The 280,579-nt window shown below is 49.9% G+C and overlaps 8 protein-coding genes and 1 long non-coding RNA gene across 26 annotated transcripts in view; 5 read left to right on the forward strand and 4 right to left on the reverse strand.

Annotated features, from left to right (window-relative positions):
* Nucleotides 1–1,745: 1,745 nt before the first annotated feature.
* GNA13 (G protein subunit alpha 13) lies at nucleotides 1,746–38,336 on the forward strand. Its single transcript, XM_090059918.1, has 4 exons — nucleotides 1,746–2,099; nucleotides 4,460–4,686; nucleotides 25,796–25,846; nucleotides 31,030–38,336. Exons 1-4 carry the CDS (start codon nucleotides 1,817–1,819, stop codon nucleotides 31,600–31,602), a joined length of 1,134 nt encoding a protein of 377 aa, XP_089916044.1. The 5' UTR covers nucleotides 1,746–1,816; the 3' UTR covers nucleotides 31,603–38,336.
* A 10,509-nt stretch (nucleotides 38,337–48,845) lies between these two features.
* Nucleotides 48,846–92,418, forward strand: AMZ2 (archaelysin family metallopeptidase 2). 5 transcript variants are annotated; one of them, XM_090059742.1, is made up of 8 exons: nucleotides 48,846–49,841; nucleotides 50,192–50,474; nucleotides 51,836–52,009; nucleotides 53,048–53,176; nucleotides 56,715–56,878; nucleotides 57,500–57,676; nucleotides 58,497–58,654; nucleotides 92,283–92,418. In XM_090059742.1, the coding sequence occupies exons 2-7, from the start codon at nucleotides 50,192–50,194 to the stop codon at nucleotides 58,641–58,643; spliced, it is 1,074 nt and encodes a 357-aa protein (XP_089915868.1). In that variant the 5' UTR covers nucleotides 48,846–49,841; the 3' UTR covers nucleotides 58,644–58,654; nucleotides 92,283–92,418. The 5 variants fall into 5 exon arrangements, with proteins under 5 accessions (XP_089915868.1, XP_089915870.1, XP_089915869.1 ...); XM_090059744.1 differs by lacking the exon at nucleotides 92,283–92,418 and adding an exon at nucleotides 79,773–79,802 and having other exon boundaries at nucleotides 58,497–58,562; XM_090059743.1 differs by lacking the exon at nucleotides 92,283–92,418 and adding an exon at nucleotides 59,457–60,291.
* Nucleotides 73,856–82,529, reverse strand: SLC16A6 (solute carrier family 16 member 6). Of its 2 annotated transcripts, none has more exons than XM_090059736.1 (6): nucleotides 82,327–82,529; nucleotides 80,500–80,754; nucleotides 79,840–79,983; nucleotides 77,778–77,906; nucleotides 75,485–76,312; nucleotides 73,856–74,756 (listed from the first exon to the last, which is right to left on the reverse strand). In XM_090059736.1, the coding sequence occupies exons 2-6, from the start codon at nucleotides 80,732–80,734 to the stop codon at nucleotides 74,515–74,517; spliced, it is 1,578 nt and encodes a 525-aa protein (XP_089915862.1). In that variant the 5' UTR covers nucleotides 80,735–80,754; nucleotides 82,327–82,529; the 3' UTR covers nucleotides 73,856–74,514. The 2 variants fall into 2 exon arrangements, with proteins under 2 accessions (XP_089915862.1, XP_089915863.1); XM_090059737.1 differs by lacking the exon at nucleotides 82,327–82,529 and adding an exon at nucleotides 81,583–81,719.
* Nucleotides 92,419–92,928: 510 nt separating the features above from the next.
* On the forward strand, nucleotides 92,929–153,567 carry ARSG (arylsulfatase G). Of its 3 annotated transcripts, none has more exons than XM_090059733.1 (12): nucleotides 92,929–93,155; nucleotides 98,326–98,513; nucleotides 100,710–100,757; nucleotides 101,919–102,030; nucleotides 103,392–103,529; nucleotides 114,225–114,421; nucleotides 116,438–116,518; nucleotides 120,664–120,772; nucleotides 133,802–133,922; nucleotides 144,841–144,931; nucleotides 147,387–147,713; nucleotides 152,095–153,567. In XM_090059733.1, the coding sequence occupies exons 1-11, from the start codon at nucleotides 92,929–92,931 to the stop codon at nucleotides 147,707–147,709; spliced, it is 1,635 nt and encodes a 544-aa protein (XP_089915859.1). In that variant the 3' UTR covers nucleotides 147,710–147,713; nucleotides 152,095–153,567. The 3 variants fall into 3 exon arrangements, with proteins under 3 accessions (XP_089915859.1, XP_089915860.1, XP_089915861.1); XM_090059734.1 differs by having other exon boundaries at nucleotides 103,395–103,529; XM_090059735.1 differs by lacking the exon at nucleotides 103,392–103,529.
* Nucleotides 148,708–175,770, reverse strand: WIPI1 (WD repeat domain, phosphoinositide interacting 1). 5 transcript variants are annotated; one of them, XR_016443790.1, is made up of 14 exons: nucleotides 175,614–175,770; nucleotides 175,418–175,500; nucleotides 174,574–174,743; nucleotides 170,742–170,838; nucleotides 162,560–162,657; nucleotides 161,561–161,653; nucleotides 161,172–161,242; nucleotides 159,748–159,855; nucleotides 158,111–158,275; nucleotides 157,364–157,471; nucleotides 156,078–156,199; nucleotides 153,863–153,963; nucleotides 150,027–150,171; nucleotides 148,708–149,226 (listed from the first exon to the last, which is right to left on the reverse strand). XR_016443790.1 is itself a non-coding variant. In XM_090059738.1 (13 exons), the coding sequence occupies exons 1-13, from the start codon at nucleotides 175,712–175,714 to the stop codon at nucleotides 150,139–150,141; spliced, it is 1,350 nt and encodes a 449-aa protein (XP_089915864.1). In that variant the 5' UTR covers nucleotides 175,715–175,770; the 3' UTR covers nucleotides 148,708–150,138. The 5 variants fall into 5 exon arrangements, 3 of the variants coding, with proteins under 3 accessions (XP_089915864.1, XP_089915865.1, XP_089915866.1); XR_016443792.1 differs by having other exon boundaries at nucleotides 148,708–150,171; nucleotides 150,572–153,963; XM_090059738.1 differs by having other exon boundaries at nucleotides 148,708–150,171.
* Nucleotides 175,771–194,799: 19,029 nt separating this feature from the next.
* Nucleotides 194,800–213,929, forward strand: PRKAR1A (protein kinase cAMP-dependent type I regulatory subunit alpha). Of its 2 annotated transcripts, none has more exons than XM_090060038.1 (12): nucleotides 194,800–194,861; nucleotides 195,399–195,475; nucleotides 196,243–196,421; nucleotides 202,498–202,671; nucleotides 203,373–203,464; nucleotides 204,345–204,406; nucleotides 204,947–205,023; nucleotides 205,599–205,757; nucleotides 206,354–206,414; nucleotides 206,640–206,761; nucleotides 207,538–207,619; nucleotides 211,762–213,929. In XM_090060038.1, exons 3-12 carry the CDS (start codon nucleotides 196,245–196,247, stop codon nucleotides 211,932–211,934), a joined length of 1,179 nt encoding a protein of 392 aa, XP_089916164.1. In that variant the 5' UTR covers nucleotides 194,800–194,861; nucleotides 195,399–195,475; nucleotides 196,243–196,244; the 3' UTR covers nucleotides 211,935–213,929. The 2 variants fall into 2 exon arrangements, with proteins under 2 accessions (XP_089916164.1, XP_089916166.1); XM_090060040.1 differs by having other exon boundaries at nucleotides 204,947–204,993.
* A 922-nt stretch (nucleotides 213,930–214,851) lies between these two features.
* Nucleotides 214,852–244,057, reverse strand: FAM20A (FAM20A golgi associated secretory pathway pseudokinase). The gene is made up of 11 exons (XM_090061671.1): nucleotides 243,725–244,057; nucleotides 226,956–227,140; nucleotides 226,211–226,261; nucleotides 224,916–224,994; nucleotides 223,520–223,612; nucleotides 220,728–220,843; nucleotides 219,973–220,153; nucleotides 219,761–219,870; nucleotides 218,614–218,695; nucleotides 218,225–218,284; nucleotides 214,852–216,737 (listed from the first exon to the last, which is right to left on the reverse strand). The coding sequence occupies exons 1-11, from the start codon at nucleotides 244,006–244,008 to the stop codon at nucleotides 216,446–216,448; spliced, it is 1,533 nt and encodes a 510-aa protein (XP_089917797.1). The 5' UTR covers nucleotides 244,009–244,057; the 3' UTR covers nucleotides 214,852–216,445.
* LOC149859085 (uncharacterized) overlaps nucleotides 242,690–280,579 on the forward strand; it is a 49,809-nt gene continuing 11,919 nt past the window's right edge. The window contains exons 1-3 of one of the 2 annotated variants that reach the window (XR_016444007.1): nucleotides 242,690–242,855; nucleotides 271,283–271,364; nucleotides 271,544–271,750. This is a non-coding gene — a long non-coding RNA (uncharacterized LOC149859085). Of the gene's footprint in view, nucleotides 242,856–270,330; nucleotides 271,365–271,543; nucleotides 271,751–280,579 lie in introns of those variants that run through there. The other variant, XR_016444008.1, reaches the window with a different exon arrangement.
* Nucleotides 268,499–280,579, reverse strand: part of LOC149859086 (cilia- and flagella-associated protein 337-like) — a 54,037-nt gene continuing 41,956 nt past the window's right edge. For 2 of the 5 annotated variants that reach the window (XM_090061669.1, XM_090061670.1), the window contains 3 exons: nucleotides 273,808–273,944; nucleotides 272,117–272,263; nucleotides 268,499–270,310 (listed from right to left, as the gene is read on the reverse strand). In XM_090061669.1, coding sequence (XP_089917795.1) covers nucleotides 270,026–270,310; nucleotides 272,117–272,263; nucleotides 273,808–273,944 — 569 coding nt within the window. In that variant the 3' untranslated portion in view covers nucleotides 268,499–270,025. Of the gene's footprint in view, nucleotides 270,311–272,116; nucleotides 272,264–273,807; nucleotides 273,945–279,852; nucleotides 280,474–280,579 lie in introns of those variants that run through there. The other 3 variants (XR_016444005.1, XR_016444006.1, XR_016444004.1) reach the window with 3 other exon arrangements.

Consider the following 280,579-nt stretch of genomic DNA (forward strand, 5'->3'; position numbering starts at 1 on the left):
CCTCCTCTCCCCACCTCTGTCTGACCATCCCAGTGCCTGGAGACCTGAGCCCAGGGCAGTTCCACAGCCCAGCTGCATTCATCCCAACAAATCCTGGAAGCGCTTACTGCTCTTCTTAGGGAAGTGAAGGCTAGAGGCATGCCAGGGGTTTTCTTCTGCTACAACTTGACTGTTGTTTTTTTCCTATTGGGCTTGGACATGGAAAGAAGCTGATGGGGAAGTTCAATTTTTGTTTCCTTGTAAGAAAACCTCTAATAGCTTTGTCCGCACAATATAGTTTTCTCATGTATCCCATTGTAGGTGTAGGACTCCCAGTATTACACATAGAGACACATGTGGACACTAATTTTGCACTAAGTTCAGGACATTTTTAGAGCATCTCCCCCAGCTGGGATGAAGGGGCAGCGTGTTTTACCAGCCAGATCTCCAGTGCAGTCCTAGCTAGGCCGGTGTGGTTCTCTGGAAAGCCGGCTGGAGCTAAGACGGTGACAGGACCACGCGGGGTCTGGCATATTTGCAAATCCACCTCCTTCAAGCTGTGGCCAAGGAACTGGGCAGGAAGCAGTTTGCTTTCACCGATGTGCTGCTGCTGCACCATCCCTCACAGGACCCAACGTGCCTGGTTTGCAGCCATTCTGCTAACTCCGAGCCCCGGGGGCACCGCCAGCCTTGCAGAAACCTCTGGCACCTTGCAGCTATGGCTCCTTCACCCCCTTCCCCCATCTGCAGCTGATGGGCACATGGGAGGGCTGGAGCAGGGGGCTACAGACTGTGCTTTACCTCCACTGGGGTATTGGTTGCAGCTGTGTTGGTCAAAGCACATAGACAGACAAGGTTCTTGGGGTAAAATCTGGTATCCAAGTTGGTCTAATAAAAGATAGATATCAAATTCACCCCAAAACCCTCATTTACCCCAGTCGTGGCTTTCACCCATCTGGACCCTTCTGCTAGGCGGCACCTTCTCCCCCCGGCTGTGGGCTGGATGAACTCGGGTTCAATCCCTGGCCCTATGTAAACACCCCATCCTTCCTGCTTGCAGTGGGAAGTGGTGGTGCAGGGTAGGACCAGTGCTACCAGGTCTTAAACATGAAAAAGTGTAATAGTGGACTGTTGAAAGGATTGTAATTGTTGAGAAAAAATGCCAAGAAGTGATTTATTTGGTATTGCCCACTGTAGGTGTCCAGTGGGTGAGACTTGGTTCATCCAGGTGGAAGCGTGGTTTTTATTTTGGCCATCGGAAAGTGCCAACGGCCGACCCAAGCCTTGGTTCAGATGCTTCTAGTGCCATTTGTTTTGTATGGGCTACCACGAAAACCAGGGCACATTTTGCAGGGACGCAGGTTGCACAGAACATTTTTTTCCCAAGTCTGATCAAAGATCTCGCCTTGACTCTGTCTGCCGAGGGCCTAGGTGGGGGATGGAACAAAAAAAGGATGCCAAACTCTAGAACTGAGATGATCACTTTTATTTAGACCTGTTGCGAGACCCACTTAAGGGATCATCTCTGCAGCAAGAGTGTTACGCTTTGGAGCACGTGCGCTACGGTACTTCGCACTGGGGTAGGACTACTCGGAGCAATGTGCTAAACCTTACCCGGTTTGTGGCCCGCGCGGCGTCACGTGGTGCGGAAAGAGCCAGTGTGCCGTCACGTGACGGGTGACGCGTGCCGGGGCGTGGCGGGGAGGGCGGTCAGGTGGTGGCGCGGCTCACGTGACGCGAGGGTGGCGCGGTCACGTGGCCCGGGCGGGCGCGCGGCGCATGCGCAGGCAGCGGGCGGCGGCTGCCGCTCCCTCCCTCGCTGGCAGTGCTGGCCAAGATGGCGGACTTCCTGCCGTCGCGCTCCGCGCTGTCGGGCTGCTTCCCCGGCTGCCTGCTGAGCAGCGGCGAGGCCGAACAGCAGCGCAAGTCCAAGGAGATCGACAAGTGCCTCAGCAAGGAGAAGACGTACGTGAAGCGCCTCGTCAAGATCCTGCTGCTGGGCGCGGGCGAGAGCGGCAAGTCCACCTTCCTCAAGCAGATGCGCATCATCCACGGGCAGGACTGGGACCGCGCGGCCCGCGAGGAGTTCCGCGCCACTATCTACAGCAACGTCATAAAAGGTGCGGTACCTCCGCCCCGCCCGGAGCAGCTCCCCTGGAGCCCGGGGGTGTGTGCGTGTGCGTGTGTGTGTGCCTGCGCCGGGGGGGGGCGGTCGGGAGACCCACACCTGTGCTAAGGGAGGTTCGGGTGTGCGCATACACAGATGCACGCATCCGCTGTAGACCCCTCAGTGCCTGTCCGTGTGTGCATGTGCGTGCGTTGTGTGTTGGGCCAAGTTGGAGGTGGATGGGGAGACCCACACCTAGACTAAGGCAGAGGTGTGTGTGTATTTGTGTACACACAGACACACACACACCTCTGCCATAGACCCGCCTCAGAGCCTGTATGTGCACCCCTGTGTGCACGCGTGCATGTTGTGTGCTGGGCCAAGTAGGAGGCGGGTGGGGAGCCTCACATCTCCTAGGCTGCAGCAGATGTACATGTGTGTATGTACGTATATGTACACACGCACACCCCTTTCTGCCTTAATCTAGGAGGTGAGGGTCTAAGGCGTGTGTGTGTGTGTCTGTGTGTATACGTACACTGCCCCCCCACATCTAGGCTGACCAAGGCAGGCATGTGTGTGTGTCTGTGTATACATACACCCTCCCCGCACACCTCCCAGAGTAACCAAGTCAGGGGTGTGTACACCTGCCTTACACCCATGTCTCCTAGACTAAGGTGTAGGTGTACATGTACATAATTACATGCATGCATACATGCATCTGCCTTAGTTTGGGAGGTGTGGGTCTTCCTGCCTGTTTCCTGCTTGGCCCCAGCACCCTCATGGCTGTTGCCTCGCCCCACCCCGCACCTCAGTCGCTGCCCTTGGAGCAGGGCGGGTCGACCTGATTTGGAAATCCCCAAGACACCTGAGATGGGTAGTGTCCAGCAGGGCCCTGGGGGCTGACATTTCACTCAGGTTGAGTGAAATGGAGGGTCATGGAGGCTTCAGTTGCCTTTGAGAGTGGGATTTGGGCTCCTAAATCACTCAGGCCCTTGGGAGTGCTTAGTTGGGCTGTCTCCCAAGGAGGGTTAGGGTTGCAGAAACTGCTGCTGTCTGCCGTTGTCTCTGTGGGGGAGGCAGCTGGAAGAGTTTGGCTATTAGGTTTAGGTAGTTAATGAAATTAAGAGCTTTTTAGAGCAGCCTTCTGATATCACCGTCAAATCTTGCCTTGCCAGTTGACAGGCAGAAAAGTTTTACCCCAGGGTTGATGGCCGGTTTTAGAAAACCAAGGTGTATCGTATGCTTTTTGATATTAAAAGTAACCATGTGTTAGGGGTATAGGTTGCAGCCATGTAGGGTGTAGCCATGTGTGTTAAACACTTCTTAGATTAAGAGATTTTGGTCCCATATACCTAGCTCTGGCCTTGATTCTTCATGCTGATTTTCCTCCCCCTATTTGGGCTTTAAGAGAAAATCTAATGGTAGTATTAGTTCACCATTCTCATGTAGATAGTAGAGGTACAGGGGGAAAAAAGCACAGATTTTCTCTTAAAGCCCAAGGTTGAGCGTTAAAGAGAGTTGTTGCTTTTTTCTTGGTATTTAGAGGAAAGACTCAGGAAGCTCTGTGCTTGTAATGGAACTCTTTCCATAATTAACTGTTGTGTGGATATCAGCAAATTGAGGTACCTTTTTGAAAGCATTTAATGCCGTATCAGTTGTATGCTACACAGTTTACCTTTGTTTCTGAAAACGAATATTGCCATCATCTTTTGGCAGAACTACCAAGTTTATTACAACATGTGAAAAGAAGGAAATGCCTTTAAGCAAGGTGGTAAACAGTTCACTGGATTCTGAAATAGTGTTTAGCATAGTTAATTTATATGCTTGAAATCTTGTATTCTTGCTAGGTGAACTAAACTGCCATAAACTCGTTCTCGAGTTCAAACAAAAGCATAGACTGTTTGCTAGCATCAGTTGTTTATTTTGTAGTTGAGAGTATCGTTTACTAACCTCAGTTTACATCATTAAAGGTAAAAGGATAACGCTTGTGAAGTGTATTTCACAAAACCACCATTTTAATTCTTGATGAGGACATTATTTTTCTTCTTTTCTTGCCCTTGTCACAAGCTAGATGTTTTTCCAGAATCTTGCATTAACAATCTCAGACGTATATAACTAATTTTCTCACTACAAATAACTGTAACTTCCATGTTACCTTAAAACGGAGCTTTAAAGCTATAATTTTAGCAATGTGAAGGCATCATATATGCTTAACTTCCTGTTGTGCCGTTAGTCCCATTAGCTTTACTGGGACTACACAGAATATGTCGAAAGTACATGTGTGTTTAAGTCTGTCTGGCTAAGGTCTAGTGTGATAAGTAGACATGGCAGATCTGGGAGAACACTAATTATGGCTCTTCCTTTTTATTAAAGGTGTGAGAGTCCTGGTAGATGCCAGAGAGAAACTTCACATTCCCTGGGGAGTTCCTGCCAACCAGAGTAATGGGGATATGATGATGGCTTTTGATACTCGGTCAGCCATGGTGGCACAAGGGATGGTGGAGACTCGGGTTTTTTTACAGTACCTTCCAGCAATACGAGCACTGTGGGCAGACAGTGGTATCCAGAACGCCTATGACAGACGCAGAGAATTCCAGCTGGTAAGACACCGTTTTCTTAGTATTGCTGTTCAAGATTGTAAAGCAGTGTTTCATTTTTCAGTGAAATATACTCTGTCTGTTTCTGAGGACCCTTAGACGTATCCTAACATTTTTAGCTCATGGAATTGCAGCCTGACAAGTTTTCATTTTAATGCTGTTAACAAGAAGAGTAAATCAAAATTAGCTTACCCATGAAGGAAATATTATTTCTGTTTTATCAGCAAGGGCACTGAGGTATAGACAGATTGTTTGCCCATTTTAATGAATTTTCTGTAGCAGACCTGGGATTTGATTCTAGATGGCTCTTTCTAGTGCCTTAACTAGAAATATGATCTTATTCTTTGCTGCTGGTTCACTGAAACTTGTAAAAATACTTTTCTCATTTTGCAGAAAAGGAAAGGAGGAAAGCATACTAATTAGGTTTTTTTTGTCCTCTGAGACTGTCGTCTTTAGTTTACCAGGTCTTAAAACCGTTCTTTTCTATTCCCATTTGTGCAGTTTTGCAGACATTCCCTGCATATACTTCCTGTTTCAATTTCATGTGAGTGCATTAATTTTCATGCAAGCAGATATCTTTTGCTGATGAAGGTCTCAGTGGTAGGTGTGAACTGTGGTTCAGTAGTTTGATTCTAGTGGGTAGGTGCTTTGTGTTATAGGTGAAAAGAAGCACCAGGTGATAGTCCCTTGAAAATTTCATATTAATGTAGTTGAGATGCAGGAGCTACAGAGATGATCAAGCTGTGCCTCAAAGTGCTCGAAACCCTTATCCCAGTTGAAAATGAAAACGTATGAGAAGAATAATATTAAGTTGGCATCCTAGAACCTGGGAGTTGCAGCTAAATATCAATTTTACATATATTTTCCCGAATGCCTTTCTTTCTCTCTAGATTGACTCTTATTGTGCTAGTTGGTTCACCCAGTGTTTCATAGCTAGTGCAGCTGTGGAGTCAGGTCTTCATTTGCAAAGACCTATATATTTGAGATTGTAGTGTATCATAATGTAATTCTACAAGAACTTTTGGTTTGTTCTGTTCCTTTATTGAATTTCAAGTATTTGGACATTCCTATTCTAGAAACATTTATGTAGGCTACCTGTACGCTGTTATGTTACTAGAGGGGGAGGGGGATTTTAGTAGTAGCTGCTGCTGCTTTTTTTTTTTCTTTCCAATGCTTTAAGTCTTAGCCGTATTTGACCTTTTCTGTCTTTGACACAAGCAGAGAGAGGGACACAAGTGCAGATTTCTATGGTTCTGGACTCTAGATTTCCCTGTTGGCACTAGCACATGAAGTGACTAGATGGAACTTTCCTCAACATAATCATACTGTGTGCTTTTAGAAGGAAAATTTAAGAATCCAGAATACTCCTTACTGCAAGCAGTCTAATTTTGGCTTCTTTTACTGGAGTGGATTTAGAGACAAGAACATATGTAAATCTGACAGTTTGTGGTTTTGTACCAAGTTTCTGGCGTGACTTTTCCTTCTCTCTTTATTTTTAAATTAGTTGCTTTTTTGTATGCATTGGTGCATAAAATTAAGCTCCAGTTTTGGATGTTGGAGCTCTCTGACCTTTGATTGTGGTTAAGTTGCACAGCTCTGCTCCTGTGATGGTATCTGGCGCGCAACATATTGTTAAATCTGCCACTGTTCAGCTAGGCTGTTACATTGACTTGTTGCATTGTACAGGAGTAGCAAAGACTTGCTTTTTGACCTTTCTGTAGTAGGCCAAGCTCAGTGTTCTGTTCTTAAATTGACTTCTGCTTGCAGGTAATCTCTGCAAGTTTTTGTTAATTTGGATTGTATTATGAGACTTAAAAATAGCATTTGTGTTAGTTGGAGATCTGAACAATAGACCACAATGTCCCCTCTTGGTCTGTTGTGTACTATTGTGGAAATGTACACTGACTTAAAATAGTTTGTGTAAATACCCTTTATAAATTATGTATTTGCCGTTAGGCTCAAATGACTTCCAGAGAATGTAAATCAAGTAAGTATTTGGGCAGGCTGTGGACTGACCAGCCCTCCAGCAAGTCTACACAAAACTAATTCCTGGCAAGACTAATTCCTACATAAGACTAAAACCTTTTGCCCTGTACATTAGTAAGCTGCGGGAGTGCATTTGGGTATTACTCTAGATGCTGTCTAGCACTTTCCTTCTCCATTACCCCTGTGTCTTGCTTGGGGCATTGACAAGCATGGTCTGATGGCGGGTGTGGCCTGTATGCAGTTTCATTTTGAATAAGAGCCAGAGTCCATGTGTTCAGCTTCAACAGCAAGACTGTTTTAACTGTCCCTGCGTTAGAATCCCTTCCACGCTCCATGCAAATGACCATCTGTCTAAGAGACCAACTTTGGCAGAAATCAAAATATTTGCAAAGATACTTTCAACTGTTACTCGTCTAACTATCAAACTGTATCTGCCGATCAGTTTTAGAAACTGCTTTGACTTAAGACTTGAGTTTAAATTTTTGTTTATACTTGAATTGCTTTTTGCCAGAGTCCTTGCAAAATCTCAGCACAAACTATTTATGCCAAGTTGTAAACATGTGAAAACTTTGTCAGATGATGTCATTGTGTTGAGCGCAAACAGCGTAGTCAGTATGACCAATGCATAAGACGTGGTTCTTGCCTCTATGAGCTTCCAGTCTAGGTCAAGCTGATGGATGAAGGGATGCCCCTGTTACAACAATATTTTTGCTGTTGTTGCTATAAATAAATAAATAAAGAAAGAAAATTTAAAAAATTGTGAAAATATATTTTCAGATAGGCTTGACTAGTGGAAGAAATGGGTTGAACATGTGGTATGAAGTCAATGGGGGGGAAAAATCAGGTTGTATAGGAGGGAGTCTTGGGAGTAGCTAAGTCAGTAAGAGGAAGACCTTGCAGGACGAAATGAGTTATCAAGTCTTTGTATAAGGACTAGAAATTTTAAATCAAGGAGTGAGTGCAAGAAAAATGTGGTGTCAGGTTGGAAGCTGAATTAGATATGATGACTGCTGTATTGCAGGGCAGGGTGGCAGTGTTAGAAGAGATGGTGTTTGGTGCTGAGGCAATGACTGTATTTGGTGAAAGTCTGGAGGGAAAGGAGAACAGAAGCAAAAGATGGGAAATAAACACTGAGGTTGAGCCTGGTAGAAAAAACATTGTGACAGTGTTATGGTCAAATGCAAGCTGTGGCGTAGTTTGAGGTGGTGGAGGGATAGTAGCCTGGTGGAAATATGGCAAGTGTAGGGGGTTGAGACATTGGATAGAAGAAGGGTTAGATGCGTAAATACCACGTGCTTATGCTCCATTGTAAACTGTAAGCCATAGGAGTGGGTGAAGTTTATGTACAGTGGCAGAAGGGAACAGGTTGGGAATGGAAGAATTTGCAGCATATGTGCAAGGAGAAGAAGTTTCCTACTGAAAGAATGAAATGCGTTCCTGTAAGCTAAGAAGGACAGAATGGTTGGGTTTGGTCACAGAAAAGATGGAAGGTGAGATGTCACTTAAAGCTGCCTCTGAATTTTAGGCACAACTGTGTGAACTGAGGATGGTACTGAGGGAGTGAGGAATGAACTTAATCTTAATTTTACCAGTGCTCTAGCAGGATGCTATGGCTTGGTGGCTTTGTAGCATAGACTGGTGGCTCTTGGTGGCAGGGTTACTGCTTTCAACCGAGCAAGGAACTGCTGACTGGGAATTCTTAATTCTGTTATGAATTTGTGAAGTCAATGACCTCTGTGTCTCCAGCTGTAAAATAAGGGTGTTACTTGTCTGCCTTGTGATGATGTGTACGGAGATTCATTAGTTAACACATAAGCTGCTCTTTGACGATGAAAGAGCTGTACAAAGCTAATACAATATTTGGCACTTGATACTTTTTCTACTGCCTAATAGTATAAGCCTTCAAACAAACGTTATTACAAACCAATTAAGACTGTTTGAGCCTTAATCCTCCTAACAAAGCTCTGAAGCCAGAGAAGCCCTAGTTAGTTGCAAGGAATAGCTGAAGAGTTCACCACCATGACTTTTTCATCGTCACGTCAAGTTGCCCATCTCTACAGCTGTCCTGTGGCCACCTGCCTCTTCTCAGATCATTGACTGACAACAGCATGAGTTAGGAAGAAAACCCACCCTTTCCCATCTTGTTCCATTGCATAACAGATTCTGCAAACCGTCAGCCCAGCAGTCCTTCCTTCAGCCCAGCTCAGTTAACCGTGCGATCAGCTGAGAACCTGTGCCAGACACGCCAACCATCAGCTTTAATGCAGCACAGGGGCGACCCGACATTCCAGTCTGGCAGAAAAACCTCTACTTGAAACCGCTCCACGTGCTGGAGTGAAATTTGCCCTATCTTGTGTGAAGGGGGAGGGAGGAAGTGTGTGTGTGTTTTGTGGGTGAGGTAATGTGGAGAAGGCAAAATCATAGCGGTAGCCCATAAGGGAGGGCTGACAGTTTAACTAGGGATTTCCTGGCTTTTATGTTTGCGTTGGTGGAATAGTCACTGGTACCATTTTAACTGTTTGCTGTTTTCTTTGGGGCTTACTTCAAGGTATTGGCAGCTGAAGAGGAAATACCTAGTGCCAGAGAGTAGGGCATTAGGCGGAGGGAGAGGTGAGAGCAAACCTCTGCATTTCAGTAGCAGGCTGGGGGAGAGCTTGCCTCCAGCACAGCCAGTGGAGACATGTTTTTGAAGCAAGCTCTTGATGCAGGTATGCTTGTAGGAGTATTCCACTCTTCTGAAAGAGAAGTGGGAGCAAGCTGAGAACTAAATTTCTCACTTTTGTGATGGCTACATATTTATGTTAAAGGGGTTGGAAGAGCTAAAGAAACTGTTTTGAATGGATCTAACCATTTGGTTCCAAGCCTTGGCACAGCGTGTGGTTCTCACCAATGTACTCACCATATCTAGTTATCAGTTTATCAGCTCAGAAATCTGGAGCTAGCCTACTTTTGCTGTTGTTGAGTTACAGACCTCAAACTTGTTGAAGACTAATCAGCTACAAATGCATGGACCCAGCAACACGCCCCTCCCCCCCCCAATGGAGTCACTAGTTACAGAAGACTGCAGTCCGAATGGAAACTGCTGGACATACATTTTGCTCCTGGATTCGTGAGTACTTGTGAGACATTGTTTGCCAGTGCTAGATCAGATTATAGAAGACAGGAAAAGGCGTGTTCAGTAAGATTCTTTACTGATGGCTTTGCTGCAGTTTTTCTTTTTCTCTGACTGTTGTGAAGAGGAGTTTGTGGACTAGCGTCCTCATATTTGCATGATTCCACTTGCAGTAATGCTTCACCTTCTCACCAGTAGTCCTAGACTGCTGTTCAGCCCATCTGAATTGCACTTCTTCAGCTCAGTACAGGCAACCTCCACTTAGCGCTCTTAACTGGTTCCGGAAAAAATGAGTGCTGAGTGAAACAGCGTCAAGTGAAACCCATTTCCATTGGATTTAATGTAAATAAATATAATTAGTTCTGCACAACATGCTGGCCCAGACCCCACGCAGCAGAGCTCCAGCTGGCCCAAGGGAAGCAGCGGGGCCACCCGCACCCCGCTCCACCCAGCGGACGTTCCTTCCAGGGCACCCGACACTGGGACTATCTGCCGGTGCCGGACTGCCGGAGGCTCAGGCCAGTGTCCGTGCCCTGCAGGTGAGTGCGTGACCGGAACAGGGCACAGGCTGCAACCAGAGGGAGGGGTTCTGCAGGCTCAGCCCCACTGCGGCCTAGGGCGGGGGACAATGCGCACGTGTCCTGCCAGTCTTGACTTCGTGCTCCCGCTGCCCACCTGCCCTCCCTCCCCTTTTCTCACCACCACTGCTCCTCCCTGCTGGCTCCAGCACCACAGGCAGGAGCAAACCCCACTCTCCTGGCACCCTGCCCTGGGCTCCCGCTGGCTGTTGCTCGCCTCTTCGCTTGCTGCCACTGCTGCTTCTCCCCAGCCCCGCACTGAGCGTTATAATGAAATGCCCTGCGTGCTAAATGAAACCAGGTACGTATTTTAAGTGAGCACTATAGCGAAACCGCAGTAAGCAAAACCGCGTTAAGAGGGGGTTGCCTGTATAGTGATTCAGATTTACTGACGTTTGTCTTGGGAGGGAGTGATCCTCATAACAGCTATTAAGGGGAGCCACCAGCGTGTTCTTAATAACTGTTAGTAGCTGGTTTCTGTGGGGCAGGTTTGGTCTGGGGTTTTGTAGTGAAATAACCTACTGGCTGCAAGGTATTAGTCTGATGTCAGACCAAACAAACACCCAGGAGCTAACCAGAAAAGACTGCTAGGGGTTGCTCACATTTGAAAACAATATACAAAGTTTTTGGCTTTGAGAAGAAAAGCAGAGGCTTGAACAAGTGCGAGAAGAGCATTGCTATCTTGTCTGTGCCTTGTCGGAGGTGTTCCACAAGCAAGAACGTGTGGTAGCACCTCCCATGGCAGCTGAACCTCGGGAACAGTCTGGGGCAGTGGTGCCTGTTGGGACTGCACGCTGGAGTCACTGTAACACTGCTGATTTGGAGCCAGTGGCACATTTCCACAGTAGGACTATGAAGCCCCTACCTCAGAGCTGTTACCTCCTGCTGTTGGCTCTTGTGTAGCTCTTGTGATTACTGAAAACTTAATTAGAGACCGTGAGGTTTCTTTGTTCCCCAAAAGTGGCTTCTAGGCATTGGGGTGTCCCATGCTACCTCCTCATCCTGATTTGCAGGATTGAATATTCTGTTCTTTTGCTGGAGCTGAGCTGCTTTTCTGCTAGGGGCTGTTTGAATGTGTATGGCAGGTCTGGGAAACCTTTCACAGATGCACATGTTTAGGGATGTTATTTTTTTCTATATTGAGAACAACCAGTCAGATCTTTAGGCTACCAGTTAAACGTAAGCAGTCGTCATCTGGGCTGACAGTTAATGATTCTGTGTTCTCTGCTACATTTCAACAGTTGTCATATTTAAGATTAGCTATTTTGGATATTTCATGAGATTCCTGTATTAAAAAAACCCAGACACTTCCTGGCTTATGGTGAAACAAAATGGGTTTTTTTCTGGGGTTCTCCAGCCCAAGGAACTCTGCCAGACCTTGAGTGAAGGTCTCACATGTGCAGAGAGCATGACTCACCCTCCATGTCACCTGCTGTGTCATCCCTGTGCCCAGGAGAAAAGGAGCTGCCAGTGATCATGCTCCCGTATTTTTGGGGAGAAGTAATGTGGTATGTTTCAGAGCTTGAAGGGACTCAGATCTTGAGAATTTGCATGCATCTTCGTTACCCAGAAACAAAATCATGGTGACTCAAGAGCAAATGAAATATTCGTAGTACTTGGACTAAGTGTTAAGTATGTGAAGAAACCTGAATTCCTAAATTCTTGGCCTCTTGCCAGAAAATATTCCCAGTTCTGCTAGTCTTCATTTTAAGATGCACAGAAGTGATTGTGGGTACCTCTGATTATAGCCATTTCACCTCTTTGTTTATACAACCCTTTCCGGTAGTTTAATGTAAGAGCCAACTTGATCCCTTTCTAGAACAGGACCTAGCTTCTCTTTCTCTCCTCACTCTTGAGTTCTTTAGTAACTACTTCTTGGGACTTCACTCCTTCCTTATCCAGTATTCTTTCTTCCTGCCTCGTTGCTTTGAATCTCTTTGTAATATGTCATTGCCCATTGATCTCCTAGTGCCAGTTGCTTTCAGTTGGATTGTAGAGTGCTGTTTTGAGCTATTTTTTTTCCCCAGCGATGGAAACTGGGGTGGCCAACCTGCAGCACAGGTGTCAAGTGGCAGAGGCAGTCTGGGTGTTTGACCATGTGGGTGATCTCGGGAAGGAAACAGGCAGCACAATGGCAGATCAGGCAGGGGAAGGGAATTGAAATGGTGCTTAGGGAAGTCACAGGGCTAATTTGTGGCACGCCTACCAAAAAAAGTTTTCTCTTACTGGCATAAAGTCAGCTTTATGGTGCAAGTCAGGTTAGTATTCTCTGCAGGCAGCTGAGGTGTGATCGTGGCATTCTCTGTTTCTACCGTGTCTTGTGGTTGCCTCACCAGTGGTGTGAAGTTTGGTGTTTTGTGCATCTACACCCTGTCGCTAGGTTTCCTTTTGATGCATAGAACTGAACCTGCTTTAAAGGACATCTGATAAAATGGTTCAGACACAATCATTCCTAGATTTCAGAGTCAGTATTTTGTGGATAAGTACTATGGAGTGGTGTTTGTGCACTTGATGGCCTGCATTCTTTCCAGCCAGGATCATTAAACTTCATGCATTTACTTCCACATGCACACGTGGTAGATTTATGCAGCTTTTAAGCAAAGAATATCTGAAATAGAACCCGCCTGCATGCTACAGAGCTAATAAACTCTCAGATACATGGTACTGGTTTCCAGTGATACTGTATTTTGCAAATTAAGACAGATTTTTAATCATGATTCTGCTTTTGATAAGCAGTGAGCTGTTGAGGAAGTCACTTGATCAGCATGTGGTATTTAGCTTTCTTAATATTTTAATATGAAAGAATGAGAAGTGCCAAGTATTATTCAAAGGCTTGGCTCTTGTAAGTCTTGTTAAATATGACAGCAGACGAAGTGCAGCCGTCCTGCTGAATATACCAAAATACACCTGTGCAGTATTATTGGAACTTTCATTACTAAAAAAGAGCTTCTTCAGAGTCTCTGTTAGGTAAAGATGTAAGTAGGCATTTTCCAGAGTTCCTAGATGACCTCTGCCATGAACTGTGACGGCTGCATCCACTGTTGATAATGATTCACATATTGGAGTGGCTTTCCCCATCTGCCACTTGCCATGTACTACTGTGTGAGATTTTGGCAAAATCCAGAGAGAAACCATTAACTTGTTTGTCATTAATATAGAAGGCTGCGCTTGTTCATGTTTGTAGATCTGTCTTGTGGGATTTTTTTTTCAGTATTAAAAGACTTCATGGGGCTCTTGAGTCTAGCAGTTCCCAGTCTGAAAGAAAGCCTTGCATTCATCGCCAGCTTTGAAGTGATGACCCGGACATGCTAGCAACAGCCATTACTTTTTGGGTGTGTATGTGAAAGGCTTTGGCTTCTGTCCAGTTCAGCTGGTATTGGTTTCAGGAGACGCATTGGACTGGACAAATATGGAGCAAGCACCATTCACATTTGTATAGTTGTTTAATCTATGGTGGGGCCAACAAGACAGTGCTGAGTGGTTAGGGAAAGCTTGCCCTGCTGCTGACTTCTGAATCTGCCACATGGATAAATGACTTGGGGGCTGTTAAGTGTACACTTGCTCTCTTGTTCTCTGGGAAACTCTGGGGTCCACAGGCTACTGCTAGCTGCATGTATTTTTGAATACCGTTTGTAGACCCAAACTTGAACATTGTGCCCAGTTTTAGTTAAACTGGTCCATGTTTGCTCTGTAATGCTTGACTAGAACCAGCAGAGCAGTAGGAAGCTCTATCAAGCAACTTCCTCAGCCTTCAAAGCTAGCGGGAGAAACTGCAAGCACAGCTGCAGTAAGCGACCTTACTGCATCGTCTACAGAGAGAGACAGCAGTGGAAGTGCTGTGCTTGTCTGTGATGGCATAGGACCTGCTATGTTGCTGAATAGTCAGGTTTCCTCAAGCAGGATGTCTCTGATAATTATAGTTTCCATTCGCTCATCTTTTGATTGGTAGGTTGTGAAAGTGTCTGGGTGTCGGGCTGGAGATGAAGGTGATGATCCAACACTTGTGCTTTTATTGTTAGAATCACTGTCCTGCTCAGAAGTTAACAGTTGATATCTTGTATGGTACCCTTTAACGTTAGTCCTTGGTCTTCAGCTGGAGTCTGCTTCCCACTGGTATTGGAAAGGAGGGTTGGGGAGAGGATCTGTGGAATGCGTCCTGTTACGGCAAATGCAAACAGTTTTAATATGTACTTGAACCAAAACTCATTATTAGTGAAGAGTTGAAGTCAGGAATTTAGAGTGTTTGTGCTTCTACACTAAATGTACTAAATGATAAGAAATCAAACCTTTGCTCTGATCCCTGGCCTAGACTTCTAAAAGGCTTTTGATTTAGTATCCCACAATATCCTTGTGGGAAAACCGGAAGATTGTGGGCTCAGCTGCTCAACAGTTCAGTGGGTAGGAAACTGGCTACATACAGGGTGGAACCCAGAGTTCTCGTGCATGGATCTGTGTCGTCCTGGTGCGAAGTGGCCAGTGGTGTCCGTGCTTAGATCCGTGCATTTCAACATCTTTATCAGTGATTTGGATGGGGGAGTGAAAAGCTCGCTGGCCAAGTGTGTGGACATCGGAAGATAGGTTGCAGATACAGGCTCAGGAGTTGAGCAGACCAGAACCACCGTATGAATGCGAGGCGGTGGTCAGCAGGGCAAACAACATGCTGGCATTGCATCAACCAGTGCATCTCGTGTAAAACTAAGGAAGTGACACTCCTGCTGTACTTGGCACTGGTGAGACCGCAGTTGGAGTACTGTGTCCAGTTCTGGGCACCACACTTCAATAAGGATGTGGAAAACCTTGAGAGGGTCCAGAAAAGAGCCAGCGATATGATCCGGGACTTGCAAGGCAAGCCATACAAGGAAAGGCTGGTGGACCTGGGCCTCTCTAGCCTACAGAAGAGAAGGTTGAGAGGGGACCTGGTAGTGGTTTACCGCTATATCAGAGGAGTGCATCAGGAGCTCAGTGAACAACTGTTCAATAGGGCACCCCCAGGGAAGACCAGGACCAGTGGATACAAACTCCTGGAAGGCCACTTCAGGCTTAATACCAGGAAAAACTCCTTCACAGTTAAGGTGTCCAGACTGGAATAAACTCTCCAGGGGTTGTTCAGTCACCTACCCTGGAGGTATTCAAGAGGAGACTAGACAGTCGCCTCCCTGGGGTCACCCAACCCCAGTTATCTTCCTGCCTAGAGCAGGGGGGCTGGACCCGATGATCTGCAAGGTCCCTTCCAGCCCCTAACAATCTATGAATAAATGTTTTATTAAGTATCCAACACTTGGCCTATGCAATAAATGCTTGTTTAATTACATTAAATATTATGAACAAAAGTATTTGTAACTTGCCCTACTTAAGTTCAGCAGGCCCCTGCTAGGCACAAACAGTGTCTAGGAGAAGTTTAAAAAGGAATCCCCCCCCCCAAAATTTGGCCTTTAGGGTTTTTCCATATGGTATATATTAGTAGTGGGGCCCTAAATTTATGAAATGGTCCTTTATTTGTGTGGTGGTTTACTGCCTAGCATACTACATTACACTTGTTAATTTTTGCACTTGATTTGGTTCACTGTTTCTAAGGAAATGGGTCAGCTTTGGAAGTGTTTTACTGCTCTTTGCAACCTTTCCAGCTAGTACTTAACTGCTGCACTTCTGGTGCAGCCAGTTCCATGTTTCACATGAGCACTTGCCCTGCTTTCAGGGCACTTGAGAGAGACAGCTAGGCTCTGTATGACCCGGCTACATTTGGAGGCAATCATAGTTCCAAATGAGGAATGATGGACTTGCAGATTTGCTGTTTCATTTAGATTCAGTGTGGTTTGAGCTGCAAACACATGAAGTCATGGAGCCAGTGGGTCAGGGCACTAAGAGAGGAGCAAATGTTTACAGTCTACTGGTTCCAGTCTGTTTTACACACAAAACTTCTGAAGTTTAGAGATGTTCTCAGAGAGTAAATAGTAACTGGGAGGGTGCTGTTTGGTTTTGGTCAGTACATGCTCCCTGGTCGCTTTATGCTCCCGAGTTTTTTCTGTAGTATCCTGGTCCTGTCCTTGAGCAGGAGTCCCAGCTACTTGTAAGCACCCAGGGGCAAATATTCTAGATCTAGGGGCAAATATTTGCTGAGAGAGAGAAGATTGAAGAAACCTCTGCAGTAAGAAGATGCATCTCTTATCATGAGCTCATGAATATTGCATGCTCTGGCGTTGCAGGGCCTATGCACACAATGTTTCCTGCTTACTGCATTTCCTGGGCTGACTTTAAACACTTGGAAGAGCCTGGAACGGTCAGAGTCCGCCTTGCCGTTGGAAGCAGTGCTGTGTTATAAATCTGCTGGAGCTGTGGTGGTGGTGTAAAATCCTTATTTTTAGTTCAGCTGAAATGTTTTCTTTGGGCTCAGTTGACTTGTTAGCTGTTTGCATTGTCAGCCAGCATTGTTAGGCAAGTGCAGATCTGCACAACTCAAGAGCTGCATTGTTTAGTCTTCAACACCCTGGATGGTGCATCTTGGGTTTGGGTCACACACGGGTGAGCGTCTCTAGTTGCTAATGACGAAAAGGTGTGGCGTTTGTGAGAAAAGTGTCCTGTTCATGGGAGAACCATGCCTGTCCGCACCCTATAGCGGTGGGGAGTTTTTGGTTTTCCCAGTTTGATAGCAGTGATTCTAAAGAATGTGTACCGGGCCTGGCAAATAATTAACAAGACTGAGGAAAACTGCAGAGAACATACATCTATACATTTCTTGCCTTTTATTAGGAGAATAAGTCAAACTGGAAAATCTTGCTGTGTTTATAGAAGGGTAGGTCCGTGGATTTGAATCCTGCCTAGTACTGAACCTGCTTCTATTTCTTGATCATAGTACTGTACTATGGGGTTAACTGGAGCAGATTTGAAGCTGTTTGAGAGGTTTGCCAAATTTAAAACAAGTTACTGATTTGAAAGGGCAGTGCAAAATCAGCTTTAAGGTATAAATAACAGCCTAACGCTCCTAGGAGAAATCCAGTGCTTTCTTCAAAAAGTGTTTAGTTTAGCATCACTTATGTGGCCACCACCGCCTCCCATTTACAATTGTTTGGACTTCTTCATGGCAACCACAGTAGGTGGCTCTGTAGAAAAGCAATACATGGACTCCTTGCTGGGTGTTTTCAGTGGAACCACTTGAAACAGGGAAGGGTGTGGAAAATGCATCCTCCGCGTTTGTCCTCCTGCATTGGTCCTGTGGATTAATCAGATGCTCCAGCTCAGTGGGGGGCAATTTTTTTTTCCTGGTGTGCCACAGATTGGCCCTGCACTCTTGCCAAATGCCGCTCTGATCCCCTTCTCTTGGCTTTTCTGTTCCTTGCGCTGTCTCACTGCTGCCTGTCCCCTTCCTTGGATGCCTTGTGCCACGCCAGGAGGCTGCCTGTGTCACTTATGGCATGCGTGCTACAGGGTGGCCACCCCTGCTCTAGCAAATGCGGAATGAAAACCTAATGTGATAGGAGGGTGGTTCTTACTGCCGTTATGCAAAATGTTAAATATACACGTCATGCTTGATTCCTTTCCCTTGTCGGCTGTACTGGTAAGCAGCAGCAAAAAAAAGTCTTGTTTTTTAATAGAAAATTAGTGGAGTGGTTGAATTGCATGCCCTGTGTGTGTTTTTTTTTGTTGTTTTTTTTTTAAGTCCAAATGACTCTCTTTGAATTCTGAGAACCAGTGCAAAAACACCAGCTAGTTTCTGTATGACTTCTGTAGCATGGTGCTTCTCATCTTTTTTAGACTAAGGATATGCCTCTGAAAATGGCAGCTCTTAGTTTTCATTCATATTTTTACTACAGAAAAATAATAGAGGAACTATTCTGCTCTATTAGAATAGATCACTAGAACTCAGCAACACACCGATTCCTGCAAAATCTCTGGGTTTATCTTGTGTATCCTGTTTGCATGCCGAACAGCGCCAATATGGTGTGGCATCTCCTGGCACCCTTAAAAGGATCTCATGGCTTACTAGGTGAGAATCACTGCTTTAGCAGGTACCAAGTGTTGAGCCTAATCTACATGATTGTATTGCTTTAACTAGTCACGTTGGGACTCCTTTCTCTTAAGGGGACTGTAAACTGTAACTACCCAACTGTTTTGTAGTAAAATACCTGCTAAGTCTAAAGCTTATCTTTGTTTCAAGGGGAGACATTAAGATGGGAGTTCTGTCAAATTGCCGTGGAGAGGCTAGAAGTGAAATCTATTCCTGCATGAGGCAGCTCTGTTTGGGTTTGGCTCTTTTCAAAGCCTCTTGAGCTGCGCACAGGAAGTGCTAAAAAGAGGAAATAGGATAACGTTTTGAGAAGAAGTAGGATGAGCTGTGACGCATTTCTCTGTGACATGCTTAACAGGGGAAAAGTGTTTTGCACCCTCATCTATGTAAACAGATGTAGTCTGTAACTGTAGTTCTCCTGTCGGGTAGAAAGCTGTCGCCAGTCTTGAAAGTTAGAATTTGCCAGAAACAGCTGATGCAATAGACTGACACCGGTCAGACCGAAGCGCTGGTGAGGCCTCATCTGGAGTGCTGTGTCCAGTTTCGGGCCCTACGCTTTGAGCAGCATAAAGAGTTCAGCGCAGAGACAAAAATGATTAGAGGCCTGGGAAGTGTGACTAATGAGGAAAGGCGGGATAGACTAGGATTATTTAGTCTGGAGAAGAGAAGTCGGGGCGGCAGGTTTGCTAAGCCTTCAAATACCTGAAGGGTGATAACAGAGAGGATGGAGATGGCCATTTCTCTCTTGCTGTTAGGGACAGGGTGAGGGTCAATGGCTTCAAGCTGCAGTAGATGAAATTTTAGCTGGGACATCAGGAAGAGCTTTCTATGACAGTGGTCAGGCACTGGAACAGGCTACCTAGTGATGATGTGGACTCTCCATCCCTGGATGTTTTCAAGAGCAGATTGGACATGGGCTGGTGTCGGTGAGATAGTCCTGCCTTGAGCAGGGGGCTGGACTAGCCTTACTTTCCTATCATCTTAACAGAACTGTGCAAGAATGATGGATTTAGGTTTTTTTATACCCAAACTTGATGCACAGCAAGAATGTTTGAGATGCTTTTAAGTCACCTTGGATAAATGACCTTTTGGCTACTGCTACCACAGTTTCACCCCTGTTTTGAGAGATTCTTGAATGGGTTTAACACTTCTGTTGATTGTGCAAGGGTTATGGTGCTGGTATTTCCTTCGGTGCTGTGGCACAGTGAAGAAAGACCCTTTATGTATGCATCTGAGATTCTGGTGATAAGATCCTTGGAGATCCTGTTCTTTGCTTCAACACCGGCAAAAACAGAAGACTTGGAGTTGGGGGAAGTCTTTTGTCACAGACTTGTGTGATGTTGGGCAAGTTACTTAACCTGTCTCAGTTCCCTGGACAAATATCAGTCTCCGCTATGCTCAGAGCTCCAGGGTGAAATGAGTACACAGTTTTGTTCTGCTGATGGTTACATCTGGAAAAGGGTAATAAAAATGTACAAATGGTGTATGCATGCGGGAGGAATCCTCCCCTATAGAGAGTTGGGAGGCATGAATCAATAGGAGTTAGCTAATAAATCCCTGGCAACCAAATGAGGGCTTCCAAGATGGATTTCTGGCTGAAACATGAAGCCAGTGAACAAGCGGTAGGGCCACTGTCTCACCAGCCCCTCTAAAGTTTATGGGTTCAGGAATGCCACAAAGATGCGGTTTCTGGAGTCGGGGCACTGTACAAACATGGCTGCTGAGGATTCAGGGTCAGCGTTCAAGGGGTAACCCAACTGGGAGAAGGATGCAAGGGGGTTGTTAGTCAAGGCAACGCCAAGCCACAATTCTTGACTTTGGTCTGGTGCTCGAGATGTTCATCTTGACTCCAAGTGGTCTGAGCTGGCCCGGTTTTCTTGTTGAGGCTCCAGAGTGCTCCAGCTGTTCCTCTGGTGGCAGCTGTGTTGCTTCACGATCATTCTGCTGTGAAACGACTTTTGTGTGTTTAGGGAAATGAAAGTTAAAGGGTCCTTGGCTTACAAAACCCACACCTATGGCTTTAGCTGAACAAACATCGAGTGACCAAAAGCATGTATAATTAAACCAGAGCACTGAGGATTATGAAGGTCTTGGCATGCTGCAGAATTTTAGGACCCTGTTTAACTTTCTCCCAAATCCTGTTTGTAACTAGTTTATTTAGGTTTTTTCCCTTCATTGATGCCGTTTATTCTGCACTGCCTGTCGCAGATGCATTCAGTCCAGAGTTCCCAGCTCACCTGTGGCTTGTAGTGCTGGCTTGGGCTCATCTTTTCCTCACTCCTTTCTTAAGAAAAGTACAAAGTTTTTCAGGTTCCTTGCCTTCATTTCTACTTTTGAAGGGGAAAAGTATCTTAGTGTTGTGTGGGTTCCTGGGATTCCAAACACTGGAAACCTAGAAATGCCAAACGATGCCCTGATCTGTTGTCCTCTTGCCAGGACAAGGATTTCTAGATCTTGTAGGCACCTTCAGATTTACTTTCCCAGATGTTCAGGGTAACTTTATCCACCTGTTGGTGATCCGTTGAATCTGCAGTCAGACTGAGATGGGGGTGGGGGTGGGAGGGAATCGTTCAACTCCATATAAAAGTTGTGTTAAATGATCTTTAATTCAGACTCTGAATTAAATGCTATTCCTAACAAACAATTTTAGATGCATGTTGTGCTGAAATTCCTTAAAACTTAATTGTGAAGCCAATTTGGCTAGTGTTTAGTGTTGATTACTTGGTATGCATGCAGATTAACTGCGTGTCTTTATCAGTAAATAGATACTACCGCCTTTTGGTTTAAAAGGATCAGTCACTCATTCATTCACTCATTCATTTACTTGTTGGGCATTTGGGTCAGTCTTTTTTACTTAAATCTGTAGCGCTTAAAATGCTAATGGTAGACGTCGTGTGAGGCTTAGGTACGTTGCTTATTATTTAAGGCAGCTATTCTTAGAAACTAAAACTAGGTTGTTGGACTTTGGAAAACCACATGCAAGAGTCTTTATGACCCACTAATCTTTCTTGCACGAAGCGGACTTCACTGCTGTGTGAAGTACACAGCCTAGCTTCTTTTTCAATTTAGACATATTTGTCATGGATAGAAATGAGCTGCAGATGTTTCTTCAGCCTGAAGGAAGGGTGTTTGTACCCAAAAGCTTGTGAAGAATTTTTTCAACTATTTTAGTTGGTCTGATAAACATATCAGATTTTCCCAAATAACTTAGTCTGCCTTAGACCAATATCCTTAGACCAACACAGCTACAGCCTACACCCCTAAAATGTAGTGCATCCTTGAAAGGAAAGCTTTGCCTTGATAAGAATATAGGTGAGCCGTTTTCCTCTTAATTCGTCGTATGAATCATTTGTGTAATCGCACCAAAAATAGTTTGGTTTGATTTTCTTCAGCAGGGATCACAAGATACAGAATGCAAACCAGCCAGCTGAATCAATCTTTGCTGAAAATGGAATACTTGACAGTTATGAATCAAGTTATTTAACAGCGAACTTCCTGTGGTTTACATAGATTTCTCAATTGGAGGAAGGCTAGGGGCCTGTAGCCGAGCTCTACAGAGCCTTGACTTCAGTTGAACAAAAGCAAGAATCTTGTATGAGCAGTCCAAGTGAAGGCCTGTTTCACTTGTACATCAAAGTTCAAGGGCTAACAGACCTTGTTAAAGGGGAAGAATTATTCTCTGGAAAGCCGTGCATCTTCCTATCAGTGTCTTAACGCCTGTTTATTACATAGTCCCGTATGTGAATTATCACCCATACGCAATTGTTCTCAGTTCCACTTTTTTTTCTCTTCACAGATCATTTTTTTTATATTTAACTAAACCTCCCTGCGCTAGTTTATTTTAGTGAAAATAAAGCTCAAGAGCACATGTTAAATATAGCTCAGGAGCTTTATTAAGCTTATATGTTTTAAGCAGTATATTTGTCATGAAGAGCAACAGTGATTATATGTAGACCACAGTCTTAGGAGCTTGCAACTTGGAAGTGTCATGGTTAAATAAGTCAGATCAAAGCCTAAGATTCTACCTGCCCTGTGTTTGCCGCCAGATTGATTCCCCCATTTAACAACACATCTCTGTCTTAATCGTGTAATAAGACATTTTGATCATGGTTCCAAGTTAAGCTGCTGCTTAGGACATTTGGTGCACATTGTGAGCTTTCATTGGCATTGAAAAGTTGAAGACTTCAAATCTTTATTAAAGACTTCCGGTCTGCCATTTGCATGTTATACTTTGGAGTTTAATCATGAAGATGAAGCCTTAAACTGTCAGTTGCACGTAAATGCTTTTTGGGGGTTAAGCTGTCTTGGGTATTGTAAACCACCCCCTCCCCCCAAGAAGTCCCAAAACAGAAATGTTTCACATCTCCCTTATGCAGCCTGGTTCCAAATTTGTGTAATGCAGGGTGCTCAGATATGGCACAGTTTAAGACATCAAGTATGTAATTCTTAATTCTATATATTCTCTTTGAAATTAGGTCTAATACAGAAGCAGTTTTTGCTCCAGTAGGTTTTGTCTTATCCAGATAGTCAAACTTGACAGGTCTGGCAGCCAGTCAAAGGTTAGGTAGTCAAGTGAAGTTTTGAAACTATTCTGCAAATCTGCCTGACTTGACCAATGTCGCAGTCGTACCTGTATATTCCAAGCACTCTTCGACTGAATTAGTAGGAGTGAAGATGCTTTCTGTCGTGAAAGCTATATATTTATATTTTACCCTGTAATTGTTTGAATACCAGCCTTTCCTGGTTGGCTGTAGTGTTTTATTCAATGCTTAAATGTAACTGTGGTTATTCTTATCAGGGAACAAGATTACTACAGCTTTGGAGGAGACCAGCAGATTTCCTTGATCATTTTATAAATATTTACAGTAAATCGAGGGAATTTATCACTCAGGTGAAACTCTCCCTTATCTTTGAGTTTCATGCTGTTAGATTCACTTATCAGGATAACTTAGTAATTAAGAGTTGGACTCTAGTCACGAAGTACTTAGTGGAATAAAATTTGAAGAGGGTCCAAGTTGAGTTAAAAGCAATGGCAGTCAAGGCTTACTTACAAATGAACGTGCAAACATGACCAGGGTAAGGAAGACAAACCAGAAGGCAAGGGCTAGATGATAGTGGATTCAAGCCATGCAAGTCCATGGTGATATTACATGGTAGAGGCCCAAGGACTGAACAACTTTTATACTGAGGGATAACAAAGCAGAGGAATGTCTGCAGGACCTAAATGGATTTTAATAGGTAGTATGCCAACAAATAGACTTGGATATGAGAGAAGAAAATATAAATAATGTAACCCCTGTGCAAGCTAAATTTTGCTTGTCATAATAACATTCCTCATCCATAGCCTTTTATGATTTTTTTGTAAATGGCCATCTGATATCTAATGCACACAGCAGCAAACAAGCTGGAACCAAAGCACTGTCTCAATGCAGCTTTTGAGCAGCGGTTTGTACATTGTATCAAATATGTGAAACTCTAGTAGTTCCATTACTGTGAGCTAATGTATTTTGCTTTTAGGTTGCCAGGAAATCCCCTCTTGGAAAGATGCTTTTTTTTGTGTGGCTTTGACCTCCTGCAGGTGGTGGTCTGCTTGGGTGGTGTTAACAGTTCAGTCATTACTGCAGCCATGAAGACGTAGTAGCCAGCTGAAGAGCAAAGGCCTCATGACAGCATTGCCATTGCTTTGAACGGCACAGATAGGGCCATTAAAAGTAGAAGCAGCTTTGCAGAGTCTGGTACCAAGATGATCCAGAACAGTTGCTTATAGTTAGCATGGCGCCTCTTGTAGTCTAATAAAGATTTAGCAGCTGAACTGTGAGTGCACTTGGTTTTAGCTTTGGTTGGAGAGAGTGGCTGTAGGAATAGGAGGAGGCCTAGTCTGGATGCTTCTCCCCCCACCCTTGCTGTGCTGCAGACTTCCTGTGTAACCCTGAGCAGATCTTCGCAGCTTCCTCCGGTACAGAAGGAACGCCAGGTCCTTCCCTCCAAAGGGTGGCCTTAAAGTTGCAGTTGATGAAGCACTAAGGGCTTCTAGAGCAGAAGGTGCATGTGTGAAATGTTGATCCCTGGTTTAGTCATAGCAAGCAGCCATCCTACAAACTTGAAAACAGTACTGACTCAGTGTTTCCATTGCTGTGGATTTTCGGTTTAAGTAAAGTAAGCAACATTAAAGCAAGTAGATTGCAATGTGGTAGCTTTTTAACCTATTTCTGACTCTTTGCAGGTGCCTCAAGTACATGGGCATGCCTTGTCCCTAACATCCTAATTTTGCCTGATCAAAGGCTCCTGTTTAAAACCTGTGTGGTGTATACGTCACTAGGTTTCTAATTAGTAATTGGGAGAGTGGCAAAAATGTGTGTATGTGCCTTCAGAGTTAACCAGAAATCTTTCTGGTGGTTTGGTTACTTAATCGGTCGTCTCATTGCTGAGAACAAGTTACTGCTTCTCTGGAATGGATTAGAAGACTTCCTCTGTTACGTGGTAGATGAAGGGAATTCATTGCCAACGTGCAGCTCTGCTCCTTTTTCACTGCGGTAACTTTTAAGGGAATCCTCCTCATCTGTGCTATTTTATGGATTGGAAAACCTCTTCATTCTAGATGAAGAATTTTAGTTAACTTTACCTCAACTAATAGAGTAGAAGCCAAGATTTAAAAGCAGGAATACGTGCTACTTGATATTTCTGCTGCTGAGTAAACCGTGTTTGAGCTGCTTGGGAGTTAAGAAAGTCACCTTCCATCTCTTGTATTACAATATCGGTAGTCTCAAAAGTGCACTTCCTTCAGTTGCAATGACAGATGTGACTGTCACTTGGGATCATGCAAAATTTCAAGTTTCTGTAAATCTTACACAGTTTCTGCATGTCAGAGGTCATTCCGAATTTCAGGTGCAGTATTGCCTTCCCTTTGCAAGCTTGTTTGACAGAAGCAGGATGATGCAGAGTGCAGCGTGGAGCTCAGCTCAGAACTGCGGGTGCTGACTTCAGTGTGCATTTCAAATGAGTTTATAATAGTTGACTTGCATCTCCATGCGCTTTTTCTTTATATGGATTACTGAATCATATGAAGTACTAACTGAAAATATTTTGTGCTGAAGCTGGTTGACTCCGGGGTGGGTCTTGTACTGACGGCCCAAGTGAATAGCACCAATACAGTGCATCTGAAAGTCCTAAACTTTAAAAATACGTTAACCATTATACATTTTTCTCCATGTTTTTAAGGTTATATGTTTAGCCCCTGTGAATAGCAGGCTGCTAAATTTCTTCTCGTGGGTTTGCTGCCATATGTGCAGAATTTGTAAGTGCTGATGGCTAAGGCTTTTATCCCAGATTTGTTTGGTTAAAGTGAGTTAACCGGACATCACAATGTAGGCTATTATGAGCAATTCTGCCACTTATGGTGGAAAAAAACACTAATCTGTTCACTTTGCTTTTCAGGGGGAATCTGTCAAATATTTCCTGGACAACTTGGATAAACTTGGCGAATCAGTAAGTTTAATTTAGTTGTGCATTTTTAATATCAGATTATCTAAGGATATTGGTAGAAATTTTGCTTATTCAATTTAATGCAGTAAAACTTGGTATGTAACTTGGCTCTGATAACTGGATCTCATTTTAGTTGCTTCCATATTCCACAGATGAATGGGTAAAATCTTAAAATGTTTTGTTGGGGACAGAAAATAAAATATTGGTGTTTGTTCTATATGATAAAACTCTACTAAGCCAAAGATAAAAGGGGTCAAGATAAATCTCTAAATACCTAACTTTTGTGGAAATGTATGCTTTAATCGCTTGCCATGGAAATTTACAGAATACCCAAAAATCAGTAATTTTTTCCATAACAAGTACAGTGTTATTGTATGTTGAAGATGGCTGTAAAAATAGTATTGATTTCCATAGTTATTCTCCTCTGTTTGAAGATCAGGTATGCCCTTATAAGAATATATAACAATACATATAAATATTGAATAGAATCTAGTCGTCTTTAGGGGAAAAAAAAAAAACTTTCAGTGGAATCTTTTTGCACAGGTGGGGACAGGAAATTTAGCTGCTGGTTTTTTTCATAAGCTTGTGTATTCAGTGTATATACTAATGTCTGTTTGTTTTGTTTTGCAGAAGTTGTCTGTGAAAATTGGCCTTGTACTGTAATTGAGTAGAAGTTGCTAGACCAAACAGAGAGCTTTTATGTTGCATCTCCAGCTAATAGCTAGCAAATTGTTATAAAGGAACTAACCCACTTAAATGGCACCCTAATGACATTAGACTTATTCACAGAGACTGAAACCGAGAAGGAAGAGTCTAGGCTCTGAGCTGTACCCAGCTCGCCCAGAGCCTTCTGAAAATGATATGTAAAACCCAAACAAAATCTTTCCTAATAAGATTTGTAGCTTTTAGTACCTACTGGGGTAGCACCTGTTAGTTTTCATTCAGGTGTTACAGCACTAACGTTGCTTGTTTTGTGTATTGACTGTTTCTGCGGGTCTGAAGCTAACAGCTCCACAATTAGCATTCCAGTGAATTAACTTACTTCAGTGCTAATTAAGTCCCTTAAAAGTGCCATTAGAATGACTCACAATATTTTAATTTTATTTTCCAGATTTTTTTCCAACATTATTTTCAAATGTAAAATTTGCTTCCTTATGAAAACTGCTTTTCCCAGCCTCCTTCTGTAGTTGTGATGGAGAACTTGTGAATATCTTAGTGAAGATTTTAACTCTCCATTTAATTGTGCTTATGTCATCAACTGAAGCTATAGTAAATGAGTGTGTGTGTATGTTATTTAGCAGGCACATCTTGAACCACAGTGTCTTAGCCATTGTCAGAAGACATTGGCTTTAAAATATTTTAAATTTGCTAAGCATATTTGGTCTAACTATAAATCAGGAATGCAGTTAAGATAGAGAGCGTTTTCTTACAGAACAGGTTTGTTTTTTAAGACAAGCCAGTTTAGACTCTTGCAGAAAAACGCTGGGTAGTTTTGTAAGGGAGAAACTTGGTAGACCCCTTCTTCTTTCCTATCCAGACAGTTGGAGTGTTGATGGTTAGACTTGTTGTTTTTGTACTGTAGCACACTTTGTGTTAGGGATCTTTATACCCAGAAACTGTCTGCAAGCAGCCTTGAAATTAGGGTAATGACTAGACCTGATTGTGATCCTGTTACCTACGACATAAAAGGAAAGCATGATATGCTTGCATATGCATATATAATCTTTTTGTGCGTGTAATCAGAACCAGATGGGCTCATTTCAAAGCAGAATTGCAATAATGTTAATGTCTCTAACTTACAGGATTTCTTACACTGATGAATTAGAATATTAACTGCTAGCGCACAGGATGGTTAGACATGACCCCTGCTTGCAGGGATTGTGAGTTAATTGGACAAATAAAATTTGAAAATAAGCAGATGAGTTGCCCAGACAAATGAGCCATTCTGATATTTTTTAAGAGGAGACTGCAGGTGGATTGGGGGAGTAGACAGTGTGAATGGAGATGGAAAGTAAAGCCAAAGCAGTGAGTTTTAAAGAGACATTTGACAACTTTGCTTCCAGGAAGGGCAAAGGGTTCATAGGCAAAGGAAGCAACAAAAGGGAACACATGGTGGAGGAGAGGGAGAAAGAGATAGGAAAAGTGAGCAAAGTTCAAGGGGCAGGATTGAGGGTGCAGGGCAGGGATATATATGCATTCAGATGGGTGGGGAGGAGCAAAGGATCAGTGAGTGACGCAGTAATGGCAAGAGGAAGTGACTCGCTGCTGAATGTTGGAGCTGTTCAGGCTTCATGGCTGCCAGCGGTGATTTCAGGTGTACTGGCTAGAGAGAAAACCAGTAAGTGCTGCCGTGTTGGCAGTGAGATTGGCTCCCTTCTAAGATGGTAGAGACGAGGCAACCTGACAGCTCCTGAGCAGAGAAAAGTTAGGAGCACGTGTCTAAAATGTATATTCATGCCTGACAAGGGGACGAGTAGATCCATCTCAAGGGGGGTGGCGGGATTGGATGGAAATGAAATTGCTTCCTGCATGTAAGCTTTAGGAAATCCATTAGAGAAGAGTCCAGACTGGTCTCAGTTCCTGTGTGTCAGCCAAATTTTGTCTTCTCTGTTGACAGAAGACTGTTCATTGCACTTCATGGGCTGTGTACTGTCCCATAAGCATCCTGGCTGGCCAAAGGCATGGTAGCGCATATGCTAGTAATGGTAATCAGCCTTCAGGAGAGGAAGTGAAACTCATTTCTGTTGAAGTTGCAGAAGGAATATACCAAAAGTTAGTGCCCAGTTGGGAGGGTGATCTGGGCTTGGGGCTTCATAGCTGTGCTCTTGCACAAGGACCTTGGCAGCTCAGAGGCAGTCAGAGCCTTGCGCTTTGTGTGCTGTTGTGCATATTAATACATGAAAAGTCCCCAAATGCTTTCTAAACAAGTGTCTCTTGCTACCTCAAATATCAGGAGTGTCTGCCCTTCCCTAGTTTGCTGAGGACCTTTGTGAGAAGCAGTTGGTCTCAGGAATGTGTTTGACAGGAAGGGTGCGGGGGCGGGCCTTGAATCTTCAGTGCAGACATCCTTTCCCGTACATGTACCTTAGGCCCTGCAGCTAAAAATCAGCATAGACAGCTTGCCTGACTGTGAAAAAGCTTTTCTTGTACTCTTAGCTTTCAGTCCATGGGATCCCTCTTTTTTCCCACTGTCCTAGTCTTTTTAGTAGACTGGAATCAAACGGAGCAAAGCAGACAGACAAGCTAGTCATCCTTCCAGGAAGCTTTTTTCCATCTGAAAGAAGCAGGGTGGAGTAGAAGGCACAGACCCAACTTTTTTTGCACGGGGTGTGCATGTAAAAGGTTACAGTGGAGTCTAAGGGATTCAGCTTTTCTACCTGAAGAACAGGGCGATGCTGTTCGCAGTGTGCATCAGTATCTTGAAAAAGCAGGGAGGGGAGCCTGGTGGTACAGAAAGCTCCTTTGTGACCGGGTGTTTGTGATAAAATCAATGCCTTCATCGCAGCCAGCTTGAATAAAGAAACAGGAGTTTGGACAAAACAGTCCCTCTTCACTGCTTGTTTCACTTCTTCTCATTCAGGGAGGAGGGGGAGGGAACAGAACAAAGTGCTCCTTGAAATCTTGGGAACATTTAACCCGTTGATTTGTAACACTTCTGTTGTTGTTGTTGTTGGAGTTAAACTTGGGTCTCTTAAAAGAGGGCATAAAGCAGGGCTGTCCAGCTGAGTCCATGGGGGCTGCACCCCACGTGGGCCGCACCGGGCAGGCTATGGAGACTGGAGCGATGGGGGAGCAGTGGCCAGGTAAGATCCTGGGGGCCACACATTAACCCCTCGCAAGCTGCCAGTTGGACAGCCCTGGTCTAGAGGATGTGCACTGCCTTGGAAAAGGGTTGAAGCCTCTGTCTGCCCAAGAAAGTTTTGCTGTGATGTTGACCTCTTATTAGTCAGATTCGTTGAAATAATTCATCCTGAAGTTTAACTAGTCCTTGTGAGACAGGATTTTTTGACTGTTCAGTTTTTGTATCATTTTAAATAAAGCGTAATGCAAGACAGAGGCAATATTCAAGTATTTCAAAACCTGAACAGTACTGCCAAGCTCTGCTTTAGGTAAGCATATGTTTATTCCTGTCTGTGCTTCACAAGATTTCCAAAGGCCTCAGGTTGAGCCTTCCTTTGTGTGGGATAGTCTAGAAAAGAACAACAATAGTTTGAGTAGAGAGGGACATGGAGCCCAAGTTTTAAACAATCATGGTTCAAAACTGCAATGAATGATGGAGTCTGATGCATCAGTACGAAGTATAACAGAGGATATAGATACACTTGCAAAACAGAGCAGTAAATACAATTATCAGCTAACTGGTTGATCATAAATAAAGGCCCCAAAAAGCAAAACAACTCCTGTAAGACAGAGATGCCAGAGATGGATTCCCTTCTTTAGGCGTTAAGCCCTACAGTGTTGGCCATCTGGGTGTGTGCCATTTGAAATTCTCATGCTTTGGAAAACCAGCTCCTACTTGCACTGTTTTCATTAAACTGGATGTGGCTTCTCATATAGGAAGAACTTGGAAATTTTCTCATGTTTACCTGCAGGGGAGGCAACAGGTTGCTGTATAGGCATTTACATATTATTTGGAGTTGACTCCTCTGGCCTCAGCTGATTAAAATAAAGATTGCAATCTTTCAACAACTTTTTGGAAAGTGTTAGCTCTGTTGCTTATGTTTGATCTAAGTAATTTAGGAACTTGCATATGAAGGGGAAGGACTGAGTGCTAGCTGTTAAAGTTGGATATTACACCAAGTGAGGGAGGAAGGATCTGTGCATCTAGTACCCTTTGCAGGGGAAGAAGGGTGGCTTTTCATAAAGAATCCAGAGTGAGGAGATGACTGAAGTGGTGGTGTGACAGATAACTCTCCATTATAGAAGGACACTTGATACAACTAAAGAACAGTTTCGGTTCTCTACAGAGAGTGTCTCATTCTTGGTACTGGGCTTATTGTTTTCCACCTTGGAGCATAAGACGTTACTTTAAAAAGCAGTAATAATTAATGAAGGCTCTGAAGGAAGGAGATAATTTTGAAGTCTTTTATATCAGAAGTCTGCAGAAGCTGCTATGCCTGCAAATGTAGCCTAACCAGTGAACTTTGCTTTATTTTATTTTATTTTATTTTATTTTATTTTTTTAGGATTATCTTCCGTCACAGCAAGATATTCTGCTGGCAAGAAGACCCACTAAAGGGATTCATGAGTATGACTTTGAAATTAAAAATGTTCCCTTCAAGATGGTGGATGTAGGTGGCCAGAGGTCTGAGCGGAAGCGTTGGTTTGAGTGCTTCGACAGTGTCACATCGATACTCTTCCTCGTCTCTTCCAGCGAATTCGACCAAGTGCTCATGGAGGATCGGCTAACAAATCGCCTTACTGAATCTCTGAACATTTTTGAAACGATAGTCAACAACCGGGTTTTCAGCAACGTCTCCATCATCCTCTTCCTAAATAAGACAGACTTGCTTGAGGAGAAAGTACAAAAAGTCAGCATCAAAGACTATTTCCCAGAATTCGAAGGGGATCCCCACTGCTTAACAGATGTCCAAAAATTCCTGGTGGATTGTTTTCGTACCAAACGCCGGGACCAACAGCAGAAGCCCCTATACCACCATTTCACCACTGCTATTAACACAGAAAACATCCGGCTGGTTTTCCGTGACGTCAAGGATACCATCCTCCATGACAACCTCAAGCAGCTTATGCTACAGTGAGGTGCAGAAAGACGTTTTTATTTTGAGGATTTTTTTTGTGTTTTCAAATAGAAGTTTACAACAGGAGCAGAAAAAATCCAGGTCCTGTCGGACTTCTTGATATGTGGCATACAGCTGAACACATGGTTGCTAATTTCTGCTGAAATCCAGGCTTTAATCTTTTTCCACTGTAGCTTCAAGTTGGCTCAAATTGTAATTTTATAGCAGACCCAAGTTGCCTGTAAAGTGACTAAATTTGATCTCCAAACACTTGCATGTTGCAAAGAATAGAGCTAGAAAATTCATTCCACCACCAATTCCACGTCCAGCCTTCAGCGTGCATTCATTGGGAATACATTAGACTCAAGGCAGTAATTTAAAGAAACTTTCTCTTTCCTTCTTCCTTAAAACAATGATGAGACTGTGATATCATAGCTGACTTTGATTTCTCAGGTCTTTTATGTAGAAATTCCATAAATCTCTTGCTGGAGTCTTTCTGAAGCTAGGATGTATAGCATAATGCTGTCCCTAGTTTGTGTACAGCTTCGAATGGGTTTTTATGATTAGGTTTGCTTTTCAGGAAGAAGCTGGGAACTCTTGTCTACGTTAACGCTTTCTGCCAGAAATGTCTAATGTGATTGTAAGTTGCAGAGTTCTCCCTAAATTTCATGCTGTTGCAACATTTAAGGACTTTTTTTTTTTAGAGCCATAACAAAGCACAAGGCACTATGACTAGGTTCTTCTGAATGTCTTGCAGGTGGGAAGCGGAAACAAGCTAAAAATTCGTATTCGTTTTCACATTGCCAGATTTTACACCTAAGTACCTAGCCCCAGGGTTTGTCAATTCGAAGTGTGCTTTTGTATCTTTCCCCTTTGGTCACGCAGCCTGCCTTGCGCTACATCAGTAGTCGGATGCACGGAACTATTTTCAATTTAAGTGCCTCCCCTATTCTGTCCTCTTGCAGTATTTCAGTGGCCTTATATGAATACATGCCCCAGACAGTAGCCATGTGTAGATAAGGGTAAGTAACCCAAACACCACTGTGATGAATGTCTGCACAGAAGAATAAGCATAATGTGTGTCAATAGTAAATGCTCGTGCGTGAAAACAGCCGAGAAATCTGTCAGTTGTGTCTACCAATCCTGTGTGCACTTGAGCCAAACATACTACACAGTGCTGTAAGATGCCATTTGTCACCAGTTATATTCTGCCAAAAGTCCCATTTCATATTCTTTCACAGGCCTTTATTGTGGCTGTGGGGCAGGTGCTTTCAGCTGAAGCTCTGTCTCCCAGGGTTTGTTACCGAATAGAATTAAACTGGGCTAATTTGTGCTTTTAAAAAGAAAAAAAAAAAACCCTCAGTACCACCACTGCACTTACTCCATTCACAGTGCTTTTATTTTAACGAGTGTTTTGCTTGCTACTTGCGTTATAGAATTGACTAATTCTTGTGGAGGGAAAGAGTGGCCAAAGCATTTTTTTAAGATGGGTTTCAGCCCTGCTGTGCTTCATGTGTGGCAAGTGGTTTGGCATACTGGTCTGATCCCGTAAAACTGTCCACATGATTGTGTTACGTTGTTAGGAGTTGGGAAATGTGGACTCTGTTCTCAACACTGCTTCTGACTTTCTGTGAGAAGTCATAAAAACACCTGTGTACCTTGGTCCCTGCAGCAAAGTGGGATTGGTGCTTGTCCAGCTTGGGTAAGAGTGCTTTGAAATCAATCGGTGAATTTTAACGTGTTCAAAAGAAAAGTCATAAATATAAGAACCAAGAATGTGCTCCAAATGTAGACGGAGCACTTTTTCTAAGAAGCAGTGAATCTGAAGAGGGCATGGGAGGTTCTGGTGGATAAGCTGCTCAATGTTTACTCCCTGGGTGGACGTGAGGGCTAATGGTGATCCTTGGGTATGCGGATAGAGGAATCTGAAGTTGGGAGATTGTTTTGCCTGTACTGGGTCCTGACGTGGCTGCTTATGGAGTGTTGGATCCAGGTCGGGGATCAACAACTCATAAAGGACACTGATAAACGTGGAGAGGGTTCAGAGAAGAGCCACGAGAGGTGATTCAGGGGTTGGAAAACTACATCTTGATACGAGTCACCAGGAGTTCTGTATTTTTCATTCCCTAAGAAAAGGGTCAAGGAGCTTTGCTTGATGCTCTAAGTCAGGGATAGGCAACCCCCAGCAAGGATGCCAGCGTGGGGCATGCAAAGGCATTTTGCTTGGCATGTGTGTCTCTGGGCGGACAGCAGGGAAGGTCTGTGCTGCCACAACACGAATCGGACCCCCTCTTGGTTCCCATGTCACCCGCTCCTGGCACACCAACATCTTACAAGTTGAGGTTGCAGGTGTTTGTCACGCTGCCAAAAAACGTTGCCTACCTCTGCTGTAAGTATCTACAAGGTCACCGAAGTGTCAACTATGGACTCTTCAGTATGGCAAAATCCATTGATTATAGGACACTGAAGCTAAACCAACTTGTATGTGAACTTCTAGCAGTGAGGGTGGAATCCAGAAAATGGTTAAGATCCCTGTTGTTACCTAAACTTCATATTAGAACTTAGGTGGTGGCACTGAAGTCTTGAAAATGGCTTGACCAAGAATAGCCTGTTCTCTGAAGAGAGCATTTATTGAGTATAATAATTTACAATTTTAAGCATAAGATAAAGAAACAACGGGAAACCTGCAGGAAAGTTGAGACAGAACAGAAACTTTGCATGTCCCGAGGACACAGTGCCTCCCTGCGGCTGGCCAGGCATTTGGGAGTCTTTGGGGACTGCAGGCGCTCTTGGCAGGAGGAGCAGGGGTCCCCACAGTCTTCGTCTTCTGCTTGTCTCTTTTGGGTGATCTACACCCTTTTCCCCCAGGTTGTCTTGACACTGACGTCCCATGATGTTTGTTGGCATGTTTATGGTATGGTGGCACTGTTTACAGAGTGCCCTCTGCCCACTTTGAAATCTAATCCGCTGAAGCTCCCTGCTTCCTTAGATCACAGGTTATCTACTGTCCACTTAAGTGGCCTGGCCCCCCATGCTTTCTTAAGTCACATAGGTTATCCACTCAACATCTTTTTTTTCTACATTGGCTACAGAATTAAAGGGCCCCAAACAATCCCCTCCTTGATGGCCCTCCTAGAGGAGCCATCGCTTTTAATTTTAGGCTCGGGCATGGTAGAGGGTTGAGCCTGGTGGGTTATGTGAATAAGTTCTTGCAGCCGTCAGTGGAGCAGCTGTCTTGATGCCAGTACTCAGTTTCTTTAGTTGCTTATTTTTTTGATCCTTGAGCATACGCACAGCCTTTCCATCTCCTTCTATGAGAAGACCTAGTTTTTCCATATTTTACCAATTTTCTCCAGCCCCTTCCGTAGTCAAGCATGTCAAGGTGACCCATGTTAAAATGCTTCATGGCAGTTTCTAGATTGATTTGTTGTATAACTTTTTAGTTTTTTGATACTTGAAACCCAGGGTATCCTTTTGCCCCAACAGTTTGTACGGAAGTATTACTGCACTAAATTTATCTTGTAATTTTTCTTTCCCTACCATTTGATTCAGCATGATGTAGGTGACATTTGTTACTGAGGACACAAGAGTTTTGTCTTTCATTCCCAAAGGATTAAGGGGTTGCTTGATGAAGCTGTAAGTATCTGCAGGGGCAATGAAGTCTGAATTATGGACTTTAGTACTGTAAGGCCCAGTGATAGGGCACTGAAGTTAAACAAACTTGCACGTGGATTTTTAGCAGTGAGGGAGGCATCCAAAGAATTATTCAAAGAAGGTCCCTGTGGCCTTTGTCACACAGATTAGGCTAGATCAGAGGTGGCCAACCTGCAGCATGCATGCCGCAAGTGGCACAGGCAGTCTCTGCGGGTGGCACATAGCAGGCGGTGAGAAGATAAGCAGGTGGGGGCATGGAGCAGAAAGCAGAGCAGGCAGAGAGCATAGGGCAGGAAGCAGAAAGCAGAGCAGGCAAGGGAAAAAGGATTAGAGTGGTGCTTGGGGAGGGTGTGGGGCTAATTTTGTGGCCCGCCCAAAGGGTAGCCCTCCCCATGCCCCACTGGAACAGTTGATCATGATGGTTGTTGGGTCTCATGCCAAAATGGTTGTCAGCCCAAATTCACTTAAAGGGGAAAGACATTTCACATCACAGGACCTGTCTGTGTTCGATGTTACCAACACTGATGCCAATACAGGAACAGGGCCCTGTCTCTGAAGTGTTGAGGACCCACAATTCCCAGATGACTACAATAGAATATAAAGCTCTGAATTAAATCCTTGGTCTTTATATTATCAAGAAGCCCTGGTAATCTCAGTTAATAAGCCTTTTCAGGATGTTTTCCAAAATGTGGGACTTGTGCAAATACATTGTTAGGTAATATTTTTTGGCAAGTGTTATGCCTGCTCTTTCCAAAACATCTTTTATTATTAATAAAAAGTTCCAACCGCTTGTTGGACTCTGCAGGCGCTTGTTACAGCCTTAGTTCAGACAGGGCAGGAAATTCAGCAAGCGATGCATCTTCAATCTTGTGCCTTGGTGTTGCTGAAGAGAAGTATGGGGCATCGGCAGTCGCTGATGATTTTAGTTTTCTATTTCGCACTAAGGGAAATCCCTAATCTTTCAGAAGTATTTAGTGTTTTATTTTGTTCTTTTAATTTGAGGTGCCCAGCTCAACAGACCTCCTGGCCCATCTCTCCGAGTACTGGACTATTTCATGGCAAGCAGCAAGGTGTTTTTATGTTTTAGTTTTTGTGATGGCCTTTATTGAACCTGCTATGTACTTGGGAGAGATGTTGGAAAAGCTTTCAGGCACAAAGTGCCCTTCTCTTGCCTCTCCTCTGTTTCCTGGACCAGCATGGCTACATCACTCCAGCAGATTTGTCTTAAATTAGAGACTGAAATCACTTGTTTTCTACAAAGTAGGACTCGCACTGTAAGCACTAAGGGGTCTCAGGCTAAAGTAACTATGTTCATACAGAATTATATGAAGTTTTGGCACTTGGCATTTTTTCCCTCCACTTCTGTTTTTCGAAAACTAATCTTGAAGCACTGTTTATGCAATTCCTATGTTAGACATTGCCTTAAAACAAATTGAATCAGCACGGTTTTTTTCCATCTCCTTTGTACTTGCCAACTAGCTGAGAAGCAGCACATCTTCTGCTGTGTTTATTTCTTTGGAGACTTGCTACTAAATGTTGCTTTGTGGCAGAATATAATTTTGGTGCAAAATCTAGTATTTTAACTTTGTTGAACAGGCTGTGCGTGCATGTGCTGAAGTAAAAGCAGATGGATTGCTCTGTATCAAGTAATGAAAGTGAAGACTGTTAACGTAAGCCAGTAAGTTATGGTACGAGGTCAGGATTCATGTTTCTAAAAAGTGGGGATACAGGAAAACTCCAGAGGCTTCTTCAAGTTTACTTTTTACTAGGGCTAACTTCCAAAGATCATTGGCTAGTTTCTGCTGCACTGAATGATCATTGACCACATTGAGATGTGAGTGAGAAATACCACTAGCTTGTACAGTCCTCCTGTACTTGAAGGTGAATGCGGCATTTTAGCGTTTGCTCCCTGCTGCATTTTTTTTTAATCTAATTGTTTAAAGACTGTGGCTATTCACCAGTGCTGGAAACAATCCACCTTTTCCATCTGGAGTATATGGGAGCCAAAGCCATCACTAGTAACATTCACTGAAAACCCCAGCTCTTACAGATGAGCCTTCCTCTCATCTCTTCTGCAGGTGTCAGCTAGTGGGCTGAGGCCTTTGGCTAATAGGTGCTTGGTAAACTCTTTTTAAATCTAATCGGGATCCTTCAACCAAATTGCCAAAATACTTTGGGCTCTTTAGAGTTTTGTAATACAGAGTATAGTGAACTCCCAGATAACTTCACCAAAAGCTCTGGAACTAATGGGACTTCTCTATCTTGCCATTCATTTGTGTAGTAAAAATTCAGTATATCTGAACACGGCTCTATGGCAGGTTGCAGCCCAAGGTTTCTAAGTTATTGCAAAAACCGATGGTTGGACACCCATATATTTCGGCAGGTGGTTGCCCACTTAAGAATTCCTTAGACATTTCTGTTTAAAGGGGTCATTGCAGAAATACGCTTTCCAGCGGCACGTTTCTGGTTTCAGAACGATCAGGATATTTTATGCCACACTAAATTTGTTCACAACCTAACTTCACAGGGCTTTCTTTATTTGATGGTACCATGACTTAAAAAAAAAAAAAAAAATCACCGTATTGCAATAGTGCCATTTGTAATTTCTTTTCCTTTTACTTGAAAATAAAATTGAATTGCAAACTATTTAAAATTGCTTTCCTGCCCTTTCAGTAGCAGTGAGAGCTTACCTTATGTGAAGCCTTCTGTAAAAATATATTTTGTAACAACCTCATAGATCGTTTATCTAACAAAACCAAGATTTATATTAGCTTTGTATAAATGTTTGTGGCTTATAATTTTTATATGTTTAACTTTTATAACTTTCCAGAGACTAAGAGGCTCTATATTGTAAATTTATCTCTCCTTGCTTTAGTTCAGGATTAGCAATAAATTATTTCTGAAGGGGGTCTTAAAGGAAAGAAGTATCACTTCCTTTTATAAAATGGTTAAATTACTAATGGGTTAAAGCCTTCTTGCATTCAGTTGTACATTGCTCTGTACATACTCTGCCAAAATGTTGCCTTTCCGCTATTAATATTTGCCTTGTGTTAAAAAAAATTAAAAAAATTACTGACGATAAATAAACGTATACAGCCTTACATTGGTCCTGTGCGGTTGTTTTGTTGTGGACATAATTGTGTAGGAAGACGACTTGTTTTTAGACTTCTGCGTAAAAGTAGCAGAGTTTAACTTTTGTCCAGTTGAAAATTTCCGTTATTACTATTAAGATACTTTGATTTTGACCTTCTTTTGTTACAGTCACTACAGGCTCTAACTGGTGTCCCTCCTCACCCTACCCCCCCGATATCTTCAAGTATCAGCAAGTGAAAAATGGATCAGTGTGTCATGGCTTTCCCTCTCTGCTACATCATTTCTTCATTTGGATGATGCTCCCATTTTTTTAATGGGATTAAATGGGAAATCACTGTAAATTCATGCATTTGAACTTTCATATAGTTGTTTTGAATCAGCCAGTTTTTGTGTATCTTCAGATCCGGCTGTAGCAATGAAATCAGTGTAGTGCTACAACACCAAACTCTTTATAGCAAAACCTGCCCCGAACCTTTCTTCCCTGTTTGTGGTGCTGTGCCTGGCACAGCTGTGGAGCTCCTCTCATCCCATAGAAGGTGTCGAGGACGCAGAACATCTCGGGCCCTGCTCGTTTGACGTGAGGCCAGCTGGGACAGCAAGTCAGCGAAGAGCTCCCTGACCTCAAAGTTGTCTCCTGGAATTGTGTGCGACTGTGGCTCGAGGTTCGTGCACTTTCTCTTGGTTGGGAACAGGGGTTCTGCAGGCAGTATTGGGCGGATACTTTTTAAAGCTGCTTCCTTCCTGCGCGAGAAGCTCTGATTACACAACAAGGAAGCTGACACAAGGGAGCAAACTTGCATGAAGTCCCATTGAAGAGTGAGTCCTTCCTTTGCTGACCTTGCTGAGCCATTGCAGGGCCAGTAGCATATTGTGCAGGAGACGCTGAAATTCGGGTTTTTGTTCCCGTGCTGATGGTTAGTTCCTCAATACCAGCTCAAGGGCAAAGTGCTGCAGGAGCAACTACTGAGAGAGTCTGTCCAGGGGGACAGATGTGTAAATGGGATAAAGCTGGCCTGGTGCCTGCCTCTGTTCAGCAGCAAAGGTGTTGGGGAGAGCAAGGAACTCTTCTTAGTATTGCAGATCCTAGCAAGGCCGGGGGATTGCCTGCACCTTACAGGGGGATTCAGCCACTCTTGCTATCAAGAAGTTCCCAAGATAGTGAAAGCTTGTCCTTACAAACGGTCTGTGCTGTCAAGGGATAGTCTCTTCTTTCCCCTTCTCCCTTTCAATACATTTAGAGGCTTAGCAGCCTAACAAGTCACATTTACCTGGAAAAGCATATTTTCTAAAGCCACATGTAACACAACTTTTCTACACGGCTGTAGAATTTAGTGGGGAAATGTATTCTTCTTTGTGTCAGTCTCTGCTAGTGCTTTGTGTATATGTCCTGTAAAGTGCTTGATAAACGTGAGCCAGGAAAACCACCAGATGGGAGGGGGTGTGCGCTTTAGCCTTTGCATTTCAATCAGTTTAAATAATTAAAGCTGATGGTGTACCTTTAACAGTCTGGACAGTTTGGGTAAGCATTAGAAGCATCCAGTCATCGATACTGCAGTGATGAGCATACTGCAACAATGCAGATACGGGTGTATGTGTTTGTGTGTAATGGTTTGCCTTTTTTTCCCCCTTCTTGCATTTCTATAAAAACAAGTTCACATCTTAGCACCATCGGCTCTTTGGGGCAGTAGCAAGAGTTCACAGAGCAAGAGTTGAAGTGCACAGTTCATTTCACGGTGTGTTTGAAGATCGCAAACTAGTCCTGTTAGGGCTATGTGGCCACTGGATCTTACCGTACTTTTTGCAAGTGGTTGTGAAGGCTTGTCCTTTTGTCCCTGGCATCTTGTTTTAAAGCAATAAAAGCTTAGAAGCCCCAATTTATTTTTCCTTTGAAACCAGCGTGTTAGAAATAATGCCGTGGGTTTGCCCATTACAAGGTGGTCCAGTGAACAGACCCCAGGACTACAGGATGATTCGTGTTCCTGACTCCTGTGCGTCCTCATTGCAAACACCTTTAGATGCGTCTGCTAACACAGGTTGCTGATGCTGGTGAGAAATGTGCTAATGCTAGTGCAAGCAAGTAACCTAATTTAGACTTGGGGCACTTTTTTTCACCTTCCTGTGGTGTGACAGTAGGACTAGTGTCATAAGTTTGTGCTCCTTTTTTAAAATTCATGAATATGCAACAAGGGAATCCGGAGGCTGGGGTGGAGGGATTTCTGAAGTGCATGTCATGCTGGTCAGTGCATCAAGCTGGACAGAGCCGTTTATCCGCTCTCTGGAAGCAAGGTCCCTGGGATGGGTGGTGGACACAAATGAACGACTGCTGGAGCCTTGTAAGAACATCTGCCGTGTTCAGGCTGGCCTCTGCCGTGCTGCTTGGCTTTCTCCTTCCTCCCCCACAAGCTGTTTTTATGCTAATCCTGAATACCAATTACATGATCAGGCGCGGTTCAGAATAACAGAGATCAGTCCTTTATGGCTCCTTGGTTATATATGACTCTGCTTTTAATGTTTCTCTGCCTAATGTGTGTAAGAAGGGTTTTAATTCTGCTCTCTTTTCTTCTCCCCCCACCCCCCACACCTCCCATGTGGGCATGCTGAGTGCATGAACTTATCTGCAGGGTAACCTCCATGGCAAGCAGTTTTTCTTGCCCTCTGTGCTGTGAGTGATGAGGGCACCTTGGCCCGAACGAGAGTAGCTGTGAGCACATAGCTGCCCCACCCTCTGGCAAGCAGACGCCAGTGGCAGAATCGGAGAGGGAGAATCCTTACACTTGAGGTCAGCAAACAAGATGCAGAGGATTCAAGATAAGGAATCAAAACATCCAGAAGAAACGAGAAGTGCACCAAATGGGAGGCAAAAGAAATGCTTCCCACCCCCTCACACAGTAATGCATGGTCCTGCCAAGTGTTTTGCTTCTGGGAGGAAATGAAGCTGTTTTGATTAAATCTTATTGAGGACCTGATCCTGCAGTTGGGTGAGCCGAGGTAAGCAAAGCTCTGCTGTCGCAAGCAGAGGCTGTGGGTAAAGGTAAGCGAGCGGGCGTAGTAAAGGGATCGAGGCATGGGCAGACACTGAACATTTTGCAGAATGTAGAGCGGGAGGGAAAACAATCATCAGCACCCACAGGCCGTGGCTGTAATGAGGTCCTGCTGTGATGAGTGCGATTCGGTATGGGGATGTTAGCTAGCACAGCCAAGTTTGATTTAATGAAGGAGCTAAGAGCCATGAGAAACTCTGGTGTCCTATTCAGCAGCCTCAGAAACAAACACGAGTTTCCAAAACTCACTTGTTCCTTCTTTCCCAGCATGGTGGACTCTTCTCCTCTCTGGCCTGGAGCTAGAGACTCGTCAGTGTGATGCTGAACGCTGCCATGTTCACCACTTCCAGCTGCGTGCTTCTGCTCTCAGCTCCCCACCCAGGACAGGGCAAGGCCAAGCCCTGTGGGTGTTTTGCCCATGTTAGACTCTGCGCTGCATGCCCTTTCTTATATGACTGCAGTTTGGGAGGCAGCCAGCTTATGTAAAAGAAAACCATCTGTATGCAGTATCCACAAGAGGAAGCAGTAGTGGAAAAATGACTTGGGGTGGCATGTGTTTTAGGATGTCTCGCTCTGAAAGCGGCTTCCCAGCATTTCCGTGATGGAGGACAATGACTTACTGTTTGCGCATTGAACGTGTGCCACCCTAATGTTGTTTGTGGGATGGCCCCAAGTTTGTGCAGTCACTCTCCAGTGACTCGCCCCGTCAGGCCATTATGTCAGCAAGCACTTCCATAATCAGAAGGTGGGATCAGTAGTGCTGGCACAGTGGGGAAGTCTGTCTGTCAGACAGCCCAGCACCATACAGTTTGGGTTGGTTTGCTTTTTACCCTTTCTGTATGGAAACGAGTTACAAAGGGTCCAGATCTTGGGGTGTTATCCTAGCACTTCAAACTAGCTGCAAAAGCATTAAACAAAGCTGGAAAGCTTTTTCCATCTACTGACTAAGAATTGACAGAATTAGAGCCATTTCCTTCCTGCCCCTTTTTGTTCTCTCCCTCCACAAATGTAAAAAAAAAAAAAAGACTTTCTGTGCAAAGCAACGTTAGACGAGAGCTATCATTAAGGATCTTTCAGAAGAACCTCAGATCAAGATTTCCGCAGTGACGTCCCTGTTATGTCATGTCTGGACTTCGTAAAGTGTGGCACAGAATGAAGAGGGAGTTTCCTTTTTCATTTGTATGTGCAAATTGAGTAGATTTTGCCCCCTCCCCTGAAGACACCAAGCAATGCGTGTTTGGGAGGAAGAGGCAGTGAGTTTCAGCACAACCTTGTGCACCAAAGAGCAGCAGGTAGATCCATCTTTCTCAGTTATGCCCTGCAGTATCGCACAAAGCAACGTGGCTGTACAGGTGTAACAGAGCAGGATTTGTCCTGGTGTCGTACCCTGTATGCTGGGCAGAGGGGAAGAACTGCTCATGGACTTGGACCCAGGAGTGCCAAAGTAATCAGGTCCCAAGTTACTTGGGTCCAACGTGTTTGCTGTGTCCTCATAGCACTGAACACTGTGTGTGATGGCTGTGAAGCTCTTTGAAGGGCTGAGCACTATTGATGCAAAAAAAAATGTGAATTTATTTATCCAGGGGAGAGGCGGTGATTTCTGGGCGGAGGTGGATGTAGCCATGTGCAGGTTCTGTGCAAACTGTCCAGCCTCTGTGCGCGGTGACATATGTAGGTCTTGACCTACGGATCCCCCTGCTTCTGTCCTGAGATCTCTGTACTGCACAGCTCTCTGCTGCACTCTCCTGACCCAGCTGCCTCGGTCTGAGGCTGCCTGAGCGGGATCTTCCGTGGGGGGGGTGATTTTTTTTTTTTTTTGGTGCGAGTGGCTGTCCAGTGGGCAGCATGGCCACACCATCAGGACGTTTTAAAATCAGGAAGCTAATATGTTAATCCAGCCCTCCACGAATCAAGCTTCAGCATGAATGTTGCATCTGGAAGGGGAAATCCACCCAGACTCTCCAGCCAAAGAAAAGCAAGTTCCTTCTCCTTGGGATTGTATCTTTCTGTGGATTGCATTCTTGCGTTCCCTTTCTCTCATCACACCCTACTTGTGCTTCCAGACCTTTGTTCTGCTCAGCCTCTCCCCCACCAGGGATTTTGCCAATAAATCGCCCTGCTGGTTACCCTGCAGGATGCAGTGAAGTCTTCATCTCCCCTGTTTTTTTTTAAATTGTTTTTGTGGAAGGTTTTGCTGCTTATTATCCTAAACTGGTGATACATCAGTGCAAAAGAGCCTCCGTGCACAAATGTCAGTGACAAGCCATCCTGAATGGAGCAGTTCCTGCTCCATGTTGAGATTGCTGAAAGATGTTTTCCTTAACTGGAGAACTCCCCAGCTACCTAAGTCAGCAGGAATACATATGCATAAAGGGTACTTAGAAAATTTAATATGCTAATTAATTCCCCCCCAATAGCACTCATCGAAGACTGCAGCCAGATAAATTGCTTTTGTTCTTTCCTGTTCACTGAAGCAGGGGCTGGCATGAAGTGGCAGGATGACAACCAGCTATTCAACCGGATCCTAGCTTTGTACATTTCTTCTTTATAGCAGGCTAAATTAATCCTTGGTGTTACTCTGCTGGAGTCAGCTGGAGTAGCAAGGGATGAATTGAGTCTAAATGGCTTGCCTCTGGTAGAGGTGCTGATTGCCTGGTGTCTTACTCGGGGAGCCAGAAACCTGGACTTCTGAGTTCGGTTCCAGCCTTGGGTGGGGTTGGGCAAATGACCCAACAACTGTAGCTTTATTTTCACCCCATCTTTTCCTCAACCCTGCTCTTACCCTCCTGTCATTTGGGGGTGATGGTATCTACCTAACTAGTTAGTCCCATGGGTTAGGTGGGCTTTATAAAAAGCACTTTGAGCTTTTTTTTTTTTTTTAAATGGGAAAAACCCACTGTTTACTACTGATAGAGGATCCTGCAGAGTGTCTTAATGGGGGAAGATCATGGGTTCAGACCCTCCTGTTTTCCAGTTATTTGCTTTTGTAGTCTCTTGTATTTGCTTTTGCAAGCAATTTCAATTAAATGACTTCAGATTTTGGCACTGTGCTGTGCGAAATAACCCCCATATGTTTAACAATTTCTTGAGGACAGAAAAACTGCTTAGAATACATTTTTTTTTTTTTTTAATGCAGTTTTCAGTCTGTGTTTCCCCCTGAGTTTCTCTCAGGAGGGATTTCTCTTTGCCAGACATGACACATCCAAATGTCACTCCATCTCTCTGGCTCGGCCTGTGTGGGGTAGAACTAGACGGTCAGAGAGGAGCTGAGCGTGATGGTGACAAATAGGACAAATGGGTTATAAAAGCAAGCAGTAAAAGGCACAGCTAGTTTGAAATCTATGTTGGTGATTGCAGGACAGTAATCCCCTAAAGGTCCTGTAACATTTTAAAGCAGCTGTGCTGAACTGTTATATTTACAGCAGAGTGACAGTGTTATAGCTACCTGTTGGGTTGTGCCATCAACAGGAACTAAAGATGAGGGCAGAGATGCCAGAGGGATCAGAAAAGTGTAGCCCTCTTTGTTTCTGTTAAATTGGACATTGCTCAGTTTTAGATGCACAGGCTACAGATATGTCACATTTGTCCCAAGATGCACAGTTTTATTCCCAGAACAAAGTGCAGTTGTTCAGACACGCATGTCTGTTGTCCCGGCATAAATCCTAAAAAGGTTCATGTTTATCCTGGAACACTGCAAAGTGTCTTTGAACAGTTATCATCATTGAATCAATGGCAAAAAAGCTGTCTGAATCTGGATTTTTTCCTAATCGGGCTGTTGTGTGTACGGGCCAATCCCAGGACATTTGTGTTCTGGGACAAACATGGGTACAACTTTTCCAGGGACAAATGCAGCATCTGTTCCTAGGCACAGCAGGAGACCTGATGCGACTGGAGCGCTGGACTGTGAATGTAGGAGCACCTGAATTCTGACCCTGCCATTTATGCTGACTGTCCCTCTGGTTTGGGTAAAGTACTTGGTCCCCCTGTCTGAGGGCATGTCTGCAAAGGCAAATTTTATACTGGTATAAGGTAAAGTGTGACTATGGATCACTATAGTTATGTCAGTGCAGCTCTCCCTGTGGACTTGAGTGTAAGTTTGCCTTTTACTGGTTTAGTTTAAGCTGCTTTTGAAGTTATTCTAAGTGAGCTCAAGAATCACTGCTACTCCTGGATGATAATATCCACATGGGGAGCTGTATTGGTATTACTGGTATGATTTTCCTATTAGATAAGTCCTCTGTTTTCCTGTCTGAGTGTAATGGTACTTCCCAGCAAGATTCATAAGGCCTTTACAGATTACAAGCATCAGATGGCACTGATTTGCTGCTATGAAGTCAAGGACCTGTAAAGCATCATGGGGAAACATTGCTCCTGGCAGGATGATGGAGGGTTCACATCTGCAGTGGTTGGGGTGGGGGGGTACCCAAAATATAACTGTTGTTTCAATTTCTACAGCTGAAAGTGCTTGTGGCTGCTGGCAGACTGAAGTCGGAAGGGATCGCAGCTCGGGGAGAGGCTGAGTTTCCGTAGCCCAGTCACTGACCCCTCTGCTGAGTGTGTCAAAAATTGGCCCAGTTCTTGTTAATGGGGTTTGGACATTTCAGTGTTATGTGGCTGTTTGTCCACTGTGAGTTGGACAGAGGCTGCTGAACAGCGCTCACTCCTGGTGTGAGCTAGATTTGCACTTTTCATCTGGATGGTAAAGGGCTATTTCAGTCAAGGAGATGTAGCTTTGCAAAGCTGCCAGTGCAGTTGGACACAGCCAATGTCGGAAAGCCTTTAGAAAATGGTGCAAAATCTGCTTCAGAAAGGCCTTTCCACCACACGAGATACAACATTGCCTCCAAAATACCACACAAGAAAATTGACAGTGGAGGGGAATCAAAAGTAAAAATCCTACTGAAGCACAGAAGCACTAGCATCGGTGACTGCAGTTACGTTTACATGGAAGGCATTCGCTTTCTGTGGCTAGCAACATTTAAATCCTTATTGTCACTGTCATCACCGTCTCAAAGACAGTGTTTCATGTTTGCTGCTTGTTCTACCTGCGGGATGAATTTGTCCAAGATGTCTTGGAGAGTAGCTTAGCACCGTGCCATGGGTACAAGCAGAGCAGTAAACGGCAAACCAAGAAGCTGCAGGCCGGCACAGACTGATGGACTGGCATCCTAAAGCCCGACACAGCATCTGTCAGAAGACACTTCCGCAGTTCTCAGGATGCTACGTTACACAGCCAAAATGACAGGAAATTACTTCTGAATTTGAGGGGGTTTTTCGCTTTGTAGAGTGGCAGTCGAGAGAAACTGCATTCTTTCTGAAAACCGACCGAGAGTTGGTGCTAGTGAATTCCTGTAAATACCACAGAGCAGCAGAGTCTTTCTTAGGGCATTTCCCCAAATCTTACGCTGTGGCGTGCAGCTGGGATAACGGGAAATAACAGCTGTTTGTTCACAATCTGTAGCAGGCAAGATAAGTGAGCCCGATGTGCAGTGTAGAATGGGGGTTGATTTCTGAGAATCCCAGAGATTTTACAGAAATTACACTGGCATTGCATAATTCAGGGTCTTTTAGTTAAATCAGTATTTGCTGCTCTTTAGCCAGTTCAAGTGTGTCCACGCCCAAGGGTTTCACTGATTTAAAGCTGGGATTGAGTTCAGTTGGTGCAGCTTCTGGGTATGGGGAAGTCCTAAAGAGTGGCGCCAGCTCCACAGGAGCAATGACAGCTGTTTTCAGCCTGCAGGCAGATGCATAGAGTGCTGGGTGGTTTCAAGTGGGCCTGGATATTTCTTTCTGTAGCTGTGCTCCTCCCCAGCTTCCCTACCACGCTAGAGAGACTCGAGCCAGCTGTGTGGGAGGAGATGGAATAGGGATGGGAATAGTAATAGGGTCTAAGGCTTTTGTAAAGGTAAAATGCACTTTTCGTAGTGAATCTCTTGTGGTTAATCGGCCTCTTGAAGGCTCAGGTCAAGCGTAGTGCCTGTTCTTAACCTGGCAGGGGAAATGCCATGCATCTGTGTCCATGAAGGCAGTTTTCCTAAAGCATACCCCGGGGGGTACTGCTCTTCTGGTGTGGTTCAGTACCTGCCAAGGTGTACCGGCTTTAAGCCCACTTTATGGAAATGGGAGGCTCCTCCCCAGCTTGCTCCCAGGGCTGTATGGCTAAGGGCAAGCAAAACTTGGAGGCACCCAAACACCAAGCCTCCAGGCTTGGGCCTGCAAGTAGGATGCCTGCCAAAGGATTTTGCAAACGTCTGAAGCCTCAGGTGTGGGTGGAGGTTGTTTGCTGATGATAGGACCACTTACGGTTCTGGACTGCCTCACGGGTTTGGAATTGGATTTGGCTATTTTGGCTTGGAACATGGATAAATTTAATTTAAAAAAATCTCTTGTGGTTAATCTTGGGTTTGAAGGCTCAGATCAAGCATCGCCTATGCTTACCTGGCAGGGAAATACCGTGATCACCGTGGTAGCTATCTAGTTGCTCCCAGGGAAGACCGGTTTGCTGGCAGGGGATAGTACCCATTAGGCGATGCATAGTTAACCTTGGCTTTAATGCCCACTTTATGGAAATGGGAGACTCCTCCCTAACTTGGTTCTGTGGCTGTACGGTTGAGGGCAAGCAAAACTTGGGGCATCTGCACCCCAAGCCTCCAGGCTTGGGTTTGCAAGTAGGATGCCCACCAAAGGTTTTGGGAACATCTGAAGCCTCAGATGGGGGTGGAGGATGTTTGCCGGTAGCAGCCACTTCTGGACTGACTCGTGGATTTGGCTCTGGACTGACTTATGGATTTGGAATTGATTTGACCAGTTTGGCTGGGAATACAGAGGATTAAAAAAAAAAAAAATCTCTTGTGGTTAATCAGGACAAATACAGTGCCCCAAGCGACCAGCTGGCTCTTCCTAGAATAATTTGGGTTTTGCATGCTGCGCAAGGTCTCTGTCCCACGTGGGATGCTCCGGCAGCCCTTCCTAAGGGTGTCCACACACACAAGCACTCTGATAACACATCTAGTCTATCACTGAGGCCGTCTTAGCTGGAAACGGACACCTGGAGTCCTGATGGCCTCTTCCCTTGTGCGGCTCTCCTCTTCCGTACAGGTGTCCAGAACATTTATGGCAATGGAGGTGACTTCGGCAACTCACCTGGGACTGATGTGGCCTGGCTTAGAGTAAGCCAGGTGGGGTTTGAAAAGGCTGTGCAAAATTTCGCCGGCTGTTTTATTCTGGTTCTGTTTTGAATTGTTTCGAGCTCAAAACAGCAAAATCAGAATGAAATGAGGGCAGTTGAAATGTTTCAAGATGTTTCAAGTTTTGAAGCTGGGCTTGCCTGCAGGGAAACAGAAAGTAAGGAGAGGGAAGAGGGGGGAAGGACTTCTCTGACATTGACTGTGACTGTTTGGCTGCCTGATAGCTGCTGGTGCTACTGTGCTGCTTACTAAGTTATTACCTGTTGCCATTTAAAGTGGTGGACCGGGATGAGGCTGTAGGGGAGGAGGAGGCCTCATTGGGGCACACTACCATGTTGTGTAGATGCCCCAGCGCCAGTGAGGGCGTGCTTTAACACAGTCACGCATCACAAGTTTTGCTTGTCAGCAGCTTGAGGTGCAGTTTCCCAGAACACCCTGCACCTATTTCCTTGAAAGCTGGCAGGCGTGATGGCCTCAGCAGGGGCTAGTATGCCTGCAGTCATTGGCAACACATAGGGGGTGCACGTAGGTGCACATGCACCCCCTGAGCATGGCAGTGCACCCCCTATGAAAAGGCACTGCTGACACTGATGGCAGTGCCTGTGGGCAGTCGCTGCTTGCTCCTTCCTTCCCCCCAGCTGCTGACACTGCCAGCGGCATCTGCGGGTGGTCTGCGACCAGGATCGTGCCCACATTGTCTATATTTCCTCAAAAATCTCCCTGGTTCGAGTTGCTAAATCCAGAAATCTGTGGCTTAGCTGGCCAAGGCCCTCTATAAAAATCTCCTCTTTTAATTAATGTCATCATATTCCTCATGGGTGCTTCTGCTTTCGGTTTGCTGATGCACACTGGTGTATATGACTGTTATCACAGCTATCTTGATCACCAGTCGTACGCGCTAATCGCTGATGAAGGTGGGGAAAGAGGCAAGCGATGAGATGCTGAGCTACTGTCTTAGGAAATGGGTGGTTTACAAAAGTGACCTTATGAGGGGAAAAAGAAATTGGCAACTGCTCACATTATACCAAGAAATGCTTCAACCACTGCATAACAAGTTGGCTTTTGTTGTTGTTGTTGCAGCACATTTCAATCCATAAATTATCGTTAGACTTGCCTAAGATCGTGGAAGGAACCGTTCAGTTCCCTGGCGTTGACTCCTCATCGCCAGCTGCTGGGGTCGGCCGAGGGAGCTACACCCCTGTGCCACAAAACAACGTAAAAGAGGTCGGAGTCGGGTCTAAAGAGCTTGCTGCCAGACTAATGCACCAAAATCTCTCTTGCTACTGTAAGTGGAGGCTGAAACAGGAGAATGATATAATACCTACGCTTGCAGCTGGGGATTTTGCAGCAGGATCTTCCCGTGTTGGTCCTTTTTTTCTCCCCCCCACCACTGAAAGCAGAAGCTACTCGCGCGTTGGGGGCTGGGTATGGAAATTGCAGGGAGAAGAGGAATCCAGCTACCCTGGCAGGCTAGCTATCAAGCAGGCAGTAGAAAGCATATGCCAGCTTACCAGCAAGATCAGAAAGGAGTAAGAGTCTGGGACTGCAGAGTGGTGGCCAGAAAGAAAGAGGGAACTTAGCACTGGGAATGAAGGCTGGGTTTGCTAAATCTTTCGGGTCTTTCCCTTTGGTCAGATGAAGGTAATTAAACATTCGGAGGAGGTCCTGAAAGCAGCGCTCATCTCCAAAAACACGCAGCTTGCGAGGCTGTACGAGAAGCTTGAGCCCGGGGAGAAGCGTTTGCTGGATGAGGCGTTTCAGCCGCACAGCGCTCTCTTTGCACCGATCACGCTGCATTCGGAGTCAGACTGGGTCTCCTCGCATCCAGAGCCCACGCAGGACTTCGAGCAGTTTTACCACGACCGTTACAGAAGCACGCCAACTTCACAGAAAAGTGCCATTTATGTACAGCCCATTGGTAATGCTGAACGATCTCTGAAACAGACCCAGGGTCCTAATATGCCGTTCCCATAAAACAAAGTATTGATTTATGTGTTAGTTGTAATCCCCTAGTTAAGTTGTGTGTTCCAGGTTTCAAAGAAGAACGCGCTACCTTAGCTCCCGGGCAAGCCGTCTAGTGCGTAGGACAGGAGGTGCGGGAATCGCGTTTTCTGGGACCCACTCCTGTTGCATCTGTTCAAATGCGCAGCTGGGAATAATTCCCGTAGATCCCTGTGCTTAGGGACGTTTTTAGCTTTGCCCATGTGAGTTGTCCCCATTATAGTTAAAGGGATTATTCATGTGAATAAATGCAAGTATACAAAGCCTGTGGAATTAGGACCTTGATTTGGGCCTCAGTTCACCTATGCTTAGATGGGTGAAACAAGCTTTATGGGAGTATTGTGAAGCCTCATGAATATTCACAAAGTACTTTGGGCTTCTGCGTGATTGGAAAAAAGCAAATTACTGCTGTTATTGTAATATATTTTTTGGTAGTATGTTGGGTGCAGGCATGTCAATAATGGTGGCAGTAAATAACCGGTGAAAGATTTCAACCTTTCTGTTTTTCTGATTTTGTTCTAAAATATATGTATAATTTTGAGAGAGAAATAAATCTGGAAGTTTTAAAAAAAAAAAAAAAAAAAGAATAATCACAGTCCTGGAAAACGAAACATACTGCAGGAGAAAACAGGTCAGCAACAAATGTGATGTGTTAAACTTCAGTTGCTGTACTCCATCCTTATTTAATCATCTGGTTAAGGAGATCTGCTGTTCCCTCCTAGCTGAAGTTTTAATTACAGTTATGAGCACTAGGCTCTATACTGAAGTTTACAGATCTGATGTAAAAGTCTGTGATACCTATTGTGAATAACACTGTTTCTTGTACGTTTTTGATAGTGGATATTTGATATTGGTCGAGGCATTTGGATGCAATGACAGTGAGCAGTACTTTTTACTTCTAAAATAACCGCCCCCGTAAATTACCGCCTCATCACAATACAATAATTATTTCAACTGTGACTCCTGTTATTATGTGCTAGTGTTGTGTCCCATTACCGTAGAGTAATCTTAGATACTGCTTTTTGTTGGTCAAGGCCAGAAGTTAAATAAAGGGAGTCTTACCATTGTGTGGCAGCAGAAAAACTTGACGTGTCTAATTGCACTGTGTTTTTATAGTGTTGCTCCTATTTTCTTTTGAGGATTTGGTGTAAATGTGAAACTTGCTAATGAAGTGTTACGATTAGCGTTCTTGTGGGGGATGTTTTTTGTATATGATTTGATTACTTGACCTACTAAAGCATACTTGTAACCCTGTGTCATTTTGGCTTAATTGTATAGGTTCTTTTGGTGATTCCAGAGTTAGTCCAGAGAATTATCTGAAATGGCTGAAGGATTACTGTGAAGCCTTTTATTATGGCCTGATGGTAAAAATCCTGGACCCAGTTCCTGTTTCACAGGCAGCTTGTGCTTTTCGGGTAAATGAGTACACGCATAATCTCCAGATTCATGCAGGTATGTGGGGAGGGAACCAGCGATGTGAGGTTGGGAACCTTCTTATTGCAAAAGTGCTAGGTTAGCAAAAAGCCAAGCAAACAGTGTTCATTCACGGTAAATATTAGAGGTACAAGAAGAAAACATTTTAACATGATATGGTGCTCAACCTCCGCAGTGATAGGCCCTGTAGTGTCGGCCAAAGACAGATCGGCAACTTCACGTTCCTTGGAAGTAGGTCTGCAGAACAAACGTGGCTGGTAAAAGGCCATCCCTGGTTAGGTATCGAGGGAAGAGGTTTGTCTTAGACATGTAAGCACAGGTGTAAGACTCGGTGAACCAGCATCCAACTCCCAGCTCTCCGAGCTGACCTGAGTCTTCAGCCTTTATTCATATGAACAAGTTCACTGCTGTTGGAGGGTTTACTTGCACAAAGGAAGGCAACCAGATCATAGTTTGAAAAGCAGCTGACTTAATCTGCTATCCCCATATAACATGGGCCCTTTGGTAACTGAACTCCACGCGTCAAAGGAATGGCCAGATAGCCAAATTGTCTTTTGTGAACGACTGGTTATTTAAAACTAACACGTTTACTCGGTGATTCTAGAGGTCAAAATGATGTTAAACCAAAATGCATTTTATTTGCATGTGGCTTTGAAATGCTTCTTGACCCAGAGAATGTGACTTGTGGTGATCTCTGTCGTGTAACTGTTGGTTCAGTGGGAATTTCCTGACACCTCCACCCTCCTAAAGGCCTTTCTGCCTCTAACAACTTTTTGCTACTAACAATTTGTAGTAGATTCAAGCATCTATTGTTATTATCAGCCTAACTGCTCTGGTAGAATAAAAACTCACTACCCTGAAGTAACCTGATTCCTTATGGATCCAGTCTTGCAAGCAGAACTCCTTAAATAATTTTATGCACATGAAAGGCTTGGAGGACTTGACTGCTTTAGCTGCATTAGATCCTCCTGTTCAATAGTGTGGCTTGACTCCTCTGTGCTAGACTTATTACTGCTTTCCTGTGTGGTGTGTAATGCTTTCTCCTGTTTCATGCAGGGGATCTTCTGCAATTCCTGAAGAAGAGGAAACCCAGGGATGCTTTCTGTATTGTGGGAATAACCATGATAGATCTTTATCCAAAGGAGTCTTGGAACTTTGTCTTTGGACAAGCTTCTCTGACAGAAGGTATTTCAATTTTACATCAAGATTATATATGTAATAAGAAAACCTAAAATGACTTCCAAAAGATCAGTTACCAGCACAGTAATAATGCATATCAAATGCAAATTTGTATGGAAAATCTATGAAGAGGTATTCAGTGGAATTGCTATACATTTTATGGGGATGTATTTTTTAAGCGTGTGATACAGTGCTAACTCATTAAGTCAAAAATCAGCATGTTTTAGGCAGTCAAGCAGTGAAAAAAATCAATAGTTTTGATTAAGCTGCTGTTAAGACATTATTCATAACTTAAAATACTTATTTTCACTTCTGTGCTGAGTGCTGCTTAGTAAATAAACGGCCCTAAAGGGTTTTGTTTTTTTTCCATAGACTTACCTATGAGTTACAGAAATATCAAAAAACCCCAAGCTTATGTTTTCAAGATAGTTTGCAAGATATGTTTTCAAAATATTTTTTTTTCATGACCTACTGATGAAATAAGGCTATTTTTAAGCAAAATACAGTATGAGAATAAAGGAAGGGTGGAACACGGGACCTCATGCTGCCGTCAGACTTAAGTCCCAGAGCAGTCTTAAATGTGTATATTATTTTTTCTCTCTTTTCCCCCCCCCCCTTACAAAACACTTCTCTCTAGAGTATTAATCCATACTATTTTTCTGTAAAACCACTGAATCTGGCTGTAATAGTATATTACATGCATGATTCCTGTTGATTATACTAGGAGTTTAGGCCACAGAAGAAGATTTTCAGATGGACAGTTGTGGTTTTTTCTTTTCTTTTTCCTTTTCACAACATTGCAGGGTGATTAATTCAAATGAGACATCAAAATTCCACTAGTAATTGCAAACATGGATGTGAGGAAGGGAGTGTGTAAACTGTTTGGCAGACCTGAGTCATCCCAGCCTTTCCTCGGTTAGTGTGAATCAGCTGTGCCACAGAAATTATTCATGTCCCATTCTCTGTGGAGACTAGGGCAGTGCCATGTCCTTATGTCTTCGCTACTTAAGACCCAGAAGGACGAATGCAACTTAGGTATGTTCAGTGCCCCCCTAAGTTGTCTTTTAGAGGGATCTGTTCTACCAAAGCCATTTATAGCATATTGCTCAATCTTGATTTCTATAGCAGTTTTGATTGAACCTTTCAGCCAGATCAGCACCAAAGGAATATATTGCATTTACTAGCTCCATATCCATGCTCATTATGGGAAAAGGGATTTTACAATATCTGTGACCCAGATCTTGAATTCAGATCTTGTAATGCAATTCAGTCATTGTAGTCTTACAATTAAGGCAGAAGACCGACAGTCAAGACTTGACATAAGCAAGCATTTCTTCACTGTCTGAGCCCCCAAGGTCTGGAACAGCCTGCCACCGGAGGTGGTTCAAGCACCTACATTGAATGCCTTCAAGAGATATTTGGATGCTTATCTTGCTGGGATCCTGTGACCCCAGCTGACTTCCTGCCCCTGGGAAGTCATCGGTGGTCTTCCGAGGTCCCTTCCAGCCCTAATGTCTATAAAATCTATGAACCTGCTTTGCTGCTGACTTTACCTGTAGCCTTGGGCAAGTTATTTAAACTTTCTGTGCCTTAGTTTATCCCCATATAAAATGTGGACTGTTGTACATAATAACCTTGGGGAAGGTGTAAATAAGGTCTGAAAAGCAAAAGCAAGGTCCTTGAATGAAAGGCACTGTACAAGTCCAATATAGTATTAGCAGTATACAAGTCCTATTTGCCCATGCAGAACGTGATGTTTTATGAGATCCCTTTTCTCATACAAGATTATATTAGGTAATCAAGTCAATGGCAGTTGTTTAGTTTGGGGTTCGGCAACGTTTTTGGTGCGAGTGCCAAAAAGCCCTGCAACCTTGACTTGGAAGATGTTGGCGTGCCAGGGTGGATGGCTGGGGAACCGCGAGGGACCCGATCCTTGTTGTGGCAGTGCAGCCCTGGCCCCTTCCCTGCCATGTGCCCTGGGGCATGCATGCAGCCCTTGTCAGCAATGAGCTGGGCTGTGGCTCTGGACCCCAGTGTACCGGTTGCAGCCTCATGGTTGCCTGCTATGAGCAGCCCAGGCTCTGGGCAGGCTCCTGCTGCCTGCCATGGAGCCCCGCCTGCCCGCAGTAGGGCTTGCAGCCTCCCCACCACCTGCTGTGAGCAGCCCAGGCTCTGTGGTTGCAGCTGCACATGCGCCTCTGGGCACAAGGCAGGGAAGGGGCCTCCTAGCTGGGCTCTAGGCAGGCCCCTGCTGCCTGCCACTGACCCCCAGGCCACTTCCAGCAGGGCTTGCAGCCTCCCTGTTACAAGCAGCCTAGGGTGTGTGGTTGGTGGCACTTGCCCAGAGCCTGGGCTGGCTGGTGCCAAGCAAAATGTCCTCATGCATCGTGCTATGGCAGGCGTGGTGGGAGTTGCCGCCGACCCCCGATTTTAGATTGTAGAAGCAGTCCCAACAAAACTGGTGACTTTAAGTAAGCCAGCAAATATCGCACGACTAGTTCACATTGTGAGATTTTACTTTGTGTTGTAAGTATATGTAAGTTGGGTTTTGAGCAGTCTGGGTAGGTGGCTGTATGGGTTTGTTTGGTTTTATTTTTCAGACCTGTAGCATAAGGGGTGCCAGAGCTCCTCTGAGCAGAAGAGGTCGCTAGCAGCTCATGCAAAATACTTTTTACAGGCTGCTGAGAGCCCTGTGCTTTCCAGGGCAGTAAGTCCACTGTTTAAGCAGTGGCCAGCTAGCTCAAAATAGATGAGGGTGGACCTACAGCTCTTCCTCCTTCCTGAGCAATCAATTGAATAGTAAATTAACTGGAAGATGGGGAAAGCAAAGGAGTGATTTTCAAACCCAAGATACTGTTTATTCTGAGGTTCGCTTTACTCAAAGACCTCAGTATATCTAACACGGCATACACAAAACCAAAAACATCATGGCAAGAGAAATGACCTGCAGGCTTGGTTTGTTTTTTTTTGTGGAAGTTTGTAACTCCACTGGCCGACATTGTCGATATGTGATTTTTGCATCTAAATATTTGCTGAACTACAGTTATATTATAGAGGGTATATCGTCCAATTGTTTGAACAAAACCTGATGAATTTTGCTTGAAACTGGCCATTGTGTTGTCTGGTTACCAGAAGCTCTTTAATTCAGAGGACTGAGATTTAGCAATGAGATGTGTAACTATAAGTGGGTCATGGCACCTAACGTATTTGTACTGGTCCTGAGATACTGGAGTATAATCATGTCTTTTTTGGTTACCCCATGGCAGCTGCTAAAGTCATGTTAGAATGAACGTCACGTTATTCTTCCTCACTCAAAATAATGTCTGGATTCTCACAATCTGCTGTAGAGAGATGAATGCTTTATGCCGTTGGTAAGCTAGGCATGCTACAAGGACATTGAAACAGTCCTTCACACCTCATAGTAGTGCTGTTTCTACAGTCCCAAAATTTCTATGTTGTTAGTCTGACCAGAATACGTTTCGCTGCACTTATTTTTGTGGTATCTTCTCTAATAGAGTATTTTTTTGATTTTTCTCTTCTAAAGGCATGGGGATCTTCAGCTTTGCCAGATATGACAGTGATTTTTATAGTGCAAGCTACAAGGGCAGACTGAAGAGTGGCAAGAAGTATCCTGTAGCAGACTATTCAGTTTTCAGCAGCTATTATACTCCTGCAATTACTAGTTTGCTGCTTCTGAGATCCTGCAAGGTGAGTGCCTGGTGGGCTCTTGTGATTCACTGAAAGCCTTAAAATAACTTCGTTCCTAAGGGCCTAATTCTCCTCCCAGTTATGTAAATTAGGAGCAACGAGTGAAGTCACTGGAAGTGACCCAGTGTAAATGAGAGCAGAACCTGTCTGTATCCTCCAGCCCTGTACTTGAGTGGTATTACTATTTATTAGTATTGCTCCTACTACCTTAGTGCTGAGAGATCCTTGCTGAAGTCAGATCTTGCCATATTAGGAACTGTACAGGCATGTAAATGGGACTGCCCATGTGCCAGAATGCTTACAGCCTGACTACACAAGCCAGGATAAAGGCAGAAGAAGGGAGGTGGTATAACCTCCATTCGACGCCTGGGGAATTGAGCCACAGAGGTATTATGACTTGCACAGGAAGTCAGTGGCGGGGTGGGAACTGTACCTTAAGCATCTTCATCTTCTTTTGCTTAGAAGTGGTAGCTGTCCAGTACCATGTCTGTGCCCTGTATTGCAAATGAAGCCTTTGTGGTTTGAGCCCATTTTGTAGTGGAGGCTGCCAGTGTAGCGGGTGTAGGAAAGAAAGGGAAAATATAGATAAAATTAATTGTCAAGGCAAACCTGTGTTTTCAGACCTTGACCCATGAGATCGGGCACATCTTTGGACTCCGTCACTGCCAGTGGTTGCAGTGTGTAATGCAGGGTTCAAATCACCTGGAAGAATCGGACCGACGGCCACTGGACCTGTGTCCCATTTGTTTGCGCAAGCTACAGTCTGCCATCCACTTCAACATTGCAGAAAGATATAAGGTACACTAAGAGGTTGGTAATGGAAGTGTTTGTGCTCGGCCTTGGGCCAGTGGCTGTCTGGGTCTAACATCCTGCCAGTGTGGAGCGCGTTGGAGAAAATGAAAGTCGGCTTCCTGCTGTCGGGTACACCTGGTGACTTGTGCAATACTATACAGCCAGGAACTCCTTACAGAGCGCTGTAGCTGTCAGCCCATGCCCTAGAGCTTGACATTTGAATACCACAGTCAGCATACATTATGCAGCCCCCACTAATGCTACTTTTTTTGCCTAACAATGGTTCTTGCAGGTGTGAATCCCACAGCCACACGCAGTAGGAAGACGTGTTCTCTTGGTTTTGTGCAGTGTAGTGGTAGAAATGTTGCTGTGGTGCAATGACTTAGATCTCTGTTCGCCTTCTACTTTTCTGATCCTCTCCTATGTTACTTACAAGACTAAAAAATAAAGGATCATATAAGTTCATGTACAGGAAATTGTGGTCTGAAACTTGCAACAGACGATCAGTGGTGAGGCAGAATACTAGCCCTGTGGTTTGTTGGAAGCTAAATATTTACTTGTGCTGCTAAGTAGTGGGTGATAGAAGCAGCTATTTACACAGAATCAGTGCCTTTAAGATGCAAGGCAGAATGCCTTGTTGTGAACACAGTTCACATGTTGAAAGGCTCCTAGCCTGTACAAATGGGGCCCTTGTTGTTCACAGTACAAGAAGCAGAATACAGTGAAGAGAGAGAACAGTTTTGGAGTTGGTCATTATTTTAATTTAGTCCTTCTTTGGTGCTTAGTTGAAACTAGACCGGTCATTCAACGTGTGCATTTCTTCTAGGCGTTGCTGAGGTGGATGGGCGACGGTAGGAGTGGAACAGAAGCTGAATTCGGACATGTAGCAGAGGTGGGTTTGCCGAAACCAGTGGAAGCATTTAAGGAGTGCCAAGAGTGGGTACTAAAATGTCTGGATGTGCTGCAGAAGTAAAGCACTGGAAAGTAGGTAGCATCAAAAGGAAATGATCCTTTATTTAACAGATTACTTCCAAGCTGACTACTTCTAAAATCTCTCATTTGATAAGGGTCGTCCAGTGCATTGTGAGCATCTCTTTAAACAAAGCTCCATCCCTTTGACACTTCATTGAAACCATCCTCTCCCAGATCGTAATGATTTCCATGTGACCCTAAAATACTTAGTCTCTGCAATACTTCTATCAGCAAGCAAGATACAGTCTAATCATTATTGCTTTGATATGCAGCAAAACATATTTAGCATTTGTAAGTAGACATAGAATATACTTTGTAAATGCTTGTGGAGCATTGTGGTGCTTTTTTTCTATCTACTCCTCTAACACTGTTGAGTCCATGGTGATAAACATCCAGTGGCCAGAGCCCTAATGGAAAAGTTTTGTTGTTCCTAGAACAACGCAGCAACTGTGGCCTGGTTGTGTTAGTTCTCTGGGCACTGTCAAAAATTCAGTGAGAAGATTCCAGTCTGCTAGAAAACCTTACAAGAAAGTTCCTCTCCTACGTGATAGCAGAGATACGCCCACACAGAGCCATTTAGGGTGAGGACCCAAGTCAGTTTTTACTTGATGTTTGCCTAGAAAATCAGGAAAAAGTCCCTAGACACTTAACTTTAGGGGCAGAGTGAAAAGAGCCTGGATAAAAGAAAAAAAGCTGGAAAGATTTAATTGCTGTGCTGTGTGATGGGTTTAATTTCCCATAGCACGATATTGTTTTTAATTACTGTTACCGAGACTCAGTTGCGCTTCCGTTTTGCTTTATTTAATCATGTTAGGATCCTTCCTAAGTCTGTGGCTGCTAAATTGACCTGCTCTCATCGTCACCCAAAGCAAGCTGATGGGACAGATTTCACGCTGTGCGCAATTTTCAGGATTATTTCTGTACTCTTCTTTGTGAAGGCGCGTTGTTCTCCCTTCCTGGCCCAGACCTGCTGGAAGGAGTTCACTTTTGATTTCAGTTTAGAAATCTGCCATTTCTAAAATGGTGAAAAATATACACCAAGTAACTTTATATGCTTTTAGACCCTTAATCAGACAAAAATATGGTCTAATATCTGTGGTTATAACGTGATTATTACCGAAGTGCCATGTTTGTGGGAATGATGCCTGCCAGGTAAATGAAAGAGCACCATTTGTTTCTGATTCTGCTTTTGTCCTAAGGCTCTAATTTTGTAATCTAATCAGTGGAGAGATCCCCACTGTTCAGGAGCAAATAATTGCAAGCACTTAGGTGCTACAGGCACTTTTTGTTCACAGGAGAAATCTCTTTGCTGTCAGTCTAGTTACCCATATGAATAAAGTTATCCAGGTACTTAGGAGTTTGCAGAACTGGACCTTAATTTTGCTGAATCAATAGTTAACAGTAGCTAAACTGTTTTGTTAACAGTAGGTTTTGGTTGCTCCCAAAAAACAAACTCCACAGGATATTCAGTACTGCATCTTCATGTTTTTACAATTTGAAATGTATTCAATGGGAAAAAAAATATTTTGGGATGGAAACGTGGTCCCATTGAACCAAAATATCTGAAGAATTCATTTGGGTCTGGCTTGTGTGCTAGATTTCATGTGAAAAAGGGATTTGTTGGAATTAAAATATTTTAAAAAATAAGTGTTTAATGTATATTTTTAACGTGCATGCTCTGGTTGCTCACAGGCGTTGCAGTCGGTTCAGGTCCATAAGAAAGCTGGTTTGTAACGTTAATGGGGGAGCGTGACCAGAGAGACGTGGAATGGAGGGAAAATAGTTGAGAAGTGGCACAGTTTCTTCGTTCTGTCTTGCAGCACATGCAACCTCTTTCCCTTCAGAGGCAGTTTGTTCAATTCATTGCATTTCTGGGAAAGGGAAGGGAAATGAGTAAAAATGCGTGAGTGTGAGCTAGTAAAGGGAAACCTTGCCAGGGTGAAGCAGATTGTGCGCTGGTGACTGTATAGGAAATTTGCTGATGCCAGTCTTCATAGCGTGCTATTTATATAGTCTTATATAGTCAGTATTTTCAGGCAGAGGTGGCTTGGGAGATAAGGTGCCTTAAACACACATGGGAATGTACTTCCTCACAAAAGGGACGTGCTTGGAAAACAGCAAACACTGTGCTTTTGAAGGACTCTCCAGATGTGCGAGAAGCACTATTTGTTTGGTACAGTCTTTAGGCTTGGGCTACACAAACATCCTCTCCAGATGTGTAAGACTTTGCAGGTCTGCTGGAGGTGCAGAGGGAAGGATTTCTTCAGAGCTCATGTGCGGGCAGGAGGTTTTGGGACTTGCCTTCTGGGGCTCTCGGAAGCTGCAACAAACACTGCTCCCTTTTGTCATGGCTGCTTGTACCCACGTGAATCCTGCGGCTGGCACGCTGCCTTAGCAGAGGAGTTGTTCTGTCCTGCGATAGCACAGGCTGTGAAAGACCATGTGGTCACAAACCTCTGCTCCATCCATTCGTGTGCAACAAGCTTGTGGGAGGAGCAGGGCCTCGCTCTCGCTCGCACACACTCGTCTCACTGCACGGCATGGAGGATTAAAACATGGCAGGCAGCAGGCAGCTCGATGCACCGTGAGTGCACCCACCTTTATTTTGACTGCATGGTGTGTTTGATCTTAGGCTGTGCAATAGCATGACAGCTTGATTTACCACGTTTGCAATAATGGAGTTCACTTGCATGAGCTAGCCGTGAACATTTTCGTCCTTTGTTTCTGAAAGTTGTGCGTGATCGTCTGAGGCCCTGTATGGCTTACGGAGTCTGATAAAGTAAATGCAGGGGCAAGTCGGAACTACAGGCTTGGTTGCAGCAGATAAGCTAATGACAAAATGTTTGTAGGATGCGTGTGCATGAGAGAAACACAAATCCAAGTGTGTGGGGCAGTCGTGGGGATCTAGTTTACTGCTATATGTATAACTTAGATCCTGCTCCATCTGAGGAGAGGCCAGCGGGGAGTAGCTCAGCAGTCAGGCACAAAACCCCACTTAGCTCCCAAGAGGTAGGCCCGGCTCTTGTACCATCCTGGCCGCCTCGCTGTTAAGCAGGGGATGGCGTGCCGATCGGTATGTATTGCCAGCTCCTCGTGCTGCAGTGCAGGGCAGGCATCAGCCTGGGCAGCATCTTACTGCTTTGCAGAGGAGCAGTAAAATACACCCTCCCCTGCCTTCTCCCGACGGCTTCCTGAGCCCGCCTGCCCTGCCCTGCCGAGATGACGGGAGCTCCGTGTGAGACTTGCATCGCTCCTCCCTCCGCCTTGGCACGCAGCTGGGGCTGGTGAGGGCAGGATTTGGTTTTCTGGCTCAGCTGAATAGGGGGGCATTTCTAAAACATGATAACTGTCAGTACCCTTCCTTGAGGACACTGGTGCTGGAGTGCCTGTGTTCCCACCTGAGGAGGTGGGATAGCTATTGCACAGGCTCTGCTGGGTGATTTCTCCGTCTAGGCAAACAAGCCCTTACTGGTAATCCTTCGGCTTCTGGCCGGTTGCTGATGCAGCGCAGGCCGTCACGAAATGCTGCGTGACCAGCACAGGAAAAGAACCTAGGGGCAGGATTTCTGTGACTTGTCACGCTCCGCAAGCTTTACCCGGGCAAGTTGGATAGACGTCAGTGGGGGTTTTGCCTGAGCGAGGCTGCCAGAAGCAAACCTTTATGATGCGCTGCAGGAGTCGCCCTGTTATTTATTCTGTAGGTGAACTGTGTGTCCTTTACTGTGCCATCTGGGTGCTTGTTTAAAACAAAGATCGAGCGTCATGTGAAATGGTCCACAGTAGCCAGCCAAACCCAGCGGTATGGCCCACCTTGAGAGCAACGCTTTCCTGCCAGAGGGCACTGATGCACTCAGTAATCTCAGGCCTGTGAAGCTGAATGAGGAGGGGGGTGTCCTGGGGCTTGAGTCTCTTTGGAGTTGGAAGGGATTCGTAGACACAGGGATGCCTTCTCTGGATTTCCATTGACAGACCATCCCTTTCAACCAGTGGCAGTTCCTACCTACCAGACTCTGCTACCTCTTGACTTCCCATGAGACAGCTTTCTTTTTTCTTTTTTTTTCTTTTTTTTGAAAAATGGTTGAAGCCAGAGAGGATGGTAATGCTGAAAACTCCGGGAATCCAGAGATCGACTGATGTCCCGTGGAAAAGCTTCCTCTAAATGCATAGTAAGAAGAAATTTTCCATGTGATAACACTATCTCCAGTCGGTGTCAGCCATGACCAAAGGAGATGGCAGAGAGAGCAGGAAGGCCCCCATGCTATGTGCAAGCACCCTAAGGCTCAAGTCCTGTCTGTAGCATTCACAATGACTTCAAAGGGAGCTGTATCTGAGTAAGGCGAATGGCATTTGGCTTCATACCAAAAGTCAGACCTCAGGGAAAAGTCAGGGTAGATGCTTGCGTAGGCTAGTCCCCGAATATTGTCTGTGAGAGTCCTAAGGGAGGCTACGCTAGAGGGTTGCAGCTTTTACTGCTCCCCAGGCTGAGCTCACTGGACACACCAGGCTGCATAGAGCCCTCCGTGCTATACCCAAAGCTCCCTTTTGTGCCAACTTCTCTCTCTACAATTTCAGGAACTGACTGTATTTCCAGCTCCCCCATCTCCATCTGCCAGTGCCTACATGGGTATCCTTCCCTCTCCCTGCCAAGGGTCCCAGGTCCCCCCTGCCAGAGCTCCATGTGCCGTCCATTTCCCTCTTTTCTATGTCATTGTCCTCACTGCCAGGGGATGTGTGCCTCTCTGTTCCCTGCTTCCCCCAATGGCTCATTTGCCATCACCAGGGGTCCCATCCCCTTTTACCCTTAAATTGGCAGCTCCGCCATATCCTCCTGCCCTGCCAGGCATTCTCTGTGTCCTCGCTCCACTGACCTCCCCACTCTTCTCTCTTTTCCTTCTGTCTGAAAGGTAGGTCGTCCGAGGAAGCAGCATTTTCAGTGTTGGGATCAGGTGCAGAACTGGGAGAGGGCTGCCATGCTGAAGCTCCTCTCAGCTGGTTGTTCACCGTATCAGCTCTTACAGAGGTGGCCAAAGCTATTGAGTGTGCTAACCCGATGCAAGGGGCTCCACTTGTCCTCAGTGTACCCGTTGCAGGTTTTCCCATATCGGCGCTCTGCCCATTGCTATCTAGAAGGCATTTCTCTATGTGTAAAGCAATTAAACTATACTCTGCATGTGTGGCTAGCCAACTCTGTGGGTTGCTAGTGTGGAACCAGGGCCCCTGGCCATCCTCATCCACCTTTTCTTGGCTAGGAGAGCTGCAATACAGGAAATGCAGCTAGTTATGTAAGTTGACAGATGACACAACAAGGAGCAGCGGTCTCAAGCTGCAGCAAAGGAAGTTTCGGTTAGATGTTAGGAAGAATATTCTCACTAGGAGGGCAGCAAAACACTGGAACAAGTTTCCCAGAGAGGTGATGGTAGCATCATCCCTGGAGGTTTTTAAGACCTGGCTAGACAAAGCCTCGTCTGGGATGATGTAGCTGGGGCTGGTCCTGCTCTGAGCAGGGGGTTGGACTGGATGTGACCTCCTGAGCTCCCTTCCAGCCCTCCTCTTCTGTGATCTGTTTCTATGAAATCAGAAGGATCTTGGTCCTGGGGCCATTTTGGGACCTAGTAAAACCTGGCTCTAAGCGTGGTACAAAAAAGGAACCAACAACCTTAATGATGAGAAGTGAAACATTGATTTCCTTTACAGCATTTCAAAGGCTTTGTTTTGATGACCTTGGGCGGGCAAGAATATGTTTAAAAATATAAAAGGCAGGTGCTCTGCACTGTTCACTTTGGGGGAGGAGCAAGAAAATGACTGCTGAAGCTGTGTATGGGGAGTTGCTGGGGAAGCACAGCTGCTCTGAATGTCCAGATGATTTGTTTCCAGACTCGTGTCCATCCTCGCGGTGGCTTCGCGTCTCAACTGCGCTGCCTGATGGAACCGCGGCTAGCAGCAGCGGTTGGGCAGGGCGCAACGATGAAGGGCAGCGGTGTCAGCTGAGTTTTGATGGAGGTAAAAGTAAAGAAAATCATCCTCTTTGGATCTGTCCTCTGGAGGTGTGCGTGTGTGATAAACCTGGTGTTTATGGCTGTGGCTTCTGTGACAAAACCAATGATTTAGAGTAACCTGGACTGTCACTCAGTTTTGCTCACTATCATGACTTGTTACAAATGCAGCTTGCTAGCTCCAGTGTTGGACTTCACATCTGATTTTATTAAAGCTGACTTAAGGAAATTTGAGAAGCAATTTTCTGAGAGCATGCACTAAATATTTGTTTGACCTGGCAGCCAAACTCTTTAAATACTGTGTTTAGGTTGTGAATAAAGCAGCGAAACAGGAGGGGAATTTCTTTTGCCATAGTAATTCTAGAGGGCACTCAAAAACAATAGTAGTTTCAACGTTTTTGGATGCAGGTGGGTGCTCAGATTGACAGCATCCAAGTTCTGTGAATCTTCCCTGTGCCTCCTATGGGCATAGCACACTAGAGGGAACTCTTCCCCACTTTATCCAGTAGTGGAAGTTTCCCAAACCTGGATGTCTTCGGTTTCTACACTGAAACTAGAGATGAGCCATGATTTGCCCTCAGTGATGATTACAGGCAAAACCTTATGAAAAGAATAGACTGCACTTGTTGTTAATGCAGCACTTCAGTAAAAACTAAGAGCACTATCTTGTGGTGCTGTAAAAGAAATGAATGATTAATTACTCTGGAAATAAGGGATGGATGGTTGAGATGTGGCATCCTTTAGCTGTGCTGCAAGCTGTCACTGCAAGTCTTTCCTTCCAGATTTTTCCCATGTAGGTTATTACTATAATTTGTTGTTTTTTTCCTCTTAATTTTGGCTTGCTTGTTAAGACCATTCTTACTTAAGTTCCTATGTTGGTAAATTTTCAAAGGGGAAAAATTAGCTTTGGATTTCTTTTCAGATGAGAGAAATAAGGCCTGGAAGCTCTTCTTTCCAGTCTCTGCAAGCCAAAAAAAAAAAAAAAAAGGGAACTTTTTGAAATTCAGGTTTTGCCTATTTTGACCAACTTGATACCTGGTAGATCAGGACATCGAATACCAACAAGGTAACATCTAATAGGAAGTTTTTACTGACTTTTATGAATGCCCATTTAGCTAAGATACTTTAGAAATAAGTTCTTTGTTGAAAACCTCCCAAACCTTTCAAATATTTCCTTCAAACTCATTTAACAATAGACAGCTGAAAGACCTGTATATCCATAGATTTCATAGACATCAGGGCTGGAAGGGACCTCGGGAGATCATCGAGTCCAGCCCCCTGCCCAAAGGGCAAGAAGTCAGCTGGGGTCATAGGATCCCAGCAAGATAAGCATCCAATTTACTCTTGAAGGTGTTCAATGTAGGCGCTTGAACCACCTCCGCTGGCAGACTGTTCCAGACCTTGGGGGCTCGGACAGGAAAGAAATTCTTCCTTATGTCCAGCCTTGAAACGGTCTTGCAGGAGTTTGTGACCGTTCAACCTCATCATCCCTTGGGGCGCTCTGGTGAACACACGTTCCCCCAGATCCTGGTGGTCACCCCTGATAAACTTGTAGGTGGCCATCAGATCACCCCGAGCCTGCGCTTTTCCAGGCTAAAGAGTCCCATGTCTCTCAGCCTGTCGTCGTAAGATCTGTTTTCCTGACCTCTGATCATGCGCGTGGCTCTCCTCTGGACTCTCTCAAGCTTCTCCACATCCTTTTTGAATTGTGGAGCCCAAAACTGGACGCAGTACTCCCAGCTGCAGCCTCACCAAGGCCGAGTACAAGGGGAGAACGACGTCCCGGGATTTGCTCGAGAAGCATCTCTGGATGCACGCCAGCGTTTTGGTCGCTTTACCAGCCGCAGCATCGCATTGCAGGCTCATGTTCATCTTGTGGTCAATGATGACCCCCAAGTCTCTTTCTTCTGTAGTGCTAACCAACGTAGCACTGCCGAGCCTATAAGGATGCTGCAGGTTTTTCCTCCCAAGGTGGAGAACCTTGCATTTTTCGGTGTTAAACACCATCAGGTTCTCGTCTGCCCATTTGCTGAGCTTGTCCAGGTCAGCCTGGATCACCCGCCTATCTTCTGGCATGGATGCTTTGCCCCAAAGTTTGGTGTCATCGGCGAACTTGGCCAGTCCACTCCTGACTCCAATGTCCACATCATTAATGAAGATGTTGAACAGAATGGGTCCCAGGACAGAGCCTTGAGGGACCCCACTGGTTACAGGGCACCACGATGAGTGACTGCCATCAATTACTACCCTCTGGGTCCGACCACGGAGCCAGTTTCCCAGCCAGCGGATCGTGGTGGAGCCAAGGCCGCAACTGGCCAGTTTGGCCAAGAGGTGATCGTGGGATACCAGATCAAAAGCTTTTTTGAAGTCAAGATATATGACATCAACCTCTTCTCCCTTGTCCAGGTGATAGGTCACCTAGTCATAGAAGGAAATGAGATTGGTCAAACAAGACCTACCCGCAACAAACCCATGCTGGCTATCCCTTAGGATGTTAGCCTGGGCCAGTCCCTCAAGGATGGCATCCTTAATAAACTTTTCTAAGATCTTCCCCAGGATAGAAGTCAGGCTAATGGGCCTATAGTTAGCCGGATCCACTCTCCTCCCTTTCTTGAAGATCGGCACCACATTGGCCTTCTTCCAGTCTTCGGGCACTTCACCAGGGCGCCAGGAGTTCTCAAAGACCCGTGCCTGGGGCTGGGCTATGACGCTCGCCAGCTCCTTGAGTGCCCTGGGGTGCAGGTTGTCAGGGCCGGCTGACTTGAAGGTATCCAGCTTCTCAAGGTGTTCCTTCACGAGGTCAGCATTGATGGAGGGTAGGGGATTCCCCTCACCCAGATCTCCCTGTCCCATAGCAGGCATGGGCGTCCCATGTGACTGATGAAAGACTGACGCAAAGTACCTATTTAATAGGTTGGCTTTTTCCTGGGTGTCAGTTGCCCCATCTGGTTTAGCAGGGGTCCAACATTGCCCTTGCTTTTCCTCCGGCTCCCCACATATCTGAAAAAGGACTTTTTGTTGTCCTTGATGCCTGAAGCTAGTTGGAGTTCAGTTGCAGCCTTGGCTTTCCTGGTTTGCTCCCTGCAGGACTGGACCAGCGCGGAGTAATCCTCCTTGGAGGTGAATCCCGTCCTCCATCCTTTGTAGATTTCATAGACATTAGGGCTGGAAGGGACCTCGGGAGATCATCGAGTCCAGCCCCCTGCCCAAAGGGCAGGAAGTCAGCTGGGGTCATAGGAAAGCTAGGCTTTCCTTTTTAGCCGCAGGAGGTCCGCTAGGTCCCTGGAGAGCCAGGAGGGCTGCTGTGCCTTCTTGCTGCCTTTCCTCCGTGTTGGGATATATTTAGCTTGTGCACTGAGGATCGCTTCCTTGAGAAGCAACCGCTCTTCTTGAACTCCCATCTCCCTGGGGTCATGGTCCCTGAGGGCCTGACCGACTAGCCTCTTGAGCTTGTCAAAGTCGGCTTTTCTGAAGTCAAGGACTTCTGTGTTGCTGACTGACTTGCCAGCTTTACGGCGGATGGTGAAGGTGATCAGCTCGTGGTCGCTGTCACCCAACTTCCCATCAATCACTAGGTCGCCGATTAGGTCGTCCCCCGTAGCCAGTACCAGGTCGAGCAGCGCTTTGCCTCTCGTTGGCCCATAGACTTCTTGAGTCAGGTAGAGGTCATCCACGCACGAGAGAAAGCTTTGTGCCCACTCGGATTTTACTGAGTGATCTTCCCACGAGATGTCCGGGTAATTGAAGTCACCCATGACAACCAAGGTCCTGGAGCAAGCGGCCTCAGCCAGTTCCCGGGCGAACTCCTGGTCAAGCTCGGGACTTTGAGTGGGAGGTCTGTAGTAGACTCCCACCGTTGTGTCCCCTGTGCCTTATTCCCCACGAATTTTTACCCAGACGGTCTCTAGCTGTCCATGCCGGTCGCCAACACCAGCTTGCAGGGACATGTAGCTTTCCTTGACATAGAGAGCTACACCCCCACCCCTTTTGTCAACACGATCCCTCCTGTACAGGGTGTAGCCCTCTATCCCCGTGGTGCAGTCATGGCTGGAGTCCCACCAGGTCTCCGTTATCCCAGTGACATCATATTTCTTTGCACTGAGCAGGAGGACGAGCTCGTCCTGCTTGTTGCCCAGGCTCCTGGCATTAGTGTACAGGCAGGCAAGTGTGCCCTTGGGGGCTCTTGCCTTGCCCACAGATTGTGCCAGGGCTGGGGCAGGGGTGAGCTCCCTTAAGTGCCCCCTTAAGCGCCTTGGTCCGCTGGCTTTGCAAGGGCTGTTCAGCGGGCCAGCAGGGGCAGTAGTCCCCCCATCCCCCAGCGGGCTTAGTTTAAAGCCCGGTGGAGCAGGTCAGCCAGCCTGGCTGAGAAGAGCCTCCTCCCCAGCGGGGAGAGGTGGAGGCCATCTCTTCCCAGCAGCTCGCTGCCTCTCGCCAAAGAGCGGGCTGTGGTCATGGAAGCCAAAGCCTTCCTGATGACACCAGCGCCGCAGTCTTTGGTTCACCGCGTGGATCCTCCTCTCCCTCCTCAGCCCATAGCCCGAGACTGGGAGGATGGACGAAAACACCACCTGAGCTCCCAGACCCCTAAGCCCCGCTCCCAAATCCCTGTAGTGCCTCATGACCTGGCTGGGGGTGCTCCGAGCCGTGTCATTGGTGCCCACGTGCATAAGGAGCATGGGGTAGTGGTCTGTGGGTTGGAGGAGCTGCGGGATCCTCTCCGCAATGTCTCGGATGCGGGCCCCCGGGAAGCAGCAGACTCCCCGGGCTAAGGGGTCGGGGCGGCAGATTGACCCCTCAGTGCCCTGCAGGATGGGGTCTCCCACAACAAACACCTTACGCTTTGTCTTGGGCAGTAGCTGCGGTCGAGCCTGGGTTGCCTGCGGGAGCTGCAAGAGGAGCGAACCTGTTGCTAAGCTCCGGCGAGGCAGGGGCCTTGGGGCCCTTGACCACCTTGGTCCATGCCCCTGACTGGGCAGAGCGGGAGGTCCCAGAGTCCTCCTTAGTCGCGGAGGGAGACGGCGCTCTCCCCTGCGGGTCCCGGGGGAGAAGGGCCTGGCAGTAGGAGTCGATCTCCTGCTCACAGTCCCTGATGGCGCGCAGTCTCTGGACTGTGGCCTGGAGCTCCTCCAGCTGGCGCGCCAGAGACCCCAGTAGGGAGCAGACCCCGCACGGGGAGGGGGCCATGCTCCCGGGCCCCAGAGCCTGAAAAAGGGACAGGCAGCCCCCACAGCCGAGAGCCAGGGACCCCGTCTGCGTGGAGCCCGGGACCATGGGCTCCGTCTGGGCGGCCATCTCTGAGGTGCCCAGTGGGGGAGCCGCAGAGCCCGAGGGGACCCTCGGGGTGCGACATGTGCCCATCCATGTCATGCCTCTGGTAGGCTGGCTACGGCTGGGGGGGGGGTCGCAGGCAGGGTCTCGTGCCCTCCCCTGCACAAACTCTGCACTAACTCGGGCGCCTGTTTGCGCAGCTCCCGTCGCGCGGCTCCCTGGGGGGCTGGGCCAAGTAGGGGCCTGGGCGGGGGCTGGACCCGCTCTGCACCAGGCAGCCGCCTCCTCCCAGGGAGCGAGGAGTTAACCCCTTCCCACCACGAGCTCGCTCACCTCCGGCTGTGCTGGGGGTCGGCAGGGGGCTCTGCGGGCTTCACCCGCGCGTCTCTCACCGCTCCGGAGCCTACCTGAGTAGTAGTACTACCTTCATCTGTATTTGGCAGACAGGAGCCTGATTGACTAGACAAGTTTGAGCGAGTTTACTTTATATCATCATAGTTAAAAGAAGTAATTGTTGAAGTGCCCCAACTTGAAGGGATGTACAGGCATACCTCAGAGATATTGCGGGTTCAGTTCCAGACCACCGCAATAAAGCAAGTCACATCAATTTTTTGGTTTCCCAGTGCATATAAAAGTTATGTTATGTCTAAAAAAAAAACAATGTATATACCTTAATTAAAAAATACTTTATTGCTAAAAAATGCTAACCATCATCTGAGCCTTCAGCGAGTCGTAATCTTTTTGCTGGTGGAGGGTCTTGCCTCGATGTTGATGGCTGCTGACTGATCAGGGTGGTGGTTGCTGAAGGTTGGGGTGGCTATGGCAATTTCTTAAAATAAGACAATGACGTTTGCCGCATTGATTGACTCTTCCTTTCACGAAAGATTTCTCTGTAGCATGCGATGCTGTTTGATAGCATTTTACCCACAGTAGAACTTCTTTCAAAATTGGAGTTTGAAATATTGCAAGAATTACCAAAATGTGACACAGAGACACGAAGCGAGCAAATGCTGTTGGAAAGATGGTGCCGATAGACTTGCTCGATGCAGGGTTGCCACAAACCTTCAATTTGTAAAAAAACGCAGCATCTGCGAAGCGCAATAAAACGAGGTATGCCTGTATTGGTGTTGGGGGCAGTGCCTCACAGGAGAAGACACCAGCTGTTGGTAACCACTTCTGTTCCAGGACTGTAAAGAAACCAAGTCACACCCTAACTTACAGATAGCTGCCCAGAAGAAGAGCAATGATACTTTGAATAAAGTGACAGCAACATTCCCTGATAGCCTCTATAATGGTAACAAGCTATTGCCTGGAGAGCAAAATGGAAGACTTGACTTCAGTTAATAGAACAAGAACGAAGAAGAGTAAGGATGGCTCAATGGATATTGCCCTGAGCAACTAAGAGTAAAATGGTTGTGAATGTACCGAGCAGCAGCTTTGGTATCTAAAATGATGGTCTATAAACTCTCTACAGTGGTGCCTAAAAACATGTTGCTAGTACAGTTATCTGTCAGAATGAGGATTGATTTATGCCAAGATCTATGCTGGTAAGAGTTTCCTCAGACTAACACTGCCCATAAGTGAACATTAGTAATCTGCCAGCATACACGTAGTTACTGTAAGAGAATTCATGGTTGCTCATTCCAGGAATGGCAACGTGCTGCTTGAATGTGGGAAAGCAGCGTGCAAGAAGAATCAATCACTGAAGGCCCTTCTGACAATCGAGGCTTTCAGTCATAACGAAGGGTGTATTGTGGTTTTGGGTTTTTTCCAACTAGGTGCCACACTGGTTTGGGGGGGGGAAAGAGATCACACAAGAGAGCTGAAGTTTTTTTATGAAAAAAAATTTATTGCAAAACTCAGTGTTTTGTAACACTTCCAGGAGTTCACTAAATATATTACAGAACAAACTAGCAAATCCTGTTTTGAACACATTAAAGCCTGCTTCTGGGTCTCTTGTGCGTGCACACTCTCTCATACGCTCGCCTGCTCTTGTTATTACTGTATGTACAGAAACTGGAACCTCCCTGTGCAGTCAGCTGCACACATTTAATCTGTATTGGAAATCCTTGTAAAAAGAGACAGTAGAACCTCGGTAATCTGCAGAACAGGTAACGTACACACACTCATACAAAGAACCTGCAGCCTCATCCACTTCTAAGCAAAGTGCTGTAGTGAGGTCTCTTATTATTAAGACTTCATTAATTTTACAGTTATTCTACATAACACTTACCAGCATGCTTGAAGTATCATAATTTAAAATTAGCTACACTTAAAAAAAATAAATAAGTACATGTTTGTTGCTGTATTTGTTCTTTAGTTATTCACAAAAAAAATCTACAATGGGTCTTCCAGTCATTGGTGCAACTTAGCGAGGTTCTGCTGTGTATGATAAAGTGCTGAAGGCATATAAAGGACACAGAGCTGCAGCATGATCATGATAGTTTTCAGGCAGTGACAAGGAATTGCAATAGCCACTTGTTGCAGGAGTGCCTGTTTCTTTTTGGACATCTAAGACAATTTAAAAAAACCCAAAAGCACCTTCCCAAAAAGAGAATTTACAGATTGTCCCACATTTCTATGGCTGGTAAAATACAGACATGGTAACATAGCGGTTAATGGACAATGGCACTTTCATTTAAACACAGAAATATTTTTCAAGATGTGTGTACTCACAACCAAAACAGACTTTTTTTTTTTGTCCCCCTGAGTTGCTTAGTGGCATAGAGATGCATAACGGTGGGGCAAGGAAGCTTGTGTCACCATGGGCGCATCTACACATCACTGTACAGCAATGTTGCTTCATACTAAAGCATGGTGTGGTATGGGTGGCACATGCTTAGATTTTCCTGCTATGTCACCATAGGGGTACACTATATCCGGGAAGCGTGCCGCTACAGTGACATAGCTGGCAATCACGTGGTTGTTATGGTGGTGTAGTGCAGCATATGGCGACATGGCGCATCGCTACGTTGTCATAGGGTGACCTGTTGATGTGCCCCTTGAGTAGGAATCAACTAAAAATAAAGTGAATGAACAGGCAATATGCCGTCTTTTACAATTCCCTTCTTTAATCAGGCTAAATTGGGAAATGCACAAAGGGCCTAACTTTGTGCTTGCAAAACTAAATAGTAAAATACTCCATGAGTTCAGTAGGAATAAGAGACTAACAATTGTCTTTGCATTTAAGACCAGTTATTCGATGCCTATGGTAGCTTAAGAAAACATCCATCATATTGTAAAGGATGTAAGCTGTTATTTGCAACCTATGAGGACAAGTGCCTTTGCTGCCTCATGTTAGCTGCAGCAATTTTTATTCGTGTGAATTCAGTAGTGCTGCAGTGATTTGTGCACAGCAGTAATTGAAAAAGTTGCAAATAGGTTTAGATACTAAACACACAGGACCAGATCCTCAGCTATTGTAATTCTACCTAGGTCAGAGCTGTCAGTTTACAGTACCTGAGGACATGAAACCCACAACCTACTGAAAGATGCACTGAATATGCAAGTTGCTATCTAGCAGTTTGTTCTCTCTTTTTTCCCCTCAGAGCATGGGTTGTGTAAGACTTAACTACTAAAAACGGAGAGCAGTCACTACAACCTAGGCTTAAAACAAAAAAAAGACAGAAAGAAATTAAGTTTGTAATAGGCATTAAAAGAATTGGTGCCGAGAGGTAAAATGGCTTTTTTGCCAAGCCACAGGATTATTTTTCCTCTCAGATACAAAATTATTTGACAGCTTTTAACAACCTCCAAATAATTTAAAATAAATACTAGTTTAAATTAAAAGACAATATATCTGATCTAACAGGAAACATTTTCAAGGATGCTTGTATGGACAAAAAATCCCCCCAACTCTCTGCAGCAATAACTGGCCATTTAAAAAAAAAAAAAAAAAAGTGATAACCTCCAACTTCCCAGCATTGATGGAGTTCAAGTTAATTAAAAAAAAAAAAAAAAAAAAAAAAAAAGCCCCAGAACCCCACCATTAACAATGTCATAAATCAGCTATTCAGTCTATCCCCTTTCCCAGCCCTTGAACCATCCAAAAAAAGCAATCTAAAAACTAGAATCCATATTCTTTAGGTAGAAAAGCCCAAAAGTTCAAGTTACGTGTGTTTAGTTACTGTCTCTACTTCACCATATCTACTTTGATTGAACTGGGATTGCCATTCAAGTGCTTGCAGGCTAACAAAGACTGTGAGCTAGTTAATATAGTTGTATGAGCCATTTTTGACTTTCATAAGGACCTTTATAAAAGTCTTTTACTTGATCAATAGAACCTTTAGGTACTATTAAGAAAGCAGGAATGTGACTTATCTTCATGCTGGACAGAAATATTCTTCCATGGCTTGCAGCACATGGCCATATTTCAAATGGAATCTGCCATTGCTAGATATTAAAAATATATCAAAAGCAATCTTTTTTTAAAAAGGGGGGGGGGTATAAAGAAAGTGTTGGTAGCAACTGTTCACACTTAAAACTTTGCATTCCCTTTAGAGTGGAATTTAAAATATGGAGTGGAGCTGACTCCATTTCCCTTCCCAGTCTTGCACAGCATCTAGGAGGTTAAGGAGAACAGTTTTTTTTTTTTTTTTTTTTTTTTTTTTTTTAGGCCATGCTTTCAGAGCCTTTTCCTGAATCATCTACTTTCCCAATATCTGTTTCAATAAAGTCATCTGGTAAATTTACTGGAGCTTCTGACATGTTTTCCTCCAAGTTCAGCTTCTGATTTTGACACAGTCCTGTTTTGCATGGTCTGACAAAGGCCAGGAACACACTACCGAGGATCATGCCAGCAGCGCAGGAATAGAAAGCTGACCTGTAGTTCTGCGTTGCGTCCACTAGTACACCTAGGAAGGGAACATTTTACATGAATTAAACGCAAGTGCAAGAGGCATCTCTTTTCCTGTTCCTCTCCTCTGTTAACCCCTTTCTCTCCCTCCATCTCCCTCTTCAAAATGTTTCAGTGCAGGTACCTCTGTATCAGTGTTTTTACATGACAAACTCCAATTTGCAATGCTTTTAGTCAGGAAAAGAAGTTAAACATAACTTGGAGGGGACTAGACAGCATCTCCCCACAGAGGGTTTACTTGTCTTCCTATTCTTTCCTTCGGTTACTACTTAGTTGTTTTTTCCCTTTAAAACCACATCAGGTATCAGTGTATTACACGTTTAACTGACATCTGCCAGTATAAGACTTGCTTATTTTGCAAGATGTATAGTGCTGGTAGGCACAAGCAAGTCATTTCGCTGAAGCCTGAAAGGATACCAATTTTAGGTATTTAACTGGAGCAGGGTAGCACTGCAGTATTTTTGCTTTCCTCTGAGGCTCCTATGTAGAAGCTGCTTCATTTCCAGGACACTGCAAGCTAGATCCCTGCATTGCAGCAGCTTTCCTTTCCAGCTTGGGAGGGCTGCTCAGGATGCCACTTAGCATCTACCCGCTCTGCAGGCTGACACAATAGTTCAGAGCCCTGACCACACTGAACTCACTACAGCACAGTTAATGAAGTAAAAAGGCATCAATAGTAACAACTGTTATTATAGCTACCAAAAGAAAAAAAAAAAAAAAAGTTACCTGCCAGGGGTGGTCCAGCCAACCCAGATAAGCTCTGAATAAACACATACACTGCTGCTGCAGAAGACATCTTCTCAATGCCAGCTACATCATCTTCGGCTAACAGAGGAATGTGTGTGCCTGCTACGGTCCCAAGCATGAACCCGAAAAAAATGCTACACGTCATCAGTCCCCAGAATTCATAGGCAAATGGGAACGCCAACAGAGCAATGGACAGCAGAATGACACAGATGAGTTCAATGTAAATCTTGCGGATAGGCTTTTTGTTGAGGATCCAGCCGGCACCGATTCTTCCGAAGACTTCAGCAATGGCCATGGCAGATAATATATAGGCTGAACGGTCTTTGTCAATGCCATGGCTGAGACTGAGAGGAATGATGTACAGCGAGGGGGCAAAGAAGCCCAGAGTGGCAAAGAGACCGAAGAGTGCGTAACAAATAAAGCTACAGTCTTTCATCACAGAAAAGTCCAGTAGCTGTAGTTTGGTTTTTGGTTCTTCAGGGGAGCCGCTAGCGTCGACAAGCATCTGGACCGTTTCCTTTGGTTCTTCACTTTTCAGCTCCGTTTTGGCATTTCCAGGCACGTTGCGTGGTGAGGTAGTTACTTCTACTCCTGAGTCGAAGGACTCTATTGAGGTGCATGTTTGCTCGTTTTCAAGCATGTACTTTGTTTCTGTTTGCTCTTCTATTGGCAATACTTTTGCTACTTCTTGCGCTTTGATTATAATAGGTCGCAGCAGCGATCCACAGATGACAATGTTCAACTGTAGCATACCAACAAATAGGAGACTATACCTCCAACCAATCTGCTCTTTCAAGGCAGTAATAGCTGGGGAACAAAAATCGGGAGGAGGGGAAACGCATTATATAAGCCTGCAATACTGACTGGGAATGTTAATATGTAAAAAGAAAAAATTCCAACTTAAAAGCTTCTGGGTCAGAGTCTACTCTAACTGGAGTCCATACGGTTCTAGGTATTGTGGTATCTCAGATTCTCCACCCAAACCTACAACGCCAACTCCCAAAAGAAGCACAAGACAAGTTTCCCCAAGTCTAAATCAGCCAATATTTGACTTCTGGATTCAAAGATTTATGCTAATACTATGTTGCCTAATACTTTACTATCTAGGGGCTGGCCAGCAGTGGTCAGCCTGCTGGTTCCCCCCCTGCCCTTCCTCTCTTCTTGGGCAAGGAGCTGCTTCAGCTTCCTACAGACAGATTTGCAAGGAATGAGTAGGTGTTTTTTTATAGCGAGCATATGTGTAAACTCAGTTTTCATTTCCTTTCCTACCTGACCCCACTTTGAAGCCAGCTAAGAGAGGAAATCTGGTTTCTTTAATCAGTGGTGTACTACTGCTGCCTGGATACAAACTTTTCCTTGCAAAAGAAAGGCTTCTTGAATTGAAAACTTGGTAGTCTGCATTAGTTGAAGGCAGACCACCAAATTAAAACGCTCTCTAAACAGCAAGGGAAAGCTTTCTTTTATTAGCTACTCTGAAGCGTGCTAGATCTGAAGGATTCGTCTGTACAATGTGGTTTCCCCAGGAACGAGGTCTTAGATTTCATTCAAGATGTACCCTCAAGCTGCAAGTCCACTAACCTTTCAGGGTGAATTCCTTTTACAGCCCATATTTAAACAGCTGCAGTTACTACCCCATCTTATTTTTAGACTACAAGATCTATTCGGGGAGCTACTGGGTTGGTTATCGGTGTAATTTGCCTTGCTACGTCAGCAGCAGCCCCACTTCTTCCATGAGACCGAATGACTCATTTCAGTAGCAGAAGGACAGAGGTCCTCTTACAGACTGACACATTAGGAGAAGCTTCCAGGGGAACCCCGCTCCTAGGGCAGGGGGAGGCACTGGAAGGCTAGGGCTGTGTTTGTTGATGTGTTTCCGGATGTTGCCATGGAGGTGGCTGACCCCTGATGAAAGGGAGATCTGTGCAGGAGATGAAGTAGACTACTTTGTCATTAAATTTCTACTAGCCCCACTCTGCTCCAGTTGAAGAGCACTCATTTCAGTGACTATTTTACTTCTGCAAGAAGTCAAACCAGTCTTGTCCTCCAAAGAAATAAGAATATGAATGGACTGCTAGGCAGAACATGGACAGTTTACCTGCTTGAGGCATTCTTTCAGAAAAGTAAGTCTTGACCATCTATTTTGCCTCAAAGACCCAGAGTACTGGGTTACTACCTGCTACACTACACAGCAAGTGTCACCTGAATTGGCTGAAAGGAAGATTATAGAACATAATGGCTACATGTATATTTAAAAATGTGAGAGTCAATGTACCTGGTGCAAAAGAGAAGACAGCAAAACATTCTCCTGTAGATGCCACTGCAGTGACCAGTGAACGTCTTTTTTCAAAATACTGTGACAAAATGGTGACAGTCGGGAGAAAGGAGAGGCAGTATCCCAAGCCTGTGAACAAATGCCAAAAATTGCCATGACAACAACTAAGAAGGAAAGGGACACTGACGTTAGAACACGTTAAAGCCAGTTTTCTTGGTGGTGAGATTGCAGTATCAGTTCTGCCAACTCAGCCATTCACCCTGGAAAAGAATCATGGAGGAAACCAGAATGTTAATTTTTTGTCCAGAAAGACAACCAACCCATTAGCTGCTGCTGCTTAACCCTACACAGTTGAGAATATGCAAGTACTTCACACTTCAAGCCAGACAATCAATTGACGTTCCCCCCAGTGTGAAGGCAAACCTTACTGCCTGTTTATCCTTTGAATGCCTGTGCCAGTTTGGCAACCATTGTTATTCCCCCTGTGCAAGTGGGAAACTGAGCTGTGGAGGGATCAGAGGACTTGGCCCTGAAGGCAGAGTGCCTTCATCTCCCATCTAAGTGACCAACTCATGAGTGGTCAGCATGTCTGTAGGAGTGTTTGGAAGCTTCCAAGATTATCTCTTAAATGACCTTTCTCTGGTCACGAAGGAAGCTTGACCGGGGGGGAGGATTGGCACATCCCTCCAGTGGCTTAACTACAAGGTATATACTTCCTTTTGGAAAGAAAGATTGTTCTGAGAGACCCTGGAGTCTTCACAGGAAGGCAAAGGGTTGAGGGGATTGCAATACCTCACAAAATGCAGATAAAGTGTGTACACCAGGGTGGGCAAAACATTGCCTATAGGCCAAATCTAGCCCATGGGGCCCTAAAAAGTTTATAAAGTTAATATTTATCTGCTCCTGGTTGCCTGTCAAAGATGACAGGAGACAGAGGCAATAGGACCCAGGGGGAGCCTCAGCAGGAGCCTGCACCCCCAGTCATTTCCTTGCCTCCACTGCCCCAGCACCATATGGCTCCTGGCTGCATCACTGGACCAGGGAGCACAGGGCCACACCGGTACGGTGTGTGTGTTTGTTCATAAGGCAAGTCCCACATGCACACCCCACCATACACATACACCCATACCCCTCCTTGTGTTGCCATACATGTAGGCCCCCATGCCCACCACCCTCCCCCACAAACCCCATACTCACCCACACCTATCCACCCCCCCTACAATATACAAGAGTAAGACTTCATGTTAAGCTATTATATACAATCACATCTATGCACACTACACAAAAAACACATTAAAGCAGGACAAAAATAATTTTCTGAAATCCAACAAATGTTTTAGATGGTTACATTTTAGAATATAATTTGATATTTGTCTGGTTTAAAGATGGCAAAACCCCTTGCTGAATAGAGTACTTCCAGGGGCAGGGGGAGGGACTTTTGGTGGCGAAGGTCAAGGGGCAGGACTTCCAGTCACAAGATGGCAACTAGGAGGCGTGGCACTGGTCAAGGGGCAGGGCTAGCCATGCAGTCCTCCACCAAGAATAACTGCCTGCCCTTGGTGTACATCCTTCCCCCGGGTATGCAAGTTGGATAAAAAGAGGAGCGTGTGCACGTCTGAGGGACACAAATGAAGCAGCCTGTTTCCCACAAGATTTTACAATACAGAATCACCATCCTCCTCCCCCTCAAGGAAAAATACACCAAAAACTAAAATACCCAAGGCATCGATGGTGTGCAATTAAACACAGGACTCAGGCAGAAGTGGAGGGGGAGGATGAGAAGAAATCAGTTTTGAAGCACCAGCCTAGTTAAGAAGACTTTGGGAAAGAAGTGGATTTTTAGGGAGAAGCAAGAAAACGGTTTGATCAGCAAGGGGTAGGAGACTTCCCAATGCAAGGCGGCAAGCTTGAAGGGGGGGGGGGATGGGACAATGGCAAAGAAGCTGTACACAGAGTAAAAGGGAAGGGGCCTCTCTCTCTCTTTTTTTTTTTCAGGATAAGGAAAAATGACTTCTATTAAAATTGCATTTGCTGGAAGCTTTGGCCAGTGGAGATAACTTACCAGAGATTACGCCAATGGTGATATACATTTCAACCACCGAGTGTGCAAAGGAAGCTGTGATCATTCCGGCACTGACCAGTATCCCTCCAGTCATCACCACCAGACGGTGACCAAAGCGATTGCTTAGTATTGTTGACAAGGGAGCTGCATTGGCGGAGGGGCAGAGAGAGAAAGAGAGAGCGTACTGTATTAGACCAGGACTACAAATCTTGGCAAAATCATCCCCAAGTTGAACGGGGCCAGGGTTCCCCTCAGCACTTCCCAGTCTTATATCCCCATCACTTTTTAAAAGGAAGGAAACAAGTCACATCTCCTACTAATGATGTGGGAAGTTAAGAGCAAGTCAGAGACTGAGAACTCCCCACTGGCCGTTCAGACCAAGGATGCGGCTTGGAGGTCTGGACATTGCAAAGGCTCCGCAAGGGAAATGGTGGGCACGGTTAGTGGTTTTACTGGTCTTCTCCTTGCTCTTGTGTGGTAAGCAGTTTGTCGGTCTTCAAAGGTTGTCAGATGGGAGCTGGGGTTTGGGAACCAGAGAGGAGGAATATGTGCGTACCCCAGTGGAAACCCTCAATAGCTACACGGGTGCATCCGGGACAAGAAGAGAAACCCTGCATCTTTAGGAGCTCAGCTCGGACTAGCGACGTACTGTAGGCTTACCTGTAAAGGCTTGCACAAATACGCATATGGAGATTATCCAGGATATTCTACTGTTGGTTTCATCAAAACTTTCCATCAGGTCATTAAAGAAGACTCCAAATGATTTTATGATGCCATACGTAAGCGCTTCCACGAAGAAGAAAGCAAAAGCAACAGTCCAACCCCATCCTCCGTCAGGCACTTCAGTATAAGTGTTTGGAGCGGTGCACGACATCTTTACAGCTTTGACAGTCATTCTGAATCTAGAATGGAGGGCTGGAAGGAGGAAAAAAAAAGCAAGGTATCTTTTTAAGTTAATCTTGCTTAAAAAATGTGTGGCCTAATAACTTTAACATTAGTAAATAGAAGCAAGAAGAGTCTTTTTTCCCCTGTTGCTGTGAGAGCACACATGGGGCACAGGCAGAAGTTTCTCTCTCTTTTTTTTTTTTTTTAAATGATGGGATACAGCTCATTTGTTTGAATTGCGCAAATCAGAAACAGACCACTCGGTGTCGGGATAAGCTGTTCTGATCAGCAAAACCAGCAATGAAAAGCATCCGAGTGAAATGCAGGAGGGATGCAATTGTTGAACAACCTGTGGCATAACCCAGAGGCTCGTGAAATGTCACGAACTTCAGAGCCGGGCCCCAGCCATCACATTTAGCAGACAGAAAACTAGATGCAGAGGGAAGATGCCCTTCTGGAAGTGTGGGGTGGAAAAGCCTTGCAACTGCTGAGCCCCAGACTGCCGGTCAGACCTACGAGGCTGGAGAATTGCATCCGCCTGCCACCCCCCTGACCTCTACTGATCTGCTTCAAGCCACAAAATGTTTTCTTGAGCATTCAGTTTCTGTTCAGATTACAGAAGGGAGACAAAATGCTACTCTGCAGCGGCCGGGCTCATCCCAGCGGCCTCTTCAGAGCAACTTTCTGCTCCTCCACCTCCCCACCCAGTCCCCTGGGTTAACGCGGATGCGGCCACACGCACACATTCTCCCTTGCTGCCCTCCAGTGACTCCCCACGGCGTGTAGTGCCGAAGCTTTCACCCTGCACACGGCTTTACCACCTATGCCCGATTCCTCCCCCCGGGAGTTACAACTCACCCACTGCTAATCCGGTTACTCTACACTGCTGGCGTCAGGGTAGCAAGTGCAAGGATTTCTCTGCAGCTGCTGGCTTCAGTCCTCATGCTGCCCCTTGTAGGGATGCCCGACCTTGGGGCCTTTGCACCCACTCCCCGCGGGCACCCGTCTGCACTAGGCTTCAGGCTCCGTTCGCTCTTCGTCTCAGCGTATGAAGGTTCGCACTTTTGACTCTCCTCCAAAAAGCCCCTCGCCCCTGGGAGCATCACTGGCCTTCGGACCCCAGGATGCAGGGCATCTCCTTTGCATACACAGCAGAAGCCTCCGCTTCCTCGCACCAAGCGGAAGCCACCAAAAATACCCCAACCAACCCCCCGAAATGTGAGAGGTTTTTTTTTTCCTCCCCCTCTTTGCTTTGCTCTTCTTGTCCCCCAAACCTTTCCCTTCCTCCATTTTGTACTCCGGTCCCTTCAGCCTCCATTAAGTTCACCCAGGGGCTTGTGACTGCTACCTGCCCGAGGTGCAGCCGGAGGCGGGTTGGGGTGAGCGCTGTCCGCGAAGGGCGCAGCCCAGCATCTCCGCCGGGGGAGGACGCGGGGCTGCCTGCCCGCACGGACACGCTGCACACTCCAGCTCGCCTCCAAGGGGGCTGCGGCTGCCCTGTCTGCAGGATTTAGCCTTTTCTTAATTTTTTTTTTTTTGTTGGTGGGGGGTGTTTTTTAACTTGAGAGCCCCAGCTCTGCTCCGGGAGCGGCTTGCACTTACCGGGGCGGGCGCAGGCGCGCGGCAGCCGGCAGCGGGGCCGCCCCGAGCCCCCCGGTCCCGGTGCAGCTGCCGGTCCCTGCTCCGCGGCGGCGGCGCTGCTGTAGCCGGCGGCTGCGGCTCGCTCAGCCCCTTATGTACCGGCTCCAGCCGGTCTCCGCCGGCGCGCGCCGCAGCGCCATGTGCGCGGGGGCCGCCGCGCCCCGCCCCGCCCCGCCCCGCCCGCACGTGTGCACGCCCCGCCCCCTCGCCCCGCCCCAGCGCGCCGAGGTCTCCACAGGCCTTCGCCCCGCCCCCTCGCCCCGCCCCGCAGGCCTTCGCCCCGCCCCAGCGCGCCGAGGTCTCCACAGGCCTTCGCCCCGCCCCCTCGCCCCGCCCCGCAGGCCTTCGCCCCGCCCCAGCGCGCCGAGGTCTCCACAGGCCTTCGCCCCGCCCCCTCGCCCCGCCCCGCCTCAGCGCGCCGAGGTCTCCGCAGGCCTTGCCGGGTGCGTGCGGCCCTGCCGGACGCGTGCGCGGTCCGCAGTTGCCGTGCTGATGAAAAAGCCCGGAAGAGTCGCCTTAATTGGAACGAGAGGAAAACGCGTCTACAGCCCTGTTTTCTTTGCCCTCTGGTGCTTGGGCGCTGCGCACGCTTGCACCTGGTTCAGCCCGCGCCTGCAACCTGCTCTGGTCTGGAGGCGGGGACACTTGCCCCGCTGATAAAAAACCCAAACACAGAAATAGACCATTTCAGGCTCAACATTAGGAAGAACTTCTGCGGTCAGGGTGTCCAGACTGTGCAGTGAGCTCCCTCCAGAGGCGGTGCAATCGCCTACCCTGGAAATCTTCAGGAGGAGACTGCACGGTCCCCTCACTGGGGTCGCCTGACCCCGCTTGCCTTCCTGCCTGGCGCAGGGGGCTGGACCGGATGGGCCTGCAAGGTCCCTTCAGTCCCTAAATGTATGAATACCTGCAAAAGTTAGGATGCGGCCTTCTTAAATTTGGTTCTCCCCCCACGCCACACCATCCAGGTTGCCTCCTCTAGGCCCTTACCGGGACAGGGGGAGTTAACAGTGCAGTTACAAGTCTGTATTTCACAAAGAAACTGCCTGAGCTTACTTGGACAGGTGTGGGCACCTCTAATGAAACTCCTGTAAACTTCCAGCTGACAGGTGAGGCGAGACATGGCCAGGCAGAGCTATTCGTTTCACTTGACGTCTCGGGGCGTATTCCCGATTTCACTGGACGACTCGGCGGTCGCCTGCCGCAGTTTGTCTCCTGGCTCTCCGAGGATGCACGCTCCCACTTCAGAGTTTGAAACCAGCCTTCTCCCCTCTTCAGGGCCTACTGTCCTCAATCTGTTTCCCCAAGAAAAGCTCTCCTACCCCCTTGTCCCTTTCCCTAAGGGTCCGGGGCCACAGGCCAAGCAAGCTCCCTCTTCTAGGACCAGTTGTTTTCTCCCCTGACTTCCCCAGCCCAGGACTCCCTCACCCCACACTGCTGCCTCTGCTCCTCTGGGCTCAGGAGCCTGCGATGGTCAGTCCTCTTGTTTCAAGGCAAGGACACCAGGTCACTTCTTTTCAGCCCAGTTGCTTTTATCCCTTCTCCAAACGAGTCTAATCACCCCAAATATCTACCTGAGCCAGATGGAAGAGAAGGGAGCTTTATCTTTTTCTCTCTACAAGGCTCCCGGAGCAGTGGTCTTCATCTCTTCTTTGTCTGAGACAAACTTCTCCTGGGAATCCTCCTTTTTTTCTCCTAGCGACTGTCGTATTTCAAGCAATCTGCCTCCCTGGGCACGCGGCCTGGGATAAGCAGCCTGGCACACCATCTTCTCTGGCCTTAATGGGTCACATTGGCCCCTTCGCATAATCTTTGCCCCATCCTCTCCCTGAAATTGCCCTGCTCCCTGTTGGTTGCAATGCAAATGGTTATGAGGGCTCAGAAGAGATTTATGGCATAAATAGATCGTGGAGAAAGGGGACAGCACATGTCCTTTGTATGAAAGAAAAAAGGAAGAATATAAGGTTGAAACCTTTCCTTTGGGCATAAGAGTCCTGCGTGGTTGTGCCTTTCTTTTCCTTGCTTGCCCATTTCTCCTTCCCTCTTGTCCCTTGCACATCTGCCCCCCTCTTTCTGGCTCACCAGTTGCTTTTTCTGACAGTTCTCTTGCAGATAAGGCTTTTTAAATGTTGTGTGGTGCTGTGCATGTGAACTGGCCACGCTTCGTGGAGTAAAGAAACATCCCCAGGGATGGGAAATGGTATTTGTAGCTCCGGAGTGGACGAGGAAGAAGGTTGTTCTGCAGGAGCCTCAGGGGGAGCAGGCTCCTGCACCCGCTATATCGTGGGATGGAGTTGGAGGGAAAGGAGTTTTTATGGTAGACTGGAGCAGCTTCACTGACTCATCCCACCCTGCCCCATGCCTCAATGCTCTTGTCGGGAACCTTTGGTTGTAACCCTGCGGGGGGGGTGTCACTTCTTCCTAGTCACTGGTGTGGTGTTTCAGGTCGGTACTTCGTGCCCTACTTTGGTGCTTCAGACACATCAGATGTTAGGTCTGTTTTGCCCCACCCTTGAACAGCTGGCTGTCACAGATATGTCATTTAGGAAGGTGGAAAAAAACATATCCCTTCACTGATAAAGCTATGCTATGCTGGCAAGAGCCCCAGGGTAGAGGCATTTATATGGCTAAAAAAAAAAAAGCTCATCTGTTGGCACGGTTTATTTTGCATGGAGAAACAGTCAAAACAACACTGGCAGGAAAACTCGTGTGCTGGAATTAGCTGTCTCCCTACTGGGAGCCGTGTTGACTTGTAGTTCTGCCAGTCAAGGGCAGGCAAGGCCCAGACAGGGACAGGACGTAAATTAGCACCGACACAGATTTTTCCACCAGGCATCAACTGCCCTTTGCAATGGCTTCATCAAAGCACAGTATGAAATGGTGCAAGGTCAATTTGAAAATAAAAATGGCTAGTTATCAGCAGCTCCTGGCACTCCCAGAAGCTGGTGCAGACTAATATATGGCCCACCCTCCCTTTCTTGCATGCTTTGATCAGCAGTGAAATAATTAGCTGCGTTGAAAATTAAGTTATCATAACTCACCATCTCAATTACCACCTCATTGGGCTAGACAGCATGGTTTACGCTATTGTTTGCAGCTTTAGCATCAGCTCACGATAGAGGCTTTCCCTGCAGCCGGGGCGTCTAGAGAAGCTTTGCTTTGTTTATGATGGGAGTTTGAAGTTGGCGGGGGTACCCCGGACCCCTCTGGTTCCAGCCCTCTCTGGGGCTGCCGCTTCACGTGCTCTGCAGCCGTGGATGCTGCCCAGAGTTTCAGCAGTGGGGATGTGACATTGTTTAGGTTTTCAGGGCCAACATCAGGGGACTCGCTGAGTAAAACCCTCCATGTGCTAAGAAATGGGCACATTCTTCTCTGGCTGACGGAGAACGGAAAAACTTCAAAGGAGCGACCTTGCTGGTGCCTGGGTTCTGGCTGCTGGCTCCATTCTCAAGGCCAGCCTGGAAGTGTGAAGACATGAGCTCATAGCAGCCCAAAGACTCAGACTCCCCACAGTAAACGACTGCACGTGTCTTTGAGGTACAGTGCAAGGAAAAGATAAAGCACAACATTTACTGCTTTCCCCTCCCTCCATCCCTGTTCTGCCTGGATTTGCTTTACCGTGACCATTAATTAGTTACATCACAAAAAAGCCTCGATTGGTAAGGGGGAGAATATGAAGCTGTAGCAGCCAAGTGTTCATTTAGTGCAGCTGTTTTCAACCTCTTTGCCACAGTGGACCACGCTTGCAGCTCCCAATGTGTTATGTGGGCCGCACCCACGCAATTACCTGTATATCCATTTAAAAATGTTTTGTATCCATTATCTGACAGTAATGCAAGACAGATCAATATTCTGTAATACCTCTCATTTCTACATTGTCAAATGTCTTTACTTTTTTTTTTTTTTAACAGGATGCCACATGAGCCGTAGCAATGTGCTGATTGGGCCTCATGCAGCCCGTGGGTTGAGAACCACTGATTTACCAGCAAGGAGAACTACGCAGATGACTGCTTTATGAATAGTGTTGGCTTCTCCTAATAGAAGCTGTAGGATGCTGGACAGAGGTGTGCTCATAATTCCCACCTTAAGGCCCTCTGCCCTGTCACTGAATTGTGCAGTAGCACCCAAGCTCAGCAGCTGCTTAAAGCATACGCTCAGCTTGTTTGGATGGCAGCTGCCCAGTCACTTCCCTTGTGTGACAATACCCAGCTTTTGGATATTATGCAAACTTGCATAGGATGGTGTGCTGTTGTGTCAGCTGTACCACATTAAGCAAGTTCAGACAATATGAAGAGACCCCTGTCTCAGTTATGCTAGCTGTCACACCCAGAATTCAATGAAGTTGCAGTTGCAGATTGCAGTGACACCGAGCTAAATGGATACCAAATTTTAGGACCCTGTGGTAGCGTTTGCACAAGTAAGTATCATTCTTGCTAGTGTAGTAGCATCAGTGCAGTGTCACTAGCAGTACCGAGGGTACAGCCCAGCCCCTGATGTTTTAGTGAGCACATCTTTTGCTTGCAGGTGTCATTAGAGTGGCAAGTAATTTTAAGAAGAATGCAAAAGTAGGGGAAACCTGTATGGAAAAGCAGGGCTAGTTTGTTGACTCAAGCCAGCAGCAAGCCAGGTTGTTTTTTTTATCAGTTATCAGGAACCTAAAAAGCCAAGACTTCCTGAGGAAAGAGAGCCAAAGGATTGGAATGGATATTCTCAGGTGAAGCTGTAAGAGCAGGTGGCCAAACGGGGAGTCCAGGCTAAGGTTTCAGGACAAAGGCAAGAGGGAGGATGCCAACCATAATCCATTGTTACTGTGTACTCCGAGAGTTGTCTTGGACCCATTTATGTGATGTATGTAAAGTCCACTGTTTTTGAGACTCCCTGAAACAGCATTTTCTGTGTGCTGAAAATACCCTATACGAGGGATGTGGCTTTAATTGGACATAGGCCCATGGGTCTGATCTGCCCGTTGTGTTTCTGGCAGCAGGCTCATTGAAATGCAAACTGTTTCCTTTCTACCCTGGCCTTGGTTGAAGGGAGCTAAGTTTCATTCCTCAGGAGACTGAAATATTTGAAGGAGTTTTGACAGGTGGCTTTCCCAGGTTGCAGTTGTACTGTTGCCACCGTAAGCTAAGCTCAACAAAGCTTTGTGAATGGATGACTCGTCCCTCTGATCCTGAAGAATTGTTTTTGCAGCTGAGGCCCCAGTCAGCAACGCCTGGCTTAGGTCCACTCATATTAAAGCATCTTAAGCACATGCAAATTGCTTTGACACATTTATCAAGGAGATGATATGATGTAGTTGCCTGCAAATGAAGGGAACTAGACTCAGTGACTAAAGAGGCTCCTTCCAGTTCTGTGTCTTAGGTTTCTCTGTGTGTGTCCCACCAAAGACAATGCAAAGTGCACAGCTTAAGTGCTTTGCTGAGTCTGGATCTAGAGGACTTGTTCAGGATGACTATCACAGACTGGGAAAGGAGAACTTGGCATAAGTGATCTGCTGTGTTGGCTTGGGGAGGTTTCTGGGGATCTTATTTTGTATTTTGGCTTTCGAGGGCTCTGAGAATCAACATATTTTGTCAGACCCCACCACACAATCATAGGCCTCAAATGACTTCCCCTTTTTCAAATTTAAGGGAAGACAATGTCCTTTGAAGATGGTGTGGATTGTTTCTGTTAGCCATGTGCTACCCACTTGCCTCTGCAAAATGAATAGAAACGCTGCCAAACATCCAGGCTGACTCTCTGATATCCAGTCGATTGGTTAGTTTGGCATGGCAGAAGTATGGCAGCATGTTATAATGGTACGTCACTGGCGCCAGATCAGACTTGCTAGGCAAATACATGAGTCCTTTATTAGCAGACAGTATCTAAGCAGCAGGGTTTATTTTTCATATTTACATTAAAAGAATAATATCTTGCTTGGGCAGTGCAAGGGGAGAGTGCAGCCACCTGTTTTGCACCCTTGGAGCACAAAAGGGGAACATTTTTGCTGGTTATTGCTCTGAACCGTGGCTTAAGCTCCATTTCCTGACACTAAATGCCACTTTGCTTGCAAACTGCTGCGCTCTTTGTGTGAGAAGACCGGAGCTGTCTGCCCCAGAGGCTCTGTGCACAGAGATCTGCAAAGCAGGAGGACAGTAAGGATCCCAATCCCACAAGTCACTTTGGGTAGGTAGACACTGGAGCCCCATTGCCCCCCTGAGGGCAGACCTGTGTGCTCACTGAAGTGAATATGACCTGTGTGGGCAACTGGGGTCCTTTTGCAAAGAGTGAGCATCAGGATTGGGACCCGGATGGAAAAATACCATCCAAACTACCCAGTGCACCAGGTAAGAGCTTGTGCCACGAGAGATGGTATAGCCATATTGAACTGATACTCGGTAGACCCAATGGCATACAGAAGGCTGGGAAGCAGGAGTTGTTCAGAAACCAGTAAAGGTGTCTGATGGTAGAAATATGCGGTGCTGCTTTGAGGAGTGGGAGAGCGTTGCCTGGCTGCAGCAGTTTAGAGTGGGTAGAGATGAGTTGCTGTGGTTGACTCAGGGGCCCTGCTGATCTTTGCCTGCTTCGCTGCCCTCAGTATATATACGATTCTCTCTCTCTGATCCTTACTCCGAGTCCCCTGTGCATGCCTTTGACACCTCCTTGCCTTGCTTTTTCTTCAAGGTGCTCCTCTGTGAGTCTTCCTGGTCCTTTTCCCTTCCAGAGCCATCCCCTAAGATACTTCTCTGCATACCCCAGATTGCAGCCTTGGAAATGCTGGGATCTCAGGGCCTTGTTACGCCTAACACTGTGAGCTGCACAGAAGTTGATCGGCTTAGTGCTTTGGAGCGGTCACACCTTCAATGTGAGCAGCACATCTGGGGGGAGTGAATGGGACAGGAGCTGGGTTGTGCAGATCAAGAGAGAATCCTGCCGTGGAGTGGCGTAATTTGGAGCTGCAGAATGAGCGCTTTAAGCCACGTGAAGGTGTTAATGTGTGCATGGTCCAGGCATTACAAGCTCCAGGAGCCACGCAAAATTACTCTGACAAGGCCCTGCATTTCTTTCTTCTGAAAAACCTCGCACTGAGGGTGAAAACCAAAATGTGAACACAATTTTCTTTTTCCTGGCATGTTTGGATTTCAGGTCGAGCTTTCCCTAAGTTAAACTTGTTGTTTCAGGCCTGTTCTGATACCATCAGTGTGGTCTTTCCCTACTGATGAGTGGGGAGGCTGTTTGCAATGAAGAAATGGATCTGTTCATCACTTTGAAGAGTTGTTTGGACAGAAGAGAAACTTTGAGGGTGATGTTGTTTCCCATGCATTTACAGAGTCCTCCGTGTGCTTCCCAAATATCTGTAATTGAATGGAGCAATTTTGGAAGGGTCTGTACTAGAGACCAGGGCCTCCCACCCACAGATCAGGTGTGTCACGGGCAGCATAGATGCTAATTTCCCTCAGCATTATCCTGCCAATATGCTACCACTGGTAACACCTTCAGGAAGGACCACAGGTGCTAGGGGAGCTGAGTCTCTTTGCCTACGTGATCTTTAGCCCTTCAGATGAGTTAAGAGGCAGAAATCTGGTCTCTTACACTGATGGCAGCCCAAGGCCGCTCTACCCAAGTGAGTGAATTTACCCTGCGTTTACACCAGTGCAAATGAGGTCAGGATCTGGAGGAGGGCATCAGTTGTTCTTTGCCTGGTGGACTCCAGCCTGTCATTAGTGACTGGGGGGGGAATCGCCAGCTCACTCCTTGTGGACCCAAAGCAGCCCCCAGGGGGCGCGTCTACACAGGACACTAACGTCGCAGCGGACTAATTCTACTGCACATTAGTGTGACTGGCCAAAACCGTGCTAATGCGCAGAATTAATCTACTGTGCATTAGCGTCACCTAAAAACCATTAATTTGCAGTAATGCGCCGGTACTAAACTTAATGTGCCATCATTACAGTGCATTAATGAACATGTAATGCCCAGGCCCTAGTCATTTTAAACTATTACTGCTACTGTTACACCTCTAAAGGAGTTCAGCCTCACAGGGCAGCCTCTTCCCAATGGGAATAATGTTAGGAAATAGATTGGATGGGAATGTTTTTTTTATCTAGCTGATTTGAGCTCTTTTGAGGTGTAATACATGAGGCAGGCAGTAGTTGTGGTTATAGTGGTTTGGACATGAGCATGGAAGTCAGGATTACTGCCTTCTCCTCCCGTCTTGGCCACTGACTTGCTCTCGAGTCACAGAGAGATCTTTAACCTCCCCCTGTTCCAGCTCTGCCGTCTGTGAGTCCTTTCTCTACCTCCCATGCTCAGTTAATTAATGTCTGTGATAAGTTTTGAAATCCTCAGGCAAAAGCTTTTAAATAATGGCTCCAGGTTGTTAATTATTAAGTGTTATGTATTTTTTATGAATTATTATTGTGCTAGGTTAGAAGCCTTAAAAGGAGCTGCAGCTCTGAAACCCTAAGGCTTTTTAATTTAATATGGATTTGAATGGGAGATTATGAATTATGGCCCATAACAGCTGCCAAGTGCTTGGCCTACAGATGGTGCTCGTTGTGTTTTCTCTTCTTTCTCCCCGCACCTCACTGTCTCCTTTGTTTTTGATTATTCCTTTATTTATTCATCTTCTCAGTTTATCTGGGTCACTCCGAATGCTCCTGCTCTCCTCAATTGGGTTGACTGACCTGCAAGCTTTGTATCATCAGCTGCACATTCTTTTCTCAAGGTCATTGATACACAACTGGAAACATCTGTCACAATACTGGTCCTAGCTGGACTCAGCTAGCCTGCGCCATCCGCTCCAAGCTGCTCGTACTCACAATAGTTAGCCTGTTCAATATTCAAGGCAGGTCTTTGCCCACTCATGTGCCGTACCCTCTGATATGATTCTCGTTGTCCTTGTAGATTAGGCTTCTGCTGATGGGCATTGTATACATAGGCCAAAGCCCTGTAAATTGTATCCGCTTCCTTCCATACTCATCAATGTTGGTTCTTCCTGTCTCACAACATTCAAGCTATTATTCAAGCTTCTTTTTTGTGTGTGTGAATCTTGGCTTGTTAATCTTAGTTAATTCTTAACTTTCTAGTAAACAGATTATTCTTTTGAATGCCTCTCAGATCAGCTCATGCTATCAGACCTGTGGGAATGTATTCTCTTAGTTCTTCCTTAGTTGCTTTCTTAGCCACATGGTTATAGGAATCCTGTCCTCAGATACAGCTAGGCAAGTGCATTTGACTCCAACGAGACTATTAGCAAAATCGCTTTGCCCTAGCCTGACCAGCTCAGTTTTCCCTGATCATTGATGTGCTTAGAGATGGTTTCTGTGGTCCAGTTTCTGATTCCCTTATTCCTGTGAAATAGAAGTGGACTTCATGGGTAGTTCCTCTGATTTTTCACAAGACTGTTCATGTTGTAAAATGTTGTTTTGCCTGCGTAAATGTGTCACCGTGGGGCCTACACTGAGGAATGGGTCAATGAGAATAAAGTTAAACTTACAAACTTAATTTCAGTAATGTAGCTTAATGTTTGTAAGCAAGTTGACACATAAATCCTGTATTCTTGTGTGCTGTCCTCAGTGGAGATCAGTAGCATCTCATGGTCTAGTGTTGATAAGTCAGAGCTAAAGATCACATTGCAAACTAGGCAAAATTACCTTTCTAGTGTCATTGAGGTTGACCTTCAGTTTTAAGTGCAAAGAAGGACGTCCTATTTGGCTGTATATATAGTCAGAATTCCTTTGTTTGATATGTGGCGGTTAGGGAAAATAAGCATGGCTTTTGTTTCCATTTGTTGAGTTAGAGTAACTTTCAATTTGATGAGTTCTGTATGCAAAGCAAAGGAAACATGCATAGAAAAACAGTTCCTATGTTCACCAGGGTAGGGGCTAAGTAAGCTCCTTCAGGTTTTAATTGTCTCTTGTTTTTTCTTGCAGAGGACAATGTGCTGTAATATGAAGGTTTTCACTTGTGTGGAATTCAAGGAGCTGCCCAATATTTGCTGACTCGACTACAACCTGTATTTCTTCTTTAAAGACATGGACAACATTTGGGAAGCCAAGGAGAAATTTCCTTTATGAACATATGAACTTTTCAATTCCAGGCGTCCCAGGATTGGGTCCTATGTAGTTTCTAAAGTGTGGATTCGATTCTGACAGTCCATAGCCAGGTTAAAGAAGCTGTAGAAACACTTGGGAAAATCAAGTAACCTTCTCATTAAGACAATGTTATCCTGTTAACTGCAAATGTGCAAAGAACAGCAATCACTAGGCAGCAGTGTTTGGGAGACTGCTGTTTCATCCTTCAGCTGGGTGGAGGTGAAGAATGCCATCTGTTTGCAACTGGAAAAGAAAGGACAGATTATGGCACAGCTGGTCGCCCAACGATCCCAAATGAATGCTGGCTGATGTGTTATAAATCTTGAGCACCATCTGAAGAGGCAAAACGTATTTTTTTGCAGAATAGCAGAGTTGTCATGAGTGGTGCTAAATATGTGAATCACAATAGAGGGAGTTTTTAACAAGCATTGAGCAGGAACACTAATTCATATGCAAGTATTTTAAGAGGCATTTTCCTTGAAGCATGATGGACACTCTGTTCCTCAAAGCGCTGCTGCTTTTGGCTGGCTGCTTGACTGGGCTTGTCTATCACCTCTCCAATCCTTTTCTGGGAGAAAAGAGAACAGGTTATGAAAAGCCGAATTTTGTAATCATTTTGGCAGATGATATTGGATGGGGGGACCTTGGAGCCAACTGGGCTGAAACAGAGGATACTCCTCACTTGGATAATCTGGCTTCTGAAGGAATGAGGTAAGCCTTCAACCTACCTGTCTGCTTTGATGCTTCCATTTACATGGCAGATACCCAAGAGTGAAACAAAACAGAGGTTTGCACTGAGACTTCGTTACGATAACTAGCCCCATTGTACCTGGTCTGAGATCCACGCTAGAGCCGTGCTCTGGACTCTCCGTGCGCAAATTGACCTTGATGCAGAGGCCCCCGAAAGTCTTGTGCATCACTTATATCCCATGCGTATTCCTAGAAATGTAGCTTCTCTTTCTGAAAGACTTTTGGAGGGGCGTCTAAGGGACGAGCGGGCAACAGGTGGAAGGAGATGGGGAGAGAGGGGGACAGTCTGGGGGGTGGGAGAGGTTCGTAGGAAGGTGTGAGAGGAGGAAGGCAATGGAGGTGGAGAAATGGGCAAAGAGGCTAGAAGGAAAGGGAGAATGTGGAGGCTAGAAACACCGCTGGGTGGCTCAGAAACCCCTGCTACCCTTTTCTGCTGTCTACTGGCTCGTAGGGTCCATGTACACAGAGTCCAGCTCCTGACATCTCTGCACAGGGTCCTTTCAGGTGCTCTGAAGGTGGAGTATCACTCGGCAGGACCCCGACCCACACCCCCCCACTCCCCACCACACACACACAAAGCAAAGTGGGATGGCACAGCATGGGCAGGGGGCATCTGTTGACATCAGTTTTAAGCCATGAAGTGGGGCCCTAAAGTTTGTGAGAGAAATCAGGAGCTGCACCACTTCCTGGTGTGTTCCCATGCAGAGTGAGCACAAACCTTGCACAATCCCTGGATGAAAGATGGATTGATTTGTGCAGCCAGAATGCCACATCAGGCATTTCACTGACTTCCCAACAGGAACGGAGCAGGGAAGGCACTCGCTGCTACCGCTGATATGCAGTTAAAATATTTTCATTTTGCAGACGGATCGTTCTCTGGGAAACAGGTCGGGATTTAGGGCCCCATTGGAGCCTTCATGTGGCCGCTTCCCACTCAGGCATTGATGAGAATTGCTGTTTGCATCCCAAATGGTAACAGAACAGCAGCGTACAGCTTACTGGAGAGCACGGACCAGAAAATCCTCCATGGTTGCTGATCCCATTCCCTTGCGCCAGTGGGGCAGGTGGAACACCTGAGAAATAGGTTGCTTGTGACACTTTGTTTACCCAGGGCTCTTTAGAAAACCATTTTGCCATTGGGATGGGTGCGTTGCCTTGCGAGCCAGGAACCTGAACAAAACCTGGGTATCATGATTGACAACAAAATGAACACGAGCCACCAATGTGATGCCATAGCTGGGAGACCTAATCAGACACTGGCATGCATCTGCCGAGGCATCTCAAGCAAAACCAAAGATGCCATCCTCCCGCTGTACTCAGCCTTGGTGAGACTGCGTCCAGTTCTGGGCACCGCACTTCAGGAAGGATGTGGAGAAGCTCAAGAGAGTCCAAAGGAAGGCCATGATTAGAGGCCTAGAGATCAGGTCATACAAGGAGAGGCTGAAAGACTTGGGACTGTTCAGCCTGGAGAAGACTCAGGGGGGACTTGGTGGCAGTCTATAAGTATATTGGGGCCTACATCAGGGCTCGGGGGAGTGTCTATTCACCAGGGCCCCCCGGGGAAGGCAAGAAATAATGGGCACAAGCTGATTGAGGGTCACTTCAGGCTAGACATAAGAAAAAACTTCTTTACAAGTCACGTGCAGAGGGTTTGGAGCAGGCTCCCCAGAGGTGGTGCAGTCATCCACCCTGGCGATCTTCAAAAAAGTCTTGATGCCCATCTTGCTAGAGTCATCTGATCCCAGAGGTCTTTCCTGTCCAAGTGCAAAAGGGCTGGACCTGATGATCTGTAAGGTCCCTTCCAGTCCCTAACAACCATGAAACTATAAAACCTGAGGACTCCACAGCCAACTGGGCTGGAGACTGCATCACATATCAGAGCCTGCCTTCCCTGGCTGGTACCTTAGCTTTCCTAAAGGCAAGTCTCTGCTAAACCGTAAAGAATCTGTCTGTTATTATACAAGAGTCCCCTGAAGCCATTCCTTTTTCATCATGATTGAGCCGCATTACTTTTACTTTTTCCAGGGAATTTGAGAAGTTTAGCAAGTGATGCCAATGGGCTGGGACTGGCTTAAGAGCCAGAGACCTCATGCGCCCTTTCTAAATCAAATTCAGACTCTCCTGGCAGACTGAGCACTTCTGCAAGAAACCAAGGGTCAAACTCTCAGCGTTTGCCTTTCTCTGCCCCTGCAGATTATCCATGCAGTTCTCTGGTAATTGCATTGAGACCTCCCCTTGAGGTCTGCCCATTTAGATTTAACATAAGATGGGTCTTCAGTGCTTCTCTGCATCTGTGCAGGAGTCCTTGTACCTGATCCTCCCACTCTGATATTCAGCTTTACTCCTGTGTCCTATTAATGCTGGCAGAGAGGAGTCAGCCTGTGTACATGGGACTGGACTCCTGTCGTGATAATCAGGTGAATTGTGGCTGTTGTGGCCTTGCTTTCTTTTATGTTTGCAGCTGCTCTTTGTATCACAGATGTGAGGGAAAGGATGTGTGTTTCCATTCTCCTTTGAGTGTTTGCAGTTGGCACAGCAAGTATTTTTCTCTGTGTCTGGAAGTAGGAACTTGGTTGAGGATCCTTGGGTTTGGATGGCAACGATTATTAGCCGGTGGCCTCGGGAAATCTTCATCTTTGTGCTGGGCAGTGGCCCTGGAGTCCTTTGAGTTGGTGTTTTGATGGAGCCAAACATGGTCTAGAGTATGTCGGGAGAGTAGTTAGGACGTGGGTTGCAACATATTTGCTTTTCATGGTGTCCATTGAGATAGCAGGCAACCTGAGATAGTGACAGGGAACCTGGGCTTGCACAACCTAGAAATAGCTGAGAAGTAAGTATTTCCATTTTCTGTCACAAGTCGCAATGGGCAGTTACAGAGGTCGCAAGTTTGAGGCCACAGCAGAAGCGCTCACAGCGTGGCCCTGTCAGATCCCAACAAATCTGCAAATTTTGCTAAATACCCTGTCCCAAGGACACGGAAAAGGAAAGGAAGGAACTCAGCAAATATTTAGAGACAGGTTCTTGTTCAAATAATTTAAAAAAATGGATGTTATCTTTACAGATTGCAATAAATAAGAGCTGTAGAAATCCTACCACGTCTGTTTGTGTAGAACCCACAGAGAAATCTCACCTGAAAAATGATTGTGATGTTTGTTTGCTGGGGTGCACAGGGCATTATAAGAATAACCCTAAGTATTAATGTAGAGTCTGCGTTATCAAGGCTGTACCCAATCATTAAATGTTTAATATTTCACAAGCTTTTGATACAAGAATGCAGAGTTGATTCTGTCTGTTATGTTCTTCAAATTGTATGTCTTAGAGGCGAGGGGAGGAACAAAAGTGGTATTTAAGCTTGGGTTTTACAGCTTACATCACTGTCTCATGGATGGGGTCTAGGGTGGGGTGCTCATCATGAGAAATAAATTCTCTTCCATCTGCCTGCTGTGGGGTTGTTGAGCTGCGCTCAGGAAGTTTTGGCACCAGCCACAGGCAGAGATGGGATATGGGAATTTGACGGGCCACGGGTCTGATCTAGACCAGTAACGCCAACGATCCTGCACAAAATGGGTGAAAAAAACCCACTGATGTTCTTGTCATGCTTGAATGCTACAGCAACAGCATCCTAGCTGCACATTTCATAATCCTATGCCCATCTGAGCTTCTCATTTAGTCCTAAAGGTTATCTGGCATTTGACATGGGAACTGTGTCTGGCAGAGCCTGTTCACAAAATCATTTCCCAGAATTATATCTAGTAACTCAATAAACTGACCCAGCATGTGATTAAACTGGAGTGGTACAACATTGTAAGGTTAGGGCAGACTGCAGAGAGCTGGTTTAAAAAGGCCTCAGAAAGCCTGGGGTGAGATGCACATACTTTTGGACCCTGATTCAGGACAGCACTCAAGCACAGGTTTGAATTCTTGCTTATGTGCTGTTGCAAATTCAGATGCTTTCCAGGATTGGGTCCTTGGTGCAGGGATGGGAAGGGGGTGGGAGAAGGACAGCAAGGGAAGGATTGAATGGGCTGTAGGATTTTAGGAGCTGACCCAGATGTGTATTCAAAACAAGCGTGGACTCTTACGATATTGGGGGAGGAAGGAAAGAAATGGCTGCATTTAACTGGATAAAACAGGGGCTAGGGAAGCAGTGGGGTGGATTTTGCAAGCTGAGGTGCCCCAGGTCATGCTGAAAAACATAGCTGCAATTGTGCATCTGGTTTACCTGTGCCTCACCAGGAACCGCAAGCCCTTTCTGCTGGACTGAGGTGTTTCACATTTGTCACCTCCAGGCCGCGTTCCAGTAATTCACTGTGACGGGAACCAAATAGGAATCTGCTTGTGCAAAGGCTGACGCTGGGTCCAGCGGTGGGTGCCTGCCTCTCCTGCAGCACAGTGTGCTGCCAGAGTGGGGCCTTAGCCCCCACGGACATTATAGAGCACATCTCCATCAGCAAACAGCCCAGGAAGTTGTGCTCCTTTGGGACAATGCAGATCACAAAGCCCAGAATGAAGCATGTGAGAGCCAAGGACAAAGTATTCTCAGTTGAGAGGAATCTGGTGGTAGAACTAATTTGGAGAAGCGGTTAGACATGGAGTGCCTGTAGGACACACTGGCAAACCCCTCCCATTTGATAAAGCTGTTTAGCCTAATTGGAATTACATTCTCATTCCCACCCACTTCTTTTTCCCGCTTGGCCATGCTCCTTGCCCAAGACAAGGACTCTGTCCCATAAGAAAACCAGACCCATAGGGTTTCCCATAGGAAAACCACGAGCTCCGCTCAGGGCTTTGTCGGTGCCAGTCTCTTCTGTGCAGAAGGTCCTTGGATGACTGCCTGATTGAAGCAGAAGATTGATTTGTGGAGCTTTATGCACCCAGTGAGCTACCTGCAGCCCAGACGACTTGCAAGGCATGTTGCTGGCCACTGCCATGTGCAATAGGGTCATTTGTGTTTCAAATTGCGATATAATACATGCTACCACTAGTTGGGTGTTTGTGTGGCCCTGGTCTCCTGTCAAACCAGCCCCAGTATGTGTGAATCTGTTACGTTTGGCCAGACAACTGCAGCCTGCCTGTCTCAAACGTTGCAGTTAAAAATCCTCAGCCATGTTGTTGCCTCCTTGTCTTCCAGGTTGGTGGATTTCCACTCAGCAGCATCCACTTGCTCCCCGTCTCGTGCCTCGCTCCTCACGGGACGGCTTGGCACTCGCAATGGCGTGACCCACAATTTTGCTGTGACTTCAGTCGGTGGCCTCCCCCTAAACGAAACCACGTTGGCTGAGGTTCTGCAGGACGCCGGATACCTCACTGCCGTGATCGGTACTTGAAGCGGCGCATTGCAAACACCTGCCTCGCCTTGTTCTGTGTCTGGGCTGTCCTGTAGACATACCATTTTCTCTGGCAAAGTAGAGGTGGGCCAGTGGCTCAGGGAAATTTCTTGGTGGTCCATGGAGCTAATTCATGGTTTAAATCTAGCCCAGGGTGGGATTGGCTGCCAGCACCATTACTGTGTAGACTGTAGTGTCTTGGAAGCAGAGACTATGATGTGTCTTTGTGGTGTTCAGTGCAATGGGGCTCCAATCTGGATTGGGGCTGGTAGGTACTGCTGCAGTACAAATTACAAACTGGATTGTGGCTGGTTGGTACTGCTGTAACACAAATACTAAATAATTCCCACCCAATGAAGGGATTACGGTAGGAAACTCTGTTTTATCTGGCACTGGCTGACCGACTCCATGGCTGGCAGTGACTGTGTGTGGGTCAGATCCTGAACTATGCTGTGAAAGCTGACACTCCCTTATGCGGGTACTTCAGGGGCAGAGTTGAGGTGGTTACTCAGTCCAGGGACTGTCTGCCCTGCACACTTCCAGTTTATTTAATTAAATTTATTAAAATACTTGTTGATGCCAGTGTTGCTCCCTGGGCACCACTTCCCAACCCAGAGGGAAATCCAGGCATTCACTAAAGAGAATGAAGACACAGATATTCTTCATTCTCCTCCCTCTCTTTTTGCAGTTCTGTAACTTTAAAACCCCTGGCTGGGTTGTACAATTTTGAGGTGCTTAGTTCAGTTTATATTTTGGCCTAATCAAATTTTTACATTAGTGAGTCACTCAACTTCAGAAAAGCTGCTGCTTCTACAGATAATAACTTTTCATCTAAACATGAGTATACGTATGATGTCTCTGTACCTACAAGCTCTGAGTTTACACTGGCATACTGTCTGGTATTGGCATGTAGGATAAACTATGTCGGTACGTTGGGAGCTTCAGTCTCTCTGTTGTAGGTGCATAGGACACCGTACCAGCTTCCAGTGGAGTTGTTCTAGTGTATCATATCAGTTATCTGTGGATAATGAGAGGGAAACATGCACTCTCATTCACATTGCAATGCAAAAAAGTCACAGGAAATTCAGTTAGTTAAATGTAGAGCTGGCCATAGCCTGACATTGATTTACAATGCCTATTCCTTGGCTTCAAGGGTCTCTTTGCATGCAGACTGATGTGGGTAAATAGCCGAGGAAGCTGATGCTAAAAGCTCCTTAATTAATCCTTAGGTCATGTTGTGCCAAATTTTGGCAGAATCTGCGAGCAGCGCATGATTTTACGCTTGGTCTACACTTAAACGTTTTGCTTGCTGGAGCCTAAAAAATACCTTGCTTCTAACCTCCCGGCAGATGCAGTCATACTAACAAAAAGTTCTTGTGCTGATACAGTTTATTCTGGGTCGGGTATAAGCTGCATCCACACTTTAAATAGGTCAAAGATCTCCCAAGGCCTAGCAGCCCATTGGGCCTTTCTGGCTAGTACATGCTGGTTTTTGTAGCCAGCAGCACACAAGGGAACGATGTGACTCTGGCCCCTTTGACTTCCTTAAGTGCCTATTTACCTCTAAACCAAGGGCAGGCAAAATCCAGGCTGCGGGCTGGATTGGGCCCGTGGCAGACTCCATTTCCCAGCAGCCCCTGCCCGCATTGCTGTGGCTGGTTTCCATGGAGACCCCAGTGCCAGGGGGGCAGAGTTTCCATGGAGACCAGCCCCAGCAGTGCTGGCAGGGCTTGCAGCTGGGCATGGAGCGGCTCCAGGGCTGGGATTTTGTGATGGTGACAGCACGGTCCAGAGCTGGGGCAGAGCTGTGAATCTTCATTGCACTGGCAGTGTTTTTGCAATTGCAGCTGTACTGGAATGGCTATACCAGCAAACCCTATTAAGAGCAGATGAGAACATGACATGCCCTGCAGTTCAGAGGCTGAAGCTGGGAACAGATGGTTTAGATTCTCGCAGAATGCCTTGTCTTGCAAAGCATCTTTAGCGCTTTGGACAGGTGGGAGCCATGCAGCCACAGACAATTCTTCTGGTCCCAGAGAAAGGCTGGGCATTACAGGCAGGCCACATGTACAGAAATAGTTAGCTGTGTCAGGCGCTGGGCTCAAATACTGTGTTCTGTGTGTTGCATGCGCTCGCCTGCAAGTGCAGCAGGTGAACCAGGATTTATTTATCTGTTGCTTTCTTTCAGGCAAGTGGCACCTTGGGCACAATGGCCTCTATCATCCCAACTTCCGCGGTAAGGACTTTTGGGGTTCTCCCTTTCTTCTGTGGTAGAGATCAGCCAGTGTTTCTATTTCTTGCTTACCCCTTCTCTTTTAAAAGCCATTCTCCTCTTTTTCAATGGCTGCCCTGTGAGAGGGGGGAGCAGGCAACCTGTCAGGAAATCAGTCAAGGGAGGTTAATGAATAGGTAATAGATCACTTTAGATATGCCTGGTTCAGTGCCATCCCTAAGGCATCCCATCCTGTTGGAGATGGGATAGGCTAGATGGACCAGTGCCTGACCCAGTAAGGCACTTGTTATGTTCTTATGTTTTTATGTTATTTAGCAGGGATCCTGCCAGAGGTGAAGGGACTGCTGTCTTTACTCTTCCCCTTTGTCCCCTTGGTAGGAATCATAATGACTCCCACGTGTGCAGACTGCAGGAAAGTGGGACAACCCCTTGCTTACCACCAAAGGTGCCTAGGGGTGGTGGTGTGTGGGTGTAAGGGGTGATGGCAACCCCTGCTCCTACTGTGTGCATTTCAGTAGCCTTCTTCCCATCCCTTCATTGGAGGACATGTTGCCCGGCTCCCTTACAGCAGTGCTGAGGGTGCTGTGCAGAACAGGATGCAGTCTGCGAGGTGGCCTTGCCTTTTGGCACCCAGCTGCTGAAGCAGCTATTTCATCTGTGGATCTCCCTTTGCATTTAAGGTTATACCCAGGGCTTCTTGTGGTTGTTGCAGCTGGGGCTTGTTCCATGGGGTGGATTTGACCTTAAAAGTCCATTTTCACTTGGGCAATGAAGTCCAGTGTTGCTTTTAGTTTGCACTTCCTTGTGTCACCTTGTATCACCTGTATGTGCCCTCCCAAATTCCCTGGGAAGTGTGGTTCCAAAAGTGCACCGGGCTGGGAAAGGAATGCAGGGCAATGCAAACAGTGACATATCACTAGGTTTGCATTCAGCTCCAACATGAAGTGGGTCCCTAGAGCTGTGCAGGCAAAGCCAGGAGCCCTGCGGGTTCTTGCAGTTCCTGCATGGCTCTGACTGCAGGATAGAGCCCGCGGGCAGCTACTAGACCTGACCCCCTCTTGTTCTTGTCAACCCAGCAACTGTGTCAACAGTGTGTAACAGCCAGACCACACCCTCAGACAGCAGGCAGTTGTGTACACACTAACACACTCCTTTCGATCCCAGGTTTCGACTATTACTTTGGGATCCCCTACAGTCACGACATGGGCTGTACTGACACACCAGGCTACAACCTCCCTCCGTGTCCAGCCTGCCCTTGGCACTCTGCATCAGCAAGGTACAGCTTCTCCCGCCGTGAGAAGAGGAGTCAGTGGGCTGATGGGAGCAAGGGTCAAAGCGTCTCTCTCTCAGCATGTTATTGCTGAATGGGTGGACCTCAGGACCCAGATCCTTTCTTCTGCTTTTCCCCAAAGGGAACATCCCTCTGGTAAAACAGGGACGGGGGTGGGGGCTGGATTGGAGGAATCGGGTGGTCTCTGAATTGTTTACATATGTCCTCTATACTGTTCTTCCTTGGTGTTGCTGCCTCTTGTCCAGGAGAAAACCTGTATAGGAAACCCTGGGAAACCAGCATCCAACAGGGAGGAATTGCAGGGGAGGCCCACTGAGACACGTGGCAAAACTACATCCGAGGGCAAAACGTGATTCAGATGCTTGCCTAGGACTCAGTCCATCTGGGCTCCTTTCCTGCCATTGCCACAGATGCCCTGGGCCACCTGGGGCCTAGCATTCAGGTTTTCTCTGCCTGCTTTCTCCATATGCAGTGGGTCAGTTCAGTTTGGCAGCTCTGTAGGGCAGAGCTCTCTCGTTGAATCCTGTGTGCAATCATGGGCTTGCATCCCTTATGGGAAGTCTGTATAAACACCTCTATGCCAGCAGCACCCCTGGAGCTGGGCTTGTACTGCCTATTGCCCGCATGAGGTGAGGAGATGTAGGATTCTGGTCCGGGCAGAAGCATGAGGTTCAGGTGCTGTCCATCCATGTCAGCCTGCAAAGGTGGACTAGTAAAGAAATAAACCTTCCTAAAAGATAGTAGCAATTTTAAAGATTAGGGAGGGTTTTCAGTCCCTGTGACCTCTGGGCAATGAAATTCAAAACTGTGACCAGAATGGCCGCTGTTTTGGGTATGGCGCCTTGTGGGATCATGGCTGGCAGACGTGAGGAACCAACACGGGTAATGCCGAACCCACCAAGTCAAGGGCTGCATGCCAGCTGGGGGCTTGGGTTGTGCAGGGAGGCAATGGTGTCATTTGGCCAAGAAAAGACTGAGCTTTGCTGACTTACCTCAGATTTGTGTGTGAACCCATGCAAACCCGTGGCAACAAAAGCCAGCTGCTGTTGACAAAAGTTTGTAATGTAGGGCAGGCCTTATTGCCTCTCTGTTGGAGCCACTAAGCTCTCCTAGAACAACAATAACATGCTCCACTTCCCATCGGGGGCCTGGTAAGTAGGGACTGAATTAATCTCCTGCAGAGATCTACACTACACGTGCAGCTGAGACAAGAGGTTTGAGACTTGGTTTTTGTCATAACAGCACTATTGACCTAATGTTCCGAATTCTGGGCCCCACCAAGCCCCCTCTGTTTATTCAGAAACCGTGAGTTTCTGAGTAATGGAAAGTTTCTGGTTTCTTGTTAGCAGCTTTGGGAAGGACTGCTACACCGAGGTGGCACTTCCTCTCTTTGAAAACATCAGTATTGTCCAACAGCCTGTCAACTTGACCAGCTTGGGTATGGAGTATGCAGAAAAAGCAACTCGGTTCATTCAGTGTGCCAGGTAAGCGTGTGAAGCATCCGCCTTGGTGACACCACTTTGCAGTTCTGCCTTTGAGGAGCTTAGGCCAATAGCAAACATCAGTGACAATCCCCGTGCCCTGAGGTCTGAGTGGGGGTGTAATGGTCCTAGTCCTCCTGATGACCCCAGTGGAGGTCAATACAATTTCAGAGGATTAGTATGTAGGGTTTCTTCCCTAGTTTGCTTTTTAAAAAATTAGGAGCTGACACGTATACAGTAAACTACCTTAAATGCACATTCTGGTTGCAAAGTTAACTGCTGAAGAGCTGGGGGATCCCAGACTTGAGCTCCATCATGCACATGCTGTAGGAGACAGTTTTTAGTAACAGAATCACATCCCGGTTTTTAACACTGGACTCCTAGGTTTCTAAAGAGCAAGCAGAGAAGTCAGAAATCCCAGCACATGAAATCACACTGACCCTTTCACTGGTCATGGTCAGTCAGCAAGGTGGCAATCATCGTGCAGACTTCTGGAGTCACTAGTAGCAGCAGTAGGTTGTCATCCTCTTTGTGGCACCAGCTGCTAGAAGAGAATGAGACACTGAGTTGACCAAAAAGGAGGTGAAATTTAGGAATCTTTGGTTCAGTTCCAGGTTGTTTTGGGAAGGGTGTTTAGCAGGCACAGCTCTTTTGGCCTTTGACACTCCCAACCCTGCTCCTTGTTGCACTTTTGGTTTACCCCAGGTGCTAGAGAAGTTGATAGAAGCTCCCTGTGATGTAGGGGCTGCAGAGCTAACAGAGCAAGAGTTACTGCCCTCGCTGGAGTTTTAGTGGATCTGAGCACTTGCAGGGAATGGGGTTGTGGAGTAGGATGTTTCTAGAGAATCACTTTGAGAGCGAGAAGCCTGGTGGTCAGTAAATGAGGTCTTCTGGACGTGCTGAAGAAATACTGCTGTATTCAGCATCTCTCCTTTGAAGCAGTCATATGTGCTTACAAATAAAATGTTCCGGAAAGGTCAAGGCATGTAATCAATTGTTATGTAACAGGCATACTGAAGGCCTCGTCTTGTTCTCAGAACAAAGAAGAGATTAGTAAGACATGCAATTAAATTAGCATTCACTGGGTGGGGAAAGGAAAAGAAACACTGGTGTCAGATCAAATACTGATGCTTTTAGGCATTGGTTTTACTCCAGTCACAAAGTTCCTAACAGTCGAGGACACAGGGCCCCTCCTATGTTCCTACATGAGCTGAACTGCTGACATCAGGGGCAAGGAAATTAGACGTGGAGCAGACCTTTCTAGGCTGCAGCACATGCGTTGCACAGCAGCCTGTGCCGACTGCTTCTCACATGCCATTCGGTGCTTTGGTCAGACCAGCTGTAAGGGCTAGTGCATTCCCCATGCACTTCACTGAGAGACAAGGGCAGGCAGGCCCTTGCATGGTACTTGCATCACTTCCCTTCCCATCCCACGTAGACTGAATCTCCTCACAAGGACTCATGGCCCAGCAAGAGTTAGTTTCCTTTTCTCAACCCTATTCCTTTACCTTCAGTTTTGGGTCCATCTCCCAGGCCATCCTGCAGAGACCGTTGGCTGGAATTATTTGTACACTCTGATTGCTTTGTGCCACTCCTGGAATTCAAACAACCCCGAGCCTGCCTTACCCAGCAAGGACAGATGATTCCTGGTTGCGTTGAGTCAGCAGGGAGGTGCCAAGCAGCTAATGTGCACTGGTGAAGATGTCCCCTAGACTATGCTTGTGAGGTTGTTAGAGACCTGGTCACATTGTCATGCTCCAGGGGGACAGGAGCCACCAGCAGGAGTTAGCCACATGCAGCTGTTCACATGCAACTGGGAGGAGGAAGGCATCTGGAGGTGTTAGGGACCTGCTTGTGGAGAACAAGTGTGTCCTATTCCCCTGCAGAGGGAGCTGGGGCGGGGGGAGGGAAGACAAGGATGGAGAACGCTGATGTGGCTCCCAGGTGAGCAGTCTGTTGCTGTAAGTTGCAGGTCTAGGGCCAAGCCACTCAGACAAAACCCTTGTCTCCAAAGAAGAAGGTTTCCGTTTGAGAGCTCAAAGCCTAGTGCGATCCCAGCTGAGTTGAGCAGCCTCTGCAGGGCTCTGTCTGGACGGGAGGAGTGTTCCTCTGCTGGGAGATTCTGCCAAAGTGCATGCAAGTGCCTTTCCCTTGTCACTCTCTGACTCAAGTTCATGAACAGAGTAGTTGAGGATCAGGCCCAAAGGGTTTCCGGGAAATAGCGATGGGATTTTAGATCCTTTGAAATTCAGAAGAGAGGAAGCAAAACAGGTCTTGGAAAGGGCATCCAACTTCAGTTCCCAAACTTAGAAAGTTTTGAGTGGAGCGTTTCCCATTGTTACTACAGTGTGAGGGAGTCCGGGGGAAGCACAAGAGTACCTGAAGCAAAAGCCAGTTTGTCCGGGGTTCATTGGTGTGTCCCGGTGGCCTTTTAGAGCTCTTCATGGGATGTTCTTGAGACACTTGTTTGCTTTCGAGCTGACAACTTCCTTCATTCAGCTGGGACAGCTTAGTGGGACAGGGAAGACTGATCATTCAGATGAAAAAGATACCCCTGGCTGCTGGAACAGATATTTTTAGGAGCCTATTGTCTAGCTAATCAAGTTAGCAGATGCACAGGCATTTTCATTGGGCAAGGATCTTGCAAAACCCATAGGGTTAGGGTGGCCATCATAGAGGACAGTCCAGTTTTCTGCTACTCTGTCCTCTATTGATATGAAACCCAATGCCTTTACATCCTCTATCTTTCTCTTGATCAGTTCTTTTGAAGAGAAGAGTAGAGGACATAAACGCATCTGGTTTCATATCAATAGAGGACAGAGGACAACCAGACTGTCCTCTTCAATGGCCACCCTATGTAGGGTTGAGATGCAAATATAGGGCTTAGACTCTTCTTTCTGATGCATTGCCCAGGGCTGGTAATCCTTCCTTGTCCTTGTACCTCATAAGCTTGGAGGTGCTGTAAACCACATTTTCCTGATCTACCATCTGGATTTATTGCTCCATTTCTTCAGCTGCTAAGATCCTATCACAACTGAGTTCACAAGCTACTTAGAGTTGCTGCCAGAAGAAGCAGGAACGACGGCAAACCTCACTGAACTGAGAGACAAATGCAAAACCCACCTCTTTTCTAAGGGTTTCCATGACTATGTGCCCAGTCTCATGGATTCATTCATAAAACACTAAAACCCTTGAGGCAGGGCAGGAGAGTGACCACTTATGTCTGAAACAATGGGAAGCGCTGACATACTGCTTTGACCAATCAGACAGGTACAGTACCCAGACAGGAGGTTCTCCATTGTCCTCTACTTCAAGCAATTATTTACCTAAGGTGCGTGTGAAGGCTGCTAAAATAGTGTGATCAACCCTGCTGGTCACAGCTGTAAATGATTGTGTACTTGGCGGGCAATGCAAGCAAAGGTTTTTGAAGTGGAATAAAATATTGGCTTCTGGTCCTGGCAGCTCTTGCAACCATGGCTGCTAAAGTCATAACTGGAACCCAAGCAGGGAAAAATCCAGCTGCCTAGTAATTTGAATGCTGTGACTTGAAGGTCTATGTTGTCCTGGCCTGCTCCTCATGATAGCCACATGTTCTACAGCATTTTCTTCTAGGCACAGAGGCTTGTGAGATGCTAATCCTTGAACCCTTGGATGCTAATCCTGTTGTTGACCCGGGACTTAGGGTCACGTCTGTGAGCTGTGGGCTCTGGACTCCCTGCTTTCAACCCGCTGCTTTTACAGACTCTGCTTCTGCCTGATGAGAGGTTGGAGAGGGCTCGTCTAGATGTGGGGTTTAATTCACATTTAGGTGGAGTGTGAACACACTGGCTGAGCACTGGTTGAAAGAGCCCAGAGAGCTTTGATTCACCCGTGTGTACAAGGACACTGGACTTTGCATATTCTTTGCAAGCAAACAGGATTATACCAAGAAAGCCCCTTTCTCCTCCAAGTGAGAACAACATGCTACACCTTGAATTTTGGCTAACTGCTTAGGTCTGAAGGGGTAACCGCACCACACAAACTTTACCATCTGCTTTGGGAGTAGGATCATCACATCTTAGTGGGAGTCCCTCTGAATCCTGCCGGGGCAGCAGGGAAAAGCTGAACTTGAATCCTCAAGCTATGGAGCTGCTGGTTGCTGCTGGGCCTTTTCTACAAACTGCACAATGCACCAGGGACTTGAATGGCTGAGCATCAGCACCCAGTTCCTGCACAACCACTTTAGGATGGGCTCTGCAGTGCTGGGCTGGGTGAGTTCAGCAAACCTTCTGAACCAGTTGTCCCTACTCAGGGTTAATGGAAAAGCTTCTTAGCAAATTGTTAGGTATTTGCGGGACATTTCTATTGTGTTTGCTGAAAACAGGATAAAACAGGTTGCTGTTTCAGAAAGCAGCCTGGGTGGTTGCTTATCTAACTTTTAAATAGCTCAGTTTACTCTGGTTTCCCGTTGTCCAATAACCATCACAGTTCAGCAATGAGAAAACTTGAAATCCATCATCTCTCTGTTTTTCAACTAGATGAGTCAGGCTTGAGTAGCTCACGGCAGTGAGCTTTGGCTCCATCCAAGGAATGCCGTGGACATGAGGTACAAAGTCTAGGAATGTGATTTTAAGAGTCCCCTTCTTGAGTTATTGATTAAATGATTACAGTTAATTTTTTGTGTGGCTAAATTAGCAGGTGATGAAGCAAAAGTCAAGCAAAAAGTACAGCTGACGGGAGTGGAGATGAAGCAGGTAATTTCTGGGTTCTTCCCCTGCCAACACCTCCTCTTAGAGGAGGATCCTAACGTGTTTCCCCAGGCTGAACACGAATTGATACTGATGGGCCAAATTATTACTTGTTGCTATTACCTGGTGTTGTGGTACGGGCAAGAGTCACTGGGTGCTGTGAAAGCACAGAACAAAAAAGTGGTGGCCCCTACTCCCAAAAAGCTTATGTTTACAAGTTTAATTTATTCCCCACAAGTACTTTTTTGCATATGTACTTTATAGACACAGAGTTGATGACACTGGGACATACTTTTGCACTGAAATGTTGCTGGGATATGGTCTCTTGTTCTTGCAGAGGTTGGCTGAAGACAAACCTCAGCACAATCTCACAGATTCTGCGAAGTGACATACTACTGTGTAGAGCAGGGGTGTGTAAATGATGGTATCCTCCTCAAATTGGCTTTGCTTTTGCTGTGAGTTTCATTGGCAATGAAGTAGTTAGCAATGCAGAAGCTGAAACTGGCATCAGGCTTCAAGGTTTAGCACTCCCCCCAACACCTTGGAGCAATGGTTTTCAGGCTCTTTGCAGGAAAAAAGTGCTGCAATAGACCAGGAATATACAAGGGCTTTGCTCTGCAGCAGGAACATCTAGAAACACTCTTTTTCCTTTTCCCTTTTTTTTTTTTGCAGGGTCCAACATAGTGCTGATAAGAGTGTAAAACTGTCTGGCTCCAGCTAGGTTATGGAATAAAGAGTCTATTCAGGGAGCGGTAGGACTCACTAATTTTTCTGCTCTCGATGTGGGTGAAATCCGCTAGGCAAAGGAAGGAAATGTAGGCCTCAGGGCATAAACATGCTTTGTTGAAATTGTGGAAGTGTCTTCAGTCTTTTAAAATGCGATCAGGCTGCGATGGCAAGGCTGTGTCACGGCAGCGGTAGCTGCTGCGACCTGAACCCCAGGGGCAGGAATCGGAGCTGTCAGCCCGCTCAGAGACAACCAGGCCTTCACGCGAGGCATGTGCGTGTGCATGTACACACGCGCGCACACACACACACATCACTGTGATCCGGTTCCCTGATTGCTTATCATCTCACCCTTCCCCTTGGAGGTCTCTGAGGAAGAGCAGGCCTCCTTTGAGGAGATAAATATAGCCGTAAACAAGAAAACAGGATGCGTCGGCCAGCGATTTAAAAACAAACAGGCAGGCACAGCAGTTCTCAGCCGTCCCAGTTGGCTCGACTCTGTTGCGAACATGCTTTGCTTCCCTTCTGGAGTATCATGTGCATCGTTTCCCACCAGGCTCAGAGAGAAAGGCTCTGTCCTGCTGTTTAAATCAATTAAACCATAGTTCTGAAAGCAGAGGGGCATCCAAGATCTGACTGCGGGGACGGGAATGTAAGCAAAGGGGAGCACATGAGAACAGCCCCCAAATCTCTCCAAGGGCACTAGAGATGAATGTCAGAGGCCACCTCCTCACTGTTCACTCTGTGGGTTTGGCATCTAGTAGCTGTAGCCTGTTGTGTCTTGTCACTGGGTTTGGGGAAAGCCCACAGGATGTCATGCTGTGGGGAAGGCGTGCATAGCTTTGCCCCACCACTGAGCATCTTCAATTAGGAGGCACAAATTGCTGTCAGAGTCAGGATCGTGGCACAGCAGCAGGGAGCCTGCAGAGGAAGGTTGCCATGTCTGCAGTATGCGGTGCCTGTTCTGCGGCTTGCTGGAGGACTGGGCTGCCAGGAAAGAGGGAGTCGAAGTGGTGTGTGGCCAAACAGCATGTGCGCTTGACTGCTGAGAAATGAGTTTGGGAACCAAAATAAGGGAGAGGAAACAGCCCTGGTGCGCTCCCATCCTGCGAGCTCATCAAGCATCCAGGCCAGGAAAGAGGAGCAATAGTAGATGCAGCTCTGGGCTCGTGCTTAGCAACGGGGGGTGGAAAGCAAATAAAAAATCTAGGATGTTTAACAGAATCAGGGAAAAACTGACTCATTCATTGACAGAAAGGAATGAGCCTGTGCTGGGAACTGCCTTGCAGCCACTTGATTCAAGGGCAGGTGCCGTGGTTGATTGAAACCACCTGTGAGGCAGGTTTGCTGGTCTCTCCCTTATCCTTTGCTTCTCAAGGACATTTGATTTGCAGTCCATCTGAAGCAGCTCAGGAGGGTGACTGCTCTGAGCAGCTGGGTCTTGCTCTGCAGGCCAGTACAGATGTGCAGGTAGTGCCAGACCCGTGTCCTGCCCCTGCGTGAAGGTACCTCTGGGAAGCTCCCGTGTCAGAGGTCACTTCTATAGGAAACTTAGCTGGGGAGTGGACTGTGGGAGGAAGGCTGCTTGCAGTCTCCTCTTCCTCTCCAGAAACGCTGCATGACTGAGCCTATTGCCTTTGTTCACTGCACAACGTATCTTGAACCTGCTCTGATTTCTGACTGTTGGAGGGCAGACACATTTATGGGCCAGGTTATCAAGCACCTGATAACAACTGAGCAACTTTGGACTTCTTGCAACTTGCTGAAGGTGGCTTTGGTGCAAAGGGCTCCAGAGGCAAGGGGAGAGCCAGGCTCTGCGTTGGGCAGCTCTCGTTTCAGGAACAGACTTTGGATAGGGAAGCCTGTTAAACTCGAGGCAGAACGTCTCCTCTCCACCACTGCCCTTGTCTTGTGTACCAGGTCCTCCCACAGTTAGCACTATCAGGGGCATGAATAGTAAGTTTGCTCTCCCAGGACGCTGTGAACAGAACAGAGGTAGGGTAGGTTGCCTTCCTCCTGTGACTGCTCCTGTCACACCCCTGTCTCCTGTGCTCCAGACCGAGGGACTTTTTCCCTGGCAGGTATACCATGCCTTGAGTCGCAGTCCCCAGCTCTGGCTTCCCAAGCTGCAGGTGCTGAAAGTTTTGTGCAGGAGAGATCTCAGCCCCATGTCAAGGGGGCCGTGAATGATAGAGGATAGAGAGCACCTTGCTTGGTTTCCTCTCTGCCATCAGCATGCCTATCTTCAGCAGAGCTGGGAGTCAAGCCCAGATCTCTTGCACCCAGCCTGGTGCCCTGTCTATCCACTGGTGACCGTCTGTGATTCTTCTTCCTGCAGCAGACATTAGGGAAAGCCTTTCATAGAAGTCGGGTCTACCTTGTAGATCTTCAAGTCTGACCCCCTGTCTGGGCAGGAGAAAAATTGGGCTCAAATGACTCCAAGCCTCTTCTTAAAGCCCCCCAGGGTAGGAGCCAGCACCACTTCCCTTGGAAGTTGGTTCCAAGCCGCCCTGACCGGAAGTAGTTCTTGCGGATGTCTAATCTAAACCTCCTTTCCAACAACTTGTGGCCATTATTCCTTGTTATGCCCAGGGGTGCTGGGGAAACAAGGTCTCCCAAACCCTTCTGGTCCCCGCTCGTGAGTTTATAGACGGTCACCAGGTCCCCCCTCAGCCTTCGCTTGTGAAGGCGGAACAGGTTCAGGTCCTGCAGTCTCTCATTTAGGGTATGCCCCGTTGTCTCCGGATCATGCGAGTGGCCTCCTCTGGATCCTCTCCATGTTGTCCACATCTCTCCTGAAGTGCGGCGCCCAGAACTGGATGCAGTTCTCCAGCTGCGGCCTGACCAGTGCCGCACAGAGGGGGAGGATCACCTCCCTGGCCCTCCTTGAGATGCATCTGTGGATGCATGACAAGGTGCGGTTAGCCCTGCCAACCGTGACCTCGCATTGTCGGCCCATGTTCATCTTGGAGTCAGTAATGACTCCAAGATCCCTTTCTGCCTCTGTGCTCTCAAGAAGGGAGTTTTCCATCTTATAAGTGTGCTGCTGGTTACTACTGCCTAAGTGCAGCGCCCTGCGCTTGTCAGTATTGAAACTCATCCTGGTTTTGCTAGCCCACCCCTGTAACCTATCCAGGTCTTGCTGCAGTCGTTCCCTCCCTACTAGCGTGCTCACCGCACTCCAAATTTTGGTGTCATCAGCGAATTTAAAAAGGTTGCCTTTCACCCTGTCGTCCAAATCGCTGATAAAGAGATTGAACAGCGCAGGCCCAAGGCCCGAGCTCTGAGGGACTCTGCTGCCCACTTCTCCCCAGATCGAATATGATCCGTCCACCACCACTGTCTGAGTACGACCCTTCAGTCAATCTGCAATCCATCTGACTGTGCAGGCATCAAGGCCACAGTCGCCTAGTTTTTTAATGAGGATGGGGTGGGAGATGGTGTCAAAGGCCTTGCTGAAGTCCAGAAAGACCACGTCCACGGCAACACCTGCATCCAATGCTTTTGTGACCTGATCATAAAAGGCAATCAGGTTGGTCTGACATGACCTGACCCTAATGAAACCATGCTGGTTGCCCTGAAGCTGGCCCATCGTAGACGTGCTCCTTGACGATCTTCTCAAAGAGTTTCCTTAGGATTGAGGTAAGACTGACAGGTCTATAGTTGCCTGGGTCCTCCCTCCTCCCTTTTTTAAAGATGGAGACCACATTGGCTATCTTCCAATCATCTGGCACCTGGCCCGAGCACCACGAGCGCTCGTAAAGCCGTGCCAAGGGCCCTGCAATAACCCCAGCTAGCTCCCTCAACACCCTGGGGTGGAGAGCATCTGGACCTGCTGATTTGAACATGTCCAGCCCCTCCAGAAGCTCTCTAACCCGGTCCTCCTCAACCTGAGGTCTGGAGGTGTGCTCTTCAAGTCCATCTTGCATCACGGTGGGGAAGTCTCAGTCCCTGCCCAAGAAAACAGAGGTGAAGAATTGGTTAAAGAGGTCTGCTTTCTCCTTTGGCGCAACCACCAGATTGCCCAGAGGATCTTGCAGGGGCCCCACATTTCCCGGTGCCTTCTTCATCCTCCCTATATATTTGAAAAATGACTTTTTATTGTCTTTGATCTTGGACGCTAGTCCTAGCTCTATGTCCGCCTTGGCTTTCCTGACAGCCCCCCTACAGGCCCGAGCAGAGGCAGTATACTCTTTGGAGATAGCACCCCCCTTCCACTGGTTGTATGCTGCCTTTTGGCAATCAGGCATTCCTGGATGCCCTTGGTGAGCCAGGGGGGCTTTCAGGCACTCTTGCCCGCCTTGCTTCTTGTCGGGATGGTCACCCCTTGGGCCCGGAGTATCATCTCCTTAAGGAATGACCACTCATCTTGGGCACTGAGTTCCCCTGCTCTCGAGAACCCCAGCACCTCTCCCACTAATCTCCTCAACTCATTGAAGTTGGCCCTCTTGAAGTCTAGGGCTACCGCCTTGCTGCAGGCCCTCGACACCCTGCGCTGGATGGGGAATTCCAGCAAGCGATGATCGCTGTCACCAGGTGGTCGAGGACCCGGAGGCCCCTTACCAGGTTGTTGGCTGTGGCCAGGACCAGGTCCAACAGGGCATTTCCTCTGATGGGACTGCACCTCCTGAATTAAGTGGAGGTCCTGTATCTCGGCCAGGAACCTCCTAGAACGGTCCAACATGGCTGACTGTTCCTCCCAGCAGATGTGTGGGTAATTTAAATCACTCATAATAACTACATCCCTTGCCTTAAGTGCCTCTGCAAGCTGGCCTGAAAATTCCCGATCCAGCTCCTCCCCTTGGCTGGGGGGTCTGTAGTAGACCCCCACCGTCAAATCGCTCTCCCTGCGACCCCCTTGTATCTTGACCCAGAGCACTTCTGCTTGCCCCTCTGACCCCATTCTGCTGGCAGAGGATGTGTATTGCCCCTTAATACAGAGCGCCCACCCCTGCCTTTCCTTCCTTCTCTATCCCGCCTGTAAAGCCCATAGCCCCTAATGCTGACTGCCCAGTCGTGGGATGAATCCCACCACATTTCTGTAAGCCCTGTTATGTCTGGGTTTTTTCTAAGAAGATTTGCTTCTTGTTACCTTGCTCACCCCAAGTCACCTCCGCTGGGACTTGACCCCAGATTTCCCACACGGTAGGCAGGAACGTCCAGTCGTGTTTTCCTGTGTCTGCCCATGCGATCCCCCTTCCTCCAAACCAGCAGGCTAAGCACACTTCCTGTCTTTGCCATTTAGGAAAAGCGAACGCCCGTTCTTCCTGTACCTGGCTCTTGCTCATATGCACGTGCCCCTGGTAATTGCTCAGCCACCATCCTGCTCATCAGTGAAGGACGTATATGGAGCCAGCCTGAGGGAGATGGATACTTTAGTGGGACGGCTGAAGGAGGAGATCGACAGCTCTGGGGAGGAAAACACGCTTCTTTGGTTCACAGGTGAAGCCATAAAACCACTTGCTCTGATGGCAGATCAGCTAGATAACAGATATTCACCCAGGCAAAACAAAGGACCAGTCATATGGCATCTGCCTTTTTTTTTTTTTTTGAAAGCATGATTGCTTTGGGGCAGTATTTCCTAGATTAGGGGTCATAACCCTGAGGGGGACTGTGAGCCCAAAGGACACTCAGTTGAAGGGTGGGGCCTAGAAATAGAAGTGGGGTCACCAGCAGGAAAGTTTGGGCACTGCTTTTAGGCATCAGGTACCTAAGTGACACCTAATTGGTCTTGGTGGCCTCGATCACATCCTCTGCAAAGGGTGAATCTCATCCTCAGGATGCTACTTCTGTTTCCTGTAGAAACAGCGCTAAAGCACGAGGCCAGGCCCTGCCCTCAGATATGCTGATCTGCTCTGGGGTTTCAGCGGTGCTGTTGGAGAGGCTTCACCCCCAGAGCTGATCAATATATTTGAGGGGCAAGGCTTGGCCTATAGCTTTCAGACTGTTTCTATGGAAAACAGAGAAGTAGTGTCTTGGAGGATGGGATTTGCCGTGTGCAGAGGATGTGAACAATTAGGTGCCACTTAGGTACTTTATGCCTAAAAGCAGTGGTTCCTCTGCTCCAAATAGCCCTTTTGGTCCCCTCACAATCTGTAGTAAGTCCCTTTGCCTTACTTTTCTGTAGACCTGGCAAAGACATCGTCAAGGAGAATCAGGACAGGACAATCTTGTGTCATCCCCGGTATAAGAGAGACAGGATGGGATCGGCAATGAAGCCCACCCGGCTGAATGGGGTTGCAGGCAGCCAGGGAGTGATGCACAAGGGCAAGAAGGGCAGTAAGCACAATATGGACCAAAGAGGCCTGGTTGGCTATACGCCCAAGCCAAATTGTTGAAAAGGCTGAATATTTCTGGCCTTGGGTTAGATGCATGAGACTCCACTGAGACTGATGTCCCTGAAGAACTGGCTCCCAAGCTAAATCTTGGAAGGCTCTTTCTCCCCCTGGCCTCATCCTGAAATTAGGGGTTTGCTTTTGTGTGTGTGTGTGTGTGTGTGTATTGCAAGGGATGAAACAGAGGTTAGGGTCATCACACATTTTCCTTTGCATGCCCTTTTGGGAGAAGGTCCTGCCGGGGGTCCCCATCCACTGGGCGCACTGATATTTGAAAGCATGGCCGATGACTAGATGGGTCAGAGTCACCCACCTTGGCATGGTCTCAGAGAGGCTTGAATTCCCTTCACACATCATCCTTGGGACAGAACAGCAGGGCCATTCTCTTCTGTCAGGTCCTGAAAGCATCCTTTCCATCAGGCAGCTTGTTTTCCACCCCAATGCACCAAGTCGCCAGCATTAGGCAGGGTGAATGAACTTGGGCATCACAAATGAAACCTCAAAATCCTCATTAATTAAAAAGCCCAATGCCACTCCTGCTGAGAAGCCTCCCTAATGAGGACATCTTGCTTTGCTGTCGTCCAGAGGACAGGAACTGCTCTGCAGCTCATTAAAGCCAAATGGCTGATCTGTTTTTGCCTTCCGCTCCCTGCCTGAGCTTCATTTGCTGATGTGAAAGTTCAGCCCCCTCCCTGGCCTTGTCATTTGAAAACAATCTCCAGGGTTGAAAATTTGGTCTGCCCCCCAACTCTGCCGGCCAGAGCATCTGATGAAAGAAGATCTCTTTGAGTGATAGAGAGGAGAAGGGCTTGAGTTTGTCTGGGATGTGTGAGACTCCCAAAAAGCAGGCCCAGAAACCCTCCCTTTCTTCCACAAACTTCAGTAAATTCTTCTCCTGCACCCTGGGACTGGGAGGAGACCACCAGACAATCTGCTCAATAAAAGCTTGCGAGTCTGGGTCCAATTTGGGTGAAAATACGAAGTAGGTCTTGGCGGAGCTGGTCCAGATAGATGGCGGGGTTAGAGACTGGCCTTTTCCACGATCTTTGAGATCAGACCTGTTTCTCAGGTTTCAGTTGCTGCCTGTCTGTTTCTTATGGGGTTGTTCATCTTTCTTTCCCAGGAGATAACGGTCCGTGGGCGCAGAAGTGCGAGCTTGCAGGGAGTGTCGGCCCATTCATCGGCACGTGGCAGTGCCAGCGAGGTGAGGGCTGCTGCAGCTCATGTGGCTCCTGCCTTTGTGGCCATTTTACACAACATACTGAGAGCAGGGAAGGGAGGTATCCCGCCATGGCATAAATGCTGGGATACATGTTCAGAGCTACACGCTTCTTGCCACAAATGATTTACCCCCAGGCCTCCAAACACATCTGTTTCCTTGCCTTTAGGGGAGACCAGAGCCTGTTAAATGGCAGGTATTTTCCTAAAAACACCCTGGGGATGCATTAAAATAGTCTGTAGACATCTCCTCCCAGGTTGTGGCCTCACTGGCACAGAACTGCTTGTACCTCTTAGAGGTAGTGTGTCGGGGGGGTGTAGATTTAGGCACTCAACTCATGTTTTCAGGCTTTTCCCGTGCGTGTAACTGAAAACCAAGAATCTGATCTTGCGTGACTGCAGGGGCTGGGGGCTTAGGCTTGGGCTGGATAGTGCTCATACCTCAGCAGGGCCCTGACAGACAAGAGGATGCTCCAAGATCTATAAATAAGGTCTCTTTTATGACTCTGCTCAGAGTAACTTGGGTTTACTATCCTCATGGTTGTGAGCTCCAAGTCTTCCCATGAGAATCAGAGAGCCTTAAAAGACTTTGGTAAATTTAATGGCTTTAAAGATATGTTGGGAGACCTCAAATCAAAGTCTGCGTGGGGCTTTTTTGCTTTTTCTGGCCATGCCATCTGCACAGTGGGTTTGGTTATTTAAGTGCAAGCAGCCAGAAGCGTGCATGAATCAGACTTTTTCCACTTCTGCTTGTCTTACACACTCCGTGTGTGTGATGGGTCATGTTTCCCCATTTGCTGTAGGCCAGAGAGGGAAGAGCAGGCTGAGTTGAATAAAGACAGCATCTCTTTCCTCATCTGCTTTCAGACACCTTCCAAATATAGTAAGGGCCTGTAAGAGATTAATTTAGGAATGCTGAGAAAAGACTGTCCTGAGACTGGCGGGCCGAATAATCTGCTCTCCTCTTCCTGGTGTCTCTGTAAAACCCATGCAGTTTTGGTTTGGAGTATTTTGGTTCTTTAAAAAATCATTCTCCACCCCTCATCCTTCAATAAGGATAGCGGGATTTCGATGCTCATGTTACCTAGTAAACAACAAATCTTGGCAAAACCATGGCCAGCTCTTGAGCAACTCCATTAACAAATTGGTACAAGCAGTTCAGTATCTACAAATAACCCTCCAATAGCAAGCCAATGCCAACAGGCTAGTGCTTGTAAACACCCCTGCAATAACTAACCAGGCTGTAAGCATCAGGGAAGGAAATATGGTAAGGAAATACATTTGATGTGTAGGTTTCTAGAGGTGTCTATAAACCTTGGTAGGAGCAACGGGTTTTTAATGTTCCTCAAGAGGGTCCTCCTTAAACTTGATGCAAAACATAGGAATATGTGCATGCATTTCAAAGGGAAAAACATATTCTTTTTACTGTATTACCTATATTTTTATGATATAATGTTTCCCCCCTTTGGACACTGACCTCTACTGCAGTCCAGCAAACTCTCTTTCTCTCCCTCCTGTGTTGTAGTATCTGAGCCCTTGACACAAAATGAACAGCAAGAGCAAAGACCCGGATTTCGGGCTATCCTGGAGTCTGTTTGGGAGGCTGTTTCTTGGTTGAAGGGCTTGTCAGTTTTGTGAGTATTGTTCTGATCGGTAAGGAGGCTTGAGTGAGGCCTGGAGGAGACCAGGTGACAAAATAGCCTGGATTATTTCACACTCCCTGGGTTTGCCTCTAGATCCTGATCCGGATTTCAGCTGACTCGGACGGGCTGCAGGTTAGGCTCTTGCTGAAGGAGAGCAGCAAACCTGTGGGCTCTCCCCCTCTCAGGCTCTCCAGGCATGGTGTCTGTTGCATCTATGTCTCTGGAACAGCTGGTGCTGCCGTGGAGCATTGACATGTCTGTGGCTTTGTAGCTGATACCTGAAGTGTACATGTAGTACCAGGTAGGACAGAAAGCACTGGAGTCATTTTCTTCCCTCTAAGGGACTCTCAGAGTTGTTTTCCAGTGTCCTTCATGCTTAGTTTTGAGTGAACACCCAGGGTGTAGAGTAGGCTGTCTTTCAGCTGGAAAAACCCCATGTTTAGCCTATCAAAGGGATGCATGTGCTGTTTTCTTCCTTGAAATCAAATGTTCAGTTCCCACCGCTGCCAGGTTTTCCCAGGAATCCTTGACCTTTGTCATTTGATGCAATAATGCAATTGCGTAATGTTTAGGGAGAGAAATCCCTGGCTTATTTTTCATGCGTTTCAGCAGTGTTTACTTCTGAGCAAGTCACAGTTAGCCTGGTAGAAAGCAGCTGCAGCTTCCTGTGTATCTAAAGAGACCACACTTTACGTAGTAGGTGAGCGTTGCTTAGGCTCCCTGCTCCTGACTCATCGTGGGCTTGCACACAACTTGCTGGCTCTCTGAGCCTAGGTTAACTCAGCTATAAACTTAGTACCAGCAGGGCCTCATTTTGGTTGGACTGTGGAGAATAAATACAAAATGTACCAGGAGTGTTGCTTACTATAATCTATACCTGCATGTTGATGTGACTTTGAAATAATTATTGGCCTTGGTGTTCTATTTCTTATGGTGTCTAAAAGTAGTCAAGGTGCTTTTACAATGTAGATGGAGCCAAACTAGAATCAAATCGGGTACAACTATTAGTATTTGATATATGTGTGCATTTATACGTATGTGTGTGTGTGTATAAAATTACAATAATCGTTAGAGGTTCCTACTGAGCTTGGGCCCCCCGCTGTACCAGCCACTGTACAGACACTTCATAAAAGATGGAAAAACAGAGACAGACAAAGCATGGAAGAGGAAATAGCGAAGGGAAGTGGCTTGCCAGAGGTCGCACAGCAGGTCAGCAATTCTGGGAGTAGACTCTTTGTCTGAGTCGCTGTCCAGCACCATGCGCAGCATACTTTTGGGAGGGTGATCTGCACTGGGAACGGCGAGTTATTTGGGATCATCCTGAAGTGGTGAAAAATGACCCCTGGTGTTGCCTGGGCACCATGGCTTCTGCAAGGTTCCCAATGTCCTCAACCCTCAAGAAGGCTGCAACAGGGTGAATTTGTCTTGGAGCACAGGCCCTTTTTGTGCATCTCTACTTTGCCTTTGTCCAGGAAAATGTGCCAGACTAGCGTGTTGCTGTGTGCGTGCCCAAAAGCTGGGCAAGCAACAAGATACATCTTAGCTGGGAAGTTTCTTTGGATTGTTTTGTGCCTCTGCAAATGATCTGTGTTTCTCCTCCTCCCTTCCCGCCCTGGGGCCTTTGGCCCCTGTTATGTTGGACGAACATCTCACACAATCACAAATATCTGCATTTTGCACAGGCCATTCTGTAGCTTGGGAGCTGAAGCAGAGAGCCTGGGTGAGTTGCCTTGGGTGACCTAGGGAACTGAAATGGGCTTTCACAGATCCCCGTGTTGTAAGCACTGACTCACTCTTCCCTTCTAGACAGGGAAGCAATTCTCCTAGGGGCTAATCAAGATACAGTGGCACCAGGGGAGTGCCTGGTAGTATCAAGCTTTTCTTTCTTAAGGAAGCAGTCCCGGCAGGTTTGTGATGTTATTAAAGCTTCAGCAGTTGGGAGGCAACAGCTTTCATGTACTCAAAGTTGTTTCCAGCTGGTATCATATCTACACGCACATGTACACGCATACCCAGAGCCAGCCCTGAAGGCCTCAACTTGGAACAAAACAGAATTTGCATTTACAGTGAGCTGTTCAAAATCAATTAAAATATTTCCTGTGTGTGTTCTTCTTACACAACATCAAAGGTTCATGGAAACAGAGTAACTCCAGCAACCTAGCTTTGAAAGCAACACAGCATCAGTGTAGAGGAGAAATGAAAGGTATCAGCCCAGCGCCAACATTATTATTAAAAAGGCTTAACATTGGAAATGTAGCTAACCCTTGCCCCACCCATTTAAAAAAATCCCTATGTTTTTTTCTGACCCAGCATTGGCTTTCTAATGAAATCTCCCTCCTTTGTTTATAGACGAATGTATTGCGTCTCTGGAGCTCTGAATAGTGCCTTTGTTTCAGAAATGCTTGGATCATAAGATTGTTCTTTCTCCCTGGTAATGAAAAGCTCCTTTGCAGCAAGACACTGAACACATGCTCTCTCTCTCTTACAGGTGGGAGCTCAGCAAAGCAAACCACTTGGGAAGGGGGACATCGCGTTCCAGCATTGGCATACTGGCCTGGCAAGATCCCTGCAAATGTGACAAGTGCTGCTCTGTTGAGGTAGGAGAGCCTGAGTGTTGACCTTTGGCAGTGCCTTGTTCTGCAGGCCACGATTTAATGACCCCATTCAAGCACTGGACTCAGGGAACAGATGAACGTAATCACATCACTCAGCTGGAATTGCACCTCGCCCCCACTCACCTCAGGGCTGCTTTTGTGGCCAGTATGCTTTTACGTAATTTAGTCAAGAAGCAGGTGTGTTCCTGGGCAGGTTTAACGAACACCCTGTCGCTTTAAAAGTGATAAATGCAACTTTGCAAATAAGAGGATTATCTTAATTTAAGCACTAATGACTCTTGCTGGTTATCTAAAGCCTTGTTGCAAGACTGTGTACTTTAGCCTGCTCTGTCCTGTGGGATTTAATGATTCAGCAAATAAGTGTTTGAAAGCCTTTTTTTGTGCACCAGGTGGATATGCTTGAAGAGCCCTAGGAACATTTATCTTTCATCAGGATGTCTGAGTGCTTCCCATTAATTAAGAGATGAGGATGTTCCATCTCCAAGTGCAGGGCTTGTGGTTTGTGAATGACTGTGCAGAGTGGGTGCAGCGGCTGTGGGAAAGCCTGGTTCAGATGGTGGGTTCTGCTTTTTGGTTTGCAAGGAGGCTCAGCTGGAGTGTCTCCAATTTCTCCTGGAAGCAAGGTCCATGCTCGCAGTTTCATGGCTGCCTGCTGTCATTGTGCCTGTCCTGGGGACATGCTGCTGTGGAGACCAGGGGGTCTCTCCACACTGGGGTCTCTCAGGGAGTGTCTGCATTGCCTCTGCAATGCTCTGCAGAGCATCACCCAAGAAGCACAGCCCTCCCCTGCCTCTGCACGGTCCTAACAGATAACTTTTTTGCTTGGAGGAGACAGAAGGCAGGTGCCATGCCAGGGTGCATTTGGGCAGACACTCCTGTCTGGCCTCATGCTGGACACTTGGTTAGATCCTGAATGACACATGGTGAAGGGCTGCAGGTCACAGATTTCATAGTTGTTAGGGTCAGAAGGGACCCTTAGTAGATCATCGAGTCTAACCCCCTGCCCTGGGCAGGAAAGAGTGCTGGGGTCAGATGATCCCAGCCAGGTGCTTGTCCAGTCTCCTCTTGAAGACCTCCAAGGTAGGGGAGAGCACCACCTCCCTTGGAAGCCCAGTCCAGATTTTGGTAACCCTCACAGTAAAGAAATTTGTCCTAATGTCCAACCTAAATCTGTTTTCTGTCAGTTTATGGCCATTGTTCCTAGTAACCCCAAGGGGCGCTCTGGTAAACAGAGTGTCCCCTATTCCTTGCTGCCCCCGATGAATTTGTAGATGGCTACAAGATCCACTCTCAGCCCTTTTTTGCGGAAGCTGAAGAGATTCAGGTCCCTCAATCTCTCCTCGTAGGGTCCTACCTGTAGGCCCATAACCGTGCAAGTGGCCCTCCTCTGGACCCTCTCAAGGTTATCCACATCCCTCTTGAAGTGCGATGCCCAGAACTGGTCACAGTACTCCAGCTGTAGCCTGACCAGTGCCTCATAGAGGGGGAGCATCACCTCCCTGGACCTGCTCGTGATGCACCTGCTAATGCATGATGAAGTGCAGTTGGTTTTGCTTATTGCTTCATCACGTTGACGACTCATGTTCATTTTGGAGTCAGCTATGACTACGAGATCCCTTTCTGCTGCTCTGCTGCTTACATAGTCACCTCTCAGCCTGTAAGTGTGTTGGTGATTCCTCCTCCCTAGATGTAACACTTTGCACTTATCTTTGTTAAACTGCATCCTGTTCTGTTCTGCCCACTTTTCCAACCTGTCTGAATCCACCTGAATCATTTACTTTGCCCCATAATTTGGTGTCATCTGCAGATTTAGACAGTGAGCTTTCCATGCCTTTGTCCAAGTCACTGCTGAAGATACTGAACAGCGCTGGTCCAAGGACCAAACCCCTGGGGAACTCCAGTGCCCACATTTTTCCAGGTCAAAAACAACCCGTCCACGCACCCCTGCATGCGCCTCATAAGCCAATTTTCCACCCACCTGATCATGGGTGGCAAATCTATGCCACAGTTGCCTAATTTGTTTATAAGAATGTGATGCAATACTGTATCAAAGTCCTTTTTAAAATCCAAGTCAATGACATCTACCTTAACGCCCGCGTCTAAGCATTTTGTGACCTAGTCCTAAAAAGAAACAAGGTTAGGTCATTCATCTCCTGCAATGCAGGGGCAGCCTTGGCATTTGTCCTTCTTCTGCTGAGGCCCAGCAAGGGAACCATGTCAGGGCACCCCGAGACAGCATCCCTGGGGTTGATCCTTGCATCCCTGGGGTTGATCCTTGCTAGAGTCCACAGTCAATGTCTGAGGCATGTCTCTTGGCCCACAGTTTCAGGGCTGTCGCTGAAAGGCGACAGAAAGGGGGAAGGAGAACCCAGGCCTGCTCTTTCCTCTGGCTTCTGACTCTGGGTCTCTGCCATAGCCAGCTAAAGGCTGTTTTTATAATCCAGTGATCCTCAGCCAGGGTACAGCAACACCACGGGGTACCTTGAGATCCTTTCAATGGTGCTGCCAGGTGCCATGCAATGTTAACACTATTAGGTTGTGCTCTCCAGAGCATTACGTAAGCAGTGCAGACACTCCTGGAGAGACTTCCTAATCTCCACAGCAGCATGTCCCCAAGAGATACAGGATGATTGCAGACCCAACCATGAATCCACAAGATATGATCCACAAGATATACCTAGAGATTTCAAATGGGAATCCATTGGGTTAAAATCATTTTGATGTGTTAACTCCCCAAAATTGCACAATTATTTTTCCATAGTCAAAAACCGCGTGAAAACTAAGAGCGGGCATTTTCCAAGGGGCGCTTTGAGTCTAACGAAAGTTGCCTTGAGTCCAACAAAATTGAGAACCACTGTAATAATCCCTGGCAATTGCTATGTGATGGCATCTCTGGCCTCAGTCCTCCTCCCAGCCTGCAGCTGTGGCACTTCTTCTGATATCCTCCCCACCTGCTGATGCCTGCCTGCAGCCTTTTGTCACAGCTGGTTCCAGCTTATTCTTCAGTCACAGCTGGGGAGGCTATTTGCTCTCACATTAACTCGTTGTTTGGGGCTTATATAACCCAATCGCAAACCACTTTTCAGAGAAAGACATTTGTGGTTGCAAAAGAAAGGCTCTGCTATGTCTGATGTGAACAAGGACCCTGCCACCTTAATATCCTCCCTCCAGGGCTAGCCTGAGTCTGGATCCCTCCAGGAATGGTGTAAAACCCCTACTGCTGGCTGACGGTGTGATTATCCAATGCATTGCAGTGACCCAGAGAGAGCGCACTGCTGCGTTGACTTGGCCTGGGTCCAGGCCAGCAGGTTTGCCAGCAGCACATTGAGGAGGCTGCCGGAGCCACAGCGTGAACTGTGTTGTGGAGCATACAGGCCGGGTGCAGGCACAGGGAGCAGAAGGTGCTTGCAGACTCTCCGGCACAAGGTAAAGGTGAAATCCTCCAGGTGCAAACAGCACCAGAGGAGTCCGGCTTTGTGTACCGCTCTGTGACGGCCACTGTCCATCTTGGGGGCAGCAAGGAGGATCACAGAGCAGCTCCTTCAGCCTGGTGCGATTTTTGCAGTACGAGGTCTCCTCTTATTGGACTGAGAGGAGCACAGAGCCTGGCCTGCATCCAGTAATCTCCTGCTCTCTGACGTATCTGGAGCTGGTGTAGATCCTACCTGCGTGTAAACAAAGCACAAGTGGCCTCAAATGCACTTCGTGTGCTTACCCAGAAGCGCCGAGGGGGAGTCGGTCTCAGACAAGGAAGTTCCCAGTCAACAAGCCCCTGGGAGGTTTAATAAAGATCAAGCCAACCAGAGGCAGGAAATTACAAGGGATGGGCTGACAGCCTGTCATCTTTAATCAGCTTTGCTCTGGGCCAAAACTGGAGTGATGGAAGTGGTGGTGCAACTCTGGTGAGCGTCACTGATGTGCTCTGGGGGCCAAGGGCAGGGGCAGGTGTGGGGGTAGCAGGAGCAGTGAAGAAGAGTGCAGCAAAGCAGGGCCTTTGTCATTTGTAGTTGCCTCGTCTAATGCACTGGGTCACGGGGCTTGATATCCGCAGTCAGTGCCAGTTCAAGGCTGGGAGCCTGGGACGCTGTAGCCCCCAGAACAGGTGTAGCAGATTGCCCATGGAGGGAGGCTTGGGAGGCATCAAAGGTGCAAGCAATGGGATACATGGGACTGTGGTGAGTTTACAGTGAACCACCACCATCAAGGGCAGGAGGGAGCACAGCAGAAAGAAAGGAGAAGGAGGGAAGGGGCCTTTTTAAGGGGGAAAATCAGGGAAAAGGTGATAGGAACAAACCGCTTACCCAGAACCACGACAGGGTTTATTTTGAGGGCAGTAGTGGGAACTCAGAAGAAACTCTGAACACCAGATCCTGGTATCCGAAGCCGGCGATGAAGGGGTTCACCTGATTTGGGCACTTGGAGTACACAGATGCATTGGAAAATGTCACCCATAGCCTGGTCCAGATCCCTCTTTTCTGTGAAGATTGTAAGTGAGCCCGTTGCATAAGGGTGAGAGAGGGATGCAGCATCCCACCCACAGCTGGCTGTGATCTCAGTAGGACCTGGGGAGAGGCAGGAGCTGGAGGCCTCTGGTTCAGTCATTGCCTTGGAGGAAGGGAAACGGCAGAATATCTACCTCAGGAGGTGTGAACGGCTAGTGGCATTGTGGTAGGGGCATGCCATATGTGTTCATCTGGCTGTGCTCCAGCTGCCTGTCTGCAGGCTGCCAACAGAGCAAAGACTGCACCGCGCTGGGGAGGAATCTGCATCCTGGTTGGGACACACTGGCTTTGGAAATGTGAGCAGTGGATTCAAGTGCTCTCTGCAAGGCAGAGGGTGCGAAAAGGCAAAATGTTCACCTCTACATAAAGCCGTGAGGTTAAAGACATTGCAGTCATGACTGCCTGAACTCTAGTGTTCCCAAGAGCCTAGGGTGGGGACTGAGAAAGAAATCATTTGTGTGCAACTGGGGATCCTTGCTGAGGATGGTCCCCCCCACTTCCCCCAGCTCAGTGGTGAGATGGAGAGGCTTGGACTCAGGGGTGACATTTAGAAGACCGTGTGGAGTGTTATCTCTTAAGGAGCTGATCCTACAGTCTCTGTATATCTGTCATTCACAGTGGTGCAGGATCTTTGTTTGCATAAACCCTGTGGGGTTGGGCCCTTCCTGTGTGATGCCTTCTGCTGTTGAAGCTCCCTCTGGGATGACTCACCTGGAGCAGCTGAGTGACTCAGAAGCCAGGCAGGTCACACACATGCTGAGTTTGTATAACAAGGGGCACAAACATGATTAGCTCATCCCCCAGGAGCAGGAGGTTTCCAGAATATATAAAGGCCCTGAGGCCAGCCCTAAGATGTCTGCTCCGTGCAGTTCCTCCAGCTCCTTCTCTCATATTGACTTCACGGGCCTGGTTTATAAAGGTTAACCCTGATTTTCCTCTGTGTAATCATGTTTGGGACAGCCCTTCTGACTTAGGGTTGATGGAATGGGTGCACAGTCCTGGAAAGCAGGTCAGCACCTAACTGGGAAATGCTGCATCTTGTAGACATTTTGCGCATGCTCGTGCCTCCCTTGTGCCAGTGCAGACTTGCATCTACTGGAACTATGGGGACTACTCTGCTTAACGGAGGTAATGATTCCATCCCGCTGCAGTGTCTTGACCGATTTCACCGATTAAAAAAAATTGAGCACTGAAATAGGTGGCTGAAGAAGAGCATGCTCTGAACAGGAGCCTCAACTCCTTTAACTACATACAGGACACATCAGCATGTTAATTTACGTCCAATTTACTGCGCAGTAAGTGGGTTTAGGTCAACATCTACAAATGCAGGTGTTAAAACACAGTAACACTGTGTGTGTGGACCAACTTGGGACTAACTTTAGTGCCAAGTCGGTCCACACACACAGTGTTATTATGCAGTAAGGTGTCTACATGTGTGTTACTGTGCAGTACCTGGGCATAAATTTGATACCTGCATCAAGTCAGCATAAGTCGCCATATTTACTGCGCAGTACAGGCGTGCACATGTAGATGCACGCCCATACTGCACAGTAGTTCTCAGTTACTGTGCAGCAAATATGCACATGTAGATGCACCCACAGAGGAATAGGAAAGGGTGGTGGGGTCCCTAGGCAAACCAGACGGCTGTAGCTTGTGGGGACACAGCTGCAGCAAATGGCACCATCAGAGACTCAAGCTCTGAGCCCTGGGACTGCTAAGACGCTGAGGAGGGCTGTGGGGTAAGAAGAGCCAAACAGTTTGTTAGGCTGAGCAGGAACACCTGGTCCCGTCTTTGGGGGCAGTGGCCAGGTGACCAGAAAGGGCAGGGCTGGGCTATATATAAGCCCAGTCTTTGAGCTGGGCTGGCAGTTTATGTCTGTAGGTAATAGGGAAAGGAGAGGAAGGCAGAGCTGAGTGACAGGGAAAAGAAGGTATCCTGGGCAGGGGAGGTATCAAGGCAGCTTCTTATGAGGTTGACAGTCGTTAGGGTCCTGAGGGGCGTGTAGATGAGTTATAACCAGATGGTTAATCCATTGTGTCCTGGTTTTCTTCTATGCATTCAAGTTTAAGACCAGAGGCCCAGGCTGTGTCTGTAGGGGAGGTCTGCAGGCCATGTAGCAGGGTGCCAGGAACACGCCATATTTGTGAGATCAGCTTTGGTTAAGAGATGTGTGGGGCTGGGGCCCAGGGTCCGAGGCAGTGGACCTGGGCTGAGGGGGCTTAGCCAAATAAAAAGACTGATGCTCATTCCTGTGCAGCAGGATGAAATGAGAAAGCTGAAGTCTGGACAAGGGTTTGGGTCTGAGGGACCCAGAGTTGATTTGGGATTGAGAGAACCCCCTCAATGGGCAATCGGGTCACCTGCGAGACATGGGCTTGGCTATAGGGGCAGCAGGAGGCCACAATTATAGCCCTAAAGCACCAAAGAAGAGGCTATTCCAGCCTGTGGAGGGAATCGTCCCTAAACATATATATATCAACATCAAGTCATGGCAGGCAGGAGGCGGAGGAGGCTGGGGTGCACTGACAGCTCAGGGTATCTGCCTTCCCTTTTTCTGTCACACATTGCATGGCAAAGTGATGTGGGCATGAGTAAAGCTCCTCTGGGATTTTTTTGAAGGCAAGGGCATGTCTTGCTTAATAGCTCTTTAGTGTTACAGAGTCACGTGTGTTGTACCATCCTCAGCAAAATGTAGTTGGAGGTAGACTCTTAGAAAGACTTGGTCAGAGCATCCTCCAAGAAACTTGCCAGCTTCTTATGGCTTTGCTGCTTTGATCTTACAAAGCATTCATCCCACGGCTTGTCTTGAACAAGCTGGGAGAAGTGTGTGTAGTCAGAATGGTGATTGTTTCTCAACAGGAAGCTGGAGCGACTTTATTTGCCAGCAGTTCTCTTGCTGCTTTTTGCTGTGTAGCCAAAGCTACTTCTCCTTTCAACACTAGATTTCCATCTGACTCCCATGTTCTTGCATCATATCTGCCTTCACACATTTCTTGGAAAGGTGAATTTTAAGAAGCCAGATGTTTTATGAAATTTTCCACAGGGCAAGTACATGTTACCCCACGGAGATTTTTGCCACTACTGCATTACATGGTCAGGAACTTCTGCATTTGATCTTAACACAAGGAAGTGGGTTGTGTGCTTTGGACGTTCCTGTCCCAGGGACGAGGAACTGTCTTTATCTTTATGGGGAGAATAAACACTGTCAGTCTAACAAAGAGAACTCAGTGGAAGAGCTGTGGGACTAAATGTGAATCTTTGACTCTAGCGTGCATCCATTTTTTAACAAGGGTGACCTAGCCAACATAGTTGTGTCACATTTGACGATAGTCTTTGGTCTTTCCTCCCTTTGGCAAGCAGGGGAGAGAACATATCCCTATGGCCATGTTCTTGATTCCAAGACACCAATGAAGAAAGAGCCCTTGAGTTTAGGACGGAAGATCTGGAACCTCGGCAGGAAGGATGACTTGACATTGGGGGTTATATCACAGCATGAGACATCAGGGTTTCATAGCTGCAAGGGATGCTGGAATGTGATCTCCTGGACAGATCAGCTGGATCTTCTTGATCCAGAGCCAGTCGGAGAGGACACTTCTCACAGAGTGGGTGGGGAAAGAGACTGACAGCAGCAGCTGGGACCACTTCATAGGCAGGAGAGTTATAAACCCAAGGCTTGGCTTCTGTGTGAGCATCACAAACCAGTGGATTGGGTTGGGGAGTAGCCCTGAGGGGTGCTGTTTCCAGACAGGCCTCCTGGACCCTCGTCTTGGATGCTACGCTCTTCAGGGCAGATTCTTATGAGCATGCTCAGTGTCCGGCGGAAAGGGGCTGGCATCACGACAAGAGTCTAATTTTGCACAAGGACCTGCCTGTGAGGCTCGGAAGGTCCCTTTGCAGAACTGGGGCCACATTCAGCACACGTGACCTGTGGTTGTTTCACTGAACTTTTGCTTTGAGCTTTCAAAACACTACAAACACTGCCGCAGGGGTCCAATGCACACCCCTCTCTCTCTCACTTCCCTGGGGTCCTCTCCTGTGTCCCTGTGTCCAGTGGCCTTGGCAGCTGCTTCAAACTGGCTTTCATACAGTGGTTTGAGATTGCTCTGAGCCCCTGCAGCTGCCAGGGTGTTTCAGTCCCTAGGGGTCTGGGTGGGGATTAGCAAATGCTCTCTGCTGAGCATATGGACTTCCTCAAGCGTGCCCCAAAGCAGGGAGGTGGACCGGAGCACCATCATTTTGGGGGAATCAAAAAGGATCACTTCCAGTTTGGAGCCAGCTTAGCAATCTCGCTGCTTGACTAACTGACCGGCCTGTCTCCACGAGGGCGACCTTCCAATGAGCCTGCCTTACAGCCCTTCCCGCTGTTGTTTGTTGTTTGATTTCTCAGTCTCTTAGCAGCTAACCCCAAACGGATTGAAGCAGGAACCTTCATGTCCCTCCTCTTCCAGCTGATGCAACAGGCACTGTATGCGGGGTAATAACTGTGGGCCTGGGCCAGAAGCATTTTCTCAGGCAGAACTCCCATAGCCTTCCAGTTTTGCTCCTTAGCGTTAGCAGGGAAGGTGACTAAGTCAGGAGTGCAGGGCTAGGTTGCTCTGCTGGCACCTTCCACCTTGAAGCACCGGCTTTGTCAGCATCTCTGCAGTTTCATAGTTTCATAGTAGCTAGAGTCGGAAGGGACCTAGGTAGATCATCTAGTCCGACCCCCTGCCTTAGCAGGAAAGAGCACCGGGGTCAGATGACCCCGGCAAGGTGCTCATCTAACTTCCTTTTAAAAATCCCCAGGCTAGGAGCCTGCACCGCTTCCCCTGGAAGCCGGTTCCAGGCCCTAGCCGCCCTGACTGTGAAGTAGCGCCTCCTAATATATAATCTAAACCTACCCTCTGCCAGCTTGTGACCGTTATTCCTGGTCACTCCTGGCAGCGCACGGGGGAACAGGGACTCCCCCAATACCTGCTGATCCCCCCTGACCAGTTTGTAGCAGGCCACAAGGTCCCCCCTTAACCTTCTCTTTTGGAGGCTAAACAGGTTCAGGTCCCGTAGCCTCTCCTCATAAGGCCTGCCCTGCTGACCCCTGATCATACGAGTGGCCTCCTCTGAACTCTTTCCATATTGTCCACGTCCCTCTTGAAGTGTGGCGCCCAGAACTGGACGCAGTACTCCCGCTGCGGCCTGACCAGTGCCGCATAGAGGGGGAGGATCACCTCCCTGGACCTGCTCGAGATGCATCTGTGGATGCATGACAGGGTACGGTTGGCCTTCTTGACTGCCTCCCCACACTGCCGGCCCATGTTCATCGTGGAGTCAATGACGACTCCAAGATCCTTTTCCGTCTCCGTGCTGGCAAGAGGGGAGTTCCCCAACCTGTAAGTGTGGTGCCGGTTCTTCCTCCCCATGTGCAACACCTTGCACTTATCAGTGTTAAACCCCATCCTATTCTCATCCGCCCACCATTGCAACCTGTCAAGGTCAGTGCAGCGACTGTGGCTCGGGTGGTGGTACCTGAGATGGGTTTAAACCAGCCAACTGCATTCTGCTAATCATGGAGCTGTGGCAGCACAGAGCTTGGCCTGAGCAAACCGTCCTGTCTTTGCCCAGTTTCTCAGATGAGGTTTGTAGCTGTGGGCTGCAAACTCAGCCCTCCCCCGCAGCAGGTGAGCGGTAGCGTGTCAGGGTGGGTAGCAAAGGCAGAGGCTAAATCAGTCCCCAGGGGAAGAACTGGGATTTCCTGCCATGGGAGCTTGTATTGCAGCACAACATGCCCCCCCCTTCCCTCTGTGCTGGTATCTAAGCTTTACTTCCTAAAGCAAGGGGATTCCTCGCAAGGGGATTCCTCTCTGTTGCCAGGCCTGAGGGTTTGCAAGACAGGAGGAAGCCTCTCCCTTGAGAGGCTCCACTGTGTGTGTGCGAACTCTGGCTGAGGCAGAGGCTTTACCTGCTTTTTCAGCAGGGCTGGGGATGAGGGCGTGCAAAGGGCCTGCAGAGAAGAGTCTTGGCACATTGGCACCGTGACCAGGGCTGCTGATCCAGGGCGGATATACTTTCCTGTTGTTATCAGTGACTTTTACAGCTTCTGAATAAGCCGGTGAGGAGGAGGCTGCTACCGGAGGAGGTGTGTCCTCTTTGCTGAGCCACGCTGGCAGCCAGCCTGGCACCTGTAAATGGCACCTGCTGGTACCGCCACTGGGAGCCCACTGCCAGCTGTGTTCCCCAGCCCGCTTGCTGGAGATGCTGCAGTTCACAGAGTGGTGGCTGGGCCCTCCAGCTGTCCCTGGCAGTCAGGGGATGCTCAATGCACTGCCCCCTGGGCTGCCTTAAAACCCCAGTGCAGATGTTGAATCAGATCCAGAGGTTCTGCCGAGCCCTTATCCGCACCTCTCCAAGCGCTTTGAGGGACACAGGGACTGGTGCGTCCGTGTCCCGTGCTCTGCTGTTGTAGGTCCATGGCGTAGGTTCCCCCTTATTGACTCAGGCTCCATCCTAACACCACCCAGGGCTTTTGGCCCATCTCCCTGTCCTCTTCGTGGGGGAGGCTGTTCCAGAACTTCATGACCCTGATGTTTACAATCCTTCTTTGCATTTCCAGACTAAATTTACCCAGAGCAGTTGATCCCCATTTGTCCTTGAGCCAGCATTGTCCTCTGGTTTAAATAGCTCGGTGCTCATTCCCTCTTGCTGGTGTTTACTCCCAGAGGGCCACCACGTCCCCTCGCAGCCTGTGTTTGGCCAGCCCAGCCCAGCGGTCTCAGTGCCCTTCTACTGGGAATGTTTCTCCTCTGTCCGTGCACATGGTCCGTGTGGGATGGTGTACTCTGGGAAATGGCCAATGCTCTGTTTCCTGTGTGCAGGGGAGGGGGCTTTGCTGATGAGCACACCTGTCACCAAATCTGGGACATAGCTCATTGTGGCAGCCTCGAATCACCTTGTGCAAACAGGAGCAGGGCACTGTGTTGATCCGCCGTAGGGGATGTGGGAATCCTATTTGGCACTCACTGGAGTCCATTCATGCTTGTGCCAGGGAGCAGGATTAAAGGGGGGAATGGAGATGCTAAAGGGAGGGCTAGATAACAGGAAACAGGGATGCAGAGAGCTGGATTTGCTGCTTATCTCCCTTGGGTTGTGCCTGCCCACGTTGGGGAATTTGGCCCAGAAAGTTAAAGTGACTTCGCCAAGGCTGCACTGTAAGTCAGTGGCAAAGGAAGTCAGTTTCTGATTGCCAGTCCCTCGACTGGTCTGTTTGGGTTTTTGGCCTCCTGGACCCAGGAAGACTTCCTGGGATTGCGGCTTGCTACATGTTCATGCAGGAGCATCCTGGTAGTGGTTGTGCAAGTAGACAGTGCCAAAGCCTTGAGGCAGAAACTCCCCCCTTCCATTCTGGGCCCGCCATGTCACTCTGCTGCAAAGCCTGAGATGCAGGAAGCAGGGTCGTGCACTCTGCTCAGTGTGTCATGCCCATAGCACAGCCTCAGCATATGTGGAGTAACCCAGAATGAGCCTGCAGCAATTTTTATGGTGCAGCTGTAAGCCCCTGAAAGGACAGGATTATGGTGGAAATGCTGACAGGCTCTTTGGGATAAGTGCACCGAGCATTTTCCATTCTGGCTTCTACATCTGCTGCGTGATGCAATAGCGAGACCACATTTTCCCAGGGGTATAAGCTCTGCTGTGGGTGAATGGAAAAAATAATGGTCTCCTTAGAGGGTGACCCATTGCCTTCTATGGGGACTGTGGGCAAGCTCCTGAGGCCAACCTGTACTGCAGGATCCCTAGCTAGCGTTGTCTTCAGTGGGGACCCCGGAGCATGCAAGACAGCTTTGCGTCTGTAGTGCTGCTCCATCCTTTCTTAGCAGGAGCTGCTCACCTATACGGGCTGGGCGGGGAGCTGTGGGCCAGGCACTGGTGCTAGGGTGGCTTTGGCTTCAAAGCATGTATACAGTAGTAGGACCAGGTCCTGCTCTGCTGGGCACTGTAGAAACACAAAACCAAGCAGGGTCCTCACCTCAGACCTTGGGTGAGTCCAGCCCCTGCTTCCTGCCTGTGTTTCCCCAACTCTTCCTCAAGTTGTGCATAGATAGGTTCATAGATGGAAGCAAGGTGCTTGGATGTGCTGCTGGTGGGGAGGCTGAATATGTCCTGAAGATAGACTCCAGGTTTCTCAGCTCTGGCCTGTCTCAGTGCATCTGTGTAGGAAAGGTGGATGGGTCCCCTTGTCTCTGGAGGGATGCAGGGATGGAGGCAAAGTCCAGGGAGCCAGTTCTTTTCCTTTTGGAGGCAGGGTCATCATTACAAATGTCTCATGCACATGCTCTTGCTACCATCCGAAAAGTGTGCTAGCTAACACAGCGCATCAGGCAGTCCAGGTTCCCAGCACATCCCGGCCCAGGCTGCACTGACTGGCATGTAAGGACTGGGCTGTCTGAGGAGCAGGCTTCAAGCTTGGGAGTGTGGAGGGGACTTATCCAGACAGTTGTGTCCATTTTTCTAATGAAACCAACCTCTTTCTTCCAGCACCTTGGACATCTTCCCCACCGTAGTGTCCCTGGCAAATGCAACCCTCCCTCCCCACAGACGCTTCGATGGCCTGGATGTGTCTGACGTCCTCTTTGGGCAATCGCACAATGGACACAAAGTAGGTAGCAGCCCCCTTTCCCCATTTAGCTGAATCCTGATACCCTCATAGAGGTAGCTGCTTGCATCTTCCCTTCTTCTGGTTTCACCCTGGGGGCACTCATGATAGGCATTGCTATAGACAGGTTGCTGGTGCTTGAACTGGAGCATCATTTAAACCAGTGGTTCTCAACCTTTTTTGTACCAGGACCCATTAGTAAACATCAATGGCCAGTCCTGACTCAGTGCCCCTCACTCCCAACTCGCTGCCCCCAGCCCCCAGTGTGTGGGGCAGGGGGTGTGTGGGGCATGGGTGGCCCCAAGCAGCCCCTTGCAGGCTGCAACTCTGCCAGCCTCCAAGGGAAAAGCCATGGTTTCCAGTGTTTTTCGCCTTTAAAGGACAATCCATTTTTTACGTTTGTTGATCCATCTTTAAAGTTTGTTTATGACCATTTCATATATTCTTCCGACCGTCTTTTTGGTTGTGACCCACGGGATGTGAAATGCTGATTGAGACGTTACATAGACTTAGCAGATTACAATCCCAGCATCTGTGCTCAACCATTGCCTGGTTACTAGTGGGAAACGATAGCATATGTGTGGCTTCTTCAGGACCGGCTGGCAAGGGGTTGGCATTACTGCTTGGCTTAAAGGATCCACTTCCACCATCCAGCTCTCAGCTTCGCCTGGATCCAGCTTTGGTTTTAAGTCAGTTGGATCTAACGGGGTTCAGGCCCAGCCCCACAAGAAAGGACTCCACCTTGACGATGACTCCTGTGACCACTGAGTTGCTATTCAAGAGATGTCTGAGCTGTGCCTGTGCTCGATGGGGTGGGGTCTCTGGCCATGGCTATGACTGCAGAGGGTTGGTTTCATGGCTGTTATGTGTAGTGCAGTAGCGCCAAGAAGCTTCAGCTGAGACTCATTGTATGGTGAGAGACAGTCCTTGTCCCCAAGGGTATGTACAGAAGTCTAAACAGACAGGGCAGATAAAGAGGGAAAGGGATAGCAGGGACAGAGAGGAGTGAAGTGACCTGCCAGGTCAGTGCCTTGCCTAGGGTGAGCATTTCCTGCCAGACCAGGTTTGAGCAGCACCGCAGAGGAGCCTTGTAGCTTCCCACCAATCTTGGAGTCCACATTGGAGGAGAAGCCGACAAGAAGTAGCGCAGTTGCAGAAATGAATTAGTGATCCTGTGTGGAGTCATGAGGCAGGACCGGGACGCAGAGGCCTTGGATTCTGGTGCAGTTGTTTTGACCATTGGACCACACTTCGTTGTCAGCGAGGGGACAGTTGCAAATGATCTGTACCACGACTGGGATCTCCATGACCTCCTCTGCTATTTCCTCACTTGACCATTGTATCACAGATGGAGTGCATAGGTGAGGCAGGGCAAGAAGCTGTTTTGCACACTGAGGGCCCAGGTGCCAAGCTACCTGGTGAACGCATGCATGCACCCCATAAATCTGGGATTGCGGGACAAATTCCACCTTGCTCTGGTGGGCGGTGGGCCTGTCCTTGGCTCTGTGCATGGCTGGAGTCGATCGGCGCTGCCCGAGAGAATCTGAGGATCAGGACTTGGCACAGCTGCCTCTTGGGCTTTGCATGGCAGTTCACCTGTTAGATCCATCTCCCTGCACCTTTCACAGCAGAGGCCTAGTGATGAGCCCTGTGCCTCAGTGGTTGCAATTTTCCCCATGCTCATTACCCACTGGGCGCTCGTCTCAGAGTTGAAAGATTCCCATGCACTCGGAGCAGGGTGCACAAGCCTTGCTTGTCTGGACACACAGGGATATGATTCACCCCGCGTTCTGGCTGAGCTGGGCCTCAAACATGTTCATGCTCAACATGTCAAAGCCCCTGGCTGCAATTTTCGGTCTGCCTGAACGACTAGCAGCTCCTCATGTAGTTTGTAAGACAGTCGTTGCAGGAACACATTTTTTGAGCATTGCTCAGGAGTTTGGTGCATGGCTCTTATAGCCATTCATGGGAATCCCACCGACAAGGTTTAAAAGTCCACCCTCCTGCGCTCATCTCAACCCAGCCCGTGGGGATTTCTTATTTGCTTTCGGAGCCTGTTGAAGCTTTGTTGGTACTGAATTCTGTTTATGGAGCCCTCTTATGAGCCAGTAGGTAAACAATGGGAGTGGATAGGGCAGGCGAAAGTTCATATAGCTTCATGATTTCTGATTAACCCTGTTATGGGAGCATAGGACTGGAACAGGCCATTTGGATCACTGAGTCAAGTCCCATGTAAGCAAGCAGCCATGTAATAGGCACTAAGTGCAGAAAAGTCCACAAGAACTTGTTTTCCATCCCTCTATCCCCATAGACCCCCCCCCAAAAACCCCCTATAACAAACTTCAGATCTTTGGGGCAATAGATGGAAAGCCTCAAAGGCAGCATGCCACAGGAAAGGTGCAGGAGAGACCAAGGACACCCCCATTGCCTTGTGTGCTATCCTTGCCAGATGATCCAAGGAAGTGAGCCATGATCCTTGCTAGAGAGCAAGGAGTAATCAGTTCATGGCAATGAAATAAAAGGTCAGCCAGGCATGGTCACTATTTACACTATTATCTCAGGAGCACTACCCATCTATAGTGGTGGTTTTCACGACTGATCTTCCTAACCCCCTTCCCAAGAATTATAATAGCCATGAGAGGTGGGCATGGGCAAGGGCTTGGCTAGCAGAGCTTCCTAGCCTTAGTGTGGTGTCTTCCCACAGTGCATGCCCAATATATAAGGAAAGGAAAGAACAGACTGCACATTGCAAAGAAGAAACAGAAGATGGGCTGCCCACAAAGGCACCAGGAACCGGAGAAAATACCGGGCACCACGCGGTGAGGGTACAGGGCAGCTGTGGGCTTCCTGGTGTGCTGGTGTTCAAAGGAGCATGTTGCACGTTGACTCTAAATGCTAGATTTTCATAACAGCTGCAAGTCCTGTGCACCTGCCTCAGGTCCTGATGCACTTCGACCGTCTTCCAGTCACCCCACCAGAGCTTGCATCTGCCCTGCCTGCAGTCACCCGCTCATTAAGTGGTTGAAAACTACTAGTGTTCCTGAGAGATCTTCTAGGGTTCAAGGTTTCTGGGAGCAAAAAAGCCCTGTTGGGTCTCCTCTACTGTCTTCCTTGCCTGTGCTAGGTTTTTCCCAGCGCTTTCTCCTGGCCATATGTCAGTGAGAGGGGTTCCCAGCACTGTCCTAGCAAGACTGTTTCTCCTCCCATGGAGTTGGGGATGCAGTGGTCACGTTGTCTTTCTGATGGATCAAATGGCTTTTGCAAACACTCACTCCCAAAGTGTTCCTGGGAGTAAATTAAGCCCGGGAAGGCTAGCTTTTCTCTAGGTTTGGGCGATTCTTCCTTGCTGCTTCTAGCCACAATAAGGTCAGCCACTCAGCTGCTTTGGGATTCAGCTCCTTGCCCTGGGAACCAGCAAGCGGTGGTGTCCGACTGAGTGTACTTTCTGCCTCCAGGATATTGCTGGTGCTTCCTGGACCAGACCACAGAACGGCAGGCAGCCTGTCAGATGTGTTTGAAGTTGTCTGGCTCCTTGCACTCAATCCAGCAGAGACCTGAGTTTTCCTGGCCAGCTGGATACAACTGGTCTGCTGCGTGCTACACCCTGCAGAGGGGAGAAAATAACTTCCTCTGTGAAAGTAGCACCACGCCTTAAAGTCATTGTGTTATATTCTAATGAGAGCGGTTGTGTGTGTCAGCAATCACTTGGCCTCGTGTTTCCCAACACTCCCGTGCTGGACAGCCAATAGCTCATGCTTCAGTACCTCCCTGCTTGGTAGCAGACAGCCGCACGCTGTACTTGGCTATGGGGATGCAGTCCCTTTAATCAGGTGCTTGTGAGCTGGTAATAGCAAAAGCTCCCTTTGATGTTGCAGGGTTTGCCTTAACAGATCTTCTCTAAAGCAAACCCTGTATTTGCACCATCTGATGTATGCATAGCTTTGACAGCTGGGTTGGCTTTTTTTGGTTTTGTTTTATTTCCCTTTAGGAGGCTGGTTGCAAGACCTGTAGATTTCCGTGCATTATATCACTTAGGTAACCTTGCTTTCAGGTCCAGCCCTACTCACTACTGTCTGGTACAACCTGTCATGGTGCTGGGGCCTGTTTTGAGTCAGGACTGTTTGTAGTGAAAATAAACCATAGTGAAAGTGTCAAGGGTACAAATGTCAGACAAACGCGCCCGTGTCATTAGTTGCATGTCAGAGGAGTGTGTTCCTAATGCCAGCTTGCTTACTCAGGTATACAAACCCAAACGAAAAGGGAGCAGCTCCTGTTTTCAAATAGCAAAGTCACCCACCAGTAGGCAGGTGACAGGTAACATGCATGGCAGAGAGTTTGCAGCTGTCTGGCACCTTTCACAGGCAGGCCTCAATCAAATGGTGTCACTTATGCAGTAAGGATTGCATTAAGGCACAATGCTTAGGAGGTTGCCTACTGGTAAAGTTTATCTTCTTCCAGTACAGGATTAAAACCATACTGCTCTATATAGAGCCTTTATACTGACATAGCAGGGGATGGGAAGAGGGGTGGCACTTCAGCGTGGTTCGGAGAGCTGCTGTAATTCAAGCACCATGGCTTCTCCTGTATCAGCGTCCCCGTGCTTGAAAATAGCAGCAGGGGTGCTTGAAGTAATGCTCGTTCAACGAGCTTTGGTTAAAGCACCTCTGCCACCGTTTTCAAGTTTGGGGACATTGATACACAAGATGCAGGAGGCTGCTGGAGTGCAGCGATTGCCATGCTCCAGCAGACTCGATGGATTGGGTCAGAGCAGCCTCTGTGCTCATGTATAGGCGCCTGCAAGGTCAAACTTTAAATGGGGCATTAGAACCACTGACTATGATAATTGCTTATACTAAGGCCACTTAAATAGTAGTTTAGTTTATAGGGACCTTAAAGGGAGCATAAATGTAATATTGATTTTCAGTTCAAGATGCCTTGTGGATGTAGCCGTGGAAAGTTGCCTTAGCGCCACATGAAAATTTTTACAGGAAAAAAATATTTTTAATGTATTTTTTCTTTCTTTTTTTTTTAATTCCCCCCCTAAAGAACCTCCAACAGGATTAAAAAAACGTATATTTTATCAAAACCCAACTTTTCGCTGGAAAGTTTTCAAAAACTCAGTTTGTTTAGTTTCATTATTGAACGGCAAAGCTGCAACAATAAATGGGAAGTCGAAGAAAACTGAAAGTGTTTCAAATTTCTAATAGAACCATCCACTTTTTCTAACTTAGTACTGTATATGCCATGCTCAGCCTGCTTCATGAATGTTTGGATTTTTAATTGGCTCTTGTCTTGGCAGATAACACAGATGGAGAGTCTTGGGATATCAAAAAGATGCCAGTGCATCAAATAGGAATAGCTGTTTAGAAATTCAAGAGGCATCAAAGGGAATTCAGTAAACAAGCCTTAAAAATGAACAGACACCACCGGGAAGTGTTAGGGAGGTGAATTAAATTAGATAGTTGTATTTGAATTTAACGTAAGAGCACTGTAGAGCTGGAAGGGGACCTGAAGAGATCATTGAAGCAGGCTCAAGTATACCTTGTTTGTCTAACCTGTTCTTATAAGCCTTCAGCAAAGGAGATTTCCCAACATCTGGAGGTGGTTTGTTCCCATGCTTTGCTATCCTTATAATTAGTTAAATATTTGCCTGGCAGTTCTGGCTTTCTGTAGTAAGCTACCATCATACACATATATATCTTGGATCTGATCAGGGCAGTGGCTTCAGTCTTTGTTTAAATAGGGGACACTTTCCACAGTGAGCCTTAGAAACTTTGAATGCAAGAAAGTCACTGTAGTAGCTGGCATCTCGAGAGCAGAGACTAGTTTGTGAAGGTTACAGCTATTTGTCAGTGTGGATCCTCTGTTTTCACATAGGGAGCATTCTTTGAATTAAAGACAGATAAATGCTAGGAGCAAACTTGCCTAACTTTTGCCTAGCTGTGCAGGGCCAGTGGTCCGTCTCATCCAGTATCTAGTCTCTGGTAGCGGCCAGTCCTAGCAGGAAGGTAGTGCAAGAAAGGAGGAAAGGCAGAGGGAACTGGGCTTATTTATTTTAGAGGAGAGAAGACTGCAGGGGGATTTAATAACAACCTTGAACTATCTGCAGGGGGGCTGCAAAGAGGATGGAGCTGAGCTGTTCTCAGCAGTGGCAGGTGACAGGACAAGGAGCAATGAGCTCAGGTTGCAGCAAGGGAAGTTGAGGTTGGATATTAGGAAGAATTTTCTCACCAGGAGAGTAGTGATACACTGGAACAGGTGACCCAGAGAGGTGGTGGACTCTCCATCCTCGGAGGTTTTTAAGACCCAGGTAGACAAAGCCGTGGCTGGGATGATGTAGTTGGGGCTGGTCCTGCTTTGAGCAGGGGTTGAACTAGATGTGACCTCCCAAGGTCCTTCCAAGCCTCATTTTCTATGATTGTACGAAAAGAATTATACAATGCCATTCTACGAGGAGGACTCTCTTTCTGGCCTCAGGCCGTTGGTGTTTAACTGATAGCTGAAAGCAGGAGGGTTTATCTCCCTTATAGATCTGTACCGTACCTAAAATCACGTTACTCTGACTGCTTATTTGATTCAAACATCTCATCTTTTTTGACTCCTTTTTATGACAGCAAATTCCACAGGCTCTTTACGTAGTAAAGCACAAAAATATGTATTTTATTTTGCTACCCTATTGTTCGATATGTTCTTCTCGCCCCATCTCTTGTCTGTAGTTGGGCAAGAAGCTTTCAGAGGGACCGGGAGCAGTAAATCTAGTCTCTAATCTAGTCTCAGGGGGAATTTTTAGATGAAGTGAGATGTTCCCGGGGTATAACAGGCCTCATCTAACTATCTGATTGTCTTCTTCTCCCTATGTACTGCTGTCTAGTGGCCAACATACTTCTGGGGGCCTCTCCAAAGGGCTGAGGACCCTCCCTCTCTCTGCTGGAGTTTGGGAACGGAGGAAGGCAGAGTGAGTTGGGAAACAAGGGTTTCCGTGAGCTGTGCTGCCCCGAGGAAATGGCTCAGAGCGCTGTCTGGACCCTTCTGAGGGTCTGTCTGTGCTTCCACTGTTTTCTAGAAAAGCAGCAAACCATCAACAACATATTTTTCTGCTCCTCTCCCATCTCTCCCCCCGCTTCCAGCCCCTTTTCTCCAAACAGGCTTGGGCCTGTGAAAGGCCAGGACTAATCGGCATTCCAGCGCCCGAGCTCCCCGGCTCTCCTGGTAACAGCATTCCTCGCACAGCTTAGCCGAATCGCGAGCTGCCTCGGCCAGGAGGGCTGAATGCGAGGAATTGTTCTGCCCCGGAGCAGTTGAGCTGGAAGGCTCTGCGGATGGGACCTGGCCAGGCAGGATGCTATGGTGACAAGGACCAGAGGCATACCTAGAGGGTAACCCCGGTGCTGGCGATGGCTCAGCCAGCCCCGCGCTGGGGGGCTGTCAGCTCCAGTGAGCAACCCACAGGCCCCCTGTGTCTCTGAGTGTGGTAGGCAAGCAAGTAGGGAGGGTTATTGCATGAGCATTGCATTGCCTGACCGAGCTCTCAGGACAGCAGGAGCCTGGGAGGGATGTTGGTGACACTGCACTGCATACAGCCCCCTCCGAGGCCCCGGTGACCTGTTTCGCGCCTCCATGTAATAATAAGGATGGGGCTGAAATGGCTGCAACTGAGGCAGCCAGAGAGGGTCTCAATCCAGCAATGGGCTGAGGGCCTTTCGCTAGGAGCTAAGGGGGCTCAGAGACGTCCAAGAGGTGCAGGGAGGGGGAGAGGCCTGAGTCCGAACGGAGAAGCAAGAGTCTCTGCTCATTGTCCCCGCTGAAAGCTCCCGGGGCTGACCTGTGGCATTTTCTGAGAATCTCTTCATCTGACTCTGACGAACCTCATTAACAGCTGGTGGAGGGGCTTTGCATTGGCACACGCAGTCATATCAAGCGCTACCTAGAATGGGTACAACCCGCGGCGTCCATGCAAGCTTAGCCTTCTTGAACTTCAGGGAACTGCACAGGGGAGAAGGCCAACCCGTAGGGCATGGGGTGCATTCATCCTGCAACCAACCAGAAATGCAGCGAGGCTGCTCCCGACTGGATGTCTTCCAACCCCTGACCGAAAGCCAAAGACAGTTTGATGGAGAGTCTGGATCTCCCCCTCCCCATACAATATCGATCCCTTCTGGAGAGCTGCTGAGCAAGGGATTTTGACTTCGCATGCTGTCTCCTTGCTCTCGCCCTCTATTTTGTTCCCACATAGAAGAGGATGCAGATGTGGGTCAGAAGTCCTCTGGTTTGCTTGGCTTCTTTTAAAAAAAATCCTTTTATGTGTTCTCTGCGTCACTTCATGCATGCCAGTGGCCATAAATCACCAGAGCATTGTACAACCACGGAAATGAAGTGTCTGCTCTCAGTCTCACCCATGTAAGCCCCACTGAAATCTGCAGATTCGAGCTGCAGGACTTAGCCGCATCTCTGTTTTTTTCTGGGCTCGATTCTCATGTGTAAAATGGCATCTGGACACTTCCTCACTTCACCAGGGCAGCGTGAATAACCAGTCTAGTGCTTTGAGATGTTTGGATGAAGGCTGCTGGAAATTGTGCGTCAATTTGTGTACGGAGGGAAATCTGATCAGCAGGGATCCTGGTTTTCTCTGATAAAAAACAAACAAACTATTTTCGGTTTAAAAAAAGTAAGCCCAAATCTACATTTTTCCGTGATCAAAACGCAACACCACTGTATATATACCTATATATTAGTGGCATTTCATTTTGATCATGGAAAAATGTGGATTTTAGCTTAATTTTTTTTTTAATTGAAAGTTGGAGACTTTTTTAAATCAGAGAAAACCAGGATCCCTGCTTATCAGGCCTTTGAGCTTTATTTGGAAGCTTCTCCCACAGAGAGAGAGATCACTTCTCCAAGGGCCTCCTGTTCTACCTAGGAGAGGTCATTTCGCCAGCAGACTCTCGATATGCCTGAAGAAGGGCGCTTGTGCCCAACAGCTTATAATGAACAATTTTCCCAACTATTTAGTTGGCCTAATAAAAGATATCACATTTACCCAAAGAACGTGATATCTTTGTGTGTCCTGTCAGGAAAACACCATGTGTGCAGTACAGCACGTGCTCAGAGGAAGGTCCCTGGTGCCTTTTCAAGGCACTGCAGTGTTGGCTTCTCCTGCTATTTTGGGATGCAAGAGGAGAGATGCCCTTTTGAACTGTTACAGCCCTGTTGACCTCTGGGATGGCTGCTAGCTCCATGAAAGACGCTCTGGCTGGGACGCAAGGGCCTTTGCAAAGGGATGAACAGATGTCGACACGCTGGCTGGATGCTGCACAGTCTGACCGAGCCTCTGCTCTGTTTTCCATTGCCCGCTAATGAGTTACGGTCCTAGTCTTTCCTCTGTAGGGGAGAAATGAAAGGCAAAGCTGTTCTTGGGTGGGGTTTGCACTTGGATGTAGTTGAAGGCACAGATTATATTTGCCTGGGCGTGCTAGCCTGTACGGTCCAGAGGCTGCAGGCTGGGGCACCTGCTAAGTAACCGTATCACTGATCAGCTGTGAGTGCTGTTGCTAAACTTGGCCAGGCAGCTGCCTACCACCTCAACAGATGTTTCTCATTTTTAGGGCAGTGGAAACTTTATGAATCATTTTAACTGCTTCCCAGGGAGGGAACCTCTCGTGATTCAGCCTCATATGGAGCAGTGGTGATCCAAGGAGATATTTTTGGAGAGACAAGCCCCCAGAAGCACGGGTTCACTTTCCCTGCAACTCTATCTTGGGCCCCGGGGGATTGTCTTGTACAGACGGAGGGTGTCAGATTTTGGCTGAGACACAATCAACCCCACCCCGTTGTCCTAGCTCCCCTCCGCAGGGCTCTAGCTGCTTTCGAAGGGAGAGTCCTTGGGACAAAGCGGGTGAGTCAGAGGAGATGAACTGTGCTGCTCCACTGCCCAAACCTCCGCTTGACAAGAGACATGAAGTCACTGTGAACTTGTGGCCTGCTTGTATAACTGTCAGGATCTCTCAGATGTCCCCGCCACTAACTCAGCTGTAATAACAGCAGGAGAGGAGTGACATGCAAGTCTTGCTGGCATCCTGCTGCACTGTCTGGCTTTCTCCGGCGGGGGGGAAATTACAGTAGGGGAATACAGGCACCCCGTGCAAATCATGGTCTGTTTGCTGGCTCCCAAAAGGCACTGCCCCCTCCCTGCTGATACACCTGAGCCCTTAACAAGGCTCCTAACTCTTAGCCTAGGCACTGTTTTCACTCCAGACCCTTGCAGCAGAGCTGCCATCTGACGGGAAAATCAAAGGTGTCACACCTTTGTGCTTCCTCATTATCTCACAGGGTCCCTTCCAGCCCTAATGTCTATGAAATCATTGCTTAGAGCAAAAGAAGGGCATTGCCAACCGTGGCAGGGAACTCTCTCATTTGAAGCAGCTCTTAAGATGGATACTCACTGTTGCTTAACAATGAGCTGGAAAAACAAGAGGGATCATTATAAACAGGCGACCTGGATGATCACATTTCCCCAGCACATCATGGTGCGCCCTGGGGAGGAAATGGGGTCCACCTCGAGGAACAGGATGATGTTCAAGGAGAGGAGGCTCAAAAGCAAGGACGAAGAGTATGGTAACAAAAAAGCCAGCAGGCAGATCTGCTATGGCCCAGCAGTAACCACACCGTGCTCTGAGGTTCAGGGCGGTCACAGCTGAGGAGCATCAACGGCTCTTCCTTTCCCCCAGGCTTGATGCCTAGGTGTCTTTTGGAAGAGCTTTTCTTCTAACAGAGGCTTGGTCTGCAAGAGGGGCTGTTAGTGGGGAGTGGGGGAAGCAGAATGGGTGTCTCTGCACAGGCTTGCACTGGGAGAATGGGTCAGAGCTCAGGTCAGGGGAAGATAAGTTTGGGACTCTCTCACCTGCTGCCTTCTTGTTTCCTTTAGATGTTGTTTCACCCCAACAGTGGAGCGGCTGGAAAGGATGGAGAGATAAAAGCACTACGGTTGGCTCAGTACAAGGCTTTCTACACGACAGGTAGTGTGTCTGGTCCACATTTAGACAGGCCCATAGCCAGAGTCCCAGCTTCTTTGGAGGTTAAAAACCCAGTACAAGAACAAATCCAGACAATTAAAAAACTGGGGGACTGTGGTGTTGTCACCTGGGTCACCAACTGGCCGGAGGGCCGCACCCAGAGAGCGGTGGTGGACGGGTCATTTTCGACCTGGAGGGACGTGGGCAGTGGAGTCCCCCAGGGCTCGGTCCTCGGGCCCGCACTGTTCAACATCTTCATCAGTGACGTGGACGAGGGGGTAAAAAGCACCCTGTTCAAATTTGCTGATGACACTAAGATGTGGGGGGATGTGGGCATGCTAAAAGGGAGGAATAGGCTGCATTCGGACCTAGACAGGTTACAGGGGTGGGCGGATGAGAACAGGATGGGATTCAACACAGACAAGTGCAAGGTGCTGCACCTGGGGAGGAAGAACCGGCACCATACCTACAGGCTGGGGAACTCCCTTCTCGTCTGTGCAGAGGCGGAAAAGGATCTTGGAGTCATCATTGATGCCACAATGAACATGGGCCGGCAGTGTGAGGATGCAGTCAGGAAGGCCGACCGTACCCTGTCATGCATCCACAGATGCATCTCGAGCAGGGCCAGGGAGGTGATCCTCCCCCTCTATGCGGCACTGGTTAGGCCGCAGCTGGAGTACTGCGTCCAGTTCTGGGCGCCGCACTGCAGGAGGGATGTGGACAGCATGGAGAGGGTCCAGAGGAGGCCACTCTCATGGTCGGGGGCAGCAGGGCAGGCCCTACGAGGAGAGGCTACAGGACCTGAACCTGTTCAGCCTCCACAAGAGAAGGCTGAGGGGGATCTAGTGGCCTGTTACAAACTAATCAGAGGGGACCAGCAGGCACTGGGGGAGTCCCTGTTCCTCCGAGCACTCCCGGGAGTGACTAGAAATAATGGTCACAAGCTGGCAGAGGGGAGATTCAGGCTGGACATCAGGAGGCGCGACTTCACGTTCAGGGCGGCTAGGATCTGGGACCAACTTCCAAGAGAAGTGGTGCTGGCTCCTACCCTGGGGGTGTTTAAGACAAGGCTAGACAATCACCTTGCCGGGGTTGTTTGACCCCAGTACTCTTTCCTGGCACGGCAGGGGGTCGGACTCGATGATCTGCTCAGGTCCCTTCTGACCCTACTAACTGTGAAACTATCAATGAGCTTCCCCCTCCCAGGAGCATCTCTCCTGCATTTGCTGATGGCTGAGCAAAGGAGGTAGGCTGTGCACCGCAAAGGTGGCCTTTGAAACAGGTTTGCAGTAAAGGTGGGATGCAGGCTCCAGGGCTACAGATGCCTCGCAGAGCACAGGCTGCTCCCACTCGGACTCAGTAAGACACGCAGACCCGTGACTTCGACAGACATGCTCAAAGGCAGACAGGTGCTTGAGTATCCTGCTGACTTTTTGCCACAGTGCTATTGCTGGTGCCATTGCTCCACTGGTTGCTATTGCCAGTTCTGGTGATGTCTGGAAACAAAGCTATGGGAAGAGGACAGCCAGAGGCATTTAAAAAATAGGTGGAGAGGAAGGCTTTTGATGAGAAACCCCAGCAGTCTTGGGAGTGCTGTTTCCCTCGGTGCTTGGTGGAAGAGCTCACATCCGTTCACCCTCGGAGGGTGGCTGACTGAAGTTGGCGCCTCCCTCAGCCTCAGACCTGCTGGGCCTACCTCCATCCCACAGCACTTGGCTTCTCCAGTCAGTGCCAGCATCTGGCCTCCCCACATTGATGTTTAATTTCCGCAGCCTTGTGGCTATTCTGGTGTACCTCGTATTTCCTCTTTTGTTTTGCTCTCCCCTTTTACAGCAACTCAGACTCCAGCTCCCCAGGACACCTTGCTATGTTTCCCTTGTGTGTAGAGCTTTCCAAAACCATCGTTTCACCACCACATCATCCTGGGGTCCGCCCCTGCAAACCCGAAGGCCACCGCATTGAAGGATTTGAAGCCCAGCTGGGGTTTCTGACCCAGCACTGATTTTCAGAGCTGTACTTACTGAAGGCTTTCAGGCAAGGCCTTTGCTAAATTGTGGAGCAAGTCTCTGGCCTGCACTTCATGTATTGCTTGTGCTAGCACCGTCCCCAGTGAGCTGGAGAGGCTCTTATGGCAGCTTCTGCCATGGTGCAGCTGTACCCTAGGAAACGTCTGCGTTTCCTAGCCTAGCTCCACATGAAAAGGGGTTGCTTTCTGCTTCCGGCTGGTTACACAAAGCCCAGCAGTGTGGGAACTGGGCTAGGGATGAGAGGTGTGTCCTACTTAGTTCCTTGCCTCTGATCAGCTTGTTTGCTGTAGTTCTGTCTCATCTAGGACCCTTCCTTGGAGAGCTACCTGCTACTTGCGACATCCCCTTACGAGTCCAGCACAGCTGGCGAGGAATGACCCTGCAGCAGGGTCCCTCGGCTCTTGGGACACATTGTTGTGGTTCTGTTTCAGGGGGAGCAAAAGCCTGTGATGGGAGCATTGGGCTGGAGAAGCATCATGACCCACCACTCATATTTAATCTGGAGCGTGATGCCCAGGAGCAGGAGCCTTTGGATACGAAGTCCAGCGAGTACCAGGCCATGTTTCCTGCAGTAACCAGGGCTTTCGCCAACATCCTGCAGGATATTGCAACAGACAACGTGTCTACGGCCGATTACTCCCGCAACCCAGCTGCAACGCCCTGCTGCAATCCACAGCACGTAGTCTGCCGATGCCAACCTTGCCGCAACCCAGACCACAGCAGGACTACGCAGTCAACACACTCTCAGGCGTAATCAGGTATTAGTTCAATCTGTCCCTTTCATTATGGGGCCAGTAGATTGGCTGAAGTTGCCTCCAAGGGTTAGTGTTGCAGGGAAGGGGTGGCATTGATCGTGGATTTTTCTGCCATGTGTGCGTCTCTAGGAAGGTGAGCATGAGGATTCCCCCCTAGCCCCAACAACTGCAGGCATGTTGTTTAGGAAACTTCTGTGAGAGATGTGGGTGTGGACTCCCTGAGGCTACAGTGGGATTGATCCAGGTCTCCCACCACCCCAATGGGACTTTTAACCACTGGGCTGTTTCATTAAAATGAAAGGTGGGCCTCTCCTCCAACTCCACCCAGGAAAATGGCAGTCACACTGGACTGTTGTAGGGAGCCCCAGCTTGGTCGCGGGCACCAGGCATCCTTTGAAAACACTGCCAGGCTGGGCTCTTTGGGGACTTGGGCAGAGAAACACCTAGTGCCTGGACTGTGATCAGGCTCAGGATGAGTGAAGCACTTTGCTGCTCAGACTGTGACAATTCTGGGCAAAGGCAGAGGAACTTTTAAAAAGCAAAAAATCCCCAAGATGTCTGTAGAGTTCAAGCATTGCCAGGGTTAGATGGCAGCTCAGCAGGGCTTTTATACAGCAGCTGTTGGCTCGAGGGACGATCCAAACAAAAAACAACCTTGGGTGGAACTTGGTCATCCAAGTGACCTGTCTAAGGCTACAGCAGACTGGCGCTCAGCTGCAACAAGCAGCCGGCATCGCACCGCCCAGACCACGCCGCTGCGGCTCACGGGCTGTGTAGGGTTCGTAAGCCGGTTCAGAGGCGGCGGCAGCCTTGAGTCTCAGTTCCCGTTAGGTAACGTCCTTCACTTAGAAAACAACAGACTTGGGCCCGGCAGAGGCAAGTGGGAAGCTGTTTGCGCACTGACACCGAAAACCAAGACTAGCTGTGGTTCTGTTAATAAAACTAAATCAAGACTGACATCTTTGGGGCCCTGCAAAGAACAGCAAGAACTCAGGGAGCGGCTGACACATGACAAGTTTATTACTTATTCAAATGGAATAAGTTGTGACTTTCCCAATACCACTGCAAAAACATTTTGCATGGGTACTGTACAAAGATGTAGTTTAATAAACTTTCCTATTGGTACATTTATACACATGAAACAGCTTAAATTAGAAAAGAGGAAATCCATGTATATAAAATTCAGGTTACATAGAAATCTAGTTAAGTTAGCATTTACACTGTGGTTCTAATATATCATTTGTTAAATATAGCAATGTGCATACAGTACGTTTATACCACACCCATATACCGCTCCACACAAAGGGCCAGCAGGGGCAGGTAATAATCACTTGATCAGACCGTAGTAAAGGGAACAGAGCAGCTCAGACCGTTCCCCCCGGGGGCACTCACAAATGCATTCTTCCACATTCCTGGCTTTTCCAAACCACCTCCCAGCGCTGTCCCGAATGCTGACGCGTGCTTCTCATCATGACCTCTTCACTTTGCCCGACTGACTTCCACGGCACAAATTTATCTACCAAAATCAAAACAGAACTGCCTTACTTTCTGCAGTAACAGGCTGTTAAGCAGGGTGTGTTCAAATCAGTACTGTGCTTGCAGGGGAGAGGAGGGAAGGCACCATGCAGCGCTTGACCTTCCGTCCCGCGGGAGGTGGGGGGAGTTGTAGGTCATTTATTTTTTTGCCCTAAATTTACAGCAGTGGGAACAGGACCAATCTGGCTGGGTGATGCACGGAGCCTTGATCCAGCCAGCGCCTCATCCAGGACACAAGAGAAGTAGACCAAGCTTGATCGTAACGTTTCAGCTCTTAACCCCTGCAACTAGTATCGCCGCTTCCTCCGCACACAGCCATGAGATACGCAAGAGCAAGAACTTTCAACAGCAACTTCATACCAGCTAGTCAAGCAGCCCAGCACAAGCCACAGCAAGGCAGTGGAGATATTTGGTGGCTATCTGCACCCTGTCCTGGAAAGTACCTTGGCAGAGCTGCGGTGCTCAGACTCTCCCACCCGCCCTGCGCCCAGAAGGGTTCAGCCTCCCCACCAAACACAAATGGCCACATTCAATCACAGGTCTCCAGTGGGGCCTGCCATCCCCAGGCACGTTTTTCTCCTGAAGGAGATGCATTCGGTACTGTCTTACAGTGGTGTATTTTTCTCAGACATTTTCCCCAAGAGATTTTGCTTTCAGGAGGCTGGTAGCTGAACTGGGGGCCATGGCTTAAGGACTTTCAGAAACACAAATGACCAAATCTTTGTGTGCAGTGGCACTGGATTAACCATCACCAAGCTGATCAAGCTACAGTCGTCATACCTGGGTGTGTTGTGGGTGTCCTTCTGCCTGCAAGGCTTACTCAGGCCAAACTCCCTTCCAAGCCACTGAGTCAGGAGTTGCCTTAAGGAAGCAAATGATAGCTATACTTCCACTAAGGCTGCCCTCGGTGAAGCATCCTGGAGCACTGTTAATAGACAACAGAGTTCCATAGAGGAGCTTTGACTCTTTGTTATCTTAAGAGATGACTTTAAAGAAACAGCTAAAAATTCATCTGAGTGTCAAATGTCTATGTAGCCAAGTGACGATGATACAAACGGCATGAGGATGACATTAGAAATGAGCAGGCAAATGTTGGCAATATGTACCCCAAGTAGTTCCCCCCTGGGCATGCTGAGTGTCACCTTGGGCATGCTAAGAATTTGGTCTGTGTGGGAAATGAAACTTTTAGTACTTATCTTTGGGAAGCTTTTCTGCCCACCTTTGCAAAGCTACGGGGAAGCCCTGTTCAGTTTTGTGCCACGTGGACACAGGCTGCTGGACAGGCAGCCGTATTGCTGCAAGCATATCTAGTGCAAAGCTCTTACCTGTGCTTGTTGTAGGACCTTGGCTGTGTAACGAGGTCACAATGTCACCTTTAGCCTGCCTTAGGAACTAAGCTGCTTTGTGCAAAGCCAGGCTTGTTAACTCTCTGATCATCACGATTAGACCATCCGCTAAGTATGGCATGCCGGATGCAATGAGCATTCTTCTAATCCTGCAGCTAATGTATGCTGAGTGCAATACAAAGTTAGTAAAGAAAGCTGGCACATAACAGAACAACCACTTCAACGGGCTCTCTAACAAAATTTCCCATCTGGCCAAACAGGAACACTAGGTTATATACTGCAGTGTGAGGGTACCTTCACTCAAGCCACAAGAATCAACTGGCCACTCAGCAATCCAGTCTGCAACCTAAGGAGGGTATGGGTAAACTGTCCAGTCTTCAGGACCCATTTTCTCATTGATACTTGTATTGTCAGTGGGTGCTGTGTGTCCTTCAGCTGCCTGCCCTTTTGAGGTACCCAAACAAAGGACACCGAGCATAGAAGCCATTTCAAGAGCTACTTTTGCATTTCAAGCACCAGCCATTGGCTCCTAATACTGGCCTGCCATGCATTTGCTAGCTAGGAGTAAGAGCAATAAAAATCTCTCCTGCTTTTAGGCTCCACATAATGCTCCTAAATGAGATTCTTTGGCTCTTGATGCTTAACAAAAATCCAGCTGAAGTATGAATGCTATCCCTGCAGTTGTGCCCTATAGAGCGGCATTTAAAACCAGAACTGTGCATTCACTAAGAAGAAGTGGGCTTGCTTCTCCCTACAAGGATTTCTTATTAGTGAGAAGGGAGCTGTATAATCCCATGCACTGCTAAGCCCTCCCACCAAGTCAGCTTTCTGAAGGGGACCAAAACTACGAAGTCTTTCACTGGGTTTGCGCTGTTGCCCCTGGACTGTCGCATCTAAGTGCCTGCCACATAAAACAAACAGCAGTTCCTGGGGGACCTTCTGGAATCCAATCTATTCCTCTCGCCGCAAGCAATGCAAGCGATTGATCTTGTCTTCCTTGTTGCTACACTTTCCACAGCACGCAGCAGTCGGTATCATGAATAACAACTTCCAAACAACTTTTCGTTCAAGTGTGTTTTTAAATCATGCGCTTGGGCATTTCATCTTTTCTCTTTGAGATCTCAGGTCTGGCCTTCCCTTTTCAAATTAAGCGGCCTCCTTCTATAGCTAGCAATAGATTTTGAATCCGGCCCAAGATCTCTCTGAAGCCTTGCTCGCTCGTGTTTAGTTCACCAGTGACCAAGGGCAGGAGAAGGCAAAGCATTTTAAAACAAGAACCACAGGAAAGGACTACTGCATGTTACTCTTTCCACAAGGGCCTGTCGCAGCATAAGCCAATGAGTAGAGCTGGAGGGAGGGACAGCTGCTCTGCTTGTGACACTTGAGAGGTTTGGGAAACTTTTTTTGCACCTCAGACAGGACCAAACCTCCCCCCTGCTGCTCTGAACTGGGATTTTGCCCAAACCTTTGTCAATTCACTTCTCTCTTCTCTCTCTTTCTAGTCAGAGGTGACGAGGGAGGCCACCTTGGACCCCGGGAATGTCTCCTTGGAATATTTTGTGGAAAGCGAAATGCAGCGGCGTCAACAAAGCAGCATGTTTCAGTAAAAAGGCATTTGTCAAAATTGCTCTGACCACCTCTGCCCAGCTAGCATGGCCCGAGTGACCTCCCAAGCTAGCAAGTGAATTGGCCACAGGGTCCATGACTTTCAGCCCATTGCAGGGGAAGCACAGCCCCAGCGACAGATGCTGTATCTGAGCTCCTACTGCTCTGTCTCTCCACTAAGGAATATTTTTGGAAAGTCCCCTCCCTCTTCCTGAGTCACACGTATAAATTGTTCCCTCGAGTTAATTACAGCACCGGGCTCTGACAGATCAAAGTTCATTACATAAAGAGCCTGCTGTTGTACAGCGGGGGGATCGGGCTGCTTCTATTCAATCTGCTCACAGCAGGCAGACTCACTCGAGCCTAGCTCAGCTCCTGCTTGTTGGCACATGCCTGTCCCTAGACCATACGTTCAAGGACAGGTTCCTTGGAAACAAGCACAGCAATTCCTCCTGGACCTTGCTCCCTCTCAAGAGGACATTCATTTTACTACCCCCAGGGACTAAACCTCAGCAGAGAGGTACTTTCTACCCCTCCAAATTGCAAAATTAAGTTAATCCTGATTAGATGCCCAAAGGGATAGGAGAAACAACTGGAGAAAATGTTCATTCCAGGTTTGGAGTCAAGCACAGCACAGACAACACCAGGAAATTATATTGTGCAGGATGAGAGCACTGCGAGCTCTGAATTGCAGCAGAGTTTAATGGGTATGCTGGCTAGTCAGGTCTCATGTAGACCCGATTTCAAAGTGCTTTACAAAGGAGATCAGTATCCTTAATCCCCTACGCAGATCTGAAAGCTCCAGCCACAGGTTGGGGGCCCAGTTCTGAGACCTTTGTGTGATTTCTACTCCCTCCTCACCCTGGCAAAGCTCCTGTCGTAGGATGGGTGAAAAAACTCAAGCGTTGCCTGTTCTAAAATGCCTCAGCAATTTGCTCTACTCAAAATGCTCTGCTGTATTAACGTGTTATGGTTACCAAGATGCTGCTAACTACTCTCAACAATCATCAGAGGTAACCAATATCTAAATGCCCACTAAAACAATAAATGCATAACATAGTAAAATACTTGGATAAGGATTGGAAAGACACGGCCAGGCGCAGTCAGTTTTAAAAAGCCAAGATGTTGCTGCCCAGTGACTAATGCCCTGTTAAAATACTAGAAATTGCCAATTGTGGTATGTTTTTCACTGCTTATGCTGGGATAGGGGGGAACATTTTGCATTTCACTCTGTTTGGAAATTAAAGGATTCATATTTGCCCTGATGGATTGTAAGTGCTGTAACCCAGTGGACTGAAAAATCCTACAGGATTTATTTCCTTTTAAAAATGCTTCTCTATGGTTGCAATAAAAGCTTCTGCTCTCTCTCACTATTAGAGATGCGCCCAGTTCAGACCTTTTCCCAGGTCTGCAGGTGTGCAGATTTTTTTTTGGGGCGGGGGGAGTAGTGTTTGAGCCCATCTCTAATTAGCATTAGATCTTGCAGACCTCTCCTCCATCTCGCCTCAGCTGTGTGGGTAGAAGTTTCCTGACAGTGTCCTCATACAGAATTAGTGATAATAAGAGACTAGGGCAGAACAGGGAGAGAAGAAACACATCTCTGCTGTAAGAGGTTAATACTTTCTTCTCAGCTGTATTGCTGTTTTAGAGACTTCTAATGCTCACAGGAGGGAACTCATTCTCATCATCAAGGCACACGGGTCCTGTTGCAAACTCATGCTCTGGGATAACCTCTCCTCTCAGGGCACCCCCGTCTTCCGAGTAACCTGCAAAGACAGAGAGGCAAAACACTCAGGACAGAGGAATCAAAGGAGGCTAGAACCGGGCAGGCAGCATTCACCGCATTAGCACGGAGCTGGATTGCCCATCTGCTCGGCAGAACAGAAGTGGCGATAGGGGAAAGCGTCTTAGCCAACATTGTAGGCTAGGGAATGGATTAATGTACTAGCTTTGGCAGCACTAGCCTGCTGCTTCCCACTACAGAGGGTCTGGCTAATTTGATGCAGTTATTTTAATGGCTACTTAGCTTTAGCAGAAGAGCGAAGAAGGGCTGGAAGCACAGAAAGCAGCAGTGCTCCTTTCTATGGGATGCAAGCGGGAAAGCAGCTTACAAGAGAGCTGCATGAATAGAGGGGCAGGTATTGCACTGTGCCAATTAATGCTTTGAGAAATGATCACCCGCTTGCAGTTCCAAGCTGAAATCCTATTAATGCTACATACTATTTCACATTACTCTTTTAATTTCTTCGGTTAATATCCCCATGACCAAGTGATGTCCTTTAAAATGCTCTTGTGGCTTGTGGCAGAGAGCTGCTCCTGAGGGACGTCTCTAACAAGAGACCGATTCCTGCAGGAGTGCCTTGGCAGGGCATCTGTTTCTGATCTGTTCAAGCACAGGTGGGTCACACACATTGCGCCCAAGTACAGGCTTGGGCACGGCTGACTTACTCCAAGTAAACCTGAGGTTTCCTTTGTGCTTTTAATTATGGATATTTCCAGTCACACTAGGTAAAATATCCAGCAGGACGAGGGCTTACTCTGGTTGTAGTCACCCCAGAGCAAGCCCTCGTCTACATGTTAACCTGCTGGCGTGTCAGCAAGCCCTAAAACTGAGGAGTATTACGTGTTTGTTTGGAGCTTGCTACTGTACCAAAAGGCACAGTGGGTTCGGCAGACTCTTGTGATTGTGGCACAGGAACATGGAGATCTGATGTTTCTCATAGCTAGTTTCAATCAAGTCTTATGACCTGCTGTCTAACACTGTAATGCAAGCAATGATGTACTTAGTGCTGTTTCCAGTGCAGATGTAGCATGGTCGTGATCATTATTAAGCATGCTTAGCGCTGATAGTGCTTCATATTGTCAAAGCACTGTATCATTTGGATTCCAGAAGGTTAAATAAGCATGAGCTAATTGATCCCTGGGGAACCCCAGTGAAGTAGGAAAACAAAGTGCTACTATGCAGTAACCAGTTGTAATCGGTTTGCTCAGGAAAGGCAAAATTTGGTGGCCCGGACTCTTCAGAAATGGAAGTATTTTGCCCTTGACATGTAAATTATTTACTCCTTTCAGTGTGCTTGGGCATGTACAACAGATCCCAGGCACTGGAAACCAGCTGCATGTGTGGGCAAACCTTGAGATCAATGCTAGGGCGTAGAAGCTTGGAGCGACGATAGTCTGCTGCAGGGTGTGGTGGCTGTTAGCAAGAAGGAAAGGCAGGGACACCTGGACTTACAGCCCTGGGTCCTGCCCTAGGACTCCCTGCTACAAAGGAGCAGGGTGAACAGGGGCACCGCTAAGCCTTTACGGAGTACTTCTGTGAGTGGGAGCTCTCCAAAACGCACTTCAGTGCTGCACAGTGTTCGGTTGTTATTAATATCTAAACTCACAACTCTCCTGAGCCAGATTCAGCTTACAGATCTGCATTTTCATTCAAGGCACAAGGGTTAAGTGACTTGCCCAGAGTACCAAAGGGTATTGGAGAGAAGGATCCGAGGGAGGATGCGCGGATATTCACTCTGATCATGATGGCATCCTCCTGCGCTATTAGAATCGGTCGTGCTACCATGGAGTGGGGGTGGGAGCAGGCCAGCACAGGGGAACGGGCTTTCATTTGCAGTGAAGCTACATCCTGCAATCAGCTAGGTGCCAGAAGGTCCTGACAGACCCCTGGGAGGCATAAGAACTACTTCAGTTTGAGCCAGTAGCAGGAATCAGGAATATGCTCTCGGTTAACAAACCTCCTCGACCTGCTGCACAGGCTGCACTTGTGGAAACTGCTGATGCAGACGCAGGGGAACCCCTGCTCAGTAGTGGACAAATTCACCGTGGGAGCCCACCAGCGCTCAGCCCACAGCCGGCACACCCAGCTTGCTCTCACCTGGCATGGATGAGGTCGAAGGCGTCGTACTCTGTCTGGCTACTGTTGCTGCGTAGGACTGAGGTAATGGAGGCCGGAGGTCATTTTCTTTGTTCTCTTCCATCTTCCTTGGCCCAAGCAGACTAATTGCATGAAAGCAACCGAGGGGGAAAAATTAGCTTGGAAACTGCACTCCCCCCTGCAATAATCCTGACCACCCTTAGGCCCATCACACAGCAATGGGGGTGCAGGGTCAAGGTAACCCATTCATCTGAAGGCCCCTCCACATGCCAACAATGCTACACAACATCAGGAGCCCACAAAAGGGCTCTCTCTGCCTGCCCTCTAAGTACATGGGGGGGGCAAGAACTAGGGAAGCTGACAATGCAAACACAAGAAGATGGGTATGAATTGGCTGTGAATGAATTTAGGTTGGAAATTAGGAGCAGGTTTTCCAGGGGTTTGGGAATAGTCTTCCAGGAGTGCCATGGGAGGAATACAGGGCCTGGTTGCCTGCAGTGGCTGGCAAATGCACTCGATGACCCAGGAGGTCCTTGCCAGGCCAATATTCCTAAATAAGGAGACTAAAATTTAAGTCGAAACACCCACTCTGGTGCCGGCTCTGGGTAGTAGGTATGTGGCAAGACCACACAGGTGTCATGGGTGTCTGAATGAGCCAGGCAGGGTGAAGTACGCTGTACTCTGGGCTGCTCAGCTTTCAAGTGTGTTTGTTTTTCGTACCTAGCAGACTGCTGGCATGTGCCTGCCAGCTGGCCCAGCCAGTGCTCAGGATACACCCTATCTCAAACCCAACCCGCAGGGTAGCGCTGCTGGGTTATGTCATTCACATTTGCATACAAATTACACAACTGCCTGGATGGGCTGCCTTTGCAGCTGCTTGCTTGCGTGCATTTATTTACAGAGGTTGCCTGCCAGCTCGGCACAATCAACCCTGTCCCGTCGTTCTGTAGCACGGAGATGGCATTAAATCTAGTGGTCCTGCCCCTGTCACACAGGGGTCATTTCCTTCTGCTATCACACATGCCTGTGGCACAGTGCAATGAGGACCAGAGGATTTAAAAGCTGGATAAAGCCTCTCCTGAGGGACAGGCTACTTACTTTCCCCATCCAAAAAAGAAATCAGCTCTCAGCCAGGTTGTCCTCCAGCTGGACAGCTAAAGTGCAAATCTGCAATCCTGGCTCCTGCAGGCTCACTATTAGACGAGGTTTCCTTTTTTCTATGCTTTAAAGATACAGGCCATACATGAAACGTGTCTGGTGCATCTGAGTATCTGGGATGCAGTTACCTGTGCTTCTTAATTAAGATGCACTCTCCTCCATCTTGAGAGTCTAGATTGTAGATATAAAGGTGTCCATCTGATGTGGTAACCAACAGTCGAGGCAGCTTCTGGATCCTAATGAAAAATTAACTCATGGATCTACATGCTAACATCAACATAGGAAGGTGGCCTCAGCAGGGAGACAAGGGCTTAAATCTGTCAAGGCCAGGTCAGGAACTGGGGGTGGGCTGGCAGGGATTACCCCACCCCCTCAAGTTTGGGGTGACACTTTTCATCTGTGCTCAGGAAGGATCAGAGGTTGGGAGTAAATGGCACCTCCAGCTAAGGCATCATTTACAACAGATGTAGTTAAACCAGTGCAAAAGCCCGTGGAAACACTCTTATTTCAGTTTAAATCAGACCTATTTCGGTTCAGCTCATGAGGAAGAAGCTTGCCATAATCCTGTGTAATGGCTAGCCTTCTGCAGTTGGCATATCCACATGGGTCTTTGCTTTGGCTTAATTAAGCTGGTGCAAGTTTGTGCACTGACCAAGCCTAAGTGCCAGTGGGGAGGGCAAGGCCTGGTCTGTACCTCCCCCCAGAGGCACCACATGCCGAGGAGGTTTGGAGAACGCAGTCTAGCCCCAGGAGATGCTGCCCCCTTCTCTGCTGGCCCACAACAGTGAAGGTGCTGTATCAGGAAACAAAACCTATGTGTGCAGGGTACTCTCTGCAAGCCACTGGGGCACGAGCATACAGATGCTCTTACATACGTGGAGAGCACGCAGATGTTCCTTTGTCCCGAGAAGTTCAAACGCACGGTGGCAAAGGCTCGGTCCTGGCTCATCATGCCTGACACTTGAGAGGGGAGGTAGTTGGTAGCTGCCATGAACATCTTCCCCATGTAACCGCTCCAAGTTGGAGGCTCTTCTGGCCGGCTGGGGGCAAGAAAACACTTGTCACTTGGGCTGTGTGCAGTGCCTACCGCAACTACCATCAGCAAAACCACATGGGCTGCAGCTACTTAGCAAGTACATGTAGATTAAAATAGCTATGCATCAAGTTGCCCTTGGCCAGCTGGTGCAACTGCATGCAAGAGTTTCCTGAACCACTTTTGCATAACTTCTTAGCCCTATTAACATGGTTTGCTGACTAGGCAAGAGCAGTGCCCTGCTGGGGATTTCTGCACATTCCCCCTCCCATGGAGACTTTTGCAAGCTGGTTCATGCAGACCCTGCTTTTATGTTAAAATATGCCAGCCCAGGCATAGTCTGTGCCCTCACCTTTGCCAGGAGGGCAACTGTGGGGGAAAGTAATGTGTTATTTCACAAGTGGTTGGTCTGCCAGGATGGGAAGGGTTTGGCCAGAAGAGACCTAAGACCAGACATTTAGTTTGCAACTCTTAAGGCTTTATGAGCATGCAGATGGGCCAGGTTGCCAGGGCAGACTAACTCTGGCCTGTGGTCAGAGGATGGAAGTGGGGGTGACTTCATGAGCAGCGCACCCGTTTATCACACGAGCCTGAAATACAGGCTGCTCCGTGCTACTGGATTTGGAAGCTGCCCTGGTCTCGCTTTAAAACAGTCCCTCGTGCCCTCACCTGAACCTTGAGGACAGCATATCTCTGACAGTGGTATTGGGCCTCCTGCAGAGCGCTTTGGGCTCTGAGGGGGGATAGGCCCCCCGCTTGCAGCGATGCACAGACTTCTCATGCTGCAGTGAAGAGCTGGCCTGGACGGACAGGCACTACAGGAAATGTTTCCCAGATCCCTCATTTACACCTCCCCAGCTGAAGCCACCTCAGAGCAGCAGCTGAATGAAGGAATCAGGGTAGCAATGTTTTCCATCACCTGCCGTACCAGGGCAGGCTTGCGCTGCGGTCTCAGACCTGCTGTGGATCCGGTTCAGTGCAGCAAGTTGTGACAAGCTCCCGCAGGTGATGGAAAAGCTCCCAGTAGGTGAACTGCCTGAACCTGGTGGCCAGCTAAGCACTTGACCGCCCGCAGCAAGACCCTTCCCCTGCTTCCAGTGCCATGCACCCAGCGGCTTCTTAGCAATGCTGCCTACATTTGCTATAGCAACTCTGACATCAGCAGCACCCTGCTGAGAGGGGGAGCCTTGCTCAACAATGTCGAGCACTGGCAGGGAGCCATGGAAGCAGGAGGTGGGCAAAGCCAAAGAAAGGCAAGCCCACAACGTGCCTCGGGCTATGACGGCTGCCAGTGGGGATACAGGCCATGTTTCCAAAGCAGCAAATCCTTGAGAGTATTAAGCCACTGAGGCAGTTTGCTGCTGGTGTCACTGAGGGCAAAGTCTGAGGCCTGATTACAGGGTAGCAGGAGTGTGCGACCACGCCTTGCAGAGGAAAAGAGAGTCCCTGGGTTATGCAGTGTGGCTCAGAGCCCCTCACCTGTCTGTGAGATGTTCCAGTTTAAAGATGTGCACAGTCTCAGTGTTGCTCGAAGCACAGAGGAACTGCGAGTCCATGCTGAACACGAGAGAGCTGATGTTCACATACCTGCGGCCAGGAAAGCAAGGGGGCTGGTTATTTCATAGCCCACCGCTAACCAAGCACCACTGCAGACAACTACAGATCCTCCCTGCTGGCAGGGCATGAGGAGGAGGCAGAGACTGGCCAAGCCTCCTGCCCACTCAGGCGTTGCCACACTGGCAGGAAAGCTGGGGCCACACATCATTAGCTTGGACTGGGGGTGCTGCTGGTCACACTAAGCCCCACCCAAGAGGTCTGCCTGAAAATGGAGCTGCAGCCCTATTTCCCCCCCTCCAGCAAGGATGCCAGATCAGAGGCACAGTGCATCAGGGAACCTGCCAGATGTGACATGGCTGTCAGCATCCCTCAGCTGCCCAGCAAGGGGCAAACCAAAGGGCAGGAGCAGGACAGCTTCTGGCAGGAGTTGGTGCCATGGCAAGTGGGGAGTAGAGGGCAAGGAGAGGGCACCATGCTCAGATCAGAGTTTGCTGATCAGCAGGGAGGGCTGCTCCTTGCTGGTGCTTCTGAGGCCAGGTCTATACTCTCACTTTGTACTGGGATGTGTTGGGATGGTCGGGGAACCGACAGGCAGGCACGGTCCTGTGTGTATACGCAGGTATGAGAGTTTAAAGGGGCCTTCTACTGACGGTGCTTGATCCCCTTCGCATAGCAAATACAAAGTGTTACTAATAATAGCTAAAGCAGTAGAGTCTTCCAGCTTGGCAGGGCTGCAGTGTTGATGAAGAACTCGATGTGATGACCCAAAACTTCTGACCAAGGCACGGGACAATTCAGATATGCCTCTCTTCCCCTGCCAGTCAGAGGCCCCTGCTTTGTAGGTGTTTATACCTGGGCAAAACCCCAAACTGAATCACAACAGCAGCATTTAACACTACAATCAGGCCGCTGTCTGTCTTGACTTCACTACTTCAAGTGGGAAAGAACACGGAGTCAGGGCACTGAACACACTCCTATCCTCTGCAGTCACCCGCTTCTGCAAGGGGCAGGTGGGAATCACTACACACGGCCAAAGCAAAACGGCTTCATGGCGCCAGGATGCTTCTCAAGGCCCTCTCCATGGATCCGCGACCTTCTGGTGCTACCTGGATCCTGCTTCCTCCCACAGCTGAGGGGACAGGAGGGCAAGCCTGCCAGCAATACCATGCCTAGGCAGCAAGCGCCTGCCAGTGCTGGGCAAAAGGCAGCACTCAGGGGACTGAAGCACAGAGGCATTTCACTGGGCTGGAAGGAAGCATAGATGGTGAGGACTGCCCTGGCACAGAAGGTGGGTAAGACCGCTACTTGATCCGAGCGTGTCACCGAGTCGAAGGAGCAAAACTGACCTCTTCATTCCTCTCCTGAATTCATAGAGCTTTTGCCCGTCGGGCACGGAGAACACACGGATGACGGTGCCCTGCAAAAGTGCAGAGGGGAGGTCACACAGCAAGCAGAAAAAGCCTCCTCCCCGTGGCTTTCCTGGGGAAAGTCCGGCACACAGAAGCCATCTCCATCTTCCCACCCAGGGACCTGTGCAAAGCAACTTCAGCTCTCTGGCTTGACAAGGCCATCGCACCTGTCCCTGCCCTCGATCGAGACCGGAGCCAGACCTTTCTAAAACAGAACCACATCGAACCAGCCCAGAAAGGACCTGGCCTTGCCCACCCTCCTCTGCAGACGCGCTGCTTGAGCCTGGCCGGCACGCTGGGCAAGTCTGCAGCGGGCTCTCCCTCACCTTCTCTGAAGCGCTCGCCAGTTTCGATCCAGCAGAGTTGAAGGTAAGCGCAGCCAGGGGCCCGTCGTGGGCAGGGATCGTGCAGACAGTTTTCTGTGGATGGAAAGGGAACGTGAACCCAAACAGCAGTACCGTCCCTGCCCTGTTTTAGCCTCTTCTACCCTCCAGACCCAAGCTCGCCTGCCGTTCAGGCTGTCCTTTCCGGAGCACGAGTAGGACGGTGCTCTCCCCTCTGCACCTGCACTCGTGCCACGGATGTTCCTCCTGGGCCACCTCTGCTCACCTCCAGATTCAGGCATTCACTCATTTCTGTCCCTCCAGCCCATCTCCTGCAGCCACCAGGCAGCATCAGCATTTCTTGGGCTTGATCCCAAGAAATGCCCAGCACTCACAAGTCCTTTAGCAGTTCTGGATCAGAGCATAGTGTAGCCAATGCCCTGGTCCCTTTCTCCTTCGATGCCTGGTACTTTTTCATGCCCGGGCAGAGCTGAGTTCCAGCTCTCGCTCACCTTCGAGGTAACTCGGTTTTTCAAGCATGGGATTTCACCCCGAGAGAAAGTAGTGAGGGCTGAGTGAGGGGCTGTGAGCACTCCTAGTTACACGCTTCTTCTCACGCTTGCTCACGGCCTCTCCTTGTTCTACCCTGGGCCATTCAACCATGCATTTCTCCCAAGCTGCCCCTTTCTGCGTGCAGGGCAGGAGTGCTGGTTTCCTTCCTCATACGAAGTTCAGAGTTGCTCAGCATGATTCAGACCCTAAATCCAGCTGCACTGCTCTCAGGACCAGTTGAGCTGTGTCTGGGGTTTGAGTGAGCAGAAGTGTAGACCCCCACCCCTCCCCGCCAGCTCCAGTCTGGGGCTAGATTCCCATGCAGTGCAGCGCTGTGGATTTGCTGGGCCTGTCTGAGCCTAAGCTTGTTTATCCAGGACAGATTGTTTTCAGTGCACGGCTGTGTCTGTGTGTGCAAGCCCGGGAACCCTCTCGTCGGTTCACACCTACCAAATGATTTCCGTCATACAGCACGATTTCCCCAGTCGTCGAGCTGCCCGGGTACGCCAAGTAGGAGTTGGAATGGTTAATAGAAAGCGCACATAAACCTAGCAAGCCAAAAAAAACACAGCTGATGATATTGCCGGGTGCAGGGCAAGCACAGGAATAAGAGAAGGGGTCTGACTGGCTGGAGACGCACTGGATGTGGGAAGTGGCATCATTTCCAAGGACCGGCAGCCGGGCACTTGCTGCATGGAAAACCCACAGGAAACTTCTGGCCTCTGCCGACACCTACTGGCATGTGGGGATACGGCTCTGCCTTGGAAAGAAGCTCGCCCCTTTAAATGCTTCTGAGTTCCCCCTGCCCAGACCCTTGCACCGCCTGCATCACCAGCCCTGGGGTGTGCTGCAAGCCACGATGGCGTTTGTTTCATAGTTGGTTGGGTCAGAAGGGACCTGAGCAGATCATCAAGTCGACCCCCTGCCGTGGCAGGAAAGAGTACTGGGGTCAAATGACCCCTGCAAGGTATTCACCTAGCCTCCTCTTAAAGACCCCCAGGGTAGGAGCCAGCACCACTTCGCTTGGAAGCTGGTTCCAGCCCCTAGCCGCCCTGACCGGGAAGTCACGCCTCCTGATGTCTAACCTAACCCTACCCTCTGCCAGCTTGTGACCGTTATTCCTGGTCACTCCTGGCAGTGCTCGGGGGAACAGGGACTCCCAATGCCTGCTGATCCCCCCTCACTAGTTTGTAATAGGCCACAAGATCCCCCCTCAGCCTTCTCTTGTGGAGGCTGAACAGGTTCAGGGCCCGTAGCCTGTCCTCATAGGGTCTGCCCTGCTGTCCCCTGATCATGCGGGTGGCCTCCTCTGGACCCTCTCCATGCTGTCCACATCCCTCCTGCAGTGCGGCGCCCAGAACTGGACGCAGTCCTCCAGCTGCGGCCTGACCAGTGCCGCATAGAGGGGGAGGATCACCTCCCTGGCCCTGCTCGAGATGCATCTGTGGATGCAGGACAAGGTGCGGTTGGCCTTCCTGACCGCGTCCCCACACTGCCGCCCATGTTCATCTTGGAGTCAATGATGACCCCCAGATCCTTTTCTGCCTCTGTACTGACAAGAAGGGAGTCCCCAGCCTGTAGGTATGGTGCCGGTTCTTCCTCCCCAGGTGCAGCACCTTGCACTTGTTGGTGTTGAATCCCATCCTGTTCTCTTCTGCCCACTCCTGTAACCTGTCTTGGTCCGATTGCAGCCTATTCCTCCCTTCTAGCATGCCCACATCCCCCCACATCTTGGTGTCATCAGCAAATTTGAGCAGGGTGCTTTTTACCCCCTTGTCCAAGTCACTGATGAAGATGTTGAACAGTGCGGGCCCGAGGACCGAGCCCTGGGGGACCCCGCTGCCCACGTCCCTCCAGGTCGGACATGCCCCGTCCACCACCGCTCTCTGGGTGCGGCCCTCCGGCCAGTTGGCGACCCAGCTGACCGTGTGGGTGTCAACACCACAGCCCCCCAGTTTCTTAATGAGAACGGGGTGAGAGACAGTGTTGAAGGCCGTCTGAAAGTCCAGGAAGACTATGTCCACTGCTCCCCCTGCGTCTAAGGATTTGGTGACCTGGTCGTAGAAGGCCACCAGGTTGGTCTGACAGGGCCTGCCGCTAATGAACCCGTGTTGGTTGCCCCCGAGCATAACATCCCCCTCCGGCCCCTCGGGGACATGTGCCAGGATAATTCTCTCAAAAAGGTTGCCCAGGACTGAGGTAAGACTAACGGGCCTATAGTTTCCCGGGTCCTCCTTCCTCCCCCTTTTTGAAGATGGGAACCACATTGGCCTCTTCCAGTCCTCCGGTACTGCACCAGAGCACCATGAGTGCTCGTACAGCCGTGCCAGGGGTCCTGTAATGACCGCAGCTAATTCCCTCAGCACTCGGGGGTGGAGATCGTCCAGACCAGCTGATTTAACTACATCCAGTCCCTCCAGACGTTCCCTGACTAGATCCTCCCTGACCCTTGGCCTGGGTGCGCCTCCCCTGGGGCCTGAGGAGGTCCTGGTGGCAGGGGTGACCCGTTCCCTGCTCAGGAAAATGGAGGCCAAGAAGTTGTTAAACAGGTTAGCTTTGTTGTCTGGTGTGACGACCAGATTTCCTAGTGTGTCTTGCAGGGGCCCCACATCACCCGGGACCTTCTTTTTGCCCCCTATGTATTTAAAAATGGACTTCTTGTTGTCCTTGATCGGGGAAGCTAGTCCCAGTCCCATCTCCGCCTTGGCCTTCCTGGCCCCCCCCGCATCCCCGAGCCACCGCAGTGTAGTCCTCTCTGGGGATGGCCCCTCCCTGCCATCGGGTGTGCGCCTCCCTTTTAGCTAGGAGACGTTCCTGGATGCTTCTGGTGAGCCGTGGGGGGTTGTGTGCCCTCCTGCTCCCTCTGATCCGTGCTGGGATTACCTCCCTGTGGGCTTGGAGGATCGTCTCCTTAAGACATGACCACTCTCCTTGGACACCCGGCTCCCCTCCCTCCGGGACCTCAGTGCTTCTCCAACTAGTCTCCGTAGCTCATTGACGTCCGCCCTCCTGAAATCTAGGGCTGCCACCTTGCTGCCGGCCTTTGCCACCTTGCGCTGGATGGTGAATCCCAGCAGGCGATGATCGCTGTCACCCAGGTGGTCGAGCACCCGCAGCCCCCGCACCAGGTCCAACAAGGCGTCTCCCCGGTGGGGCTGTGCACCTCCAGGGTTAGATGGAGGTCCTGCATTTGGGCTAGGGACCTACGTGAGCGCTCAGACCTGGCTGGCTGCTCTTCCCAGCAGATGTCTGGAAAGCTCAGGTCACCCACGGTGACCACGTCCTGGGACCTAACGACCTCCGTGAGCCAACTGAAGAATTCCTGGTCTAGCTCTTCCCCGTGGTTGGGTGGTCAGTAGTAGACCCCCACCATTAAGTCTCTTTCCCCTCGACTGCCTTGTATCCTAACCCAGAGCACTTCCATGTGCCCCTCCTCTGACTGTGCTACCTGGTGAGGATGCGTATTCCTCCTTAGTGTAGAGCGCCACCTCCCACCTTTCCTCCCTGTCCTGTCCCTCCTGTACAGCCGATAGCCCTTGACATTCACCGCCCAGTCATGCGCTGGGTCCCACCACGTCTCAGTGAGCCCCACTATGTCCGGGTTGGTGTCAGCTAGCAGGAGGCCAAGTTCCTCCTGCTTGTTTCCCATACTACAAGCGTTTGTATAAAGGTTGTGTTCCCAGTGCCACCATATGGTACAGGAGCATTATCCCCATTTTCCAGAGGGGAATGAAAGCACAGGGTAGATTAAGTGACTTGCCATAGGTTATGCAGAGAGGTGGTGGTGGCAGAACTGGGAAGGGACCCCAGGCTCTCGAGTCCTGGTCCAGTGCCCTGGACTGTCCTTCCCACCATCCTCTAAGTATCACACGTTGTATTTTCTCTTCAGGGCTGGCGTCAGGGCTTGCACAAAGCAACCCATGGGCCGAGCCAGCCCATCTCCATCAGTATTTCACGTGCCAACTGGCACTTCTGGCAATATCTGGCTAGAAAGGAGGGGAATCTGGGTGCTTGTTAATTGGGAAGAAGGCTTTCAGCGTTATCTATCTTACTTGCACAGCCCTCAATATTGCAGCTCCTGCGCGACCCAGTTTGTAATGCTTTTGTTCTCCCAACACCCCAGTGAGACAGGGCAGTGCTTCCCCAGCTTATGAGTGAAGAACTGATGCCCTTACTGCAACCACTGCTATTACAACTTGCAGGCACTGTGACCCTGTCAGCACCGGGATTTCCCAGGCAGCCTGGATGAACAGCACAGTGTGGAAGACGTCACATGCGGCTGAGCTGCGGGGTCGAAGGCTGTCGCTACTCCTGATAAGACTTTGTGCTCAGCTCCCCAAACGTGTGTCATGAGACAAAGTCATACTCTGCTCCCCAAACAGAAAAGGCCTAGGCACACATCATCATGCCAGGATACTGCCTTGGCAAATGCCCAGCCAAAGCTGTTGTTTTAGACTACCCTGGGGTGCCACAAGATCCTTGCAAGGGTGCTGCAGGGTGCCGTGCAACAGCAGCACTTAGGTGTGCAAACATGGCTCACAAGATAAACCCAGGGATGTCCAGGTTTCCAGTGTCCAAACTATTCTGCCTTGCCTGGGTTTTCTGCAACACAAGAATTGCTCAGTTATTTTTCGACAGTCAAAAAACGGGAAAGCGAAGAGCTGGCATTTTCTGAGGGCAGCTGTGAATCTAACGCGGATGAGAAGTGCTGTTCTACATCCTTGTGTAGAAAGAACAAAAGACCCTGGATGGAGAAGGGGAACTGCAGCAGCATCCCAGAGCCTCAGAGACCACTCCTCAGAACAGGGCGTTTGCACAGTGCCGCTGATATTGCCGTGCGAGGCTATGATCTTTCAGCCTTGGGAAACTGCATTTAAAAACAATGCAGAGCAGCACGTCAAGCCTGACCTGGCTGAGATGGGAGGGAACTGCAGAGACGAGCTGAAAAGGGAAGAGGCTTCTGCAGATGAAGGCCTTGCCCTCCGCCTTCCCCATTTAAAGACAGAGAGCAGACAGTGAAGCTGTTACTTTGAAGCTCTGGGGCTACAGAAGGTGCAAGCAAGTCTAAGCCAGCTGCATTCGGAGTCGGCAGCGTCCTGCAAGCAGCCTGTCTGGGAGACTCAAACAGGAAACCAAGCTGGGCAGAAATAAGAATATGAACAGCCTGAGCTGACCTCAAAGATGCACAAACGACGGGATCATTGCAGAGGAGATGCATGGATCAGCAATTCTCCAAGGGTGTGGGGTAGGCTTATCTCAGAGTGCTGCATGGTAGAGGGCTCCCAGGCTATGCAGTCATGGGCCCAGTTCCCGGCGCTGGCCAGGACGGATGCAAAGGTGGCTGGCTGCATGCCACCCCAAGGACTGCTGGCAGGCTGGGGGTGCCTGGAGCAGCAACCGTCTGCCAGAGCTGTGGAGCCAGGGGAGACTAGGTTTGCCTTGGACTGGACATCATCTGGATGATCATCCAGGGGTGTCATCTCATACGAGGAGAGCCTGCGAGTGGGTCCTAGACAATCAGAGGACAAACTAAGGCAGCAGCAAGGTCCAGTGCCAGATTAGGTACGTTCCACTGCCCCCAAAACGGAGACGAGGGAAACAGCAGCAAGTGGCTCAGTTTCAAGACATAAAGCAACTGTGGGGGCCCTCCTGGCCCCCACAGTGTGCTGGGCAGAAGGCTCCAGGGAGAGGCACAGCAATGCATCCACCTAATTTAACACACTACCACCATCCTATAGCGCAGCGGCAGGGACTCTGTCCTGAGGACACAGTTGTGCGTCCTGTAGCCAGTGCGAACTTGGGCTTGTGCGCTGTCGATGGAGGAGCCTCCATCCTGCCTGAGACCAGCCTTGCCGTACGCCTTTGAAGCGCTTAATAGGGGCCTTTCTTTCATTTCCCGTGGCTGTAGCAGAGGGCTGGGCTTCCTTCTGACCCTCCGAGCGGTTTGCAAATCTCCGTGGGCAGCTCCCTCCCAGAGAAGCGCTATGCAACCCATCTCCTGCCAGGGACTTGCCAGCAACAGTTATCAGCTCCCCCACTCGGGGCGTTTCACAACTGCCCCATGTTGAGGAAATTGCTGTCATACCCTTGCCGAAAGGGCCATGCAGCCTTCCTGGAAAGGCACCACGTGCAACGGGGGCAGGAAACGCGTTTGTGCCAACGCTGGCTCATGGTGGGGGGTGTTATGAAAGGTGCTTGCCCACTCCTGCTGGAACAGCTCTGCCAGGTTGCAAGACCCCTCTGGGCACCTTTGCCAACAGTGATGGACAGCTGAGGGTGGAGGACCCGCTGGCACCAATCCTGAACCTGTTTCTTGTGCGAGGCACCAGAGACTGGGTGCAGTCAGGGAAGAAATCAGGTACCACACACGTCAGTCCAGGTCATTGCTCACCTGGGCAGCAGCCTCCTCAGGGCCCTAGAGCAGACTGCTCACGGCAGGTTTGCACGTGAAAGCTGAGCTTTAAGTGTCAGGGCCCACATCAGAAGCAGCGTTGTGCTCATCCTTTCAATGGCAGCTCCATGTCTCGGTGCATGGGTATTCAGGACCTGAGGGGTGCTCTCTTTGCTTAGCGACATCAGCAGTATCTTGGCGCCTCAGCTTACTGCCATCAGCATCATGGGCCATGGCTTCTGAAGCAAAGTTATCACACCATGTTATGATCCTCAAGAGCAGCCTTAAGCCTGGCAGCTTGCATCCTCTGCATGGGGATCGTTCAGTGACATTTGAAGCATTAGTGTTTAATCTGCAGCACAGGGCCATCTGTCCAGGGGCTGAAGTAGGGCAATATGGATGCCCGGAGCTGCATCTCTTGGAAGCTGAGGAGCCCGTTTGTTCCAGGTCGTGAACCGTGTCTGTGATTACAGCAGAAGGTGCCCCGGGGGGTGCTGCAACCTGCTGCAGTGATGCACCGTGATCCTGGCCCAAATGCCCAGCACTGCCCTCCCATTGCAGCAACAGCTCGTGGTCTAGCAGGAGAGCTGGAGTCACCCAAGGAATGAGAGATTTTAAAGCCCCAGGCCCTCTCTTGAGGTCAGGCCCTGAGATGTACCGTGGCCCACCCTCCACAGGACCTCCTCCAGCAGATGCTGCTTAGACACGTGCTGGATTAGCACAGTGGTTCTCACCCTTTTTAAACTCAAGATGCCCCCCCAGAAAGTGTCAGCTCTTGGCTTTCGCTCATTTTTTGACTACAGAAAAATAACAGAGCAACTCTCCTCTTTCAAAGAGACCACAACAGGACAGAACGGCTTTGACACTCCGGATTCCTACTGGAAGTCTCTGGGTTTCACTTGTGAATCATGCGTAGCCGTTTGCACACCTAACAGTGCGAACACTGTGTGGCACTCTGCAGCACCCTTAAAAGGACCTTGCTGTGCCCCAGCGTTTCACAGCGCTCAAGTTGAGAATCACTGAACTGGTGCTTTCCCTGGCCATGCACCGTCCCCTGTCCCCTGCACAGCATACTAACCAGTGGGCTGCCCCTGGCAGGCCCCCGACAAGGGAGCATCTGCCTCGGTAATCAGGGCCTGCACTGGCCTAGAGAGAATCCAGGGCACCGTCTGAGCACAGGTCTGGTATTGGGTGTCAAGCTGGCAAGACACTGTGGAGGTGCAGAACTGTCTTGCCGACTTACCCTGCCTGCAGTCAAGAGGGTGGGTCTCATTTGCACAGGCTGAGGACATCTCTGAAGCAAGATGCTGAGAAAGAAGGGCAGGAAGTCCTGAATGGGGAAACGCTAATCTTCCTACCTAGGAGGTAGCCAGTGCATGTGGTTAAGCTGCTGTGGTTCTGCCCCCAAACTGTGCTGCTTGAGCTAAGAGCAAAGTCAAGCTCTGGGGTAGGGTGGGAGCTCTGCATTACACGTGGCCTGAGTTAGGATGGCATGAGATGGGGGCAGGGGCAGTAAGGATGAATGCAGCTACAGTGGAAATGGGAAGTGGGTGCTTAGGACAGAGGACTGCCCATCAGGGGTCGGGGCAGTCTGATTTCTGGCGTCCAAGCACCCAGACACCATGCACCCTGCAGGGCCCAGGTCAAACCCTTATGCTCAGGGAGGGGAAGTTCTTCCTCTTCCCATAACTACTGTGTCAAGGTCAGTCAGAGTCAACAGGGTTTGGGAATTTCAAGGCACACTTGTTCTCCTGTATTGTGAAAACCCAGGGAGGGGGCCGCAGTGCAGTTACAGCATCCTGCTGCGGCTCCAGAAAGCAGGAGAGCGAAGCACCATGGTGCTGCTTGCCCTGAGCCCACCTGGCTGTAATGGACACCTGGGGAGTCACTGGCTACAGAAGCTGGCCCGTCTTAGTCACATGCCTGGATCAACTTGGGCAGACCTGTAGCTTTAACTCTTGAATAGGAGGAGTCGTCAGTGGAACAACATTTCTGCATGCTGGCTAGGCCCTTCAATTAAACAGTTTCCTTGTAACTTGATACAGTCATAATCCAGCCACTCAACTGTGTAATCCCAGCAGATACTGGGTCAAATTCAGGCCACTGGTGACATTTCCTACCTTCCTTGCACTTCTGGAGTCTCACTGCTAGTGTAAGCAGTGGGTTGGCTCAGCTGCTCACGCTAAGGCTCTGATCTCTGCTGCTGTCTGCAGAATGCCCGATCCAGGCTCACTGGCTTACCTGTTGCATTCGGAGGTGTATCTAGGATAGTCTTCAAAAGCTTCATGTCCTTAATGTTATGAATATAAATAGACTCCTCCAGGCAAACGATCAGCCTCTGCAAAAACCCAGCAGACAGAATCACAGCTAGTTAACCTGGCCGTCACACACACACACATCATGGACATATCACCAGGCACCAGCTGCATTCGTCATTTGCTCACTGAAGCCCTGGCAATCAGGAAGCCACCGGGCATCTGGTAAACTCCCATGTGGAAAGGACATGTGAGGCTCTTGCTCCCGATTATTTTGTGGCTGAGAAGCCCTGCACTTTGCCCTACACAGGGCTGCCACATTGGCCTTACTTTGGAAATTAAATGAAACATCTCCGTCTCTCTCGCATTCTCCTGCAAAGAGCCAATGCAACAGATTACTTGAAGAGATGCCAGGCAGGGTGAATGCTAAGGCTTATTTGGCCCACAACTGCAATCCCTTGATACCCAACAGTTTCAGCTCCGACTAGCACCTCTGCTTTTCATTTTAACATTTTGGTTTCCTGAGTAACAAGCCAGTCCCCACAGGACACTTGCCAGAACATTGCCTGGGTTAGCATGAAAGCACCCAAGCGATGGGGCTTCTAGTACTCTCCACTCCAGGGCCTAAGGGACCAACTTAGTGAAACAAAAGCCTCCCATGCTTTTATTTCTCATTTGGCCTCCATGGCACGAATCTATCTTTTGCTTCCTCCTCTGGAGGCATGGATGACTTGGGGGGGCTGCGCAGAGACTGCATTCAAATGCAGGATGGGAGTCATCCGTGTGGCAGCATGGATGTTTTTCTCAGTGGATGTGAGAGGGACTGTGTGCTCCCCTTCGTTCACCTCCTCAGTGCCAGCTGCCAAGGCAAGAGTTGCTAAACTAAGGGGAGGAAACAGGAAAATAAAAACACACAAAACTGCACCGAATGTTCCTACAATGTTAACATTAAGGCAACACTTCCCCGGTCGCCTGCTTGGTACCTCACAGCAGCGAGAGCTGTATTCTCCTTGCATCGCTGCCAGCGTACTTTGTGCTGATGCTAACAAGAGAACAAGCTCTGGACCTCATCAAGAGCGTGCACGGCTCCCGCTGAGGTGCTGGAAGTGGCACCTTTGAAAACCTGGGGGTGGAAGGTGAGGCCAGAACGTGTGGGCCTGAAGCCGAGGCACGCAGGATCCACACTTGGGAAGTTTCCTCCCTGCTAGAAATCAGACCACTTATTTAAAGTCTAAATCTGGCTTCTAGCTACTTAGTTTAGCCACCTGCCACTTGAAAACCTCTGCCTTAGCACATGACTGCAGGCCTGACCCACTGCCACTTGAAATCCAGCCCTTTTCGTACGGGGCATTTCTATTCCTGCTAACCACAGCATCCAAGGCTTTGTTTCAGAAAGCCACCAAAGACTAAGGAGGAGGCTGAAATGTAGCATAATTTCAGTGGTGCTTTCTGGAGTTGCAGCTGTCAGCTGCAGAGCCAAGACTATCAAACTAATATTTACTCAGCAGATTTCCTTCAAAGGTCTCATGAGGCTTTGCAGAATACAGCACTACAATGGCATTACCCTGGAAGGCCAGGACACTAATATGCATTCAGATGCGAGATGGAGAGTCATGGGAGGCAAATTCCTTGTACCAAGAGAAGAAAGATGCGGGGAGGGAACAGGCAGGAGGGAGATGAGTGTTGGGAACAGACAGCTGAAAGGAGAGAAGACTGACATGGCTGGCTGAACAAGTCTGCAGGGAGTTTCAAAGCCTAGCTCTCCATTTCCCTCCCCCGCCCCCCACCCCCGTGCAGTGCTTTGCAGAATAAACCTGATCATATGAGAACCACAGTGTGTACCCTTGGTTGTACCCTTATTTTGCACTGGCAGGAGACGGCACCAGCGCAGAGCAATGCAAACTTAATCCGAGAAGGATCGAGCTTCTGAAATGGCTGAGACCTAGCAAAGACATCTTTATTTCTTGTTTAACAAGATGGGGCCAGCACACCAGATCTGTTATCACACGTTACATGGTCTGGAGCACTTCTCTTGGTTACTGCTCCACAGAATTTGTTATATGATCTGAATTAGGGACAGCATATTAGTCATCTTCACCTATACACTGAGGAATAGGGAGTGTAGGTATATGAAAGGAAAGCAGTCATGGAATAGATCAAAAGGCTTCGGCAGTAGGACTTGAGCTCAGCAAACCCAAGAAAAACACAAGGAGGTCACATTAAAATACCAGTGCTGCTTCTCATGAGTCAAAGCGCAACCCTCCTTCCCATCCCCAGCTGAACAGAAACATCTAGGTTTCCACCATATGTAAGTAATAAAGTGGCTGGGCACAGAGTTTCCATGACTGAGTAGCAGGCAGAGGGGATTTGCAAGTTTGCATAACAATGATTTTCCACTGGCAAATTAAACCAAAGAGCAGATCTCTTCTCATCTAACCATCCACAGCTACCAAATGTTGTGATGGAGTTTGGACAACGCAGCGTGGTTTCCACGCAGAACTCTAAGCCCAGGCTTTTCCAGGCAACCTGGCACACCTAACTGCTACCAGACTAACTCTTGAATAGGAAGGGCCAGATTAAGCCCCCAAGGCAAGCCAAGGATTTCTGCTAATTCTTCCAGACCGGCTCAGATACCAGGGTAAACCAACAGTCTCGTCACTGGGAGCCCTGCTGCTGGCTGAAGTCGGTGTCACACTTTGGGGAGAGCTGATGTGCAATAAATGTGTGTGTACAGTGGCAGGTGTGAGAAGGTGTGTGCTAGTAAGAACCCTCTTTCCCCATATGTCAAGTGCCCTTTGGTGCTTTCAGGTGCCTTCTTTTCCTAGTCCAGGTCGACTGGACACCACCTGCTCCCCTGTGGGCTGGACTATAATAATTTTTGCATTACTTTGAAAACAGACTAGCATTAAAGGCCCATTAAACACACCCTGTGTGTTTTCCAAGTGTTGTGCGTACTTAACAGGATGAAGCAATGCAGCTGCCCCCTCGGGCTGCTGCTTGACGCCTAACATAACATATCACCTGGTTTTTATCTGGCTCCCATTATCAGAGTGCCAGTGCTTTGCAGTCTGTAGTGTACTTTTCCTCTGAAGTGCTCTGATCACCTCCGCATAGACAGGGGACTCAGGCAGAGCGACTACGATTTGCCTCCCACAGCAATCGCGACGGGCCTCGAGCCCCAAGCTAGTGACCCCAGCACACCAGCTGTGGCATCCTGCATGGACTAGCACAGTGCCCAGAGACATTAGTGCCACCACAGGTCTTCCAGAGCTGATGAACTGAAATTTCCAACATACCAATCTGCGATCCAGAGAAGTCATGAACTGCCATTGCTTTAACTTATCGCTATAAGCTTTGTTTCAAGGAAAAGTTAAGTTTAGGACAAATTTCACGGCAGCACATCCCATGGTCCAGGGAGCTTGCAATCAAACAAAACTTTGGCGGAAGCTCAGGACAGAGCTCGTCTGTTGGAGATCCTGACTGCCGGTCTCGCTGCTGCTAACCTCGGAGCGGTTAATTACAGACAGTCGGGCAGGCTATTTCTGCAGCGCGATATACGCTCTATTCCCTACAACCTATATTTGAAGGAAGATTACGTGGAGGGACGTGGGAGAAAGAGACTGGAAATCCTAAACGAGCACGGCGCAGCTAAGGAACGCTGTTCAAAGCACGTCCCAGCACCGCCTGGCCCGAGTTACACCTTGCGACTCTGATCCTGCACGGATGCGGATGAGTGAGAACGGTGTAAAACCGGCCGGGGAGGCAGAACCAGACTTGCTGCCTATTAAGGTCTGAGTGAACACGGCCCCACCCTTTACCTGCCGGTTCAGCCGGATGGACAGGATGCTGCTGGCATAGCTATAATTGCAGATCTCTGTCCCTTTCTTGAAGTGATAGACGTTCATTTGCTGCGGCTTGGTTTGACTAACCACCACCACCAGGCTGCTGGAGAAGAGGCGCTCCACGATGTAAACATCTGGGGTTTCATCTGGGCACCAAGAGAGAAAGGGATGCTGTCAGCGCGGCAGCCCGGCCTCGGGGCTTCCCTTTAAGAGAGCAATCCCTTGGTCCGGTGCCGCGCCGCGGGAGCTCTGTTCGCACGACGGGTAATGTCGGCTGGGCCAAGGCAGGAAGGGGCTAGCGGTTCCTCTTCTGAAGGCAAGATGCGCAAATCAGCCCCATCCTGCGGTGCCTGCCACGAGGCTGGCCTGGCAGGTGTCCCTCCGGCCGCGGGGAACCGGGAGGGGCAGGAGAACGGGAGGAGTCCTACCTCGGGGGGGGCACATCCTAATCGGAGGACGCGTGCCCTGACGGTCCTGGCCTAGGGCAGGAGCGGCGCGGCGGAGGCTGCCCGAGGCACGGGGCAGGCTGTGCGGGGCCAGCCGCGACCTCCGAGCGCGGCTGCTCTTGCCGGGAGGACCCAAGGAACCGGGGGCCGGCACACGAACTACACACAGGCCTCTGCCCCCCTCCCCCCCGGGTCGCCCTCTGCAGCCGCAGGGCTCCGGCCGCCCCTCCCTGCCCGCCGCAGCCGAGGCCCAGGCCAGGAGGCGGCCGGCCAGCGCGGGCGACGGCCCTCTCCCGACGGCTGGGCCCGGCCCCTGGCCCGGCTTTGCAAGGCCCAGCTGCGGCCGCCGAGCCACACCCCGAGCGCGGACTCACGGCTCTCGTGGACCTGGTCCAGGTGCTCCACGGAGGCCAGGGAGAAGAGCCGGTAGCCGGTGTCGGTGCCAACCGCCAGGGAGCTGCAGGGCAAGCCGCGCACGGATGAGCCGCCGCCTCCCCCCGCCCGGGGGCCGGGCCGGGCGCCAGCTCAGCCCCGGGCCGCCCCGGCAGCGCCCACCGCGGCCCCGCTTACGTGCAGTCCTGGCTGTAGGAGAAGCAGCGCAGCGCCGCGGGCCCCGCCGCCGCCGCCGCCGCCTCCATGGAGCGCCCGCCGCCGCCGCCGCCGCCGCCCATTGGCCCCCGGCCTCCGGACGCGCTGCCGGTGGGGCGGGGCCGGCGGCGCCCCGCCCCCTCGGCCAGCGGGGCCGGCGGCGATTGGCCGGAGCGGGGAACGGCTGTTGTGGCCGCGTGGGGGTGCCGCGGTTGCGTCAGACGGCGGCGGGGGCCGCAGCCCGGGCCTTGCTGCCGGGGCGGAGCGGGCCAGAGCCGCCGCCGAGCCCCGGGCTGCCCCCCCCCCGGCAGCCGGCTTCCTCTCCCTGCCCCTGCGGCCCGCGGGCCGGGCGCTCGGCAGGCTCAGTTCTCTGCCCCGGGGCCGGGCCTGCCCTTGGAGCAGCCGGGACCCCGGCAGCCCCGTGAGCGCAGGCCTCGAAGCCTGGGCAGGGCCTCGGCCCCTGAGACGAGGAATGCTCGCTCGCCTGCCACGCCTGCCACGCCTGCCATGCGCGCCTGCCCCGTACCAGAAACCACACGGGATGGCACGGAGACGGGCGTGGAGGCCAGCTCCCGCTCCTTTTCGCAGCATCTCGGGCCTTACACGCCCAGCGTTTGAAGACAAGGGACCCCCGAAGGCCCAAACGATCCGTCTGGGGCATAGCACGGACTTGGGGAGCGGATGCCGCGGCAGCGGGAGCTGGCCTGCGCCCGTGCTCGCGGCTCGTCCCGCACCCTGCGCTGGCTGGGAGCACCCGTCGGCACCCCTTTGCTTCGGCGCCCGGGCCCCCGCGCTACAGCACCGTCAGGGAACACGGTTCTGTTTAAACCAGACGGCTTAAAAAGGCCGCTGGCCTCCTAGAAACCTGAATGTGCTTTTCAGTCCCCTGCAGACGATTCTCCTGTGCAATGTTGCAGCGACCGTGTTGCACCTGTGAAAATGATGGGGCTTTGAGGGAAACGCTTTAATCCACGCTGGATTTTGTAATGTCTTAATTTAAAAAAACAAACACACAGCTTCAAGCGGGGCTTCAAGGGCCTGTTTTTAAAGGTGAAGTAATGTTTGCTGGTGAAATGCTGATGTGTCCCAAGCAGGAAGGAATCTGAGGAACTTCATGCCTAGTTTTGAGCCGGTCTCGGAGCAGTTGCTACCCCTGGGAGCTTGTTGCCTGGAGTAACAAAGCTCCAGTAAAACAAAAGCCTGAGACTTGTGTAATGCACGGGCAAGCCACCCACGGGCACGTTGCCATGTGACATTGCTGCAGCCGCACGGACCCATCTTCTTGCAGATACTTGTCCACAGATTAATGCTTGATGGTGGCGGTGAAGACATCGTCTTCTCACCCTGCGCTCCAGTATCAAAGCAAACGACGGGAGTGGCTCTTCTTTGGGGCAAACCACACACCTGGGAGTCAGAATTGCGGCAGGTGTTCGAAAGCTCACCTCTCTGGGGGCCGATGGCATGGTGGCAGGGTTAGCTGGGCATCGGACCCCTCTGTGCTCTCCCTGGGTCTCTCTCTGGACCTGCTCTTTGTTTTCTTGCACAGTTCTCCCACAGCCCAGACAGGGCCAGGGGTTGCAGCGCCGTGTATGGACCAGGCATGGCCAGCAATTTCTCTGGGCTTGCCACAGCCTGGGCAAAAGTCCCCCTAGCAAGGAAGGGCTTTGCCTCCAGCTGTGCTTTAAAAGAAGCCTGTGGCTGCTGCTGGACCATGCATGGAGGTGCAGCCTGGAGGTGTATTAGACATGCTCAGAGGCCCCTTGGGGACCTGTGATGGGGAGACGCCTGGTTTTGGGATCCCGATCAGCGCTGATGAGACTGCGGGGCCTCTGGACATGCAGAGAAGCAGAGCATTAGGCCCCCGGGGCCCAATAGGCAGGTGCCCATGGGATTGATGTGCCCCGAGGACCAGGGGCAGCTGAATGGGGATGTTCAGGAATGCAAGTTTGGACTTAGCTGGAATTTGGGTGCCTCTGAAATCCCACTGCAGGCTCTTAGGGCCTTTTTGGGATCTGGTCCTGGTGACTCCTGGGGGGCCTGACCTGGCAAAATCAGGAAGGGCCACACCAGAGCCTCCAGATGCATGACCCTTGCATTGTGCAAATGTTTGCTGATGGGGTAGATCAGGATCCTGCTCCTCTTTCCCAAATGTATTTCCTGCGGTGCTGCTGTTGGACTAGCTCTGAGCATGCAGGCAAGTTGGCATCACAGTCAGCCGCTCATCATGTGAGAGTGAGCAGATTATTTCAGGCCACTTCCAGCACTCTTACCTAGTGGGGTTTTTTTTAATGCACCTAAATTTGCATTTTTGGGTGTTGAGAGTAAGGCTTCTATACCATGCAGGATCAGGCCTGAAAGCAGAGGTGGGGATGAAGAGCAGGAACTGAACATGGTGTGTGAGGCCTTCTTCCAGCAAAGAAAGCACCTACACACAGACTGAAAATTAAGCTTGTAAATCGTTTCACTTCGGGAGCAGAGCTCTGTATCTTGTAGCCCCCTTATGGGAATAGCAAGTAACATCTTGTCCAGAAAACAAAGGCATCATTTAGAGGTCAGGAAACTAAACTCATTCAGCCCTTCTCCAAAGGGGTGGGGATTTCAAAGAGCTTTGCTCGTAGTGGCTTCTCAGACAGTTGGATGACATGGCTATTATTAAAGACTGTGCGTGTGTGGTTATTCTCTCTCAAACAGTCTGAAAAATCTCCTTTGGTGCTTGGGGTCTAGGTTGTAGCTGTGTTGGTCTAAGGACACAGGCAGAACCTGATTTCTTTTATTAGACCAACTTGAATAGTTGGAAAAAATATTTTTAGCAAGCTTTCAGGTTTAAAAACCCTTCATCAGGCTGAGGAAGTCTCTGCAGTTGGTGCATCTGCTGTTCCTGGGTGGAGCGAATAGCTCTCGTGCTATCGCCCTTGGTGCTTGTGCCGCCTGTGAGTCTTTGTTTGCAGCCTCCCGGGAAGGAGGATGGGCAAGAGCTGGATTTCTGATAGGGAAGAAAACAAGCACCTTTTATTGGAGGCAAACTTTTTGTGCCTGCTAAAGAAGTCTCAGAAAGGGCATTTTCCCTCTGCTGATCGTCTTTAACCCTATTTCGGTATTAGTGTATCCTGGCCGTTGGGGTCCGGGGGCCGAGGCTCTCCATGAGGGTGACACTCTAAGTTTGGGGTTTCTGAGTCATGTGAAAACTCAGTAAGTCTTTAAAAAAATGTTGACCTGTTTCCTGTCTCTCAGTGTTGCTCAGGTTGACTGCTGCCATCTAGTGACTTCAGATTGCCGCCATCGAGCGGCTTGAGATTGTTTTCTCACTGTCTTGTCCAAAGGGGAGCTAGAAAACGGCTCACGTGAGCTTGACATCATGCTGGAATTAACTCTAGGCCGGCACTCACTGCTGTGCGGGGGCCAGCATAGGACTTGTGGGCTGCTGAAGTCCCATACGAGCCCTGCTGTGAATGTGTGGCTGCTGGTATTCAGGTCTGACATTAGCCCTCATCTCTGCTCCAGCTCCTGTAAGTAGAAGTAGTAGGATTTATACTGGCTTGGACCTGGTGCAGTGGAGTAGGTCATGGGGTCCATGACCTGTAAAGAAACTGGAGCGTATGGATGTATCCAGAGTCATGCAGCACTCGGAGGGCTGTTTCCCACCCCCCTGAGACCACCTGCACGTTCTGGACACATTAAATAAGCTCCTGGCTTGGGCAGATGCCATAATTCTCTCTTTGCACATGAGCTGGTGACAGATGATCAGCTGTAACTGTTTCATGTGTCTACTCCCATCCATCAGTAAATTTTCCCTACAATGAAACAGCTGCCAAATAACCACGGATTAACTTCACTTGCTCTGGGATGGAACAAGTATACGAAACAGCGACAAAGATCATCTTGCAGCTCGGTAAACACTCCCCTTCTCTTTTCTATTGAAATGCTTGTTTTATTTGTCCCCGATCTATGCCTGAGCAGCTGCACGTGGTAAGTATACAAGTAATTGTGCACTCTCAAAGAGTAGACCCACTCCTCAAAAGCCTGGGGATTGGGCAATGTCTGTTTACCTCTTCAGTGAGAAACAATGTAAGTTTTGTCATGGGGAAACTGAGGTATGAATCTGTAACTTGCCCTGGGAAGCAGAGGGAGCTGGTAGTGGATTAGGATTGTGACATGCAGGTCTGGAAGACGGCTGGTTTAAGCGGAGAATGCCTGGTCTAACTCTGAAGACATGGTGTGACCTTGACTCTTGAAAAACCTCAAGATATCGAAGCAGTCCATGACAGCATGCAAGGTGGCTCAGTTCACAATTGCAGAGCAGAATTCAGCTCAGGGTTTTTTTCTGCAGTGCGGTGCCATCTCCGTGAAGAACACTACGAAAAATCTAGAAGACAAATGGATGTGCTGATTTTGGAGAAACCTCTTTTTTTGGTGGCCTCTCTCCTGGGAGTCTGCCCAGTCCCCACTCTGGTTTCATGCTCTGGCTGCTGGGTCACCTGGTCACTGAGGTGACTCCATTGGGAGTGGGGACTTGCTCCTCCTTTTGTTCCAGCTTCCCACCCAAGTACCCGTGAAGTACTGGTCACTTCACCGGGGGTGGCTGATGTTTTTCAAACTAACTGGCCGGCATCAGCCCTGTTCTGAGGATACCGGTTTTGGTTGGAACTTAGCGATAAGGTCAGAAAAGAGGTAAAAGGGGATCCCTTCTTGAGCCGGGAGACATTTTTGGGATGTTGAAGCAAGCAAAAGACCTCCAAAAGCTCCATCAGGCTCTGGATGAATGTGTGAGTAACTCACTTGTAGTTTAGCCAGTAATTTAGGATTAAGTGAACTAGACACGTATCCAAAGGGCCACCAAGCCCATTCTGTTTGGCTCAAGGCGTTTTTCTAATACTCTTCCATCTTATACTCCTTCTCCATTCTCCATCTCTTGGATGAATACAAGCTATCTGTTACAACACACCTACCTGTGAACGCTTGAGAGGAGGGACAGGCCTTTACGCTCCTAGTAGAGCTTGGTGAAGTATGACCTGAAAACCTCCTGGGCAGCTCCAGGTTATAAGGAGCACCCAGAAATACTACCAGTGGGCAAAGCACCCCCAAGGTCAGCAGAGTCTCTGTACTATAGGTGGCACAGAGCCCTAGCAGAGACCAACGCCCGGGTGGTGGCAGCAATTACCCCAGGCTCGTGGGTGTGCTCCAGAAAAGGGGTCGGCTGGATGTGGGCACCCCAGAGGAGACACTCCAAGTGAGGTTTTGGTCAGGCACAGCGAAGCGGGTGGCTCAGCGTGGTAGCACCTCCTACTGGCTTGCCACACTGATTGCAAAAGGAAAGTCCTAACTGGGCTTTCCAAAAACCAAGCCTAAAATCTGTTTGAACCAGCAAAACGTCTTGAGGGGGGAAACATTATAAAAGAATCAAGTTCTGTTGCAGGGGTTGGCAATGTTTTTGGCTGGAGTGCCAGAAACATCCCATCCCTGACCCACACCTCGATTTGGTATGCTGGGGCGGACCGAATCCTCATTGCTGGTGGCGGTGCACATGCCTGCAGGTGAACTGTGAGGGCAGGGAGGTCTGGGGCACCCCTACCGTGCCCCTCTTCCACCGTCCACCTGGAGGTGCGTGTCCAGCCACCGCCGAACCTGGCCAAGGGCTCCAGAGCCTGGTGCAGCTGTTTGCAGTCTCCCGGGCTCTGGGCAGCTGCTGCCCACGTGGGCTGCTTGCAGCAGGGCTTGCAGACTCCTGGCCCCCTGCTGCCAGCAGCCCGGGCTCTGTGGCCAGCAACAGCTGCCCAGAGTCGAGGCCATGCTCTGGAGTTGCCAACCCCTGTTCCACTGTGTACCATAACTGACTTTAATGAAGTTATTCCAAATACAATTTTCTTCTGTGGTTTCATTACAGCAGTTCAGGGAACTACCGGTCAGCAGCGAGGGGATGAAACCCAGTTGGGTTTTAACCAGCAGAGGTCAGTATATAAAAGATTAAACGTGACGACCAACGATACTGGGGAACGGACAGCTGAGTCAAACAAAAGCAAAGTCCAACAGGTGCCGAACGGGTCTGTAAAATATCAGCCGAGGAAATTGCTGGAGGCTCAAACGCTGCTGAAAAGTGCGCTGGAAAGTCCTGCGTGTCTTTTCGAAGGGAACAAACTAGTTTTTGCATCAGCACTGAAGCGCTGCACAAAGGGCAAAGAGGCTTTGTAAAACCAACGCTTGTTCTCGACATTTCTTAAACATCAGTGGGAACACGTGCTTGGAGAAGTGCAGGACCATGCTCTGGAACGGCACACTGCAAAGTGAAGCACTCTTCTCTTACAGACATGGTGGGGAGGAGGGAGCGAATGCTCCAGTACGGCTTCAGGGGACGGGTTACAAAATTCAGCATGTACATCTGTGGGTAGACTGCAGGGGTCTGATCGAGTAAATTAACCGTGGAACAACACCCGTTAGGTTACTGACTGCATGGGCAAAAACTGTGCGTGCAAATAGTAGAGCGGTTCTCAGCCACCTTAGGCTCAAGGCACCCATTGCCGGACTCAAGGCACCCATCCATAAGTTGGGAATTGAGCGGCACCCCACTTCATAAACTATTCGCTACAGTTCTCACTTGCTTGCAGAGGAGCAGGGCAGCAGCCAGCTAGGACTGAGCCTGCCCCAGCACCCTGGTTGAGAATTGCTGCAATAAAGGTATACCATTGTTCACATACCGCTCAGGTCGGCGGGCATGAATATATATGCATGTTTTCTGCATGTAAGTTATATTGAATATCAGGTCCTGTATGTCTAACAATGAATGGTGAAAGCGGTGGGTGCAGTTCCATTGTTTCTTTGGGTAACACAATTGAGAAACTTTTTATAATGCGTGCACCACCTTGTCTTTATGTCCAATGGGTAGGCTGTGTGGTGGCTTTCATGCATCGCTGCAGGTTAGGACAATATTCATTTAAGAAAAACTGTCTAACATAGCTATGTGGAATACACAAGCTCCATACTTTATACGGCTGTAAATCAGAAGTAACTCCATGGAAGATCGCCCCATACTTTATACGGATTCACTTAATCCTAGTAAGTCACCCCCTACTTTATACGGCTGTAAATCGGAAGTAACCCCATGGAAGGAAGCGGGTCAGACTGGTGCACGGAAGTGGAGAATTGGGTCCTATGTTTCTTGTTATTGAAGCATGTGGCTCGATGCCAGGAGTGATCTGCGCCTCTTCTTGGCATGTGTTGCTCCAAGTGACTCCTCTTCTTCAAATGCTTCACTTTGGCGACGGAAAAAGAACTGAAGAAAATTCTCCTGAGAGTCTCCTCCTGCCCTACTGACAGTAAGTAGGGCCTCTTGACATGTTAAGCAGTACGTTATATCTTCACTAGCTCCGTGCAGCTGACAATTCGTCTCAAGAAGACAGGGATTATGTACCTGGGGGGGGGGGAGAACCAGTGCCTGCTATCACTCTGGAGGGTAAATCTCTTGGTGTCAGCAACAGCTTTTGCTGCTTGGCTTCTGTGATCAGCAGGAATCTCGACCTTCAGACTGAACTGACCGAATCAGAAAAGCAGGCAAGAATTTGGGGCTCTTACAGAAATGTGCGTGGAATAACAACAAGCTATCAACTAAGGTGCAGATGCACCTCTGCAAGACTTGCCCTCATCCCTGCTTTATGGTTCAGAAACATGGACGACATACTGCAGGTGCATCAGGAGACTGCACAGTTTCTATGTAAGATGCCTGAGCAAGATCCTGAAAGTAAAGTGGGAAGATAAAATGCCAAACAGAGGTGGAGAGGTGCACTCAGGACTGACACACTTACAAAGCACCATCAAGAAGAAGAGGTTGCAATGGCTCGGCCGTGTCAGGAGAATGGAAGGAGCCCCCAGGTATCCCCAAGAATATTTTGTACAGTGACATTTGAGACGGCTGTAGAAAGCAGGGTCACCCTCTAGGATGGTACCACGACATGCAAAAATGATATGAAGCCATTCAGCATCAATGTAGAAAGCTGGGAGGAGCACGCAGTATCCTGTCTGATCTGGAGGGGACACCTGGCTCCGGCTGCAGTTCAACATGAAGCAGCTTCGATCCAGAGGATGGAGGCGAAGCAAGAAAGAAGGAAGCAGCCTGCTGTAACTTGGACTCCAGCTCGGACAACACCTGGATCTGTGAAATGGGCAACACGCTGGGTCACTCTTGGGCTTGTCAGCCACAAGCGGGTTCATCAGGCACCTGACGACCTCTTCTGCATACACCGTGATCCGGAGGATTGATGGCTGCCTACTAGTTCCTTGAAGGCTACATAGCAGCCTCCAGCCTTACCCTGAGGTAGGAAAAAACAGTCCAGGCCTAATCTCTCAAACTGCTAGGCATAAGATGTCCATTGCCTGTGCAGGGTTGGAATGAAATTTCCCAGAAGGATTTTTTAGATTCTTACATTTGCCCATGACATAGCTGGTGTAGGGTACTTGCAGATACTGGGGACTGAGCCAGATAAACCACTGGTCTCAATACTTTTGTCGCAATAAGTCTCCAACACAGCAGTTCCTGAGCTTGTAGAGTTCCCACTTGACTTGCATGGGAGTTGGTCAGGCCAACGTACTGCCCTTAGGAAATGCAGATGAAGAGAACTGGAAGATGGATTTTTATACTCGATCATTTCAGTATAAATGTGCAATAGGTCCACACCTTTGGAAGTGCAGAGCTCGCTTACTGCGAGGACAGCCTCGCTGTACTTCCTAACTTGGGGCCACAAGGTCTGAATGCTCGCAAGTTATTGAGAGTCTGATCACAGTCCCCTTTTGTTTCCTTATGTTCCTTTTGGCCAACAGAAATGGTCTCGCTTAAAAAAACCCCAACTAGCTGCACACAGACAAAAAATGTCTAGCTATGATACATTTGTCTGTAGCCCGGTCTCTCTGGATGTTGTGAAAGCCTCAGCTCTAGGGATATGTCAGATTAGACTGGAAAATGCATTAGAGAATATCCCATGCGTGGACACTTGAAGGGCGGTGCCAGTCCGTTTGGCTCGAGTACCAAGGGTGAAGCTACAGTGCCCTTGCCTTCACGCATGCACCCAGAGCCCTGCGTGCTTTGGACAGCTCACGCTGAGGCCTGTGATGCCGCGGTACGTTCCTCATGGGGCCAGAGGTAGCTAGGGCAGCTGGGGGCCCTGACGGCCGTGTGGATACAGCCCCACGGCGTGCAACCCCTGCCACGGCAGATCAAGGCTTGCTGGTAACCCTCTAGCGTCCAGTCAGGTTTGTGTCCCAGCATTACCTAAACTGTTTGGCGGCTTTGAAAAAAGAAATTGAGGACTAGAAACATCTTGTTCGCTGAGTCTTACTTGAATGGCCCGGATCACCAAGGCTCCTTCTGTTGCTAAACTTGGTCGCAGAGTCTCCTGCAAAGCAGACTCGCAGCTGGCTTGATTTTGCAAGGCAAAAACACAGGAGGGTGGTAAATATTTAATTCCAAGCCATCGACTCTGAAAGGACCGTCCGCAGAGCGGTTCGCTGGCCCCTTTGTCATTGCTCTCCGAGGTGCCGTGTGCTGGGTCAGCACGGACTTTGAATCCCTCTCTCTGCTCCTCTAGCAGGGGCCTAAAAACACTGGCAAAACGTTACCCTGCCATAGTCATGCTCAGCTGGTCTAATAAAAGATATCACATCTACTCAAAGAGCCTTGCCTGCCCATGTCCTTAGATTGACACGGCTACCACCAAAAACCCAGCACCCTGCCACATTGGCGCTACACCTGTTTGGTGGAGAAGCGGCTTGCTTTCCGGTGCCCGTCTGAAAACCAGGCAAGCAGAATGATCTCCCCGCTGCGGTCAGGCATACAAAGATGTGCTGCGCTCAACATGCTTCAAGCCACGTTTGCAGTTCGACAGACCGGAAGGAAAACAGAAACTCAAGGGCCTCAGTCTTACACTGCAGTCATCTGTGACTTGGGTGTTTTGCTTGCGTGCGCCAGATGCCCAGGGCAAACTGATTCACTTTGTGCTGAAGTAATCCTGAGAACTGACCCGTCTTGTTAATGTGATTGAGACTCGGTGCAAGCAGCAGTTAGAGGAAGACAGAGCTGCAGGAAGGAAACCGCGTGCAGCCTACCTACCAGCTGCACTTGCAACACCCGGGAATGGTGTGTGCTGGTGAGTGCCACCTACTGTCCCTTCGTATCAATAACCACTTGCAGAAATAGGGCTGGGTGACTCTTTCAAAATGAATGGAGATGTAGCTGCATACTGCTAGTCCGCATTTGACCTAAGTTCCCCGCAGTAACGTTACCTAAGTGACCCCCTTGTTTAAAGCACAGTACAGCTTCTAGCGTGGTTGACACCTGTGAGCAACATTTTGACCCCATGCCCTTCTCCAAAATGAAAAAAACAAGGAGAGTTTTACATTTACATAGTCTGCTCCACTATGGCTTTTGTGTATTATTCTTCCATTGGCTATTACATTTGGTTCTCTGAATCAGGACGATGAGGTCTTGCATCTCCCACCTGATGCTGTTTTGGTGCAGAGTGTCCAGCTCCAAGTCCTTGTTCTTCTTGGAGGCTTTCTTACTCATATGGTAGAAATGTGGTCTGGCTGGGAAATGCCCCTTGGTGGTTTGCTTCTTGGAATTGATTTTCTCAGTGACCTGGAAGATGTCTGTGTTCATGCATGAAAAATAGATAGGGGCACCAGCTGTGATCCTGGAGAAGAGAGGACGATTTCAGCCATAAGTAGATGGGTCCTTAAGCTTTAGTACTCATCGGGTGCATCCACACGTCACCTTATGGTGATATAGCAATGCGCTACATTGCCGTACGGTTTGCCACGAGGATGTAGCGATCACGTGGGTCTACATGTGATCCCCAGCGACGTCGCCGTAGTGGGGCGCTCCCCCGGTATAGCGCACTGTTGCAGCGATGTCGTGGCGAAATCTAGCCATGTGGCGCATACACGGTGCAGTCACCGCCCGTCCTGTGCCGTGCTTTAGTACTTGCAAAAGGAAAGTACTTTTGGAAGTACTAAAGCATGGTGCTGTAGCAATGTCACCACGTGGCGACGAGTAGATGAAAGACCTTCATCATCTTGGATGACAGGTGTTGGATCCTACACCAGCTATTACCACTGAGATGAAAGACCGTCATCATCTTGGATGACAGGTGGTAATAAGGGGCTGACTTCTAAAATTTCCACTGGCCAATGCCAGTCCTTCCTCCAGCAACACTGCTTCGTGGGGACAATTTGCGTGTAACCTAAGTATGAATTCTGGGATTTGGCCTGCTACCAAAAGACAGCACAAGGTAGAAAAAAATCTGTTCGTTACCTGGCTGAGAAGCTTATAGCCAGACAGAGGAGTGTTTCAGTGAATGAAGGGAGGCTTCCTGTACAGGCCTGAGAAAAAAACCCGATAGTATTGGACAAACAGAGAGAACAGAAGCACTTAGGCTTTGCTTTTGGCAGCATTGGCAGTGGGTATGGTGCTGTGGTGGCTGACCCAGAGCAGGTGTTGCCCAGTAGGAGAGACACAGACCGCATGGATCCGTCCTCTGGGATCTCCCTTTTCAAACAGGAGCTTGCTAAATGGCATCTTGGAACCGCACACCATTGGGCCCGGCTTGTCTTCAATCTCTTTGACAGAAGCTGAAAAAACCCTATTTTTAACAGCAAGTGGGCATTACTAGGATTGCTGCACAGCACAGATCCAAAGCAAACAGTCACTGAACAGGCACATGATGGGAAATGACTTGGGATGGAAACTATGTGAAACCAGTGTGTGTTTCAAACTATATAGGACATGATTGCTTTGTAGGAGGTCTGCCTGGTGCTGAGGTTTGTACAACTCCAGGACTCCAGGTAAGTAGTGTGAAGATGGAAAGAGGCTTTCTTCATTGCTCTGCATGAGGCTCTTGCAGGCTGGGAGGCAGGTGATTTCTGAACGAGGTCTCTTTCAGATGTGCAAAAATGTCTCAGTGGATTGGTAACCTGGTATGTGTTTAAGGGGTCGACAGAAAGGACATTGCACTGACCTGCGCTGGAAGTCGCTTGATTCTGCAGCCAGTAAGATGTTGTTTGGATGCCACTCTCGACTAAGTATAGTGGATTTGACTGACTTCTTGACGTGCTTACTTCGCCATTTATGGTTAGAGTCAAGCACAGAGGTAGAAGGACTCTGTGCAATGCTGTGTTTGTGCATGCTGCTTTGCAATGAAGCTGTTTTATGGCTATTGCCATAGGGAGCTCTTCCCAGACTGCTTGCATTCCAGCTCCTAGGGAAGTCAGGACCTTTCCACAAAACTATTTACCATCCACTGGAAAACAAACCCTGATGCTGTGTTTTATTTGTTCCAGGAAAAAATACGTGAATAATGGCTGCATGCTATCTGGTGTCCTATTAAAACTGGCTTGCGTCAATGCGATCTTGTAAGACCAGAGAATCACATTTCCAGATGTTCAAGCAGCATAGGCACTGTTGGGGCAGCTCAGGGGCTGAAACAGGTTCATGCATTTTAGGTCAGCATGTTCTTATAACAAAAACGATAAAGCCACAGGCACAGATCACAGAGGGCAAAGTCTTCCGTTCATTTGGTCCATCTTCCTGCCTTTGTTCCCTACAATGTCTTTTCTTTTCCAGTGCCTTTCTAGTCTGTCCTGTCTACCTGCCATCTTACAGCACGGTGTTAACCAGGGCTCAAACCTGCAGTTGGTTATACTGCATGTATACTTATTCTCACCCAGAAACAATGAGAGGCATTGCAGTCCTGCACAACCCTGCTCTGTAGGTCGGGAAAATATTGTTGGGATTGTGCCTCTTACTAGCTGATATATGAGCTACCTTTTGGGATCACATCACTTAACGAGTGCAGACATATCAGGGGCCTCGAAACAATATTCATCATCTTAGGGCAGAGGAAGGGAAGAAGATTGCAGGAAAAGCACCAGACAGGCAGCATGTGATTACTCCAGTTGGAGTTCAGCTACTTCGCAGTGACTTTTTCATAGTGTCACGGCCCCTTTAGCTGCATGAACCTTCAAGAGTTTGGTTACGCATCTCATAGAGAACATGGTGCCAAAGCCAGCACTGCACTCCCTAGGGTTATGTTGAATCGATGGCTTTGTATTTGCTCAGAGCAGAAAAACAACTAGCGTTACTTCTCGCTGTATGTCTTTGTCTGAAATCTCCCATCTCAGAATTGTGCTGTCCCACGGCAGATATACAGCAGAGCCTGCAGATACACATGACTCCCTTGATTGGGCTCCTAACCTAATGGGCTAATATTGACTGGGCCTTGCTCGGGGTTGCTCTGGCTTGGGCTTACCTGTCATTTTCTTTCCCAAAAAAGCATGCGGAAATTATTTTAGATCTGTTACCCAAAGCAAGCTTGTTCTCCTGTGGGGACCATTCCACATAGCTGGCAACACGGTTGATGCCAAGCAGGACCAAAGTTGGCGTCCAGCCCTGGTCTCTCAGGGACCCAACATAAGCATTTGGGTCCATAGTGGAGGTCAAGTCATTGCTCGAGTTGGGAGCCCAGTTTATGCCTGCAGCATCACATGCCTGTTTATAATGTTGCTTATTCATATTGTAATTTGATTACTCAAAGAGTACTTCTTTTCCATGACACGTCAATGGACCAATCTATGGAAATGGATGCGCAAAGGGCTGTTGTAATACTTTGCCTTCCATCGAAGGTCTTTGAGTGTTTTATGACTGTTAATTAAAGAATCATTCTGCGTCTGTCTTGAAGATGAGTAAACTGAGGCATGAGCCGAATCGTTGCCAGTTCATCTCTTCCTGTAAATTAGGTCTTGTAACACAGTATGCAAGAGACATGGTTATTTGCTGTTTTAAGATGGGTGAATTTGGCTTTTTCAATACTTTAAAATCAGTGGAATTAAATGAAAAAGTACTGAAAGATAAAACCAGAAATCTACTTGTGCCCCTGCTGCTGTGTGTTGCGAGCTCATGGCCTTTCTGGATTACCTGGTAGATGTGGACTGGGTGGGTGTTAGGCCTGATAACAGTTTCTGCTAGGAAAAGAAACAGTTGTGTTATTGGGGCCATATATTGATTGCACGGTCCGCACACATCTTTATCCAGGCAAAATGAGAAGTGTTGCATGTCGGGGCATGTCGGATCCATTGGCCATGTTTCTTCCTTGAAGATGAAGGTGGTTAAGGACCACCATGTAGAAAACTCTGTCATCTGGGCCACTGCTGGTCATGTATTAGGGCCACTCCACTTCATGGGCTCTCGTATCAAACACTCCTGCTGCTTGTAAGTACAATTCTTTATTGCATGCACCGTCAGACTATATCCAATCCTACCTCCTCTTCAAAATATCTCTGAGGTCTGCCCTTTTCTCTTTCTTGAGCATCCAGAGCAGGGAAAACCTCCTTTTCCATGTCCTTATCCCCTGGTCTTCCCAAACCCACATCACTGTTCCACCTCCATTCCTTGCAAAATACTGCGGTTTGAAGAAATAATGTTCTTGGTCTGGTGATATCTAGGCAGTGGACATCTCTCTTGGCTTTATAGAGAAGCACCTTAGTAAGTTAAGCTGCAAAAGCTGGAACTTAAGCATTGTGGAAATCTGGCTGCTTTCCTAGTAGTAGCTGTTTCCTGCCATAAACACCTCTGTTAAAGCCTGGCTGCCATTCCATATATACCAAGGAAAAGACCAACTGCTACAGACCTGCTTCCTAACCCTCTCATGCGCCTTCATGGAGCGACTCCTGTCCTTTGTTCACCATCCTGACCCCGTTGGTTTTGTCCCCTTCCTTTTTAGTAAGTCATATCTGTATTGAAATGTCTGTTATGGGGGCCAGAAAAACACTCTTAGCTATATCAAGAGATCCCCCAACTGCTGAGTTCTGTAAAATAATACTGGCTTTGGGAAGCACTGAGTATCCTGACTGCACGCAGCATTTTATAAGGCTTTCCTGAAAGGCTTATGTTAACTAATGCCATTACCATCGTTTTTATGCCACTGTAAATGTGCCAGCACTGGACAGTAATAGAGGGTGTGGAGAGATCACCAGGAGGAAAGTGAAGCAGGAAGGGGTGTGAGGAAGCAGAGAGGAGAGGAGAAGTGCCAGGCCCTGTGGGAGTCTCGGGTGAACCAGGCACTGGTCACAGCAGAAAGGACAAAGCCAGCAGTAGGAAACGAAGATCAAAGGGTCAGCGAGAGAAGAGACCTGGTGGCACTGGGGTGCGGAAGGGACGAAGAGGCAGAAAAGGACACGGGCAGAGATGAAAACAGAGGAGTTTGATTTTACTGTGTTTAAAAACCCAACAACGCATTAAGGGATTCAGATGGGGAATGGGTAGAGGATTCCCAGCAGTGTAAGGAAAGGAATCTGGAAGTGTATCCAGTACACGTACTGCAGCCAAGCACGAAACCCTTGGGCACGAAGACTTCAGAGTCCAGAGCCTCGATTTTGGTATCTTAGTGCTCAGTCTGCCCTCATTGCCAGAGGTGTTTGCCGGTGCTTTCCCCTGTGAGCTGGCCCTTTCCAAATGGAGGAGACAAGCAGCCCCATTGCGAGGTGTGTCCCCTGCCCTGCCCGTTGCAGGATGCACCCCCTTCCTATCCGCTACCCGTGTCTGCCTCGTGAGGATCTGGCCCATCTTCCCAGTCCCTTCCGCTGAGCAGCAGGCGGGTGTTTGAGGGCAGTTTCATAGGGCTGTGAGGGGAATATGAGAGCATCAGATGGGAAGTGTTAGCTATGTTGATGTGCAATTAGATCCGTGGCTATTAGTCTTTCTCTCATTTCAGTGTTGTGAGAGCATGAGAAAAATCCAGCTCATGTACAGAGCTAACTCCGGCCTCGGGGTAACCTGGCTGACGTCTGTGGAGTTGCCTGAGGGTTGAATTTGGCTGCCCCTCCTGCCTGGCAGCGTCTGTTGAGCTGCAAAAGGGCATTAGGCTGCTAGGAAATTCCACCCCTGGAGCAGTATTCCTCGGAAAAAAGACTAGAAAAATTAGTGCTTGGAAATCCACAAGTCTTTACTAGCAGTGTGCAGCACATGATGATTCATGGCCCCTGGGAATTGATGTGATCTCCTCCAGGCTGAGAGCCTGTCCTGGTATTTCCTAATGTGGGGAAAGCAGGATCTGCAGCCTGGCTGATACTCGAACTGAGGCATCTGCACTAATGCACGTTTGTTCCCAGCGTGGGTCCTGCCCCATGTCTCTGTCCAAAAGCCACGTCATACAGCTGTGCTGTAGATGCCCTGCCAGGAGGTGCAATGGAGCTAGCTAAGCCATTTGCCAGGGTCCGTGTTCAATGTAAGCATGCTGCTCTGGCAAAGCTGCAGCAAAGTTGGTCCGGCAACACCTGCGCAACGCTATTACCTCCCCACAACTACGTGGCACTTGATTGGTGTCTGCAGAGCTATTGGGCTTGCGTCTGGGCCGCTCTCCCATCCTGCCCAGCTGCAGAAGCCCCAGGCAAAGGGTGGGTTAGGAAGTAGATAGGATAACACCAGTTGAACCCCAAGCTATAGGCTCAGCGCTGACCGTGTACCCAGGTGGTTCATTAATAATGTTTAGTATTTAGCAATAAAGCTGAGGCACCATTGGTTTGGGGTGTAGTGTGGGCAGGCCCTATAGGAACTGTTTCTTAAAGATGACTGGAGGGACAGACTTACTGGGCCCCAGCACAGCCACATTTATGAGTTGCATTCAGGAGTGCAGAAGAGAAGCGGTCACAGAAAAGCCTCTACTGACTTGTGATTAAGATGCAGCTGCACCAAGAACATGCAACTAGGAGGAGCTCAGTTTCACTTGGGGAAGACTCTGTGAAAACCACACAGCTTCCCATGCCTAGTACTGCACGTAGTGACATAGCACCTTCTACCGCCTACGTCCGCAGCGGCGTGGAGCCATCAGCACCATTTCTGTAGAATAAAGCCACTGTTTCCCTGATCAGAGAATGCGGCAGGACAAGTTTTACTTGTAGGCTCCATCTTTGTTCCAGGCATAGCAGGATATGGGATCCGTCCCAAAGCTATGCAAGGACGTGTCCTAACGCACAGGGCTGGAAGGTGGCAACTGCTGAAAGCCGGTGAAATAGCACCATAATGCCATTTTAGAAACAACCATTTGCAGCGCAGGGAAACTTGTAGGAGTTTTCAGTTAAATGAGAAAAAAAAAGACCCGTGAGAGTCCACGGTGTGTGCATATTTGATCCACTGCTGGTAATCTACTCTGTGGTGTGTGCATATTTGATCCACTGCTTGTAATCTACTCTGTGGTGTGTGCATATTTGATCCATTGCTTGTAATCTACTCTAATGGCACCAACCTTAATGACACCTCTGAACTAATGAACTTGAACTCTGAAGATCAAACTTTAGCTTTGGATCGATGCTTGAAACTCCTAGAGCTCTCATGTGGTTTCCGTACAGTTTATTACTGACCTAATCTGAGCTAGACCTGGGTCTGCACTTGCCCCAACTTCCAGAGATCTGAATCCAGGCGTCTCTTTAGAACCTGTCAGCAACACCTGGGAACAGATCGGCACCGGTGCTCTCAAGCAGCCCCACGGAAACAGGGTCTGAGAAGCAACAGCAAAAGCATTAAAAAAAATTGGGGATTTCGTGCAACTGCGAATCTTGGGGCATTTAGATTTGTAGGTGCAACACTTATCTTTTCAATGGGGTTAAATTGGGGAAATGTTATTTTCAACATTCCCAGGAGCAGTGAGAACAGTGACGTTCTTATTGATATGGGATCATCAGAGCAAGGGCTCAAAGTCCTTATCTGTTCTTCTTGGCTGCTTCTTAGTGCCAGGCTGCAGCATTCTTGAGAGCCCAAATGAGTTTTTGGAGGCTTTAACACAAACAGACACCTTCAGCCAGCAAAAACATCCGAAACCCTCTTTGTTTTAAAAGCAGCCATGAACTCGGTGCCATTGCAGATAGCGCCATTGTCTTAAACGGGCTCTTCGAAATATCCTCGAGGTTTGGAGTGCAACCCACTAGTTCAAGAGCAGCCTCGTCGGAGCGACTGACTTGGGTTCCCTGTGCGGTTGGTCGAGGCAGGTCTCGCTAGCTTAGCTGCGTTTCACAATCCGTTACAACCTGTTGCTTGCAAATGGCTTTGAGATCGCTTTCAAGAGGCTGCGGTTGCACTCATTTCCTGTGGACGAGAGAGACTCCACGGACGTCAGTGGATTGCTTCCAGCTTCGCATTTCTCCCAACATCGGACTCGACACCTGCAGGGTAACACAGAAACGATCGCATTTTATCTTAATTAAGCAGCGCCGACGCATTCGGCCGGCTCTCGGAGAACTGGAAGGGTTGCTCGTGAAAGCCAGGCAGAACCGAGCTTTCACGGCGACTGCCGACGCGACCCTTGCGGTCGTGCTGCGGCTGCTCCTGGGGCGGCGTTTGGGTGCCCTGCCGAGGCGTGCGGTGTGCAAGCATCCCGGGCCAGGAAGGCAGTTTTCCAGGGATCGCTAACAATGTTTGGTACCCGCCGAGGTGTTGGGACACCCGCCAGAGGGTGTACAGATATTTGAAGCCCCAGATGGGCGGGGAGGAGGTTTGCCACATACGGGTTTGGACTCGGTTTTGGGCCAGGAACCTGAAAAACTGAAGCTCCACGGGCAAAACCAGAGACCATCTGGGCGGAAAAGCCGTCCTTTGCCGGCGCCGGGCCTGTGAACAGCATGAAGTCGCGTGAGAAAAACCCCTGCGGATTCCCAGCTTCGTTGCCGGTTGGGGAGCTCGTTAAATAACCCTCGGGACTCTGTTTTCTTATTTCCTGGCTATACATGAAGACGTTGGGAGCAGCAGCGGTCCCCCCGGGGCACCCAATACCCAGCCCCAGCGGTGGGGGGGGCCGTCATGCGCGGGCCTCAGTTTTCCCATCTGGGGAATGGGCCCATACTCCTGCAGTACTGACAGGGAGGCTGCTCCTCCCCCCGGCCCCGCCCCGCGACGGGCGGTTCCCCTTTAAAAGGAGGGGGGAAGGGCGAGGCGTAAAGGGGAGGTGCGGGGGCCGCGCCGCGTCCCCTTTAAGGTTGCCGGGGCGACGCCCGCAGTGAGAGCGAGGCGCATTGACGTCAGCGCGGGCGGCGATTGGCCGAGCGCTCGACTTCCGGTGCAGCCGCCGCCGCCGCCGCGATCGCCGAGGCCGGAGGCTGGGACCGGGCCGGGCACAGGCCGGAGGCCGCGGGCGCCGCTGGGAGCGGAGCGGGCACGGGACCGGCACCGGGACCGCGACCCCGAGCGCGGGCGGGGGCGGGGCCGGGGTGAGCGGGGCGCGGCCGCGGGGCGGGGCGGGGCGGGGCGGGGTGAGGTGAGGAGGTGGGGGTGGGGGACTGCACATGGACACGCACGTACAGACACAAACACACACATGGGCGCGCACACACGGACGCTGACGCGCACACACACGTGCATGGATGCCCACATGGACACGGACGCACACAGACGGGCATGCGGACACGCTCATAGAGACGCACACAGACCACGCGTGTACGTGCCCCCTCTGTACGCGCGTGACAAGTCGCGCTCGGCCCCCACTTGCAGCCGTTCGCAGACCCCTCGTCCGCGCCGGCACGTCGTTGTCCTGCCCGTGTCACAGCGCGCGCCGCCAGGCCGCGGGAGCCCTGTCGGCACTCGTGCGCCTCCTGATGCCGCGCTCCCGCCGCGCGGGGGTTGCAGGGACGCAGCCGGTCCGAGGCAGACCCCCTCCGCCGTGCGCGGGGCAGCCTGCTCGGGCTTCTCGGGTGCGTCGCGCCGAGGCACCTGGCTTACCTCCTCTCTGTCGCTTCTTCCCCCCTTAGAAGCCGATAGCGGGATCGACGCGCTGTCCGTGAAGTCCCTGCGCCCCCCGCAGCCGTCGCCCGTCTCCCTGCGCCAGGTAATCTTCTTTCCCCGTCCGCGCAAAACGTTTGCCGGGCGCGCAGCATTTGGCCCTTTCCCCGCCCGCCCTTCGCGGAGGAAAAAATGTTTGAATTAAAACCTTGTGGAAATGTTCACGCGCAGCAGGGGCCCCGAGGGCGAGGAACGGCATCGTTTCCATGCGCAGTCGGTCGTTACGGCTCGGAGTGACGGCGTGTGAATCGGAATCGGGAGGCTATTTGCCCTCTCGAACTAGAGAGCACGCCCGCCGGGCGAGCGGCCGAACGTCTCAGCTCCCAGTTGCGCTTATTTCATGGGCTGCAACTGGCAGCTTTGCTGGCGTCTCGCCTTTCTAACTTGCTTGTCCCACTCCCCCCGCCCCATTCTGCTCCGGCCCGGGAGCTTCCCCTCCGCCATCCCAGCGGGGCTTAGGTGAGTCCCTGCCCTTCAAACCAGGCACCGCGCATGGGGTGCTGAGGGGATTTTTGCAGCTGAATGAAGCTCTGCTCCTCTTGGGCCTGCGGGACTTTCTGTAATGCAACCAAGTTCCCACTTCCTCCCAGATGCCCAGGACATTACTCCTCCTCCCCGGGAGGCCGGGGAATTGAGTTTTTCTCATTAGGCAGTGTTCGTGCATCTCTTCTCCATCGGCTGGGCAAATGTGAGGTCCGTTTTTATTTTTGCTTTAACAACGTTAATGTGAAATAAGCGTCTGGGCAGCGGGTCGGCTGCATCTCCTTGGGCCTTCGTGTAGCTCGTGTAACGTTCTCCCCGCTCCCCCAACAGCAATGGCAGCCTCTAGCAGCAGCAGCAGCGAGGAGGAGCGCAGCCTCCGAGAGTGTGAACTCTACGTGCAAAAACACAACATCCAGCAGCTCCTGAAGGATTGCATTGTCCAGCTCTGCACCGTGCGACCCGAAAGGCCCATGGGATTCCTCAGGGAATACTTCGAGAGGCTGGAAAAGGTAAAGGTGTGGGGGCTGGGAGGAGAAGGCAGCTGCCTGAGTTCATTTGGCCTCTCAAAGTCACTTAGGAGAAGAGCCGGGGTTGGGATCGGCCAGCGCTTTTATCGGTTTGTTCAGGTTTGGGAGCGAGGCCAAGCGGTTGTTTGGGAAAGAAATGATTTCTCCGTAGCCTGACGCCAGTCGCTAATGAAAGCGTCTACATACGTGTGTGATGGGGGATGTGAATGGGATTGAGCTGGATGCAGAGAATAACCTCCTGATTAAACGCGGTGGTGGGAGTGGGTAGGATGGACAGTCCGATTTCCAGCCTCCGTTTTTGCCTGGCTCTAAGGGAAGTTGGTGTTGGCCCTCTGCTCTCTCGTATCGAGTCTGACTGGTTTCTACACTGCCCGAGACACGCAAGAGAAGGGGCAGATTTGTAATAGCCAGCTAGACCTGGGCGTGGAGTACTAATACCTGGCCACAGGACCTCTCTTGGAGCACTGGCGCCCAGATGTTTAATGGCTAGGCTTGCCCTTTGCTTTCTGCTTGGAACGTAGTGTTGCTGCGTTGCGCTGGAGCTTTCTGTCCCCGAGGTGCGTCTGCGAGCGAAGTGAGACTTGCACACGCTCTCTGTAAAGTGCTCTGGGTCCCTGTGGATGGAAATCATTATTTGAATGGGTTTCGTAAGTCAGCGTCCATTTGGGAAGCTAAGAGCAGCTAAGTGGAGCGCTTGGGTTATTACTTAACATACCTGCTTCCCGCACCCAAACACGCAGCAAAATGCTGCCTAAGGAACCTGATTTAAGTGTGAAGTGGGGAGGGAGGGTTGCTGTCTGACAGGCCGTGCACCAAATGAAAAGCACTAGCAAATAACACGGCCATCCTGGCTTTCACACGGCCTTCGGCGACAGCCGCTTCTATGGTCACTATTTGTGTCAAGTAGACCATAGCTATAACTTTGCTTTTGTTCCCTCCTGCATTGATTCCCTTAATCTGGTGTATTTGAGCTAGGAGCTTTTCCTTTGTCTGCTGCAATGATCTGTGTAAGAGGGAATGGTGGGGAACCCCTAGGCAGGTCTTGGGAGTTTTTGGTGAAACCCCATAACTCAAGACCGCTCCCCTTGTTCTGTGATCTGGGACTAGAATGAGACAGGTCCCAGTTCTCTGCTTAGCTGAATGTGTAGTTGCATCTTAAAGAGCAGCTGCATAAAGGGTTTCTAGTGAGCTGGGCTGGATCTCCAGCTCTTACAAATTGCTCTGGGTGGGGGTTTGGGTTTGGAGTGGTTTCTAACTGCAGGTAGGTTCCCGAATTCTGCAGTGCGCTGGTTTTGCTGTAATTGTTATGGACACTGCAGGATACACGCCTCGCTGTACTCGTGGGTTCTGGCTTTGTGTGGTGGATGAGGTGTAAAGCAGGGGCAGGCAATTGTTTGGGCCTGTGGGCCACGTTGGCAGTTCTGAGGAGCTGCCCTGGGCCGGTCAGCACCCCCTCCCCTGCAACAGCACGGAGCCCACGCACCCTGCAGCTTCTCCCTGCCACTGCCGACAGTGCACAGCCCCAGGCCTGGCCTGCCTTACTCTGGACTCAGCCTGGCCAGAGGGGAACAGCTGGACCTGTCCGCAGCCCTGACCTCATCTTGCCCTGTGCCTGCTCTGCACTGCCCACCCTGCAGAGCAGCGCCTGGGCAGAAGCTGCTGCTCGTAGAGGGAAGAGGAAAAGTGGCCCCCGCTGCCTGTGCCTGGGCTCCCCAGCGGTTCCTCTCCACTACCGCCTCCGGGCTGCTCAGCGGGGCAACGGTGGCACTACAGAGGGTCGGGGCTCTGAGCGTGGGTTTCGGCCAGTCTGGAGCTGGTCCGCTCCACTGGGCTGAGTCCGGAGCAGGGCGGGGTGAGCTGGACTCGGGGCTGTGCACACGGGTCCCCACCGGTACCAGTGGTGGCGGCAACTGGAAGGAGCTGCTGCCGCCTGGGCTTCCTGGGTCAGGCAGGACTGAGGAACCCTTGGGCCTGACAAAGTCCCTATGCGGGCTGGATCCAGCCCATGGGCCACATTTTGCCCACCCCGATGTAATGAAGAGAAATTGGCCTCCGTGAGCAATACGCAAGGAAAGCAACATTTAGTCTTTCCAAAGGTGTTTTAAGAAAAGCTGTGCCGAACTCTCAACTTCGTGCCACCTGTTCAGTGTTGTATAACTCAAGGGAGACCTTAGTTTAGCATCACACGAGCCACGTTCACACTGAGCTCAAGTTTATGGGAGGATTGAAAGCACTTCCTATTTACAGTTTCCCCCAAAATGGCTTGTGTGTATTTCATGCAAAGTCCTTGTGTGGCAAAGAGATGGCCCTGGGCAGTTGGCGCTGGCACTCTGATGGAAGGTGCCCACATGATGTGTAGGAAATGCCTTGGTTGATCTTTACAGAGGAGGAGGTTGCTGCAGCTGACCAGCTTCCCCTTGCAGCCTGCGCATGCTAAACTTGGCCTTGAAGTCTAACCAGGTGTCCCAGCACCTACCCAGCTATCGAATAACAGAGCAGCGGGCAGGCAGCGCAGCACAGGATGTCCTTTGACATCTAGGGCTGGAAAGCACAACTGTGCGGCACTATTATTAACTGGCTCTAGCCCAGCCCAGCTCTGAGATTTGAACGGGAATGCTGCCCTCGCCGCTTCCCAGGGCCAAGGTGCAGGCTGGCCTGAACGGAGCTGTTGCTGGGCCACTTCCTCCTGTTAGACTGACAGGCAGAGGCTCCATGGGGAAAACTGATGAAAAAAATAAAATAGGGAATGTGAAGTCCCATTGGAATAGCTCAGTGGTCTCCAAACTTTTTTGATCGCGCACCCCCATCAGTAAAAAAATTTTTGAGCATGCACCCCTAATATATGTATATTTATATAAACATAAATAGAAGTTCTAATATTTCCTTCCCGCACCCCAGTGGATCGTCTTGTGCACCCCACTTTGGAGACCACTGGAATAGCTGAATAGATGTCACCGTTCAGCGCTTCCTCTGCGCTACTGCTATTTAAATGCCCTTTCCCACACGGTGCGTGTGTTACTCTGATTACGCTGTGGCGTAAAGGTGACCTCAGTTTGTTTAAATCTGCTTTTGGGCTTCTGCTGAGACATTAAAAACCATAAAATCGTTATGGCTGTCTGTAAGAATCAACCCCACTCTGTTCCCCAGGGACCTGCATGTTGGTGAGGAAAGCTCCACGAGTCAAATGCCTGCCTTAAAATAAAGATGTTTATGCTCTTAGGCTGTGTGTGGCAGACTGAGGCCTGTTGTGTTCCTTTTTCGGTGCTAGCATGTCTGTGTTGGCCCTAGCGAATAATAAAAAGCTGGTAGCTGTGCAGCACTGTCAGCTAACACATGATGGCAGGCGGGTGGGTCACTTTACAGGCCAGAGGGGAGATGCTGAAAACCAGGATTTTTAACTAAGTTCTGCTGAGGCAAGGCCTGCTCGGGGAATACCAGCATGGACCTGCACCCTGCTGGAGTCTCCCGAGTCTCGCCCTCTCTGGGAGTCTGTATGGTGCAGGAAGGGTTCAGCACCCTCCCCGGATGTACACACCTGGCACTCTCCCATGATCGGGAGCTGCACACCTAGGTGCTCATTGCGGCGAGTGATTTGCCTGAGAAGCAAAGGCAGGGCTGGGTGCACGGGAGGACTTACCTTGCTGTCCTGGGCTTAAGGGAGAACTTTGAACTTCTGTTAGTTTTCTTTTGTGTTTCCCCCCAGTGTCTAGAGAGCCACATTGACCTGTGCTGGCCCAAGTTAAATACAAACAGCTTGGAAGCAGCTGAGCTGCACCAGAGCCACATGCTGGGGTTTGTGTTTAGAAGGCTTTGCAGTATCTCACTTTATGCAGCCTCAAATGTAACTGGTTCTGAAACCCTATAAACCTCCTCCAGCAGGCGACAGAGCAGGGTCAGTGCAGTTCAAAGGACACAAGGAACCCTAAAATAAAAGCGCACAAATCCTTACACGTGTGCAGTCCTGCTGGAGTTTGCAACGCTACAGAGTCACCTTATGTTTTCCAGGTCTTTGGCCAAGTAACAAATTCATTCCCTAAAAAAAAGATATGACTGGGTTGCTTTTTCTTGCTTATCTGACCCCAGAACCTTTTATATGGACACATGAGAGTCTGAATTAGTGCCCTGGTCCTGAAAGCTGTCGGAGGGTCAGCTCCCACACCTCAAACCGCCCCTTGCCACGTGTGACACGTGAGCTCTCCCCATTGGTAAACAGGAGTGCTCCTGTGATGTGCAGGGCTCGCACAAGAGGGGAAAGCAGCATTCTTTGCGTCTCGGATGAGATGATTGGATTGCAAACCCTCTGGGGGAGGACTGTACCTTACCCGGCTTGTGCAGTCACTCTGACTCAGGGAGACCTTGACGTTACTCCAGTAGGAAGGATTTAAGCTCTGGGATGATCAAAGGGCCCCAACTGAAATTACCCCCTTCTGCTGTGGCAGGAACACGGTCTCAAATCAGAAGGTCCTTTATACCTCTGTGTCCTGAAGTAAATCTGGAGTGGGCTGCTGCCTTTCTCCGTAGAGCAGGTTGATTCCCCTCCTGCTTTAGCGAGCTGCTTGCACAGGAGCGGTCTCTTTGAGAGAGAGAATGGGAACGTTAACTGACAGCGAGCAAGGGACTGCACCTCACTGCTGCCCTTGAAACTTATTAGGCTTCAAGTGGTCTTAATACGTATTTACGAGCACTGAGCCAAGGGAGTCGGCCTGTCTGCTTCGGATTCCTTACGATGGCTATTACATATGGCCCCACTCGTGATAGTGCCCGTGTGACGGTGATGGCAGAGGGAGTATCTGGGCAGCCTTGTCACCAGTGCTGTGGAAGGGCACACTCAAATGCTGGGGTTTCAGTTTGGCACTTTCATTGTCACTGGTTTTCACCAAACCTAGAGGTAGCAGCTTTCTTTTCTTGCTCGTGGAAAGAGCAAGCGCTGAAATGTGACTCTTCCATTAATGCACAAGGGGCAGGAAGTGAAGCTTGACTGATGAGGCCAGTGCAGGCTTGTTGGCCAGCTGAGCAGGATAAACATTACAGGGAGTTTACATTTTTATCTGCCTGCCTTCTCCCCGCTGCTCTCCAGTTATACATAGCACTGGAGCGGCTCTGCCTGTACCTCCAGAGCAGAGGATGGCACCAAAGAGGCTGCTGCCCAGGATGGGGGAGGAGGGGGCAGTTTGATCAAGGACTCTGGGCAGAACGGGCACTGAGATTTGAAAAGAAATGCTGTCCTCACCCCAGCTCTGGGGTCCTTGCAGAGCTGCCGGTTCCTGGGTGTTTAAGCCTGCATGCAGGGTGGTCAGGGAGCTTAGCTGAAGCTGTTATGGTTTTGAACACTTGGGCTCCGGGTGTCTCGCTACATCAGACTTGTGCTTAGTCCATTAAGTCAGCTCTCCAGTACTGAGAGGAGCCCGCCTGCGTCAGACTAGCGAGGGAATTTGATTCTAGTCGGAAGAGTCTGCGGTGTTGCTAATGACAGTACACAACAGGAGCGCATGGGCCGGACGCGCATAACCTGACATAGCTGCCAAATGTGTGGCTTGGACTCTAGCATCCTTCCTGCAGCTCACTTACTAGCACCATTCATGTTCTTTTTTCTTAAAATAGCCCCAGGAGGTTAAAGACCTGCTCGGTCAATGGCTTGACCTTGTTTCTAGCAACTCCTCTGGTAATGTGGTTTGCTGGGCAACTTGTCCTCTCCTTGAGTTCAAAGGTGTGGCCTTGCCTGGCTAAAAAAAATCAGCTTGCTTGTGAGCAGCAGTAAAGCAGGGTCCCTGCCCTGCAGAGCAGTTCTGCTCGGAGGATGAGCCTGCTAGTTTATGCTGATAGGGGTGCGAGTGGCAGTGACAGGCCCTGCATATGTGACGCTCATATCTGTTACACTGCCTTGCAACACTTCTCTTCCCAGGCAGGACAGCTCCCTTTTCCCATCCATCTTAATACAAGATGAGCCTCAGCCAGGAAGCGCGCTGGCCCTGGCACGCTGAGCTGGAACCCGATACGCGGCCGTGCTTGGACTCTGGTGGATTGTGTGACACTGAAACATCTTCTCCTTCCTGTCCAGGAGGAAGCAAAGCAGCTGTTGAACCAACAGAAATCGGGTTCACGCTCGGACTCACGGGAGGATGAAATCTCCCCTCCTCCTCCCATGAACCCTGTGGTAAAGGGTCGGCGAAGGCGTGGGGCCATTAGTGCAGAAGTCTACACAGAAGAGGATGCAGCGTCTTATGTCAGAAAGGTGGGCTCTAGTCACTGCTCCCTGCCTCTGACTCAGAGCTGTGGTGATATAGAGACCCTCTACTCCCATGCGCCCGGCTTTCCTTCCTCCCTCCCCCTCCCCACAGTGGCTTTGCACAAAGTCACAACACAACTGGTGTTTTGTGCCTGATTTCTGGGTAAAGCCCAGCTGGCATGGCCCTGCTAGCCCGTGTGACACAGCAGACTCACGTGTATGGCAGTTACTCTCTCTCTCAGCTTAGAGCAACCTGCTGCATCTGGCCCAGAGATCTCGTGTCCACCTGGGCCGTTTCCGCTTCTGTACACGTTGTGCCCCTTCCACCCTGGTCTCCCTTGGCAAAACCTGGGACTTACCCTGGCGCTCTGCCCTGTCTGTTTGTGTCCTGCAGAACAGCTTCCCGCTCTCCTCTCCTGACATGCCCCTTTCCACGAGCAGCCCCTTGGCATCTCTGTGTGGAAGCAGGGGCAGACTTCGTCCTGGAATCCTGTTTTAGTAGTTGCATGCACTGCCACCCCATTTTCTTTTTGCCAGATCCCCAGGGAAGATACTTCCCAGCTTTCATTCTTGCGTTGGTGCGCTTTTCTGAAAACCGAATACCCATGTTTTGTGGCCGTGCGTGGGTGAACGTCACTGGCGCAGCACATGCAGAGGTTATTCGTAATGAGAGAGAACGTAGACTACAACTTTTTATTGCTTTCTAGGTTATTCCCAAAGATTACAAGACTATGGCTGCTTTGGCAAAGGCCATTGAGAAAAATGTGCTGTTTGCGCACCTGGATGATAATGAAAGGAGGTAAGAGCTAATTGGGTAACCTTCCCCGGCTGTGCGAGTGGGGCACTGACGCTGTAGCTTAACCTTTTTAGGATTTAAACAACACATTCAAATTACAACACAAAGCTGTGCAGCTTTTAGTGCCATTGAGCTTCTCTCTGGATAAGAGGAGAGGAGTCATGGAGAACAGATCTCCAAAATGGCCATGCTCGTGAGCCCTGGCGGTGTTCAGTGGACAGCCACTGGTCAGGAATGACACAGGCATAGCTGTGCTTTTGTTCTCCTATGGGGATTTCCCAGGCTTTGGTTTGTGGGGGGGCTTTGGTTTGTGGCCCCTCCATTCCCTACCTTCTGCTGCATGTGTCAGTGTTTTTAGGCCTTCCTCAGAGGCATCGAGTGTTGGCTGCAGCCCAGGCTGGGGATTGTGACTGGGCTGTGCCAATGCTGCTGTTGGGACCAAAGCCAGAAATTCCTGGCTACAGGGTCTAGCCCTTCTGCTCAGGGTCAGACCGACACCAGATTTGGGGTCAGGAAGGAATTTTATCCCACAGTCAGACTGGTATGGACCAGGCAGGGGGCATAGCTTCTATCCAGGATCTCTTGAGCATGTATTAGTAACCTTTTTTATAGAAACAGGACGTTGGCTGCCATGGTCCTCCTGCTTTCCCTGTGGCAGGTTCGGGTGATGTCTTGTGTTGTGTCAGGATTGATGGTAGTTTTATGGAGTGTTTATTAGACAGTGGATGTGTATGGGATGGTTTGGACAGGGATGCTCTTGCCTCGGGTAGGGGTTGGACTAGATGATCTCTGGAGGTCCCTTTCAGCCCTACTGCTCTATGGTTGCTTATGCATATAACGGAACCAGACTGGTGCATGCATAATTTGGAAACTTCTCTTCCAGTGACATCTTTGATGCCATGTTTCCTGTCACCTACATCGCAGGCGAGACTGTGATACAGCAAGGCAAGTGCCGGGGCTGTGCTGCTAGCCCATTGCCAGGCTAGGGGAAGCAGTGTCGGTTGCGGGAGGGCAGTGGGGATGTTGTGTAGGTGCAGCAGTCCTGGCTGGCTCTTTAACGTTGAAGCGTGGTTTACGCTAGAACCAGAGGAATGGGGACCCGCAGAGAGCCATCACTTCTGCTCTGCTTCATCTGCATGAAACTTCCTGGTCTGTGGCTCTGGGTGCAGTGTAGGAACGTACTGGGTGGAGGGGCTGGGTCAGCCTCAGAAATGCTGCTCTTTTCCAGCAAGCAGCAGGAGTGGTCTTGCATGGGAAGGACAAAGAATGGGCCTGGATATGGGGGGTGGGAGCTCCAGCAGGGAGCAAGCCATTTAGCTCTACCCAGGGCCCTCCTGATGGGCTTGGGGCAAAGGGCTGATAGATGCATTGCAGAAATGAATGCTTGATGGTCTCATGCCAACTTAATAAAGCGTGAGGCTCTGCATGGCTCCTTACATGGGAAGGTGGAGACACTGACCCTTGTATGCGCTGTCTCCCCTCCAGGTGACGAAGGAGACAACTTCTACGTTGTGGATCAAGGGGAAATGGATGTAAGCAGCCTTCCCTGGGACATAGCAGAGGTGTTAGTGCGGCACTGTGGAGCCTTCCTGGGGAAGCCAGCGGGACTGTTTATTTTTTGACCCCTGTTGCACAAGCCTTTCTGGCAGGCTTGTCCTGGCGGGGGGTGGCCTACGAGAGCTGCTCTTTGCTCTTCATCCACGTGGCTTCTTTTGCAAAGCCTGGCAGGAGCTCCTGTCCTGCTGGGTTAGTGCTGCCTTCTGAGCCCAAGAAGGAAGCAGGGAGGAGCTGAGCTGCAACTAAACTGGCCTCGTCTCAGCCATGACACCCTGGAGCCTCCCTTGTTCCCCCAGCTGTAAAACTGGGGTTGAGAGTCCTTGGGTGGACAAAGGCATGTGCAGTAAAAATAGCTGCGTGTGAGCTAGTAGTTCTGATGCTGGTGCCCAGGTGCCAGTGCAGCCCTGCCGTGGTGCTGAAATCCCAAGGACAGCACTGAAACACCGGCCAGCATTTTAAGTGAGCGCGTTTCCCTGAGGCGCCTTCAGCATGTGTTCTGACCATGGGGTGGAGGGATGGGCACTTCACCTGGTCTCTGCCCAGGCCTTCGCCCGGCTCACTGCAGCGCCTTGCTTCACAGGTTTACGTGAACAGTGAGTGGGCAACCAGTGTTGGGGAAGGGGGCAGCTTTGGAGAACTTGCCCTGATCTATGGGACACCCCGGGCAGCAACCGTCAAAGCAAAGACAAATGTGAAGTTATGGGGCATCGACAGAGACAGCTACCGGAGAATCCTCATGGCAAGTGGTTTGTTCTTGTTTTGAGCATGTGACTTGGGAGGTTGGTTCAGGGCCCAGCACAGGGCTTGGTATTGCCTAAGTGATCATGCAAGTTAATTCAGGTTGCTTGGTCTCTGCTTTGTACCCCCTGTATCTCTGTGGGCCTTGGATAGTCACCTGGCCGTCACTTAGGCTGATCTGGCACAGGGGGAGGACTGGTGTTCTGAGTGCCCTGCTAAACGCAACATTTCCTGCCTTCCACGTGCAATGAGCAGAGATGCATTGATAACTGCTCTGCAGTAACAGCCCTTGGTCCTACCAAGCTTTGACCCCGCTGCCCTTCAGTTTTAGCCTGCTCGTTTGTTCTGCACCTAAATAAACAACAAGGAAAACCTTGGTCCCAGGTGAATCGAGGCACGTGTGCATGTAACTGTTCGTCCTTTCTGGAAAACCTGGGGGCAGAGCTTGCGACACTTGGCTGGACTGAGTGATGAAAGGTGCAGAGCTTGTGCGCTCCTGGCACCTGTTTTGAATCTTTCCTTGAACCACCAGAAACGTGAAGCATGAAATACAGCTGTGCTTGGCGCTCACCTGCTTTTTCTTTTTTTTTTTAACAGGGAAGTACATTAAGGAAGAGAAAGATGTACGAGGAGTTCCTCAGCAAAGTCTCCATCCTGGGTGAGTGTGGAGTTTGACTCCTCTTTGATAGAATGAGATGGAGCCACGAAACCTCCGTGGTGACAGTGTGAGGACCCAGTACAGAATCCGGCAGAGCGCGTGCTGCTTTCTACGGTGGTTGGTCATAAAGAGCTTGATCTGACAGGTGTCTGTCACCAGAGAAAGGTTTCTGCATGTGGGGACTGGGGAAAGGAGGGGTGTTAAAGTGCTGTTGCCTTTATTTAGAATCTCTGGACAAGTGGGAACGTCTCACGGTTGCTGATGCACTGGAGCCGGTGCAGTTTGAGGATGGGCAGAAGATTGTGGTGCAGGGAGAACCCGGTGACGAGTTCTTTATTATCTTAGAGGTGAGTGAAGTGACTGGTGCTGGGGGCAAACTGACCCCTGGCTCCAGGACTTGGGTGCGATTCTCCTGGAGGGTAGCAGGGAGGGGATCCAGGTGACCAGTCACTGTTGGAAATCTGGTCGTGACTGGAGCCAGCTTTTCTTTTTCTGCTCCTGACAGTGAAGCCGCTGTTTCAGGCCCCTCCAGCTGATCAGACCCCTGTCAGTGTATCTCCTCATCTGATAGGAATGAAAGACTGCTTGTGTTTACCACCTTCAGATTAGCTGTGTCCTGTTCTGTGCTGCACTCTGTCTCCCATCGGGTTGTTATCGCCAGGAATTATCCCATAGCTTCATGAAGTTAGAAATAGCAAGCTTTATCAGCCCTTTTTTTAGCATTGCTAACATTGCTGATCAGGAGTCTCGAGCACTGCCTACCTAGAAGAGTAGAAATGTAACGCAGAGGTTTAGTAATGTCTTCTTGCTACTAGTATTGTTCAGTGTTGAGCATGCCCTGCTAGTCAGGTTGAGACGTGCCTAGAATTGCAAATTGGGAACTAGGATGAGTCCTGTGCAAGAGGTAAGTGCCATCCCAGGGGGGTTCAAAGAAGAAAGAAATGGAGGGAAGCGGCCACCTCGGTATGAAGGTCTAGAGAAATACATCTCATGTAGAGTGGAGGCCTTTAATGGTAACACGCTACTTGTGCAGTGCACTCACAGAAGTTGATTCTCTGAAGAATTTCAGATGTTTTGATGATGCTGGAAACCACCAGTTACTGATCACTGATTTCTGTTCAAGGGCACAGCCGCTGTGTTGCAGCGTAGGTCGGAAAACGAGGAGTTTGTGGAAGTGGGCAGACTGGCACCTTCGGATTACTTTGGTGAGTTACGTTGCTGCATCTGTTTGGCTGCCCTGCTACCCTTGTTTCTTCCCCTGCTTGGCTGGCGGGGTACTGCTTCTTCCATGCCTGTTGGGATGGCAGTGGTAGTGCTGCTGAGTTGCCAGTCTGCAAATAGCTGTTTTATTCATTTTTACCTATCCCAGGGATACTCTGAGTGCCATGTACAGCTCTTAAGAGGCAGTCGTGTGTGCATGGTGGGAGGATGGTAGGGTCTTGGTTCTAAGGTCTCGAACCTGTCCCGTTATATCAGCCTCTCGACTACGTGTAGCGTTGGCTTAGTTAAATTGATTTGTTCGGGAAATTCTCATCTATCCACTGGTAGCCAAGGAATGTGTAGCAGAATACAACATAACGAATAGTGGGATGGAAAAGGTAAGCAAATAGACTTCGCTTGAGACCGATTGGGCTTGTGTGCATGTCTCCAACCCTTGTGAAAAGTGTCTCCATTTATTTTGGCTTTTTTAAGGTTCTGATGAAAAACATGTCTGTGAACAGCGATGTAATCAGATGTTCTTTGCTCTAGACTCGTTTACATTTTGAAGAGACACTAATTTAATTTTTTAGACAAAGTTGCTTTCTTGTTTTAATTAAAAAAAAAAAAATGCTGCGGTGTGTGAATGTTGTTAGTGTCTGCTGAGACTGTACAGAGGTGTCCTGGGCACCAGCCCAGAGCAGGATGCGGTGGTCGGGCCTTCTTTCCCTGCCCTGTCCTGCCTTGTGCAAGTTGTAAGTGTGCTTTAGTCTTTCAGCTCTGCCGGGACTGTGACGAATCGATCACTCTCCTGCAGGGCCGAAGAGCTCAAGTGAGCTCCTGAGAACATGGTCCTCTTGCCCAGCCTGTTACTCGAGGAGCACTTTTTGATTAAAAAGATGGTGGGCATCTTGGTGTCACAAAGTAAACGGAGAAAAAAGCCATGCCGTCTTCCCCTCAGCCCTTCACGCATGCCCCCTTTAGGAGCGGCTTAGTCACTGTGGCTAGAACACAGGTGCAGACCATTTGGGAGGAAACTGTTTCCCCGTTGGCCACATCTGTTTTCTCCATGTTCGGCAGTCAAGATGGGTTCTGAACGAACCTTCTGATTTTGTGGCTGCCCTTTTCTGTAGCTGAATGATAGCTTATAAACTTAGGAACTTAGAAACTGCGGCCTTAGAAACTATGAAACTATAAAGAAAGTGGGCCCTGCCTATAATCCCAAGCCATGCCTGATTAAGGACTTCTCGTGTCTTCATAGTTTCATAGTTAGTAGGGTTGGAAGAGACCTGAGCAGATCATCGAGTCTGACCCCCTGCCATGGCAGGAAAGAGTACTGGGGTCAAATGACCCCAGCAAGGTGATTGTCTAGCCTTGTCTTTAAAGACCCCCAGGGTAGGACTCAGCACCAGATCCTAGCCGTCCTGACAGTGAAGTAGCGCCTCCTGATGTCTAGCCTGAATCTACCCTCTGCCAGCTTGTGACCATTATTTCTAGTCACTCCTGGCAGTGCTCAGGGGAACGGGGACTCCCCCAGTGCCTGCTGATCCCCCCTGACTAGTTTGTAACAGGCCACTAGATCCCCCTCAGCCTTCTCTGGTGGAGGCTGAACAGGTTCAGGTCCCGTAGCCTGTCCTCACAGGGTCTGCCCTGCTGCCCCCCGACTATGCAGGTGGCCCTCCTCTGGACCCTCTCCATGTTGTCCACATCTCTCCTGAAGTGCGGCACCCAGAGCTGGACGCAGTCCTCCAGCTGCGGCCTAACCAGTGCCGCATAGAGGGGGAGGATCACCCCCCTGGCCGTGCTCGAGATGCATCTGTGGATGCAGGACAAGGTGCGGTTGGCCTTCCTGACTCCATCCCCACACTGCCAGCCCATGTTCATCTTGGAGTCAGTGATGACTCCAAGATCCTTTTCTGCCTCTGCACTAACAAGAAGGGAATCCCCCAGCCTGTAGGTATGGTGCTGGTTCTTCCCCCCCAGGTGCAGCACCTTGCACTTGTCAGTGTTGAATCCCATCCTATTCTCATCCGCCCACCCCCGTAACCTGTCTAGGTCTGATTGCAGCCTATTCCTCCCGTCTAGCGTGCCCACATCCCCCCACATCTTAGTGTCATCAGCAGATTTGAACAGGTGCTTTTTACCTCCTTGTCCAAGTCACTGATGAAGATGTTGAACAGTGCGGGCCCGAGGACCGAGCCCTGGGGGACCCCACTGCCCACGTCCCTCCAGGTCGGACATGCCCCGTCCACCACCGCTCTCTGGGTGCGGCCCTCCGGCCAGTTGGCGACCCAGCTGACCGTGTGGGTGTCAACACCACAGCCCCCCAGTTTCTTAATGAGAATGGGGTGAGAGACAGTGTCGAAGGCCGTCTGAAAGTCCAGGAAGATGATGTCCACTGCTCCCCCTGCGTCTAAGGATTTGGTGACCTGGTCGTAGAAGGCCACCAGGTTGGTCTGACAGGACCTGCCGCTAATGAACCCGTGTTGGTTGCCCCCAAGCATAATCTCCCTCCGGCCCCTCGGGGACAAGCGCTAGAATAATTCTCTCAAAAAGCTTGCCCAGGATCGAGGTAAGACTAATGGGCCTATAGTTTCCTGGTCCTGCTTCCTCCCCTTTTTGAGGATGGGAACCGCATTGGCCCTCTTCCAGTCCTCCGGCACCGCACCAGAGCCCTATGAGTGCTCGTACAGCCGTGCCAGGGGCCCTGTAATGACCTCAGCTAATTCCCTCAGCACTCGGGGGTGGAGATCGTCCAGACCAGCTGATTTAATTACATCCAGTCCCTCCAGACGTTCCCTGACTAGATCCTCCCTGACCCTTGGCCTGGGTGCGCCTCCCCTGGGGCCTGAGGAGGTCCTGGTGGCAGGGGTGACCCGTTCCCTGCTCAGGAAAATGGAGGCAAAGAAGTTGTTAAACAGGTTAGCTTTGTTGTCTGGTGTGACGACCAGATTTCCTAGTGTGTCTTGCAGGGGCCCCACATCACCCGGGACCTTCTTTTTGCCCCCTATGTATTTAAAAATGGACTTCTTGTCCTTGATCGGGGAAGCTAGTCCCAGTCCCATCTCCGCCTTGGCCTTCCTGGCCCACCCCGCATCCCCGAGCCACCGCAGTGTAGTCCTCTCTGGGGACGGCCCCTCCCCTCCATCGGGTGTGCGCCTCCCTTTTAGCTAGGAGACGTTCCCGGATGCTTCTGGTGAGCCGTGGGGGCTTGTGTGCCCTCCTGCCCCCTTTGATCTGTGCTGGGATTACCTCCCTGTGGGCTTGGAGGATCGTCTCCTTAAGACACGACCACTCTCCTTGGACACCCGGCTCCCCTCCCTCCGGGACCTCAGTGCTTCCCCAACTATTTTCCTTAGCTCAGGTGGTCGACCACCCGCAGCCCCCTCACCAGGTCGTCGCCCGTGGCCAGCACCAGGTCCAACAAGGACCTTATATGTCCAACAAGGTCTTACATGAGGACCTATAGTTTGTGGGGTTTGGTTGTAACCAAGGGCTCCTCTTCCTTGGCCTGTGATGCTGAGTCCTCCAGACCTTCTCTTTTCCTGTAGCTGAAATGGCCTTTTCCTCTGCCTATACATAATGTGTGCCTGCTCTGTTTTAAGCACCGGTTAGGTTTTTGTTCATTAGGAAAGCAAGGTATTCAGCCAGGTGTGCTTCAGCAAGCTGATGCATCTGCTGCAGGGATTCCCAGCCAGAGAGCTGACACCTGCTTGGCTGGTCCTTCATCTCTGTACCAAGGGTTTGGGTGGTGGAGGGTGGGTAAGCACTGCAATATATACATTCATGTTTGAAATGGGTGCCGCTCAATTGACAGAAGTGATGGAGGGGCCTAGTTCAAAGGGGCTGAGAACCACTGCTGGACTGACGCAGCACGTTGGGCTGAGTGCGGTCTCCCTGCATGGGCTTGAGCGCAAGTCTTGGCTGAATAACACGCCTGGTTCCTTTCTGCAGTTCTCCTATTTTTCCCTTGAGTCCCCTCAATGCAGTTTGTTCCCACTTTTACTGAAAAAAAATACTACCTGTTCCAAGTTCCTGTTTCTGGCCAGTGCTAGGAACCCGCGCTTGCCCCGCGACTGCGTGCCGTGGTCCTGACTCCCTTGATGCGTGGAGCTGACTCTCACCCATGCTCCCTTTTCTGTCAATCCAGGTGAAATAGCTCTCTTGATGAACCGCCCTCGTGCTGCCACAGTCGTTGCCCGTGGCCCATTGAAGTGCGTGAAGCTCGACCGCCCCCGATTCGAACGCGTCCTGGGTCCGTGCTCGGATATTCTCAAGCGCAACATCCAGCAGTACAACAGTTTTGTATCGCTGTCTGTCTGAGCCCTCCCTCCCTCCAACACATGCTTCACAAATGCAGACTGCTTGACTACCCCTGTGCAGAGCCACGTGGCCACTGGCATTTGCAGCTTCCTGTCTGTTTAAACAAAAAAATACCCCGACCCCAAGCTTTTCCTGGCCCCATTTTTAATTTGGAGCATTAGTTCTGTGCTCTCCCTCCCGGCAAATAAATAGAACGAGTTCTATGGAGACTTTGCTGTTACTGCTTCTCTCTGTGCAATGTGTAGTGTCCACCTCGGGCAGCTGCTGCTGCCTTGCTTTGCAGCGGAGAGGCCTCCTGTCCCAGCTAGTTGCCATAGAGTAAAGAGGTAACAGTGGAAATGATTTTTTGTTAAGATCCTTCTCAAGCTGTCAGGATCTGTGAGGCTGTGGTCATGCCCTGCTGGATTTCTGTTCAAAAGAACTTTGCCCCTCACACGGTTGAGTTTCAATTTTTAAATTTTCCTGGGTACTGTAATCCTGGCATCGGCTGCTGGGAAAAGCCACAGTTGGAGCTTAGCAGTGTCGTACCCGTGTCTGCCAGTTGACGGTTGCTTGGTTCTGTATTGTCAAGTTTCACGTAAAAAGCTTTCGAGGTTTCTAGTTCTGGTCAACTCTCGCAGATGTTACTGAATTCTCCGGTTCACGCCGCAGCCGATCTTTTGCCTTTCCTGTTTTCAGCTGCGGATTTGCTTTTCTCGGTCGTTCCTGCTTGTAACCTCAGGAGCCAGACATTGGGTTAAATGCCAGTGCTGAACTTCTGTCTCTAGTTCCTTGACTAGAGCCGCAGGAACGCCAAATTTGCGGCGTTCGCGCACTGGGCGCGGTGCGGGAATTGGCAGCATACACCTAGTTTTGCTCTCTGATGCTTGCTTGCTAGATGCTGCACAGTTGATTCTGTCCTTTTAAAAGAGTCTCTGCTCAGTTAATTCCTTGGTAGCAGGGAGACAAGATTTGCTTGTATGTGGCCGAGAGCGGCTGGCCCACAGCTGAGCGGGGATGCCCTGGTTCAGGCAGAACAAGTGAATGTCCGATTTCCTGCTACCGTTCTTTTAAGTAGGTAGATTTTTAAATCAACTAGAAGTTAAAACTTTTTAACCGTTCATTTTAAGTGTACTCTGAGCACACATGCTGCATCCTCTCTCCTCCTGCCCAGCCTAGCAGACTTGCAACATATTTCTTATTCTCTCTCCCTCCTTTCCACCCCCCCCCTTGGACAGTCCAACCTGTTGCGGAGTCTTAAATGTATTTCAGTATTTACCAGCTTTGTGTTACATTCTTCGGTGTGCACCAGTACTACACAACCATTTCTACTGAATTCCACAGTTCAATAATGTAGGCGACTTAAGGTTTCCTTTAAACTGTAATTTATATAAAACTAGAGTAGAGTTGTATCGGGGAGTGACAGCAAGTGTTTTTGCATTTGTTACACAGCTGTTTCTAATGAGCGATGCCTCCTTTTATTAGTATTATTTCCCCCTTCTGAAGGAACCGGCCGTGGTAGACTCCTTTCCAGGCTCATAGACCATTTGAAGTGTCCGCTTGATGGACACAGGCTACAGTTGAGGGTATCACATCTTTGCACGAGGCTCTAGGAGGTGTGTATGTTGTTCCCAAAGTCCCCGCAGCAGGATTAGCTGTACAGTGCTTGCACTGTGCGAACCATCTTTGGCCAGCAGCTGCTAAGTGGAGGATTTCCTACCTGTGCTCCTTGGGAGGAAGCAAACGCTACCTTTTTGTAAAACTGTTTTATTCAGTTTTGAATCTATCCAGGTTATTTTACTTTGTATTTTTAGTTACTCTGAAGCTTGATTTGATCCTTGTTGAAGCACCAAAAAACCCCAATGTAAACTAGTTAGAGCGCCACAAAAATGCCCGTTTTTCTAGAAGGCTTTCTAATCAAGTTTCACGACCGCATCTTTTTAGCTTGCTGTTTACTCCCTTTTGTAGTTTTACCTACAACATTTTAAGATAAACCAGCTACGTCCAAGTTAAATATTAATCACAGTTATAGCTTTACCTTTGTGTGCAATTCAGATATGTTTGAAACCACAATTGGCATAGTTTGCCTTAGCTAATGTTCAGGGCTTTAGAAGTAACCTTTTGCTAGGTCACCTTTAGCGAATTTATGAAGTCTACCGCCCTAGAAAGCTATAGTCAACCAGAGGACCATTTTTGTATTGTTACCTGACGATATATGTCTGACTTACTGTATGTGCTAATATATTATTCCTTTTGTTATAGATTGTTCTAATGGCAGGTAAAGCAATAAAAATGATTTAAATTCTTAAATGCAATCTGTCTCTTTTTTCCCCCCTTGTGCCCTGTCTTGCCTTGGCCTTTTGAAGGTGGGTTGTAGAGCCATCTTATGGGATTAGCACCTTTTCTGTCCCTCTTGAAACTTGAGTTCAAATCATCGTTAAGTCCACAAATGAGAATGCCCCTCTGACCGGTCTCTCCCCACAGGCACGAGGGTGCACACGGGCATGGAAGACCCGTGTCCCTGGTGATTCCCTTTCTGCATGTTTGGGGCAGGTCATATGGCGTGAGAGAGGCCTCTCGCCTCATTCCTGCTGGCAGTGCCCTCGCACGGGCTGTGCCCTGGGTGGCCACCTGGAAGCGATGCAGCTGCTAGCGGGGAGGGTTGCGTACGGGTGATGTGGCCTGTCCCCACCACCCCCAAGGCCCTGGCATCGCTGCCCATTAATGCCATTCTGCCTGCCCTAGGCCCCGTGTGGATGCACTGCTGCTGGTTGGGATCTCTCCCAGCACAGGGCCTGGTTCTGGTGCTGGTGCAACAGCCTTTTCGCCGCCTGTCTGGGGTTTCTTACCTTCACGGTGCAGAGAGGCTGCCAGGAGAGGGAGCTCCAGCCCTGCAAGAAGAACCCGCGGACTGAAAGAACTGCCACACGCCGGGAGCTGAAGGTCCATCACGTCCCTTTATTTATTCCCACTGTGTGCTACACCACAGTTGGCATGAGGGGTGGAAACCTGGTTTTTCCTCAACGCTACCTGAAAGTGGGGACCTGAGCCTGTTACACTTAAAAACCTGCTCTCTCAAGTTCAGAGCGGTGAGACGTGGTCGAAGCTAGAGTCCAGCCAGGTAGGCACTGTTCTTTGGCGTCTGCTAGTCGGCATGAGGCACGGCACCTTTGAAAATCAAAGCGGCTCGAACTTCCTCGGCCATCACAGCTCCCCAGGGATCGGTGCCTTGTTCTCCCCTCCTCACTGAGACTGCATTAGTGTGCACACCTGCACTCCAGCTAGCAAGAGAGCTAGAATAAACCCCACCTGAAATGCACATCTGTTTGCAAGGGCTTGCTGCTCTCAGGATCAGACACATTGCAGAAAGGTGTTGGAAGACTGAACAAACGCACTCAAGCTGGGTTGTTTTTTTTTTGAAGTTGGAAATGGGGTTAGAATGAGCTTGTAGCAAAATGAGCATTTCCTAATGGTGCCACAGGACAAAGCAACTAACGCCTGATCCTCGCTGACCTCGGTTTCAGCAGTGAAATGGTGAAAGCAATGTCAGATCTGGCACCAAGTTCCCCCGTGCTTTCCTTTGGCTGCCAAAGAGCAGGGTTGGCTTCATGCTTAGAGCAATGGGAAGCTGCTGGGGAGAAGCTGATTAAGAGACTCGGTGATGAAAATGTGCTAATGCCTGGGAGGCGAGGGGAAGCTTGCCCAGCAAACCGACTGCCAGACTGTGCTTGACTGGCTTCCTACGTGCTTTGCTGTCCAATTCCTAAGACCCTTTTTTTGAAATGGGCCTGGGGGGGCAGGGAACAGGAGCAACACATTGCTGCTTTCCTGCATCTTCTCATGGGTGGCTTAAAATCCCTGGCACGTGTGTTGGTATTTCAAGCTGTGGGTCCCATGTCTGCCAGCCTGAGACTGCTCTTTGCTGGCAGCTGGGTTCTTGGTTGCTCACGGGGCTTCCCTTGGGCCCTGACTGTCCATGCTCACCTGCCTCCTTTATGGCCCTGACCTCAATTCCCTTCCCACCTACGGATGCCGCGGGGAGCGACGGGGGAGCCGGGCTGCCCACGCGCTGCACAGGCAGGTCTCGGCTCGGGATGAGCTGAGTGAGAGTGACAGCTGTGGCCCTCGGGGCTAAGGACTTTTTGATGCAACTGCACGAAGGTGCTGATAGAACAGACTTGCCAAACACGCTCCCCTTTCAGCGGCTCTTTATTCAAGCCTCTCTGGGACCTGGTTTTGTCCTTCAGTGATGAGACTAGGCCCATGCTGAGTCCCGTGCTCTTCAGCAGAGGCCTGCCCAGCTGCTACAGAGCAGAGGGAGCCTCCGATGCCTCTCCGAAGGGCGGCAGGCGGAGGAATGAATCCAGGTCGAGGCCAGGCTCTTGCCTACACGTGGACTTAGCAAAAGTTTTACCCCAAGCACCCAAGCTGCAGCTGGGCAGTGTTGCCCCCAAGGTCTGGTGTGAACGTGGGAGTCCATCTCGGAGCCGCTCCTCTCAATCCAACAGGCTTGTGTCTATGGAGAATTATCACTACCCGGCTCCCAGGGGCTCTCCCCTGCCCCCGGTCTGTGCTGTGCTCTCAGCCGTGGGCCTCTGCCACGCCTGCGTGTCGTTGACTACAACGCTGCCTTCTCCGTGCGCGTCTATGCACGTTCGCACTGCCTGCAGGATCAGCTGCAGCCGCCGGTCCAAAGCCAGGAGGTGGGGCTCGGCCAGCACGGGCGCCAGGCGGTCCTGCAGCAGCGACTCCCTCATGACATCGCTGAGCTGGTACTCGGGCAGCGCCAGCAGCTGCAGCCGTAGCAGCGTCGTCCTCTTGATCCTGGGGAGAGAAGCGGCCAGGTCAGGCGCCGATCCCTCGGCAGCACACCCCTGCCGTGGTCCAGAGCGCTCCAGGGAAGGGGGCTGAGTGTTGCCAAAGGAGCAGGAGGGGCTGAGGCCAGGCAGCGGTGGTGGCACTGTGGCACCCAGGCGGGAGTGTGGGGATGAGAGCAAGGGATGCCCCCCGCGCCACGCAGTGTGTGGCCGGCCCGGCTCTTCTGGGTCCTGTTCCAGCTGTGACTGCCCCAAAGGGGCAGCCTGACCCCTGCAAGGCACAGCACGGGCTGGTAAAGGAATGCCACAAAAATATAAGGCCCTGATGGGAAGCAGGGCAGCGTGCAATGGAGGCTCCCTGTCCCCTCCTGTACCAGGGCCATTGCAGATTGCTTCCTGCCAGTACAGCAGCGCTACTGCTTTGCATGGCTCGCGGGCATTAAAGCCGAGAAGCTGCGGGGGCTTTATCAACTCAGCATGTCTTCATGAAGGACAAAGCCCCTCTCTCCACGGCCCAATCTGTCCAGACTGCAGATGCCTTGGCCCAAGTAGCACGTGATGTGACAGAGGCCCGGGCCTGGCAGCTGCAGCTAGAAATGTTCAGGTTGGAAATAAGCCAGGGTTTCCCAGTGCAGGGAATGGGTCCTTACTGGGCCCGGGAGAGGCTCCAGCAGCTGCCGGCAAGTGCCTGCTGTGGGGAGACTGGGTCCGGTCTCAGCTGGAGTAGATGGGCGTGGAGCTCGGGGGCGCTACGGGCGCTTGCACTGGAGGGGGGCTCTGTTGGGGAGCAGGGGACAGGCACAGGTGCCCGTCTGGCTGAGCGGAAAGGCCTGTGCTGACCCCAGGAGTCTCAGCCCCCTGCCCTGGGGCTCCCCCGCGCAGCAGCTTGGACTGACGTCCTTGCAAGGCCAGAGCCGCTCGTGCCCTGTTACCCCACAAGCAGCGGGTCTTGCCCTGGCTGCTTCTCGCAAAGGAACCAAATCAGCTCCTGGCTGTTGGCTCAGTGCAGACGGGTTGGCTCTGCCCTGTCAGGCGACTGCACTTCAGCCAACGGCTGAGAGCGGCTTAATTTAAGGCTCACAGAGCAGCACTCCCTGGGCAGGATTTACGGACACCCTGTGCCTGGACATTAAGTGTCTTTAGGTGCAAAGAGCACCTTGAAAATCCAGCTAATAGATATGTTCAGGGAGAGAGAGCAAGGCTGGGGGAGAGAGCATGCCGACATGGGTCTGTTGGCCACGTTCCTGCGTCGCTCCTAGGTGTCCAGCAGAGACTTCGAAGCGAGCGCCGATGCCCTGAAGAAGGGGCAGTGCTGGGAGCAGGCCGTCCTGCGTAACCCCAGAGCACGCAGCAGCACCCGAGCCTGGGGCAGTGCAACTCGGGGTCCTGCAGCGCCACAGTGCATCAGGGCAACGCGTCCCGCCTCTCTCCAGCGGACGTGGACGTGCAGGGAGCCCGCGCCAGCCTGGCTGCTGAGCTCGCCGGGATACTCACACGCAGCACTGGGCCAGAGGAGCCAGGATGGAGAGCTCGTCATGGGAATGCCTTCCAAAGCTGCGGTACAAAGAGACGGAGAAGTGACCGGGGCCCAGCCCTGGGCACGTGCTAGGGGAAGGCTGAGGTGCCAGGCCTCACACACTGCTGCAGGGGCTGCCCTCCCCTGCGCCCAGCCAGCAGAGGAAAATGGGTAGGTGCAAACACAGCGCTGGCGTCGCTTGTGAAAGCGCCACCTACGACTGCCTCCTGCTGCAGCTTGGGCACCCCCCACCTCCAGCTCTCCCTCCCCAGCCCTTGCCCTGCTTGGGACGGCTGTGTAGGGACGACCTACCTGTAAACCAGCCCTCCCCTGCAGCCCCAACACCTCTGCCAGCTCCCAGCCTTACCCACGGGCGTTGTCCAGGTGCAGCAGGAAGCCATCGTCCCCGAACTTGGTGAACATCTCGTAGTGATGCCGGTCCATGTTGCCTGGCAGAGGGGACAGCAGCGAGACTTTCACGTGTGCCCCTGCAGCGTGCGGCACTGACAGGGAAGCAGTGTGCCGTGTGCCACCGGAAACCAAAAGGAAGTGGGGCGCGGCGGGGTCACTGATAGCCTAAGGGGAGGGCTCTCACCCACGGAGCACCTACCCCTGCTTTCCAAAGCGTTTTAATGCCTAGCTCACAGCCCAGATGCTCCACAGCCCCTCAAGCAATAGCAAAGTGTGGATGCTGCTGAGAAGCAAGAGGCCAGGCTAGACCCCGGGTCGTCTTCCTTGCTGAAGTAGTAGCTCCTTCCCTGGGCCACACACCCCTTGCCTGGGCTTCTTGCCTCCTGGCCCCGTGCATCTCCTCTGTTCCCCCCCATGCCTGACTGCCCACTGGACGAGCTGGACAGGGAGGGCTGGAAGACCCCCAGGGCTGAGGGCCTGAGCAGTCTGCTGGGAGCTCCCTGGAGCAGAGGTGGAGGAGAATTCAAGGTCTCAGTCCTGCCTCCTTGCAAGCCCCTAAGTGCTGTGCAACCGGACTGAGGCACAGAAGAGCTGTATGGCCATTACACCGGTGCCTGAGCATACGCAGGGCAGGAGAAACTGAGGCCCGGGGTTTGCTGGATGGCCTCAGTGGTCTGGGACTAAGGCCCTGACTCCTGGCCCTGGCATGTGCTGGGGGCAGGGCAAGCAGATGATGGACTGACCTGGTAGAAGACAGAGAGGCATAGAAAGGCCCCGTGTTACCTCTTGCCTACCTGATCTGACCTGCTTCAGAGAATCAGCAGCAAAACGTGCTGCTTAAGGGGCAGACAGATGCACGGGGGCAGCTTAGCCACGGCTGGTCCTGCCCCGTCAATCCCCGAGCAAGGCCACGCGGCAGGAGAGCTGCAAAGCCATGCAGCAAGCAGGTGCTGGGGCGTGCAAAGCAGACAGGAGGGTGGGCTGAGCGGAAAGGGCGGCTCCAGCGCTAACGGCCCAAGACTGGCTCCCTCTGCACCGCCAGGGCAGGTGCCCGCTGCTGGCAGTGCTGTGGAAAGGTCTGTCCCCGCCGCAGCGCGGCGTACCTGTGAGGAAGTCGAAGATGGCCATGTCGATGATGTTGAGCAGTCGGCTGCCGCTGCTGTAGGGGTAGACCTCCTTCACCGTGTTGCAGTACAGCGGGTTCACCTCCCACCTGCACGGGATGGAGGACAGGTGAGGCCCGATGCTGCTCCCGCAGTCCTGTCCCGTTCCCCGGTCTCCTGGCTGCCCAGGCAGCCTTCACCCACTCACTTACTCCTCTTTCCCGGCGAACGAGTAGGAGCGGATCCAGGGGTTGGGAATGGAGAGCCGGGGCGCCAGGTTGAGGGAGGGCAGGAAGGCTGACAGGGAGCCCTCCAAGAGGTGCGGGTTCCCGCACACCGCGTACTCCGTCTTGCACATGTATGGGCACTTGGCGAAGAAGCACACGTTGTTGGCTGTGGGGAGACCGGGGACCAAGCTGCAGCCACTGTCACGGACTGCTTATTCCGGGGTGTGGCGGGGGGAAATGCGGCCGGAGCTCAGCGGCCACTCGTGAAGCATCACCGGCAGCCCCTGCGACAGACTTGCAGGGCTGGCAATGCTGTGACACGCTCAGCCCCTGCCCCGGCCCTCGCGCTTGCAGGAGCAGCTGTGACAGACAGCTCCAGCATCACCTCCGGGTGCAGCCACGCGCCCGGGGTTGGCGCTGCGATGGGGGCAGGTGTTGCACAACCAGGGCTTGCCCCCGGCGTCTGCTTGTCCCGTACTTGGCCAGTGGGTGGCAGCAGCCTTTGGCCCAAAGGTTGCCCTGGGCAGCAGCGTGGACACGCGGCCAGCGCTCGGCGTCACCAGCCCCCGGGCGCAGCACCCCTGTGGCATTCACTACCCCCCTGCGGCGAGCGAGCCAGGAGCTTGCACGTCCCGCCCCGGGCCAAGGTGCTGCCACGCGCATGGCTCAGCTCCCCAGTGCAGCGCGAGCCCCTTGCTCTGCGCACGCGCGGGGGCCGGTGGGGCTGGCCTCCCGCCTACCTGGCGAGACAAAGAAGACGCTCTGCAGGATCTCGTTCTTGGTGACCTCCAGGATCTCCTTGGTGACGTTGACCAGCCTGCCCACGGTGGGGGGCACGCGCCGGAAATCCAGGATCCTGCGGCAGGGAGAAGCGCGTCAGGCAAAGGGGCCCGGGCCAGAGGCGCGAGGGAGCAGGGTTTGCACGCTGCTAGTCCCCTCCCGTTTGTTTTGGGGCTCCGTTTAGCTGGCGAACACGCAGGCCCCTGCCGCCCCCAGCGGTACATGGGCAGCAGCGTGCTGGGCTTTGCAAAGTTTCAGAGGCAGCGGAAATCCCTCCCTGAGGCTCAGGTATGGCCCATGGACCCTCTCCCTGCAGGCACTGCTGCTGCGCCGCCGGCACCCGGCCATGGCCCTGCGTGGCGCTGCCCCCCCGCAGGGCAGTCCCGAGCCTCTCAGGACACCGGGGAGCAGCAGGAAGCGGCGAGGAGGTCGCTCCCCCACCCCTTCAGCTACGCAGTTACCCTCCCGTCAGTGAGTCAGCTCACAAACATTGCTCACAATAAGCAGAGCATGGGGCCAAAGGCATTTTAGGGAGGGATGCCAGCATGGAAAAACCGCTGCGGGTCACTGAGTCAGTCACTCTGGGCCAGGCTGGGCACGGCTGTGAGCGAGGTGCTGGGAACTGCCCTCGGGCTGGGAGCTGGCTCCAGCCTGCCTCTTGCTGTGGCACGTCAAGAAATCTCTACTCCTCTCTAGCGCTTCCCAGCTACGCTTCTCCACGGGGCCCAGTGGCGTGAGCCTTGCTTTAGAGATGGGGAAACTGAGGCACGGAGCAGCAAAACGGAAAAGCAGCGGAACGAGGCAGCCAAGGGCACGCCAGCCATTCGCTGCCAGAGGCACAGGCAGACATCGGCTCCGCTGCCTTCCTCTTCGTGGGCACATGCCCCGTGCGAAAGGAGCGGGTGTGCAAGCAGCAGGGAGACGAGCTGGCCCTTCCCCACGGGCATTTCTTGTGTAACCATCTGCTTTGCTCCCGCGCTCCGGCTTGCAAGAGCACCCCAAACTCCCTCCTGCAAGAGCTGGACCGCTCAGCACCCCCATCGTGTGCCGGTGCTGCCCTTCAGCCTCAGCGGCTCTTCTCCCTCCCGCTATTCAACCCCTCGCACTCTCTGCTAAGCACGCCAAGCTCCTTTAACCCTCTTTCATAAGCAAAGGTCTCTGTTCCCCTAACGATCTCAGTGGTCTTCCTCTGAACCTGTTCCCGCTGGAGTTCAGCTCCTTGGAGCCCTGTGCCAGGCCTGCCCCCGCGCTCTGGCTGGGGTCTCACCAGCCGTATGCAAACCCCCCTGGCTCTCCCGCATTTACCCCATGCAATACACCCTTGGATTGCATAACCCTTTCTCGCAGCTGCATCACATTATCCTGAGATCAGCGCGTGCAACCCGTGCTTTTCCCCCGCCGTCTCCAGTCTACGTGACCCCATCCTGCAGCTGATGCCCTTGTTATTGGCTCCGAAGTGCAAGACTTTATACTTCATGCTGCTGAATGCCAGGCCTTATCTAAATTCACAGGTCTAGCTAATGCTTCCTGCTGCAGGATGAGGTTCCCCGGGGTAGCAGCCCGTTGCACTGGGGGCCTGTCTGCACATGGAGGTTGCGCTGGCTTAATTTAAATCAACCGGAAGGCTTTGCTAATCTGACTGGGGCGGCCTGGTGCACGGACACCTCGGCTCAGTTTCCTGCTGGTTAGTCAGCCAGCGGATGCGGCGTGTCGTGACTGCAGCGGGTGCAGATTTCCCCGCTTACTGCCTAGCAATACAGAGCTCAGCCAGAGCTGCAAAGCCGGCCCCAGGAGCTGGCTTGTACTGAGCCCAGATGCTAGCAGGACCCGAGCTGCTGGGCTTAGCACCGGCTTGGGCAGGTCTCCCCGCAGTCGCAGCAGCGTGGGCGCGCGCCGTAGAGGAGCCGAACCCATTTAAGCCGGGCTTAAACCACCTGAGCGCGTCCACGCGCACGGCCGCAGCGCCTTCGCTACACCAGCAGAAAAATCCTGCGTCTGCCCGAGTGCGTGGAGACCAGGCCTCACCCCGCAAAACAAGCCAAATTGCTCCTACCCAAGCCAATCCTAAGGGCGAGTCGAACCACATCCCTCTTGCGCAGAGCCCACCCGCTTTGCTCAGGATTTCACAGCCAAACGCCGCTCCCAAGCCACGGCCAGCCTCGCTGGGAAGGGACCGTGTTTAAAGAGCCAAGGCTTCAAGGCCAGCTCTTTGCTGAACAGGAGGAGGACCAGCTGGACCAGTCTCTCTCCTCCGTCCTGCCCGGTCTTGTTTTCTCATCCTTTCTACGGAGACTTTTCCTGGCCTCTTGAAGCGCGACGAGCTGAAAGTAACCAGCGTTTGTAAAGAGCTTGGCAGTCTCCGGGTGGACGGAGGAAGCAGTACGGTATCCCGCCCTGCTCCGCGCTTCCCCCGGCTCGTGCTTTGCAGAAACCGAGCCTGGCCTCCCGCGCTACAGGCTGGCCCGTCCCGATCGGTCCCAGCCTGGATTTCACGCTGAGCCCTGCTTTCATCCGACAGCTTAATCCCAAGTGGACCGAAGCCAGCCGGACACCTCCATCCTCCTTTGCTCCGCATCCTCCCGCTAACAGACCTCTCAGATCCTAACCTGGCACCGGGTCTGGACATTAGCTGAGGGGCTGCTTATCCCTGCGGGCTCAGTCCTGCTTCCTGCGGAGTCAGAGCTCTCACGGCCGGCGAGGAGGGAGGCCTGGGCTCGGCCCGACAAGAGGAGCGACCCGGAGGCGCGAGTACCTGTCGAGGTGGAAGGCGGCTATCTCCGCGTTGTGCCTCTGGAAGTCGACGAAGTAGAACAAGTCTTCTGGAGTCTCTTCCTCGCGTTTCTGCCTGAAAGCAAGTGAGAGGGTTCCTGGCGAGACGGGATGCACACGGGGGACGGGGGAGCTCGAGGCTCTTCCCAAAGGTCTTGGAGACCCCCCGGTGCCCTGCAACCCTGGCGCGAATGACAGCGGTGCACTTAGCAGCACGCCAACTAGGGCTGCTGCTTGAAAGGCGGGGGCAAAGGGCCACAGATTATTAAAACAACAGCTAGAAGGAGCAGTTCGCATGCACGTCCTAGAAGAGACGGGAGGCAGGCTCCCCTAAATGTTTATGAGCTGAACGGACCATCCTGGAGACCTTATTAATGCCCACAGGGGGTTCATCGCTCCACACCGCTTCCCCAAGGGGCAGAGAGGAGTCGGGTCTCCATCGCCCCACGACCCCTGGTCTCGGCCAAGCTCAAACTAAAGGACTTTGCCAGCAGTCCAGCGGAAACCAGCCACTCCTTTTCCAGTTTGGTCGGCATGTGAAGTAGCGCTGTACACGCGGAAGTACAGCCCTGGGCTAGTCAGTCCTCTGAACGGGAAAGCAGGTGAAAAATTCAGTGTGCCAGCCAACTCCCCACAGCTCCTGGAGACAAACCTTACCGCTCTCCATCGCTGAGCACATTGAGCCCCTATTTATTTTACCCCTTGGGATTAATACAGCCAAGCACTGGGGGGAAAGAGGAGAGGAATCCCCTCCTTTGAAGACAAGCAAGGAGTTGCACTTGTCAGAGCACAAGCCTCTGTTGCAGACCAAGGCAACGCACAGAAAACAATCTGGTGGAAATCTATGTAGGGGGCCAAAAGGGCTGTAAATCAAAGCAGAAGCAATTTCAGACCGCTATCCAAAGGTAGCAAAATGACAAGCTATTTTTTAGAAGAGTGCTTGGGATGTCAATGAAAAGCAAATTTAAGTGAAAGAGAAATCCTATTGGGAAACGGCAGAAAATTAAATTCTTTAGCAACTTTCTCTCTCTAATATACACAGTGGAGAGAAAGACCAGCTCGTGTCCTTTGCATTTAACATTTCCTTCACTCCAAAGTGCTGAATTCAAACGATGCACGAAGAAACGCCGTGGGTTTGTCTCTTCTTCGGCAATCCCTCGTACTCCAGCACGACTGACTTCCACGAATGTCTTAATGTCGCTGGCTGGCAGCTCGTATTTATGGAAAGTCTCCGACCCAGACAGCTGGACCAAAGGAGCCCTAGGCCTCTCTCTTTTGTTACAGTGCAGGTCACCTTGCTTCATTGCTGGGTGACGCTGTTTTGGAAACCGTGATCCCAGGCAGTTTGCCAGCCAAGGGACCGCGGCCACTCGCCTTACCTCATGGGTTTGAACATGGCCTTGCCGAAGTCTTGGAACCGGAGAACCAGCTTCAGGTGCACTCCGCTGGGCTTCACGACTTGGTGGAGAGGGAAGGAAATAAAACATTCAGAAACACTCAACCCTGAGCTTAAGCGATATGCTTTCTTTATCGTTTTGCATTCGCCGTCCACAAAAAATCCACCTCTCGAGCCTACGGGAGTCAGTCGAGCCTCTCTGTGCCATAAACTATCCCACTGCTGCTGGCTTTAGTGGGCGTTTGCTGCTGTCTCTCCCCCCCTACGTTTCTGAACGCACAAATATTTTTCTCACTCTGCATCTCTTCTGTGCCAGGAAGATTATTCCCCTGCAGTATTGCTAGTTTCCAAGCACTTTTCTCGCTTGGATTTCTCTAACTCGCCTTTCTCGGCCGGTAATGGGAAGCAGAGGTTCTCGCTCGAGCCGTGCACGCAGGGGGGCTGCCAGGACTCTGCCTTCAGGGCAGTGCTGTGCATTTCGACACCCCGCAGAGCCCACGCAGTCGCGGGCAGGGGCACAGCGCACGCTCCGTGCAATAGATGCTCGGTGGAGCCACGGTGCAAAAATCACGCTGCCCCGAGAAGGCACGCAACGAGCAGGGCTGGAGCGGTGCACGGAGGCAGGACGAGAGTCGCACCCGTTGCGACGTAGAGGGAATTTCCTGCGGCCCGTTCGAACCCCGCGGCCCTCATCTGCCCAGGGTTTGCAGAGACGGGGCTGGAAGAGGGCTCCCTGCTTTTCCCCGGGGCAGACGCAGCCTGTGCACAGAGCAGCCTGAGCCCCTGCGCAGCACAGCTGCCCCAGCTCCCGCCTGGAAGGACCATGCCCCGAGCGCACGGTGTCTGCTGAAATCAATGGAAAGACTCCCGTCACGCTGAGGACATCTGGAGCCGGCCCTGGGCTTCTGGTATGGAGACTGCGAGCGAGGACGCAGCTTAGTCCCAACTGCGGCCACAGGCCACACGCCAGAAACAGCTCTTGGCCCCCAGGCCGGGAGTTAATGGCTTCGGCTCCCTCGAGTTGCGGTCTGGATTTGCAACCTTCATCCCTGCCTTTTTTTTTTTTTAAACCCTGCAGGGTTTTGCCCCAAGCAGGGGGGTTGCAGAAGGGCTTTGCAAGTGCCCCTGGGGCAGGCAAGGAAAAGTCAAAGCCAGAGGTTTTTATAAAGCGGGTTCAAAAGAAAGGAAAACAAGTCGCACTAGATGTGGAGAGATCTCCGCCCTCCCCCGGGGCCAGGTGTGCTGAACCATCGACCCAGAAGCCCCCAGGACACTTACTCTGGGTGCAGTCGCAGGCTCCCAGCAAAGCTTTCTCATCCTGACTGTAATCTGCAAAGGAAGGAAAAGCCGTCCGGACTCAGTCGCAGCCCGCCCGGCCCGAGGCGCGGCTCGGTGGGAGCTGGACCCAGGGGCAGAAACGCGTCGTGTCTGCTTGCTTTGCCGCCGACTCCAATGGGGTCATAAAGAAAGCAACAATTCACCCATGCGGTAAGCCCTGCAGCCACCTCCGCGCTCCTTTCTCTTCCTTTGCCTTCACTGACGTGTCCCCTTGCCTCGTCCTTCCTCTCGGGGACCCTCCACCAGGCCAGTCCCTGCCCCCCAGGGGTTTGCAGACCCGGCTTTGAAAAACGCTGCTCTAGCAAAACCCGCCTGTGGTTTACAGTGGCAGAAGCACCCACCAACGTGCGGGAATCGCCCGTCCCATGTTCAAAGGCACCGATGACACGACGGCCTCGCTCCGGCACAAATCTGTACGTTTTGGAGCTCTAACGACAGACGGCCTCTTGCAAGGTTTTTCCCTATTTCTTAGAAATAACACCAACTTTGCTGCAATGTACCCCTCCCTTGGCAGTCCTGCACTGGATGTGTTTAAATATCCAAAAGGGTTTCATGGAAAAACCGAGAGGGGTTTTGGCATTTTTAAAGGAGGTTTTTTCCTAGTTAAAATAAACTTCGATCGGCTGTACGGCGAGCCGAGCAAGCCGCCAGCCCTCCTCCTCCGTTCGCGCGCAGGAAGTCTTACCGGCACTGATCATGCTGAAATCCTGCATGTCGTGGAGCAGCTGGTTAACAGCAGGGCTGGACCGCGAATACAGCCCGTAGCGATTGATGCCCAGGTGGAACTGGAGCCAGCTGGCCTCCATCTTCAGCTGCAGCAGGGCGGCCGGGGACGTGAGGTTGAGCTCCTGTCGGTACAGCTTGTGCCTCCTGAAAAGCAGGGGGGGAAGGGGTAAGTTCGCAGGATGGTCTCCGATCCCGTTAACACGTGGCTTCCTCTCGGGCGCGACTTTCCACGAGATCAACCGGTCTTACTGGGTAAGGGGTATTGGGCAGGCGGGGAAACTGAGGCACAGAGAGACTGGAGGGGGGACGCGTTCCCAACCCCCCGGAAAGTCGTCCGCAGAGCGGATAACAGGGCAGGGACACGCGCGCACGTGGTCCCGCACGGGGAGCGCACCTACACAGCGGCTTTGCAGCGAGACGGCTCCCACGTCAACCCTGGATGACGCGGGGGTAAAGCAGGAGGGTTTTGCCGCCCTCGTATTATTCTCCTGTAACAGCGGCCGTCGCCACCACAATTGCTGCTCCAAGCCTTCGGGGCACTCTGTTTTGACCGAGACCCCGACCCAAAGCTCACGGGTGAGGACGGGAGTCGAACCCCGCAGACACGGGGCACAACCGATGAAGCAGCCATCTCCTTAACCACTAGGCCAGCTTGCCTCAAGCCAGCCAAAAGGAACAAGAATAGGATGTTTCTGCAAAGTTTGAAACCACCGAGCCTTCGACAGGCTCAGCAACCGTGAGAAACGCTGGGCTACGGCCATCACAGACTTCGGGGTTTAGGTAGGATGCGAACCCAGGCCTTTTGCACCAAAAACGAGGACGCCGCCTCAAGACCCACGAGCCACGGGACAGGGATCCCAGGAAAGAAACAGCAACTTAGGGTTAGAAAACACTTAACATCCCCCGTGCAAATGCTATTTCTGTCGCACACCCATCACTGCGTTACGACGACGCATACTGCGGCAGTCGCGAAGGACCTCCATCCGGGATCGGGGCCCACGCTGCGTCCGGGGGGCGCACGAACGAGGACGTCGGACAACTCTCCGGAGAGGGAAAAAACACACACGAGAGGGAGGAAGGAGGACGCCATAACAGCAGAAGTCTCGAAGCTGCTATAAGAGCGTCTCCCATTAAAAGGCCGTTCCCCGCTCAGCTGCTCACATCTCCAGGCGGCGGATGCAACCCTGCTCGAGAAGGAAGCCGCTAGCAGAGGTGAGGAGGAGACGGTGCAAAGACTTTTGCCCTTACCCAGCCATCTGCACAACGCAACCCTCCTGCCAGCCCGTTCAGAGATGGGAAAGCCCAGGATACGGAGGAGCTGCCTCCAAATGGTCGGTGGGAAACGGAGCCACGCGACTTCCCTGCCGTAAGGGCTGTTGTGGGGCAAGGGCCGCTAACGACGGCGAAGCACTCCTTAATGAGAGTGCTATGCAATAGCAAGTCAATGGGACAAGGACCCCCCCTGCCAGGAGGGGCAGGGGTACCCCCTGCCAGGTTTGCAAAGACGGGGCTCAGTGGCGCCTGCTAAAGTCAGAGCCACGTGATGCCAGGTGGTTTGGGCACGCAGGGGTTTGCACGGACGTTTCTCTCCGCAGAGCTTTTGTGCGCCTCCTGCTCTTCCTCCACGTCCCCGCTTCCCCCTCCCCGGCTCGCCTTTGTGGCCACGACTAGGACACAAATACAAGTAAATAAAACCGCCCCCGATTCAAGGCAAGGCTCCGCGCTGCCGAGCCGGCTGCGGGGGAACCCGCGAGCCCCTGTGCCGAGCTTTGCCCGAAACAACTTTCCCACCCCGCGGACCCCGGAGGTCGGCAAACTCAGCGCTGCAGAGGTGTTTGGTACGAGCGTTTCTCCCTGCAGGCGAGTTCAAGCCCCACTCCAGCCCTGGGCCAAAGGCCCCAACGACCCACCGGCTCACGGACACCTGCTCTTCCAGCCAGGGGATGCCAGCCCGTCGCCCCACGCATGCCCTCGGCTACCATCAGCCTGCTTGAACCAACCTAACCCTATGGGGTAGGGGGAGTTCAGACCTTCACCGTCCAAAATGCTTGCACACGCTCCCCCGGGCGCAGGCCTGGGTGTTGCTTCCCCTGGCGAGTTAAGCGACCCTGCGCCGAGTACAGGCCTGAAAAGGACGGGGAGGCCAAGCGCACAGGGACGGCGCCTCTCTGCAAAGACGCCTTTGTTAGCTCTCTGGCGAGTCGCACCCTCTCCTCGCACGTTCTCGGTTTGCACGCCCGTTTAGCGGTAGCAGGGCAATGGCTCTCAGGCTGCTGGTTATGCGGAGGTGAACCAAACCCCGGGAACAGGCAGGCGACAGCTTGCCGGCGCCAGGTCTCTTCGACCCGGGTCAGCTTGTCCCGAAAGCAAAGCCGACAGCTCCAGAGAGCTCCTCTGTGCCACGCTCCGAAACGCTGCTTTTCTCCACTGCAGAAAAATGAGCATCCCTTCTGTTTGCTGGAAACCCTGCCAGGCCATAAAATGAGGAGGCGGCAAGCTAGCGTTCACTAGGCAAACAAGGAGAAAAGGGGAAAATAGGCCAGGGGAAAAAACAAAACAAACCTGGAAACCCCCCCAAGCGCTCAGCAAACTCAGAGCTGGACGTCACTTCTCTCATCGCTGGAAAAAGAGCCGCGCGGGGTCTGCGGGAGGAAGGAAGCCCTGGCAATTGTTGCCCTGTTTCTGGGCAATGGTGCTGAGGACCTTTCTGTAGCCTTCCCAGGTTTTGAAAAGGGAGGTGAAACCTATCCTGGCTCCGACGCCTGCGTGACTCTGCAACGCCGTCTCGTCCCTCCCGGCCGAGGGTACCGCTCTCAGCCGGCATCCGAGCATCTCAGCCTTGGATAGCAACGCGTTCCTCGGTTTCCCCAGCTGTGAAATAAGGATCATGATTCCCGCCTGCGGGAGCATCGCCAAGCTTAATCCCTTAAGGTCAGTGAAGTCTTTTAAGTCCCTCGCTTGAAACTCTCCATATATCAGCCACGGGTTATGAATAAAAGTCCTCTCCTGGGCACACTGGGTACCAGTAAGGTGGCGTGCATCCTGGCACTGCCCAACCTGGGGAAGAGGCCAAAAGGTAGAGATGAATATGTGCTTGTGCACGGGAAGGATTACCCGGGGGCTATTCATTTCATTTTACAGCATCCTGCCCATCCTACGTGCAGAGGTTTCGGGTCTGGGAGAGCCACGCCAGGTCTCCCCTGGGAGAAATCGGGCCCGGGAAGTCTGGGCAGCGCCGGGCGGGGAGAGAGCCAGAGCTGCCTCTCGCGCCAGCCTACGTCAGGACAGCTCCGCTGCCCCGGGCTGATCTCCGGAGGAGGAAAGGGGAAGCCTGGCCGTGGCCTGTGCAGCGTGGAGAAGCGCCCGCGCCTCCTGGACGCGGCTGCCTCGCACCGGGCCGGACGGGAGGGACCCAGACGCCGCGCTTGCGGCCAGGCGGTAACGTCGCAGGCAGCTGGAGCGGGATGCAACAGGCCCCGCTGGCTCGTCCGCTGAAGCGGAGACGCCGCAGCGAGACGTGCTCCGACAGCCGCGCGAACGGCGCCGGCCCCAGCCAGGCTGCGGGCTGCGGGGACGAGCCACTGCCAGCAATTACCGGGGCCGATCTGCTGCTGTAGGACGGCAGGGGAGAGGCGCTTCGCTAACGAATTGCCGAAGAGCGCTTGGAAAGCTACCCCGGCAATGCCAGCCGCGAGGGGCAGCACATCGACTGCCAGCAAACCAGGTCCCTCGGGGGCCAAATCCCCCCCGGCTGCTTCGGGATGAGGGACGCACGAACGTGGCTTCTGGCCACCGGGGTCCCAAGTAGCTTGTGGGTGCGGACGTGGCCCCAGGACCCTACACCAGGCTGGTGTTTGGTTTGCAGGGGCACGGCTGTTACAGCCCAGCACCGGGGTGAATTTGGGCTTAAAGATGAGAATGAGTCCAGACTTTTTTAATGGAGACATTTAAGCTGATCTTTGCAATGGAGCGGGTGGCATCTTCCACGACGCCGGACCAGGACTTCAGTGACAGGAGGCAGCACGGGTCAGTGAAGAGTGGACAGAAGGCACCAGGGTCCTGGCTGAGTCCCCAGCTCTCCGGGAAAAAGTCCCCTGATACTAATTACAAATCAAGCCTCGTCTCCCATGCATCACCGCTGGTTTTTCGTAGGGCTTCAGCTCCTGAACGGGAGAAATATACACCTGAGGAAAACCCTTCATGTGACTGCAAATGACCCCGACGAGTCCAGATTTCACTACCGCTCGGTGAGGCAGTGCGAACCCTTCCCATCGGGACCCTGCGACATCCGACACTAGAACCGGGACCCTCCTTCGAGCCGAGCCGGGCTCCGGGGCGTCCTCGGCAACACCGATCCCCTGGCCTCGTCCCGTCTGATGACAGCATCTGACGCGCTGAGCTCGCGTTCATGCAGACTTATGCTCTAGTCCATATTTATCTCATTTAGCTGGTCTATGAGGTGCAACTCTAGCCTACGTGCTGCCTGACCCGGCACGGACACAGCTAAGTACCTCTCCTTTCCCAGCCTGCCACTCCTGTCCTGGGTCCAGCTCCGCGGTGGCGTTTTTATGCCGTCTCGCATTTTCCTTGCCCGTGCCGATCGGGGCCCGGGGCATCTGGTGGAGATTCAAAATGCTGCAGCGGTTTCAAGCTTGTTTAAAACACGGAGGGCCTTTAACCGAGTTGCGCAGAAAACTGAATAACCGAGCCAGTGAAGTCACCCACCACTTACTCCGTAGGAAACTTATTCTAGCTCACGTCACACTGCGTGCATTTTTCCAGCTGGCGGCTAGCTGCCATTATTAGACTCCAGAGTCAACACCTACTACCCCGGTGGGGGCATTTCACGTCCTCAGAGCAATGGTTTCCATGAGAAAAATGATGCTGCCTCAGTGAACGACTGCCTGAAGAACAGCTGACTTTTCAGTGCGAGCAGGTGATTTTCCCAGGAGCGTCTGGCCTGGAAGCACCGCGCCGGGCACCAAGACCTGGTCCGGCATCGTCAGCTTTAACACCCAGGGAAGTCGCACCTCCCTTGGAGCACCTCTGACCCCACGCTGCGGCCGCGCGTCCTGTTTTGCTGCCACGCCGCAGCTGTTAGAGTCCCACAGACATAATGGGCACAACTGTACTGGCCAGAGAGACTGCGCTGACAAACTCAAATGCCTTAATTGCACGGAGGGGCTTTTTATTCGCCGACTTGAACCTTCAGCGGACTGGATGGGACTCTCGTGTCACACAACCGCCGCTTCCGGGGCTCCAGTGAAGGCGAGGCAGCCGACGGAGACACAGCCGGGCCTGGCTCTGATGGGCAGACTTCGCGACCCAGCGACAGAAACGCAGGGAATGGAAAAAGAGGAGCCATTCTTGCTTGAAGTCGCAGCCTGTGGCGTCGCGTCTGCCTCGGCACACCCCGGAAGTTACAGGGGAGTCGACTGTGGAGGGTGCCGGTGGCATGGGTCGCGATGCGTGACACTCCCGGGCGGACGCACCTGCGCAGGTGGCCTCGGAGCACCTCCTCTGCAGAGAAAACACAGCGATCTAAGGTTGTTTCACTCCCAAACAGGAAAACCCAGTCTCACACTTGCACATATCCTCGTGCATCCACAGCACGTTTTCAGTCAATTCACCGTACCACTGCTCCCTGCCCCAGCCCCGGGGGCAGCTTGTTCTTCTTCCAGAGGAGGAAGTATCCAACAAGTCCCCTGTGCTCAAGAAATCAGCTCAGGGAGGAGCAGCAGACACTTGTGAGAGCAGGAGGACAAAGAAAGAGGGTGCCGACACACCGTGGTGGGCTTAGTATATGGCTCGAGCCTTGAGTGCAAAAAGGCAAGCCTGACCCGTCTCTCCCGGGGAATACAGCGCGTCCCATGCACTCTAATGTGGATGGCCCTTTTACATGCAACCGTCACACATACGATTGTGGACACGAATGAGTGCGTGCGCACGGATCCCACAAACGTCTCCTCTTCTGCACCCGGGCTGCCTGCCTCTCGGCTGGGCGGCGAGTGCTTTTCAGCGGCCGCGAGTGCACGCGGTTCAGGACAAACACCTCAACCTGCCCGGCAGTTTCAGACGGGATTCAGCTGCCTCTGCCTTCCCCAGATCCTTGCTTCGAAGCTCCTGGGCCCTGCAGTATTTTACTTTTAATAAAGAAAGCCACGGAAAGGTATAATCATAAAACGCCGGTCTATTTATAGCCCGCTATAAATAAACCCAGGCCTGCGCGCTTGGTGTTTCCACCCACCCTCTTCATCTCGCCGGCAGGTAAATCATACCGGGTAACGAAGCCGAAAGAGTCCGCTTTGGCGGGCGCGCGGTCCCACCGAGGGAGCTGGAGCTGCCCGGCGAGGCTGCAGTTGGCTCGGGACTTGCGTCTCTCAGCCGGCCCGCGCATCGCAGCTCCGTCCGACACGGCCGCGCCGGGACCCGCCCCAGAGGTGACCTGCGCCCGTGCCCTCGTTTAAACGGAAATTCGCTTGGTTGATGCAAGTCGCTTTCCACCCTGGCTTCGGCACAGGCTGCATGAGCGCCGCTGGGGGGTGGCGAGGACTTTAAAGCAGCCAAGTTACCGCAGGCCGGATTAGCCGCTGCCCAGCACCGTCTGCGGGCACCCACCCCTGTGCAAAGCACGTGCACCATGCACGCCGCTGACGGGAGGGCCGGACTGCCAGGTCGTGCACTTGCTTTGCAAAAGGCAGTGCAACCGGACCCTCGTTATTTTTATAGTGCCTGGGTCCACAGGCCTCAGTGTGACCAGGGCATCCCGAGCGCTACTGGAGGGAGCTGCTCTTTGCTGCACCCCTACGCCCCCCATGCCCCGTGCGCCCAAGTCTGCTGGCACGCCGCAGACTTGGCAGCTCATCCGTGAAGCCAGCTTCCAGCTTTGACGGGTGCCAGCAGATTTGGGTGAACAAGGCGCAGATGTAGTACGTTCAGGCTCGTCCTCCCCAGGATGTGGCGCAGACAAGTGCTGGATGACACATCGTGACTAGCTGCTTGCACAAGAAATACGCCGTCCCCTCCGGTGCTAAAGAGGCTACAGCCCGGAGGCTGCGGCAGGGGAAGAGGCTCACTAGGGGCTTAAAATAAGCTCTGGAGCTGTAGAGGGCTTTTATATTTGAAGAGGAACAGATCCTCCTTTTGCTTTTTCCTTCCTGGGTCCCCATGAGTCTCTCCAGCTGGTTTCGCATCCTGTAATCAACCCCTGATTCATAACTGAGGTGCCAGGCAAATGACCAGGATGGGTTTTGTTCTGCACTCGCTGCACACGTTGTCAGGCGATCGGATGGGACCTGCACCGAGTGCTGACATTTAATCCCAGAAGCCTTCTCCTGGGGCCGGGGAAGAAGTCCTCTGCCACCAGCAGCGCTCGGTGGACTGGCAGCAAGTCCCCCGTGTTTCTAACCTATTGCAATTTGCTCCCGCTCAGCCTCGCAACCGGGGACGTTCGTAATATTGATGCGCTCATCAATGCGTCCCATCGATCTGGGCACCTGGCTCTCCCTTAGAGAAAATTTCCACTTACGAAGCAAAGGGCAGCTCCGTTAGCTGGGCGCGAGGGCCTTCCTGCCCCGGCGACCGGCGAGCCTGCTCCTGCGCACGCAGCGTCGGCAGGGCAGCCGAGGGCCGTGCGCCCTTAGGGGCCTGCCCTACACCCTGGGAAAGGGGCACCCCCCGCCCAATTTCGCAGTCCCGCCGTTCATGTTGCTGTGTGGCCGCGCGAACGGTCCTCGGGGTCCCCGATCCTGCCGTCTAGAAGAGCTGAATGAAGGTGGAGGAGGCACCTTCAGACCCTGTCGTGTCAGGGCAGGAGAGGCTACGGGAGAGTCGCGCTGCTGTTACAAAGCAAGCCGCTTTGCGATGGTACAGACAGCCTTCCCTACACTCCTCCGACTGTCACGGGGCCACCGGGGGGTCCTCAATTGTACCAGCACCGCCGCAGCGCGGCTGTAGCCCTCCAACAAGCGCTGCCCGCTTGTTGGAGGCCGTTTGCAGCGTATGCCGGAGACCTTGCCGAGCCCGCTAACTGAGAGGCAGTGCCGCCCGTCCTTAGGCACGAACGGATGAGCCCGTTTCCATAAGCCGCTTACAGACGTACAAAACCTCTCTTCCGTGGATCGCGCTTGTAGCACCGCCCGCTCGAGCTGGGCCCGGCGCTTGATCGAGTCTCGTGCTCAGCCGAGCTCCCATCAGGGACCGCAGCTAAACGGATCAAGTCCTCCACCTTAGTCGTACTGCATAATGGATGCACAGAGCAAACGTGCATCCCAAAAAAGCTAAAGCAGCCTTGGGCTCTGCCTCCCCATGATATATTCCACTTGCTATTTAGCACCCAAGGAGTGAGATGGCTGGGAGTTAATTCAGCCTGATTGTGCTCTCAGCCTGCTTCCTCCGTTTATGAGAACCATATATTTTATTTCAAAGCGACGGAGGAATAATCAATATGCTCTCCCCCACAAGAATAAGATGCAAAGCTAAGTCAAACAAGGGCAAACGACTGCCTGGATCCGCTGCTGGCTGGGTAATAAATAACTATCAGGACACAAAGCAAACGACAATGTTTTCTTCCCCCCAGGATCTGGAAAAGGAACGAGGGAGGCGGGTAGCAACGGACTGATGAGCAGACAGCCAGGCAGTCCCCCAGGTGAGGCTGGAGCAGGCACGCCAGCGCTGCTATCGGCACTCGGCACGCAGCGTTACGGGCCTGCGCGGGTGATGCAGGATGGCATCAAACCAGCTACGGGATCCCACTTCGTTTCAAGCTCCCACCACGCACTCGCTCCAGGAGCATCCATCTTCGCTGCACGGTTCGCGCGTATTCCCCGTGCGGCGCCTGGCTTTGGAAAATGTAAACTCTCCGCGGAGATTCGTATTGCGCTGGAAGAGACGCAGATTTTACGTAGTTCGCGCACAGACCCGACACCTATCAGCACGGCCCGGCCAGCACAGCCAAACCGACATACACGTGGCGCGCCGAACTGGCAGCCTACCGCTGTTGCTGGGATGCTCGCAGAACAGGACGTCACCGCGGCTAAGATGATTTCCAAGGCTATTTCTATTCGCAGGACCTTCAGCATGACCTGACAACGCTTAACTTCTTTCACCTCGCTACCTTCAGGTGCATTTCACCAGCTTTTACCGTGACTGGGCACAACGATCTCATCGCCTCGAGCTCCCGGTTTGCTCAAGCACGACTCAACCACGCACAGACAGTAAAAGGAAAACACCGACCCCGGCAGCCATGAGTTTCAGAGTTTCATCGTTTCCGGGGAGTCTGGAGGCGCCGAGCACCGTCGCACGCCAGCCGGGGGGCGGCTCAAACCGGGCAATACGAAAGGGGTGCTCAAGCCTCAGGCCCCTTTTGAATAGAAAAGGCCAAGAAACTTGTCCGAGGCCTTGTCAGGAAGTCAGCGGGAGAAAAGCCCGGGTCCCCCAAACAGTCCCTACTGGCTCTTTCCCTCGTCCCGTCGACCGGCGGGCCTGCGGGGCCGTTCTCCTCCTGCCCCGCGTGGGGTCAGAGGTTGTGCAAGGCTGGTTTCCCATGCCAGCACTTCTGTGACTCTTGGGGTCCCATACCCCATTTGTGAAGCGTTTCAAATTGGTGAGCCCCTAAAACTCCAGATACACACCATAAGACTGCAACGCTGTAAGTCACAATGGCCACGCTGGCACCTTGCTGAAAGACACTGTAAAATCATTCCTTATTTTTCTTCATTACTCCTTTCCCTCGCTTCGTATTTCCCCTTTTCCTTGTCTTTCCCATTATGCCCTCCTACGCCGCTCTCCAGAAGTCACTGCAAGCTCCCGTTCATTTAAAGGTGGGAACAGGGACAAAGTGAGTTGCTCAAGCCATGCAAAAGAACGACAGCGGAGCGGGGACTCGACTCCAGGTCTTCTCATCGTCACACAAATGTCCCGGTGCCTGAACTGTCAGCTGTCTATTGCCCGTTTCCTTTTCTGTCGTCTAAAAAATTGCTCTGCTTTACACCCAACAGCCCCAGCGACTGCTCTTTGAGTTTTTCCCATATCTCTGCCCTCATCTGAACGTAGCAGGGAGCCCGCGTATTTTGCTAACACACAGGACAAGTGGAAACCCAAAGCAAGTGTCCTCCCTTCAGGGAAGCTAAGCTCCTCTCTCTCAGGAGCGAAGGAGTTCGGAGCCAAACGACGCCTTGTGCAAAGCGGGAAGAAATGGGTCCAAGTTTCTACGCAAAGCTGTTTGCACTAGTGCAACGTTCAGATAACGAAGCCGAGAACGGGGACCAGGATACGGGTGGTACGTCGAGAACAACAACGCGCTCACTTGGCTGAATTGAGTGACGTGACAGCAAAGGACATGCGAACACGTGGCGGCGGATCGCACGCAGCTCGGCGAAGAGAGGTTGTGACAGCAATTCCTACACGCGCAAGGGGAACAAGCATCTCTGCTGAGCAAATGTGAGCGGAGCAGGATGCACAGAAAAATCTCACTCCCCTTGTCCACATAATCAGTTTTACCAGGCTGAACCCCCCGCACTTGCTAAAACCACTGGGAACGTGCTAGAACAGCCCTCGCCCGGGCATTAACAAAGGACACGGCTAACTACAGGCCCATCAGCCTGACTTCTGTCCGGAGACGGTCTTAGAAAAGTTTATTAAGGAGGCCATCCTTGAGGGACTGGCCCAGGCTAACATCCTAAGGGACAGCCAGCACGGGTTTGTTGCGGGTAGGTCTTCTTTGACCAATCTCATTTCCTTCTATGACCAGGTGACCTATCACCTGGACAAGGGAGAAGAGATTGATGTCATATATCTTGACTTCAAAAAAGCCTTTGATCTGGTATCCCAGATCACCTCTTGGCCAAACTGCCCAGTTGTGGCCTTGGCTCCACCACGATCCGCTGGCTGGGAAACTGGCTCCGTGGTCGGACCCAGAGGGTTGTGATTGATGGCAGTCACTCATCGTGGTGCCCTGTGACCAGTGGGGTCCCTCAAGGCTCTGTCCTGGGACCCATCCTGTTCAACATCTTCATTAACGATGTGGACATAGGAGTCAGGAGTGGACTGGCCAAGTTCGCCGATGACACCAAACTTTGGGGCAAAGCATCCACGCCAGAGGACAGGCGGGTGATCCAGGCTGACCTGGACAAGCTCAGCAAATGGGCAGATGAAAACCTGATGGTGTTTAACACCGAAAAATGCAAGGTTCTCCACCTTGGGAGGAAAAACCTGCAGCATCCTTATAGGCTCGGCAGTGCTACGTTGGATAGCACTACGGAAGAAAAAGACTTGGGGGTCATCATTGACCACAAGATGAACATGAGCCTGCAATGCGATGCTGCGGCTAGTAAAGCACCAAAACGCTGGCGTGCATCCATAGATGCTTCTCGAGCAAATCCCGGGACGTCATTCTCCCCTTGTACTCGGCCTTGGTGAGGCCGCAGCTGGGAGTACTGCGTCCAGTTTTGGGCTCCACAATTCAGGAAGGATGTGGAGAAGCTTGAGAGAGTCCAGAGGAGAGCCACGCGCATGATCAGAGGTCAGGAAAACAGATCTTACGACGACAGGCTGAGAGCCATGGGGCTCTTCAGCCTGGAAAAGCGCAGGCTCAGGGGTGAGCTGATGGCCACCTAGAAGTTTATCAGGGGTGACCACCAGGATCTGGGGGAACGTGTGTTCACCAGAGCGCCCCAAGGGATGACGAGGTCGAACGGTCACAAACTCCTGCAAGACCGTTTCAGGCTGGACATAAGGAAGAATTTCTTTACTGTCCGAGCCCCCAAGGTCTGGAGCAGTCTGCCAGCGGAGGTGGTTCAAGCACCTACATTGAACACCTTCAAGAGTAAATTGGATGCTTATCTTGCTGGGATCCTATGACCCCAGCTGACTTCCTGCCCTTTGGGCCGGGGGCTGGACTCGATGATCTCCCGAGGTCCCTTCCAGCCCTGATGTCTATGAAATCTATGAAATTCCTGGCGGTATGCTAAAACAACAGGTTTCCTCCAAAATCTCTTCAGCAGAGCTTTGTGATTAAAAATGAGTTCGTTGCCTTATAAAGTAAACGGGGGCAATAAAGGAGAACGCACGGCACCGAAAAAATGGAATCGGCCCCTTTCCTCTGAAGCGACGCACCGGTTACACCAGGAGACAGGGGCCGTACCGACGAGGACTCAGGTTGTACTCGGCTATTTCGAAGTTCCTCACCTAGTTTGTACTCACGTACCCGTGGTTTTCAGTGACGGTGCCAACTGGTGGCGAGGGGAGCAGAAACCAGTACGAGAAAATGACAATCTTGTATGAAACTGGAACCAGCTTTCTGGAGCCAAGCGTTACGGCAGGGAGAAGACCCGACAACGCAAAACCAGGTCACGTTTTTTTAAGCGTCCTGCAATCAACTGCATTGAACCCTCCTAGTCGTGAGAGTTCATCCAGTTCCTCCCTCCACAAACAGCCCGTGTAAGGAAGAACGCTTCGTTTCCTCCCATCTCAATGAAGGGAACAAGAAAAAATGTTGCCCTCGGTCATATGGATATGCCTGCGAGCAGAAGCAACCTCAAGGAAAATTGGGAGACCCACAAGAGGAGGAAACTGGGCATCGATGCTTGAAATGTCCTGCCAAAAGGGCTGGAAATCAACCCTTGATTGCATGTGGACACTAGGCCAGCGCAAAGGAATTAGAAGGATTTTCCACGGGATGGTAACGGAAAAATGTTTTCAGCTTTCTATTTTTTCACACTAAGCTTTGAACTGGAGAACAGGGAAGGTACGGCGCTCGGCTGCTGCAATCCGCTTCAACCCATCCTGCTGCAAGCTGTTTGACCCCCGAGGTTTGGCTTTCCCCTAACATAGTAAGGAATGCTTCCTTACTAACATGTCAAGTATCCTAGCAAAGCACGAAAACCTGACAGCTCACAGGAGAGCTATCAGATGGGGACAGACTCAGAAACTAAACTGAAGCAACATCAGAGGGCCGATAAAGAAACCAGCACCAAACTAATTTTGCTGAAGAGCCGTCGTGGAAGATCGCGCTGCCGAGGAGCAGAAAAACGTTCCTGTTCAAGGGCCGGGGGAAAGGTCTGCTCCTCCCTCAACAGGAACTTTTTGAAATGCGTCAAGTTTGGGTGTAATGCCGCCTTGCAACGAAAGAAAGTCTCTCCTAAATGACCAAGAAAGATCATCACTAGGCAAAAATATTCAGAATTAAGGTATTCACATCCTTGGGAACGTGATCAAGGAGGAAATCCTTTGCACTTCGAAAGCCGCCGCAGATTCTGCTGCGCCCGACTGCGCACAAGACACGAGCGAACAAAAGCCGACGGTTATATTTGCTCCTGAAGAAAGAGCACTACAGGTGGGAGAGGGCCGCGCGGTGAGCAAAGGTCACGTCGCCGGATTACAGCAGGCGAGAGAGCCGTCTGGGGCTGGCGTCGCAGCAACCGTTTGGGGACAGTTGAGCAAGAATTACACGCAGGGATTTTCAGGTCAAGGCCACGAGAAGGGGGCAAATATGAAAGGAAACGTTTCGGAGGGACCTTAACGAGACAGCCCTTTTTGGCCCAGGCGACGCACGTCCTCGGACTCCTGCAAGCAAGAGCTGTCGCACTACACGTGGTGCATTTTTTTTGCACCAGGGATTAGCGCACCGACACGTTTCCGAAAGCCTTCAGCGAAACAAGCTGAGAAATCCGAATTGCCGTGATGCACGCGCGTGGGTACCGAGCCGGGGGGTTTAGTTTTCGTCGTCAACGGTTCAAACCTAAAAACACTCACAGGAACCAAGACTCGGAGAGATGTCGAGTTGCCAAGCTCACGAAACCGGCAGTAGAAGTTCTCGTGCGGCGGAAGACTTCGGCACCGCCTCCTTGACGAAGTCCAAATTGCGAGCGAAATGCTTGCGGAAGACGAAAGGGATATCCAACACGCTATGCGCCGGCTAAAACCCCGCAAGCATCTCCTTGTCCACTGCCATCCCGATGAGGGACGTACAAGTATCTTGACTGCGAGCAGCTGATGAACTGGAGGCCGCAAGAAAAACGCCGCAGAATACGAAGCAAAAAGGGGAGTGCTTGAACACAGGGCCAGAGATGAACTGTTAATTAAGCCAGCAAAGACTCATGCGGGTTTAGGATAGCCACTTGATTTGGTCCAGGTTTTGCATGCTATTTCTAAAACTCTCAAGACGCCCCACAAAGAACGACAAGAGAAACGCCGTTTTAAGCAGAGCCTTGGAAGATGCGCAGCCTGGGGAAGAGGCCAGAAACGCCCCGGGTCTTTGCAACGAACTTCAAGCCCTTGGCCGGCGGCTGAAACTTGGAACGTGCCCAAAAGCCGCGCTGGAGTTTCTGGGAGAAAACGAGCTTTCGCCCTTGTTTCCAAGCATATCGGTTGCACCGAGGAGCCTCTGAACATCGCCTGCGTCTCTCACAAGCAGAAAAGATAGTTTCCCCCCCCAAAAATAGACATACTTGTGCTCTACGATGGCACGGTCTCCGTTTGCAGGCCTCGACTGAATTTCAACCGAAGTCAAAGCCAAATTGCGGAGCGCACCGCTGTGAAAGACGGCAGCCAGGAGGTTGTGGATATTCACGCAAGGAGCGCGACCTCGAGGAGGCTGGCAGCCGGTCCTACATTGCGGCGGGAGAAACCGTCCGTAGAGAACTGCTTGCGTGTTCGATGTTCGGGTTGTTCACTTTGGTTTGCACGCGCCTTATCGACGAACAGGAGCGACGAAATCCAGTTCCCTTAAAATTTTAATCAGGGGTTCGGGAACTTGACGGCAAACTTAGAAAAGCGTGCTCTTAGGTTGCTTTCACGGCCACCTGGCTTAATGGGCCTTAACGGACTTAGGAATCGTTAGAAGAGCGTCAGCACCTGTAAAATAAGTCACACGCACTGCCTGCAGTACGAGACAGGGCAACGGTGTAGTGAGGGGCTACAAGACAGGACCGAGTGCTGCCCGGCAGGGAACTTTCTCCCGTCTCATCTTAAATATTTCATCCCTGTCTCCACGCAGGCGACCGATCAGCATCTTCCCGTCGGGCGAAATGCGTCCCTCGGAAGCGGGCGGGAGACGGGAGGGAATACGTTCGAGGGCTCCACCGCTTTCAAAACCTGGACTCGGACGCGGGAACCTCTTCGGCATTTAGAAATCTCTCACCCCGCCACTCGAGCGTGTTCGCCGAAGGGCTTGGAAACAACGGGGCAGGCGAGCTGCCCGTCTACTCCGAGCACCCGTGCTCGCGGCCGTGCGGGCGTTTGGGATCGCGCCCAGCTTCGGGGCATGTCGGCAGCGACAGCATCCACCCCGCGCACGCAGCGCGCCACCAAGGCGGCAGGTCAGGTAAAATCTCCCCAGCTGTTCACGAAGCTCGGGCCGCCGCGTGCTGTGATGGATATCGGGCCAAACTGCACGCGACTCCCACTGACCTATTTAAAAAAAAATGATTTTCCAAATCTAATCTCCAATTAAACCGGACGCTTGCTGGCTCTGTGCGAGGGCGATCCGCCGAGCGTGCCTCACGCGACCTACGTAGGCATCAAAGCCTTCCTCGGGGCTGACGCAGAGCCGAGAGCGGCTACTTTGGAAAAGGACTTGGGATGCAAAAAATAATCCTCGGGGAACTCCTTCCGCCCCCGACTCGGCGGCTGCCGGCCACCGGGTCCGACCGGCTCGACCTCCTACTCATTCCTTGCCCCCAGCTCCCTCCTGCTCGCGCCCCTTCGCCCTCCTCCCGCAGCCTGCCGGCGCTACCCCACCAACTCCCCGCTCCCGCCTTTCCCCCGACTGTCACTTCTGAAAGCCTGCCCAGATGCTTCGCAGCGATTCTTTTCCAGCAAGGGACACGGGGCCAAACTTTTGTGCCAGGACAGCAAGTAGGTAGGTGGAAGGAAGCGGTTTCCGACGGTCTAGGGGGAAAAAAAAAAGAAGGAAAACGACTGCGGGCAGCAGAAACCAGCTGGAGCTGGAAGGATCGTCAAAGGATGGCTCTCCGAGCACGAGACGCGGGCTTAGTTGAATATTTTTCGCAGCTGCTCAAACCCGTTCTCTTTTAGCCGGTCTCACCGGGGCTTTGCTCCCAGCGCAGCGAAGGCAGCGCCTCCCGCATGGGTGCCTCGCAGAGGCGCGGCCGGCGGGAGCGGGGAAGGGCTGAGCCGGACCCCGGCGGCCGGTCGGAGGAGAGCACGCCCCAGCGGCCGCGGCGGCCAGGCCCCTGCTCGCTCCCGGGCTGCGCTTTGGAAACCGGACCGCGACGCCGGGAGCTAGACGTGCTTCGAGACCCCCAGGCGGAGGCCCCCGGGACGAGGACGCAGCCCCAGGGCGGGTCGTTCGGGTGTCCCTTCGGTCAGGCGCGGGCGACGCGCCACTATGCTCACCGGACGCCGCTCGCGCTCGGCGGCACGCTGACCCTATCGCCGCCGGCGCCGCCTCCAGGGGAAAGCAGGATCGGGCCCTTCCCATCAAGGATGCACGCAGGCCGCTTATAGCGCCGAACCGGGCCGGGGCCCCAAGCTCACGCGTCTTCTCACCGGGTCCAAACAGCACTTCTTCTGAACTTTTTTGGTTTCGGGGCGTGCAAAGGGAGAGGCCGGCGGGACTAGCGCCTTCTGCTCGACTTTCCCGGGCGGGCGGGCGGCAAGTGCGGACCCCCCCCCGGCTCCTTCTTCCCTTTAACGTTTCGGGGAGTTGCCCCGGCCTGGGCAGGGCCGCCTGCTGCGGCTCCCGGGCCGGGGCCGGGCGGGACGCACCTGTTCCAGCGGGCCACCTTCCTGCGGTAGTAGCGCAGCGCGTCGCGGCCGCGCAGCAGCGGCTCGGCGGGGCCCGGCTCGGGCGCGCCGTACAGCGGGTGCGCCAGCAGGCGCCGCAGCTTGGCGCCGGGGCCGGGGCCGGGGCCGGGGCCGCAGGCGCAGCGCGGCTCGGGGGGCGCCAGGCGCCGCCGCGCCTGCGGCCAGAGGTGGAAGCGGAGGTCGGCGGCCAGCAGCGCGCCCAGCGCCAGCAGCAGCGGCAGGCGGTCGCGGCGGGCGCACGGCATGGCCCCGGCCCCGGCCCCGCTCCCGCGCCCCGCTCCGCTCCGCGGCTCTCCCGCCGGCCCGGGCAGGTGCGGCTCCGCGGCCCCGCCCCGCCCCGCCCCCGGCCCCGCCCCGCCCCGCCCCCCCCGCACATGGCACGCGCCGCCAGCGGCCTCCGCGCGCGCGGCGGGGGCGCGGGGCGGGCGCGCGTGCACCTGCGTGTGTTGCGCCGCGCGTGTGACGCGCGCCTGGGTGTGCTGCCACACGTGCAACGTGCGGGTGCGCGCCCGTGTATAAAGGGGAGGCGTGTGTGTGTGTGTGTGTGTGTGTGTGTGTGTGGTGCCACATGTGTAACGTGCGGGTGCACACCTGTATAAAGGGGAGGCGTGTGTGTGTGTGTGGTGCCACACGTGCAACGTGCGGGTGCGCGCCCGTGTATAAAGGGGAGGGGTGTGTGTGTGTGTGTGTGTGTGTGTGTGTGTGGTGCCACACGTGCAACGTGCGGGTGCGCACCCGTGTATAAAGGGGAGGCATGTGTGTGTGTGTGTGTGGTGCCACACGTATAACATGCAGGTGCGCGCCCGTGTATAAAGGGGAGGCACGCATGTGTGGTGCCATACGTGTAACGTGCATGCACCTGTGTATAAATGTAACGCATGTATTTTGCACATGTAATGTATGTGTGTCAATGTAATGTGTGACGTGTTTTGCAGCATACATGTAACGTGTGTACGTGTGGGTTGCACGCTACATGTCATGTGTGCATGCACATGTGTGTATAAAGGTGAGGGGTGTGTGGTTGGTGCCATACATGGAATGTGTGCACATGTGTGTTTTTGCACCGTACATGTAATGTGTGTATAAATGCAATGTGTGTGTTTTTCACCACGCCTGTAATATGTGCATGCATGTGTGGATAAATGTAATGCATGTATTTTGTGCCATACGTGTAATGCGTGTGCCAATTAATGGGTGGCATGTGTTTTGAACTATACATGTAAAATGTGTGCACATGTGTATGAACGTAATGTGTGTGTGCATGTGTTTCACCATACATGTAATGTGCGCACGGTGTGTATAAATGTAATGTGTTTTGCACCATACATGTAACGTGTGCATGCGTGTATAAATATAACGTGTGCACACACCTGTGTTGCACCATATATGTAACGTGTGTGTCTGTGTGGGTTTGCGTCCCCTCCCCATCTTGCGAGGAGCTGGGGGCACTCTGGGCCCTGCTCTACCTTCAAATAAAAGCTGGAGAGAAACCAGCGATAAAGTTGTGGTGCATTTCCCAGTGCTAACTCTGCAGCTCCGCAGCTCTTAGTTCTTAACTGCCGGGGAGCCGTTTTTACTTTTTGCACAGGGGCCATCTGCAGTTACCGTGCGCTGCTCCAATTCATGGGCAAAATGGACTTGGCACGTGCGTTCAGTCTGCATTTATTGCACAATTCACCGGTTAATGGGCAAGTCTGATTTTGCGCATGTGGCCGCCTACATTTCTTATGCAATTCACTACGTAATGGGCCAGCCCGATTTTGCACACGTGGCCGTCTACATTTATTGCGCAATCCACCAGTTAATCGGCAAAACGGGCTTTGCCCATGTGGCTGTTTGCATTTATTGCGCGATTCACCAGTTAATGGGCAAGCTGACTTTGCATAAGTGCCCAGCCTACATTTATTGCATGATTGCATCACATATGTCCTATGTAGCAGGGGCCCCCGCGTAAGAAGCCCCGTGCCAGAGCGTGGTAGGAGGACGGTGACGGCTGGTCGGCCGTTGCAGTTCCCAGGGCAGAGGTGGGAGCGTTTGAAAGGACTTTACCGCGGCTCTGAATCCGGGCTTTGCAATCGGTTGGATTTAGACTGCCCTCCACGTGCGCACAGCCTGGCCTAGCAGAGGGGGCCAGCCCTTTGCAGGAGGATGGGAAGCGAGTCCCTGCGCAGGGGGATGGTGAACGATCCCGCCCCGGGGTGTGTTGAGACGCGTTCGGCGGGGCCCAGGAAGCGGACTAGGACCAGGCTACTATCCGCAGAGACGGACTGAGCGTTGATGATCCAGAGTCTGCAAGAAGGCTTACAGAGGCCCATGGACGTCAGTGAGCTGTGGAGCAGGTCCTCGCTATATCAACGAGGAGGAAACCTGGCAAGAGTAAAGAGGGTCTGGAGGGACCGCTCGTCCATCCTTTCCAAGCATGAGGGCAGTCGATGGCGCGGGGCAAACTGCAGAGCCCTCTCCAGCTCCCCAGGGAACAAGGAAACGCTCGGAAGAGCGTGACCGTGACAGCAAACGTAGCTTAAAAAGGTTCAGATGTGCAATTTGTTGTGTACAAATCTGTCCGAGCATCACTGGCTGGTCGGAGTTGGCTCTGGACAAGGTGACCTGCCAGCTGCAGGAGGAGTTAGAGACCTTTAGCACCCTCCAGCCCAGACCGCTGCCAGGTCCTTATTTCCCCAGCCTGATTTCCCAGCAAACCTGTTGTAATGATCTGTGACTAGCAGGGATTAACCAACCGAGTCTAACATAATCTGGAATCCAGCAAACCCAAATGAGTCACTAGTAGCCAGGTGTGGCCCAGGGATTTAGGGCATCTCAAAGGCACTCATTGACTCGTTTTAAGCCAAAAAGCAACTTTTTACAAACCCTCCCTCCAGTACTGGAGTTACTGCTTTGAAGGCCGTCAGAGCTGTTGCGGCATTGCTGATCTCTCTGCGGGGCTGTTGTAAACCTTTCTTCTTTCGCAACACTCATTCTAAACAATTGCATTATCTGGGGCTGCGCCTTTCTTATCCCGAGTGTTGGAAAATCATATTTTTTAATTGGACCAATTAAAAATGAATTAAAAGTCCCCCTCAGTCCCTATTAATCTGGAGCCAACCGGCACGGTGCTGTCTTTCTCGAAGCCTCCTCTGCCACGTCGCCGTTGCACAGGAATGCAAAACGACTAATGCAGGCGATTGTTAGAACATTTCAGCAACGCACCCAGAATACCAGCTGCACCTTGCATTTGCAGACAAAGCCTTTTGTTCAGCATTGTTTTCCTGGTATGACACAGTCCAATTCTTTTAGCATATACCTGCATGTGCATTTCCTTAGCTGGTGAATGGGAAATAATGGCAACAGACTGTACCTAGCTTTTTGGTGCCCCCGTCACCAGAGTGTCTCAGCAGTTCACAGTTCAGGGGGAAGCAAAGTCCCAAGTGAATTTCCTGGAGCCCGGTGCTCTTTCCCCAAGTACCCGGGCTCTGTCGAGATGTTGCTTCTGCCGTGCAACGCACAACCGCGGCATTTTCCCCCAGATTGTCGTTGGCGCTGTACCCATCCTTATCCGTTCGCTCCTATGCGCAAACTCTTAGGCGTGTGTATACTCCCTTTCACTTCAATGGAAACCATTTATGCACTTAAAGTTACCTACACATGCCCAAATATTTACAGGAGAGTGTATTTATGATGTTAACATTATGTTCACGTTTTACTATAAACATTTCCCCAGACTTACGTCCAGCATCCCACAGAGTACACATAGGCAAAACTCTATCTGACTTCAGTTTCTGCAGTTCTCTTCCGTCCCCCTCCCGTTAAAGTCGGAGGTAATTTTGTCATCGGTTTTCACGGAAGTAGAAGCCGCCCCTTCCCGTAACTCTTCTATCTCTGCAGTCGGCACGACACGCTAGAGTCCAAATGATCTAAAAACAACAGGGGATTGGCTTAAGTCAGTCGAATGCTTGCAAAACAGAGCTCCCAGCGTGGCATGTTTTTGCAGCGAGGCCCTGAGACAGGAAAGCACACGTTTTTGGAAGTGCTTAAGCATACGCTTAACTTTAACCATGTTTTTAGGTCCTCTTAAATCCAAGTTAAATCTGATCTTCCCTCCTGCTCGTTAAAGGTGCTCATATTGGCAGGCCAGAATAGGTGGATGCGTTCCAAAAGGGGGAACCGATCAATTTATTTTAATTGAGAACATCGTTTGGAAACGCCACTAATGAATTGGCCTTTTTCATCATTTCTGGAGTGAGTAGGGCTCAAAAGAATTGAAGAGAGGAAACATCCAGGTCTGGATGATCTTTCTAAGCATATTGTTAAACAGCTTTAACCCCTTTAAATGCATTATAAAGAACATCTTGAATTGAGAAGGCCTTGCTTGGCAGCCTAGCAAACAGCAAGTCATTTGTAACATCATGCTAGTAAAAAAGAAGAAAAAATGTTCCTTTTGTTTTCACAGATATGTGACAAAATACGTGGGAGATATAAATATGTCATTTTCATTCTTTTATGCACTATCGGTTTAAAAATCATCTTCCTTAGAGATAGCTCATATCGGCCAAAAATGCAAAGGCTTCTGGAATACAGTCACTGAATGCACCATTCATTTTCCTTCTATTCTTCTTTTAAATGGTACAAAAATTACAGTCTTATGGGTAGATGGTTGTGTTTGTAGAAAGGAGAGAGAGACCATAACGATGCCTCTCCTATCTGCCTGCATCATTAATAACCGGGATTCAGTTCCAAAGGTGGGCACATCAGCTTTACAACGAAAGCACACGTGTGACATCGAGGAGTAAAGTTCTGCGTTTCCCATTTCGTGACCGTAATCTATCCGAGCAGTGCACACGCTCCAGGAGCACGAATACCCTGATCGCGGCTCGTGCTCAGTATCCGGTCTCCGGTTTGAGGGGGTAGATGCTGCACAACCAGCCCCTGGATCATTTTCCTACACAAAACCTCTCCTCTTTGGGATGGCTTTGACTTTCACCGCCCCACGGATGGGGGCGGGGAGGGATCATTTTAAGCTTGGAGAGCTTGGAGCATCTGCCCTTCACTTCAGCGATAAACTTGACTCCAAACGCGCCCGGGGGATGCGCTAGCGTGCAGAAAAAGTTCCTGTTGCAGACTGGAGTGAGCACTAAATGCAGGAGGCAAAGCCATTCGCCACTTAACTCCTTCCTTGTGGGCTAAGCTGTTTTCTGGACATAAGCGCTGCGCTTCTTTGGCACGCTTGAGTGCTAATCTGGAGATAGACGAAGCCTGAGGCTCCTAAATCTTAGACTAGAAAGTGAATGAGTAACGTCAGCATCCTCCCTGCGCTTCCCTGTGGCGTAAGCTGCACGTCCACTGCCAGGACCCCCTTGTCCCCTGCTCCCTTTGCTTTCCAAGCATGTGAGCAACACCTCCCAGTGCAGCGGTGCACGCAGACAAAGCGAGATGCTGTGGAAACCCGGGGGGCCTGCTCAGGTAAAGGAAAGCGTCAGCAGAGCCTAAGCACGACGCTTAGGGTTTCCGCGGAGCCTTCCAGCTTTGAAGCACCGAGTCCCATCCTGTCTCCACTGATGCCAGCGAGAGTTTTGGGCTCAGATTCAGGCCCATTACGCCTCGCATCTCGAGGGAAACTGAGGCATCAGCCGTGCAGAGAGCCGCTGGCAGAGAATAACCAGTAGGCCTGCTGAGAAGATATCCCACTGTTTTCACAGAAACGTATGAGTCTCCCGCCCTCGCTACAGCCGGGAACGAGCGGCTTGTCCTCAGACATTCCTGGGATGCAACGCGGTGACGTTTCCAATTATTCACTCTCTCCGAAGTGATGACGACGATTTCTTTGGCTGCTCTTCTGGCTTTTCTCATTCGCAGGAGCCCGCAGCCAAGGTTTAATGTGCTGTCAAAAGCCTTCCTGCCGCTCCCCTCGTATTACTGACACAGCTTCCTGGAGCCGGCAGAAGGAAGGGTGCGGGTCCCCAGGGCGTTGTGGCCGAGCGCAGGCGACTGGGGACCCCGAGTAGCTGCCTCCTGTGCTGGGTGGGACTCCTCTGCCACCTGTGACCTTTCAGACTGTAGCTGGAGTTCAGGAAATAAAGCTGCTGGCTCCATTTCCACATGTGACGTTAGATACTGCACAATTGCATCCAACCAAGGTATTTGGCAAGTGGGGGAAAACCAGATTTAGCACAGATGTGTCGGCCGCTCCTTTTTTAACGCTTTGGTCAATGGTCACTCTTGTTTCTTTCCCTCCTCGGCGGGGGGAGCTCAGATGCTCGTGCTGCCTCCTCCTGGGGTGGACGAGGGGGAGGGAGGCACGTTTCCCACCGAGCTGGGAAGCGGGGTAGCAGGCAGGGCTTGTCTAGGAGCGGGTGCATCGTTGCTATGCCACTTTCTAACTCTCCGATAAGTCTAATCCAAACCCCATGCTTAAAGTGTATTTTATACGTGCAGTCTGCGGCACACCCTGTTACGTGGGGCTGGGACTGTACAGCAATGCAGAGGACACGAGGCACGGCCTCTTTTACCGTGGAAAGCACCAGGCAGTGTAAAATGATGGTAATTCCCTGCTATCCTCCCACAAGGAACAATGCTTTTTAATTCTGCTTTTTTTTTTTTTGGAGAACTGAATCCCTACCCCACCCTGACTCCTAAGTTCTTCCATTGCAATGTTTATAGGGGGCTGAAGCAAGACTGAAAGTTTTGGAAGTTTTGCTGAAGTAGCTCCATCCATAAGGGGTGTGATTTCTGCCAGCATAAGCGCTCATAAACCCTGGCACTAGCAGCGCTCGAGCAACACGAAGTCCCTCTGCCAGGCTAAGATGCCTGCACACAAGGAGACTTTGTCAGCATAGCTAAACCAGAAGCCTCTCAGGCGGGCAGGAGGCCTCGCAGCTGTGCTTTGAGGCTCTGCTGTTTCAGGAGGCTGCTTACCTCTCGAATCCGATCCTGGGACAACCGGGCCCCCTTCTCTGGCACAAGGATGCTCCCTGGTTTCCTGCTGTAAAGGATTAAACCGCATATTTCCCATCCATGCTACTGCAAGTGTTGTGGGGCATTTCAGCTGCAACTGCAGAAACATCTGGCAGGCCTGATGCGCAGACCGAGGCTGCACTCCGCCAAGGTTTCCTGTTGAACATTGCTAATGTAAGTGCTGCTCTGCCGTGAATAAATACCGCAGGTGAAGGCGGAGTCTGCCCACCCTGGGCCAGCTTTGCAAGGAAGGAATTTGCTCCACTGGTGGCAGGCGTCGAGGGATTTCACTTCAGTCCTTTATGGATGGACAGCCACGTTGCAAATCCCACCAGCATGAACGCTAGCTGATGCTATATTGGCAGAATCAGTCCAGAGATTGGAAGGGCACCAGAGACTTTGCTAGTCTAGCTAAAGGTCGAACTAAAGGCACTTTGGGGCAGAACAGGCTGATGTTAGGCGATGCCTCTTGTTCATTTTTAAGGGCTGACAATCCTCCATGAACATTAAAGGCCCGTTCCTTGTTGAACAAGAGGAATTCAGCTATTGTTTAAAGTGGGACCAGAATTGGGCTAAAAATACCCTGTCTGTCTCATATAAAACTTCCGCCAACTTCTTCAATTTCTTCCTTCTTTGAAAGACTATTTTAGGAGACAGTTGTGGGAGAGCAGAGCACCATCAATGAGTCACACGCCACGGTGCTGAGAATATAACGAAACATCTCTTTTACTAACAGAGAAAAACATTCGGGGTTATTGCCATAGTACTACTAATGATCTGGGTTCTCTACTTTTATGTGGCTGTTAATATTTTGGGGTTAGATGGGAGGGCAAGGATAATTTTTATCACTTAAGGTTAATATATATTAACACACACACACACACACACACACACACATATATCTATATATATAGATATATATAACATAGATATATACACACACACACACACACACACTCATACAAAGCAATTCATTTTGTTTGCTCTGTACAATCACCTTGAGCAAAGAGAAATTTGCCCGGAATAATATATTTATTTAGATACTTTAACCCCCCAGGCACAGATGATTTACCCTGATCCGAGCTGAATATTCAAAGGTCTAGTTACAAACTGACAGAGCTGGGAAGGAGGAGTGATGGGACTGACTGTGTTCAGAGCCGTGCCTCTGAAGTGGAGAAGTCATAAATATGCATGCTCCCCGATCACCTGTCACTCGCGTGATTTCTTTGCTCCTCCTTTGATTTGCAAGAGTCCTAGATCTTGTGACTCGCACTTTCATATTGCAACAATTTTTGGAAAGCTGGAGGAGGCAAGTGCACCCTAGGAGAAATGAACTGCCAATTCTTCTGCTTTTCGCAGATAACGTTACGGTGGGCTATATTTAACCTGTACGGAGAGGTATATCGTTCTGCATTATCTGAGAATCGCAATATTAAAGCCTGATCCAGGCTCTACAAATGCAGGAAGCGATACTCCTGCTGTACTTGGCACTGGTGAGACCGCGGCTGCGTCCAGTTCTGGGTGCTGCGCTTCAACAAGGACATAGAAAAACTTGAGAGGGTCCAGAGAAGGGCCACCCGTACGATCAGGGACTGGCAAGACAAGCCATACGAGGCGAGGCTGAAGGACTTGGGCCTTTTCAGCCGACAGACGAGCAGGCTGAGAGGGGACTTGGTAGCAGCTAACATCGGGGAGTGCATCAAGAATTCATTGAACAGCTGTTCACCAGGGCACCCCTGGGGAAGACCAGGAGCAATGGGTACAAACTCCTGGAAGACCATTTCAGACTTCACTTTAGGAAAAACTCCTTCACAGTCAGGCGTGCAGACCGTGGAATAAACTCCCACCAGTGATGGTGCAGTCACCTACCCTGCACATCTTCAAAAGGAGACTGGACGGTCACCTTGCTGGGGTCACTTGACCCCAGTTGTCTTTTCCTGCCTAGTGCAGGGGGCTGGACCCGATGATCGACAAGGTCCTGTCCAGCCCCTAACATCTATGAATCTATAACTCTTCCGAATTCATGGCTGGATCCCTGGAGAAAGACTGTCCTGATTTACAAACCCCAAGCATTAGGGGAACTAGGACAAACTGTGGGCTCTATTGCCACTCCTCTGAGGCTGAAAATGGCTGGAGGTCATGGACTTCCAGTTCTCCAGTAATTTCGTTTAATTTAGTTAAAGCCGTATAAATGTGCTTGTGCCATTACAGCTATGGAAAGGAAATTCCTTAGGGTTAGGTCAGATCACCCTACTGATGAAAACCAAGCGTAGCCCCGTGGTTACAGAGGTATAAAAAACCGCATAAGGCCTAAATGAAAGGGTGTCTTCACAACCAATGTCTATGTCACGAATTGGCAGGTATCCAGGTGGCAGCCGTATTGGTCGAGAGCAGCATTTCTCAACCTTTTAAGTAGCAAGTACTCCCTAACTTCTGAAAATTGTAATAAGTACCCCAACACTCAATTTTCCAGGGGATTTTGTATTTACAGATTAATGTGTGCCATTAAGAAGGGCTGTGTATATACGGCCGTGCCGAGACCGATGTCTGATCTGGTGTGGGTAGGGTTGCCACCTTTTACACTAGGGGTGCACAACTCAAGTATGTACTTGGGCTAGAGGTGATGTTGGCCCAAGCTAGGAGGGCTGAACCCAGAGCTGCACAAAGTGCGGCATGCCAAATCGTTACTGGGGAATTTAAAGCGCTGCATAATGTGCGGCGCACCAAATTTTTTGCCATAGTTTTGAAAGGAAAAGAGGGCAAGAGAGGAAAAGAGAGTGAGAGAGAGAGGGGGTTGGGGTACCCCCATACCCCCTACCTGTGACTCGCATACCCCAGGTTGAGAAATTATAGTCTAGAGGCAAAAAGAACCAGAACTCGTGGTAGAGGTGATATCTTCTATTAGACCAACTAGATTTTTGCAAAAAAAAATTGTTTTTTCTTTACATCACAAACTTGCAGGATGGGGCAGTCTCATCAGAGGGAGCAAGGAGTGCCATGGAGGCTGAAGTCCCCTCTGATGAGTGCAGCAGAAGATGCTCCAGGTGGCCCATGCTGTGGACCGTGGTGGCTTAGTGCTCGCCTGGCAGCTACAGCTGGATTTTGGCTGGGCGTCCCAAGCCTGTTCCCGAGCACTGATACCGGTGGGTGGAGAGGCTTATGAGAAAGCACTGACCGAGGGCTCATTGCACTGGGTTTTTTTTCTCAGAGGGGGCAAGTCAGAGAGGATTCAGCCAATGGGACCCTAAACAAGGAGCCGCTGTGAGCATGTGACCCGCCCTGCCGTGGGCAAACATCCACGCAGGCTTCAGCCTCTCCGCTGGATCTCTGCAACCGAACTGTGCCCATGGGCTGCCACATGGACTTGGAACAAGGGGATTTTTGTTTGGGATTCGAACCTGACTCATCAGCAATGTTTCCACGCAGAAGGCCTAGCCTGGACATCTGGTTCGATTAAAAAGCGACCCTGTTTGTATGGTCTTGGAGCTCTGACAACCCGAGGCTGTGTGCTAAGCAGATTGCGTTCTCCCTCTCTCGTTCAGATCCCTGGCTCCTGAGCCACGGTAACCTAGTTTGAAGAGGGGAGGTTAACATCTTCCAGGAAGAGGAGCCCTGCAGGCAGGGAAGGAGCTGCTGGTTTAATTTCTGGACCCTGCCGACCCTCCCTCCAACCGGAGCGGGAATGTGGCGTGGGAATAGGCAAGCACGAGCCAAGGCTGCAGACGGGGCTCTGTGCTAAATGACTGCAGCAACACATGAAACCCATCTGGTTTGGGCTCAGTTGCTCACTCCGGACTCGTGCCGGGGCTTTGAATGCAGCCAGAGCGAAAGGGGAAAGGACAGCAAGCCAGGCATCCTTGGGGCATACAAAATTGTGGGCACACATTTTGTAGGTTCAAATGACCTGGCATAGGTTTTGTGGGGCGGGGTAGGAGGGGTTGCCTCGCAGGGAGACTTCATCCAGGCTTTTCCTGCGGTTTAAGCAAACTAGACGGGGCCTGGGCAGGAACTTTTTCCTCTTGCAGCTAAGCAATATTTTAAAAAGGCATTCGACTCATTCAAGCAGAGCTGGTCTTTGCAGCCAACCAAGTTTCGTACAAATTGATATATCTACAACCCCTTTTTTTTTTTTAACATCATTGGCTGCACACCAGCTTTTGCTGAAACAAGCAGTAAAATCTTTATAATGAAACTAACCTTCAAAGGGAAAACAAAATGTACCAGCACATCAAAATGGCAATTTATAAAGAAAATAGCAGCTCACGCCTCTTTCAAAATACCTCATTGGCCTCCTGCCCCCATGGCAAGCCCTGTCATTTGGTTGCTCCTTAATCAGAAAGTGAATTCTGACAACTATTTCATCCAGCCAACAGCCTTGAAAAATTATGCTGTGGAATAGATATTGATCCCACTACCTTTATCAACCATCCTTTCCCAGTGGGATCTGATTGCGGTAGAAGCTCACTAATCCATGCACGTTGTAGTTCACATGCAAAACAGAGGGTCTCTGCAACGCTTTAGTAAGGGATGTTGTGCCGTAGCAAAGATGGTATTTACATAAAATGCAGCGTGGCATTCGCGCATTAGAAAAGATCATTCGTTGTTGTTAACTGTATTGCAATAAAACCTAGGAGCCCAAGTCATGGACAAGGCCTGTCCTGTGCTAGGTGCTGTACAAACACATGCAAAGATGGTGCATCCAAAATAACACAAACGACACTGCAGCTTTTGAAATGAAGCAGTTGCATGACTTGAAATCCCATTCTGTTCTCAACATGGTTCCTAGGGGACAAGAGCAACTCACACAGCTTTCCAAATAAGCATCGATGTCCAACCCAATTGGCCGCTCTCACTGGGTGTCTCAGCTTAGAGGCAAAAGATTTACTAGCCCATGAAGATAAAACTATGCTCTTAGCCCAGAGACAGCAGGGGCATAGCTGCATATTTTGTCAAAATATGGATACTCTACACCCACACGCGCGCACGCACACACACACACACACACACACACACACACACACACACACACACTATACTATATAGGCAATATGGGTACCACCTAGCTCTAACAGCAATTTCTACCCATAGATTTCAAAGGCTTTTCAAATCTGCATGGGTCTTTATTATCATTTCATAAATGGGGAAACTGAGGCACAAAGCCATGGAGGACAACAGCAGGGCTGAAAATAGATCTACTTATGCCCATTCAAGTCCAATTCAGTGCTATCTCCTCTGCTATGTTAGCCTTCTTTATTGTTCATGCAGCACTCATCTTGTTGGAGAAACAGCAGACACTCTCTGGTTCTGTCTAGCTAGCACTTTTCATAATTACTACATTCAAAATATAGTTGAAAAAGTATTTAAATTAAAAAACCCTATGTTAAGTAATAACAATAAAAGTAACAACCCTGGAGATTAGGCCTTAAGACAATCAGCTGTATAGCAAGGTGAGGCAGGAGGCAAGGCAGGGTGGCATGGTAAAGTATGGACACAGGAGTGCTTGGAGCTCTTTCAAGAGGTAACATCGGATGACATTTCAATCATCTGCAGCTTGTGCACACTTTTGAGACAGTCCCCTCTTGAAAGGGCTCCAAGTACATGTGTCCACAACCTGGAAGGAAAGCCCAGATCCTGGCTCCAGTTCAGGAGAGGCACAAAGCTTTCATTTCCCCAGGTTTCCTTCCAGTCCCTTTATTTAGGACCTAGTCACCTTGCCTCTTGGCCCTGCCCTGCCCCAAAGCTGGCTCCAGCCTTCCCCAGCTGCCTCTGACCCGCTCTCAGCTATCCCATTTTAATGCCTGCTCTTATCGACTCAGCAGGCCCTTTAGAGTTGACTGAGGTTTCTTTGCAAGGCTCCAAGAAGCAAGGTTGCCCTTGTGCAGTCTGCCTCTTTCTCCTGTGGATGTAGGTGCCTTGCATGGAAAACAAAAGGAAGATTCTTAGCAGTAATGTGTGGCACATCATCTCTGGGAGCCCAGGAGGATCTAGCCATGAGCATTCAAGTTTGGATCTAACCCAGTGATTCTCAAACGGGGGTGCGGTGGGACATTGGGATACCTTAAGACTCTTTCAAGGGTGCTGCTGCATGCTGCACAATGCCAGCCTGTTCGGTTTGCAAACAGGATTCATGTGATAAACCCAGTTTTCAGACAGGAGTCCATAGTGTCAAAAATATTCCACCCTGCCATGGTCTTTCTGGCTAAGTACAGACTGTCAAAAAGCCCAAGCCTGAACTAATTCAGTCTTTGCAGGTTAATTTAAGCTGCAAAGTTTGAACCAATAAGCAAATGAACAGACTTTCACTTGTGATTCAGGAAATGAAGCCGAATGCCTGCAGTGGCTCAAGCCAGAGGCAGCGGGGTGCTAGCCAGCACGTAGCCAGCATGGGCCGTGTGTTAATTTCCTCTTCCTGCTGCCCCCGAGGTCTCGGATTTTCAGTCCACAATCACAGCAGCAGGACTCTGCAGGTTTGCTCATCGCTTCCTCTTACTGGTTCCAGGTTCCTCTGGGATTTGTAGCCCACAGTTGCAGCCAGCACTGAGTAGGCCAGCAGGGCAGGGCAGAGCAGGGCAGGCCAGCTCTGTACTTGGGGGAAGATGAGTTTAACCCTCCTCCCTGGCCCCAGACCCCAGCCGGGGTTTGCTGGGAGGGTGGGCAGTGAACCACCCCCACTGCTTCAGCTAGGGAGCAGAGGGGCAGGGCCAGCCCTGCTCTCTTGAGCAGGCAGCATAGCTCAGCCCAGGGCTGCAAAGTATGCTGGGATGCTAGGGGACTCCGATTTAACTTGAATCAGGAAGGGGTCTGGGGCAGAAGTTTCATAAACCAGTTTGACCTAAAGCAGTTACTTCTGTTATGACATTCAACCAGGTTTATCTTAAACCATTTTCAGCCATTTTGAAACTGGTTTATGAGCACTGAGCTTCTGTTCCGTTACACTTTTAAACCAGTTTCTGATCACTTAGACCAGTTTATGTGTAACTTCCTGTCCCTAGCCTCCAAGTTATTTGCACCAGAAAAATCGCTCTGTTTTTTTGCCCCCTGTAGTTATGAAAGAGTAAAAACTAAGAACTGGCGTTTCTCAAATCTATCAAGGGGTGCCTTGCTCTATCAAGAGGTGCTTCAGGTCAAAAATGGTTGAAAACCACTGCTTGAAACATTTCCATAATGTACCTGTGTCCAAATTTGCTGTAGGCTTAGCTATCTAATGACCTGGTTATTCCAGACTGAGCTCCGAAACCAGTCAGCTTGATTTCACCGAGTTTTTGCAGAGTTTGCGGGCAGTGTGAAGTGCATGACTGAACAACCATGTCTGAAATCCATGCCCAATACTTGAATCATGGGAAGACTGGACAAAAGTCCACGAAGCTATTCAATCTCGTTGTTGGAGGAAGCATGTCCTATTATTTGCTCAATCCATCCATGCACCCCGTCTTCCATTCCAAACGTTAGGTGAGTCCGTGTGCTTAATATCATCCCGCTTGTCGTGATTTCCATCAGCAATAGCAGAGCCCTTAGACTTTACATGACAAGCATCTGGCCCTGGTATTGTAAGAGAAACCACTAATGAGATGATGTGTCATTTTAGACTATGAATACCAAGGGTTTTGAATGAGGATGATGATCAAATACTCACAGCTGGGGCTAGAACTTTATGTTCTCTGTCTGCTGTGTACACACCCCTGCAACAGGGACGGGGAGAAGATCTGTTTAACTTGGATTATTTGGGTTGGATTGGAAAACAACATTTACTGCTAAAGTAAAATTCCTTAGCTTACTGGAGACTGGCTCAGCATGTACGTCATTTATAAAAACCTGATTAACAAGATAGCAAGAAACATTAATCTTTGGCTAGCGCTGCACTTGTCAAGGAGGAAGGGAAACGTATCTGAGTTCTTAAATGTTAAATAATGGAAGCCCCTGGATGGTGTTGGCTTGGGCATGCGAATTCCTCAAGCAGCATTTAGTTTGTTAAAGTACTTTTATTGGTGGTTAACTAGAGGTCCCAGTGGAATATCTGTTTCATGATTACAAATATATATAAATAAAAAAATATATAAATAAAAATATATATAAATAAAAAATTATATGTATATAATATATATATAAATAATATATACATATAAATAAAAAATATATAATATGACCTGCTCCACCGGGCTTTAAACTAAGCCCGCTGGGGGATGGGGGGACTACTGCCCCTGCTGGCCCGCTGAAAGGCCCTTGCAAAGCCAGCGGACCAAGGCACTTAAGGGGGCACTTAAGGGAGCCCACCCCTGCCCCAACCCTGGCACAATCTGTGGGCAAGGCAAGAGCCCCCAAGGGCACACTTGCCTGCCTGTACACTAATGCCAGGAGCCTGGGCAACAAGCAGGACGAGCTCGTCCTCCTGCTCAGTGCAAAGAAATATGACGTCATTGGGATAACAGAGACCTGGTGGGACTCCAGCCATGACTGCACCACGGGGATAGAGGGCTACACCCTGTACAGGAGGGATCGTGTTGACAAAAGTGGCAGGGGTGTAGCTCTCTATGTGAAGGAAAGCTACATGTCCCTGCAAGCTGATGTTGGCAACTGGCATGGACAGCTAGAGACCCTCTGGGTAAAAATTCGTGGGGAATACGGCACAGGGGACACAACGGTGGGAGTCTACTACAGACCTCCCACTCAAAGTCCCGAGCTTGACCAGGAGTTTGCCCAGGAACTGACTGAGGCCGCTTGCTCCAGGACCTTGGTTGTCATGGGGGACTTCAATTACCCGGACATCTCGTGGGAAGATCACTCAGCAAAATCTGAGCGGGCGCAAAGCTTTCTCTCGTGCGTGGATGACCTCTACCTGACTCAAAAAGTCTATGGGCCAACGAGGGGCAAAGCGCTGCTCAACCTGGTACTGGCTATGGGGGACAACCTAATCGGCGACCTAGTGATCGATGGGAAGCTGGGTGACAGCGACCACGAGCTGATCACCTTCACCATCCGCTGTAAAGCTGGCAAGTCAGTCAGCAACACAGAAGTCCTTGACTTCAGAAAAGCCGACTTTGACAAGCTCAAGAGGCTAGTCGGTCAGGCCCTCAGGGACCGTGACCCCACAGAGATGGGAGTTCAAGAAGAGTGGTTGCTTCTCAAGGAAGCGATCCTCAGTGCACAAGCTAAATCTATCCCAACACGGAGGAAAGGCAGCAAAAAGGCACAGCAGCCCCCCTGGCTCTCCAGGGACCTAGCGGACCTCCTGCAGCTAAAAAGGAAAGCCTACAAAGGATGGAGGACGGGATTCACCTCCAAGGAGGATTACTCCGCGCTGGTCTGGTCCTGCAGGGAGCAAACCAGGAAAGCCAAGGCTGCAACTGAACTCCAACTAGCTTCAGGCATCAAGGACAACAAAAAGTCCTTTTTCAGATATGTGGAGAGCTGGAGGAAAAGCAAGGGCAACGTTGGACCCCTGCTAAACCAGATGGGGCAACTGACAACTGACGCCCAGGAAAAAGCCAACCTATTAAATAGGTACTTTGCGTCAGTCTTTCATCAGTCCCGTGGGACGCCCATGCCTGCTATGGGACAGGGAGATCTGGGTGATGGGGATCCCCTACCCTCCATAAATGCTGACCTCGTGAAGGAACACCGTGAGAAGCTGGATACCTTCAAGTCAGCCGGCCCTGACAGTCTGCACCCCAGGGTACTCAAGGAGCTGGCGAGCGTCATAGCCCGGCCCCGGGCACGGGTCTTCGAGAGCTCCTGGCGCTCTGGTGTAGTGCCCGAAGACTGGGAGAAGGCCAATGTGGTGCCGATCTTCAGGAAAGGAAGGAGAGTGGATCCGGCTAACTACAGGCCCATTAGCCTGACTTCTATCCTGGGGAAGATCTTAGAAAAGTTTATTAAGGAGGCCATCCTTGATGGACTGGCCCAGGCTAACATCCTAAGGGACAGCCAGCACGGGTTTGTTGCGGGTAGGTCTTATTTGACCAATCTCATTTCCTTCTATGACCAGGTGACCTATCACCTGGACAAGGGAGAAGAGATTGATGTCATATATCTTGACTTCAAAAAAGCCTTTTGATCTGGTATCCCACGATCACCTCTTGGCCAAACTGGCCAGTTGTGGCCTTGGCTCCACCACGATCCGCTGGCTGGGAAACTGGCTCCGTGGTCGGACCCAGAGGGTTGTGATTGATGGCAGTCACTCATCGTGGTGCCCTGTAACCAGTGGGGTCCCTCAAGGCTCTGTCCTGGGACCCATTCTGTTCAACATCTTCATTAACGATGTGGACATTGGAGTCAGGAGTGGACTGGCCAAGTTCGCCGATGACACCAAACTCTGGGGCAAAGCATCCACGCCAGAAGATAGGCGGGTGATCCAGGCTGACCTGGACAAGCTCAGCAAATGGGCAAACGAGAACCTGATGGTGTTTAACACCGAAAAATGCAAGGTTCTCCACCTTGGGAGGAAAAACCTGCAGCATCCTTATAGGCTCGGCAGTGCTACGTTGCATAGCACTACAGAAGAAAGAGACTTGGGGGTCATCATTGACCACAAGATGAACATGAGCCTGCAATGCGATGCTGCAGCTAGTAAAGCAACCAAAATGCTGGTGTGCATCCGTAGATGCTTCTTGAGCAAATCCCGGGACGTCATTCTCCCCCCGTACTTGGCCTTGGTGAGGCCGCAGCTGGAGTACTGCGTCCAGTTTTGGGCTCCACAATTCAAAAAGGATGTGGAGAAGCTTGAGAGAGTCCAGAGGAGAGCCACGCGCATGATCAGAGGTCAGGAAAACAGATCTTACGACGACAGGCTGAGAGCCATGGGGCTCTTTAGCCTGGAAGAGCGCAGGCTCAGGGGTGATCTGATGGCCACCTAGAAGTTTATCAGGGGTGACCACCAGGATCTGGGGGAACGTCTGTTCACCAGAGCGCCCCAAGGGATGACGAGGTCGAGCGGTCACAAACTCCTGCAAGACCGTTTCAGGCTGGACATAAGGAAGAATTTCTTTCCTGTCCGAGCCCCCAAGGTCTGGAGCAGTCTGCCAGCGGAGGTGGTTCAAGCACCTACATTGAACACCTTCAAGAGTAAATTGGATGCTTATCTTGCTGGGATCCTGTGACCCCAGCTGACTTCCTGCCCTTTGGGCCGGGGGCTGGACTCGATGATCTCCCGAGGTCCCTTCCAGCCCTAATGTCTATGAAATCTATGTGTGTGTGTGTGTGTGTGTGCGCGCGCGTGCGTGTGCGCGTGTGTGTATATCTCCATCGTTATATATATATTCTTCCACCCCTGCTGAGCATCATTATTTTTGGATGCAAGTGGAAGGGTTTAGGCTCCTTAACAAGATTAACTGCTAATTGTTTAAAGATTTATTTAAAAAAATAATGACTGTTGTAAAGCAAGAGAAACTGGACTTAATTATATTTTTATGTCATTATGGGACACTCTAGTAAAAAGAAACAGGAAATATCACTGACATAAAGACTTGATAGTGAAAGGCAGATACTGAAGGGTCTCTTGGTACCTGCCTCCCATTGAATCAAGAGTCAGACATCTCAGTATCTTTGAAAAGCATACGTCTACACTTTTGAAGCTCATATGGAAATCACTGTGAATCTGCAGTGCTTTGCACCTCCTAAGAGCTACTTGTGTGTCAATCATTTCCTTAATAATAATGCTGAGAGCCAGAACTGGGTTTTCTACTTAGAGACCAGAAGCACTAGCCTAAAAGAACAAAGGCTATTTCGAGAAAATGAAAGACTGCCTTGACTTCTGTCAAGGGCAGAAAGAGGGAGAATCCAGGCACCTGGACTCCCAGGTGTCCAATGAAAAGTTACAGCTCTAGATCGGTGGGGGCATAAGCAAGACATCTCATGCTAGATTAAATGCCCCCTCCCCACCTGTCCCTTGGAAACGTTTGCGAAATCCCATTTGATGCTCCGCTTCTCCACGATTTCAAGACCTCGATTTGTTCTTTGCTGACGCCTTCGCTCTCACGCGCGCCCTCAGTCTCGTGCTCTCTCTGCCGAGTAGCCCTGGTCATCAGAAAGACAGGGTCACCTCAACCTCATTTGGAAAACTGATAACAGCAACGAGCTCCTCCGTGGGCTTAAATGACTTGACAATCTACGCGGGGAAACTGAGCCGCCCTTGCCGCGCGCGCAGGATTTCAGAGGAGCTGCAGAGCTCTCCACGTGGACGCTCTGTCCCAGAGTCAGCGTGAACAGCGCGTCCACAAAGGGAGCAGATTGCGGCATAGTTTCTTTGGCAGTAAATATCCCAGCCCGTTTCCTCACGTAGACCAGTCTTACCTGTGCGATCAAAATCTCTCACCTCTCGCTAGGCTCCTTCAAAACAGCCTGCAGACCTTTACCCATCGGCTTTGCGGTCTGCTTTTTCCCTTTGCCGGATGGGGAGTTGCATTTTCTTCCTCTGGCAAGCAGAGCTGTCAGTAACCAGCCTGTGGGCGGTGTATGAGCTGGTCCATAGCCAGACTGCTGGGAGCATAAATCTCATCTGAAGCCAAATGGCTCACGTGTCACCACCGGCAGTGACCGGACAGGTAAAGGCTGCCGATTGTTCAGAGCGTCACCCGGATGCAGAACAACAGGACGAGAGGTACGGTACAGATATTACTGTACCACCTGACTGCGAGCCCTCCGCCTTTCAGCAGTGGGATCTTTTGCCCCGTGGTATTAGTTGGGAGGTGTGTGCTTTATCGTTTCCTAAAATCCTTAGGAACAAGCATGGGTGCAGACCAGGTGAGGAGGGGACAGTTTAAGAAGGGTTATGGTTCTAGCTCTCTGAAGAAACCACCCATGCTTCTCGAGAAGTTTAGCTGAGAGAGGGCCTCTGAGTCGAAAACAAAACCTCATCCCTCCCACATCCCTGTCCATGACTATCAGCGGTTTGGTTCTTCTTGTTCTTCTTCTTGTGGAAGTCCTTATGGTAAGAGAAGCTTAGACAAAACCCAAGAAGAGGTGCCGCTGTACAGAAGGTGGTACTGGGTTTATATAATATTGGTAAAGTTGATCTCTTGATGCATGGCTGCGGTGGGTGCATGGGAAAATCAGGGTGGCCTCGTCTTATTTGCAGTGAGACGCAGATGGAGTAGCCCCTCGTCCTTAACACATTCAGTTGCTATTCTACCCAGCCCTCTGTGGACTTATTTATTAACTATTAATCTGTGTTCAGCGGTGAGGTGTGAGCACAGGGGTCAGTGGATGCTGTGTACAATGGAAAACAAGTTTCAGTCGAAGGAAATAATTATTCATTAGTTTCCATGGAGCAAGAGCGTGGCAAGCTAAAGTGTGTGAACCTTTCGCAGCTGCACTAAGTGTCAGGCTGTGGCAGAGGGGAGCAACAAGCTTCCTTAACTCGTGGAAAGAAAAAGTATTTTAAAGCCTAGCGGTGGGTTGGACTGCAGGACTAATGAACAGCTAAGGTCCACAAGGTCCCCTGGGAAGTAAAGCACACCTGGCAAAACAAAGATATGCCACGGCCAGGTTACTTGTGAATGGCCACTGACCTTTCGGACAGGTCTGGAACGAACACCAGCCTTGCAGCGATTACTGCCAGCTCCTATAAATGACGGTGGTGATTTCTTTTCTTTTTCTGCTGAAAGCAAGTGTGCTGAGCAGCCTATATCCCCCTGAGGGCAGAGCCAGCGGCACGGCGATCAGCAGGGCAGGAGAAGAAACCCCCACTCTTCAGGGCAGGGGAAAAGCAGGGCTATGGTTTACGTGCCGCCTTCTCTCTGCTTCCTGGGGAGAGCGCTGGTTTGTGGTTGCAACGAGGTCACCATCCAGCTGGAGACAGAGTGAAACAAAACAAAGCTGAGTACATCGGCAAAAGGATGTGGCTTCTGCTGTTCAGAAGCCTCCTCTCGGGACGTGATTCACTCGGGGTCGTTTTCCGGCAGGGAGCAGTGAAATGGCAAGAGCCTGGTTGACCTGCGCTGACCGGCTCCGCCGGGCCTCCCGCGGAGCTGCCTTGCTCACTGTCCGTATTGCAAAAGCACCCACAGGGCCCGGCTAAGCTTTATTTTGCTCAGTGCTGCACAAACCTGCAGTCAGAGCGAGTCCTGGCGATGTCAATAGGCAAGGCAGGAAAGCCTGAGAGAGGGAAGTTGTGTTACTTGGGCTGGGATGCTGGAAAAGACGGATGCAAAAAGAGACTCGGGTGCTTTAGGTGTCTAACTGCAAACCTGTGATCCTAAGTGACCTCTCTCAGCTGCTCCCTGGCCCTGGAAGCGCCTACGCTCCCGAGTGCCTTCGTTTCTGACCCCAGAGCTCGGGCAGGCACCAGCCGAAGGCAATCAGCATGCATCTGTTCTCAGTCCAAAAGGGTCCAGAAGCCAGGCCTTCCTTCCTACGGAGCTCGAATGCGGGATGGAGAGGCCCAGGTTTGATCGGAGGGGATTCACACGCACCTCCCTCATGTTGGGCAGTGCCTGACCCACCTGGCTACAGGCTTTTGTAGCCGTGGGGCACTCTCCTCCAGGTTCAAAGCTGGGCCGGCTTGCAGAACCGAGTTCAAGATCTGTTGAGCCAGAGAGAAAACCGCATGGCTTTCTGCATCCAAGTGGCTCGGGCACCCACCTGGGAGGGCAGAGATTTGGGCGCTCATTCTCTCTGACAGGCCCGTTAGGCTATGTTCATTCAACGGTTGGACAAAACAGGCAGTGCTGGGATTTGGGACCGGAACAAATACAAACGTTCGTTGCCTCTGTCCCGGAGCGACTTGCCCAAAATCCCAAAGGAAGTGCATGGCGCAGCTGGAAATTGAGCCTAGGGCTCCTAAATTCAACTTCCTGAACTGGCTTCGCTTTTCTCTGATGCCAGCTGAAGCTTTCATCACTTCTGGGAGGATGGGGAGTGGGTATTATCATCCCTTTTATTCCGATGGGAACGGAAACACAGAGACACTAGAGGACTTGCACAAGGTCCCAGTGGGACTCTGTGGCCGAGTGGCGAGTGGATCCCGTGCTCATTTGCAGGCTTTACTTCCAAGGCTGTTCTTGCATCGTTCCCTCCCCCTCTGGAAAAGGCAGCATGGCATGACAAATAGAAGAGCAGCAAAAATATTCTGCAAGTAACAGAGATAATTCCTGAGGCAACAGGACCCAACAAAAAACCATATGAGCTTTCAACTCTAAGCCTTTTCTGGTGGTCCCAGATACTTTATTTGTTTCCAGCTCACGTAGCTTGGTGGGAACTGAATGTGTAAATGCAAAGTCAAGTAAGTCTGTCATCATTCCAGGTTCAGACATTTCAGCAATGCTTGCTTGTGAGCTTTCTGGTGCACAGGAGTTTAGGGCCCTGGCTGTTTAAGTGCAATAATTGTGCATTGACCAACTAGTCCTTTCAAGCCTTATGGATGCTGAGCTGCAGGACGGGGGAGCTTCACCAGTGATCCCCGAGCATTTTGAAAAGTTCTCCACCCTCACTGCATCCATATTCTCAAGTCACGGCATTTGCAGTCTTTGGACTCAGAAGTCAAGTATCCTGCACTAGTGAGATCAGGTCTGGAGGTAAGCAGAGAAATCACGGCAAGTTCAATATGAGCTGCTGCAACAGAAATAGGTCTTCCCAGGTATACATCAGAAACTGCAGTAAATTATATTTCAGACAAAGGCTTTCATTGAATTTCCATGTGGTCGTTTCAGTAAAGCTAAGTACATCCACACAGGAGATAGGTTGAAAATTACTGTAATTTGAATTACTTTTGGAAGACACTGGGTTTGAATCCAGGGGGCTGGGTCCTGTGGTGAAAGTCAATGTACAATGAATTTTTGCTCTTAATTCAAGCTCAGGCATTATCACAGCTGGATCCTGTGTAATTCCATATCACCACGCTTCTCTGATGACCTCTCACTCTATCACACTGCATTTTGCTGGGGATGCTTTATATTTACCCTTAACTTCACATACCTGCCTCCATTTCAGCTGTGTAGATAAGAGCATCTGAAAGGACTTGTGCGATAGCACACGCCGGGAACATTGCTTCTTGACCGGGGGTCTTCAATGGTGCTCTAAAGCAGGAGGCATTGGGGCCTTGTAATTGGTGTCCTAGCTAGTGTAACTGCAGAAGCTTTTCATATTCATATAAATGTCTAATCTTTTTATGAAAATTGGTCTGGGAACCAGTTTAATTGGCATCCAGATAAGCCCCAGCTGTTTCTGCAAATTGTGTAAATTGCCTGTTTTTATTAACTAACCGTACTTCTCCGGTTAGAAATCCCCTGCTGATTCAACAATCTTTTCTGGCTTCCGTAATAGTCAAGGTGCCCTTCAAACACAGGGAAAAAATAGTGCACGGATAATAAGTGATAAATTCCAATCATTTTCTGAAGTGCAGCACTTCTGAGAATTATTTCGGTGGAGAGCTCTCTGGTCCCTTCAGCAACCGACTCCCCCTTAATCTTTCCCTGACCGACACGCACGGTCCTCCGTCTGACTCTGCAGAGCAGTCTGCCTTGCGTGGCTATAATGCCAGAGCTTGCCTGGAGATGCAAACATGTGCAGCTGAGCGCTGTTCACTTCCTTTGATTCCAGCTGGAGCCCTGTGCAAGCCTGTCCGTCACCCTGCATCAGTCGCTATGTTGCGGCACAGTGCTATCAATGAGCATAGGATCATAGAAAATAAAGGTTGGAGGGAGCTCAGGAGGTCACATCTGGTCCAACCCCTTGCTCAATGCAGGACCAGCCCCAGCTACATCATCCCAACCAAGGGCTTTGTGTAGTCAGGTCTTAGAAACCTCCAAGGATGGAGATGTCACCACCTCTCTGAGTAACCTAGTCCAGTGCTTTATTACCCTGCTTGTGAGAGAGTTTTTCCTAATATCCAAACTCAGCTTCCCCTGCTGCAACTGGAGCCCATCGCTCCTTGTCCTGGCATCCGCAGCCCGGCTCCATCCTCTTTGCAGCCCCTGCGGGGAGCTGAAGGCTGCTATTCAATCCCCCTCCGTCTCCTCTTCTCCAGACTAAATACACCCAGTTCCCTCAGCCTGTCCTCACAAGTCATGTGCCCCAGCCCCCAAACCATTGAATTGCCCTCCAATTTTTCTACATCTTTTCTGTAGTGGGGGCCCCAAAACTGGACACAGGACTCCAGATGTGTGTATGTGGCTCTGCACTGCTAAGGGGGAAACTTTCCCTGCCTTTCAGCTCCACAGGGCTGAGGATCATATGATACAAAGCTGTCTCTCCTTCCTGGCTCCAGGGTTTTGCAGGGGGCGGGGGCAATATAGTGAAATGGCTAATTTTGGCGTTTTTTTCCCCACTTGTGCTCCTTGTCCGCGGACCTACCCAGGTTTCAGAAATTTCTCAGTTCTCCTTTAGACAGAGGTTTTTAGGACTTCACAGTAAAACTCCCAGGGACTGATCCACTGAGCCTGCTTAAATGTTACGAAACTCCAAATGACTTGCTAGGTTAATGAAATGGCTGCTGTTTGCAGCAAGCTCTTGCGGGCTCCTTTATAGGAGCTTCGTCTTTATAAAATGTTTCTTCTCCGCAGGGCTGTGCTTCCTCCACTGCCTTGCTTTTCTACGGTGTGTCATCAGCATCAGTAGCTGGGGGAGGTTGTGGTTAGGCTGTTTCAGAGGAGCCTGATCCACTAAACATACTTTTTCAGTTTTCCCCTGCCTTATATGTAATTAAGCATAATTGCTTTCAATTCTAATGCCGAGGTCTGTCCCATTTATAGCTAAATGAGTTGTGCCTGTTTGGAAAGAATTAGCTATGATCTCTCTCACATTTTTAGATCTAACCTGTCCACCTCTGGTCTTCTTACGGTGGCCGTATCATGCTGGCATGGACAAGAAGATTTGAGCTGCAGGTAATTAGACTAGCATTCACTCTGAATTAAGGAACAGGGAGCAGTTTGGATGGGGACTAGTCTTGGATTTGCATTTAGCCATCTCATTTTTTAAATAAAGCAGCATGTCACAGTCTTCCTGCAAAACGGCAGCTGGGCGGTCATCAGACCACATCCATTGCACGGCTAATGTTGGGCTGGTCAAGAATTTTTTCTTGGCATCATCTCCGGTTTCTGAAAATCGAGGTCGTCTACAGACAACGTTTCAATTTGCAGAAATGTTTCAGTTTCGTCTTAGGAAAACTGACACAGAATATTCTGGAGGCAGTTCAGCATTAAAGTGCCTCCTGGGCGGCGCGACTCGAATGCTGCATGCTCCTGTTCTCCGATACAGGCCCCTCTGGCTCGCTTTCGGGTATTTCCAAATCCGAACTTTCTGCAACTTTCAGTGCAAGGAACATCCCCGCTATTTTGGGAGGAGAACAAATAGCAAAATATCCGTTTTCTGCCCGGGAGGGACATTCTGGTTTTGCTCAGCTCTCATCTGGCTGTTTTCATGACCCAAGATCCCTCCCGGCGTACGCAGTCCAAACGAGCTGCAAACCTAGGACTCAAACAAGAGATCTTTTGGATGACATGTCGAGTCACGCTGCTGTGATGACATCATCCTGCTTTGATCCCAGACCTCACCAAGCTCATCGATTCCCGCTCCAGAGCAAGACGGCTGCATCTGAGGTCAAACTCATGGTTTACCGAGTGTCTGAAAACGGCTTTACAACTGCTGTCTGCCTTCCACTCCCTCACAGGGCAAATAATAACCCCCTTCAGCAATTGCAGCCGTTGCTCAGTTGCATAGTTATGTGTGATATGCAGATTACAGGGCAATTATAGTTGAAGGCACTATGATTTTACTAGATAACTAAGTATCAACAGCTTATAAACTGCAGGGGAGCATTGGCTCATATGGTAACATTTAGGCTTAACTGGTGCTGCCGTTAACGAAGGAAATTTCAAAATACAGAGCAACTACTGGAGAATTACTATGAGAGCCGACAAACAGAGATAGCCGCGTTGCGATTTCTCTGATTACGTTTTACACCTCGCTTCAAGAGGTCAAACAGCATTCAAGGGGACTTAAGTACACAAACGTGGCCCAACGTGTCTCTTGAACTGTGCTTTGCAAAACTGGAAGTGCCAGAAGTTTGCGTCAGGTGATTTCTATGTACCAACGACAGCAAGAGCTCGGGGCTGGAGAGCTGCTTTTGCTCATCATGGGATTGGGGATCATTGGTTTTTGCTTTACTTATTAAAGGCAGGGATGTCACCTTTTTTAAACCAAACAGCAGAAATGCTCTTCTTTAATGACTTTATGTACATTAAGGAGGAAGCTCAGGCTTCAAAGCATTTGCACAAAATAATAGGCCAGGGTCTGCTACCGAAAGTTAAAGCGCTATATAGAAAAGGATGCTGTCTTTCAGGAGGTTTTGGTGTGTTGCACTTTTTTTTACAAGCCGGGAGACAGCTATGGCGAGAGGTGTGAAGGGGGAATCTGGAAACTTTTAGCCTTTGTGCTGGAGGAGAGGGTAGGTGTTTGAGGCTTCACCAGTGGGGGAAGGAAAGAGGTTTTTGCATGGACGGATGACTTCTTTTTCTCGCCCAGGGTGGGCTCATCCGTCTTCTCACCATCCAGCTCTGGGAAGGTAAGTTGTAAAGATCTTAAGTCCATCTCAGAGGTGCAGACTATACCCTGTCTCAGCATCCGTGGGGTCATGGGTAAGTCTTCAGGTAAAGTCAGCCTCTGCATCTCCTAGGAAAGAGAGAGTTAAGCTCACAGGTGAACCTGGAGGGAGGGGGGGATCGCTCGTCGCAGCAGTTGTTAGTGATTTCTCTTTATCCGCGCAGTTTCTGAGCGTGCGCCCAGACATGTTACAAGGAAAGTCTCTTTAAAGCCCCTCTCTAAAAGACACATGCCAGTCTTTGCAGCAGCTCCACAGAGCAAAAGCACTGGTTAACTCTGCAGGTTTAGGGCATGTCTACCGTGCAGGGTGCGACCCAGTACAGAGATACGTGAGATACAGTCCAACCGTCGTGTCATACAGCCTGATTTCCCCTACTTCTCCCACAGCCAGACTATTTCCAGTACCCAGCCAAGCTCATTTAAAGTCGGCCCAGGTATATCGACGCTACAGCGCAGTCCGCGATGCAGATATATACTCTTATACAAGTCACCCACCCACTTATGCCTCAGCTTTCCTCTTCGAAAGCCTTGCAACAATCCCACGTACCTCCTGGGAGTATCACGTGGATGACTTTGTTAATATTTATGCAGCATTTTTCAAATCAAATGATACATGTGCTCTAAGTGCCGCTATTATCAGTTCATGAGTATATTCAAGACTGTGAGGTGCTGGGGGCACTGTGGTAATGGGAGTAATATAAGCTGCTAAGACACATACTAGATGGATATGATGATTACTGGTATTTGGCGACAGTGCCTGGAAGCGCTAGAGATGCACCGGTGCCGCGCTTAGGGCAGGTGCTTTACAAACACAGACCAAGGTGGGGGGGAGAGGAGATAAACTTCAAACATAAAAAATGATCAAAGGTAACAGGACTTAAAAAAAGAGGGAATGCTGGCTCTCTTTGAAAGGAGCACAGCCACCTCGAATGGGACTCTGCATTTCACTGTTGTAAAAGCAAGCTTTCATGCAAGCTGGGATAAATGTTTGCATGGTTTTCTTTTATACATTTTAGATGCTCACTGATACTTTCCTCCCAGGCAGATCTGGCCAACTGAATGGGGTCGCGTCGAAAACCAGAAAGTGATGATCAAGGTGTGAAAGCAAATTACTCTTCAAAAAGTAAGCAACTGGCAAGCAATTAGATCAAAAATAGCCTTTTATAATTATTTTGATTTTAGTATTCTAAACTGTTTGTTCGTGAGGTCAGTCATATGACTCGGTTGCAAATTATGATTTTTTTAAATTGATGCTACTCCTTTAACAGACAGCTGTGTGCATTTGCTCTCTTTTAACTTTAGCCATTTGTAGAACATTTCATGGAGAAAAGAAACATTTCTGGAAAAGGCACAAGGAGAACATGACAGGAATCATAGAAATATATGGCTGGAAGGGGCCTCAGGAAACCATCTAATCCCAGCCCTTCTTCAAGACTGAATCAACTTTCTCCAAACCATCCCAGACAAAAATGTAGACACTTCCAATGATGGTGATTTCATGACCTCCAGGTAATCTACTCCAGCACTGAACCACCCCCACAGTTAGCAAGTTTTTCCTAATATGCAACCTAAGCATCCCTTTTAAAAAAAAAAATCAGTTTAAGGCTACTGTTTCTTGTCTTGTTCCTTGACAACAACTGATTCCCCATTTCTCTTTATAGCAACCCTTTCTTTATGTGAAGACCGATTAAATCCGCACTCAGTCTTCTCTAGACTAAATTGTCCAACTTCTGCCAAACATGCTACGCTGGGTCTTCATAAGATATTGATTTGGAAAATTGTATCAGAAACAATGACAGAATGGGCTTTTGCAGCCTGGCAACATACCGGGGCTGTTGCGTCTAATCTAAAGATATTAGAGAGGAGGATGCTTACCGAGGTTGTGAGGGCTTGGAAAGGTGAACAGATTGTCCCAAATGGGTTGCATTTTTTAGCATTGATCGTGCCGAATATATGCCGACGGGCTTTCCTTCCAGCTATTCTTTTTATCAGTTTGTCTTCCACGTACCGGCTGAAAGGATCCTGGCATTGCAAATGAAAGACAGGTTGGATTACGACGGCAATCATCTCATCATACTGATGTAGAGAGGAGCTCCCTTGTTAGAGGAAGAGAGCTTTGATAATTGTTGGAAACATCTATAGCTACTGCCCCAGAACTGTCCCATTTGCAAAGCTGGAAGCTCACTGCACCTTAATGGAAGTGAAGGACTCATGTTCTGCAAGAGCCTCTTCGAAAGCACTGCTAATCCCGGACGAAGCATGACCCCGAGAAACCAAGCTGTATATTACTTTTCAAATGCACCAAAAGATGCTGGCTACTTCCAGGAAAGAAGCACGGACCATTGTGCCTGCATGGCAGAGTTTACAATGCCAGGCCTTGGGTAGACCCTTGCATTCACGCAGCACCCCCCTGTCTGCTGCGGGTCTTCACCTGCAGCGAGCTCCTGCTTGGAGGTCACGCCGCGAGCCAACAAGGAAAGCCCGTGGATGAGAGACAAGATAAGAGCAGGAGATGAGTTGCTCAGTAGGGAATGCAGCATCTCAGAGGGTCCGTCAGGCTTGTTGTGCTTGCCCACAGCTACTTCTCTCATTGCTCAAAAGAAAGGGAGAAGTGATAGGTCTGAGATGTGACATTTTTTGCCTGAAAACTTTCTGGACCCATGGCCTTGGAGACCGACCTTTCCTTACGTCCAAAGTACAGGTACAAAAGACGGGGGGCACGACCCCTGCATCATCATGCCTCTGCCTCGGCCTGGACAAAATCCCACCTCCAGGACATCTCCTTGACCACTGTACTGAGAACACCAACCAGAATACAGATTTGAGACTTGTCCGCTGGATAATGCACCCAGGTCAACCTCCTCCTTACCGAAGACTACTTGAGCAGTCTTCAAATATAGTTGCTATAGGACTGGACTTATTCCATTGCCCACAAATCATTATATCCTAGGAACAACGTATGGAGGGAGTAGATTCTTCGACAGGGCTTGAAGTCTTTAGGTCAAAACCAGATGCCTTCCTGCTTTAGTTGTATGCATTATTGGGTTTCATAGAGAAGCAGCTGGATGACGTTCTCTGGCCTGTGTTGTGCAGGAGGGCAGATGAGCTGATTTAATACTCACTTCTGGTCTCATGTCTACACATCAGACACACCCAACCCCAGAAAATCAGCATTGCACTATGAAATTTAATGTTGGAAACAATATCTAAGAATGGAGACCCTTGGGGATTACCTTTGTTTGCTTTCCCCCCGTTAAATATATCTCAGCTTTGCTGCCTCGTGCAGAAATAAAAATCACCGGCTATTACTTTTAGAAGTCATCCACTAGCTAGTTTCTACATGCTGCTCAACAGTCGACTTGTTCTTATATTTGCAATAGATTGGATTGTTATTGCATAACCCACAAAATGTTCTTTTTTGGCTTATGCTGCTTTATCATTTTGTGTGCCTTTTACTCATTTTGAGCTCATGGCAGAGTCTCTTGTCCTAAGCATCAGGGTTTCGCCAATCAGTTGGATGCGGGATGGTCAAGCTCAGAGATGGAAGAAAGATGTTACAGTCTCACCTCACATTTCCTTTGATTCAAGGTGCTGGTTAATAATTGTGTGGTGGCCAGGCGGCTTTGAACGCCGTCCTCCCCAGAGAGTTGGCTGCTGGGTGATGGTGATAGACGGAGGCGATCAGCTCTTGGTAACTGAGGTTCTGCAGAGAGAGAATAGGGTTAAAAAGGAGAGAATAGGGTTCAAGCGCCTCTGCTGATACTTTCAAAGAAGAATCTCAGCAGAGTTAAAGATCAGCAATTGACCCACTGCTAAATGTCGTGTGGCTTAAGAGGAAAAACACATCTACTTATTATATGGTTGTATCTTCTCTAGCACTGCCAGGGAGTGACAAACACTGCCAGACCCTCATTTTCCCATTTGCTTTATTGACTTCTGGGATGCTGTTATAATTGCCAGAGGTGGGAAATCATTCTCCAACCTCCGCATGTGTTAATATTGATTCAAGCCACTTATCAAACTGACTGGAAAAAGAAAAGACCATTTGCAGTGCTCCTTTAGTCAAATTCAGCCTGGCGCATTCAAAGATTACTTCGTCCTTTTAGTTTTTTTTAAATTCCAGCTGCATTAATCTCTTCATTACCTCCCAATCCCAGAGGAATACTCCTTTATTTATTTGAACCGAGCAACATTTAAAAGCATCCCTGGGCATTGCACACGGGAACGATTTGCTTCTGCCGCCTGGCTGCTGCATGCAGGACCTCATCGGTGCTTGTAAGCGCTGAGCCCCGTCGTGAAAGGCGCTGAGAGACCCCCCCCGGGAGCTGTGTGCGCTCAGCATCGTGCACAACCGGATATAAAAGTCTAGTCTACACCAGGGGTCAGCAAACCTCTAGGCACGGGGGCTGAAATCACTCAGTCCCCTGCAGCTGAATTGCTGCCCCCATGAACGGGCCAAATGAAATCACTGGGTGGGCAGGATCTGGCCCATGGGGTGCGAGTTGCTGCCCTTGCTCTGTGTTATAAAGTTGTGCTGACACAGCCGTGTTGGCTGGGAGCGTGGAAGGATCACACTCCTTTGCCGGCGCGGCTAGGCTGGCAAAACACACTGGCGTGGATGCAGCCATGCCAGAAGAGGGATTTTGGTGGCTGAACAACTGTAATGCAGGACTTCGGTGCCGCATGGATCCGTCCGAGTCGACATCAAACCGATCGCCCCACCGCGGACTGGGATAACCCTGATCATAATCCCCGAGCTCTCTTGCCCCTGACGCTGCAGTGCCAGCTGCATCTTGCACCTGGTTTTGTGCCCTGCCCGTCGCAGCTACAAGGTGCTGTTTGCTGTTAAAAATGGGGGCTGCATTTCAACCCCGAAGAGGCCTTGTGTCAGTCATGGCTAAAGTTTAGCTGTGCACAGTCTGCCTCTCAGGTTGTGGAAGAGGCTTTCTGGGACATTGTTAAGACCAAAAAGAAATGCTTCCCTGAATTTTAAAAATTGATTGAAGTTTAAAACCGCTCCCGCCCCGCTGAATCTGAAGCGGGCTTCAGCCAGAGGAGAACTAGCAAGAATATTTTCAAGTCTTTGTATTTTAATCAAAACATTTCATGAAGATATATTGATTTCAGTAAAGTTTTTGACAGGAAGGTTTCTGAGGTCCAGGTCTCTAGCTGCTTCTGACCAGAGAAAGGGAGAGAGAGGGAATCAAACCCGACCTTTCTGAGCTGAAAACGGACATTTCGGCAATTCCACTGCCCCCAAATCCTCCAAAGGTTTTATTTTTATTTCAAAACAGAAGGAAAAAAAATTCGCAGAACCTCAACCTTGAAACCTGTCTGCAAAAGGAATAGTTCATTCTCCAGCCAGATCCACCGAGAAGCACAAACTGATTGAAAGCCCAAGCAAAGGTCGCACTGGCCTGAATTTGTTGTCCATGCTGAGCAGAGATTATACGTGGCAGACGCTGGGAAGAGCAGATGCGGACTCGAGCCGACAGCTCCTGACTTGAACCTCCAAGGTTTTCATTTTCAGGATCCCATAACAGGAAAAGGACTGGAGAGATGAAATTTGGACTCAAACCTGAATGGTCTTAAGTTCATGAGGGGCTTGGAGTTCGTGTGGGTGGAAGGCGGAGGTGGGGAGGAATCATACAATCACAGAAAATGAGGGTGGAAGGGATCTCAGGAGGTCACATCTAGTCCAAACCCCTGCTGAAAGTAGGATCGGCCCCAGCTAGATCATCCCAGCCAAGGCTTGGTCTACCTGGGTCTTCAAAACCTCCAAGGCTGGAGCGATCACCACCTCTCTGGGGAGCCTGGTCCAGCGCTTTACTACCCTCCTAGTGAGAAAATTCTTCCTAATATCCAACCTAAACCTCCCTTGCCGCAACTTGAGCCCATTGCTCCTTGTCTTGCCACCTGCCCCCACTGAGACCATCCTCTTTGCACCCCCCTGCAGGGAGGTGGAGGCTGCTATCAAATCCCCCTCGGTCGTCTCTTCTGCACACTCAGCCCCGTTCCCTCTGCCTCTCCTCACAAGTCCTGTCCCCCAGCCCCACAACCATCTCTGCTGAGCTCTCTCCAACTTGCCCACATCCTTTCTGTCGTGGGGGGCCAAACCTGATCCCAGGACTGCAGGTGTGGCCTCCCCGGTGCCGAACCGAGGGGAATAATCACTTCCCTGGATCTGCCGGCAACGCTCCTGCCCACGCAGCCCAGGATGCTGTTAGCCTCCTTGGCACCATCTGGCTCCTATTTAACTTACTGTCCCCTGTCACCCCCAGGTCCTTTTCTTCAGAGCTGCTGCCCAGCCCGGCCTGGTGCGTGTGCACGACTAAGCCAGGCACAGAATAGCAACTAGGCTCAGCTGTTTGAAACACACTGGGGGGAGAGCGCGGCCTTTCAAATGCCCACTTCTGGGCATCCTGTGGCATCCAGACAGACCGCCACTAATCCACAATTTGTCCAGAGGACAGGGACTCAGAGGAGAAGTCTTCTCTCCTCACCCTGCTCCTTGACTGCCTTCCCACCGCTGATCCCCTGACCTTGCCTTACGTCACCTTAGGGCCCGCTCCTTTTATTACGATCTTATCTCACTGGGTAGGTAGGTGGGACCCCTTTCTGAGAGCTCTTCTTTCCCCCTTCCCTCTCTGGCCTGCAGCTCCGCGCTCTCCGCTTAAACCCTCCACGCAGCCCTCGCCCCTCGTGAGCTACAACTCGGTCGTTCATGGCTTGCGTCGGGGGTGGATGGGAATGCAAGCCCTCTGACCACTGTGCTAGATGCCATTGCTTTTCAAATTAATCCCTAAACTCAAGGCCAGGGCTACTGCCTCCTAATCTTATGGGGAACTTTTCCATTTCAGGGGATCAGAGGAATAGTGTGAGCAATGCCAGGGCCTGAGAAAAACAAAGGGGGCGAGGAGCCCGTGGAAGTCAAAGGAGGGCCGTATAGGAAAAGTTTTCTAGCAGCTAGGCTAGCTGTCATCTTTGCTTCTGCTCCCTACCTTTATCCTTCTCAAGGGCTTACTGGTAGAAAAAGCACCTAGATGACTTCAGAGGAGGCCCGCACTGGTAGGAGATCATTCAGACCCTGGTGCATGCAAAATGCTGGCAGCCTCTGATCTCCTGGAGAACGCGTGTGAAGGTGGGATTTCAAGAGAGACAATTATACATCTGTGCCTGCTTGAACAAAGGAATTAAATATTTTCCCCTTTTGTTTCTCATTGAATAATACCTCTGAGTTTTAAACAATACACCAGGCAGGGTAAAGAGACATTCTTCAGTCTCCCTGGGATCCAGTGCTGTCTAGACTTCATAATGCAACCGTGCATACCGCCCTTCCTTGAACTCCTGCCACAGCTTTTCTCAATGTTTCCTATAAATGGAAACGGAGAAGCCTTTACTTTGCCAAAGCCTCAATCACGCTAATGAGGCCTCGGTTCCTGTAGCATTTGGCAATTTGTCCTGCTTAACCAATGAGCTTGCAGCAGGTGGTAGCAAAGTTCATTTCCGAGCCCACATCCATCAGGCAAAAATCAGGCCCCTCTTCAGGTTTGCAGAGTGGCTCGGCCTGAGGACATTCCTGGAGGGAACGCTTCGTAGTTATTAGGCTACCGAGGCCATCTTTCGACTGGTGTAATACTGTCAGGCCAGTCACGTCCATCAAACTAAGGTTGTGGCCTTCCTAAATAATCTTATCCCTGTCACCTACATCGTATCCTCCGATACTTGTATTTTGAGGGAACTTTGGCTCTTGAGGGAGTTCAGATTTCCCATTGCACCGAGGCACTTTTCCTGCTCATTTTTGGGTTGTGTATCTCATTAATTGGTATCTGCTAAGTCTGCACTTGGCAGACTTGATTCGGAGACTGTCTTAAGCAAAGAGGGTCTGCGGTGAGGGGGGTTTAAATAGCATCTGCCTGAGCTGATGAGGAGTAATTAATTCTGCAGGATCTCGACTTTTCCCAGGACATGCACCTTTTGTCTTCCCACCTGACCTACTTCCATACATCGCTGCTGATTTAAGCATTTCCTAATCGTCCGGCTTTGCCCCGGGTTGTTCCAGCAGTCTTTCAGGTTTCTGATGCAGCCGTCCCCTGTTGACCTGAGCAAACACTCCCGGGAGAATATCCTGGCTGTTTTCACCTGGAGGGACTGCCAGGCTTCTCCAGGGTCAAGTCTTGTCTAGGTATTTGCAAGTAGCATTTCACAGCTATGAACATATTTGTCTTCCTGCAGTCCTCTTGTGGGGTAGGAAATTATCAGCCCCTTTTTTTATGAATAGGGACAGAAGGCGCTGGGTTAGAGTGACCCGCTCAGCACGATTGTGGGAGGATGCAGCTGAGTGGCAAAATGCATTGACATCTTTTGAGTCCCAGCCCAACATCCTGAATGCGAGACCTTTCTCCCCACTCTTGACAGGTTTGCAGGGGCTATACCAAAAAACCAGCACTCATCTAGCTCATGTGGCAGACAGCGGAGTAAAACCCTGTGCCGGGGAGTGGTCAGCTCTTACCATACGCACAGTTTAAACAGCTTAAAACTTCAAAACTGACTAGTGATTTTAAGTTCTTCTATTTTGGGTGCTCATCTTGCCACCCTCTAAAGGGACCTGGCTTCCAGGGGGAAAAAGCTGAGCACCAGGATGACTATCAACAGTGAAGCAACCAGGATCACTCCTCGGTTCAGCAACTTGCAGCTTCGACCTTCACTGCTTAACACACAGAAAAACCACTTGAGCAGGAATGATTGCAACCCATGTTTTATCACAGCAGAGCCGGTTCCAGCCTGGCACTAAATGCAGAATATTGCCTTGGATTTGATAGGCAGGAAAAATCAAAGACATCATGGAAAGTCTGCAGGGGTCCAAGCCACTGTCTGACGTGGTTTTCTACCTTCCATGAATGCGCCCTTTTCGCTCCTGCTTGACCTTTGCTTCTGAAAGCTGTCGCTCCGCCCGGCACATTTTGTACCATGGGTACAGTTAGTGTTTGACTTTAAATACACTATTGTGCAGGGGGAATGGACTAGCCAAATATTTCCCTGGCCTGAGCTCCACTGGAAAGAAAGGCTGCAGGCACACATGCTGAACAGAAATACGGTAACAGAACATCTCTGCATTGCAAAGCAGCTTCCACCTAAGGATCTGAAGCTGTTACGTGTTCACTAATGCAGGTGCCTGACACCCGCTGGAGCAGGTCTGGCACTTGAAGCTAAACCACAAACGATGCACCTACATGCCTGTGCTCTCAGAGGGGGATGACGGCTTCACAGGAGCCCAACCTCTGGTACACTGGAGTCACAGGGCTTGAAAGTGAGGGCTGGGGAACATCCTGAGAGCAACTTCATTGCTACATCCCTAGGTTTGGGTTTCCGAGCAGGGTGCGTGCAATAGCTGCGGGGTTTGCAAGCAGGGTGCGTGCAATCCCTAGCTGAGAGCACTGGGGAAAGGATGCAGGCATAACCAAAGAGAAGTGTGATGAAGAGCCAAGCCAAGAGAGAAAAAAAAAAGCAGCCCAGAGGAACCTAGGAAAAGTCTGTCTCCGCAGTTCCTGGTCTGATTGCCGCATAATCCCTCCCACCCCTCCGTGCCTAAGGATTTAATTCAAACGTACTGAAATCAATGGAAAGGGCCCCACTGACGGTACCGGGCTCTGCCTGCAGCCCTAATCCCTTCCTGTTCGTCGCCGCTCTTGGATTTCGTTGTGGAAACGCATCCGGCTCTGAAGGGCTGCAGCCCATCGTAAACTCTTCACAGCCATGAAATGACAAACTTCTGCATCCTCCCAGACTCTTGGAGTAGGTTTTATTGCTTGACAGGAGACCCTGATCTTTGTTCTTCCAAAAAGCATTGCGGATACAGTGTGGACGCGTGCTTGCGCACACAGGTTTGAGGGCAGCACGGTGGTTGTCAGCCTGTGAGCTTTGGGAAACAAGGCACTCCTCACCTGGAAGGGAACACGCAGGAAATCTGCCTTTGGGCTCAACACATGCACCACTCGCGCCTTGAACCTCTGAGGCCTGCACCCAGCCCGCAGCTCCAGCTGGACACAGCCTGCAGCTGGCTGATCTCTGCAAGGCTGCTTCGTTTCATACCTGCAGGTTTTGCGAGTGCCGTGCTAGACACAAGCTACTTCCGGTAAGGCGAGGGCCCAACTCATAGCCTTCCCAGACTGCATCACCATTACCCAGTCATCCGATTACCCTGCTTTGGCAGGGGCCAATATACCTAAAACCTTGGAGAAAGGCAAAGTTAACTATTTAGAACTTAATTTTCCAAAGCATGTTTACACTCGCCTAAGTGTAAGCGTGTCCTAAAGTCTGTCTCCATCCAACAAAGTG

Source organism: Crocodylus siamensis, chromosome 8 (assembly GCF_052110815.1).
Source record: "Crocodylus siamensis isolate JL-2025a chromosome 8, ASM5211081v1, whole genome shotgun sequence".
Taxonomy (NCBI): Eukaryota; Metazoa; Chordata; order Crocodylia; family Crocodylidae; genus Crocodylus; species Crocodylus siamensis.

What these genes read in the sequence shown, in the direction of transcription:
- GNA13 (XM_090059918.1), top strand. Translation starts at nt 1,817, where the DNA reads ATGGCGGACTTCCTGCCGTCGCGCTCCGCGCTGTCGGGCTGCTTCCCC. An exon ending in GACGCAGAGAATTCCAGCTG is followed by an intron (nt 4,687 to 25,795) that starts GTAAGACACCGT and finishes TTTGCTTTTCAG; the next exon opens with GGGGAATCTGTCAAATATTT. An exon ending in TGGATAAACTTGGCGAATCA is followed by an intron (nt 25,847 to 31,029) that starts GTAAGTTTAATT and finishes TTATTTTTTTAG; the next exon opens with GATTATCTTCCGTCACAGCA.
- AMZ2 (XM_090059742.1), top strand. Translation starts at nt 50,192, where the DNA reads ATGAAGGTAATTAAACATTCGGAGGAGGTCCTGAAAGCAGCGCTCATC. An exon ending in ACAAGCTTCTCTGACAGAAG is followed by an intron (nt 53,177 to 56,714) that starts GTATTTCAATTT and finishes TCTCTTCTAAAG; the next exon opens with GCATGGGGATCTTCAGCTTT. An exon ending in TGCTTCTGAGATCCTGCAAG is followed by an intron (nt 56,879 to 57,499) that starts GTGAGTGCCTGG and finishes CTGTGTTTTCAG; the next exon opens with ACCTTGACCCATGAGATCGG.
- SLC16A6 (XM_090059736.1), bottom strand. Translation starts at nt 80,734, where the DNA reads ATGACTGTCAAAGCTGTAAAGATGTCGTGCACCGCTCCAAACACTTAT. An exon ending in ATTTGTGCAAGCCTTTACAG is followed by an intron (nt 79,984 to 80,499) that starts GTAAGCCTACAG and finishes CCGCCAATGCAG; the next exon opens with CTCCCTTGTCAACAATACTA. An exon ending in CACCATTGGCGTAATCTCTG is followed by an intron (nt 77,907 to 79,839) that starts GTAAGTTATCTC and finishes ATTTGTTCACAG; the next exon opens with GCTTGGGATACTGCCTCTCC.
- ARSG (XM_090059733.1), top strand. Translation starts at nt 92,929, where the DNA reads ATGATGGACACTCTGTTCCTCAAAGCGCTGCTGCTTTTGGCTGGCTGC. An exon ending in ATACCTCACTGCCGTGATCG is followed by an intron (nt 98,514 to 100,709) that starts GTACTTGAAGCG and finishes GCTTTCTTTCAG; the next exon opens with GCAAGTGGCACCTTGGGCAC. An exon ending in AATCGCACAATGGACACAAA is followed by an intron (nt 133,923 to 144,840) that starts GTAGGTAGCAGC and finishes TGTTTCCTTTAG; the next exon opens with ATGTTGTTTCACCCCAACAG.
- WIPI1 (XM_090059739.1), bottom strand. Translation starts at nt 175,714, where the DNA reads ATGGGCGGCGGCGGCGGCGGCGGCGGGCGCTCCATGGAGGCGGCGGCG. An exon ending in ATCTTAATTAAGAAGCACAG is followed by an intron (nt 156,200 to 157,363) that starts GTAACTGCATCC and finishes TCATGCAATTAG; the next exon opens with TCTGCTTGGGCCAAGGAAGA. An exon ending in ATGAGAATGAGTTCCCTCCT is followed by an intron (nt 149,227 to 153,862) that starts GTGAGCATTAGA and finishes TGATTTTGGTAG; the next exon opens with ATAAATTTGTGCCGTGGAAG.
- PRKAR1A (XM_090060038.1), top strand. Translation starts at nt 196,245, where the DNA reads ATGGCAGCCTCTAGCAGCAGCAGCAGCGAGGAGGAGCGCAGCCTCCGA. An exon ending in ACTTCGAGAGGCTGGAAAAG is followed by an intron (nt 196,422 to 202,497) that starts GTAAAGGTGTGG and finishes CTTCCTGTCCAG; the next exon opens with GAGGAAGCAAAGCAGCTGTT. An exon ending in CAGCGTCTTATGTCAGAAAG is followed by an intron (nt 202,672 to 203,372) that starts GTGGGCTCTAGT and finishes ATTGCTTTCTAG; the next exon opens with GTTATTCCCAAAGATTACAA.
- FAM20A (XM_090061671.1), bottom strand. Translation starts at nt 244,008, where the DNA reads ATGCCGTGCGCCCGCCGCGACCGCCTGCCGCTGCTGCTGGCGCTGGGC. An exon ending in GCCATGTTCAAACCCATGAG is followed by an intron (nt 223,613 to 224,915) that starts GTAAGGCGAGTG and finishes ACTTGCTTTCAG; the next exon opens with GCAGAAACGCGAGGAAGAGA. An exon ending in CACCTGGACAACGCCCGTGG is followed by an intron (nt 218,285 to 218,613) that starts GTAAGGCTGGGA and finishes TTTGTACCGCAG; the next exon opens with CTTTGGAAGGCATTCCCATG.